Raw genomic sequence first — 224,830 nt, 5'->3', positions numbered from 1 at the left:
AGCTGGGAGCTGCTGGCCAGAACCACCAACCCTGGGCAAAGAGCTGAGGACGAGTGTTGCCCACTGTTTGCGCAGAGCTATTCCAAATGCCTGCAGATTCTGACGTCCCTCCCTGGGTCTGGGAATGAGCCTGGTGGGCTGGGGGTCCGCTCTGTCTCCTTAATCCCACTGTCCCTTTTGCAGTCTGGCAGGTCAGCAGGCTCCTCCCCGTCTCCCTCAGCCCTTGCCAGCCCTCCCAGGACCCAGACCTCCCAGACCAGACTGTCTGGCAGGGACCCAGGCCATCCTGTATACTGCGCCCAGAGACCCCACTCCTGCATCCGATCGCAACTCCAGACCTCCCCCACAGAGGCCAGCATCTGTCCTGCCGACCCTGCAGCCTCAGGCGGTCCCTGCGTTTGGAGGGAGAACCGGGAACTGGGCCTGGAGGCGGGCAAGGTCTCGGACACAGTCCAGAGCCCCGGCCGGGCGGGCCGCCGCCGTCTCCACCGCCCCCCCGCTCAGCTCCTCAGTCTCCCGAGGGTATGAGTCCCTGGCGGGGCCGTGGCGCCCGCGGGCTGCAGCACGCCCGCCTCCGCAGTCCCGGGCGGACCCCCGGCGGCGCCGCCGCCGCCCGCCCGCGCAGTCGGGACCTGCCCCGCGCCTGCCGCCGTGGGCGGGGCCCGCCGCCGTGGGCGGAGCCTGGGACCAGGAGCGTGGGCGGGGCCTGCCGCCGTGGGCGGGGCCTGGGACCTGGGGGCGTGGGCGGGGCCTGGGGCCCGGGGCGCGGGCGGGGCGCGTAGCTCTCGCAGGCCCCCGGCGGCCGCGCAGTCTCAGCACCCCGAGCCACCGCCCCTATCGCCCCTCCCCGCCCGCCCCGCCGACTCCGACGCGTGGCTGGTGAGTGCGCCGCCGGGCCAGACGGGCCGGGAGGGGCCGTGCGTCCCGCACTCCGGGGCCCGGCTGCAGGCGTCTGGAGGGAGGCCCGGGAGGCCCGGGAGGCCCGGGAGGGCCCGGCCGCCGACCCGGCCGCAGCCGCTGCGCGGGCCCCTTCGGAGGGAGCCGGCCGCCGGGGAGCCGGGTGCGCAGAGGGGCACCCGGGTGGGCAGAGCGGCACCCGGAGCGGGGGCGAGGCGCCCCCGGGGTGTTTGCGCAGGCCTGGCGGCCCCTTCGGCCTCATCGGAGCACCGTGGTCATTGTCTCCGGACACCGGTGCCCTTCCTTCCGCCGTCGCTCGCCCGGGCGGGGGCGGCTGCTCCGCGCGGTATCGCGCGGATGCCTCCCCGGGCCTGGCTGCGCGGAGCGCAGGGTCCAGTCCTCCGGGCGCGGGCGGCCGAGACCCCCGGCTGAGTCGCAGGGTCTGGGCTGGGGCAGCCGTGTCACGGCCGCAGGAACTATCTCTGGCCGGCGCGTCCCAAGGGGGCTCACATCTGCCAGGCACTCCCGGAAACCGGGGCCCCTCCTCTGCCGGTTGTGCGCACGGGCCGTGGGGGCTGGGGCCTCTGCCCGGGCCCAGGGGCTGCCGTACCCCAGCTCCGCGGCAGCGGTCTGCGTCTTTTTTCCTGCCTGGCTGGCAGGTACTGCTGTTGGGTGGGGTAAGGGGCAGGGGCCGGTCTGCAGGAAGGCCCAGAGCGGGGTGCTTGGGGAAGGCGAGTGGTCCCTCCCCTTCCAGGATCACACTATCCAGAAATGTTTTCTGCCCTGCCCCGCCCAAGCCCAGACTAAAATACCGGGCCTGGCCTCTCCCCTCCCTGCCCTGGGAGTGGACGCTGCCTACTCCGGAAGCCCAGCTGGTCCGGATCCACTGCCAGAGGCGGCCACAAGGAGGGGTGATAGGATCCTGCCTGTCCAGCGCCGGCCAGACCTGGGACCTGTCCCTGCCTTTCTAGTGGAGGCTCTTAGGGAACTTCCGTCCACCTGTCTTAGAGAGGAGCCAGTCTCCACCAGCAGCCAGGTAAGTGCTGGGTGGGGTGGTGAAAGTTCAGCTCTGGGTGGTGCTGTCTGTCTGGAAACGTGGGAGGGGGGGCGTCCAGCTGCCATCTGTGCCGTCTGGCCCTCTCCCACCCTCCCCAGTCCAGACTCTGCACAGCGGAACAGGCAAGGTGTCCCTTCACATCTTGCTGGGGTTGGTGTGGCTCCCCTTTCCAGTAGTGAGGACCAGCAGAGGTCTTGGGGCATGTGTTTCTACTGGCTCTGCCTGTCCAGCACTGTCTCTTTTTCCCACCCTGGCTCGGAGAAAGGAAGGCCTTCCCTTTAACAGAAACCCAAGGGGCTTCCCTGAGGCTATGTGGCTAGTAAGGGGCCGATCAGCCTGTGTCTGAGTGGCCTCCAATCCTCCAGCCTCCAGTGGGTGCCTGCTAGCCTGCCAGACTGTGACGTGCAGCTCCGGGAATGTGTGTGTGTGTGGGGGGGGGGGGATGGGCGGGGCCTGCATGAGCTCACCCTGAGGGACCTGCCGGGTCTTCCTACCCTGGCTGCCAGCAGAGGTGAGTCAGCGGTGATGCTTGGGGTCCTCCATGTCTCCTTTGTGCGCTGGGCACTGAGCAGAGAAGCCAGGCCCTTCGGCCTTCTAGGGCCTGGCCTTCAGCTTGGCTGTGGACGCCAGACACTGGCCCTGGCTGCGCTGGGGGTGGGGGCCCTCGAAGTGCTCTCCCAGGAGACATCCTGCTTCTTGTGAACACTTTCCCAGGACCTTCATTTGGGGCAGCTGGTTGGCTGGGCTTCAACCCAGGGCTTGCCTGGGCATCGGTGTCCCCCTCCCTACCATCCCCACTGGTGTCTGGCTGGCCTCCCGGTCAAGTCCTGGTGGTGTGGGCTATCTGACCTCCCCTTGCCTCTCGGCCCCAGGATGGGGGAGTTCAATGAGAAGACGACATGTGGCACCGTCTGCCTCAAGTACCTGCTTTTCACCTTCAACTGCTGCTTCTGGGTGAGGACTCCCTCCCTCTGACTGGCACGGGCAGGTGTCTCCTCCCTCCCATCCCTGGTCCCTGAAGGGAGCCTTGGCCTGGGGGCTCTGTCCCATCCCTTAGTCCTGGGGCCGGATGTGCTGACCAGTGTGCACTGCCCACAGCTGGCTGGTCTGGCCGTCATGGCAGTGGGCATCTGGACGCTGGCCCTCAAGAGTGACTATATCAGCTTGCTGGCCTCGGGCACCTACCTGGCCACAGCCTACATCCTGGTGGTGGCTGGCGTTGTCGTCATGGTGACTGGCGTTCTGGGCTGCTGTGCCACCTTCAAGGAGCGGCGGAACCTGCTGCGCCTGGTTAGCGGGGGCTCCCCACTAGGCTGTCCGGGCTGGCTCTGAGAAGCAAAGGAATGTTGGGGGTCAGGTGTGACACTGCAGAATAGCCTGTGCTGTGCTCACCTGTGCTGGTGGGGGCACTTGTCCAGCCCTGAGTCCCCACATCCCAGCTGGGCCAGCTGAGGGAAGACACCAGCTCTGAGGGAAAGCATCAGGGACCGCCAGCACCCACCTGCTGCCCGGAGCCCTCTGTGGCCACTTGGGATCGGAGGCTGGGGGCTCTGCTCTGCGGTGCTGGACACTGGGAGTCCTCATGGGATAGGACTGCATGGGTCCAGTCCCACCTAACTGGGTCCCTGCTCACCCCCAGTACTTCATCCTGCTCCTCATCATCTTTCTGCTGGAGATCATTGCTGGCATTCTGGCCTACATCTACTACCAGCAGGTGAGGAGCCTGGACAGACAGGACCATGGAGGGACAGACATGTGCAGACAGACACATAGACGTGATCCCCCATGCTCCAGAACTGACCACTGGGCCAGGAGGCCCTGGGGGTAGGGGCTGTGTCCCAGTGGGTAGGGCCGACAGCAGGGAGGCACAGCCTGCCTGTCAGTGCCCAAACTGCCCAGCTAGGGGCTCAGGAGGGGAGGAAGGTGTCCCTGGGATCTGGATCTCTCTCCCTGTCCTCAGCCCTCTCCATGGCCACCTGGTGACTCTCCCAGCCCAGCCTACCCCCTCCCAGGCCAGCAGCCTTCCCGAACCTCTCCCCCATCGTCGGCACCTGCTTCCACCTGCCCCACCTACCTTGAGGGATCTTAGGCTGTACAGCTGAAGCTGTGACCACCTCACCCCCAGCTGAACGCTGAGCTCAAGGACAACCTGAAGGACACCATGACTAAGCGGTACCACCAGCCAGGCCATGAGGGTGTGACCAGTGCTGTGGATAAGCTGCAACAGGAGGTGAGTGGGTGGTGCCATGGGGTGCAAACAGATCCCCTTGGGCACCCCTGGACCTCTGTATGAACCCTGCCATGGGGGTGGGTGGGACGGGGACTTAGCCTGGGCCGTGTTCCTACCGCAGTTCCACTGCTGTGGCAGCAACAACTCACAAGACTGGCGGGACAGTGAGTGGATCCGCTCGGGCCAGGCGGGCAGCCGTGTGGTTCCCGACAGCTGCTGCAAGACTGTGGTGCCTGGCTGTGGGCAGCGGGACCACGCCTCCAACATCTACAAGGTGGAGGTAGGCTGGTGGGTGCCTGGGGGTCCCTGGGAAGGGCCGAGGAGCCAGGGGCCCAGGATGCTGGGGGTTGGTGTGGTCACACCTGGAGGGGGGTTGGGCTGCAGCAGTTGGGGGGGTGGCTACAATCGCCTCCCTTCAGTGCCCTGACCCCTTCTCTGCCAGGGTGGCTGCATCACCAAGCTGGAGACCTTCATCCAGGAGCACCTGAGGGTCATCGGCGCTGTGGGCATTGGCATCGCCTGTGTGCAGGTTCGGGGGTGGGGTGGGACAGGCCCTGGTGGGTGCTGGGGCACACCATGTGGCTGGCACTGTGCCACACTCATGCTGGCCCTGTGCCACAGGTCTTTGGCATGATCTTCACATGCTGCCTGTACAAGAACCTGAAGCTGGAACACTACTGAGCATGGGTGTACCACTGTGTATGCCGCAGCCTCGCCACCTGACTACTGAGCTGACACTACTGAGGGCCAGGAGCTGGGGTTCCAGGATGCTGCTCCTTCCCCCCCTCCCCACTCTGCCAGGGAGGGTGCGTTCTTAAGCCCATGTGCATACCTCCAAACCATCACCATGACCTCTGGGGATCCCCACCCTCAGAGGGAGCTACAAGTGCCTTTCTCTGCAGACCAAAGGCCTGAGGCTTGCCCCCCCCCAGGGTGGGGAAGGAGCAGTACCTCTGCCTGTGAGCGGGGTCATGGGACCTTGGGGTTCCTGATGCCTGCGCTCAGCTGGAGGGGCGGGCCCACTCTAGGATGCTTCTAGACCCCCAGATGTTCCAGTGCAGTCTAAGGGGGACTTGGCTGGGTGGGGTAGGTGAGGGGAGTACAGAACACCTGCATGTGAGTCCCAGGTGTCCACAGATCCCTGGGAAAGCCAAGTAAGCCCGGTCCTGCCCTGGGGGTCCTGGGCCTCTGTCCTCAAGTCTCTGCTGCCCGAGCCTCTGCTTGGACTTCCCCACCTCTCTCCCCAAAGGCCACACATTTACTTGTCCACAGTCCTCTCTTCTTCCCAGAAGCAGGGGTTTGTGGGTTTTATTCACTGCTGTTATCACAAATGCCTAGAACTGCTCGTGCCACACAATAGGCGCTCAATAAATGTTTGTGGAATGGATTGAGCTTATTGTGTTAGTGACTGTCAGGGTCCTGGTCCTCAGGGCCTTCCCCCCACCAGGGTGGACAGAACCACCCACCCAGTGCCGGGACAGGGGCTGGGGCCGGGAGGGTACATTCTGGAGACTGACAGGACTCCAGCGAGACGCAGCCAGTAGCAGGAACCACTGAGCACAGGCTGTGAAGCAGAACCATGCCCGTTCTGGGACAGAAAAATGGTGGCAGCGGGGAGAGCCTCCCAGAGGCAATGGAGGCCTCAAATGGCCTGGACCTGCTTGTTTCCAAACGTTCTTCTGGCATGGGTAGCTGTTAGGGATGGGGAGAGGGCCTCCGGAACAGGACAGGAGAGGCCTGAGCTCTGCAGGGCATGTACCCCTGGCAGACCCTTCTTCCCCCTGCCCTGATAGGTTTGTTCATTGGCCCTCAGAGGACCGCATATCAGATGCCTGGGCAGCAGGGCTGGCCCTGAAGACAGTGTCAGACAGTCCCCTCCTCTCTTCTAACCACACACTCCTGCCTTCTGCCTGCTTAAGGGCACTAGGGCTGGTAGACTCCCGTCCAGGGCGACAGCTGCCAGCTGTAAGCCTCAGTGGACCTGGAATAGGACAGATAGCTCTTGGGCAGGCCCGCAGGATTAAGTGCTAATACCCAGGCCACCGGGAGCTTGGCAAACCCTGACACCCAGCAGAGCCTCCTCAGGGCCACCCTCAACCCACTGTGCGGGTCTCAGTGCTGACTATGGAGGCTGGGCACCATCCCTGCCCCTCCACAGGAACTTGGCTGGAACCTAGAAGCTTCTGGCAGCAAGATCTCAGGATGGGCAGCCGAGACTGCAGCATGCATTCCACTCAGGGCTCAAATATCTGGTTGTTGAGATCCTGGGAAGGGATGTGAGGATCTCCGTGCTTGTCCTAAAGGTCAACCAGAACCTGGTGGTGGGCAGGCCAATGTCTCCTGACCCTCAACCTGAGCGCTCTTGGCTGTCTGTGTACTGTCACTGGGCTGTGAGATGCCCTCCACCACCCCCGCCACCTCTGGGCCCTGAATGGTGAGAGCCACGTCTATCCCCAAGCAGCTTCAAGCATGAGGCAGGACACAGAAACACCAGGGAGTCCCACAAAGCCAGGCCAACTGTTAGGGCCTCTTCATGGTTCTGCAAAGACCTTTAATGGACAGTTCTTTCCAGAGCAGGGATACACATCCACAGGTGGTGGACAGGCATGCTCCATGCCACCCCCACCACTCTGGAGTGCCTGGGGGAACGGCGCAGACAGCCCCTGGTGAGCACAGCGGGTGACCGGGTGACCGGGTGACGGGGGTGAGCAGGTCACTTGTCACTTCTCCAGAGGCGCGTAGTTGAGCAGCTTCTCGATCAGGTCCACGTGTGCCAGCAGCATGCGGCGGCAACAGTAGCGCTTCAGGCCCAGCGCATCCAGGGCGTCTCTGTGGGTGAGGGGCAGGTCACACCCGGTTGGGGCACGCAGTCCTGGGCACACGCAGGACCCGAACCCTGCTGGAGCAAGCCCCACCTCCCCGCCCGCCGCGGAGGGGGCCGTCTCTCCCGTTTCCCAAGCCGATTAGAGTTGTCAGTGTCCCTGGGGCCCAGCCCCTGTTGCCCCAAGGGCTTCCAGAAAATCCCCAGAGCACTGCTCCGACGTGCAGCGCCGAGCTGGGAAGCCGCAGGGCTGGGCGGTTCCTGCCCGGGGCTTCCAGGGCCTCTGGCCGGTTCCTTCACACTCGGGTCTTTCCGACAGACTCACCAGGAACCTGGCCTCCCCGCTCGTCCCAAACGCCGCAGGCCAGGCTTAAATGTGCAGAGATGCCCACGAGGCCGGTGCTGACGGGCAGCGACGGGAGAGCGGCCCGGGGCCGCCCGCGCCGCAGGGCTCCGTGGCCAGGAAGCCCGGCCCACGACCCAAGAGCTCGCGGCCCGGGGGCCTCCGAGGGCGGGAGGGCAGGGAGCACCGAACTGCGCTGGGCAGGAGCCACGACCTGCCGGGTCCGTGTGCAAGTCCCCGCGGCACCGCAGGCCCTCAGGCCCGCTGCCCGCCTGCCCCCTTGCTCGCGGCCGGCACCTGGAGCCCGGAGCCTGCGCCCCCAGCGCCCCGGCCCGACCCGCCGGCCCCGCGCCCAGCAGGGGCCCCCCCGCCCCCGCACGCCGCCCGGCCCGGAGCCTCACCCCTCGGTGTACTCAGCCTGCAGCAGCCCCAGGTAGGCTTCCCACTTGTTGCCGACGATCTTGCCGCAGGTGAAGCAGCGGACCGGGATGATCATGGCGCTGGCGGCGGCGGCGGCGCGGGGACTGGCAGGTGGGGCGGCGCTTCCGCCCGGGAGCAGGCCCCGCCGAGGGCGCGTTCATGGCGCGGGGGGGAGAAGTCCCAGTCCCGCCACGCCCCCGGCCGCCCCCGGCCCGTCCCCGGCCCGCCCCGCCGGCCCCACTGCCGCCGCCGTCCGTTCCCTGCCGGGCCGAGTTCCTTCCGCGCGGACCGGGGGCTCCGGGGCCCACGCGGCCGCGACCGGAGCAGACGCCCCCCCCCGGCCCGCCGCCTTGGTACGTCCCGGCCTACGGCGGCCTAGCGGGACCGAAAGGACCCGACGGCGGCGCTTCGCTTTCCTCGTGTCCGCATGACTGACAGCTGCGCGGCGGGCGGACCGCGCGCAGGTACAGAGCCGGTCCGCGGGGATGCGGCCGGGGTCCCGCCCCTCGGAACCCCGGACCGGGACCCGGACCCGGGCCGGGGCCGAGCCGAGCGGGCGCAGAGTTGGAGCGCCGAGCCGAGCCGCTGCAACAAGTGGCGGGGCCGGGCCGGGGCCGGGGGCGCGGGGACCCGCGGCGGGGGGCGGGGGCGGGGGGGCCCCGGAGGGACCTTCCCGCCGCCCCTCCCGGCCCGGCCCGACGAAGGCTGTCCCCGCCCCGGCCCGGCCCGCTCGGCCGCACTGTAGCCCCGACGGCCGGCTCGGCCGCAGCTCCTGCACCCCCAGCGCCCCAGCCGCCCTCTGCGGCCCTCGGGGGAAGGGCCTGGGGGTGCGGACGGTCGGTCGGGGCTCTGAGGACTCAGAGCAGGGCGGAGGCTGGAGCGGGTGGTCCGGGAGGGCGGCGTGGAAGAGGCGCCCTGCAGAGCCCGCGTGTGTCAGGGAGTGCATTGATCCTGGCCGGGGGACCCCTTGGATAGGGGCCTGGAGGCCATACCTGCCGGCAGCTCTAGGCCGCGGGTTCGTGCCAGGGCCGGAGTAGGTGGTGGAGTCAGAGATGCTGGGGCAGCAGCCACAGAGGGTGGAAGGGACGACGAGGCTGTGTCCCTGGGGGCAGGGTGAGGTGAGCTCCTCCATCCGGGGGCCACGGGCGGGGGGGTGTGCAGATCTGTGTGAGGGGAGGCAGGGAGGGCTCCCTGGAGGAGGCAGACTTTGGGGCTGTGGGGATGGATATGTTCCAGAGCAGCGCGTGCGGGGGGGGGGGGGGGGGGGGGTTGGGGGGGGCGGGTGTCAGCTAGTCAGGTGGGCTGGGCATGTGTGGGGCCTGTACTCCCCACCCTCCCACGGTGGGTGGTGGATTCTGGCCTCAGCTTCAGGGAGGGAGCCTGAGGGTCCCCTGGGGCCTGGGAGGCGCTGGCCACCTCTGCCTGGGCCCTGGACAGCCTGCCCAGTGCATTTGTCATCCTCCACGCTGCCACGTGCAGAGCCACGAGAGAGGCCACTTCCCTTCCCAGCTGCCCCCCCACCCCACCCACTGGACGCACATCCTGTGCCTGGACAGAGGGACAGGAGAGGGGGCCTGGAGTCACGGTGGCCTGGGGTCAGACTCAGGCTCCCCTGCAGAGGCTATTGGCAACTGTGCAGGTGAGGGACACAGCGGAGGGGACCCAGGCTGTCAGCTGGGTGGAACTTGGGGAGCCGCTGGGGTGGAAGGCTTCCTGGAGGAGGGGCCCAGGGCCTGCCCCACCCATGCTTCTGCTGGGAGTAGTTGTTTACTCTGAAAGAGTGAGGGGAATGAGCCTCCCGCCTTGATCCAGGCCTGAGCCAAGTTGACATTCCTGGAATTCTGTGCGCTGTGTGTAGATTTGGGGGTGGTGGTGGCCTCTTCCTGGGCTCCTCCCTCCAGCTCCCTGATTTCCAAGGACAGACGGTGGGGAGCATCCCGGCTGCACCCCTCAGCACAGGTGTGCAGGGACACCCTGTGGGGCCTTGGGTCCTCTTCTCTGTCTCTACCCTGCCTTCCTCAACCCTGCAGGACACTGGGGAGCCTCAGAGGTCAGCCCTGCCAGCTGCCTCTGCCCTGGGTGGCCTCGTCCCTCTATGTGTGTGTTGTGGGGGGAGTTGGGTTGGGTGGGAGGGAGCCCTTAGGGCCCCAGGCACTGGTGGGGAGGAGGGGTGGGGAGGGGAGCCTCGGGGGGCCTGCAGGGGAAGGGGGGCCCTCACTTCTCCTCTCTGGTGCAGTGTCAGCACAGATGTGGCCCAGGCCTCTGGGGAGGGAGACTGCCAGTGCTTGGAGCATAGGGTATCTTGTTGGGTGGGGCATAGGGAGGGAGGGAGGGCTGTGCCACATGTGGTTGGGAACCCGTGAGCCATGCTTCCTGCCAGAAAAAGGGTCACTGCAGGGCAGGCAGGGGCGGAGGACAGCAGTGGAAGCTTCTGCTGCTGAGATGCTCCAGCCAAGAGCCTGGCCCGGTGTACAGGGAATCAGCTGACCCTGCCCACCAGTCCTGGCATCATTTCTTCGTCTGTAGAGTGTGGGTAGAACCTATAGCTGCCCAGCTGGAGGGACCCAGTCCTGGTAATGCAGGCCTGGCCCCTGCTCCTCTTGCATTGGGCAGATGTGCACTCACGGGGCGGGGGGTGGGGTGCACAGGGTGGGGGGTCCCTGCACGGCCATGCTCGGATGCCTCCCCTGGGTCACATAGGGTCCCTTGCCTGCTGAGCCTGCACTAGCCCTTGGCCCTGGGGATTGAGGAGTCTTGAGTGACGGTGTCTGCAAGCGTGCTTGAGGCTGCGGTGGCCCTGACCTAGTGACCCCTTGGATGAGCCCGGGCTCAGGGCATTTGGGAACAACACTGCCAGGCAGCCCTGTGGCCTGGGCCCCATGTGGTAGGGCTCTGGGGGAACCACACTGGCCTGGAGGTGGGTGAGCACACACTGGGTACCTGAGACAGGGTCCTGATGGTTTCTCTCCACCACCACCTCCAGGACAGAAATGCCCCCCTGGGGGGTTGGGGGGGCTGCAGGAGGAGCAGGGATGTAGGGGAGGACCCTGAGGTGGGGGTTGGCCTTGCCCAGGCTCTGTGTGTGTAGGGGGTACCCCTCCCCCAGGCCAGGCCGGTTGGGCCTGGGGACTGTGGGGCCTGGGGCCTGCAGGGGCTGGATCAGCAGCCGGAAGGCCGACACCACAGGACTGTTTGTGTTGGCGGGGCCTCCCTGGCTCCTCAAAGCCGCCTCAGAGCCTGCTGGGCCTAGGGGCCCCGGGGAGGCGGCTGGCTCTGCTCTGCCCAGGATCTCTCCCTGCTGGGGTGTGTGCCCCCAGGCCAGGCCCCTGCTGCCTCCCAGCCCCTGGCAACCTCCCACCTTTGTGTCCGCTTTTGGGGTAGTTCCTCTTTGAGTGAGACCTGGATCCGGCCAGGTAGGTGCCCACAGCCTTCTCACGGCTTACGCTGTTCTGGGGTCCTCCAACCACTGCCCATCCCAGAGCCCTGGAGAGTCGAGCAGGCCCAGCCCAGGACTGCCGGTGTGTTGGTCTTGGGGCTCTTCCTCGGGTTGTCCCTGCTGCCTGCCACAGGTTCCATTCCCTGGGATGCGGCACATCAGACCCTGCACACAGAGGATGGGGAAGGAGGCTTCCTGGAGGAGGAGGCTGGGCCTGGGTGAACCATGGAGCCAGCTGGTGTCCCATCTGGCCCCTGCAGCCTGGCCCAGCTGCACGGCCGTGTCTGGGCTGCCCTAGATGGGAGTAGGGGCTTTGCACTCTTGGAGGAGGGCTATGGAGGTCAGAAGGGCCAGAGATCATTCATGGAGGATCCAGGGGCTGCCTGGGGGGAGGGGGGAGCAGGGGGGTGAGGGCTGGAGTGCCGCTGCACAGTGGTCTCATCCAGCCTCCACTTGGTGTTGGCCATGGGACTTCCACATTTTGGGGGGCCCAGGAGGCTTGAGGGGCTGCTGGTAGATCTGCCCTTTAGGCCCTGCCAGGAGGCCCCGTCCCCCTGACGCCCAGGTCTTGGGGTGTAGAGAGCACAATGGCACCATATGGTGCATGGTTTTTAGCTCCTAGAATGTTGCTGTGGGCTTTGGGGGCTTATCAGGGAAAGTGGATGACGTGCGTGCCCCCACCCCCGCCCTGCTGCCCTACTTTCTGGGCCTGAAACCTCCCCGTGGATGCTTCCTCCCTGGGCATGGGGACTGCTGAGGGCTCCCAGGTGCGTCTTCTCCTCTCTGAGGTTCTGGGGAGGACAGGTATCAGGTCACCTGAGGGGAGGAGCCAGGACTCCCTCTGCTCTGTGGCCTCTGGTCAACCCCAGGCATAAGTTTGGGTGGGCTGGCAGGCAGTGGGCTGCCCACAAGAGGATGGGTGTGGGGGGCAGACACCTGCCAGGGTGATTTACTGAACCTGCAGTCCCTCCTGCCCTTGGGCTGCTGGGAAGACTGACCGCTTCCCCCTGCCCCTGGGGCTGCAAGGAGCACCTGGTCTGAGGAGTGAGGTGTGGGGCACCTGACTGGGATGCCTTCAGGCACCCCATGAGATTGGGGGTCCCCTCCAAGCCCCTGGCTACTGGGGGAGGACAGAATGCTCCTGTGAACGCCAATGGCAGACAAGTGGGCCCGGTGAGTCATCAGCAGCTGGCTCTGCGGGGAGAGTGAGGTTGGTGGCTCAGGGCACATGTCCTGCCTGCTTGGAGCCCAGGAATGGGTGGGTGCAGGGCATCTTGGGGCATGTGGACACCCAAGGCCAGATCCCGCATTGTGCATGAATCCACGCCTCTGAACATGTATACTCTCTGGATGCATGGACCCCCGTGTGCTGTCCCTGTGTCTATGCCTGCAAGTCTGCCTGCCTCCCTGGGTGTCTCAGGACGAGTGACCCAAGGCTGGGAGCAAAGCCCTATGTGACCCCCCGCCCCCAGCTCCTGAGTCAGGCAGTGCCTTCCCACCAGCCCAGGCGCCCTCTCCAGTCCTCCTAGGGACCTGGTCCTGAGAGGAGGGCTGTCCCCCCCTCCCCTGGGTGCCTGCTCAACCTCCAGGAGCCCCTGCAGAGGGTCCGGTGTGGGTCTCCATCCTGTCTGTCTTCCTTCCACAGGGCTCCAGCCTGCCTTGGCCACACTGACGACTGGCCCACCTGCTGGCTCACCTTCGGAGGAACCGAGCACCGCCCAGCTTCTTTCCTGCGGCAGGCCCAGGTATGCCAGTTGGGGTGGGCAGTGGCAGCAGCAGTGCAGACCCGGACAGCCTCGTGGGCTCATCCACCCCGGGCCCCGGAGGCCTTGCCAGCTGGATGCTCTTCGGGTCCTGGCGCAGAGTCTGAGCCAGCTGGATGCCATCTCCTGACCATGTCTCACTGGGGCCCCACCTGCTAGAGGAAGGGGACCCCTGTGGGGGAGAGGCTGCACTTTGGGGACAGGGTTCCTGACACTGGGCCAGGGCACTGAGGAAAGCCCCCCCCCTCCCCCGCTTGGCCTCAGCCTGGACCTGTGTCCTCATTGCAACTGGCCCCAGAACCCTTGGATGAATTTTCTAATTTTATTTCAGATCAGGCACTCCTGTTCACCACCTGGGGTGGCGCAGGGTTTTGTAGATGGGATATTTTGGGGGACGTTGGGACACTGACAGCTGAGTGAAACAGAGCTGAGAGCCCCCTGGGTGCTGCGGCCCAGTGTGGGAACCTAGGCCAACTCCCCTTCTGTCCTCTCCCTGCCCCACTCCAGCATGATGAAGGGGTGGAGAGGTGAGTCCGGGGCTCCGTGAGGAGTCCTGCCCATCACTGCTCTCCTGCCAGCCTGGGCCAACCCTGCTTCCTCATCCTCCGAGGCCCTGTCTTGGGAGCCAGGCCCAAAAGGAGACAGACTCTCGCCCCTCAGGCCCCCCTCCTCACTCATCTGTGGCCCGAGGCTCTTTGAGAAGGATAAAACTGATGAGCTGGCGGCAGGTATCTGTGCCCAGGGTCCAGCCATGCCTCCCTGAGTGTGTCTGAGCCCAGCCTGTGGGGGTGCTGTCAGTGTAGGGCATATGGGGTGAGGTGGGGTGGGGCTGGGTCAGCCCTGGATCCTCCCTTGGCCACCTGTGCCCACAGCTGCACCCTGAGCACACACTCACTCAGCATCCCAGGGCGTCCACCCTCGTATTGGGCTGTGGAGCTGCTGACTTGAGCCAAGGGGGTGCTGGGGTCTCAAGGGGGTCACTCGTTTCCTGAGCAGAGCTGTGGGCAGTGGTTTCTGTAGGGCTGGGGTGGGGCCCTCCGCTGCCTGCTTCTCCACTGGGCCCCTGGCACACCACTGTTGTGTCCGTTTTCTGGGGCCCAGATGTACCAAAGCACACTTGAAGGAGGGAAAGATGGGGGGCATGGGAAACCCCAGGCTGGCCCGCCTTGTGAGACAGGCAAGGACTCTGGGACTCTCCTGTCCCCCCTCCCTGCCCCGGCCAGCTCTGCTCTGCAGGAAGAGGCTTTCAGGCTTGGCCCCTGGGGCTTGAGTGCAGTTCTACAACGGGCCTTCAGGGGGCAGCAGAGGTCTGATGCTCGTGGTCCTCAGGGCCCAGCAGGGCTGCCAGACCTCACTGGGCCCCCAGTCCTCCAGGCAGTCCTGCCCTGGCTGCTGCACATCCTCCCCCCCTTCAACATGCTGCCTCCCACACCACTGTCTCTCAGTTTGTCACTTTGTCAGTATCCCTTCTTGGGCACTCCTGCCTCCCCTCCTCCTTCCCATCCGCCTCTTTCTCTCCCACCTCTCCGCACTCTGAGCTCTTGCTACCCAACTCTCAGGGACCCTGAGCCAGCCCTTCCCTCTTTGGGCTTCAGTTTCTAGGACTGTCCCATTGGTCCACTGGTAGTGTCCACCCATGCTGACCTGGTAGGCCTTGGCTACAGCCCCAGGCCCAGAGCTCCGGGAGGAGGAGCTCAGCTCATCTTTGGCCTCCTGGGCTGCAGGCCCAGGGCCAGATAGGAAGGCAGTGTCTGACTTACACGCTGATGTCTCCCCCCAACACCAGTGGCCCCAGAGACCATGCCCCCACCAGTGGGGTGAGCTAGGGGTGCAGCTTAGGGAACATGACCCCCAATGTGCGAGTGTAGTATGCATATGTACTCCTACCTAGACCGTTGTGCGTGTGTGTGCGGGTCACCCTGGGGATCTGTGAGTTTGGTGTGGGTCCTCGCTGCACGTGCGTGGATGTGTCCAGGAGGGGCAGGGTCCGACTTCTGCCCCAGGCTGGTGCAACATGAAATGTGACGCCCCCTCCAAAAAGACCAGTAATTCTCATTCCGTGGCAGCAGAGCATTAAAGCAGAAGGGGCTGTGTGTGAGCAGGTGGCTCATGCTACCTGGAGAAACAAGACCAGGGGAGGGGGGTGCCCCCACCCAGGGAGCACCCCGCCATGCGACCCTCCTGTGAGTTCCAGTCCCTCCCTGTGAGTCTAAAAGCCTCGCCCAGGGTTCTTGAGGACTGGCCTGCCCTCCTAGGCACCCCCCCCTTTTTCCCTCCCCAGCCCCAGTCCCTCTCAGGGGCAGCCCCCCACCCCCACCCCTGGGTGGGTAACCCAGACTGATTCCTGTGCCCACAGAGGCCTCTTCCCCTCCAAGCTGTAAACGGCCGGGGCTTCGGGGGTCCCTGGAGAGCGCGCCCCCCAGGGAGTGTTCGGGGCTACACCGCCCGGCGCAGGCTCTCTCTTGACTTGAACCCAGATCGAAGTCGCCCCAGGTCACCACCAGAAAGCAACTGGGTCACCCCTTCATTTGCATAGCGCTGTGCGTCTCGAGTGCGGTCCGAGGTCTCGGCCCGGCGGCGGGGGCAGTGCGACCTCGTTCCCGGCCCCCTCCGCCCCGGGCCCCCGGGCCCCCCGACGCAGTCCCCGCCCTTCCAGAGCATCTTCCTCCCGGGCGGGCCCGGGGGAGGCAAGGGGGCTGGGGGACCGGGGGGGGGGGGGGGGGCGCCAGCGCGGGCGGGGCCGGGGGCGGGGCGGGGTCGTCGGCCCGGGGCCGCGATTGGCCGGCGCCCGCGGAGCGGTGGGCTCGGCGGGGCGGGGCGGCGCGGCGGGAGGGGGCGGGCGCGGATTGGCGGGGCTGGGGGCGGGGAGGGGTCCTGGGGGGCGGGGCGGGCGCGGATTGGCGGGCGGGCGCGGGGCGAGGGCCGGGGCTGCGGCGCGGGGACGGGGCAGGTGTCCGGGGCCGCCGGGGCGGAGCGGGGAGCGGGGCCGGGGCCGGGGCCGGGGCCGGGGCCGGGGCGGGGGCCGGGGCGGGATGCGGCGCGGCGGGGCGCGGGGCGCGGGGCGCTGAGCCCGGCGGCGGCCCTGGCGCGATGCGCCGCTCGAGCACGGACGAGTCCACCTACCGGCGCAGCCCGTCGCCGGAGGGCAAGGAGCCGGGCTTCGCGCGCGGGGGCCCCTTCCGGCGCTACAGCAGCCTGTACGGGCGCGCGGGCGCCGGGGACGGCGGGGACAGCGGGGACGGCGGGGACGGCGGCCCCTTCTTCGGCCTGCACGCCAGCCCCGGCCCCAAGGCGGCTCAGGCGCGCTACACGGCGCCCAAGGGCAACAAGTACGTGGTCTTCTACCTGGACCTCTCCTTCATCTTCCTCCTAGAGCTGAAGCGCTGCAGCATGGCGCGCGGCTGCCTCCAGGGCGTCAAGTTCCTCATGTTCGCCTTCAACCTGCTCTTCTGGGTGAGTGGGGCAGGGCGGGGTGGGGGGCGCCCGCAGTCGCCGCCCCAGCTGGGATGGGGGCAGACACCGGGACCCAGATGGATGCGCAGGGTCGGGGGGACCCAGGGTCGCCGCCCCAGCTGGGATGGGGGAGAGACACTGGGACCCAGATGGATGCACGGGGTGGGGGGACCCCAGGGTCGCCACTCCAGCTGGAGGCCGGGCCTGGGGTGGCCTGCGGGAGGCGGGTTTCCGGGACCGCGGGGCTCTGGCCGAGGCTCTGCACTCCCGGCCACTGCCCCTTGTCCTCTCCGCTGTCTTCCTGGGACGGGCCGTGTCCCGCACCTGCGCGCCCGACCGGGAGGCTAGGCACTGCGCCCCCCTGCGCCCGGGTTCCTGTGTGGAACTCTGGTGCCTCCCTCCATCCCCTCCCTTCATCCCCTCCTCTCCCCTCCTCTTTTTTCTCCCCTCCCCTCCCTCCACGCAGCCGGCGTCCTTTCTTGACTTTCCACCCCGCACCAGTGGTCTGACTTAGGAGGTTCTGAGGGGGCTGTTGGGGGCCAGGTGGTCCCCTCCAGTGTCTGCAAGTGCTGTGGGGAGGGAGGGGATATGTGCACCGGTGAGTTCTCTGGCTGGGCCTGACACTGACCAGGGTGTTGGGCCACGGAGTGTGCCAGGGAGGTGTTTGGCCTCCCTGCTGGCTCTTCTTCCTACGTGCGGGGAGTGTGTTGGGGGTTACCCATAACTTTTGCTGAGGTGGGTTGGGTGTGCTCAGACAGGAGGTGTGTGTCCAGAGGTATTGGTCCTAGAGGGTGGCCTCTTCTTCCTCCATACAAGGCTGGCTGGTGGGTGGGTGGGGAGATGACAAAGTCGTCACCCAGCCCCAGTCCCGTAACTGCAGGGAGCGTCTTGGAACAAGCCTGGCCAGGCTGGGTGGGGTTCCACTGGCTGGGCTAGGAGGCGTGGTGGAGAGAGGATGCCAAGGTCCCTCTTGCTCCATGGGTACTTCTGGACATAACCGGGAGTGAGGGGGGGTGGCTTTAGCTCCAGCCTGGGCTCTGGGCCCCACAAGGAGGCCATCCTTCCATGCCGTTTACATGCTGTCCAGTTAAGGCCACATACCCAGAGACCTGGGTCTGTCTTTTTGCACCTGCCTTCCTTGTCAGGCTGTACTTTCCTCTTCCCAGCTAATGGTAGAGGGAGTCAGGGGTCCCCCGAAGGGGTGTGACCCAAGGAGACCCAAGGAACCCTTCCCCAGATGCCTGCTTCCAGAGGTGGTCATGCCAAGGGTTGTTTCTCTACGAGAGACTCTCAGGAGGGATGAGGCCCAGGCCCAGAGTGAAGTACCCTGAGGCCAGGAGCTGGCGGCAGAGGTGTGTGACAGCTGGAGCTTGACCCAGGGGTGTGAAGGGGTGAACGTCTTCTGGTGGATGTTGGCCAGCTGCAGGGGGTGCCGGTGTGGTTGCACTGAGTGGCTGGCAGTCTGCGTGTTGCTGCAGGTGACCAGACTTGACAGTAGTGGTGGTGTAGGTGGCCGACTGCTTGGGGTGGGGGCAGGCAGTGTGTGTGGTGGGTAGTCAGGTCCCGGGACGTGGGCAAGTCTTGTCCTTTCCCTTATCTCCTCTCCTCAGCCATCTGGACAGCTGCTTGGGGGCAGGAGAGGGCACCCCTCAAGGGAGCCTGTGGTCTGAGAGCAGCCCCTCCCAGTGGGTCCCCAGGCAGGGCTATGTTTGCCCTGGGAGCCCTCAGGGAGCGTCCCTACCAGCTGCAGGCCAGACACGCTCTGCCAGGCCTCAGCCTGGAAAAGAGCAAATCAGAAACCCCCCTTGGGACCCCGTCTTGGGCTGGAAAATCCATTTCCCTTTTCTTCCACAGTTCTACTTCCCTGTGAAGCAAATTGGTCTCCTGCTGCTGACCTGGGCCCCTCTCTGCCCCAGCATGGTGCCCAGCTGGGGTCTGATACCCTGGGGGTCAGAAGGGGGCACCCGGCCTGCCCTCAGCCCATAGGAAGCACTCCGACGTGAGGTGTGGTGGGACTGGTCCGGACGCTGGGTCCCTGGGCAGGGATCAGCTGGGCTGCAGGTGGCCGGGGCAGAGGCCAGAGCACCCTCCCCCGAGTCCCCAGCTCCTTTGTACCTGGGGGTGCTGGCCTCCCCCTCTGTCACTAGGAAGCTAGAGGACAGCCCCGCCCTGCACCCCTGAGTGTCATGCCTCAGTCTCCCCACTGGAGCTGTGAGGGTCAGGGCTGAGGTAGTGGGAGGGGAGTCCTAGGGGCTGGACCTCAAGACATGCACCTGTGTCACTGCCTCTGACCCTACCCTGCAGGGCTGGCCAGGTCAGTGTCTGGTGGGGCAGCTGTGTCTGTCCCACATGTGGCTCCCAGCGGGCGTGGGTGCGGGGGCCCTGGTTGGGGGGGGTGGCAGGAGGTAAGGCTGCAGGCACAGGCCAAGGGACTCCCGAGGGCCCCATCCGCAATGACTTCTCTATGTCCTGCCCTCGTCTTCGCTCTTCTGTCCTCCAAGCCCTCCCTGGCACCCCCTTACCTCAGGTCCTCAATCCTGAGGGGGGTAGACCACCTAGCCCCTTGAGGCTCCTGCATCCCTGGCTCCCCCAGCAATTTGGTTCCCCCCCCCCACCCCTGCACTAGCCCCAGGGTGCCCCTGCTGAGACCACAGTTCCTGACAGCCTGGGGAGGCAGGGAGCAGGAGGGCTGGCTCAGGAGATCATCGAGTCCTATTTATGGGCCCTGTTGGATGGGGTTTCCTTGGGGCCTCCTGTTTGGGCCTGGGAAGGGACGACTGAGGTATCCAACCTTGGGTCCTTGTGGGACAGGAAACAGTCATCACCGGTCTGTCCTGGGGTTGACCTGCTAGGTCCTCCTGCACTGGCTGGATCCCCGGCTCGTCTCAGGGAAGGAGACAGGCTTGCATGTTGTCACCAGTGCTTAAAGCCGGGGTGCCCTGAGACAGCTGGGACAGCACAGGTACCACCCAGAGGTGGGTGGTGGGGCCCCCCCATAGTTCAGAGCCCCCAGACCCTGTCCTGCCTTCCCACAGCACATGGGGCCTCCATCTGAGGCCTGCCCAGGGCAGTTTAGGGTCAGGGCTTCCACCATGGGGTGGGGGTGTCTCCCGGGAGCAGGCAGGTATACCGTGTGATGCCAGGCACAGGGTGAGGGTTTGGAGCCGTGCAGCCCCTACAGAGCTACAGGGGGGCCTGCCGTGACAGGGGTAGGGGTATGGGGAGCGGGAGGACATGTTCTTCCTGCTCCTGCCCTGCCCTGGGTCAGAGTGCTTGGGGCTCCTCCAGAGGCAGTCAGTCTCTGTGGCTCGGGGGTCCTGGGAGGACCTGAGTGGAGGCAGGGCTGAGCTTAGCAAGGTAAGCCTGTTTCTGTGCCTCCCAGACTGGGATCAGCCGAGTTGAGGGCCCCTCCTCCTGCTGCACCCCTGGCAGGTGTCCCTCCCCGCCCCCTTCCCTAGCTCTGGGCTGCTCACTGCCCTGCCTCTGCCTGAACTTGTGCTCAGAGTCCCTCTGTGTGGCTGGGGTGGGGGTTGGAGCCCTGCCTGCCATCTCCTGCTGCGCAGGCCAGTGGAGGACTTTGGGTGAGTCCTGCCCTCCTCGGGGGTTTCCTCAGGGGAAACTGCAGCTGCAGCACAGTGGGGGGGGGGGCTGGATTTTCCCCTGTGGTGATGCATGACATCCAAGTGGGTAACCTGGCCCTTGGGCAAGGCCCCAGAGACTGGTGGAGGAGGAGTGGACACATGGTGGCAGAGGGCCCTGTAGAGCTGGGGGCCGTGACCTCCCCCCAACCCTCCCTGCAGCTGGGGAAGGAAGCATGCCACAGGGGCCTACTGAGGTCACAGGGGCAGGACCAGTGAGCAGCTCAGACCCCAGACCCTGGAGCTCTTCTTGGCCCGGCCTCTTGATGGTGCTGGCATCCTTGGGTCCTGGCTCCTATTTCTTTGTGCAATAGGCTAAGGCAGGGGGTGTCCTGCTGACCGCAGGTAGGGTTGGTTGTGCAGCCTTGTGATGGGTGCAGGGAGGGTGGGCAGATTGTGTGCTGGGATCGAGTGGAGGGCCCCCAGGAAGGGGGGGCACTTGACTCCCTGGTCAAAAGTCAGGGCACTCTCATCCTTAGGTTGGCAGCTGGTTAACGGGATGGGTGGGGCTCTGGGGCCTGGGAATGTTTGGTGCCTGGTGGCCGTGCTGCGCCCCCCGCAGAGCCCTCCCTCCCAGGGTGGGGGCGGCCGCAGACATACTGTGAGCAACAACAATCGGTTTGTGTATAGAGGCCCTGATGGTGGCACCAGGCCTGTGGGTTGTTGCTGGGTTGCTGGTCTCCCTGAGAGGTTGGGGGTGGCCGCGGGCAGTGAGGGGGATCCAGGCAGCGCCAGCACTATCCTGGGTGCTTGGCAGGCCTGTCCACCCAGTGGCCCAGAGGGGCTTCGCGGTGCCTCTGTGCGTGTCCCTGGAGTCTAGCCTTTTTTGGAAGACGAGCGAGGGGGAGAGGCGGGCCTGCCAGGCTTCTCTAGGGAACTCTCTGTATCCAAAGCAGAGGTGGGGGGGCTGTAGCAGGAGCAGGGCTCTGTGCCCCCAGAGAGCTGTGGCCTTGGCCATGAAGGGCTGGAGTGGGAGTTGAGGCTGGGGGTCCCCAACCCAGTTGCACCTCCTCTCTGTGGCCCTGGCCCTGTCCTATTGCGCTTCAGTACTTTGTCTGCCCTCTGGCTGCCCTGGGGCTCCGGCCATGGCCTCTCCCTCCCCTCCCCCAGGGAGGGCCGCTGAAGTTCTTGCTTGGAGCCCAACGGGGACTGGAACTCGCCACCCCAAAATCAAGACCTCAGCTGAGATCAAGAGTCTAATGCTAAGCTGACTGAGCCTCCCAGGCCCCCCCCTTTTTAAAATCTTATTTTTAAGCCATCTCTACACCCAATAGGGGACTTGAACTCACAACCCTGAGATCAAGAGTCACCCTCTCTACTGACTGAGCCTGCCGGGTGCTCCTGCTGCTGTGGTCCTTCTCTGCCCCCCAGAGACCCCCAAGGAGCTCCTCCTTGCCCTGGAGGGGGGACTTGGGCCTTCCTGGAGCTGCTGGCCTCCTTGGACACTGGCCTCAGGGGGTCCTCGGTCATTGGGGCTGTCTCCCTGGGGGCTGGGGCTGGTCTCCTTGCATCCGAGCCTTGGGGCTCCCGGGGCTGGCGTGAGTGAATGGGGCTGGGGATGGCGCGGGGGCTTGGTTGGCGTTTAAGAAAATTACATGCAGGCCATGGTGTAGATTTTAAGTGAGCACCCTGCTGAGCTGTCCCCCAGGTAACAGGGCCCAGTCGAGGTATAGGGGATGTTTCTGCCTGCCAGGAGGGGCTCAGCCCCTTCACTCATCTCGGACAGGTGCAGACCTGGTGTCTGGCACCGTGGACACGTTTTGCCATTCCCAAAGTGCTGGCGGGAGGGGTGAGACACCCCGCCATGCCCAGCCCCCACCCCGAGGCTGTACTGGTTGCCCTGCGAGGGGCTTCTGGGCACAGGCTCAAGCCCTGCGGGCACCCAGCCCTCCGCTGTGTTCCGAGGACGTGGCCAGCTGTCCTGCCATCTGCTGGCCGGAGGGGCAGTGGCAGAGGGCCACCTGACACCTGCCCCTTCATGGGCCTGGGGGTGGGGTGGCATCACAGACCGAGGCATCCCTATACCCCCAGCCCTAAGCCAAACCGAAAAATGCAGACAGGAAAATGGACAGCAGGATGAGGGGGTAGTGTAAGCCGGGTACTGGGCTGGGGCTGGTGACAGGGGAGGGCCGGAGATCGGGCGTGTGCTTGAGGCACATGGAGGGAGACAGAGGGGCCACAGCGGATGGAGGGGCAGGGGTGGGGGTCCCCCTCTCAGGCTTCATGGGGTCTGTTCCTGGGAGCCAGCTGGGCTTTCGTGTGGCTGGGGAGGAGAGTCCAGCCAGTGCCCTAAGCAGTGAGAAAGTGGGGCTGAACATCCGTGCAGGGCGGGGGGGGGGGGTGTCCCAGCCTCCCAGCAACCTCAGCCTCTTTTACCCTGTGTTTCATGCTCTGCATTTGAGTCTAAAGGGCCTTGTTTTTTCCTGCACTTGGAGGCTATAATTTTCCTGCCAAAATGTTTTAAAAGCTGCATATGCAGAAACATTTTCAAAATTACAGGTAATTTTATTAACTGTGCTCGTATATTGTTAGTGAGTGTGTGTCTGAGTTTTTGGTGACTGGTCTATGCAAACATGCTTGCACATGGGGGGCCTTGGGGCTTGGAATATGGCAGGTCATAGGGCAGCATGTCTGTGACATGCGTCTGTGAGGCTGACGGTGAGAGGTGTCCAGCAGCGTGGGCTGTGTGTGTCACAGTGTGGGTCTCTTTTGCCATCTCAGGTGGAGGTGGGACGTTGTGTGCAGAGTTAATTAAGGAAATTCATTTCCACCAGTCCTGGGAGTGGGGAGCCCCCCCAGATTCCCCGGGAGCTGGACTCCCACAGCCGCTCTGCTCTCCGTGTCCTCCCTGTGCCCTTTCATGTGTTCCCATGGGGCGAGGGAGCTCAGACGGGCTCAGTTTCCTGCTGACAGGAGCCGTCTACTGTCCTTGAAGGCAGGCAGTGGGGTTGTGAGGAAGGAATAATTCTTCTGGGCTCAGGGACCTGCTGCAGGAGGCAGCCTCACCCACTGAGGGGCGTCCTGGGGCTCAGCTTGGAGATGTGACTCGCCCAAAGTGAGGGCTGCATGGCTCAGTGGGGGACAAGCTGCCACAAGGCCTGGGCATGGCGGCTGGTCAAGGTGCCATCTCCATGGGGAGTGGCCCACCCTCATGCCCTCCCTGACCCAGATCCTCCCTGGTCCCCAGCCACAGCTCCCTTCGCGCGCAGCATCCCACTGGGCAGCCCCTGCCCCAGGGGTTCTGGAGATCCCAGAGGCAGCGGGGACGCTGTGGGGACACAGCGCTGGGCGTCTGACGGGCACGGGCATGGGGCCTAGCCCCAGGAAAGCCCTCAGCCATGTTTCTCATCTGTAGGTTGGCTGGGAGGGTTGAATGAGCCACGGCCTGTCCCAGCTTCTGTCCCCATCATGTTGAGTGGTGCCTCCCACAGGTGGGCGTGGGGTGCCCAGAGGTGCTGGGTGTCCCCTCAGTGGCTGGGCCTGGGGTCAGCACCTCGGACAGCGCCGGGGCTGCTGGGGGCGCCGCCTCCTCCCCACGGCGGGGAGGGGGGGGGGGCGCGCATCTCCCTGAAGCCAGCAGACCCTGTTCTGCTGTGGGGCTATGCCCAAGCCCAGCTCTGCAGTGTCACCCCCTGCCCCGCCCCAACCACCACAGGGCAGCTGGCTGCTCATACTGGGCACATACCCAGGCACAGGGGCAATGGAGCCACTCCTCCGGGTGGGTCCCCCGGCTGCCCTGCCACCTCTGAGCCTCGTCTGGGCAGCCTTGTCATGGCTCTGGGTTTGATCATGGCATGGAGATGGCCTCACAGGAGTCACATCCCTGGGTGGGTATGGCCTAGGTGGGCGGAGGCCTTTGTCCCCATCTACTGTGGGCCCTCTGGGAACCTCCAGGGACATGTGATCCATCCCGGGGCAGGGCAGCCTGTGCACCAGGCTCCCCCTAACCTGGTGCCTGCGGGCACTGGCCCTGCCCCCTTCCGCACCTTACCTGAGCCGCAGACGCCCACCTACCCTGGGGAGAGGCTCAGACAGGCAGGATGGCCCAGCTTCCTGGACCCGGCCCGAGCCAGCAGCATTCAGAGGAGAGGTTTATAATTTTTAGACCAAAGTTCTTCTGTGGAAGGTGCAAAGAGGGGCAGGGGGCCAGAGAGGACCCGCATGTTCACCCTGGGCTGATTGGACACCCCACCCCGCCCCCCGCCACTGGATGGTGCTGAGCTGGGGCTCAGCTGGGGGGGTCTCCTGCCCCGCTCAGCCTAGGCAAGGCCCAGAGGGATCCCAGATGCCGCTGGACCTGGCCCAGTGCCTGTCCACACTCGGGGAGCCACGGCCCCTCTGCTCTTGGGCTGGGAACTGCATTCTGCCCCCCCCCCAATAACTGCAGTCTCCTGCCAGCCTGGCTTAATACGTGGTGTGCACACTCCCCAGTGGGTTATGAAGAAGGGAGTGGTGGCCCCACTGCCACCCCAGGGCATGGCTGACCAGCTGGCAGGGGAAGGGGTGAGCATGGGCACATGGAAGGTGAGGCTTCCTTGGGGAGGGGTCTCCGAGCCCTGGGGGTCTGCTGAGTTATGGGGTCCCTGCTCAGGGAACCAGGCTCAGGGAACCAGGCCAGTTGTTGGGGAGCTGTGTGTGGATGGCTCTGGCTCCCCTTGACTCTGCCTCTGACTGACTGGACAGGTGGCTCGTTTCCCAGCCTCAGTTTACTGATCTGGGAAATGAGGAGGGAGTCTGGCCATTCGGCTCAGGAGGCTTTTGTGGGGGTGATGCAGGGCTTGTGGTGGCCCTGGGTGGGTATGGTATCCCCTGAGTCTGTGACCTAGCCTGTCCCGGGCGTGCAGGGTGATCACTCCAAGGGCTGGACGTCGTGCCCAGGAGAGCCCTGGGGGCTGAGGGCATGGGGGCCAGGCCAGATGGTGAGCAGTGGGGAGGGGTCCCCAGGGCCGCCTGGCTTTCCCCAGAGCTCAGCATTGCCCCTCTCATTTTAATTGTGTGTAATAAAGAGCAACTATGAAATTCAGTAAAAGTCCCAGTGGTTACGGAGGGGCCGCGAGGGCCAGGGGAGGGCCAGGGATGGGGTTGTCTGCTCCGCTCCTGTGCTGGTGTCCACACCAGGGCCTGGCGGGTGCTTTGGGGCTTGTGCTTAGAAAGTGACAGTGGGGGACACCAGGCGGCTGATGGGGAGTGTGGCCACCCACTGGGAGGTGGTTTTAGGAAGAGGAATGTGTGGTTCGGCAGAGTCTCCAGGGATCTAGGGCAGGTCTCCCTGACTGCTCAGGTCCAGAGGCTGTGGGCCAGGCGTGGGCCAGGCTCTGGGGGCAAAAGGGGACACTTCCTGGAGAGATGATGTTCGGGAGAAGCCCTAGGGCTCCTGCCCAGGCTGCCTCACCATATCATTGGGACAAGAGCAGCCACCCCATTCACATCCTGAATGGAGAGTGTCCTTAGGGACGCCTAGGTGGCTCAGCAGTTTGGCACCTGCCTTCAGCTCAGGGCGTGATCCTGGAGACCTGGGATCTAGTCCCACGTCAGGCTCCCTGCATGGAGCCTGCTTCTCCCTCTGCCTGTGTCTCTGCCTCTCTCTCTGTGTGTCTCTCATGAATAAATAAATAAAATCTTAAAAAAAAAAAAAAGTCTCCTTAGACCATCCCCTCCCCACCATAGGTGGGGGACCTTGGGGTCCCCATCACTGTGGCTGTGGATCAGGGGTGCATGGGGACCAGCTGGGTGCTGGGAGGTCAGCGGGGCAGGCGAGGGTGCGCAGGGCCTGTGGGATGCCACTCTGCGTGGCCACAGGGATCCGGTGGGACTGCAGCCTGCTCTGGGGCGGTCTGGGAGGCGTGGGTGATGGCCTCACTGCCCTCTCTCCCCACCCCGGTGGTCCCAGCTGGGAGGCTGCGGCATCCTCGGCGTTGGCATCTGGCTGGCTGCCACCCAGGGGAACTTCGCTACCCTGTCCTCCTCCTTCCCGTCCCTGTCGGCTGCCAACCTGCTTATCGTTACCGGGACCTTTGTCATGGCCATCGGCTTCGTGGGCTGCATTGGCGCCATCAAGGAGCACAAGTGCCTCTTGCTCACTGTGAGTGCCCCCCGCTGGGTGCCTCTGGGTTGCTGACCCCTCTGGGCAGGAACACATCACTGCCATGGCGTGTGGCAGCCCCTGGGGGCTCTGATGGGGCCTTCCAGACCAGGCTGGGGTGGTGGGGGTCAGGTGCTGGGGAGCTGCTGGCTCAGAGCTTCGTGGAGGCCTCCTGTGATGGAACAGACACGTGTGTGCTCACATGCCCACCCGTGCACAAGCGCACACGAGTGCCAGGCAGGGCCCCTCTAGCCTACTCTGAGACCACCCTTCCTGGGACCCCTCCCTGGCTCCTGTCCCTGGACCCTCTGTTGAGAGGCTCATGGTCCCCACCTCTGCCTTGGACACATTTATCGGGGACGTTAATCACCGATAATGGAGAAGGGGAAGTGTCCCCGGGTCAGGCTCCTCACCTGTTAAATGTGTCCAGTAAAGGCCTTGGGCAGCTTCCAGTCCTAAATCACCCCTTCAAATTGACCTTGTCTGAGGAGCTCTTGCCCAGGGTGGGGTCCCTGAGGGCACGCCCCCCAAGATGTGCAGCCTCCCCAGCTGTTCAGCACGTTCCAGATGCTCCCATCAGGGCCTGGGGCTCTGATCTCTTGGAGCAGCAGGTGGGGTTTGGCTGGATCCCCAGCTGCCCCAGGGCAGGAAGCTGCAGTGTGTGTGGGGGAGCCCAGCCCCAGGCTTCTATGCAGGGGGAGTCCAGAGCCCACTTCCCCGGCCCTGCCCCCATTGTCCCTGCCCAAACCTCATTCTTGTCTGCAGGAAAGGCAAGGTGGATGCAGGCTGTCTCTGCTGCTCAGCTGGCCTGGGTCAGGGCTGTGCCTCTGGGGGTGCTTGGATGGGGGTGGGGTGCTACCCAGTGGGCAAGGTCTGTGCCGTACGGGGGCACTTCTCAGGCTCCTGGTGGCTGTCCCCTCACCTTGGTCTTTCCCAGAGGGGTGGTGGCCACCCCTGGCTGCTCGGACGGCTGTGACCCCCAGGGTTCAGCGTCATCACAGTCCGACCTACCCCCTGCCAGGGCCCCCTGCCTTGGGCACTGCTCCACCTGCCTGCCTGCCACAGGGACACAGGCATGAAGCCTAGGTGCGTCCCCTGGGGTCAGCGGAGCAAGAGAAGAGCCCCTGGGACAGAGAGGGGGGTGGGGCAGCACAAGGGGCACGTGCTGGTCCCCAGGGATGGACCCTGGGCTGGAGGCATCCGTCTTAGGTTTGCAGCCCCAGCCCTGGAAGGCTCCACAGGCTAGGGGGCAGGGGGTTGGGGTGGCCGTCCCTGACACACATCTCCTCTGCAGTTCTTTGTGACGCTGTTGCTGGTGCTCCTGCTGGAGGTCACCGTCACTGTCCTGTTCTTCGCCTACACTGACAAGGTTTGACCACCCCTGCCCTCCCCTCCCAGCAAGGGGCCATGGCCCCGCTACCCACTCAGGGCAGTCCCGCTCTTCACCACAGCCACCAGAGGCGGGTCCCAGAGGGGCTGCCAATGCCCTGGAGGTTCTGGGATTCTGACACAGTGGGAGTGGGGGGACAGGGGTGTGGGCGGAACTCCCACTGTCCTGGACCGAGTGTCCACTGGGTAGGAAAACACCTGTCCCCGTGCAGTCATTGATTTACATTACTCAAGGTCCTGTGCTCGCTTCGGCAGCACATATACTAAAAATCAAGGCTCCTTTCCGTGTTTTATCCTCTGCGTTAGACCCGGGGCCTGTGCTCCTCACTTTGCTCACGGTTTTGGCCTTTGCCTGGTGGGGGCTCTGGCCTGGTCCCTGGGTCCTCTGGCACACTCCCCTCCAGGCATCCTGGTGCTGGTCAACCCTGCAGACCTAGGAGCCCCAGTTCCTCCACTGGAGGATGGTCTCGGGAACCAAGTTCCGGGGGCCACGGGGGTGTCGTAGCTTCTGGGCCCCTCAGCCGACACCCCACATGTGCAGACCACTCACGGTGTTTCTGTCCTTGTCCGTCTGTCTCCGCACCTGAAGCTAACAGGAGTTCATGCTGGGTGTCTCACTCCAGTGCCAGCCAGGGCCCAGGGGCAGGGACGGGCAGGGGGCGATGTGGGGCGCCTGTGGGGTCTGGATGAGGGAGGTGGAGCTGGCCGTTGGGGTGGGTGGCCCTGCTGACCACACTGCACCTGCAGATCGACAGGTACGCCCAACGAGACTTGAAGAAGGGTCTGCATCTGTACGGCACCCCAGGCAACGTTGGCCTCACCAATGCATGGAGCATCATCCAGACCGACGTGAGTCTGGGTGTGGGTATGCAGGCGGGGGGTGGGGGCTGGGGTGGGCCGAGTAGGGGGTAGGGGGTAGGGCCCACCCCCGGCTCCCCAGCCATCCTAGCCTGTGCCTGTCATAGTTTCGCTGCTGTGGGGTTTCCAACTACACCGACTGGTTTGAGGTCTATAATGCCACCCGCGTGCCCGACTCCTGCTGCCTAGAGTTCAGTGAGAGCTGTGGACTTCACGCACCTGGCACCTGGTGGAAGGCGGTGAGCACCCACCCTCCCCACACATCCTGGCCCTGGGGACCTGGGGGTGCGAAGGGCTGGTTTCATGGCCCCTGTGACGCACCCTTTGTCTCCAGCCATGCTACGAGACGGTGAAGACATGGCTCCAGGAGAACCTTCTGGCTGTGGGCATCTTTGGGCTGTGCACAGCACTGGTACAGGTAGGCTGTGGGGGGGCCTGCCACCCGGCCTCCAGCCTAGTACCCAGGCTCACCAGTAGAGGTGGGGTTCAAGAGGGATGGTCAGGGGCCACTCTGTGGGCAGGTGACCTTTGACATCTCAGGGACAGGCAGGTCAGCCTTGTTCCTGCAGCCTGAGCCCGGTGGCTGTGGTGGCTGGTGGTCACGGGACTGGGCAGCACAGAGCCCTGAGGTGAGGGCAGCCCGTCCCTGGGGTGCACAAACACTCAGGTGATCACAGTTGGGTGATGGGCAGGCAGAGAGGGGGCATGGCGCTGAGGGGCCTTGAAGCCACCAGCAGAACCACAGTGGCCACGCCGACAGAAAGGCTGGTCTAGGGACCGAGCCCTGGAACCCCCAGCGTGTCCCCTATGCCAAGATCAGGGGGAGGCATTCCTGGAGAAGTGAGGACCAGGCCTCCGGGGAGAAAGCTACGGGGTGGGGTCTGTGGGCAGGACCCCTGTGCCCGTGGTTCCTGAAGCGGTTCTGCCCAGCCCCCTCATGTCCCCACAGCTCTTGGGTCTGACCTTCGCTATGACCATGTACTGTCAGGTGGTGAAGGCGGACACCTACTGCGCGTAGGCTGCCCACTGCCTGCCACCTCTGCCTTGCCGCCAAAGGACACCGCCCACTGGGGAGATGACCGTGTCCCCTCCTGCCTCTCCTGCTGCAGGACTCAGCACCAGCCCCCACCCCCACCACCCACCCCCGGACTCTCAATCAGTCCTGGGAATACCATGCTGGAGGGGGTGGCCCAGCCCTGGCAATGTGGGCGGGACAGGGACAGGAGGGGCTTCTGGCGCTTTTCATATCCCCATCCCCATATCCTCCAGAGAGCAGTGTTTGTGCCCCTGTTGGTCGGGGCTATTCATGGGTGGGGGTGGGGGTGAGGGTGAAAGGCCACCCACTGGTCCTGGTGCTCAAGGTGGGGCTGCAGCCCTGCCACCCACATTCCACAGCGGAGCTGGGGCAGGCTCTGGGTGCATCTTAATAAAGTGCGTGGATGACAGCCCCCCACCCCGGTGTCTGTTGCGGCCCTGACCCTCTGCCCACAGACCGTTTGGCCATGGGACCCCCTAACATGTGCCCGGTACTTGGGGTAGGGTTCCTGCACATGCGTGGGACCAGCCACGAAACCTCTGCAAACTGGGATGCAGGAAGCAAGGCAGGGGCACCTCCCTCCCCTGATGTGGGGGCATCCATCTAGCCCCAGGGCCTTACCTGCCCCCAGGGGGCCCTCTGCTCCTGTGAACTTTACCCCTTAACTGATAATCTGTAACGGATTCTGCAAATAAAGTGGGCTGTCAGGAGTGGAGCAGTGACCACCGCTTGCAGTGGCTGCTGGGGGTTTTGGGTTGGGGATGGGCCCCTCTTGGGAACTTCACTAGCTGTGGGGCATGTGGCCCCCGAAAATCTCCATTTCCAGCCCTCCTTCCTGCCAGCTCCCTGTCCCCTTGGGGACACCCCAGGTCCCTGTTCTTGTGTGGAGGGCCCCTGTGGGGATGCCCAGCTGAGTACTGCCCCTGGCCACAGTATGCCTCCAAGTCCCACCGATGCCACCCATCCTCACTCCACAGAAACTATGAGAACCAATGTGCAGTTAGTCATCTCCTCCCAGCCAACATCTGGGAAGCCAGGAGGGACAGGAACACGTCTGACAAAGCAGTCCCCATGTAACCCCCAGCAGTGTCCATGATGCCCTCTGGCTGGTACCTGGGTCCCCCAGTCATGTTTCTCCTAGTATGTGACCAGCAACACACCCATCCCACATTCAGACTGGACCAAGCAAACAGCTTGCAGACCTGGGACCCTTGTCGCTCACAGCCTCCTACGTGACCCCTCAGACTCCAGTCCTGACTCCGCTTCCCCCATGGCCCCTGGAGCCTGTGGTTCACCAGGGTCCCCGCCCACCAGCAAAGACCCCACCTGCTACTTCTGGGTGCTTTCCAGGCTCACTGCTCTCACTGAGTACCCCAGGGATCTGACATCAGGACCCCTCCCCAGCTCCCACCCCCTTCACTGGTCCCATCTTCCTGCATACCCAGTGTCTGTCACCAACGCCGACTCCTCTGAGCCTCCCATCTCCTGAATAGCCTTCTGGACACACTAGAGTCCTGCACCACAGCCCTGGGGCTATGGCCTCCTGGCTTCCCTCCTGCCCAGGCCTTTGAGCTGGCTGGGGGGCATGGGGAGAAGGCCTGTTGTGGGGCCTCAGGGAACCCAGGCAATGGCCCCATGTGCCAGTCGGCATCCCTGCTTGACAATCCACAAGCAGGGGCATCCACGTGAACACATGTGCAGGCATGTGCTTAAGCACGCACACACCCCCCCCCATACACAGCTGCTGAGAACATAGGCTTCTTATGATGGCTTCATGTCACCCCCAATCTGTCCTATTCAGGTCCAGACTCCCTACCCACCTTAGGGGCCCTCCCGACCCCACCCCAAGAGCAGGTCTGGATGGGCTGGGAGTGGGCGCAGTTGGCAGGACAGCAGGATTCTCCTGGAGGGCAAATGGCTCCAATAGGCCCTGCCCCTTAGAGCCCTTCTCACTTCATGTCCCATAGCAAGAGATTAGGGGGCATGGCCTCTGCCCCAGGACTCTCAGCCAGGAACCCTCAAGTGCTTCGGGGAAAGCCCAGAGCAGTGGTATAGCCACAAGCTCACACACAGCATCTGAGTGGTCTGGCCTGGCAGGGCTCTGGCTCCCGGAAACAGCAGGTGGGCCCTGGTCGGGCATGTCTGCCAAGGGAGCTCTGCTGCTTGGAGCCCACAGACCCACAGAGCTCAGGTGCTGGGGAGCAGGGACTGGGCTGGGGGGCTGGGGACCAGTTAAATTTGGCTCCTGGAAATCCCAGAGTCTCTCCTGATGTTTCATCCGGGGTACGTGGCTACACCTGAGGGCAGAACCTGACGCTCAGGCCATTGACATCAATGGGCTCCCAGGAGTCCTTCTGCAGCCCAGGGCCTCTGGGTACAAGAACAGCTTCTGAGCTGGGCTCTGTACAGCAGCCCCCACAGCCTTGTGGGGTCGTGACAAGCAGACTGGGCCAGCTGGGCAGTGAGAGGCTAAGGCCCCTCAGCACAGTTCCCGGGGTCCTGCCCCCACCGGGGCTATTACTGGCTATAGGGAGGGGCCTGCGCTCTCTGGGCAACCCCGCCAGGATGGCCCCTCCCCACATCGCTGGTGAAGAGGCCTGGCTCCCAGGACCCCTTCACCACTGCACAAGGACCGTAGCACACACTGAATGGAAAACAGAAGAGTCTGTATTTTGCATGTCAAGTGACTCCAACGATTAGGAAAGCACCTATCTGCTTGGAGCGAGGCCTAGAGCAGGTCATAAAAGTAGTCGAGGCCCTGGCCCAGCTCCCACATGGACACTCCGACGCCCAGCTCCCGGGCCAGCTCCAGCCGTACCTGCACAGACTGGACCAACAGGCAGGCGTCAGCCCCACCTCTCACCCTCTGGCACCCCCTGCCACCAGGCAGTAGCAGGTCAGACCTGTGCTGACCTCCACCGCTCACCACGGCCTCACTGAGGGCAAGGGTCATCATGGGGAGGGGTTATACCTCCTGCTTCACCCCCAGCATCAAGGCCGGCCCACGCATACCTTCAGAGTTGGGTAGAAGACGATGTGCCTCCCACCACGGCTTCTGCAAAAGAGGACAAGGCTTTGCCTGCTGCCCACCTCTGCTTCTCCCACCACCCACCACCCCTACCCCAAGTGGAAGGGAGTGCTGGCCCCTCCTCTGCTTCCAGCAGAGGTCTCAGATCCCACTGAAAGGCCCCTCCACGTGTCCTATTCCTTGGGCTGGCCCAGCCCTCAGGGGTGGTGGTAGAGCTTGTGCTCCCAGGGGCCCCTGGCCAGCCTGGGCAGGCTCACCCCTCACCTAGGGCCTCCTCCTGGACACTCACTTCTTGTACTCGAAGAAGTGCTCTGCTGCTTGGCTGTCCCAAATGATCCGGGGCCTGTGGTCCTTCAGCATCTGGATGTACCTGGGGGAGGCCAAGGCATGGTGTGGGAGTGGAGACAGCCCCAACAGCCAGAGGGGCAAGGCAGCTGAGGCTGTCACAGCAAGGGCAGCAGGACTGGGTGGCTGTCAGCCCCTATGGGTCTGGGCAGTGCTGGCAGCACGCCCAGCTGTGTGAGGGCCACGTGTGTACCCTGGGCCCAGGAGCAATGGATAGGGCTTGGAGCCCTCAGCCCAGGCCTGTGTGAGCTCTCTTGGGGGGTGGGGAAAAGACAGAGATTGGAGCAGCAGCCCCGGAGGCACCTGGAAGTTTGCTACCGTGGGCTACACAGTGGAGTGTGGGACAGTACCAAGAGGCTAGGTGTCCCACCTGGGCCTAATGCGGTGTCATCCCTGCCCCATGAGCATCCATGTGGGCACTGCTGAGTGCCATGGGAGAGGCAGTGGCATCTGCAGCTGTGAGGGGTATTCAGGGCAAACCACAGGCCTCAGAGGAAGAACAGGCCCTGAAGGGGCACTCCCAGTGGTCCTGTGGCCCCCCCAGCCTGGCTCTGGGGACAGAAGGCTGCAGCAGTGGTTTCTGGGCCCTTCCAGAGGCCAGGATATTCTGGGGTTGCCTTAAGCCTAGAGCAGCACTTTCTGACAGCTGGAGCCAAGGCTCTGAGGCTGCAGAGGACAGGGGGCTTCCCGAGGTGCAGATGAGTCAGTAAGGCACAGTCAGTGTCTGTGTGCAGTCCTCCCTGGTGGCCACAAGGGGTCAGGCAGGACAGGACGGGCACCTGCTATGCCCTGCAGTTCCCACCATCCAGAAGCATCCAATGATCAGTAATTAAAACACCCCTCTGTTCATTAATATTATTTGGGACTTTTGATCCCATGTTAGGTGGCTGTGAGAAAAGTCCAGGGGGGCAGGGGGGTGGATGGGCCCTTGGGTTGGGGGCTGCTGAGGCTGGAGTCTGTGTCAGGGTTCAGTCCCTCCCCTCTGGGTGCCCTGATTGGGGCCACACAGGCCCTCACGCTTGCCTGGGAACCACCAAGCAGGCCCTAGGGACACAGAGAAGCCAGTGGAGAGAGGCCCCTTGGAAGGACGCAGAGCAGGGTGCAGATGGAGCCGGATTGGGAGGAGCCGGCCTGGGAAGCAAAGGGAGCATGGAGCTGGGCACAGAAATAAGTAAGAAATATTTCAACAATATGACCTGAGTGTTTCCCCAAAATCAGCACGTGCAAGGCCTCAGGTAGAGAGCGCACAGCTCCGCTCCAAGGAACTGTCCAGACCAGGCCAACTCACAGAACGTGGGTCAGTGGTCACTGGTCATGGCGGGGGGGCAAGAGGTACTAAGAGGGTCCCGGGCTTTGTTTTGGGTGAAGAAATGTGGGATTGAGGGGCTGGCTGCACAACTTAGTGCCATGCTGAGTTTTGGGGTGTGCAGGGTGTTTCCCCCCAAAAGTGACAAGGCTCAGATAGGAGGGCTCCAGGATGGCCAGACAGGACTCTGCATAAGACCTGGTGAAAACACGCCATAGAACACAGTGACACCCAAGAGAGGATATTCCTGGGCCTTCCAGTGGGGGCAGCAGGGGTCGGGGCACAGAGACCACCTGCAGGCTGCTTAAGAGAGAGGACCCAGCAGGAGACAGAAAATCAGGGCATGTCTGTGCAGGACCCACCCCAGCCAGGGAGGGAGGACCCCGAAGAGGATGAGAGGGGCGCAGGGGCCCCCTCACTCCCAAGGAAACTGGCATGTGGCTTCTCGCCTTCAGTGGTGGGGCCTGAGGTCCCCCTGCACGCTAACAGGGACCCCTGCCCCTACAAGACCGGAGGCAAATGAGAGGTTGGGTCGAGTCTAAACCACCTGTGCTGGACCGCTGCCGAGCTGGCCTTAGGACCTACACGAACCCAAGACCCATGACCTCCCAGGATAAGAGGGCCTTGGCCTGATAAACACAAAGGGTGGGACCCACATGCCCAGAGGCCTCTCCTTGTCACCACTCCTGTTGCAGTCAGAGCCACCATGCCCTAGCCCCTGCCAACCCAGAGCTCCCTTGGAGTGGCTGCCCGACTCGGCATCCCTGAGGGCCCCATGGTATGCAGCTGGGGCCGTGCCCTTGGCGACAGTCTTCTTGGGGTGCAAAAAGTAGGGTCTCCCTGATGTAGGACCACACCATGAATCCAGCGGATGCCAGGCCAGCTGCTTCTCTGTGGGTGACACAAGAAGCCTGGGTGGCAGGCTCCACCCACAGGCAGCAGGACTCCCCCAGCATGGCTGGGATGGTGGCCTTCAGTAGGACACAGCAGCCACAGTGGAAGATGCCCACAGAACTGTGCCAATGGGTGCCCTGAAGCCAAGCAAGGTGCCCAAGGAGGTCCAAGATCCAGACAGGAGCAGGGCATGGAGTCGGACAAAAGGCCACAGAAAGTCAGCCTCTCCAGTCGGCTGGAGTGACACGAGGTGCAACAGAGCAACACCAGCAGAGCAGCTGTGCCTGCGTGGTTCACCCCACAGCTACCTGCCCATGGGGCCTCATGTGGACCTGCAGTCCTCAACCGGAGGGAGTGGGAGGCCCAAGGCTGCCACAGGGACTGGCCTTGCAGGAAAGCATCCATCCCCAAGCCCCTGCATGCCTGTGACCCCTGGTGTCCTGGCTCTTGAGACTGCCAAGCATGACCTGCCCTTTAGGGACCCATTTGGCTGTGCTCCAGCCAGGGCTGGCTTTAACTGGGGTCCAGGGGAGGATCCCTGAGCAGGGGCAGGAGAGGCCCAGCAGGGTGGGGGCTGCAGGCCCCAGAGGACATCTTGGCCTGCCAGGGAAGTAAGACAGCCTCTCAGGAAAGGAGCTTTGCAGGTATGGGGACCTACAGGTCAGTACCTAGACCACCCCACATCCTGGGGTGGGTGTGTGTTTCACAGCTACCCAGACTCCCCAAAGCTGGGAGTCACTGAGACACAAAAAGGAGCTCCATGATCACAAGAGGTCCGTGTGTTGCCCAGGGATGGCCAACAGAGACTAGTAAGTCAGGAGGGGAACTGAGCCACTGCAGATCATAACCCCCGCCCTCTGGGGCACCCTTGGCAAGGCCCAGAGCCCAGGCCTGGCTGGCAGAGGCCAGGAGACCACATGTCAGGCCTGAGGGAGCTGGCCTCTTGCCCCCGCCATGGGCTCTTGGCTCTGAGGCTGAGCAGATGGTGAGGCGTCTGATCCCGCACTCCCTGGAAGGGACCAGGGACACCTGCCACAAAGGATCTAGGTCCCAAGTGTCAGAGAGGCCAAGTCAGGATGGCAGACGACCCTGAAACAGGTTTCCCAGGCTTCTGTCAGCATGAAGGCTGAAGAGCCTGAGTGACTGTGGGGCTCCGCTGCACCCCATACTTGGACTGACTGCCTGGAAAAATCAGGTCAGGGGCAAGGAGGTGGAGTGAGACCCAGAGGTGCCTGAGGGGCACCTCCCTGTTGGTGTTGCAGGGGTGCTCAGGCTGGCACATGGGCCAGCACCCATCACCCACTGTGTGTCCTCTGTTCCTACCAGGAGCTGCTGCTGTCCTTGGACTGGAGCTCTCATCTCTGGACTGACCTGGGGGGGTTGTGACCCCTCCCTAGGCTTGACCCCGTTTCATGGAGGGAGGGGACGTCCCTCCTGATCCCCTCCACAGGGGTGGCTCACTGTGACATGAACCCCAGGGAAGGTATTGTGTGGGAACCGTGCTCTGCCTGAGACCCCACTTTAGTAAAGGTCCCCTAAACGTGAATCCAACTGCGTGGGGGCCTGTGGGGAGTGACCACATGGAGGGCCGCATGTCTGCCCCTCCACACCTCATTCGGGGCTCAAGGCTCAAGGACCTCGTGTTGCAGCAACAGCCATGACTGTCCCTGGGACAGTGAGAAGCCCTTCCCCAGGACCCCACCCCTCTACTGCAGGCACCCTACCATGACCTGGGGCGCAGCCTCTCCCGCCCACTGTGGAGGGCATGGCCCCCAGCCTGCCAGGATCCAGGGGGTACCTCCAAGGGAGGGTAAAGCCAGGCAGGAGGCGGGCCCCCTGGGGCACCTGTATCCACCCTGACCCCACTGCACAGGCACATGGCACATCGGTGCAGCCTGTGCCCTCAGCCTGAGATCGCCCAGGAACAGGGGGACGAGCAGAGGGATAAGAGGGGCACGAGGAGAAACCCAGGAGCCACTATAGGACCAGAGTCTCTTGCCTGGTCTCAGGGCACCAGGCCTAGTCCCCTTCTACAGCGGAGCAGGTGGAGGCCCGGTGTGGACAGGAACACAGCAAGGTCCTCCGTGGAGGTGATCTGGGGCAGCCCTACACTATGGCCCTCCCTAGAATCAGACATTACCCCTGCTGCTTCAAAATCCTCAGCCTCAGGTCACCACCTGGAGGCTGCAGTTCTGCACCTGTCTGCCTGCCACACACTGGTCACCTTCACCCAAGGCCCCTCAGCCCCTCTCTATAGGACCAACCCACTAGGCAGGACCAAAGTGGGTACCGCTGCCTGACCCCATGTGCCCTGGAGGTGCATGAGCCACAGCCCTGCCACCTCAGCACTGTGCCGGGTCTGACCCATGGGAGGCCCCACTGAGCTGCCACCTGCTCCCACCAAAGTGAGGCAGAGGCAGAGGCAGGGCAGTGGCGGTGGCGGTGGCCTCCTCCAGCCTGACTGGGCAGGGCAGCAGGTTCTCACCTGACACGCAAACCAGCCATGCCACTGAGCCCCTAGACCACTCTCCAACCAAGCCACCGCCCTTAGACAAGCTGGAGTGGTACTGCCTCCCTCCTCTGACTCCCACCCGGACCTATCAGTGGGGCACAGCTGGGGAGGAACAGGACAGGGCACAGCCTTCCATCCCAGGCTGGGGGACAGCCAGAGCCCTGCATATCTGAGGGCAGGTGGTGTGTGCACACATACTCACACACACCTTTGTCATTGAGGCCCTGTCTTCTCACCTCCAATGGTCAGGGGCCAGACACTCGCGGCCAGTGGAGGCCGCCTGTCATATGTCTCAGGCTGGGCGTGCATGGGGTTCACTGCCAGACTGGGGTTAACAAGCCTGATGAGGGGCCACTGGGTAGCTCAGTTGGTTAAGCGGCTGCCTCTGGCTCAGGTCATGATTTCAGGGTCCTAAGATCGAGCCCGGCATAGGGCCCCTGCTCAACAGAGAGCCTGTTTCTTCCTCTCTCTGCCTTGGCTCCCCCTGCTTGTGCTCTCGCTCTATCTCCCTCCCTTTCTGTCATATAAATAAAAATCTTAAAAAAACAAAAAAACAAGCCTCATCCACTCCACATGCTGCTGCAGGCCCACGTTTAGTTAATAAACAATAACTCTCTCTCCCTGAGGTGGTGGCAGAGATGAACTGTGTCCTTCAGATTCCAATGCTGGACTGCAGACCCCCAGCACCCTAGGATGTGGCCACATCTGGAAATGGGGCCTTTACAGAGGGGGTTTGAGGCAACTTGGGGTCACTGAGGTCCTAGTAAGAGGAGGACATCCTGGGGCTCCTGGGGGGCTCAGTGGGTGAAGCATCTGCTTTCAGCTTAGGTCATGATCTCAGGGTCCTGGGATCGCGCCCTGTGTCGGGCTTCCTGCTCGATGGAGAATCTGCTTCTCCCTCTGCCTCTGCCACTCCCTCTACTTGTGCGTGCTCTCTGTGTCTCAAATAAGTGAATAATATCTTTTAAAAAAGAGGAGAACATCAAGATACAGACACGCACGAAGGGACGAACCCATGAGGACTCAGGGCACGGCCATCCACACATATGCAGAGAGGCCTCAGGAGGACCCCACCTGCCTTTGCCTGGACCTTGGGCCTTGGCCTCCAGGATGGAGGACAGTGAGTGTCTGCAGTTTGTACGGTAGTGCTGGCTGACTGAGCCCCTCAGGATGCCCTTCATGGGCATTTCTACTTGTCCTGGAGGCCCAACCCTCAGAGCAGGAGGGGCTTGGAGGAATCAGGAAAGGGGCAGGAGGAAACAGGGAAGCCCCCACCCCTCTGGGTAGGCAGCTGCAAGCACCCCTCAGGACCCTTGAGTCTAGCCAAAGGCCAACCAAGCAGCCCTCCACCACGGAACAGCTGAAGGGAGTCGCCATGGATGACAAGTATGGACAGCCATAGAGAGGCCTGGTGGGGCAGCAGGCCCCAGCTGACATGTCACATCCCTGGTGGTGGCAGGTCTGCGGGGTCACCTGCAGAGACGCCCCCCTCCCCTTCAAGGACAGCTAGCTGCAACAGGAGCACACCCAGGCCACAGGGTCTGAACCCAATGTCCACAAACAGGACAGTTCTCCAGAAGAGTGGCCAGCTCACATGGTTTCCAGACGCCCCAAATGAAGGCTGAGAAGATTCAGGATTGCCAAAATGCCCAGTACCCCAAAAGGCACAATTCACAATGTCTGGTGTCTAACCTGGTCTGCAGAGCTCCGGCCAGACAGATGCACAGGCAGGAAAGCTACCAGCTAACTGGACCCAGGGCAGGCCTGACTCAGGGAGCAGCTGTCACAGCAGAGCCCACACTTGCAAAGGGCAGGAAACACGGAAGAAAAAGCCCAGCACCCACTTCTGGATGCGAGCAGGGAGGGGACAACACCTGAGGCACAGCACACAACTGACCAGGGACCTTGACAATTCTGATGCAAATGAACAGAAAACATACAAGTGTCAGTGGGCAGGGGACACATCGACTGACCAGGCACACATATTTAAGGGCCCGAAAGAGAAAAAGAACGGGACAGAGGGGATCCCTGGGTGGCTCGGCGGTTTAACACCTGCCTTCGGCCCAGGGCAGATCCTGGAGTCTCGGGATCGAGTCCCACACTGAGCTTCCTGCATAGAGCCTGCTTCTCCTCCCTCTGTCTGTCTCTGTCTCTCATGAATAAATAAATACAATCTTAAAAAAAAAAAAAAAAAAAAAAAAAGGACAGAAAGAGTATTTGAAGAAACTAGCCAAAATTTTCTAAATTTCATGAAAAGTATGAACATACAGGTCCCAAAAACTCAATGAAAATCAAGTGCAAAATACATAAAACCACACGAAGGGACACCAGAACCAAGCTGTGCCATCACTGTCTCATTGGACAGGTTGTGGCAAGAAGATGGAAATGGAATAACCTAGAATCAACCATCCAGCAAAAATATCTTCCAGAAAATAAAAGCAAAACAAAGCTGAAAGAATGTGACACCAGCAGAACCGAAAGGCAAGAGACCTGAAGGGCTCCTTGGATGCGAGATGACCCATGAAAGTATGCACATGTGCAAGAGCCAAGGGCCTCCCAGGCCAGGCCCACCTGCCACTTGTACTGGGAAGGCAGTCTGCACACCTGCGGACAGGGCAGCAAGGGGCATCCCAGCTGAGGCCCTGGGGAGGTACCCCCCCCACCAACCTGACAGGCTCAGCCCTGCCAGGCCGCTCCCTGGCTCTAAGGCACCACCTGCAGGAGACACTGGAATAAAGGCCCCAGGGCGCAGCCTGCACAGGCAGCCACCCTGTGTTGTGGGGGGCCCTGGGCTTACCTGGCCCCAATGACAGGCTCGCGTGCATCCCTGGAGGCTGCATAGTCCATGCCGTAGAGGTTGAGCCCCAGGAGGATCTTGCTCCGCCACTTGGACTTGGGGTCCAGGACCTGGACGCAGGCTCGAACCCAGGACAATGGTGCATTGGGGCCAGGCCTGCAGGAGTGAGGGAGTGGGTTTCAGCAGTAGGCAGAGGTCATGCCGTGTACTGTGGGCACTCCAGGCTGCGGCAGGAGGTCACGCGCAGTGGAAAGGAGGGCAGCAGACAGCAGGCCTTCTACAGTGCCTTCCAGCTGGACCTCTGTCCACATCCGCTAGGCCCTGGCCTCCGGGGTGGGTGAGGCTGCAATGGGCAGCACTGTGACATTGCCTACATCCAAGGCTTCCTTGGAGGCAGCAAGCCCTGCCGACAGGAGCAATTCTTGGCAACAAGGCAGGCCCAGTGCCAATGGCCACCATGTTGGCACATATGGCCACCCCAGGATGGTCTTCCCATGAGGGCTGTCCTTTGCCCTCTATCCCATGCCCTGAAAATGTGAAGGCTGCCCAATGCAGGGGCAATTATGGGCTTCAGGACCCCCGTATCCCTGGAACCAAAAGCTGATAGAAGTGTGGCCTTAAGCATGCTGGTGGGAAGCCAGGCTATGCCCCTCTGCCTGTCCAATGTCCAGGCCCCAAAGAGAGCACTCCTGCACCAAGTCATGGAGCCCACCGGGCCCCTTAGTGCCTACACTCACTGCTGTGCTGTGGGGTAGTCATAGGTCATGAGGCTGAAGCCATCCAGCACAGGGGCCAGCTGCTCAAACTCCTTGTGTGTGAACATGCCCAGCTGGTCAGTCCTGCAAAACGATAAGCAAAATTACCACTGCCCATCTCTCACAGCCTGGCCAGCCCTGCCCCAGTGGACACCCTAGTCCAACTAAAGACACAGCAAACTGGCTGTAGGGGCTCCCAGACCATGCCCCATCCTCCCTCCACTTTTGGGGGACTGCAGGCCACTTTTTCTGGAAAGTAACATGTCACTTGGGTATGTGGCACAGCCCTGGACGGAGTCAGGGCCACATTCCAAGAGCAGGGGTAGGCTGAGAAGGCAACATCAAGCCCAATGTTGGTGGTCAAGCAAAGGCTCATTTCCTGCCTGTCCCTACCCTCCTCGCTGTGTATCCAAGGGCGAGACCAGCCCAGCTCCAGGATCACCCCATTCCCACAGGTGTCCATCTGCTAGCCTGCCTGCTCTGCCTGCAGCAACCCCTAAGAATGCCACATCCTGGGGGTGTGTGGCTTTCCACACTGTGAGTAGAGACAGGACCCCTCTTCTTAGCCTGCACCCCAGGAACCCTGGGCAAGTGCGTCTCACTGCAAGGACCTCAAAGATGGTCATCCAATGGGACACAGGTGACCATGAGATACTATCTCAAGGCAGCCCCACTCCAACCCAGGGCAGAGCTTCTCCAGCAGCTGCCTTTTGGGGAAGCAGCCAGGATGCCAGGCCCAGGGACCCGAGACACGGGGCACCTATAGGACCAGAAGATAAGCAGTGCTGGCAGACCACAACCTCGTAGTCCCAACTCAGTGATGAGCATCAGACACAATAGGGTGCTGAGGGACACGTCTGGGGGCAGATGCTTTGCTGCGCCAGGACAGCCATATTCCCTGAGGCCACACTTGGGACAAGGCCCCCAATGTAAGGCGGAAGATTCTAGAGCCCAGCAGAAGGAAAACAGGCAACAGGTGGGTGTGTGAACACATCTCGTACCCTCTAGGATTCAGCCCTGGGGTGCCACAAGAACGGCATGTATATTGGCTCTAGGAAGACACTTTCCATTTCAAAGGCTCACCTATCTCCAGGTGAGACATTCACGGAGGAACCCAGACACCTAGGCCCTGCCATTGCTGGATTCAGTGGCTCAGGAGGGGAGGCAGGGCTGTGGGCAGTGTGGTGGTCCAGCGGGGAGCGCACCCCTTAGTCCCGTGTCTTAGTCCCCACAGTGCCCAGGGGGGCATCTGGTGCTAGACACCTTCCCTGCCCACCCAGGGTCCCAGAAATGCCAGGATCAGGTGTGCGGGGAAGGTCAGCTGGGAACAGGACTCAGGCAGGCAAGGGGCAGTGAGAAATGAGCTGGGAGGAGGCCTCTCGGTGGCAGAAGGCCTCGTGGCCATGGGCCCACCAGTGCTCAGAGCAGACATTCCTGATGACGAACATGGAGGTCGGGGAGGCTGGTTTTTCAAGGCCCTTCTCCCATTAATACTTTGCCCCAAGAAGTCCACAGCATAGAGATGCCTGCCGGAGAAGTCTGGACCAGGCTCACATCAGGCACAACTACTGGAGTCCCTCCTCCTTTGCCAAGTTCAGCAGCTGCCCAGTCAGAGGTGCTTTAGGCTTCATGGAGTCTGTCTCCCAACCCAACCTTCCCTTGTACCCAGCTGGGCACCCTTCCCGGGGCATCCAGCTCCTCCAGACCAGTCCTCCACACACGTACCAGCCTACCACAGCTTGGCCCCTACACCTCTCCTCCTGGGATGGTCCTGGTCTGCCAGATGCTTCTTGCTGAGCCACCTTCTTTCCAACCCTGGGTATCTTTCCTTCCTAGAAGGCTGGGCAGCCATGCAGCCCAGTGTGGCTGCCTGAGACTCCCACAGCTACCTGAAGTGGGGGAAGGGCACTCCAGGTGGGGCCCACAAATATCCTGCAGCCCTGTTCCCCCTCTAGATGGCTAGAGAGCGCATGTGCAGTGTGCCTCTAGTTTCCTCAGAGAGGATCCTGTCCCAACTTCTTAGTCCTGTGGCCACAGGCTTGCAGCTTGACCCTCCCTGCTATCTTCCCCAAGACGCCACAGACCAGCCACCTACTAGTGGTAAACCCCAAGTCCTGCCCCCCACCAGCCACACTGCCCAGCCCCTGGACGCCACCCCCAGAGCGGCCCTGATAGAGCAGCTCAGGGATGGTATGTGGAAGACAGAGGTCACTGACCCTACTCTCGCTCTCAGGGCACCCACGTCGGCTCCTCATAGGCCTGATCACCCAAGCCCCTGACTGCCTCTTGCCTGCTCAACCCTGTGGCTCCTCCTCCAGCTGGAGCTAGTGTCTCCATTGGTGTAAAAGCTCCAGAGTGCCAGCTCCACTGGAGGCAGGGCTGTGACCTTGGGGGCAGGCTCAAGGTCAGCATGGCTACCGGAGCCCAGAGTCCCAGACACAGGCCCACAGCAGAGAAAAGGCATCACAGGCCTGCAGACCCCCTCCCAGAGCTGTTATTGTTCAGTGTGCCAGCAGCCAGCCTTTGTGAGGTGAATGATGAGCAGGATTATGTTCTGCAGCAGAAGACGTCAATAAGAAGCATTTATTGGGCTTCTCTGTTGGGGAGCTGTCAGCAAGTGTGTGTGGGGGGGGGTTGATGTCAACAAGATGAGCTCCTGCGGGGCACTACCAGCCAGAGCCCTGGGGGAAAAGCGCTGGGCTGGCATACAGCCAGGACAGCACAGACCAGGCCCATACACCCCCCAACCAGGTTGCCTAGAACCCCCACCCTGAGCCCCGACCACACTGGCCATGTGGTCTGCACACCGCCCTTCAGCTGCCTTTGGAAGGTACATCCTTCCTTGGTGGCCACAGGGTGAGAGGCAGGCCATCCACTTCCTGCCTAGGTGCCAGGAGCTTGGGGGTAAGAATCCCTGGACACAGAGGCGCCGGCAGGAAAGATGTACCCCACTGCAGCCTTCCAGGCCAGGCCCAGGGAGTGGCCCTGAGGGGCATCTAGCACCCGATGCTCCCACTCTCTCCAGCATATCCTCTGTACCTCTGCCCTATGTATGTGCTAGAAGCTGCTAGGCTCTATGGAGAGGACTGCAGGCAGGCACCCCAGCCCCACCAGCCCTCTGCCCAAGGAGATGCCCCCAGACTCTGAGGAGCTTATCTCCTGCACCCATTCCACAGATGGCTCCTGACCACAAAAGGCGACAGGGTCTTAACCTGGCCAAGCACCCCGTTCCCCAAACCACGCACAGAAACTGGGAGACCCAGGAAATGGGTGCCAAGCACCGCAGCCAAGCTCACAGATTCTAGAGGGTCTGCTCCTCAACCTCCCCAGAGCAAAAGCTGCTCTTCCAGCCCCAGCTCTAACCTCAGGTGGCCATAAGAGCCTCTGCCTCATTGGACCCAGCCTCAGGACACACAAGTACCCCCCCCCCACACACACACACATAGATGTGCACATGTGTTTGTACATGTGAGATGAAGGACGGACAGGTGGGGCTCCAGCTGGGCTCCTTCCTAGGCTGAGCAGTCTGCCTCGCTCCAGGAGGGAGGTGCCAGCATGTGGGACCCTCCCCACTGGGGACCCAGAAAATGTGGGGAGGACACTCAGATAGCAGGCCAATGCCCAGGTGATGCAAAGGAGCCACATGTACAACCCATGGTCTCTGCCGGCATGCAGCAGGGACGGTGGTGCCTGAGGGCCAGGCAGATGCTATTGACAGGGAATACCTGTCTCAGCTGCTAGAGTGCCCCACAGGCACTTCTACGAGCCCATCAGCCTGTGAACCACAGCTAGAAATCACAGGCCCCAGCTCCCCAGGGGAGTACCCATGTTGCTCCCACAAACTGGCACACCATCCTGCTGCCACTCCACATGGTGGGGGCCCAGCGTGGACCTGCAATCTCCTCCCCAACAACACCCTCCCATTTGACCTTCGGTCTACCCCTGGTCCTCACAACCCACCTGGAGCATCCCTGGTGCCTAGCACCGGTGACACCCTGGGTGGAGGGGACGTGGGCCTAGGCTGCCTATTGTTCCCTAGGTTCCAGAAGGGCTGCCTCCACCAGGCTGGGAAGGGTGAATAGTCAGGACGGTGAAGGAGGTGGTGTGACCACACAGTCTTGACCTGCCTAGGGCATGGCAGGTTTGGATTCATCCTAAAGCCCTGCATTGTGGTGAAGCTCCAGGGCTGCAGCCGAGAATGGAAGTGTCTAAAAGATGCACCCCTCAAATTTGTGAACTTCTGATGTCTTTTAACACTTGGGTGGAAGGGCGTAGCTTTCCACTGCGGACCTGTGAAGATGTGCTGTCGTGGCTGACTTGGGTCCCCATCTCTAGCTCCCAGTGTCTATCCACCCGGGGCTACTGTTGACCAGGAAGGATCTGCCCCACCCCCAGCAAGCATGGCACTTACCCTGGAGTGACGGCCGGAGGGATGACCAGGATAGCCAACAGCCGGGCTTGGTGCAGGGCCTCAGCCAGGTGGGTAAGCATGTGGATGAGGCCCCTGCAAAGAACCAGGAGATCAAGAACAAGAAGTTGGGCCGCTGGACCCAGACCCGCTACAGGGCACACACCCCTTCACGGGCACTTTCTGCCCTAGAAGGTTCCAATGTGGCCCTGTGCACTGCAGATGCTCGACCACCAGGGCAGCCCAGCAGGTCCTGTGGGGGTTATTCTCCACCCAAACTGGGTCTGCTCAGAACTTGGCTGGTCCCTGTCCCTCCTCACTCAGGGTCACCCTGAGAATAGCATGGGAAAAAAGGGGTGTCTGGGCAGCACCCCCACCACCTCTGGACTCTCCCAGACAGTGTGGCCAGAGGGTGAGAAAAGACCCACATGCATGTGCCCAACATGCTGACCTGCCATTGGCCAGGCCAGCGCAGGCCACGAATGCCAGAAGACTTACTGGGTGCCACATATCACCTGAGAGGTGCCTCAGGACCAGCATAGTGAGGGTAGCTCCACCAACCAGGTCTTGACTTGAGGGGGAGTCCTAGCCTAACACCCCAAAGCACAGGCCTCAACTACCCAGCCCCCCTCATGTGGCACCCCCCCCAGCGTGGAAGACATCCAGACTCAGCCGTCTGTCTCAGTCCTAGGTAGGGGGCATTCCCAGTCCCGGGGCACACGGAAGTAACACCTGGGGTGGGCATCAGGTATCACTCTCCTCTTGTGCCTGGACACATCTCAAAAGGAAGTGGGCCAGCAGGTAGGGGAGAGAGAGGGAGCTGGAGTCATGGGCTCCTCTGGCCCCTAGAGGCATGGCAGGTATGCCCAGTGGAATGGGGACTAGCTCAGCTCCAGGGACCACCTATCAGGCAACTCCCCTCCCCTCAGGCCACACAGTGAGGACAAGGACCATAAAGTGACCAGTGTGCATGAGCCCTGAAGGTGGCAGGCCCAAGCTCCGTGTGTTCCCTCTGGCCTGGCCCTAGTCTGTAGAGCATGGGGAGTCCATCCTCCACACACAGCTCAGAGGGTCTAAGGCACTGAGACTCTCGCTGGCAGGGACAGTGGGGCTGTCCTGGCCACCCTTGCATGGCCAGGGTGTGGGGCCCAGTGCCCACCTCCAGGCCCCACCCCACACAAGTGTGCAGAGTACAGCTGCAGGTGCAGCCCCGGCTGTCTTGGCAAGAACAGGACGGGTACATCTAGATCACGGCTCAGCAGGAGTGATCTCTGGTGTCACGGTGTCTCTCCTGCAAAGAGGAGGCTTGGGGTATGGTCAAGCCCTTGGGGAGCATGCGCCCCATCAGCTCTGCCCATAGATGTCACACTGTCTGTAACACTGTCACTGTCACTTGCTTTCCTGGCTTTCTGGATGGCCCTAGGACTGCATGCTTATGAGAAGGCAAGGGTGGTCTTGTGCCCCTGGGGCAGTACCCACCAGGTGGGAACCTGTGGCCACCTGTGCCCCCACAGAACAGGCTGCCACCCTAGGTACGAAGGGAGGGGACCAGGCCACTCACTAGAGCTGGGCACCATCCCTGCCTGCTCCAACTGCTCAGCCCACCTGGTCCTCTCCAGAGGACTTTTGTGGGAGGGAGGCCTGGGGGACCCAGAGTCCAGGGTGTCATAGAGATGCTGTACCATTGTTCCTGCCATTCCACATAGGCCATGTGCCCCACAGCATTTGTCCACAACGGCCTTTCCAGGCTGACTTTTGCAGACAGAAGCAGTACCCTCGAACACCTAGCCACAAGCCTCAATGAGGGTGACATGGCAGGGGTTGGGGGGTGGGGAGAGGAATGGCCTCGTGAAATGTTCTCATCATGCCATGCCACGCCACAGCTTGGCCCATTCTGTCCTGGGAGACGGCTCCCAGGTAGCAATGTGCCCAGAGACATCTGTCACGCTGGCTGCTCTCTGCTCCATCCACCTGGCCCGACTGCCCTGCTGGCTGCCCCCTCATCACATGCTTGCTAATCTTGGCTGCGGCCCAGGTAAACCCGTGCTGCCTGCTGTGAACCAGGGCAGAATGAAGCTGTCTGGTAAGAAGCTTCAGGGGAAGATCCTGCTCTTCCTGCTCAGAAGGTGCTGGGAGGTTGCCTCGTCAGGGCCGTTGCCTTGCAAGGATCACGGCACAGCCTTGGGGGAATAGGTGAGGAGGGTCTCTTGGCCAAGAGCTGGGGCCCCTGATGTGCTGGCCCTGTGCATGCACAAGAAACCCCTCAACTTGGCTCTCACAATCTCTACCAATTCTTCCCCCACAAACTGGGCCTCAGAGCCCTCCCAGGAGTTGGGGCTTGGGCCCAAGTGGGGTGGGAGCTCCCAGGCATGCCTGTCTCCAGGCACAGATGAAAGCCAATAGCACACCCTCCACCTGCACCTGGTGAGAGGAGACCTGCTTGGGTACGCCGCCTCTGAGTGGGCAGAGAATGGCCTGCAGCTGCAGAAGGCCAGAAGGGGGGCCACCCTAAGCCAGAGCTCGCGCTGAGGCATGGAGAAAGAGGGGGTGGGGTGGGGGGCAGCTTTGAGCTGGGAGTCTTTCAGGCAGAAAAGGGAAGGGATGGCTAGTTCCAGAACTGGGGGTAGCTGGCAACCAGCCTCTGCCACCCCCAGCACTGTGTGGGTTACATCACTGCTCCGCCAGGTGAACACCCAAGATACCCTGGGCAGGAGAGCTTGGTAGCCGCCCTGTCCTTTGTGGGGCTGACCCCCTATGTCCCTGCCAGAAGAGGGTGGTGGCTGTTGCAGGTGACACCTCACCACTCCTGCCTTGCCTGGTCACTGTGGTCACAGGCAGGTGGGTGCCACCACAAGGGGAGCACGCAGAACCTGTAGGCCTGGGAGGCTGATTCTTGTCCAAGATGACTGTTGCCACACTCAACGGACATCTTCTCAATGTCCCTAGGAAGGCTCCATCATACTCAGCAAAGGAGTTCCTGCTTATGCCCAAGCCTGACATTGCCATCACTGCCTGGGCCATAGTTCTCCCACACGGCATTCTTGGGTGATGCTTATCATACTCCCTTTACCATCCATGCAGGCATCCCGGCTGACAAAGCAGCGTGGTCAGAGCCAGACGCTGGCCCTTGGCTGTTTCTGAGGTGTCATCCCTGCCCCCAGGTGTAGACTGTGGGAGGAAGACCCTCCCCACAGTGGCCCTCCCTCCAAGACACCAGGGGGCCAGGAAGAGCACAGAGCCCACTCACACATGCTTCTGGCTCAGCAGCTGGCTCCAGACCTCCACCACGAAGCCGTCAAAGTGTTGGCTCTGAAAGGCACAGGGCAGTTGAAGAGGTTCCAATGACCTCAGAGGGATAGGTGGAAAGGCAACAGAGCCGGCCACGCAATGAAGTCATGGCAGGCTCAGAAGCCCCTCTGAAGGGAGCAGTGTGGGGGTCCCCACAGGAGCCAGGAGCAGAGGGATCAGCCCTCATGTGTCCTGTCTACTCATATGCCTCTCCAACCCCAACCCCTGGGGGCCAGAAGGGCCAGGAGGGCAGCGGGCAGCTGGGTATCACCTAAGAAAAGCCTCCCCAGCACGGAGGACCTCTGTACTCAAGAGGAAGCGTAGGACAGCCCGTGTTGGCCCCATGCAGTGCCAAGGCTCACCTTGGCCACCTGGACCATGGTCTTGCCAAGCTCTTCTATCTCGTCCTCACTGTCCAAGACGTTCCGGAAGTCCTCATGAGTCCAGTCCTCAAACAGGAGTCGGGGCACTTGGGGGATAGACCCACACAGCGACTGTGACCCTTCTGTACTTGGCCCTGCCCTCAGGGCAGCCCTTGGCCAGCAGAGTAGAGTGACCACACCGCTGAGCACTCACATGGCCTGGCAAGGGAGGGGCATCAGGTAATGCCAACCTCTTTTTCCCCTCACACACCAAGTCACTGAGTGCCCAGACCCCAGCTCCTCTAGCTCCTCACTGCCTGGCTCCTGCTGGACCGTCTTCCACCCTGATGGGTCCCTACCTGGCCCTACTGCCCATGGCTCCCTCTGTTCTGCTGTCACCTGCTCCCCTGCTCCAATCTCTAGACCCTACTAATACCACTGTACTTTGGGAACACTCTTGCCAGCTGTGAGCTCCAGGACTGGGCAGGGTAGGGTTGGCAACACTCTCAGCCTGGTCCTGCCAGGGCCTCTACCTCACAGCATGTAGCTTAAGGGCTAGGTACCCTAACAGCCCAGGCCCACTGGACTTACCTATACGTAAGCCCTTGGCCTGCTTCCTGACTGCCCGCATCCACCCTGTAGGACAGGAAGACAACAGTCAATGCAGGGGCACAGCCCCTCACCCACATGAAGACTCACTCCTCCCCCAATGTAGAGAATGCTGGGGCCCCTGCAGCGGAAGTGCAGAGGGGAAGCAGCAGGAGAGAATCTGTAAGTCAACCTCCTCCTCTTCCTTTCTCCCTCCTCCCTTCCCCTCTCCTCTCCCTGCAGAGCCTCCAGGGCAGGTCAGACCACTGGGCCACTAGGCGGAAGGAGATGGTGTTGGCCACATCTGGAGAAAAGTGGCCTCCGAGGGGGCTGGGACTGTTTCCTGGAGCTAAAGAGTGCCCAAGGTCCAGGTCCCATTGCAGCCCAGCCTGTGTCCTCTGACACTGCCCTCCCTCCCAGTATTGAGGGACGGCCTTAGGTCTTGGAATACCAGAAATAGCTAACACACCCTCTCTCTAAACCCAAAAGGGGGGATGGCTATGTAAACTTGGGTGCGTGCTCACAGAAGTAGCTGTCAAGACAGTTGGGCCCTCCTGGACACTTCCTCCTTGGACCCTGTGTACAAACTGCCAAGGGGGACAGGGCTTGGGCCAATGCCAGATAGTCTCTCTCTCTCTCATACTCACACACACACACACACACACACACACACACACAAAACGAGACAGAGGGTCACACTCTCACACTCACACACATACAAACATGCGCTCACACCCTCCTGGGCCCTCAGGATGAGCACAGATGAGCAGCAACATGAGAACCTTGGTCCACGTCGTGAAGGCCTGTGACCTCGAACATCTCCCGACCTCGCCGCTTCAGTTGCAGCCACACAGGTGAGATCTGTGTGAACTTGCCCCCGAAGGCCTTTGCAACATCGTAGCCATGGCTGTTCCACTGGCAGAAAATGGAAAACAAGTGAGCACGCTTGCAGCTGGGGACAAAGGAGTGAACTGGGACTGAACTGGGACACCACAGGATCACCTATGCCACATGCGACGAGCCCCCAGAAAACTCTTGGGACAGCTGTCACTTCGTCGGGAGGCCCCTCTACCACTGCACTTGCACAGCAGCAACCCAATGAAGTGAGGACACAGATCCCAGTGGCCACCTTGCCTTTGAGATCTCTCTCTCTTCCCCAGGGACTTGCTTACTGGAGTGACATAGCCTAGGACATCCCCAGCAAAGTGCCTCTCCCGGGCCTTCGGTGAGCAGTAGCTACGATGCTCCAGAACCACATCCTCAGCCCTAAGCTCCGTCACCACCAGACCTCGGTCTTGAACAGGTTTCTCTGAAAACTGAGTCTAAAACAAAAGCAACAGGACAAAGTAGTCAGGGCCTGCCAACCACACGTAAAACATGGGACCCAGAGGAATAGCAAGTCTTCTGATCAGCCAGGCACTGTGTCCTGTAATGAATAAGGTGCTGCTGACCGGAGACCACCAGGAAAGACCCACCCTTGAGGAGCTGACAATCCCTGAGGACTCACTCTCCCATCCCAGAAAAATGGCACAAAAGCACAGCCCGTCTGTCTGATCTGCTTGACCAATGCTCTGCAAGGCAGGATGGGAGTGTGAGCACGGGGAGAAGCAGAGGCGAGGTGAGGGCCAACATCTGGGCCAGTAGGGGTGGGCACACCATCAGCCCCAGCGCCATAAGTTACTCCCTCCCAGGCCACCAGGAGGAGTCCTGAACACTACTAGCTGGCCACCTAAGGAGGCCAAGGCCCTAGCCTCCCGGCTTACAGAGTGTTACAGGCCTCAGCACTCAACCCCAAGGGGCAGGAAGAGGCCAACCCCCAGACCACCCCTACCTTCTCCAGCAGCGTCTTTGAGGCAGCCTTTTTGGCGTCTGACTTTGACAGAGTAGTATGAACAGAGCTGCAGGCCAGAGCAAGCCAGAGCATGCTGAGCAGCATCCTCATGGTGGAAGTTACAGTGCGGTCCAACTTCGGGGGCCAGGGGGCTGTAGGGAGAGCAGAGCACGTGACCACCAGGAGTGTGAGGTGACCCCTCTGCCAAATGGAACACCTCATAGGGCCTAGGTCCTTGTGGCACTAGGCTGGGCACTGGCCCCAGGACAGAGCCGTACCCTGGGCCCACCCTGGTGGCCCTCCCAGCCTCTGGCACTGCTGGGCCCTCCTTCCTCAGATGCCCAGAAAGGGGCCTCCCTGCTGCTAGTCAGTGCCATCCCCCACTGCCTCAGGGCTACCCTTACCAGAGGCAGCCAACCAGAACGGTGGCTGCTTCCCACTGACCCAAAGAACTATGGGCTACTAGAGAGATTAAGTGTGAAAAAGCAGTGCCACGGAAAGGACTAGAGGAAAATAAGAGTGTTTGCCTCTGTAAACTCAGGATAGAGAAGGCTCTTCCAAGTACATCAGCAGTGTGGAGGTTAAAGAACACACCAATGGAATTCATTACGTAGAAATGTGACACTTTCATTTAGAAAACAAAAAGCAAGTATAAAGAGATAATAAACCAGAAAAAAAAATTAGAACATACTTCACAATGTGTTCCTATCCGTCATCTATTCATTATAAGCAAAGAACTCTTACAAATCAAGAATAAGACGCTCCAATAAAAAACGCTCTGCTACAAAAATACAGGAAACGAAGGTGTAGTCACCTCTTACTCCCTAACACCCACCAGGTACCCCACACAGACATGCTATCTAGATACCCTGTAAAGCCAGGCATACCCCATAATAGAGATACTGTGTAATACAGACACATTGTAACATAGAGATATCCCATAATGCAGAAGTACCTCACGTTATACACACCCAAGATACAGAGATGCCTATAGCACACACAGATGCCCTGGAATCACAGAGACACCTTGGAATACACAGAAACACCCTGGAATACACAGAGATTCCCCAGAATACACAGAGATCCCCTGGAACACGCAGAAACAGCCTGGAATACACTGATATCCCCTGGAACAGACAGAGACGCCTTGGAATACACAGAGATCCCCTGGAACACGCAGAAACAGCCTGGAATACACAGATATCCCTTGGAACAGACAGAGACGCTTCGGAATACAGAGATGTCCTGGAATACAGAGAGATCCCCTGAAACAGACAGAGGTGCCCTGGAATACACAGAAATCCCCTGGAACACGCAGAGATCCCCTGGAACACGCAGAGGTGCCCTGGAATACACAGAGTTCCCCTGGAACACGCAGAAACACCCTGGAATACACAGAGATTCCCTAGAACAGAGAGAGGCGCCTTGGAAAACACAGAGATCCCCTGGAATACGCAGAAATACCCTGGAACACACAGAGATTCCCTGGAGCAGACAGAGGCGCCTCAGAATACACAGAGATCCCCTGGAACACACAGAGATACCCTGGAATACACAAAGATCCCCTGGAATACACAGAGATCCTCTGGAACAGACAGAGGCATCCTGGAATATACAGAGATCCCCTGGAAGACACAGAGATCCCCTGGAATATGCAGAGATCTCCTGGGACAGGCAGAGGCGCCCTGGAATACATGGAGATCCACTGGAATACACGGAGATCCCCTGGAATATGCAGAGATCCCCTGGAATACACAGAGGCACCCTGGAATACACAGAGATCCCCTGGAATATGCAGAGATCCCCTGGAATACGCAGAGATACCTTGGAATATGCAGATACACCCTGGAACAGACAGAGGCGCTTTGGAATACACAGAGATGCACTGGAATACACAGAGATCCCCTGGAATATGCAGACATCCCCTGGAATACGCAGAGATACCCTGGAACAGACAGAGGTGCCTCAGAATACACAGAGATCCCCTGGAACACACAGAGATCCTTTGGAATATGCAGACATCCCCTGGAACAGACAGAGGCGCCATGGAATATACAGAGATCTCCTGGAACATACAGAGGTGCCCTGGAATACACAGAGATCCCCTGAAATACACAGACATGCCCTGGAACAGACAGAGGTACCCTGGAATATACAGAGATCCCCTGGAACACGCAGAGATCCCCTGGAATATGCAGACATCCCCTGGAACAGACAGAGGCGTCATGGAATATACAGAGATCCCCTGGAATACACAGAGGCACCCTGGAATACACAGAGATCCCCTGGAATACACAGAGGCATCCTGGAATACACAGACACCCCCTGGAACACACAGAGGCACCCAGAATACACAGAGATCTCCCAGAATACACAGAGATCCCTTGGAACACGCAGAGGCGCCCTGGAATACACAGAGGCGCCCTGGAATACACAGAGATCCCCTGGAATACACAGAGGCACCCTGGAATACACAGACACCCCCTGGAACACACAGAGGCACCCAGAATACACAGAGGTCTCCCAGAATACACAGAGATCCCTTGGAACACGCAGAGGCGCCCTGGAATACACAGAGGCACCCTGGAATACACAGAGATCCCCTGGAATACACAGAGGCACCCTGGAATACACAGACACCCCCTGGAACACACAGAGGCACCCAGAATACACAGAGATCTCCCAGAATACACAGAGATCCCTTGGAACACGCAGAGGCGCCCTGGAATACACAGAGGCGCCCTGGAATACACAGAGATCCCCTGGAATACACAGAGGCACCCTGGAATACACAGACACCCCCTGGAACACACAGAGGCACCCAGAATACACAGAGGTCTCCCAGAATACACAGAGATCCCTTGGAACACGCAGAGGCGCCCTGGAATACACAGAGGCACCCTGGAATACACAGAGATCCCCTGGAATACACAGAGGCACCCTGGAATACACAGACACCCCCTGGAACACACAGAGGCACCCAGAATACACAGAGGTCTCCCAGAATACACGGAGATCCCTTGGAACACGCAGAGGTGCCCTGGAATACACAGAGGCACCCTGGAATACACAGAGATCCCCTGGAATACACAGAGGCACCCTGAAATACACAGACACCCCCTGGAACACACAGAGGCACCCAGAATACACAGAGATCTCCCAGAATACACAGAGATCCCTTGGAACACGCAGAGGCGCCCTGGAATACACAGAGCTCCCCTGGGATGTGCAGAGGCACCTTGGAATTCACAGAGACACCCTATAACACACAGAGGTGCCCTAAGCCCTAGAAACCGCACCTCAGCCTCACCAGCAATCACAGGAGCAGACACACAGTGTTGGTGAGGACTAAAGAGAATGATACTGATGGCGCGGACCTGGGACAGCAGCAATTCTCAAGAGCTGTTGCTGGGAATTCAATTTGTGAAAATCTTTTGGATGACAATCTATTCATAAATATACTTTCCAACCTAGGTTTCCTTTCACAAATTACACTTTGGGGGACTTCTGCACTTACATGGAAAACACATAAGGAGGTTCATCACAGCACCGTATAAACAGGGGTGGAGGCAGAACCTAAAAGTAAACTGCAAGCTCATAGAAGTCTAGGGTAGGGAGGCCAGAAAATACAGCTAAAGCCAAAAAGACACACAATGATCAGTTCAGATAGCCTCCTCTTTTACTTTTTAGCATCACCCTTTCTGTGCTCTCTGTAGGTGTATGTACACATGGGGATTCTTACATAAAGCTGGGATCCTGTTGCATATGTACATTTTGTAACATGTGCACTGACCGGTGCACTGCAAGCATCACAGTGCCTGTCCACAGGGTACGGAAGTGCGTGGAATTGCCTCCCCTGGCAATTCCGCCTCGTTTTTCACTCAAGGCAGTCAAGGAACAAGCAGGCCCAGGCTGACTGCAGTCCTTAATGAGGCCTTAAGGTGTGTAAGTGTGAAGAGTATCTTGGTCCCCAGATGCACAGCCCTGGCGAACTGCCCCTTCCAGACCACCTAAGGAGTCACTTAGTGGCAGAGCCAGAGGAGACCCTGCAGGCCCCGGGGAGCCAGCCTAGCCTCCTGCCAGCAGGCAGGCATATGGCCTTTCCTCTGGCTATGGGGTCTCCAGAGCCCCAGTCGGGCAGGGTGCACCCTGTCAGGTGCTGGCAGACAGGATCTCCGCAGGACTCACCCCCTCATCCCCTTCACCCTGTTGACGTCCTGGCCAGAAGCCTGTTTTCACCTCCTCCAAAACCTCCTTTCCAGCCACTTCCCTTCATGGTGCACCACAGGCTGCACAGCTTTGGGCTGTGGGGATGGATACAAAGACCCAGGCCCAGATTGCCATCCTGCCCCCACCTCCTCAGTGACACATGCTGGCATCAGAGTCATCAAGAACAACAGTCCCCGCCCCCTCCCATCTTGGGGCCACAGCTCTGACTTGGGCTCCCTGTCTCAGCCGAGGGCAGGTTACACAGAACACACCTGGTCAGGCTTACACCTCAGCTGCCAAGCTATGAGGGGCTGACTCTAGGAAGCCTGGCCCCACGAGGGCAGAAAAACAACATGAACAAACATGTTTGCATAGGGGGCTGCAGAGCTGAGAGGACAGCTGTGCGTGCAGGGACAACTGCACCTGCTAGTAGGAGCCATGTAGAGTAGGGGGAGGATTCCTCAGACAGGCACCCCCATCTTTGACCCTAGGCCCCTTGGGTCCACTCCATGACCTCAGGTTCCTCCTCAGCTCCAGGGTGGAGGTTGAGTTCGAGGATGGAAGATATGAGAAACCCAGTAGAAGGGCGGTCCTCAAGCCATCCACAGTGGCCTGGGGTGTGCCCCAGCAGCCTTCTCACCCTTGGTCCATGGCCTGCCACCCCACCTGCTGCCTGCCCACCCAAAGACCCCTCTGCTTGTGGCTCACCTGCTCCTTGACCTGTGATTTCACACTATGGGGAAGGAAGAAAGAGGAAAGGGTGGAGATGGGACTGGTCTGGAGGAAGTGAGATGGATCCCCTCTGAACCCAGTGGAGGGGGCAACAGAAAGAGCCAGACTGAGCTCAAGGTCTGGTGGCACTGGACTGTGCCTGGTGGCCAGCCCTGGGATGAGGCGTGATGGCTTTATGAGCTAGCTACTCATGAATGCCGGGCTACTCCCTAACTGGCCACGAACTTTTCAGACCTGACACAAGATGGTGAGAACACAGCAGATGACCTGCCATGACACGTGGGGTGCTCAGAGCAGCAGTGAGGCCCCTTGTCTGGCACCTCTGATGGCTCCCTGCTGTGCACCATGGGCCTGGCCACTTTACCTGAGGCCCGAGGACAAATTCTCCCATTGTGCTCTCCACAGAGCCCTGCTCTTGTGGCAGTTTCCTCCACAGATGCAATGATCTCCTTTAGGCAGCAAGGGGCCTGCAGAGTGTGGTGCGGAGTGACCGCTTCAGGTCTGTGATCACCTAGTGGGCCTGTGGGAGGCAGGCGTCTCCGATCTGCTCTAACAACGGAGCCCCACTATTCCAGGGACTCCAAGTGTGCTGACCAAAAGATAGCAAGTCACAACAGTAACTTTAAAATGTTTTGAGACTCACACTAAGAATGTGCCATAGCCCAGGACATGTGTGCATGTGCCATATGTGCATACATGTACGCGTCAAATGAAAGCCGCTAACCAGAGCTAACCCTGCTCTGGGATGCACTGACAATTCTTCTATTTCGTTTTTAAGAAACTGATTTTAAGGGGGCCTGGGTGGCTTGGTCAGTTGAGTATCTGACTCTTGGTGTTGGGTCAGGTGATGGTCTCAGGGTCATGGGATCAAATGTTGGGCTCCATGCTCAACGGGGAGTCTGCTTTCCGTCTGCCCCTCCCCTCACTCGTGTGCATGCACGTGTGTTCACTCTCTGAAACAAATGTATAAATCTTAAAAAAAAAAAAAGAAAAGAAAATTGACTGATTTTTATCCATCAATTGGTCTCATCATTCAGTAATATGCAGTTTGAGAAACACTAACCAACGTGCCCTGCGTGTCACCAAAACGCGGCTAGGCCATGAGCCAATTTTCTGATTGAGTAGGGCTGTTCCTGCACCAAGTGTGATAAAATGGTCAGTCACACACATTCTCGCCTTTAAGCACAAGTCTCGGAGCCAACTATATTCCTGGGTGAGGTGTGAGTGCACTCTGGGAAGTGAAGGCAGTGGAAGAGGCAGGATGAGCACAGCCCTGGGACATTTATTGACCACGTGTCACCCATCAAAACCCGGGACACAGGAACCAAAGTAAATCCCACTCAGAGGTGAAGGAGCTGCAGTGCACGACCACCGCACTACACTAACTCAACGGAGCGATGGACGCAGGATGCCACAGACAGCTCATGGTCCAGCTGTGCCACCAACCCAGTCCCCTGGCTCTGTGGGAAGCAAGAGGCCGCTGAGTCACCCTCCAGTGTGAGAGGTCTACAGCTGTTGAGGCCCAGGGCCGAGTGCACCCCAACAAGCACCAGGCCACCTGCCCCGCACTCTGGCCTGGCCTGGCCTCTGGGGACAGCAGTCACACCCACCTCAATCACAGGGAAGCGTGCTGCTCACACTTGTCTCTTACTCAGGTGCTTACTTACTCCCACACCCTCTTGCACAAACTGGCTCTCACACCGCCACTCTCGCACTCATTCTCTCACAGGTCCCACAAGCTCACGCCTGCATGCTCACACACCAGCCCCTCACGCTCACACCCCGACACACAAGCCCCACTCTCCCTCACGCTCACACCCCTTCTCTCACAGGCCGCACACGCTCACAGCCTGTCTCACACACCAGCCCCTCACGCTCACACCCCGACACACCAGCCCCACTCTCTCTCACACTCACACCCCTTCTCTCACAGGCCCCACACACTCACACCCTCTCACACACCAGCCCCTCACGCTCACACCCCGACACACAAGCCCCACTCTCCCTCACACTCACACCCCTTCTCTCACAGGCCGCACACGCTCACACTCTCTCAGACACCAGCCCCTCACGCTCACACCCCGACACACCAGCCCCACTCTCTCTCACACTCACACCCCTTCTCTCATAGGCCCCACACACTCACACCCTCTCACACACCAGCCCCTCACGCTCACACCCCGACACACCAGCTCTACTCTCCGGCACGCTCATGCCGCGCTCTCACACACCAGTTCCACCCTCACATCAGCCCCTCACCCCCGACACACCAGCCCCACTCTCCCGCACGCTCACCCCTTCTCTCACAGGCCCCACACGCACACAGCCTGTCTCACACACCAGCCCCACACGCTCACCCCTCTCACACACCAGCCTCTCACACCCGCACACTCACACTAGTCCTTCACACCCCGACACACCAGCTCTACTCTCTGGCACGCTCATGCCACGCTCTCACACACCAGTTCCACCCTCACATCAGCCCCTCACCCCCGACACACCAGCCCCACTCTCCCGCACGCTCACACCCCTTCTCTCACAGGCCCCACACGCTCACAGCCTGTCTCACACACCAGCCCCTCACGCTCACACCCCGACACACCAGCTCCACTCTCCCTCACACTCACACCCCTTCTCTCACAGGCCACACACGCTCACACTCTCTCACACACCAGCCCCTCATGCTCACACCCCGACACACCAGCTCCACTCTCCCTCACACTCACACCCCTTCTCTCAGGCTCCACACGCTCACACCCGGACACACCAGCCCCACTCTCCCGCACGCTCACACCCCTTCTCTCACAGGCCCCACACACTCACACCCTCTCACACACCAGCCCCTCACGCTCACACCCCGACACACAAGCCCCACTCTCCCTCACACTCACACCCCTTCTCTCACAGGCCCCACACGCTCACAGCCTGTCTCACACACCAGCCCCACACGCTCACCCCTCTCACACACCAGCCTCTCACACCCTCACACTCACACTAGTCCTTCACACCCCGACACACCAGCTCTACTCTCTGGCACGCTCATGCCGCGCTCCGCACTCACAGGCCCTACACGCTCACCCCTCTCATCCACGCTCCATCTCTCACACCCGCGCTCACTCCCTGCGCGCCTCCTGCTCTCACACGCGTCCCCCGCGAGCCCACTTCGCGGCGCGGAACTGGGGCAGGGCGAGAAGGAGGAGCAGCCGCGGAGACGCGGGGCGCGGACGCCACCCCGGCCGGCCACCGCCGGGCTCACCTTCATGTCCCGGAGGCCGGCCGGACCACCGTCGCGCGCGGCCGGAAGGCGCTCACGGGCGCCGCCGGAAGTCCCGCCCCAGGACGCTGGAGCGCCGCCGCCGCGCACAGCACTCTGGGGTAGGGGCGGGGCCGAAGCTGGGGGCGGTGCAGGGCAGAGGCCGGGGCCAGGGGCGGGCGTGAGGCGGGGCTGCGGGCGGGGTCAGGGGCCGGAGCTGGAACCCGGCGGGAGCTGGTACGCGGCCCGGCTGCGGAACCGGGGGGCGGGGTAGAGCCAGGGCCTGATGCGGGGGCCGGGGCCGGGGGCGGGGCCGGGGGCGGAGCGCAGGGCTGGGGGCAAGACTGGCCCTCGGGAGGCTGGCGCCCCAGCCGCGCCCCGAGGCGGCCGCGCGGAGACCATCGGGAGTCGCCTGTCCGGGGCCCCTCCTTCCCCTGGGGTGGCTCCCCTCGGTCCTGGCTGCCCGCCGTCCCCCACATGCCCCCGAGGGGGCGCTGTTCGGTCCTCTGCCTCAGGCGGCTCCGTGGACCCGCGGGGCCCCAGGCCCCTGGATGGCCCCTGGACCTCGAAGCCCCGCGTGGCTCGGACCCGGTGCTCTGTGTCCTGCCTCCAAGGTCTGTGGCGCAAACTGCGTCCCTCACAGGCGGGAGCCCCCACCCCCAGGCACAGAGAACCGCTTCCAACTCAGTGTGGCCGAGAGGAGTGGGCGCCTTTGGGGCTGAACACATCGTGGGCGAGGTTTTCATCCCGAGACATTTTACACCTGATACAAGCTGACAGCTCCCCCCACACACACTCCATTCCTAGCTGTTCCCAGCAGTTTCCTGCAGAAAACCGCACAGTCGTCCCCACCCGGCTCTGCCCCTTCAGCCTCAGGACGCACTGCCCGCCTTGTTTCCCCATTTCTGCTGCTTGTGAGGCTTCTTCCTGAACTGAACTTCGTTCTCTCTCTTCTTGATCATATTTCCTTCTTTCTCTTCCCCATATTTCCTGCCAGCTGACCCTCCACAGTCTTCCCAAACGGGGCCGGCAGCTGCCGGAGGTTACCGCTCCCGGGTCCGTTATGTGCCAGTTGTCACTGGCAGCTCTGTGTTCCTGGCACCCAGTTCATCCCTGAGGCCTGACCTAGGAGTGGTGACCCCAAGTCAGGCCGAGGTCTGGAGAGGACCCCAGTCAGCTCTGTTAGGTGCCCAGCTACTCAGTCCCAGGAATGCAAAAGAGGTTCCAGCAGTCTCAAAGGTCTGTTGAGAAAAGCACCCAGTCATCATTCAGTGACTAGATGAGCACCCGTTGAGTTCAGAGATCTTCAGAGATGAAGAGTGGCAAAGTCCACTCGGTTTCACTCTGAGCCAGCATTGACAGAAACCCAAGAGCTAGCAGGAAGGAGGGACAGTGTCTGCCCTCTAAACAAAGCCCCCACTGGGCAGGGTTCTGGGGCATCAGCTTCCCTGCTGCTGGATGCCAAGAAGCCCTAGAACCTGCATGGAAAACTGACTTCTTGAAGCGGGTATACAACTTTCAGCCACAGAAAAAAACAAAACAAAACAAAACAAACAAACAAACAAAAAAAAAACAACTTTCAGCCACAGTAAGGTTTAGAGGGACGCATAGAGCAGTCTAAGAGGATTCTGATTCTGTCCCGAGCCTCAGTGCCCACATAGTGAGTGAAACCTAAACGCGTTTGGTATGTCATGTTTCCGGAGCATCAGAGACAACTTGGGATTCACCACATTTTAAATGTTGATCTATTGAGTATATGAATTCTTGAAGCACCCAAGATTTAGTTTTCAATTCAGACAAGCCAAATCCCTTAAAAAGGAAGTGAAAGAGAACTGAATTTATAAATTCATTTTGAGATGTGGAAGATGTTCAATGTGCTCGGTTTGTAGATGGGACCAAATATTTTGAGAGGCCCTTGAAAAATGACTGTAAATATGCTAGGCTTATAAAGAGAATAATAGGGTTTATGAAATTGGACCTGACAGGTTAAAAAGTTAAGTTTTGGGGATGCCTGGGAGGCTCAGTGGTTAAGCATCTGCTTTCAACTCAGGACATGATCTTGAACTCCCAGGATCGAGTCCCACATCTGGCTTCCTACACGGAGCCTGCTTCTCTCTCTGCCTATGTCTCTGGGTCTTTTTTTCTGTCTTTCATGAATAAATAAATAAAATCTTTTTTAAAAATTAGGTTTTGAGTTTATAACTTCAGGGACGCCTGGCTGGCTCAGTGGTTGAGCTTTTGCCTTGGTTCAGGTGGTGATCCCAGGGTCCTGGGATAGAGTCCCACATCAGGCTCCCTGCAGGGAGCCTGCTTCTCCCTCTGCCTATATCTCTGCTTCTTTCTGTGTGTCTCTCATAAATAGATAAAATATTTTATTAAAAAATTTATAACTTCAATAGATCAAATCCTGATTATTTAAATCTAATGTAAATCTGAGTATAACCCCCTTGCCTTGTCCCTAAATCCAGTCCCCAGGCTCGATTCCTGGCTCCCTTGCCTGTGAGGCAGCCCACCCTACCATGGCTGGGTATGGGGTACCCAGGTAGAGATTCAGGCTCTGAATTTCAAGCCCAGGTCTGACCCACCCTCAGACTGTCCTCCTCCTTGTCCCTTATCTGCAGTGGGCCCTGGGGGACAGAAGAGGACAGGTATATGTTCACATGAAGCAAGGAGGTCTGCAGAAACCAGCCCTCCTGTGGCCAACTGAGCACCCCCCCCATGCATTGGGGACACCCTCAGAGCCAGAGCACCCCACCCCAGGGGCACTTGGCCTACCAAGCATTCCTAACCTGAAGCTGCCCCTCTGGGACATCTTCAAAAGTGTCCCTAAGTGAGGCACTTGGCTGGCTCCTTTGGCAGAGCATATGACTCTTGCTTTCAGGGTCATGAGTTCAAGCCCTATGTTGGGCATAGAGATTACTTTTTTTTTTAAGTGTCCCTCAGTAACTATGGGGAGCTCGTGACACACCCCAAGAGCACTTGCACATGTTTGTTGGAGGTGCCTGGTGGCTGTCGGACTTTGGGGGCTAGGCTTGTATGTTCCTGGGGTGTGGTGAGGGTGGGGTAAGGGTGCGGTGTCCTCATCTTGCAAGTGGTGCTGGGCCTCTCCTCATTTGCCAAGTCAGCGCAAGACAAGGCCCTTCCCAGCAGGGGCAACACATGACTCTTCCTATTTTAATGGGGGGGGGGGGTAGGGGCGCCACTGAGCCAGGGGTTGCCCCTAAGGCAGGGCCCAGGCCACTATCACTGACTGTGTACTCTCATTCCTGAATCTCAAAACATTCCAGTTATGAGGCCGGAAGCCCAGGAAAAGGGACACATATCAGGATTTCCTGCTGCCGAGGCCTCCCCTGGGCATGGATGGAGACATCCTCCCGGGGTGCTGGGATAAGCATAGTCCAGAGAAAGAAGGAAGGAGTGGGGCTTACTCACGTGTAGTGGAAGCTTTCAGATTTAGCTCCAGAGCTAGCACAGCACATTTCTGTCTGTGTCTCATATGTGAACCCCTGCCAACCCCTCTGGCCTCGGCCAGGGTGAGAGCTGTGACCTGGCTGTTCTGTACCATCTGGTGTGCAGGTATCCACGCAGAGGCAAGCCAGCGTCTGTGGTGGGTGGGTGGCCCGGCACAGGGCTGTGTGTTTTATGGCATCAGTGCTGGGTTTCATGCTTCTCACCATCCCACAATCGTCCTTAAAATACCCCTATACCAAAGGGAGGGGCAGTGTGTGTGTGATGTCTTGGAGGTGGAGTGGCACAAATTGTGGATTTCAAAAGGTTGTCTACGTCCCAAACCCCAGCACCTGTGAAGGTGACCTTGTTTGGAAATGTGGTCTCTGGAGATGTGATTAAGGATCTTAGGATGAGATCATCTTGGATTTAGGGTGAGCCCCAAATCCAATGACGGAAATGCTTATAAGAGAAAACAGGTGGGATGCCTTGGTGGCTCAGCAGTTGAGCGTCTGCCTTCGGCTCAGGTCATGATCCTGGAGACCCGGGATTGAGTCCCGCATCGGGCTCCCTGCGTGGAGCCTGCTCCTCCCTCTGCCTGTGTCTCTGCCTCTCTCTCTCTCTCTCTGTGTGTGTGTGTGTGTCTCTCATGAATAAATAAATAAATCTTAAAAAAAGAAAAAAGAAAACAGGGAGATTTGAGACACAGACACAGGAGACGAGACCTCGAAGTGACAGAAGCACAGTCGGGGGTTCTACAGCCTAGAGCCAAGGATACTGGCCACCACTGGATGCTGGAAGAGAAGCAAGGACAGAGTCTCCCCCAGAGCCTCCGGGGGGGATCCCTCTGCTGGTCTCTGATCTCTACAACTGGGGGAGAATCAATTTCTCTTGTTTTTAAGCCTCAAGTTTGTGGTCATTTATTTCTGCTGTCACAGGATTGATGCAGTGGTACAGGTGGCCTGAACTGGTGTTGGTGGGCATGTTTTCTTTTCTAATTCTATTTTTCCCCAGGCTGATCTTTTTATTTTTAAAGATTTTATTTATTCGTGAGAAACAGAGAGAGAGAGAGAGGGAGAGGCAGAGACACAGGCAGAAGGAGAAGCAGGTTCCATGCAGGGAGCCCCATGTGGGACTCGATCCCAGGTCCCCAGGATCACACCCCAGGCCGAAGGCGGCGCTAAACCGCTGAGCTTTTTGGGCTGCCCGATCCCAGGGTGACCTTAAACTTGATATATATTCCATTAGCTCATACTTTCTGGGTGAATATTGGCCCTAACAGATGCCTTTGCCACAAAACACCCAAAGCCATGAGCACCTGGGGGCTCAGTCAGTTGCGCGTTTCACTCTTGGTTTCGGCTCAGGTCACCATCTCAGGGTCATGGGATCCAGCCCTCCGGTTGGGCTCCAAGCTCAACGGGGTGGGGGGATTTTCTTGAGATTCTCTCTCCCCTGCCTTACCCTCTTGGGCCTGCCCCCCTCTTGAATAAATAAAACTTATTATTTTTTTAAATTTTATTTATTTGAAAGAGAGGGAGAGTGAGAGTGAGCAAGCATGGGCAGGGGGAGGGGCAGAGGCAGAGGGACAAGCAGACCTCCCACTGAGCAGGGAGCCCACCGTGGGACTTGATCCCAGGACCCTGGGATCAACCTGAGCCGAAGGCACACGCTCAACTACTCAGCCACCCAGGACTTTAATGACATGGAGCCCTCAGGCGTGGGAAGAGGTGTGAAGTAGGAACTTGATTTGGTGGGACACAACAAAGGTCCCTTCCCCCAGACACAGTGGCAGCGGTTCAAACAGGAGAGGTTGAGCTGGTGCAGCGACTAGTGGAGGGACCATTGTCACCATCTGAGACGGAGCTCCAGCTGCCTCAGCCTGTTCCAGGTAGTATGGGCAAGGGGGCACAGAAATCCTGACCCACCTGTTCTCACAATACCATCTGTGATAGGGTGAACCATGTCCCCTAAAAGTTCATATGTGGGAGTCCCTCAGAATGTGACTTTACTGGGGTCACTTCAGATGTAATTAATTGACTTCATACCGGTGTACAGCAGATCCCTTAGCCAGTGTGACTGGTGTCCTTGTAAGAAGGGGAGATGTGGATACAGAGAATGAGGAGCGCAGAGGGCAGGCCACGTGAGGAGACCCTGGGAGAAGACGGCCATCTCCGAGCCTCGAGAGGCCTGGGCCCTACCTCAGCCACAGCTTCAGGAGGCACCAGCCCTTCCGAAACCTTGACGTCCAGATTCTAGAACTGCGAGAGAAGAAATCTCTGCATTCCTTTCTCTGCAACATATCCAGGAATTTCTGGAAATTCTGACATCTCAAGCTGTTTGAACAAGGGCTCCTGGAGTCCAGCTCCCAGGCTGATGGCTGCCTACGCTGGCTCAGCTGACCCAGACTGCCGGGTGCCCTGTGGGACAAGCCCACTCTCTCAGAATTCATCCCACACATGTTCTGGAGGGTTCTGCTGGCATAAACCTAACTTCTCTGGTTCTTGTGGTGGCTAAGCTCTCCCCATTGGAATGTGACTGTATGTCCAGACCGACTCTCTCAGGTCTTAAGGGGTGGGGCCAGGCCAAGGGGCTTTGAGGGAATCAGACTTTTCTCTTACAAAGTATTCCTTCAAAGGATGTCATTAGAGCATCTTCAAGGACAGAGATGACTTCATCCAATGAGGGGAGAGGGGCCTTGGAGGCCGGTAGGGGGTTTTTGGCAAGGGGGGGGGGGTGCTGCGGGTCCCCACATCATGCCTTTTACTCTGTTCCAGTTCCCTGGACCCTACATGTGCCACTCCAGCACTCCAGCTTTCCCACAGATTTGGGGAGGGCCTAGATTCAACTTCTGTGGTTGTTTTATAAAAACCCAAATCCAGCTGTGTGGCTGCAAAAAATGAGCTCCCCAGACACTGCAGCTTCCTGCCACCCCAAAAAGAGCAGTCAGGAGTTTCATCCCATGACTTTCCTTCTCTAGTTGGTCTATTTCATTTAAAACACCGGCCTGGGGCAGCCCCTGTGGCTTAGCGGTTTAGCGCTGCCTTTAGCCTGGGGCGTGATCCTGGAGACCCAGGATCGAGTCCCATGTCAGGCTCCCTGCATGGAGCCTGCTTCTCCCTCTGCCTGTGTCTCTGCCTCTCTCTCTCTCTCTTTCTCATGAATAAATAAATAAAATCTTTATAAGACAAAACAACACCGGCCTGCTGTAGAGTTCTTGAATTTCTCATGCTCAGCATGTCGTCCGTGGCAAGGGACATGCCAGGTTCCCAGAACCTGGCCTTCCCTAAGCATGTCATTCCTGGTGCCCAGGACTGCCACATCCCCGTCCCTGTAGCCTGCTCAGGGCCTCTAGCCACATCAGGACCAGGCCACCAACCCCAATTTTCTGGAAGGATCATTGTCTGCAGCCCACTCCTCCAGAGATTATGGGAAGCATCACTTGCAAAAGTGACCAGGGGGCTGAGCAGGCTCAGGTCTGAGAAGGAGGCAGGACAGCCAGCTAATGGTGCATGGTGTCTCCTGATCCCGTGGCCACGCTTCAGGCTCTGGGCTCCCCAGCTTTTGTGTTCTCCTTCACCATGCCAGTGGTGGGCTTTTGTCTTTACTTCCCAGTGTCCAGGGATGCTGGAAAGAGACTCTCAGCTCCACCCTTGCCCTTAGAAACACAGTTGTGACCACAAGTGGCTAAAATGTGACAGATGTCACACAACTTATGAAACTGTTTCCAAGCACCATACTCATAAAGGTGGCCTGTCCTTGCAGAGGAGAGGCCGTGATTAGGAAGGGCTGAGTAGACTCAGGTCCGAGATCTAATGGTAATAATGATCTGAGAGCTGTGTGTCTGGCAAGGTCTGGGAGCTGGGGGACAGTGTGGGGTCTTTTTCATGATCCCCTCCCCAAACACACATACTTTGGGGAATGTCAGGAGGCTTGGGAGGCCCAGAATCCCTGAAAGGGGGTAGGATGTCTGCGCAACTCCAAGCCTCCCTCAGAGAAGCCTTCCACCTCTGCCTGAGCTGGCAGTCTGTCCATGCCCCACGTAGGTCCCTGCAACCTCTGGCCATCGTCCTGCTCCATGAGTGGCTGCCGTGAGTGGGTCAGGGTCTGCTTGTCTGAGTCCCCTGGCTTGGCCATGGGAGGGTTACCTCCAGGTGCCAGGATGTGTTCTCTGTGGATCTCCCCTCCTCCAGGAAGCCCTCTCCTGGCCCAGCTCTTCAGAAGGTCTTGGAGGCTGGTGAAATTGCTGCCTTATAAGGATTCCAGCGTCCAGGGTTCCGGTTTCCCCAGGGGGTCCTGCAGGCCCAGAGCCTGGGTGGGGCGCCTTGTCTGTGGCAGGGGCCCCACCCCTTCCTCCTCCCGGCCAGGGTCTAGCCAGCCCTGACTTTTCCCTGGAACTGAGGAAGTGAGCCAGGGAGGGACAGGCCTCTTTTGTGGGTGGGGGCCTGCACCAGGTTCTGGGGCCCAGACAACCACCCTCTCCCCCTAAGGAGAAAACTTCTTTTTCAAAGCCATTTGGCTTCACAAAGGGAGCTCAACAGGGCCACCTGCTGTCCACACAGACTGGGGGGTGGAAGGGTGGGGGTGTGTGGGTGTGGGGTGGGTGGTCCAGGCTCCAGGCCTCTGTTGACCACAGGGACGGTCCTCCGTGTTCACGTCTGGGGCAAGAGGAGGTGGGTGGTGGTGGCAGATGGCACAGGGCTCTGGCTGGGCCTGGAGGGCTTTAGGTCTAGACTGGCCCGCGGTCCGAGGGTGCGGTGCAGGGTGGAGTTGGGGGTGGGGGTGGGCAGTCCTTCGTCTTCAGGCCTCAGGAAGGGGCTGGTGGCCCTGGGCAGCGGTGACGTGCACGTCAGGCCCTCGGGGCTCCGGACGCAGACCAGTAAGCTGCCCCAGAGCCTGGGTTGGACAGGGTCGTGGGGGGCGGATGGGGAGCCCCGGACACGAACCCCGTGCTCCCGCCTGCAGGGGGCGCCCCCGCGCCTGCCTCTGCGCGCCCGCGCTTGACGCGCTCGTCCCCGCTCCGCCCGCAGCCGCGCGAGCGGGCGTGCGCGTGCACGCGGCGATCCGCGGGCGAGCGTGCGCGTGCACGCGGGACGAGCGTGCGTGCGTGCGCGCGCGCGGCGGCCCTGAAAGCGGCTCTCGGAGCCTTAGGCTGCTCCGGCTGAGGCGGCTCCTGAGGCGGCGGCGACCCGCTCTCGGCTCCCCGCTCTCGGCTCCTCCTCCCGGCCCGCCAGCCCAGGCCGCTCCCCGGGCCCGAAGATGCCGGCCGTGTCGAAGGGGGACGGGATGCGGGGCCTGGCGGTCTTCATCTCCGACATCCGCAACTGTGAGTGGCGGCGGCGCGGGACCCGGCCTGCGAGGGGCGAGGGGCGAGGGGCGAGGGGCGCGGAGCGGGGGGCGGGGGGCGGGGGTCCCGGAGCCGACCGGGGCGCGGGGGCGGGGGGCGCGGGGGCAGGGGGCCAGGGGGCGCGGGGGCAGGGGGCGCGGGGCGGGGTCCCGGAGCTGACGGGGGGCGCGGGGGCCGGTGCAGACCCCGAGGGCAGGGGGCAGGGGGCGCGGGGCGGGGTCCCGGAGCCGACCGGGGGCGCGGGGGCCGGTGCAGACCCCGAGGGCAGGGGGCCGGTGCAGACCCTGGGGGCAGGGGCGCGGGTATGCAGGGCGGGGTCCGGGTGCCGACCTGGAGGGCAGGCGTCGGTGGGGGGGCGGGACGGGGTCCCGTGTGGACCTGGAGGGCGGGGGGTCCGGGGGCGTAGGGTCGGGGTGCAGGGCGGGGGTCTGGGTGCGGGCCCAGAGGGCAGAGGTCGGGGGCGCGGGCCTGGGGTGCAAGGGACCTACAGGGCCGCCGAGGAGGGCGCAGGCCTCTGGGAGGCAGAGTCGGGGGCTGGGCCTGGGGCCTGCGGGTCAGGGAACAGTGAGCAGGGGTGCGGGGTGCAGGGCAGGTGGGGTTCTCCAGTCGTGGGGGGGCTGTGGCGTCTTCGACAGGGTTCTGGTGAAGACCCCCCCCCCCCCCCCAGCATGATGTCATCTGGAGCAGTCTGCTCATCTTTCTAGTAATGGAGCATTTAACCCAGCGTGTTCCAAAATAGCGTGCATTTTCAGTTTGGGAGTGGGGGCCGCGAAAGCGTGCCTTGCCTGGGAGGCAGCTCCGCCCGGGTCCTGGTGGCTTATTAGGCCCTGATGAAATGACTCACTCCCCCCAGGAGTGCAGACACAGGGCAGTGGAGGGTGGGTGGCTTTGGGGTGGCTGCCCTGGCTGCTGGCCCCTTCTTCGGGACACTCGCGTCCCCTCACAGTGGAAGAAATCCACACCAGAAGCGAAACAAGCCAGGAGGCAGGTGGGGGCTTCCGTCTGTAGAGAAGCTACAGCCTTCGGAGATCTCTCCTTTATTTAATTAAAGAAATTAAAGGCAAAACCAGTTTTCCTATCTGGTGCATCTTATTATTATTATTTTTTTATTACCTGCCAGATAGTTGATTTTTATTGCCTTAGGGTTAATGTATGTTTTGAAGAGAGTCTGTAACCTCACTTGCTGGTAGATGCTGTTGTGTTGAGCCTTGCCTTGAAGCCCTCACCTCCTTAGATGGGGGGACCCAGATGCCAGCCTGCTTCTCCCCCAGAGAAGCTCTGATCTTCTGTCCCTCCCCTTCCTGTGCGAGAAATCGAGAAATCAGAGTGGTAGCACACTCAGATCGGAGTATTTACAAGTAGGCAGTATTTTTCTTTTCCTTCCTGTGCTATTTAATGTGATTTCAGCTTTTGTAAAGCTGAGTGTGTGTGCGCTATCACTGCAGGGGAGCCCTTGGCTAAAGGCTTAGCAGCCTTAAATTAGGAGTGATGTCAGTTCTTCCATTTTGGAAGAAGAATGCAGTGGGCAAGAAAGACATTGAGATTGAAACCCATTTTCTTGACAGCCGGTCACCCGCATATTAGACGTGTATCCTGTGCTAGGTCTGCAGTTGAGTGGAAAGTAACTGCCTGCCATATGGGAGGACTCGGCAGATACTTGTTGACTGACCTTAGAGCAGACTTTCTCCACCCCCCACTCTGCTGAGATTGAGTTATTTGTTGTGCAGAGCTGTCCAGTGGTGTTGGACAGCAGCATCCCTGGTCTCCATACAACGAGGTGCCTCCATTGTGACAACCAGTGGTGTGTCCAGACGTTGCCCTACGGGGCAGAGTTTTCTCTGGTTGAGGACCACTGATATAGACCAATGAATAGGATAGTCTCTTCCCCAAAGGAGCTTAAGGAGGAAGGGCTGCCTCATTTTTCTTGGGGCCAGGTCTCTGTTTACTACAGTCCCTTCCTCAGGACCACCTTTCCCACCTCATGCTGCCCTTACTCTTTGTTTTGTCATAGTGCCGCACTTCTAGAGCGGTGTCATGGGTCTGTGGTGCTGTGCCCCCCCTTCACTGTGAACCCCACAAGGTAGGCACCACATCTGTCTTGCTTGTCATGTCTTTCCGCTGCTTGCACAGCATCTGGTATGAGACACGAGCCTAGTAAATGAATATATGAGTGAGCCAGAAAGGATTTAGCTTCAAGATGATTCTCGTGCCGATTTTGTCTAAAGAGCACTGCAGGTCGAGGGCCAAGATGTGATGGAGCAGCAGGGAATGAACGTTCTGAGCATGTGTAGGCTGGCTGTGGCTGGGGATAGGGTCAGAAAGCTAACCCTGGCCGGATGGATGGCCAGAGCCATCTGAGCTTAACCCCCTGGGGCAGGGAGCTGGCTCCAGCTTCCCCTTTCCCCACCTCAGATTTTGTGTGCTGATTGGTTTCTTGTGAATGTGATGGATGTGGCCAGGCTCTGTGGAGAGACCCAGCTGCCTCTTACCTGCTCCATGACCTGAAGCCAGTGGCTGCTGAGCCTTAGGTTTCTTCAGCTGATGGAGAGGAGTGGATTTTGAGCTAGAGTATCACTAGAGTCTGTTTCAGCTCTAAAATTGCAGCTCCCTTTTACCTTTCTGAACTAGTTTCTTAAATTTCCCCTTCTAAGACCTTCAAGGGTAGGCTTTGCATCTCTTTGCGCCTCATGTAAGTTGTTCACTTCAGATGGCTGGCTGGGAACATGACTCTTCTTAGCTTTGGCAACAGTGAATATGCTCCAGAATTTGTAAAGGTGCTCCTGTTATGTAGTCTTCCTCAAGCCTGTAGCTTTTGTGGCTCATGTAGCAAACTAGTTCAGTGCTTCATAAAATTAAGTTGACCTTTTCTGATTAACTTCAACCCTGGGACCACTAAATTTGGCTAATGTGAGTTCAGTGTGTAGGAGTTAATGAACTGTTTCTTTTTGTCTTTTTTTTTTTAAATTGATACTTAAAAAATCCTAATCTTTTTATTTAGTCCCAATTTTTATTTTTATTTATTTATTTATTTATTTATTAAAGATTTTATTTATTTATTCATGAGAGACACACACAGAGAGAGGCAGAGACATAGGCAGAGGGAGAAGCAGGCTCCATTGCAAGGAGCCCGATATGGGACTCGATCCTGGGTCTCCAGGATCATGCCCTGGGTGAAGGTGGTGCTAAACCGCTGAGCCACCAGAGCTGCCCAGTCCCAATTTTTAAATAATTCTTTGTCTCAAAGTAAATATAGATTTGTAAGAAGTAAGAAATGGGCAGGGAGGTCCCAGCACCCTTCACCCAACCTCTTTGAAGGGGATTTCTCCAATAACAGTCAATTTCAACACCAGGAAGCTGACATTGGTACATTCCACAGTGTGTATTTATATTTTATCAGTTTTACCCACACTGGTGTGTGTGTGTGTGTGTGTGCGTGCGCGCGTGCGTGTTCATCTTTGTGCTTTGATCACATGTAGCTTCCTGTAACCCCCATGTTAATCAAGATACAGAGTTGTTCCATTATCACAAAGCCCCGTTGTGTTACCAGTATAGCCCACCTACCCACCCCCAGCTACTAGTTTGTTCTCTGTATCTACATAACATCTCAAGGATATTGTGTGAATGGGATTGTACAATATGTGACTTGTCAAGATTGGCTTTTCTCACTTAGCACAATTGTCTTGAGGCCCATCCAGGCTGTTGCATTGATGGTTATCATATCCAAAGGATGGGTTTTTTTTTTTTTTTTAAGATTTATTTGAGAGAAAGGAAAAGTGCTTGTGTGCATGCATGTGTGCACTCATGTGCATACACAAGTGCACACGCTAGTGGAGGGGCCAAAGAGGTAGAGGGGAGAGGGAGAGAATCTCAAGCAGGCTCCAAAGCCCAGCACTGTGCTGAGATCATGACCTGAGCCAAAACTAAGAGTCTGATGCTCAACCAGCTGAGGCACCCAGGTGCCCCCCAAGTGCTGAATTGAAAGAAAATGAAAGAACTGATAAAATTGGGAAAAATAATAGTTATTAGCTATTCAGTTATTTTGGAACTTTTGTTTACTTTTACATATGTTTTTTACTGGCAGACAGTCCTATATAAATTAATTCATGTCTTTATGCATTGCCATTCACATGTCAACGCTGTAACAGCGCTGAGGACGTGAAACACTGCTGAAAATGTTGTTAGACTTGGAATTGACTGCAAAATAATCAAGACTGCAATGAAAGAGAAGTAATAGGTCTTCATTCTTGTGAGACCAGTCACGTTGCCAGTGGGCAGGAAATTGCCATTTATTCCTCCATGCACGAGGTGGCGGGGGCTGGGACTGTGCAGATGAATTAAGACACTTCCATCGTGCTTGGAGGCATTTTATTTAATCCCTCCAGGCACTCGCTCAAATGAAGGGAAACAAGTGGAGATATGTAATTAGCTCTTTGGCAGAAAAACAAATTTCCCATGTTATTGGAGAAAGCATGCAATTTTGCTGCAGGTGCAGTGATAAACTAGTGGAGTAAGTATCAGCGCTCTGCTCATTGTGTTGGTAATGAAACTTTGTCCTTTCTGTTTCTGCTAACTGTTGAAATTGGGCATCCCTTTGAATTATATTTTAGCGTGATTGAAGTTTAAAACATGTATTTGTTCATAAAATTCCTTTTGTTATGAGTCATAAATTGGATGTGGAGAAACTGAACATAAAAATTTAAATTCTGGGCAGCCCCGGTGGCTCAGTGGTTTAGCGCCGCCTTCAGCCCAGGGCGTAATCCTGGAGACCCGGGATCGAGTCCCACATCAGGCTCCTTGCATGGAGCCTGCTTCTCCCTCTGCCTGTGTCTCTCTCTGCATGTCTTTCATGAATAAATAAAAATCTTTAAAATATAAATAAATAAAAAATAAAGATTTTATTTATTTATGCATGAGAGACAGAGGGGAAGAGAGAGAGAGAGAGGCAGAGACACACAGGCAGAGGGAGAAGCAGGCTCCAGGCAGGGAGCCTGACATGGGACTCGATCCCGGGTCTCCAGGACCACACCCCGGGCTGCAGGCGGCGCTAAACCGCTGTGCCACCGGGGCTGCCCTAAATAAAATCTTTAAAAAAAATTTAAATTCCACTTAAGTGTCAGTGTAGGAAATTAAGCATAAAGTTGGTACTTGATTTTCCTGAGTAATAATAAAGATCAGAATCAGAGTTTGCCAGTCTGCTTTTTAACTTTTAAAGTTCTTAAAAACATTTTAGTTTTGACTGGACATTTGAAAAAATGCTGACTTTTTGAAAAAGAATGCTCTCCCTGCATATTTTCTTTTGCAGTCTTATGCATAATTTATATTCTTTAGAAACGGATTTAGGAAGTGTGTGACAGAGGGTAAAGGGAGGGACGAACCACTATGCTGGAGGAGGAAGGAAGTCTTTGATCCAGGTTGAATTTTTCTGCCAAGGTTGGTGGTTCCTCTATCGAGGAAATACCTATGTATTCTTCCTTGTTTCCCTTCTGGCTCCTTTGAAGTAGAAGTCACTCTGTTTCTTTTATGACAAGTTGAAATGTCTTGGTGATAAGTATATTCTCATGTGAGATACTTAGCATGACTTCTCTTTCTTCTTCTTTTTTTTTTTTTTTTCTCTTTCTTCTTAAAATGATTTTCACTCTGTTGTTTTGGCAACAATATGTGTCAGGATTTTGTAGTTGTAGAGTTATTGGAAAGACTGTCTCTGTGGGATTAAATAGCATTTCCTTGGCTCAAATAGAGTCAGGGCAGAGAGGATTCCAGTGTGATGGTGCCCCCAAAGAAGGTGGCTCTCTGGTGTAAGCTCCTGAGTGGGCGGGGCTTGGAGCACTTCCAAATTTCTCAGACCTGAGGCTGTCTTTCCTTAGCTCAAATTTCTTTTTTTTTTTTTTTTATTGGAGTTCAATTTGCCAACATATAGCATAACACCCAGTGCTCATCCCGCCAAGTGCCCCCTTCAGTGCCCATCACCCAGTCACCCCAATCCCCCGCCCACTTCCCCTTCCACTACCCCTTGTTCATTTTCCAGAGTTAGGTGTCTCTCATGTTTGTCACTCTTACTGATATTCATTTTTTTTTTTTTTAAATTTTATTTATTTATGATAGTCATACAGAGAGAAAGAGAGAGGCAGAGACACAGGCAGAGGGAGAAGCAGGCTCCATGCGCCGGGAGCCTGATGTGGGATTCGATCCCGGGTCTCCAGGATCGCGCCCTGGGCCAAAGGCAGGCGCCAAACCGCTGCGCCACCCAGGGATCCCTCTTACTGATATTCAAAGTGTAATAAGACTCCCAAGACGAAAAGTCTTTTTGGTAACTCTTTGGTAAACTCATTTGGCAAAAGTGCTGGCCTTGTATGGTCATGAAGCTCTGTGTGGTCTCCCTCCTGCATGAGTGTTCACAAGTGTGTGCTTCCAGGACACAGTGTGTGCTGTGCTTCCTCCTAAAGTCTGAGCGGTTCTGGATTCCGGGACAAATTTGGCCTCAGGTTTTGAGTAAGGTATGGCATCTGGGCCTGTTATGTGAACTTTGTGAGGTTCAGGGAAATAGAGCTAATGGCCCCTGCTCCCCTGAAGAGTTTGCAGACAAATGTAGAGTTCTTGCCAGTGCATTCATCTTTATTGAGTGCCACCTGTATTCAAGACTCCTGAATGCAGAATAAGGAGAGGAAGTGGTTGTTCAGGTAGACAAGATGAGTCCTTGCCCTGAAAGCAAGGTGAAGAGGTCCTAGAAGGCAGAGGGAATAGTAGAGGAATGCCAGATGTTCAAGCATCTACAAAAGGTAGTTCCAAGTCAAACTTTGGAATGTTTCATGTTTGCCTCTGAGCTCATTGAATATTCTTTTTTTGTTAAAGCATGTCTGGTGCATTCCCTCCCTGGATCCAGTGTGATGAAATGAGTGTAGGATAGATACATAGGAGTGGTACCTCTCCTGTTCTGCCCCTTCATTTTGGTCAGCACAGAGGTTTGTTTATTTGTTTTTTAAATATTTTATATATTTGTGAGAGACACACAGAGGCAGAGACATAGGCAGAGAGAGAAGCGGGGTCCCTATGGGGAGACCGATGCAGGACTTGATCTTAGGACCCTGGGATCGTGCCCTGAGCCAAAGGCAGATGCTCAACCACTGAGCCACCCAGGTGCCCCAAGCACAGAGGTTTGGTACTGAAACCACAAGTTGGGGAGTTAGAAATTTGATGGTTCCTGTCATCTTCCAGTGCAGTATGAAGTAAATTAAATAGTTTTTGCCTTCACCTTAACAAAATGAATGATAATTTTAAGGAAATAGAGATGAACAGTTTTCACTAGGTCATGTGTTATTTATTTATCTTTCTTTTTTTTTTTTTTTAAAGACTTTATTTATTCATAAGAGACACAGAGAGAGAGGTGGAGACGAGGCAGAGGGAGATGCAGGCTCCCTGTGAAGAGCCTGTTGTGGGATTCGATCCCAGGACTCTGGGATCACGCCCTGAGTTGAAGGCAGATGCTCAGTGGCTGAGCCACCTGGGCATCCTGATAGTTAAGGTTTAGATGATAAAACTGTATTTACTGATTCTGGCATTGGCATTTTTCAAAATGGCTTTGCGATGAAAGTTGACATGGTTGAAATGTCATGAAAAGTTGTATGAACCATTTGGTTATGAGAAGTTCAGGGCAGATAAGTTCAAGTGGGTGTTCCCACAGAGGTGGGAGCTGAGGCTGAGCGATAAGATTAGCTCTTGCACTCTGGTGGAGAGAGCCAAGGAGGTACAACCACAGCACATGGGATAAATAGCAGGCAAGGAGGAAGTGGCCTTGTTTTAAAATAGTGCCCTGGTGACTGAGTTGGGAAGAAGACCAAGAAGAGTATGGGGATGGTGAGATGCAGAGATGCACAGCACCAGAAAGGAAGAGGCGAGTCCTAGCCTTGCCCAAAGTGTTGCGACTGCTCGTAAGACACAGTTTAAACTTGTGGTGACAGTCTCGTCCCTGCCTGCCTTACATCAGGCATCACTTGATGCAAACATCACTTCCTGCCAACTCTTCATTCTTTTTCCTTCACTATTATTGGCAGAGAGGATGAGGACTAGGGCCCACGGGATGCCTGGGTGGCTCAGCAGTTGAGCATCTGCCTTCAGCTCAGGGTGTGATCCCGGAGTTCTGGGACTGAGTCCCACATCGAGCTTCCTACAAGGAGCCTGCTTCTCCTCTGCCTGTGTCTCTGCCTCTCGCTCTCTGTCTCTCATGAATAAATAAATAAAATCTTAAAAAAAAAAGAACTAGGGCCCACAGTCACCTAACAATGAGAGTGTGGGAAATGGAATCAGGAAAATACTGTGGGAATTGGGAGCCACCAGGTGGAAAGAGGGGAGGCACATCTGGTGGGAGGGTGGGGCTTGTGGGCTGGCCCTTGTGTTCTTGGGGATGTGGCAGGTTGGAGAGGGTAGCAATGTGCCCCATAGGGGGAGGAGGTCTTTGTAGTGAGGCTGAGACCCACTCCCTTGTTATGTTCTGGGCCTGCATCTCTCCCTTAGCTTCCTGCTGCATCCAGAGACGGGGACTGGAGAGACTGGCCCTGCTAGCTATGTTCAGGTAGGGAAACAAATTTCTGGGTTGTGGTTTGGGTCAGATCCTGGTACTGTTTCCTTTTCTTTCTCACCTTTGCAAATTGTGGCTCTGTCAAGTCTGGAGTCTTCATTTTTGTCCTACATTTGAACCCAGTGAGAGCTGTGGTGGTTTTGTGTATTCCTTGTATTCAGGATGGCTCCCATGTACCTTGTCACGTGCCCCAGGATTTGGTGTCTGTTTATGGAGAAAAGTGTGGAGGTCAGCATCCAAGTTGGGTTGCCTGGTTTTTGTTTTGCATGGTAAGGTGCTTTGCTTGCCTTTAAAATCCCTTCTGGTGGCAACTGAAGAGTAATGAGGATTAGTTATTTAGTGTACCTAAAGCACTTGGAGCTCCTTAGGGCAGGCAGTGCTGCATTGGGATTTGTGTTTTGCTTTTTTTTTCTTTTAATACAGATTTACTTATTTATTCATGAGAGACACAGACTGAGAGAGAGAGGCAGAGACACGGGCAGAGGGAGAAGCAGGTGCCCCTCAGGGAGCCCCTTGCGGGACTTGATCCCAGATCCCGGGATCATGACCCGAGCCGAAGGCGGGCACCCAACTGCTGAGCCACCCAGGCATCCCTGTGTTTTGCTTTTTTTGTGGCCAGCCTGCCTTTATGTGACATGGTTGAGAGAGCAATTACATGTTTCTAATACACTTTTAAGATGCATTGAGAAAGGATACTGAACTGATGCTGTTTTAAAAGACTATTCAATGAAGAGAAAAAAAAATAGCAGGAAAATGAGCATTTTGGAACACTTATGGATTGCATTTATTGCTGTTGAAAAATATAGTTCTGTAGCTTTTAAAAATTTTTTTTGATTTAAAAATTTTATTTTATTATTTTTAAAACTCTGGATAGGTTTTTTTTTTTTTTAAGATTTTATTTATTTATTCATGAGAGACACAGAGAGAGAGAGGCCGACATAGGCAAAGGGAGGAGCAGGTTCCCCGCAGGGAGCCTGATGTAGGACTCGATCCCAGGACCTCAGGATCAGGCCAGGCCCTGAGCTGAAGGCAGACGCTCAACCACTGAGCCACCCAGGTGTCCCTGATTTAAAAAAAAAATTTTTTTTAAAAATTTATTTATTTATGATAGTCACAGAGAGAGAGAGAGAGAGAGGGGCAGAGACACAGGCAGAGGGAGAAGCAGGCTCCATGCACCAGGAGCCCGATGTGGGATTCGATCCCGGGTCTCCAGGATCGCGCCCTGGGCCAAAGGCAGGCGCTAAACCGCTGCGCCACCCAGGGATCCCATAAATTTTAAATGTCAAGTTCAGCACAACCAGATCAGAACCTAAGTTTGAACCTCATTGTGCCTATGAGAATCAGAGTCTTCTGTGATTGAGTTTATGCTGGGTTGTGCCAGGGAATGTGGTAGAAATGTGTCTATCCACAAGTAGTCTTCAACAGGCCTTCCTTCCATAGGACACATTCCTCACAATCTCAGTTACTTCTTTTAATTAGCTTGTAGTTTCTGTTTGATTATTGTTTAAAAACTTTTGTTGCATTATTATTTAACCACAATTTGAGTTGTCCTTCCACAATGTAGCACATCTAGCTTTCCTGAGTGTTGACTGAGATTGTGGAGAAAGATGGAGGCAAGAAGGTAATTGAGGGTCCATTTGTGCTGAGTTGTTCAGTTCCTGACACTTGGCCTTTTTCAAATTGTCATCCATAGAATGAAGGTGTGGGCCCCTTGCACAGATCCTGGTGACAGAGGGACAGGAGATGCTCTTCTGTTGGGTGCTGATGTCAAATGCATTCTCTACAGCATTTGCTGTAGATTTAATTTAATCTGTTTAATATTAAGTAGCCAAGAAAACAAAGTTCTTCATACAGTGTTCTTATTGTTTTGCTATACTTTTGGTGCAACTCCCAAGAGTGAAGTGTATTTTGAAAGTATATATTTCAAAATTTATTTTTCTGGGTTCTGTTTTCTGATGTAATTGTGCAATTCATTCATATTTGTTAGTTTGAGAGATGTATTGAGTACCTGCTATGTGCCAGGCATTATTCTGTTGTAGGCACCAGAGATCAGTGATTAATGCAATGGGCAACATTTCTGTACTTTAAGAACTTAAATTCTTGTGGGAATAGACAGACAAAATAAATGAGAAAAACATGTATCTATCCCCATCCATTCATCTTTTTGTTGATCTGTTGTGGAGAAAAATAAAGTAGGGAAGAGGAATAGAGAATGGGAAGGATTCTCAATGTCAAAGAAGGTAGTCAGGTCAGGTAGCCTGGAGAAGGTATATATGTATATATGTGAGTATATATATATGTAATTATTATTATTTTTAAAGATTTATGTATTTGTTAGAGAGAGTGTGTGTGTGTGTGCACGTGTGCGGGAGCCAGGGCAGAGTGAGCTGGAGAGAGAATTCTGATTGTGGGGGGAGGGGTGTTTCTATCTCACGACCATGAGATCATGACCTGAGCCAAAACCGAGTCAGGTGTTTCACCCTAACCGACCATACCACGCCGGCACCCCAGGAGATGTGTTTAAGGAAGCCTGCAGGAGCTGTGGGAGTGAACCATGGCAACATCTGGACAAAGAGATCTGCAAGTAGAGGTGCTCAGGCCCTCTCTGGGGTGTGAGGCATCTGTGAGGCAGGGGCTGTCAAGTCTTAGTGAGTGTGGGGGCAGGAGCGGAGGGCAGATCATGTAAGGCCTTATAGGTTCCTTGGAGGTTCTCAGCACATTGTTCCTTTAATAAGATCATTCCAGCTTCTGTATTGAGAGTAACAGTAGGGGCAAGGGTTGAAGCAGGAGACAGTTGGGGTGGTGGTTGTATTAACCGTGAAGGTGGAAGGTGATGCTGGTTTGAACCAGATGGTGGAGACTATAAGCTACATGTTTTGTTCCAGGATGTTAAAGATGCTGCTCTGTGTCTTAGGCTTACATTGTTTCCAGGGATAAGTCTGGTACTATGTTTATCATTGTTTATCTGTGTGTAATGTTTTTTTTTTTTTTCCTCTCTGGCTGTTTTTATTTATTTTTAATTTTTATTATTTATTTATTTTTAATTTTTAAAGATTTTATTTATTTATTCATGAGAGACACAGGCAGAGGGAGAAGCAGGGTCCCTGCGGGGACCCTGGGATCCCGCCCTGAGCTGAAGGCAGATGCTCAACCACTGAGCCATACAGATGTCGCCCTCTGGCTGTTTTTATTGTCTTTTCTTTTCACTGGTTTTAGTCCATTTTATTTGTTATGTGCCTTGTAATTTTCTTCATGTTTCTTGTGTTTGGGATTTGAGCTTCTGAGATCAGTGTGTTTCTGGTTTTCATCAAAGTTAAAAAATTTGGCCATTATTTTTGTATTTTTTTCTGTCCCCATCCCACCTTTGGGCACTCCTGTTACATGTATATTAGGCCCCTTGAAGTTGTCCAACAGCTCAGTGATGCTCTGCTCATGTTTTTTAGTCTGTTTTTCTCCGTTTTTTTTTTTTTTTAAGATTTTATTTATTTATTTATTCATGGGAGACACAGAGAGAGAGAGAGAGAGGCAGAGACACAGGCAGAGGGAGAAGCAGGCACCATGTAGGGAGCCCAACATGGGACGCCATCCCAGGTCTCCAGGATCAGGCCCTGGGCTGAAAGCGGTGCTAAACCTCTGAGCCACCTGGCTGCCCTCTCTGTGTTTGTTTCATTTTGGATCATTTCTGTGCTATGTTTTTAGGTCCACTAATCCGCAGTGTCTCATCTGTCAATCTCATCTAGCATTTTTCATCTCAGATATCATGTCTCATGTCTTGAACTTCAATTTGGGTCTTTCCATATGTTGTCTGTATCTGTGAACATCCTTATGATACCCTCTACCTCTTTGAGTGTATGGAATGTAGTTATGATGTAGTTTTAATGTCCTTACCTCCTGAATCTATCATCTTTCATTTCTGGATCTGTTTTTATAGAGCTTCCTTCTCCCCCATTACCGGTTGTATTTTTCTGTTTCTTTGTATATCTGTGATTTTTTTATTGGATGCCAGACATCATGAATTTCACCTTGTCAGTCCTGAATATTGTTGTATTTCTTTAAATATCCTTGAGCTTTGTTCCAAGATGAAGCTGAGCTACTTGGAAACCATTTGATTCTTATAAGGAGGGACCAGGGCAGCCTTTAGTTTGGGGCTGATTTCACTCCACTCCTGAGGGGTAGTATTCCCTCTCAGAGTGCTGCTCTGTACCCTGTGTGGTTTTTTTTTTTTGTTTGTTTGTTTTATTTTTTAAAAGATTTTATTCATGAGAGACAGAGAGCGAAGCAGTGACATAGGCAGAGGGCAAAGCAGACTTCCTGTGTGGGACTCCGTCCTGGAACTCGGGGATCACACCCTGAGCTGAAGGCAGATGCTCAACCACTGAGCCACCCAGGTGCCCTGATACCTATGTTTTATGAGGTTTCTCTCTGGCTCGCTGACCCTGTGGTATCTTCCATGGTTTACCCTTCACCTTCTTTCCAGTGGCTCTTTCCACAGCCTCAGGATCTTCCTGTCGTGCTTGGGCATATCAGTAATGAGACTGAGATGCCAGGACCCTCTGCAGCTCTTGGGGCACTCTGCTGTCCTTGCAGCAGGCTCTATTCTGTTGTGCCCTGCACACTCCCGCCTCCTTGGTCTGTCTCCTCCCTTTAGGGAGACCTCAGGGCTCTCTTTGGTTTCCCTTCCCCATGCAGTGAGCTGGAGCTGTTGTATGGCTCATCTTGTTTGTTTTCTGTCTCTCAGTGATCCCTCTTGTCCATAGTCTGTTCTCCGGTTTCTGAAAGCCATTGTTTTGTCTAGGTTTTTAGTTGCTTGAGGTGGAAAGGTAAATCATGTTCCTGTTTATCACCATTAGGTTTTGGGGAGAGATGTTGAATCTGCAGTTAGATTTTCAAGACAGAATTCAGAGAAAGGGTCTGGGCTGGAGGTAAAAATACAGGGGCATTACTGGTAGGTGTTATTTGAAGCCATGAGGCTGGGTGCTCACCAAGGGGGTGAGAGGAAGTCATCAGAACATAGCTCTCACTCCTAGTGCCTCCTATAGCTTTACTGTGTGCTTGGCATGCCTCCAAGCCTGCTACCTTCATTTACACATCTGATAGTCATGATAGTCCTTTCCAGTAGGGATTGTGATCCTCCCTGTTTCAGAGATGAGGAACCTAAAGGCATGAGCCCAAGGCCACATGACTGCCTATGAAGTGGTAGAACAGGGATTCAGACTCAGGGTACCTGGCTCCAAGTCTTTTCTCCCAAGCACAGTGCTGGCCCAGCTCTCTAGGAAGATGACTGGAGCTCTAGGCACTCAGGCCTGAAGCAGTCAGGAAGAGACATGTCCACTGAGGAGGGAGCAGTCTGGTGGGTCACTTGAGTGGACTGAGCAGAGGTGAACCTGATAGGGTAGTTTAGGGGAAAATAATTGGGAAACATGAGTGTCAACCCCCCTTGAGTTTTGCTCTAAAGAGAAGAGAAATGAGATGGTGATGACAGGATGCAGAGGGTGTCTTAGCTCTTTTGTGCAGCTGTAACAAGTTAACACAGATTTAGTAATCCCATGCTATCTCATGTTCTGTAGATCAGAAGCCATACACAGCCTGGCTTGGCAGGGTTCTCTGCCTAGAGTCACAAGGTTGAAATCAAGGTGTTCCTTCTGAAGACTCTGGCAGTGAAGCTGCTTTCAATCAGTCCTTTTAGTGGGGGGCTGAGGGTCCCCTTTCCTTGCTGGCTTACCTCCTAGAGCCTGCCCACATTCCTCCTCAAGTCTTCCATGAGGCCCCTCCGGTGAGTCCCTTTCAAAATAATGGATCTCTGACTTCTCAGCTCATCTCTTGCCTCAAGGCAGCTCATCTCTTGCCTCTCTGCTTTTAAGGGCTCATGTGATTAGATTGGGCCCATCTGCATGATCCACGGTAAGCCTCCTATCTTAATGACATCTGCAGAGTTCCTCTTGCCATGAAAGATACCCTACAAAGTCCTAGTATTAGGGCATGGGCACCTTTGTGGGATGGGGGTTGGGTGGTGGTATTCTGCTTATCACAGTGGAGTCAAAAAAGGTTTTTTTAATTTTAATTCATTTGTTCATCAGTTCACGAGTGCCAGTTTTGCACAGTGAGCAAAACAGTATCCTCATGTGGCTTATGTTCTAGTGAGGTAGACATAAAATAAGTATAATATATAGTGCACACATACTATATCAAGAGGAAATAAGATTAGATAGTTCAGCTGGGGGTCAGGCATACCTGCAGAACTGGCAGACAGTGTAGCTGGACTGAGTTGGGGAAGGAGCCTGGGACATTGGAGTTGGTGCAAGGGGCAAGACAGATGATGGGGATTTCATAGGCTATTCTAAGAACTCTGGCTTTAATCCCTAGTGACAGGTGGAGCCAGTAGGGAGTGAGTGGAGAAGGGACTTACCTTTGGGAAGAATTATTGATTGTGATGTTGGGAAGGCGGGGAGGAAGCAGGCAGATCTGTTAGGAGGCTCTGAACAGGGAGGGAAGGGGAGGACTCTTGGGTAGTAGGGGAAGTAGGAGAGAGCATGTTTGTAGGCTGCTAGAAGAGCTTCTCTCTTCTAGCAGGGCCAGGGAGAAGGAGAAGGGGTGGAGAATAGCTGAGGTGCAGGGGAAGGTGGTACGAGTGATTTCCTATGTGGGGTTGTCAGAGAGGGAGTAGTGGGCTTACTGGAGGCCAGTGAGGGGAGGGAGGGGCTATCCCGAGTAGAGGTGTGACTGTGCGGTGGCTGTTAAGAAGAGATGGCAGGGCCTCCTGCGTGTGAGGGCAGCCCATCAATGGGTGTGTGGTTTCACCAGGCACACTCAGCTCTCCAGGTTGTGGTGCTTGTTGGCCAAGAATTGGATTTAACAGGGAGGGGTTTTGCCAGGCAAGTTAACAGATGGAGAAGCAGGGTCAGGACTTAGTATATGCAATGGGATTGAAGCTGGCTAAGTCGGGGTGAGGATGGGGAATGGAGGAGTGGGTAGAGAGAGAAAGACAACATATGTGGGGGTGAGGATGGGGAAGGGAGGAGTGGGGAGAGAGAGACAACATATGTCCTGGGGTTGGTAGCTAATGGGTGTCAGAAGAGTTGGGTTACCTGATTGAGTTGAAAGGTTGGGGCTGGTAGGATGCCTGCCATGGAGCATGTATAGGAGGATGTATAGGAGGATAACTATTGGAGGGATGGCTGTGGCAGGGACTAGATTATGTGAGTGGCTGAGGTCAAGGCCAGCGGGTTGTGTGGGGTCATGTGCATAGACATTCATCACCAGTGGTGATCCTAGCATGGCAAGGAGATAGGTAGTGTCATAGTAAGTAATCGGGCATGTCTTCCCAATTGTATGCATTTTTGTTATTTTCTTTTTTTTTTTTTTTTTTTTTTGTTATTTTCTTGTTTCATCTTGTCCTTTAGTAATGTTTTAGGGGCACCTGGGTGGCTCAGTTGATTGAGCTCAGGTCATGATCCCCCTGGGACCCAGGCCATGTTGGGCTCCTTGCTCAGCAGAGAGCCTGCTTCTCCAACTCCCTCTGCCTCTGGTGGGGAGCCTGCTTCTTCTTCCTCTGCTGCTCCTCCTGCTTTGTGCTCTCTCACTCTTGCCCTCTCTCAAATAAATAAATATTTTAAAAATGTTATAAAAGTTAGAAAAAAGTTAAAATCAAGAACGTAGTTTAAGAAGTTAATTATAAAGCACTTGACCTCTGCCTCATCTCTCCATTCTTAAACCTCAGAGTCAATTAATTTCATTTCATAGTCATTCCTTCTCATATTTACTTTAAAAAATGTGATTAGTAGGGATCCCTGGGTGGCTCAGTGTTTTAGCGCCTGCCTTTGGCCCAGGGCGGGTCCTGGAGTCCCGGGATTGAGTGCTGTGTCAGGCTCCCAGCATGGAGCCTGATTCGCCCTCCTCCTTTGTCTCTGCGTGTCTCTCTCTCTCTATCATAAATAAATAAATAAATAAATAAATAAATAAATAAATAAATCTTTAAAAAATGTGATTATTAAATCACATGTTTATACCATTTATGGGTATTTATTCCCCTTTAGTTATTATTTATTGACTTCTCGCTATGGAAGATGAGGGTTTAATTTACCCGAGCTTTCCTTCTTTCACTCTCAAATGTGTCATGAAATTTTATCAATGTATAGCATTTAATTTTTTAAAAAAGATTTTATTTATTTATTCATAGACAGAGAGGCAGAGACACAGACAGAGGGAGAAGCATGCTCCATCCAGGGAGCCCGATGTGGGACTCTATCCCGGGTCTCCAGGATCACGCCCCAGGCTGCAGGCGGCGCCAAACCGCTGCACCACCGGGGCTGCCCCTGTATAGCATTTAATTAATGTCTGAAAATATTCTTCTCAATATTATTCTCAGCTGAGAATGATAGTTCAACTTTTTTTTTTTTTTTTTTTTTTAAGATTTTATTTATTTAGGGACACCTGGGTGGCTCAGTGTTTGAGTGTCTGCCTTTGGCTCAGGGTATGATCCCGGGATCCAGGATCGAGCCCCACATCTGGCTCCCTGTGTGGAGCCTGCTTTTCCCTCTGCCTATGTCTCTGCTTCTTTCTCTGTGTCTCTCATGAATAATGTCTCTTATTAATCTTTTTTTTTTTAAAGATTTTATTTATTAATATGAGAGAGAGCACAGAGGGTGAATGATGGGAAGAAGTAGACTCCCCACTGAGCAGAGAGTTTGATGTGGGGCTTGATCCCAAAATCCTGAGATTGCCACCAGAGTCGAAGGCAGATGCTTAACCAACTAAGCCACGCAGATGCCCTAATAGTTCAACTTAATAATGTCTTTCATGTTAAGTATTACCTTTGTACTTCTGTACTTTTTTTAAGGTTTTATTTTTTGTTTTATTTGTTTATTTTTAAATATTTTATTATTTATTTGAGAGAGAGCACGAGCAGGGCAGGGGGAGAGGGAGAAGCAGACTCCCTGCCCAGCAGGGTGCCTGACATGGGGCTTGATCCCAGGACCCTGGGATCATGACCTAAGCCTAATCCAGATGCTCAACTGACTGACCCACCCTGGTGGCCCATGAAGTTTTATTTTTAGGTAGTCTCTACACCCCATGTGGGGCTCAAACTCATGACCCTGAGATCAAAAGTTATGCGTTTCACTGACTGTGCTGGCTGGGTGTCCTGTACTTTTGTACTTTTTAATGCACCTGTTGCTTTTTGTCCCTAAGCTTCTGGAAATGACTGTAAGATCCCCCTTCATGTGGTTGGACACAGCAGGTAGACTCTCAGCCCCTTCTTTCCATGTTGGGTGTGTCCTTCCTAGAGTAGTCAGTTCTGCTGTTGTCTGGACAGGTTATTTTTGCTCATGCTGCCCTCCTGGGATTTCCCTTCACCATAGTCCTGAGGGTCTTGTCACTAGCTGGACCTCTCTTCTTTGGAGTCCATGTGCCTGTGCTCTAGGCTTGTGCACGTTTGCAGTTGGTAAAAGTGCATAGCAGGTAAAATTCTTCGGAGATATTGCATTTTTGAAAAAAATGTATTTTTTACCTATGTACTTGAATTTGGCTCTGATAGAATTCTAGCTGAAACTAACTTTTTCTCAATTTGAAGGCATGGGTGTATTCTTAGTTTCTAGTGGTCTGCAATTTTAAGATGCTGTGCCCAGGTGTGGCATTTGGTGGCCTTTTTCAGTCTGGAAACTGAAATGTCCTTTTGGTTTGGGGAAGTATTCTTGTTTTATTTCTCTGATAATTTCCTTTCACTTTCTCCTTTTTTGAGTGGTCCTCTAATAGATGAGATTTGGACCTCTTGGCTTATATTTTCTTACCTTTTTATCTCTCATCTTCCATTTCCTTACCTTTGTGGTGTTTTATTTTCTGAGATTTTCAGCTTTGTCCTCTAGCTCTTCTTTCAAACTTTTTAAAGCTTTCTGCTGGTAACTTTATAATTTGAAGCCTTTCTTATTGTCCATGTGCTCATTTTTTTAGTGTATTGTGTTCTTGGAGCTGTATTTTCTTTACATAAGAATATGGATTGCTTTGGAGTTTCTTCCTCTGTATAGCTTCTTTGCTCTGATTTCCTTTTTGTAGGTTTGTTTTGGTTTCTGGCTCATGCTCTGAGACCTTCCTGGATGCCTGGTGATTGGAGTCTCTCCACTCACTTGTACCTGGTCAGCATGGTCAGGGCTTCAGTGGGAAGCCTCTCTGCATGGTGATGGATGAGGGGGTCTCTGTCATTGGGGAAACCTATGTGTCAGTTTTCTCTTCAGTCTTTCCAAGAATGACCCTTCAGTCTCATCTCCTGCTTGGTGAGGTAGGTGGGTATTATAAATCCAGCTGCCATTATTCTGGGAGAGGATGTCTCACCATCAGCGAGTCTATCACTCAGTTGTGCTTTTCTTAGTGTGTCACCTTATCCCAGCATTCCGTGGTGTCACCAGGGCTAGAGCTTCTGTGTTCCTGCTTTTCCTGAGGGGAAACTTCTAGTCTTCTGCTGGGATTGTGGGAGTAGATTGCTTGACTGCAGGGTCTACTGGAGGGAGCCTGCTGCTTCTTGTATAGACTTACCCCTTCTCTACCTCCTGAGGCACCTGACATTTTCAATTCCTAAGGCTTTTCAGGTTCTTTGGGAAGGTTTGCTTTTTACTAGTTCTCCCTCTTTCAGGCAGCTGGGTTACAGCTTTATCTCTGTTATAACAGAGCTTTATCTCTTCAGCTCTGTTAGCCTGAGTAGTTACTACTTGATCATCTCTTTCCAGCATCCCAAAGTGTGGCTCCTATCATACAGTCTTTTTCTTTTAAGTAAGTTTTGGATCAATTTTATACATACACACACACACACAAAACATACAGTATATAAATATATATATTCTTCAAGTAGTATTCATGCCCAGTGTGGAGCTCAACCCGGGGCTTAAACTCATGACTCTGAGATTGAGACCTGAGCTGAGATCAAGAGTTGGACGCTTGGGGATCCCTGGGTGGCTCAGCGACTTGGCACCTGCCTTCAGCCCAGGGCACGATCCTGGAGTCCCAGGATTGAGTCCCACATCAGGTTCCCTGTGTGGAGCCTGCTCCTTCCTCTGCCTGTGTCTCTGCCTCTCTCTCTCTCTCTCTCTCTCTATGTGTCTCTCATGAATAAATAAATAAAATCTTAAGGAAAAAAAGTGAAAATGGACGCTTAACTTAGTGAGCCACCTAAGTGCCTCCTAATTTTATATATTATACACACATGAACCTTCAAAACCTTTATGGTTGTTGTTTTTTTTTTTAATACTTTGGATTAGCCATGCCTTGGGAAATAATACTTTTACTTTAGCATTTTTACTCTCTAATTCTCAAATGAAGTAGTAATAACTTTTTTTTAAATTTTTTAAAAATTTTTATTTATTTATGATAGTCACAGAGAGATAGAGAGGCAGAGACACAGGCAGAGGGAGAAGCAGGCTCCATGCACCGGGAGCCCGACGTGGGATTCGATCCCAGGTCTCCAGGATCGCGCCCTGGGCCAAAGGCAGGCACCAAATCGCTGCGCCACCCAGGGATCCCAATAACTTTTATTTTTAAATCTAATTTTGGAAGGTTATTCTACTATAAATCTTGTTTGGTATGTATTTTTTTTTCTTTTTTCTTTTTTTAGATTTTATTTATTTGAGAGAGAACAAGAGTGAGAGAGCACAAGAAGGGGGAACAGCAGAGGGAGAAGAAGCAGGCTCCCCGCTGACCAGGGACTCTGATGTGGGGGCTGGATCTTAAGACCCTGGGATCATGACCTGACCCAAAGGCAGACACTTAGCCCACTGAGCCACCCAGGCACTTGTGGCATGTGTTTCTATGTGGAACTTAAAGAGACCATGTGATTCTGTGGCATTTTTTTCTAGTTCTTATCTGAAGCAAGCAAGCAGGGAGGATCTTGTTCTTCATTAAACAGAACAATACAGTATATATAGGTTTAGTTTGTGGTGCTCTGAAACCTGGAAATCAAAGCAAGAGAAGATAGGCATCTAATAGGATTTTGTTCCATAGACATGATCTGTGTTGATGAGGCAGTTTTTGCTGGTAATGGAATATAGTAAATGGAAATTTGTCTTTGTGGTGAAGTCAGTAGTTATCTTATTGGTAATGATGACTCAATCCCCAAAAAAAAAAAAAAAAATGATGACTCAATCCACAGGAGTTTGGATACCTAAGTTTTCCAAAGAGTTACTTTAAACTCTGAACTCAAACTTTTTTTTTTTTTTAACTCAAACTTTAAAAACAAATAATTTTTAGAGTATACTTCCTCATGGTGGAGCCTAAAAGAGAGACTACTAGGTTAAGTGTTCCTAGAAGGTCTCTTTGAAGAAGCAACATGTAAGCTGGGTCGTAAAGTTGCCCTGGGCCAGCCTCCTGAGGAGAAAAGGGCTGCTTCAGGACCTGAAAGACCCATGCAGCTAGAGCACAGTGAATGAGAGGCAGAGTAGCAGAAATGAAAGCAGACTATTGGGTGGAGGCCAGAACATACCAGGCTTTGAAGGCCCTAGCACTGAGTTTGAGTTTTTCTTAGATATTATGTAGGAAGCTGCTGAAAAAAATCATGTAAATGATTGGGCTAATTATATTTAAAAGATTACCCTGGCTTCTGTGTGGAAAATAGGTTGGAGGAGGCCAAGAAAAGAAGGTAAAAGTTGGAAGAGACCAGATGAGATGGTGGCAATAGAGAGTAAGAACAGAACATGCTTTTAGAGGAAAAATGGACAAGACTTGGTGATAGGATGGAGGTGAGGGAGAGGGAGGATGTGGAAGGAGAGTTTTCTCTTGAAGACAAAAACATCACCTGAATTGGTGCAGTCTTTTTTTTTTTTTAATATTTCATTTATTTATTCATGAGACTCACAGAGAAAGAGACGTAGGCTTCCTGTAGGGAGCCTGCTGTGGGACTTGATCTCAGGGCCTGGGGATCACAACCTGAGCCAAAGGTAGACAGACATTTAACCAGTGAGCCAACCAGGTGCCCCCATTGATGGCAGTCTTAGTCCTTAATAATGTCAGTTGTTTCTTTTTAAAAATTCATTCATTCATTCATTCATTCATTTATTTATTTTAGAGCGAGAGAGGCAGAGCATGAGCCAGAGGAGCAGAGGGAGACAATCTCAAGCAGACTCCCCATTGAGCGCAGAGCCCAATACTGGGTTTGATATTGCGATCCTAAGATTATGACCTGAGCCAAAACCAAGAGTCAGACACTTAACTGACTGTACCACCAAGGTGCTACCAATGTTACTTGTTTCTAGCTCAATTGCTTAAAAGCTCTTGGAACACTTTAGCACATTAAAAGTGCTCAGGTGTATGCTGTCATTAGCATATATGATGTACTGGACATTCTTTTCTCAACAAACATTTACTGGGTACATACTAAATGCCAGGTACTTAGGCTATGCCAGTGAATAAAACAACACTGCCTGCTCACATGGAGCTTACTTACATTCTGGTAAATGGAGATGGAAAACAAAAAGAAAATTATACCTTATGTTGGAAGACAATAAGTATAACAGAGAAAAATTCAGGAGAGAAGGTGATGGGGAATATGGGTTTTCAACTTCAAATAGGGTGACCAGGATTGGTCTTGTTATGAGGGTAACAGGTGCACAAGACTTGAAGGCACTGGGTCATATAGAAATTAAGGGGGAGAATGTTTTGAACAGAGGGAACAACAACTACAAAGGCTTAATGGGAGGAGGATAATCAGTGTGTGGTAGAAACAGGAGGCCTATATGGCTTCAATAGAGCAAGCCAAAAGGAAGGGAGTAGGAGGTTAGGTCACAGTGGTAATGAAGGTGGGGAGACAAGTGGTATGTAGGGCCTCGTGTATAGCATTATAAAGACTGGCTTTTTTTTTTTTTTTTTTTTTGCATACTAAACACTGGGAATAATGAGACGTGGTCTCCGTCCTCAGAGTTCCTCAAGCCCTTGTAATGCATAGTGTTAAGTGGTGTGAGATGAATAATGAAAATGAGTGATGATCAGCTTAGGGGAGAGAGAGACTGGTCAGGCATGGTAATACAGAGATAATGCTTGGGTCAGGTCTTGCTAAACTCACAGTGTGGGGGGATCCAGGAAAGTGGGGAATACCATGCATCATGCTGAAGAGAGGCATGAGTGGCAGCAAGACACACTTAAGGAGTTATGAGTGGTTTCTAGTGTGAGTAGTATCTAGTGGGTGGTGGGAATATGGCAGAGGTAGGAGAGGCTAAAACTAGATCATGGGGAACCTCCTCTGTAAGATGTGGACCACTGATGTATTTTAAGAAGGAGAGTGACACTATGCAACTTATTTTTTATTAGTAGAATAGTAATTTTGAATACAGAGGATGGGTTTTTAGACTAGGCGTTAAGGCAGGAAAGCCAGTTACGAAAAGCTTAATTGCTTTGGTGTAGGAGATGGTGAGGGTCTGCATGAAGATAGGAATGGAAAGGTGGGGTGAATTTTGGAAATATAGAAATCAGAATTGACAGGGCATGAATGGTAAAGTACTCTTTATTTGTAGTGGCTTTGAATCTATAACAATTGCCATTTAGTTAGAATGGTGGAATGAAAACCTTCATAAATCCAACCCTCCATAAAAGCAGTGAAAACAGTGGTAAAAATGGTCAACGTCAACTTTGTCAGAACTCTGGAAATTAACTAAAGGTTCAAACAATCTCAGGAGGATTTATTTAACAAAACCGTTGAACCTCTGACTTGCCCTGCTCTCATTCTCCTCCCCTATGATAATCAGCTTCACAACCATGTAGCTGTGAAAATGAGTAGGCTTGCAGCCACTGGAAAGGACAGATAGGTTTGGAGCCCCTCAAAAAGTCCCATTCTCAGAGAACCATTACTGTTTGTCCAGTCTTATAGCTTTCTGGAAAAGCCCCATTTGCAGAACTTACCTTTACTTGACCTTGTTCAGTGGGAAAAGTTCTGTCCTAGTGTATTTGTGGAAAATAGTGACATTTGTTTAATATCACAAATGGGGCAAACAGGAGTCTAGCCAAAATCTTAAAAGGAAGATGTGAAGAATGACATGCTATCAGGGGGCTTTGAAAAGCTCTGACAGATTTCTGTGGATCTGGAAGGCTGTACAAGTCCAGTATTGTATGTATGCCTAGGAAAGACTTGAAAGGGCCCCAGTTTCTCACCTCTGGCTAATCTTGAGTCCCTGTGCAAATAGGAAGTGAAGGCAAGGCAGAGTTACTTGAGTTGCCTGCTTGTGTATTGGAAGTGTGCTTCAACACACATAGTTCCTTGGCAATGTCTGGGACACTTATTCATCAAGGCACTTAAGGAAATCCCTGAGCAGTCATGAACTTATCACTAAGTTATTTCTTTTTTGTAAAGATTTTATTTATGTATTCATGAGAGACACATGGAGACAGGCAGAGACACAGGCAGGGGGAGAAGCAGGCTCCTCGCAGGGAGCCTGATGTGGGACTCTATCTCCGGAACTTGGGATCACACCCTTAGCCAAAGTCAGACGCTCAACTGCTGAGCTACCCAGGCATCCCGAACTCACCCTAAGTTAACTGAGCAAAGACTTCAGTAGCTATAAACTCTGGGGAATTATAGATTTTACAGAAGTATTATATGAAAATCACTAATCAGACAAATGAAGCAACAACAACAATACAGCAAACAGCAGGGTTGCCACATTATATATTACCTAAAATGCCCAGTTTTCAGTAAATTATGATATATGCAAAGAAAAAGGAAAATATAGTCTATACACAGGAAAAAAAAGTATGCAATACAAACTGTCCTTGAAAGAATCTAGATGATGAACTTACTCGACAAGTAGTAAATCTATTATAAATCTGTTCCAAGAACTTAAATTGTGTCTAAAGAATTAAAGGAAAACATGAAAATGATTTCTCACCAAATAGAGCATATCAAAGAGGAGGTAGAAATTATTAGGAAAAAAAAAAAAAGCCAGGTAGAAACTCGGGTTAAAAATACAGTAACTAAATTCAAAAAGTTACTGGGGGTTGAGTGCTTAACAGATTTGAGCTGACAGGAGAAAGTGAATTTGAGAATAGGTTTGTTGGGATCCCTGGGTGGCGCAGCGGTTTGGCGCCTGCCTTTGGCCCAGGGCGCGATCCTGGAGACCCGGGATCGAATCCCACGTCGGGCTCCCGGTGCATGGAGCCTGCTTCTCCCTCTGCCTGTGTCTCTGCCTCTCTCTCTCTCTCTGTGACTATCATAAATAAATAAAAATTAAAAAAAAAAAAAAAGAGAATAGGTTTGTTAAGATAATTAAATTAAGATCAATATCAAGGTAAGTATAGATCCAATCTAAGGAACAGGAAGAAAAATAGAATAAAGAAAAATAAAGAGAGCCTCAGAGATCTGTGGGACATCATCTAGCATACTGATACCTCCATAATTGGAATCCCATAAGGAGAGGAGTAGGAGAAAGGTGCACAAAGATTATTTGAAGACATAAACTCCCAGAATTTAGTGACAAACATTAATCTGTATATCCAAGATGACCTCTAATAAGGACATCAATGCCTAGATGCATCATAGTCAAACTGTTGAAAGATAAAGACATAAGGATACTCTTGAAAGCAATGAGGAAAGTGACTTACCGGTTTTTGAGAAATCCTCAAGATTAACAGTTCACTTCTCTTCTAAGACAATGGAGCTCAGAAGGCAGTGGGCTGACATCTACAAAATGCTGAAAGAAAAAAATTGTCAGCCAAGAATTGTGTATTCAGCAAAAGCAGCCTTCAAAAATGGAGAAATTAAGATATTATTAAATAAACAAGAGAGAGGGAATTTGATGTTCACAGACCTGCCATACAATAAATACTAAAGTGAGTGCTTCAGGCTGAAATGAGAGGCACTAAAGAGTAGAATGCATGTAGAAATAAAGAGAAATGGTAAAGACAACTGTATAGGCATGTATAATGTTATAGTACTTTAGAATAACTTTTTGTCTTTTATTTGGTTTAAAAAACAACTGCATGTAACAATTTCAATTATTTTAAATACAGTTTAAATAAAACTACTGATGGGTTTATAATGTATAAAGATGTAATTTGTATGACAATAATAGTATAAAGGGGGGAGGGGAGAACAGAGCATATATATTGGAGCAAAATTTCTCTATACTATTCCAATTAAGTTAGTATTAACCCATACTGGATACTGTTGATGATCTCCCTCAACAAAGGGAGATTAAAAAAGTACTTTGAGGGATGCCTGGGTGGGTCAGTGGTTGAGTGTCTACCTTTGGCTCAGGGTGTGATCCCAGGATCTGGGATCGAGCCTGCTTCTCCCTCTGCCAGTCTCTGCCTGTCTCTCTCTCTCTGTCTCTGTGTGTCTCCCATGAATAAATAAATAAAGTCTTTAAAAGAAAAGATTTGAGATAAATGAAAATAACCCAATATACCAAAATGTAAGGGATGCAGTGAAAGCAGTACTTGGGGGAAATTTACAGCTGTAAATACCTGTTTTAGAAAGAAGATCACAAATCATTAACTGAATATTTCACTTTAAGAATCCAGAAAAAGAGCAAACAAAACCCAAAACAAGCAGAAAGAAGAAAAGAACAAAGATTAGATCAAAGATTGGTCGTTTGAAAAGATAAACAAAACTGACAAATCTTTAGCTAGATGGACCAAGAAAAAACAAAAGGCTCAAAATTACTAAAATCAAGAATGAAAGAACTGACTTTACAGAAATAAAAAGTATTAATATTGAATGCTATGAATTATTGTGTATCAAAAATAAGTAAGATGGAGAAATCTGGAGAAAGACAAAAATAACTGAAATTGACTCAAGAAGAAACACAAAATCCACATAGGTTTGTAATGGGTGAAGAGATTATATTAATAATTTAAACATTTCCCACAAGAAAAAATCTTGGACCAGATGGCTTTATTGTTGAATTCTATCAAAAACTTAAATAATCAGCTCTAATCCTTTACAAACTCTTTGAAAAGAAATAGAAGTGGTGCCTGGGTGGCTTAGTCAGTTGGGCATCTATCTGCCTTTGGTGCGAGTAATGATCCCAGGTCCTGGGATTGAGACTCATGTTGGGCTACCTGCTCAGGAAGAAGTCTGCTTCTCCTTGTCCCTCTACCCTTCCCCTGCTTGTGCTCTCTCTCTCTCTTGCTCTCTCTCTTGAATAAATAAAATCTTAAAAAAAAAAAAAAAGAAATGGAAGAGGAAGTAATACTATCCAACTCATTCTGAGGTCATTATTACCCTGATAACAAAACCAGGGTACCTGGTTTTATTACCCTGATAAAAACAAACATATCATAGGAAAGAAAGCTACAGTATAACGTCCATTGTGAATATAGAGGCTAAAATCTTTTTTTAAGTTTATTTATTTTTAGTAATCTCTATATTCAATATGGGGCTCTAACAACAGTGAGATCAAGAGTCACATGGTCTTCTGATTGAGCCATCAAGTTACCCCAGAAGCTAAAGTCTTAATTTTTTAAAAATTTTTATGAAAGATTTTATTTATTTATTCATGAGAGATACAGAGAGAGAAAGGCAGAGAAGCAGGCTCCATGCAGGAAGCCTGACATAGGACTCGATCCTGGGACTCCAGGATCATGCCCTGGGCTGAAGGCAGCTCTAAACCACTGAGCCACAGGGGCTGCCCCTAAGTAAAGTCTTTAATCAAATACTGGCCAACTGAATCCAGCAACATATAAGAAAGATTCTAATTAGGTCATTATAAAATTTATCCCGTGAATTCAGGGTTGGTTTAACATCTGAAAATAGCCATATTATTATTATTATTATTTTTAAATTTATTTATTTATGATAGTCACACAGAGAGAGAGAGAGAGAGGCAGAGACACAGGCAGAGGGAGAAGCAGGCTCCATGCACCGGAAGCCCGACGTGGGATTCGATCCCGGGTCTCCAGGATCGCGCCCTGGGCCAAAGCCAGGCGCCAAACCGCTGCGCCACCCAGGGATAAATAGCCATATTAATACAACAAAGAACTAAAAACACCTGGTTGTATTTGGTAGATGCAGAAAAAACATTTAACAAAATCCAAATATGCTTTTATGATAAAAGTACTCAACAAACTAGAAATATGAGGGAACTTCTTTACTTGATAAAAAGATATCTATTAAACTCCACAGCTAAGATCCTATTTAGTGCTGAAAGAATGAATGTTTCCCTCTAAGATCAGTACTATGACAAGGATGTTTGCTCTCACTGCTCGTTTAATACTGGAAATTGTAGCCTGGACAGTGATAAAAAAAAAAAAAAGGAATAAAAGGCATGCAGGTTGGAAAGAAGTAGAATGATCCCTATGTATATAGGTCACGTCATTCTGTATATAGAAGATACTAAGGAATCCACTAGAAAACTGTTAGAATTATAAATGGGTTGAGCAAGGTTGCAGTATATAAAATCAATATAGAAAAATCAATGGTATTTTTTTACACTGACAAGGAAACAATTCTATTTACAATAGTATCAAAAAAGAATAAAATACAAGGGATCCATGGGTGGCTCGGTGGTTTGGTGCCTGCCTTCGGCCCAGGGCATGATCCTGGAACCCCAGGATCGAGTCCCACATCGGGCTTCCTGCATAGAGCCTGCTTCTCCCTCTGCCTGTGTCTCTGCCTCTCTCTGTCTCTGTATCTCTCATGAATAAATAAATAAAATCTTTAAAAAAAAAAAGAATAAAATACAGGGGCACCTGGCTGGCTCAGTCGGTAGAGCATGTGACTCTTGATTTCGAGGTTGTGAGTCTGAGTCTCAGTAAAATACATTGGAATAAGTTCTTTTTTTTTTCCCCCATAGGAATAAGTTCTAACAAAAGGAGTGTAAGGCTTGTACACTTAACTACAAACAATTATTGAAAGGGAGTAAAAGAGTCCTAAGTAGGGACATCCCATGTTGATGGATTGGAAGACAATATTGTTAAGATACCAATAATCCCCCAAGGTGTTTTTTTTTTTTTTCCCTGAGAATAATGTGATTTTTTTTTTAAGATTTTATTTATTCACTCATGAGAGACACACAGAGAGAGGGGGGTGGGGCAGAAGCAGGCTCCATGCAGGGAGCCCAACACGGGACTTGATCCTGGGCCTCCAGAATCACGCCCCAGCCCGAAGGCAGGTACCTAACTGCTGAGCCACCCAGGGATCCCCGAATAAGGTGATTTTGAAATTCACGTAGAAATTCAAGGGACTCAGGACACCTGGGTGGCTCAGCAGTTGAGTCTGCCTTTGACTCAAGGTGTGATCCTGGGTCTAGGGATCGAGTCCCACATTGGGATCCCCGTGAGGAGCCTGCTTCTCCCACTGTCTGTGTCTCTGCTTCTCTCTCTGTCTCCTATGAATATATAAATAGAATCTTAAAAAAAAGGAAATTCAAGGGACTCAATAGTCAATCAGTTTCAGAAAAGATGAGTAAAGTTTGTGGATTCACTTTCCTATTCTAAATCTTAATACAAAGTAATCAAGACGGTGTTGTTAATGGAATAAGGATAGATATATAGATGAATGGAATAATATTGAGAGTCAGAAATAAGCCTTTACATTTTTGGTCAGTTGATTTTTGACAAGAGTGCCAAGACAGTTCACTGGGGGAAAGAAAAGTCTTAACAGGTGCTAGGAGAACTGAACATCCATATGTAAAAGAATCTCACACCATACACACAAATTAACTCAAAATGGATCATAAACCTTAATGCAAAATCTAAAGCTGTAGAACTTTTTTTACTATAAAATAAATTATTATTAAATCTCATAAGTCACAAGGCTGTTAGTTAATCTTGATGGGCTTGCTCATATTTCTGCAAATTAGTTTTATTCCATGTGTCTCTTATTCTCCCCCTAAGACCTGAGGGCCAGTTTAGGCATGTCCTTCTTTCAGAGTTTAAAGAACACAGTTTCTCAGCTTCAACTGCTTGATATTTTATTTATTTATTTATTTATTTATTTATTTATTTATTTATTTATTTAATAAATCTTTTTTTAAAGATGTTATTTATTTGTTTATTCATTCATTCATTCATTCATTCATTCATGATAGACAGAGAGAGAGAGAGAGAGAAAGGCAGAGACACAGGCAGAGGGAGAATCAGTCTCCATGCTGGGAGCCCGACGTGGGACTCGATCCCAGGACTCCAGGATCATGCCCTGGGCCAAAGGCAGGCACCAAACCGCTGAGCCACCCAGGGATCCCTGTTTGATATTTTAGACTAATTTTTTCTTGTGGAAAGTTGTTATGTCCATTACAGGATTTTCAGCAGGATTTCTAACCTCTCCTCACTAGGTTGGGTAGAATCTCCCAAGTTGTGACAACTAGTAACGTTTCAGGGTACTGCCAAAACTGCCTCCTGTTGAGAACCTCTTCTCTAGAGCATAAGCAGAAATGTGAAGGCTTCATGAGTCTTCTGCTTGGAGCTGGCTTGCTGTCGCTTCTACTTCATTCCACTGGCCAAACGAGTCACATGGAGAATGAGTCAAGAGGAAGGGCAGGCCAACCTGCTCATGGGCTAAAGCTGTAGAATGCTTACTCAAGAAGATATAGGAGTAAATTTTTTTGACTCTGGGAGATGGTTTCTCAGATACCCTGACAGAAGTATAAGTGATAAAGAAATTGGAATACATCAGAATTAAAAACTTTCATGCTGTAAAATGCTATCAGGAAAATGAAAAGACATGGATATCTGGCTGTCTCAGTTAGTGGAGTGTGAGACTCTTGATCTTGAGGTTGAGTTTGAGGCCCATGTAGGGTATAGAGATTACTTTAATACAAGTTTAACCAAAAAAAAAAAAAAAAAAAAAAAGCAACTGAAGAATGCCAGAAAATATTTGAAAATCATATATTTGATAAAAGGCTTGTGTCCAGGATAAAGAGCTGAAAACAATTCAATTAAAAATGGATAAAATATATGAATATACATGTTTCCAGAGAGGATATACAAATGTTCAGTAGCACATTAACAGTGATCAGGCAAATACAAATCAAAACCACAGTGAGCTGTCACTTCACACTCATTGGGAAAGAAAAGCGTGGACTGTAGCAAGTGTTGGCAAAGTTGTGGAGAAACTACAACCTTCATTCTTTTCTAGTGGTGATATAAAATGGTGCTGCCCATTGGGAGAACATCTTGTTAGTTCCTCAAAATATGAAACATAGAATTATCATATGACCCAGCAATTCTACTCCTAGGAGTCCACTCAAGAAATGAAGACATGTTTACATAGAAACTTGTACATCACTGTTCATAGCAACATTTATTCATAGTAGCCCAGAAACATCCCACAAATCCATCAAGAGAGGAAAAGGTAATATATCCATATATCTTGTTCCTTGAGCAGCATGGTGTTAGGGGTATTGAGCCCTGGACATTGAAATATCTGCATGTAACTTTGCCCCCCAAAACTTTATGAATAGCCTGCTATTGACTGGAAGCCTTTCTGGTAACATAGTTCATATTTTGTGTGTTGTACATATCATATACTATATATTTTTAAAAATTTATTTATTAATTTTGGAGAGAGTGCACGTATTATATGCAAGTGAGGGGAGAGGGAAAGAGAATACCAAGCAGACCTCCTGCTGAGTAGGGAGTCTGATACAGGGCTCCATCTCACCACCCAGAGATCATGATCTGAGCTGAAATCAGTAGTTGGACGCTTAGCTGACTGAGCCACCCTGGCACCCCTATATACAATAAAGTAAGCTAGAGAAAAGAATGTGTTATTCAGAAAATCATAAGGAGAGTACATTTATAGTACCATACTGTATTTATTGAAAAAATTCACTTTGGGCACCTGGGTGGCTCAGTCGATTAAGTGTCTGCCTTTGGCTCAGGGTTCTGGGATCGAGTCCCACATTGGGCTCCCTGCTCAATGGAGAAGTCTGCTTCTCCCTTACCGTTTGCCCCTCCCTCCTGCTCATGCACACACTCTCTCTCACTCTCAAATAAATAAAGTCTTAAAAAAAAAGGTTGATTTATAACCATGGAAGGGGTTGGGGCTTGATCAAAAAAGGTACAGATTTACAGTTATAAATAAGACATAGAGATGTAATGCATAGTTAAATAGTATATAGCCACTTTGTATGACATAGATGATAGCTAGATTTATAGTGGTGGTTACTTTTAAAAAAAAGATTTATTTTTATTTTATTATGTTTTTAAATATTTTATTTATTTTATTAGACAGAGATAGCAACAGAGATAGCAAAAGAGAGAGCACAGGCTCTTGGCTGAGCAGAGAGCCTCATGTAGGACTCTATCCCAGGACCCTGGGATCTTGACCTGGGCTGAAAGCAGATGCTTCACCATTGAGCCACCCAGGTGCCCCTATTTATTTATTTTTAGAGAGAGTGTGAGAGAGTGAGCATGTGAGTGGGGAGAGGGGCAGAGGGAGAGAATCTCAAGCAGACTCCCTGTTGAGTGTGGCACCCGATGCAGGGCTTGATCTCCTGACCCATGAGGTCATAACCTGGGCTGAAACCAAGAGTCAGACACTTCCCTGATGGAGCCACCCAGGCGCCCTGTGGTGGTCACTTCTGAATGTATATAAATGTTGAATCACTATGTTGTATACCTGAAACTAACATGATATTATATGTCAACTACACTTCAATAAAAAAAAAGATAGTCCAGTTAACATTTGTCAGAGTTAAGAGTGACTTTATTTTTTTATTTTTATTTTTATTTTTTCTCATTAAACTCTTGTTTTAATGGATATCAAAATTCTGTGACAGATTTTTGGTCAAGACATTTCCATTAAAAAGTACTGATTTTAAAAACTAATAGCTTAAAACTGCCACACATGCAGAAAAAACCCCCAAATGGTCCACAAAACATCCTCCTTTCCTTCTGAAGGTTTTATGATGCATTGTTATCATTAACCAGTCTTTTACTATTAAACTTAAATGGCCAATTGACACAAACAGTTCTGAGACCGTTCTTCCACCGCTGATTGAGACTGGGGTGGCAGGTATTGGGGATAATATTCATTTAGCCTTCTGAGCTTTTCTGGGCAGACTTGGTGACTTTGCCAGCTCTGGCTGCCTTCTTGTCCACTGCTTTGATGACACCCACAGCAACCGTCTGTCTCATGTCACAAACAGCAAAAAGGCTCAGAGGAGGATAGTCAGAGAAGCTCTCAACACACATAGGTTTGCCAGGAACCATATCAACAATTGAACCATATCAACAACACACATAGATTTGCCAGGAACCATATCAACAATATCAGCATCCCCAGATTTCAAGAATTTGGGACCATCTTCCAGCTTTTTTCCAGAACGATGATCTATCTTTTCCTTCAGCTCAGCAAACTTGCAAGCAACGTGAGCTGTGTGACAATCCAGCACATGTGCATATCCAGCACTGATTTGGCCTGGATGGTTCAGAATAATCACCTGAGCTGCGAAGCCAGCTTCTTCCATTGGTGGGTCATTTTTGCTGTCACCAGCCACGTTGCCACGACGAATATCTTTGACAGATATGTTCTTGACATTGAAGCCCACATTGTCCCCAGGGAGAGCCTCACTCAAAGCTTCATGGTGCATTTCAACAGATTTTACTTCAGTTGTAACAGTGACCGGAGCAAAGGTGACCATCATGCCAGGCTTAAGAGCACCAGTCTCTACTCGATCCACTGGGACAGTACCAATACCACCAATTTTGTAGATGTCCTGGAGAGGCAGATGTAAGGGCTTATCAGTTGGACGAGTTGGTGGCAGAATGCAATCCAGAGTTTCAAGCAGTGTGGTTCCGCTGGCATTCCGTCTTTATGGGTGACTTTCCATCCCTTGAACCAAGAGATGTTAGCAGTTGGCTCCAGCATGTTGTCACCATTCCAACCAGAAATTGGCACAAATGCTACTGTGTCTGGGTTGTAGCCAGTTTTCTTAATGTAGGTGCTGACTTCCTTAATGATTTCCTCGTATCTCTTCTGGCTGTAGGGTGGTTCAGTTGAATCCATTTTGTTAACACCAACAATTAGTTGTTTTACACCCAGTGTGTAAGCCAGAAGGGCATGCTCACGGGTCTGCCCATTCTTGGAGATACCTGCTTTAAATTCACCAACACCAGCCCCAACAATCAGGACAGCACAGTCAGCCTGAGATGTGCCTGTAATCATGTTTTTTATAAAGCCTCTGTGTCCTGGGGCATCAATGATGGTCACATAATACTTGCTGGTCTTGAATTTCCACAGGGAGATACCAATGGTGATACCACATTCACGTTCAGCTTTCAGTTTATCCAAGACCCAGGCATACTTGAAGGAGCCGTTTCCCATCTCAGCAGTCTCCTCAAATTTTTCGATAGTTCTTTTGTCGATCCCACTGCATTTGTAGATCAGGTGGCCAGTAGTGGTAGACATGCCTGAATCTATGTGTCCAATGGTGACAATGTTGATGTGAATCTTTTCCTTTCCCATTTTGGTTTAGGTTTAGCAGTGGTTTTCATGACACCTGTGTTCTGGCGGCAAACCTGTTGTGAAAAAACTGACTTTATTTTTTATAGCATAACAATTTATGATCTTTGGAGTGTTTTCTTATAATTTATTGTTGACAGTTTCTGTTCTGAGACCCATCCTTCCTATGCATTAGAAAATGTAGAGAATATCCCTGATGATCCTGTAGCCTTCTGTGGCCACACTGCTTTGTGTGCACTTCTTGCTTGTTATCGTATGTGATCCTCATCACAGCCCTTTGCTGGATAGCATTCCCATTTAATGAAGGAGAAATTGAGGCCCAAAGACATTAAGTTGATGGTCCCAGGTCGCATAGGTATTGAGACATGGAATAGCATTACAGCCCAGTGTTGATTGCAGGCTTGTGGACCATTGTGTGGACACCTTCAGTGCTAATTTTAGCAACAATGTCTTACTTCAGAAATGGGCTTTTGGGGATGCCTGACTGACTCTTGATCTTGGGGTCATGAGTTTGAGCCCCACATTTGGTGTACAGATTACTAAAAAAAACTAAAAAAAATAGGCTTCTGTTTGGTAAATTTTGGACTTTAGGTTTACTTAGTGAAATCATTTTAAGATTTTATTTATTTATTCATAGAGACACACACAGAGAGAGACACACACAGGCAGAGGGAGAAGCAGGCCCAATGCAGGGAGCCCAATGCGGAACTCGATCCCGGGTCTCCGGGATCTCGCCCCGGCCTGAGGGCGGTGCTAAACCGCTGAGCCACCGGGGCTGCCCAGTGAAATCATTTTATACACCAACTAAAATTCTTTACTTAGACCAAATTTTATTGTAAATTTCCATACTTACTATCTTCAGATTTTAGTAGGTTGGTATCTTAAAATTGTGATCGGCTCTTGTACTCTTTGTTTCCAAATTTAGGATCACAGAACACCAGTACTGTCAGTTGATTAATTCAGCTTGCAAACAAGAAGAAATCATTAACCAGCATGTTATTCCGGAAGAATGACCAAGGGCGGTAATTCTAAAAATCCAAGAGCTTTTATCAAAGCCTATCCGTGCAGAGTGCATTCTTTGCTACTTACTGGGCACAAATTGTGGCTGGTTTTTGGGCAATGGGTGTGGGCTAGTCCAGGTTACTTATTAGCTACCAGAGCTCCTAAGTCCACTGTGGGGATTGCCTATTAGAGGCTCAGTATCTTCAGTGGCTAACTGGCCTGCTGCATTTTAGATAGGGACAACACAGGGTGGCAAAGACCAGAATCTCTTCATTGTGGAACAAAGATCAAGCCTGGCGAGGCTTAACACTCTAGTCCAGCTGCTCTCATTGACAATTTTCCCTTTCAAAATTGGTTTTTGACGTCACGGTGGACAGTAGACCTCTCCTCATCCCCTAAAGCTACTGCTTCATCTAAAAAGATAAGATTTTTTGCTAGATTTGCCCCCAGCAGTGTGGGGTGGCTTGGTTGTTGTTGGGGTCCTCTGCCTGGAGAGATGTACAGTGTGAGTGAGCATGACTAGGCTTTGCCAGGAAAGCCCTTGACGGGGCCCTGGTGGACAAGTTGCTCTGTGGTGTCCTCACCTACTGGAGAATGGTGAATTGATGGTGCACCAGGGAATAGGCCTCCTCCCAGGGCGTTCTGGTCAATTTAGGACATACATGTTGGTTTGAGTGCATTAGTCTGCACATGGATTATCAGTCACCCGCAGTTGTGCTAGATTTCCTTTCAAACCTTACCTTGGATGGGCGTGTTAGAGCTCAGTGCAGCAGGTGGAATTCCCCTTTGGCGTTTTCAGGTTTAATGTCAAGAGATAGTCTTGTTCATCTGAGTTAGAGCAGCCTGTGTCCGGTTAAGGGCTCCCTCTCTGGGCTTATGTTGTGAGGGCTGGTGCTCCTTGCCCTCCATGGTGGTGTCTGCTGTGAGATCGGGGCCCTGGGGTTGTAGTCCAGTTTGTGACTGAGGCAGTCTGGCCTAAATCTGAGCCCAGGTTGGCTCGGGGCCTTCCACTGTGGTGTGTTCTGGTGATTTCCGCTCTGGCTGGGAGTCCCTGCATGGGCCAACTGTCCCCTCCCCTAGAGAGGGAGCCCAACTCCTCCTGCCTAGCCTTCTTTGTCTGTGTTAGTCCTCACTCAGCCCAGGGGGTGGGTGGTGGGGGTGGAGCAATGCAAGGCTGTTGTTAGTTGAGAGAGGGTCAGGTGGGGACAGGGGCAGGAAGTATCTGGGAGACTTAAGGTCACTGAGGCTGCAGACATGAGAGGCCGCCCAACCCTGTTGGGAAGGGTCAAGGGGGTTTCTTAAAGAGGTGACATCCTCACTGCTTAGTTGGAGGGGGAGCTGCTGCAGAGGGCTTGGGGTAAGGGAAGAAGGGGTTGACTGGGGGTTCCAGGGAGTCTTTTTGGGTCCCCCCTCCCTTAAAGGAGACGTGATGCATGGTGAGCAGGACATCGTACACAGACTACATGAGAGGGCTGGATGGCATCCTCCGCCCTCAGAAGAGGCTCGGGTTTAGTGTACAGGAAGCTGTGGTCAGATGGACCCAAGGACCCAGCCGGAGGCAGGGCAGCATCCAGCTTTAGCATGAACATTCCTGAAGTTCAGGAATCCTGCCTTAGCAGGGAGTCTCCTTTTCTCCTTTTTGTTTTAAAATAAAATGGAGAGACATCACATAAAATCTATGTTTGGAGATGAGTGAGTTATGGTAAGGTGACACCCTTGTGACTTCCCCCTGGATGATGGCCCCAGAGGCCCTTCCACGTGCCCTGTTCCATTCACCTCCCCTCACACCTACCGCCCTCTCTGCATTCCTTTGTGCCCTTCGCACCTTTCTCCACAAGGATGCCCATTTCTAAAGATTTCCTGTTCTTCAATCTTTTAATCTGTGTTCCTTCCTTTTCTTGACAACAGTCTCTGGAAGACCCAGGACATGTAAGGGACATTAAGTGGTGGAGGTCCTCGTTCGTCCCATCATGTTCTTGGCTGTCTGGCAGCTGGGGATGGAGGCTGGTCACATGCAACTGACACCTTGGCTAGACTCGAGGGGACGCTGTACTGTTCTCCGCAGGGCTCATGCTGTGTCCGTCTGACACCTTGTGATGCTCACAGCCATCCACCTCTCCTGCTCCGTTCCACTTCCTTTGGGAGGATGCAGAGTGGTGATCCCTTTCTTTCTCATGGATCTGTTGGGATGCGTTTATCCAGAGACCCTTCCTTTTTTTTTTTTTTAAGATTTTATTTTATTTATTTATGAGAGGCAGAGAGAGAGAGAGAGAGAGAGGTAGAGACACAGGCAGAGGGAGAAGCAGGCTCCATGCAGGGAGTCTGATGTGGGACTCAATCCCGGGTCTCCAGGATCACGTCCTGGGCTGAAGGCAGCGCTAAACAGCTGGGCCACCAGGGCTGCCCAACTGTTTTTGTTTTTAAACTGACTACTGCACTTTTTATCCTTTCCGAAGCTCATGCTGTTCCCCCTTTGGCCCATGGAGGCTCCTCACTTGGTGCTGAGTGTTCCTGACAGGGTCCTGGTGGTGTGGGTTCCTCGGGAGTAACTGTGAAGTCCAGGCTTGTTGTGGGCCTCACCCAGCTGTGAAGCCAGCGGTTTGGCCAAGTAGTGGGAAGTAGTGCTCCTAGAGCACGACCTGGGCTACCAGATGTTGTTCTGTGCCTCCTCACAGGACAGCTCTAGGAGATGTGCATACACATCTTGAAGGGAAGGTGTCTCATGAGGTCATCGTGGACTCCAGCTCATTTTGGACAGCCAGGGTTTTCTCTTGAACCTCCTCCACACCAGGAATTTCAAGGATGCTGGGGGTGACTGGGTAGGCTACCTCTCGATCACTTGTCACCTTTACTCTGTTGCACCCACGACAGGCCCTGAGCCTGCCACTGTCAGTGTGGTGACCGGGGACAGATGGCCCAGCCTGCTCTCCTGCCCCGCCTGGCAGCAGCTTTGCTTTCTCTGCGTGTGTACCCATACCTGCATGGCCTCCCTCTTCACTCTCATTTTGGTGCTATCTGATGTCCCCAGAAACTTGGGACGTCTGCTCATTCACTGGAGTACCACAAGCGGCCTAGGGCATGCTCATAGTGCTCTGGATTCTCACACATTGATCGAGTTTGTGCCAGGCACACTAGGGGCTGATTGTGCTGGATGAAACGGCCGGGTCTCACATTTCCTTTCTGCACAGAGCTCAGATGTCACACCCTTTTCTTCTGCTGTGAAGTGACACCAGAATCTGAGAGTATCTTCTGATTTCCCTTCTCATATAAGCTGCTTGCTCTTTCTTCTTAGATGTTCAGAGGATTTTTTTTTTCTTTAAAGTCCAGTACTTTTGTTAGAAAATATGTTGGTTTGTGTTATTTGGGGTCAGTGTTCCGGGTACTGGTGTAGTAATTTCAGGAAAATCTTTTTTTTTTTTTTAAAGATTTATTTATTTATTCATTCAGAGAGAGCGAAGAGAGAGGCAGAGATACAGGCAGAGGGAGAAGCAGGCTCCCTGCAGGAAGCCTGATATGGGACTCGATCCTGGGTCTCCAGGATCACACCCCGGGCTGCAGGCGGAGCTAAACTGCCGTGCCACCGGGGCTGCCCCAGGAAAGTCTTTCTAAGTGACATGTTGTAGTCTGTTTGGCTGCTTAGTTGGTGGTCTTCCTCAGGGACTCCTGCTGGCCATATGTTGTATTTTTCTCCATTTTCAATAGTTGCTACTTTTTCTTGAATCCTTTATCTTGTTCATTTCTGTTTGGTTTAAATAATGTTCCTTGTATCTTATGTTTCTGTCAAGACCTTTTGTGTTTATTTGTTCTTGTGTTCCTTATAGGTTATTCTTCATTTCTGTAATTACTTTTATTTCTAATTTACCTGACTTCTTTTATCTAATATCTGAATTTTTCTAGGGAATTTTTAGATGTCTTCTGTATTTTTCTTAAGGTCTCTATTTTTTTTTTAAAGATTTTATTTATTTATTCATGACAGCAGACCCAGAGAGATAGGCAGAGACACAGGCAGAGGGAGAAGCAGGCTCCATGTGGGGAGCCTGACATGGGACTCCATCCCGGGTCTCCAGGATCACAGGCTGAAGGCGGCGCTAAGCCGCTGGGCCACTGGGGCTGCCCAAAGTCTCTATTTTGAAATAGATCTTTTTCTATCTCTTCTGTTGGAGTGTTTTTTTTTTTTTTTTTTAAGATTTTATTTATTTATTCATGAGAGACACAGAGAAAGAGGCAGAGACACAGGCAGAGGGAGAAGCAGGCACTATGCAGGGAGCCTGATGTGAGACTCTCCAGGATCACACCTTGGGCTGAAGGCGGCGCTAAACCGCTGAGCCACCTGGGCTGCTCTGTTGGGGTGTTTTTCTGAGGCATCCTCATTGTTTGTGGGGATACTGTTCTGCTCCTGTTGCCCTGTTTTCTTATAGTATCCTTGTGTGGGATTCGACCTCAGTAATTGCCTGTTGCTTATTTTTATGTGTAATTAGTTTTCTAGGCTGTTGATGGAGGCACGGTCCAGGGTGGCTTTTCTGTCACATAGTGCTCCCCCTCTGTTGTTTTTACCTGGTGACTGCTTCCAGAGCTTCCAGGCTCTGTCGTGCTTCTGCAGACCTTCCCTGTCCCACTGTTCCTCTCGGGCTCAGTGTGACTCATAGCAGGCCCACAGTCCTTGCTTGGTGGGAGGTCCTCATACTCAGCCTTCTAAGCTCACCTGGTCTGCTTTGGGCTCTCCTGTCCCCTGGTCTGGCTAAGACATCACTTACCTCTCTACCGTCTCTCTCATGCATGTCCCTTGGCTTCGCTTTAGAAGGAGTGTGCTCAGAGATGTGAAGTAACTTCCCTTTGATTGCAGAGGGAACAGAGGCCGCTCTGGGATTCCAGCCTCACATGCCTGGTTCTAAAGCCTACTCTTGGCATATTTTCGTGCCTCTCCTCCAGGAGAACCCTCACCTGCCCTGATTGAAAAAAAAAAATGTATGTTTGTGTGTTTGTTGTAAATTGGCCATTTTGAAAAAACTTTGGAGACAAAGCCATGGCTTTTTGCCCCACCCCTGGTCTTGTTCCACAGATGGAGCATGCTTAATCATTTGTTTCTGTTTTTTCCTGACAGTTTCCCCTGTAACTTTTTGTGCTTTTAGTTTTATTTAGTGATTTTCCAATCTTGGGTAATATATCTGTGGATTTAATGAAAGTTCATTTAGTTCATTCAGCATTACTGCTTCTTTCCACTGCCTCCCAATCATTTCCTTATCTCTGCTGTAAATCTGACTCCTTTTGACTCTGTACAACATAGATTTTTGCCACTTGGAGGCTCTTTTCCTATAGGGCTTGAGTAGGTGGAGTAGAGTGCACATACCAGAGAGCAGCACAGAAACAGATTGCTGTACACTTTGTGAGAAACACACATGTACACACACATAGTCACAGGCATGCATATACATATAGGTGCTCATATACAAACACGGGCACACATTTACACACAGGCATAAGTACACATAGGTACACATGGGCATGTGTGCGCGCACACACATGAGTGCATGTACACACAGGCACACAACACACATGGGTGTACGCACACATGGACACACGGGCTCACACACTGGCACACATACACAGATACATGGGCGTACACGCACAGGCACCCATAATAATAATAATAATAATAATAAACACAGGCACCCATACAAACAGGCACACACATGAGCACACATAAACATACACACAGGTGCACACACATGGACACACACACAAGGGTGCGCATATACACAGGTGCACACACACAACACACGTGGGTGTGCACACAGGTACCCACATGTAGACACAGGTGCACACACACACAGGCATACATACATAGACACAGCGCACACAGGCACATACATAGACACACAGGCGTGTGCACAAACACAGCACGCACTCACACGGGTGTACACACACAGAGGCACATATACCGACACATGGGCACACACACAGACACACAGGTGCATGTACACACAGGCACACGTACACATATACACGGGTGCACACACACAGGCACGCATACATGTACACACCTGGGCATACACACCAGCACACACACGTAGACATGCATGGGTGTGTGCACACAGGCACACATACACATGGATATGTATACACATATGGATGTACACACATGCAGGCACACATACACATAGACACACAGGTGTGCACACACAGGCAAACACATAGACACATGGGTGCGTGCACAAACACATGGGCACACACACACACTGGTGCATGCACACAGAGGCACACAGACACAGGGGCGCACACGCAGACACAGATGGATGCATGCACACACACGCACACGTACACAAATGCACAGGAGCGCACACATACACAGGTGTGCACATGGCCACAGTGCTTGTCTTCTGCATTTAGTCCAGGCTGTGTGAAGCTGCTAGTGGTCTTTGTCATGTGAATCAGAAGGCTACCGAGACATCATTTTCATGGCCATTTTAGCCAGGTCCAAAAAAGGCAACTTCAGCAAAAATAACACTTTTTAAGAATGATTTAAGAAACAATTTGCTCTCGACCTGCCACCCTGTGCCATTAAAGCCCACTGTTCTACCTGGTGTCCCTTCCCCCTCCCCGACCCTTCGGGGAGCCATGGGCTGCTCCTTATCTTCACTGTCATGACTGACTCTGGCTTGCATGATATCATGGCTGGTGAGAGGTGCTTGGCTGCTTCCCCCTGCCTGCACCCCTTGTTCCCTGGAGCAGACTGTGCTGTGCTTGTTCCATTGAAGGAACACCCACCCCTGCCTGGAACATGGGATCCCCAAGGGCAGGAAGTGTTGTTTTAGCCTATGTCTTGGCACCTCCAATGGTACCTGGTGAATGAGTCTGCTCTTGGCCCTGTCCTGACCAGCTGCTCCGTCAGGAGCTTTCTGGGGCCCTATTTTTTTTTTTAACAAGTTAGTAGTAAGAGATAAATGATGTTCTGGGAGGGTCCTGGAGAGAAAGAGGTTGCTTTGCTGGAGGAGGGGACATAAGTTCTGCAAGGGGAGGCATGGTAGGCCTGAGCATTCTGGACCGTGTTTCTGGAGGAGGACACAGGTGAGCTCCCTGTCTGGGCATCTGTGAGCACCTGGGGCTGGCAGTGTTTTGGTGGGATGGATGCCACAGAGGCCTTTCCTCCCACTGCAGATATAGTCACTGATGCAAGGACTCGCCTAGAGAGGGTCTTTCAAAATAAACTTTGTACCTGCTTTCACAAAGTGATGGGAATTTATGGAGATGTGTTTTCATGTACAATTCTCCATGTCCTGTGTGATGAATCATTTCTTATATTTCTACAGTACTTGTCAGCTCTGTGGCCCTTAGAAAGTCTTCCACACACTCTAGGCCTTGTTCTCCACACTTGGTCAAGTGGAGTAAGACTGTCTATGGTCTGATCTTCATTCCACATCTCACATGCTCCATGCACACAAATATTTGTTGGATTAAGTCCAATTTAGCAATAGATCTAGGATGTGGGAATGTTTGACTGTCAAGTATATGATATACCTTCTATCTCTTTTACATATATGGAGAAAACTTCACCAACTTCATCGCATATGGTAAGAGTGGATTTATCAGGTTTTGTAGGTCGTTGAACTTCATAAAGAATGAAAATTGGCAGCCTATAATAGTTAAAACTTTATACTTTAAAAAATTCTCCATGGCCATAATAGTCAATTTTAGGAGTAAACTATTAGCTGATAATGATTTATTGTGGAAAATGGCTAGCAGGAATTATTTGTGCTTTCAGTTCCAGAGCTGTGGCAAAAGGTAGGATTAAAAATGGCATTGTAGGGGATCCCTGGGTGGCTCAGCGGTTTGGCGCCTGCCTTTGGCCCAGGGCGGGATCCTGGAGTCCCGGCATCAAGTTCTGCGTCGGGCTTTCGGCATGGAGCCTGTTTCTCCCTCTGCCTGTGTCTCTGCCTCTCTCTCTCTCTCTCTCTCTCTATGTCTATCATGAATAAAAAAAATAAATAAAATTAAAAAATGGCGTTGTAGATCCCCTCCCTTTTTAGAGTGGCTGCTTTCCTGTGTGGTGCTTATGGACTTGCCCTGTTTTGACTTGGGGAGGGCCTGTGTCAGGGCCCCCGGCTTCTGTCCCAGCCACCTCCCTACTGGTTTTGGCTGTTGGCTGATCACTTCTTTCCTTGACTCCTAAAAGCAGTGATTCTGCCTTTAATTCTGATGTATTGGTCTTATCAGGGGACAGACATTTGCTCAGAAATCAGTTAAGAATGCATTTGTGTTCTTTTTTTTTTAGGTAAAAGTAAAGAAGCAGAAATAAAGAGAATAAACAAAGAACTGGCAAACATTAGATCAAAATTTAAAGGTAAGTGCATTCAGTCTTTTTCGTGAAATGGGCTTTTGTAAATTTTATACAGCAGGGACTAGTTTCCTAATGCCATATTAATTCTTTCCATTCAAACTGAAGTTCTAAGTTAGCACCATTACTCTCTTGGCGCTGTTAGAATTAAAATGTGTTTAAAGGTTTTTATTTATTTGTGAGAGAGAGAGAGTGAGCATGAGTGAATGAATGAGCGTGAGAGGGAGAGAGAATCTCGGAGTCCCCGCTGAGTGCAGGACCAGAGGAGGGGCTGGATCCCATGATCCGGAGATCATGACCTGAGCCAAAATCAAGAGTCAGATGCTCAACTGATTGTGCCCCCCAGGATCCCCTACTTGAAGTCAAACCAATGGTTGCTCTTGAGTTTGACAGCTGGTGTGTAGAATTGATCCGGTTGAGTGCTCCCTCTCAGGACCCAGCCTTTCCCCTGAGCTGGCTAAAAGTATGAATCTCAAAGAAACACTCTGCCTGAACTCACTTGTTATTTGTTTCAAGTATTATAAAGTGATTAAGCACTTCCCATATTGAAGCATGTTCGGCTTTGTGAATGCAGAATGTATCACATGACCCACTCCACTCAGGTAGGCTGCCTGTCTGGAGGTCAGTTTGTAGGGAGCTTGGTTTCCTGAGCGTCCCTGTTGTGAAAAACTTAAGTGTGGGTTTTCATTCTTGAGGATATGTCTGTGAAAGACTGGTTAATCCGTGAAGACTCCATTTTAAGCTTTTAATTTTTCCAGGTTTGAGATCTGGTTCAAGCCTCTGAGCAGACTTTAGCCAAGAGAGAGGCTGAGGTTGCCCGGAATCAATGAATGGAATAGAGAGCTAGGACTGAACCCAGGAGCTGCAGGGATGGGTGGAAGGCAGAATTCTTAGGAATGGATGGTTTTTTAGGACTTGAGAATGGATATCTTGTTACCAAGTGATGCAAAAACTAGTGGAATTTGAGTATTTCCCTGTTGAGCCCTAGGGAATTATGTTTATGTATTACGCTTTTATGTTTTTAGCTGGGCCTAAGGAACTTTTAGGAGGTCTGTGAAACTTCTGAAATTGTATGTGAAAATTCATGGTTTGCTTTTTCGTATACACAAACGTACGTGAATATGTATGTAGATATATGGGGTGGGGGAGTCTATAACTTTCATTGCTTAAATTTTTTTTATCAAGATTTTTTTTTTAGAGCAGTTTTAGGTTCCAGCAAAATTGAGAAGAAGGTACAGAGACTTCCTGTATACCCCTGACCCCACACATGCACAGCCCCCCATTGTTGATATCCTCACCAGGGTGGTACATTTGCTGCAGTTAATGAACCTACATGGACACCTCTATCACCCAAAGTCCAGTTGAAGTTAGGAGTCACTCTTGGTGGTGTGCATTCTGTGGTTTTGGACAAATGTGTGATGATATGTATCTACTGTCATAGTATCATGCAGAGTAGTATCACTGCCCAAAAAATCTTTTGTGGTCTGCCTGTTTAGCTGTTCCTTCTACCCCACCTCTGGCAACCAGTCATCTTTTTACTGTCTCCATAGTTTTGCCTTTTCCAGAACGTCACAGAGTTGGAATCGCACAGTCCACGGTCTTTTCAGACAGCCATCCTCCACTCAGGCAGATGCCTTGAAGGTTTTTCCATGTCTTTCCATGACTTCACAGCTCATTTCTCTTGATCACAGGCTAACAGTCCAGTGTCTGGATGGGCCACAGTGTATCATCTGTCCACCTACTGAAGGATATCTCAGTTACTTTCAAGTTTGGTCAGTTAAGAATGTCATTGCTAGAACTAAATAAAGCTGCCATGAACATCCCAGGGGCAGGTTCTGTGTGGACATAAGCTTTCAGCTCCTTTGGTAAATACCAGGGAGCATGACCACTGGATTGGGAGGTAATGGTATGTGTCATTTTATAAGAGGCCGCCAGACCATGTCCCAGAGTGGCTGGCCCACTCTGCGTCCCCACCAGCCACAGAAATGAGCATTTGTGTTGTTCCTTGTCCTTGCCAGTGTTCTGGATTTGGGCCCTTTCAGCAGGTGCACAGAGGGATCTCACTATTTTAAAGATTTTATCTATCTGAGAGGAGAGGGCTCTTACTGTTTTATTTATTTATTTGTTTGTTTATTTATTAAAGATTTTATTTATTCATGAGAGATACAGAGAGAGAGGCAGAGACAATAGGCAGAGGGAAAGTAGTCTCCATGCAGGGAGCCTGATGTGGGACTCGATCCCGGGACACGGGGATCACGCCCTGAGCTGAAGGCAGATGCCCAACTGGTGAGCCACCCAGGTGTCCCACTTATTGTTGTTTTAATCTGCATTTCCCTGATGACATGTGATGTGGAGCATCTTTTTAAAAAGATTTATTTATTTATTTATTTATTCATTCATTCATTCATTCATTCATTCATTCATTCGTGATAGAGAGAGAGAGAGAGAGGCAGAGACACAGACAGAGGGAGAAGCAGGCTCCATGCCAGGAGCCCAACATGGGACTTGATCCCGGGACTCCAGGATCGTGCCCTGTGCCAAAGGCAGGCGTTAAACCGCTGAGCCACCCAGGGATCCCCTGTGGAGCATCTTTTTGTGTGCTCGTTTGCCATCTGTGTATCTTCTCTGGTGAAGGGTTTATAACTTTCATTACTTCTTACAGGGACTGTTAAATGGTAGTTAAGAGGAAGGGTGCCCTGACTCCCTGCAGATATACCCCTGCTGTGATGCTTACTAGCTGTACTACCTTGTCACTTTACCCTTCTCTGTGTCTTTTCTCAACTGTGAAGTGGGATGTTGATGATCATCTTGGGCTGGGTTTTCTATGAAGCCGACTTTGAGATGGGCATGGAGGCCAGAGGAGTTGTGAAGGCAGAGGAGGTGCTGCAGGGAAATGCTGGTCTGCTCAGATTGCCACTGGCCCATTAGGGAGCTTTGGGGTGAAGATTGCCTATTAGAGGCGTCTGGCATTGGTGGGAATGGCTGGGCCCTTGTATCACCCCCTTGCTCAGCTGTGGCTTGAAGCCAAGGAAGGCAGTCCCTGACAGAGCTACCCTGTCAGCCAACCACACTCTCGGCAGTTCCAATCCTTAAGTGAAGGGAGCATCCATGTCTGCTGCACTAATTATATCTTTGTATGGGAATATATAAAAATTGCTTCATAGAAAGTGACTGCTGAATAAGCATAAATCGTATTGTTATTAAAAAACAGTTCATGGCCCATTGGATAGTAAATCTTCAGACTGTCTATAGAAGTGTTTTTGGGCAAACATGACTTCTGTTATTTCTTCTGTCTTCATGCCTGCCTAAGCTCAGCTGTCCTAGATAGGGAAAGAGATTCCTTCTTATCTCTTAACCAGTTGGCATTGAGTATGTGTATGCTCTGACTAGTAACAGATAAGAGAAAACCTACCCTTTGTCCTCAGAAATGTGCCCCGGGGGCTTGTGCTTCCAGTTATGGCAGATTACATAATTTAGGTCTGTGCTATCCAGGAGAAATAGAATGCAGGTCACTAATGCAGACACACACATAATTCTAAATTTTCTAGGAGCCACATTAAAAAAAAAAGTAGAAAAAAAAAGTAGAAAGAAGCAGATGAAACTAATTTTAGGGGTGCCTGGCTGGCTCAGTCAGAAGAGTGTGTGACTCTTGATCTTGGGGTTGTGAGTTTGAGACCCATGTTGGGTGTAGAGATTACTAAAAAATACAAAAAAACTTAAAAAAAACTGATTTTTAATGTATTTTATTTAATCTCTTATGTCTAAAATATTATCATTGCAACATGTAGTCAATAGAAAAAGTTCTCTCTTTCCATACAGAGATATCTTCCATATTTTTCATACCAAGTCTTTGAAATCTGTATGTATTGTACATTTAAGGCACACTCAGTTCAGACTAGCTAGGCTTCAGGTGCTCATCAGCCACATGTGGCTACCACTGCCAAGTTGGACAGTGCAGACTTCAGCGACACCTTCTCCTGAAAACAGAAAGAGACACAATGTTAAAAAATCTTGAAAGCATCATAGAGTGACAAGAAACAAGGAGGATTCCTTGAGAGTCAGGAGGGATGATTACCTGTCAGTGTGGTTTTGCTGTCCAGGGGACATTTGGCCACATCTAGAGTTCTGTCACAACTGGGAGGGGGAGGGGGTGCGCTGCTGCCATCTAGTGGGTGGAGGTCAGGGAGGCTACTAATCATCCTGCCATGCATGGGATAGCCTGCCTCTGATGTCAAAGTGCTGAGGTTGAGCAACCCTGATCTAAGAGAAAGATCAAAGCCCAGAGCCCGCCAGAAGTAGAGACGTCTTCCACTTTACACTGAGACTTTCAGACGCAATGCTCTAGGGCAACAGTGGACTGGAAGTGACTCAGCCCTGTGACAGATGTGCAGTGGGGCTTTGGACACCTGGGTGCCCCACAGAACCTCAGACCCTCAGACTTTACACTGGCTTAAAGGAAAGAAATGACCCTCTGGAGGATGGTATTATCATTGTAGGTGCACATGATTCCTAGAAGAATTGACTTCTCACATACAACGTCAAGCATACAGTTACAGATGACCAGGCACAATCAGGACAGCATGAGCAACAATCAGCAGAGATGGCAGAGACAGAATTATAGAAACCTCTGATACCAAATTCAGATCATAGTAAAGAAGTAGGTCTACCATTTTTTTTTAAAGATTTTATTTATTCATGAGACACACACACACACACACACACACAAGGGCAGAAATACAGGCAGAGGGAGAAGCAGACTCCATTGCAGGGAGCTAGATGCGGGACTTGATCCCGGGACTCCAGGATCACACCCTGGGCCAAAGGCAGGCACTATACCACTGAGCCACCCCGGGATCCCCAGGTCTACCATTTTTAAAGAAAAGGTACACTTGAAATTTTGAGCAGACTTGCGGTATGAAACGTGACGTGGTAGATCATGAGCATGGACATTCCAGAACTGAGACCTGTAGTAACCAGAATGAAGGATTCTTTCTTCTTTCTTTCTTTCTTTCTTTCTTTCTTTCTTTCTTTCTTTCTCTTTCTTTCTTTGTTTCTTTGTTTCTTTCTTTCTTTCTTTCTTTTTCTTCTTCTATTTTATTTATTTATTTATTTATTTATTTATTTATTTATTTATTTGACAGAAAGAGAGCATATAAGCAGGGGGAGTGGCAGAGGGAGGGAGAGAAGCTGGCTCCCTGCTGAGCATGGAACCCGATGTGGGACTCGATTCCAGGACTCTGGGGGTCATAACCTGAGCTGATGGCAGATGCTTCACTGACTGAGCCCCCCCAGGCACCCCAGGACTCTGGATTTCAAACAGCACACGTAACTGTGTAGAGATTAGTACTCTGAGTGATAGGTAAAGATCAAACTGTCCTGGATATAGCACAGGTAGAGGGCAAATAACACAGAGCATTTTTTTTTTTTTTTTTGTAATGAGGATTTAGTTTCATAGTAAAGATTGAAACACAGAAAGTGATTTATTTGCTCTGGCCTGGTTTGGAAGCAATTTGGGATTTCAACAGGTTCAGTAGTTGAAATGGAGGAGGATAGGAGTTCCAGGGTGATGGCCCAGAGGTAAGAGGACGGGGGTGTGTTCAGGCAGCAGGATATAAGCATGAGTGTGATGTAAGGTTCATATGGGGAGCTGGTGGAAAATAAATCTAGAATCAAACTTTGTGGTCACGTTTTATACGGCTTTGGATATCTGCGGCCGAGGTTTGCCCCTTGAAGCAGTTGGTAAAGGGAAAATATGGGAGATGACTGCCTGTTTTTTTTTTTTTTTTTTAAACTGGATAGACATCGCTTCTGATTCCCTGGGAGGCATCCCTAGCCCTGGGACTTGTGCAAGATCTCCCCAATGTCTAAGGAAATTTGAAAGACAAATCTCCTGTGAGAGACAGAGGGGTGTGGTGGAAGACTCTGAAAGGTGTAACTGGCATCCCAGAAGGAAAGGAGGGAGGATGTGACAGCTTTTAGATCACATGAAATCGTGTGTACAGGAGGATAGAAGGTCAGTGTTCCCCTTGACAAGGATGGAAGAGGCCCTCGGACCTGACAGCATGCACACCAGTAAGGGATTAAGGAATTGCCACCTCCTTCGTAGCATCTAACCATCTTTTTTTTTTCTAAATCCTTTGAAATCGAATTCCTAGTTTGACCTTTCTAGATTTTATATATTGAGACTTTGTTTTTCTGACTTCAATAAATTGTTAAATATCTTCAAAATTGTAATTAATTTGTGTATCTTAAAAAAAAAAAAGAATGCATGAAACTTACCAAAATGCAGGCTCAGCACACAGCCTAAGTGAGTGAAACGTGCGTGTAGACACGTTACCATGGAATGCGGGAATCCAGAGACAGAGGGCCCTGAGAGTAGCCAGGTGGGGGGATGTGCCATGCTGACAGCTGGCTGTGCACACAGCAGAGTGCCAGACTGGTGATGTGCTGGAGAACAACCAGCTGGAGACTTTAGCCAGCAAGAGTGTCTTTAAGAATAAAGCTAAAATGCAACTTTTTCAGACAAAAATGGAGAGTTTCCCATGAGGAAAAGGAAATTCTAAAGGCTGTACTTCGGGCCAGAAACAAATAATCCCAGAGGAGAGGTCAGAATGTGGCAGAAAAGGGAGAGAGTGGGGACGCCTGGGTGGCTCAGCGGTTGAGCATCTGCCTTCGGCCCAGGGCATGATCATAGAGTCCTGGGATCAAGTCCCACATTGGGCTCCCTGCATGGAGTCTGCTTCTCTCTCTGCCTATGTCTCTGCCTCTCTCTCTGTCTCTGTCTCTTGTGAATAAATAAATAAAATGTTAAAAAAAAAAGAAAAGAGAAGGAGTGGCAGATATGTAGAGAAATGTACATGATCGTTGTGCACAAAAATGTATTGTGGAGTTGCAAATACACATTGTAGTAAAATTGACGATAAACAGATGAAAAGTGATAAAACATGACAATCCCAGGAACATGAGAAAGTTGCATCTATAATCCCAAACCTTGCCATTGAGAGAGCTAGAGCCGATGCCTTTACTGGTGGGTGAGTTCTTTCATTGAGAGAGGGTCCTGTGGCCTGTGGGATGTAGACGGTGTCTGCGCCACCTCCAAACCTAAGCTCGTTTCCACTCACCCCTTTGAGGTCTTCCCATCGTTTCCATGAGAAGAACATGCTTCAGGTGCTGCTGTGCTAAGAGAAGGAGAGGCACCCTGCTCAGACCTAGATTCTGCTTGTGGCTGGAGGCCACCTCTGCCAAGACTCATTAGCAAGATGTCAGTGCTTGTCATGTAAGCCACTGAGTCTTGGGGTGGAATGAGGTAGTTATTATGACATTAATCAGCACACTGTGTCTTGAAACCATTGGAAAACAGCTGCTGTGTTAGAGTTTACAGACATGATGCTTGCTTATCGCTGTCTGCAGGAGTTTACCACAGTATATGCTAACTTGAATGACCATGGGGTGTCCACTAAGTTCTAGGGGTGCACAGGTGAATAAAGAAATTTCCATGAAGAATTTAGGTTATTGTAGGTGTAAAGAGACTTAAATAAACCACAGCTTTTGATGGAGGAAGTGTGAAAGCTCACTGGGAGGGGTGTATCACACTGGCTCACAAGAGGGCCGACTGCACCAACGCCCAGTGCTTTGCCAGTGTTCTGTCATCTTTTGTGCTTTTCTTCTTGATGTATTTGATGATAATGTTTTAAAAATTGGCTTTATGTGATATTTAGTCACAATAAAATTTACTCATCTTAAGTGTGCACTTTGAATTTTGGAAGACGTATGTATTTTGGCAGCCACCAACACGAATCAAATGACATTTCCCGCACCTTGAATGTTCTCGTGTCCCTTGGCTCTCAGCCACCTTCCTTAGTCCTCAGCAGCCACAGGCCCACTTTCTGTCACCATGGCTTTGCTGTATCTGGAAAAGTCATGTGAAAGGAAGTGTACGGTGTGAGGTCTCTCACAGCTGCTGTCTTCACCTGAGTGCAGTGCAGCCCCGGTGCGCTCACGCTGCCTCTGCAGTGCATCAGGATGTACTTCTTGCATAGCATGTGGGTTTGCCCAGGGGTGGACATTCAGCTGGTGCCCAGTGCCTATGAGAGGCAGAGCTGTGGTGAGCACTCCCTGGGCACACACTCCCTGGGCACACACTCCCTGGGCACGTGGAAGGTGTATTTCTCACGCTGTGAGAAGCCACCCCACCATTCTCCAGAGTGGCTATGTGTGTTGTGCTCTGGCGTGCCGTGTGTGAACAGTCTCGGTTCTTCCACATTCTCGCTGTACCTGGTATGGTTGTCTCAGAAGGCTTAGTTATTGTGGTCAGGGTGTGGTGGTACCTTGTTGTGGATTTAATTTGCATCTCCCCCTTTTTTTAAAAGCAACTAAAATCGATAAGCATCAGAGAGAGTGAAGGAAATGCCTCGGGTCTCCGGGGATCTGGAGAGGAAGAGTGGATTTTCTGGTGTGAGCATTTCTAAGACAGTTCACAGAGGAGGTGGACAGAGTGGCATGGGGGGCAAGGGAAGTATATCATCACGGTGCAAAGCAAGGAAGTTCTGTGTCCATCCTTGGTATCATATCCTTTTTACCTCTTTGAACATAAGAAAATACCTGTTGAGCACCAATCTCTGTGAGAGAAAGGGTGGAAAAAGATCATAGCTTGAAAACTGTCCAGAAGAATCTGGTTACTGGGGACTCAGTTGCATTGCCTTAGTGACAGAAGGTTCTGCCTGTAGCCATGCCAGTTCTTGCTGGCATCCTACTTGTCAGGTGAGAACATCTTTCTGGGCAAGATCAGTCGGCCCCTGGTGGCCATGTTCAGACATCACAGTGGGTAAGGAGACTGTTCCCTACTTTATGTGATGGCCCCCAGGCCAGGTCTGTGTTTAGCACAAGGGTCCTATCCTTAAGGCACAAATGACAGATTTATGTCAGGCTGAGGTCGTAAGTAAAGCTTTCTGACATTGGGCTGGCTGCATCTCCCCTGTCCCTGAAGAGTGGTTATCTTGGACAAATTTTCACCATTGTCATTGTTGAAAGAGACGGGATGGGCCTTCAGAATCATGAGTGACTGAGTGGGTGTTATCAGATAATTGGTGCTGGGATGTGGTAGGAGGGTCAGGTGCCGGGGAGCAGCCTTGTGGTTCTTCTGCAGGACTGCCCTGACTGTGACCCAGATGGTGGGCACACAGGGGTGCCTGCCTGTTTTCCTTCCAGCCGCAGCACTGGGGAAAGAGGGAGCTTGTGTGTCTGTGTGCGTGGATGCAGCGGTCACTAACTCACTCTCCAGTCTTTTAGCTTAATATCTTGTTATGGAAATACCAGGTTTTAGTTTTTCTGATCAGAAGCTTTTTTTCCCATGGTTCACGTTTTGAAATCAGCATGCTTCTAAAGAGTCAGTGATAAACGGTTCTTATCAACCTCTGTTGCACTCTCCCTTTGTCTCGGGCGCTGCTAAGTCCCCTGTGTGGTGTCCTGCTTAATTGCCATATTGGCCCACTGAGGAGGGGGCTCTAGAGAAGTTGGGGGTCCCAGGGGTGCAGACTGGATCCTGATCTTCAGTCAGGATGCGGTGCAGTGATGGCCTGCTTTCCTGCCTCCTCTCTTCTCTGATCTTTTCAGCAAGTGAGGACATGAGCCATCCCCTTTCAGGCAGGAGAGGTACAATTTCACAGTTCAGAATTATTGAAATAAAAACATAGTTCTAGCCCACGATGAAACCAACATTTTTTTTTTTTAAGATTTATTTATTTATTCATGAGAGACAGACTGAGAGAGAGGCAGAGATACAGGCAGAGAGAGAAGCAGGCTTCATGCAGGGAGCCCGATGCGGGACTCAATCCTGGATCCTGGGATCATGACCTGAGCTGGAGGCAGGTGCCCAACCTCTGAGCCACCCAGGCGTCCCTGAAACCAACATTTTGAGGACCATCTTAGTCCGGTCTGGTTGGGAGAGTAGAATCATGGTGGGTTAGAGGAACGATCACTGTGGGGAATTCCTGAGCTCTGTTCAGTGTGACTGCAAGGCCTGAGGAGGTAGTGTAGCCCCTTGGGCTGAAGGAGAGACCCCAGGAGGACAGGTTGGGAGGCCCCCTCCTTGGAGCGAGGGGCTAGCTCAGCATCCAGGGGAGCAGAGAAGGCAGCTGGTTTGGCCAGGCCAGGGTGCAGGCTCCCGGGAACACGGAGAGTGGTGACTCTCCTTGTGCAGGCTGCAGAGAGAATTTGGATACTGGTGTGGACACTGAGGTCATACTGAGAGGGCTGCATACAGTTTGTGGGCAGGGTGGGGCCAAGAGGTCATTGTGAGTCCTCAGAGCTCCTCCTGTTCTCATCTCAAACTGCGGGAGGGTCCCATCTGCAGACATGTCCCTTGGATGGCCCTCTACCATCAGGATGTCAAGCTCCTCACACACACGGAGGGGTTTCTGACATACTGTGTGCCTGGGTTTGAGTCCTGAGGGGCTGCATGAATGCTGATGGAGCTGGTAAGTACAGAAGCATCTGGGCTGTGGAGTGGGCAAAGCTCTTTGTTTTCAACGCCTCTCACTGAGACTAAAGTGCAGGTGCCTTCACTTGGAGCACTTGGCATCTCCCTCCTTGCCTGTGACACTTGAGGCACAGGGTGCTATATGTCACTCTCGAGCCCAGAGGTGACCTGGTCCCTTGTAGCTGGCTCCTGGTAGGAAGGCTACTGGGTTGAAACTTGCCAGAGAAAGCACTGGAGTCACTGTGAACCTTGTAGCCAGAGCTTCCTAGACCCTATGAAGCTCCGCAGGAACCCCTCCAGCCAGACTCCAGCATGAGTCTTGGAAGTGACAGTGCTTCCCATGGTGGCCAGGCTTGGGGAAGCCTGCCCATCGGCACAGTTCTCCATGGCAGGCCCCAGGGTTAGGGTGATCAGTAGAAAGGGAAAGCTTCCCTATGGGTTACTCTTGAGTAGGTGAGGAGCCCCTAAAAGGAGGTGGGGCTGCACGAGGGTGGGCAAGTGGGAGAGGTGTGGAGGCAGAGCATGGGCCCCATGTTCTTGGGGCTGTCATTTCTTTACCGATTGCACTGAGTTATGGCACAAATAGGCAGATCTCCCTGCTGGTGCTCTTTGGGGGGTGCAGGTTCCCTTTGCCACCTTCTCACTGGAGATGTAGCTTGTTTGGGTACTCTGGCTTCTGGTGGGGTGGCTGTTGACTTCCCTCTGGGCTGGGACTCAGGTTGGTCTGCAGCCCTCTGCAGTACCTTGTGAGTCCCGCAAACTGCATTCTGGGTATTAACATTCCCTGTCTGTCACAGCTGCCTCGGGGCTGAGAGATGCCTGAGTATTCTTGCCTGAGTATTTTTTTTTTTCTTGCCTGAGTGTTGACCCTTCCTTTCTTGTGGGCTCAGCCTCAAAGTCCCAGCATCAGAGGAGGGACCCGGTGTCCCCGGTCCTGCAGGAACAGAAAGCAGTCAAGGTGCTTTAGGGAAGGAGGCCTCCCCCCCACCCCCATACTTCCATGGCCGTCTCCATTGAGCTCAGTTTGACTAAGCCTGACACTGCTGTGTTTTCCTTTAAGATGTGCTCTCAGTAGCAGGGACCAGTCTCCAGGAGGTGAGAGGAGATAGGGTGGTACTTTGGGCTTGGTTGTCAAAGGAGGCTTTCAGAAGGTGATAGAATCCAGGCTGGTTCTTGAAGGATGACTGGGTGGGGAGGAGATGGGAGACTGCTACAGTTTGCTTTGAGCTGTGTGCCCTGCACTTTCAGATGCTCTCCCACAACACACGGGGATGTGTCCTAGCCAGGAAGTGATGGAGCTGGGCTCCCCAGGTGCATGGAGTGGATGAATGAGTAGAGGGTGGTGGTGGGGGAACCAGGCTTTGGCCCCTTTATTTTTAGTCATTATGTTTTTTGGTGAAAAGGAAGATTTCTCAGAACTTGTCAAGGCGAGGTGACCAGCTGGTTGGCTGACACTGGATTGTCATCCTGGGAATCATCCTTTGGGGTCAGCCACTGCTTGTCCACAGAGCACAGGTCTCCTGACCTTTCCCCAGGGATGACCATTTCTGTCCTTGTCTTCCCATCTCTCCCAAGTCCTGTCCGGCCCACTCGTGTCCCATGTGGGTCCTTCGTAATGTGGCAACAGTGTCATTGGGAGACCCAGCTCAGTGAGATGACCACTCCTCTGTGACCTCTGCAGCTAATGGTTGAGTCTATGGAACACTGTATACTTGTCAGGCGAAATAAGGACTTCTGATACCTAAAATGGCAGAATGTAGCATTTTACATTCTTCCAGTGATGTGTCTTGAACCTACCTTGTTATGATCTCTAGTGAGGGGCTCAGTTGTGCTGTGATGAGGATGAAGACATGGGTCCCTCTGGTCCTTTTTTTTTTTTTTTTAAAGATTTTATTTATTTTATTTTATTTTTAAATTTTTTTTTAAAATTTTATTTATTTATGATAGTCACACACACACAGAGAGAGAGAGATAGAGACAGAGACATAGGCAGAGGGAGAAGCAGGCTCCATGCACTGGGAGCCAGACATGGGATTCGATCCCGGGTCTCCAGGATCGCGCCCTGGGCCAAAGGCAGGCGCCAAACCGCTGCGCCACCCAGGGATCCCAGATTTTATTTATTTTAGAGAAAGAGAGAGCATGGGTGCTGGGGGGAGGAGCAAAGGGAGAGGGACAAGCAGACTCCATGCTGAGCACAGAGCCCCGACATAGGACTTGATCCCAGGACCTTGAGATCACATCCCCCTGAGATCACGACCTGAGCTGAAACCAACAGTGAGACGCTCAACCAACTGAGTCCCCCAGGTGCCACTCCTCTGGTCTTCTTGTGTGTGATTTCCATGGGTGGGTGATTTGTCTTAAAACTGAAGTGAAAGGGGGATCATCTAGTAAGTTGGGGCTGGCTCCAGGGGCCCTGGCGGGGCTATGGTAGTTCTGAGGGAGGCCCTTGGGGCCTGGCGTGCCTGGGCTGCCCTGGGAAGGCAGAACTCTTGCTTCTAGGGATTCTGGCTTCTATTTTTTAAGGGAGGCCAAACCTTTGGATTCTGATGTGTACCGCCTGGTCTAGAAATGTCATTTGCACTCAGCATAGCTGTGCCATGTGTCTGAAGGCTTCTTTGCTCTCCCCGCCTCCCCCACCTCTTCTCCAGGTGACAAGGCTCTTGATGGCTATAGTAAAAAAAAGTACGTCTGCAAGTTGCTCTTCATCTTCCTCCTGGGTCATGACATTGACTTTGGGCACATGGAGGCCGTGAACCTGCTGAGCTCCAACAGATACACGGAGAAGCAGATCGTGAGTGTTGTGAGGGGGTGGAGGGCCCAGGAGGAGCCTCCCCCTCCTCCAGGATGCAGCCCTGCCTATGGAAGGACTGATAAGGCTCCTCTGATAAGGTGGCTATTTCTTTCCTTGTCCTTCTTGTACACCTTCCCTGCTGCCTGAGAATTTGCTGTGGGTCCAGCTGGATGCCCACGAGACCCAGGTTGGATGTGATGGGTGTCTCGGGCCTGCCTGTTTCCTTCCCTGCAATGCCTGGTTCACCTGGTGGCTTCTTGTATGATTTTCTGTTTGTTTGTTTCTTTCTTTCTTTTTTACAAGATTTTGTTTATTTATTCATGAGAGATACAGAGAGAGAGGCAGACAAAGGCAGAGGGAGAAGCAGGTTCCCTGCGGGGAGCCCAATGTGGGACTTGATCCCAGGACCCTGGGACTACGACCTGAGGTGAAGGCAGATGCTCAACCAGTGAGCCATTCAGGACCCCCCTGACTTTCTGTTTCTGACAAGGGCACCACAGCCACCTGGTTTAAGAGATGGAGCCACAGATGGGTGTGCCCTTGCCTTCCTAGATGGTGTTGGTGCCTGGGTACCTGAAACCCTCTCAGGCTTTGTAACTCTAGTCCTATGGCCTCTGGGAGGAATGATACTTTTATGTTTTCTGCAGTGTTGCAAAGTAACAGTTTCCTCTGTCCAAAAATTTAACTTACAAGTAAAAGGAATACTCTATATCCCTGAGGAATTTTATAAAGTATTGGTATTTACCCATAAGAATTTGAATGTCTGCCATGGCCCGAGCAGTATGCTGGGTGCGCTGGGGACACCGTGACCAGAAGCAGACGCCAGTGGCCCCTGCTCTTTTCTGATGGGGAGATGGCATCCTCCAGCCCACGGATAGAGAATTATAGCTGTAGCCAGTGCCCAGGGAAGGAGGCCCTTGGTGCTCTCTGGGGCCTGAGTGGGCACAGGAGGAGGAGGAGTTAACCTTGTCTGCAGAGGCAGACAGAGCAGGTAACACCCAGCCAGGGGCACGTGCATGGAGTGCAGAGCTGAAGAGGGGATAGCAGTGACTGGAACGGATGTGAAGATGTGGATGTATGGGTAGACATACAATAGGAAGCTGTGTAGGAGTTACACCTGTGTGGTCAGGGATGAGATGAGTCCAGGAAGGCCAGGGTGTGGACAGGGGGTGACTCAGGGCTGGAGTTTGGCCAGTGGTGAGGGGAAGCTAAGGAAAATAGAAAGAGGGTAAAGTCACAGTCAGCAGGGTTTCTGGAACTTGCTGTAGGTTTTTTTTTTTTTTTTTTTTTTTTTAAGATTTTATTTATTTATTCATGAGAGAAACAGAGAGAGAGAGAAAGGCAGAGACATAGGCAGAGGGAGAAGCAGGCTTACAGGGAGCCCGATGTGGGACTTAATCCCAGGACCACAGGATCACACCCTGGGCCGAAGGCACGCTCAACCACTGAGCCACCCAGGCATCCGATCACTGTAGTTTCTTAGGGCCTTCCAGTCAGGGTCCTTTCTACCCCGTTTGGGGCAGTGGTGAGTCCAGGTTGCTCAGACACACTGCCACGGATAGGTGAATGGGATGAGTGCTGGGGGTGGGGACCATGGGGACACCTGGCTAAGTGCTTCTTAGGTGTGCCCCACACGGTTGTCTCCTGGCAGAGCTGGAAGCGGACACTTTGCTTCTTTAACAGAACTGGTGTTTTCATCAGTGTTTGAGGAACCCTCTGACATGATTCCTCCTGCAGAATACAGGGCAGACTGGAGGCCTTGGGAGGCTGATTAAAGGCTGGATGTGTGTGCATGGTTGTCCCACATTGGTCTGGTTGTCATGAGCTCTCTGTCCTCTTGTCTCTGGAACCCAGGGCTACCTCTTCATCTCTGTGCTGGTGAACTCCAACAGTGAGCTCATCCGGCTCATCAACAATGCCATCAAGAATGACCTGGCCAGTCGGAACCCCACCTTCATGGGCCTGGCCCTGCACTGCATCGCCAACGTGGGCAGCCGAGAGATGGCCGAGGCCTTTGCTGGGGAGATTCCAAAAATCCTTGTAGCTGGGTATGTTTTTCCTGTGAAGTAAGTCAAACATGTAACTACTTAAAGAATTTATAGGATGAGTTAATCTGCCTGTCTTAGATAGTGGGAGAATTGTATGTCTAGGTGCCTGGTGACATCTGCTCATACCTTTGCTCCCCCAGTACCACTGGGTTTTAAAGTAGATGAAAGAGGGCAGCCCTGGTGGCTCAGCAGTTTAGCACCGCCTTCAGCCCAGGGCGTTATCCTAGGGACCCGGGACTGAGTGCCGCGTTGGGCTCCCTGCATGGAGCCTGCTTCTCCCTCTGCCTGTGTCTCTGCCTCTCTCTCTCTGTGACTGTCATGAATAAATAAATAAAATCTTTATTGTTTTATTTTTATTTTTTGTAAATTATTTATTTATTTATTCATTCATTCATTCATTCATTCGAGACACAGAGTGAGAGAGAGGGAGGCAGAGACACAGGCAGAGGGAGAAGCAGGCTCCATGCAGGGAGTCCGACGTGGGACTCGATCCTGGGTCTTCAGGATCATGCCCTGGGCCGAAGGCGGTGCTAAACCGCTGAGCCAACGGGGCTGCCCAGTAAATAAAAATCTTAAAAAAAAAAACAAAAAAGGTAGATGAAAGAAGAATCCTGGGAGCCTGGATGGCTCAGTGGTTGAGCATCTACCTTTGGCTCAGGGCATGATCCTGGGGTCCTGAGATCAAGTCCCACATCGGGCTCCCCGCAGGGAGCCTGCTTATCCCTCTGCCTCTCTGTTTGTGTCTCTCATGAATAAATAAATAAAATCTTTTATAAAAAGAAAGAAAAATAGAGGAATCCTGCCAACCACAACCAACTACAACCTTCAACCATTGAAGAAGGGAATGCAGTTATCCTATGGTGTAGCACAGGGTCCTTTCTTGCCCTTTCTCAAGAGCATTACCAAAGAAAAGGCCAAACACCCAAATCCTGAGAATTCTTAGAAGCCAACCCCCTTTAATTTGGAGAGAGGCCACACGAGAGAGCAGGCAGCTCTGGAAGAGTTTGAAACCGTTGGGGCATGGCAGAGACAGGGCCCTGCTTCATATTCCAGGTCTCTGCTGAGTTGGGAAACTAACTGAGGGCTCACACCCTGGTGACATGTCTGGCCCAACAAGTGCCCCAGTCCTGGGCACTTCATCAGGACTTGGGGGACCACCTCCTCCAGGATGACTGGCAGTGAGCATACTGAGGCCACAGCGCTCTGGGCGAGGACCCTGGGAATGCTACTCCACATCCTGCATGCCTGGCTCCTGCTGTGCCCTGGGGGTGAGCCCTGGGCTAGAGGAGCAATGAGAAGGGCTGTGGCCACGCAAGCCCTGGAGGAGTGTCCAAGGTGTGTGGCACCAGAGGTGGACAGAGAGACCAGGCTGGAGACGAGACCCCAGAGGACTGTGAGTGGGGAAGGCTCACAGAGGATGTGCCAGCAGTCAGTCACACCCTGGAAGGGGCTGCAGAGCCAAGGAACCAAGTGGGGGGGCGCTGAGATGACACCATTCCGTGTCTGCCGCGGAGGGCTGCAGGGCATGATGGACACTCTGAGAGCAGACGTACCAAGACAGAAGAGGCCTTGGGTCCATCTGAAAGAGCTGGGGACGGTGTGGACTTAGGGCTTCACAACGTTTTTTCTTCCTTACCTGTTAGGGCTGCTCCAGGCCTGGCAAGGCCTTCCTTGGTCCTCTTTGCTCCCTCTGGCCTCTGTCTGGCATCTTTTTTGTTCTGGCACATGCCAGTGAACACGTCTGTGTACTGCCTGCCTCCGCCCTCAGAAGGCAAGCTCCCTGGGGGCTGAGATTTTTGTCTGCTATGGCTGTTGCTTTATTTCCTGCATTTTGAACAATACCTGGTATACAGCACATTCTTGGTAAATATTGTTGGAAAATTAAATGTAAGACAGAGGTAATCTCTGGCAAGTATTCAGATGATAATTCGAGAACATTTTCCTAGAATAAAGGATGGACTGCATTTGCAGATTAAAAGGACACAGAGGGTGCATAACGAAGCCCAGCCTGGATGAACATCAGAGTGGACGGGCGGGGAGGGAGCCCTGCTGCAGGAGGACAACTGAGCCATGTCTGCGAGTTACAAGGCCTGGGGCGCCAACGGTGGGGGAGGCCTTGCACAGCTAAGTGTCTGTCAGAATCAAGGTCACAGACACCAGGTCTGGGCTACCCACAAGCCATACTTGAAAACCATTCTCAGCTCTTGAAAATGCAGTTAAGCCATGGACAGCTCACGGAGATGGCCAGAGATAGACTGAGGAGCTGCAAGGGAGAGTGTGTAGTGACTTGGTTTCAACAAGGTCAAATCCCTGCACCAGAATTGGCTCTTATTATTATTTTTTTAAATGATTTATTTATTTATTCATGAGAGACAGACAGAGAGAGAGAGAGAGGTAGAGACACAGACAGAGGGAGAAGCAGGCTCTTCGCAGGATCCTGGATCCTGAGATCATGACCTGAGCCGAAGGCAGCTGCCCAGCCGCTGAGCCACCCAGGCGTCTCAGTAGGGTGTCTGTTATGCTGAGGTTCATTCTGCACTCAGAAAGAGAAGCTGTGCAGGTATTGAGCCCTGGGCCTGAGACAGAATGGAAACAAGGTGGCAGCATTCTCCCTGGCCTCCCAGGGATGCTGGATGTTGTACTTCCCTCCTCTGGAGTGTTCTTCTAGGGTGGGCATCGGAGCTGCGTGGGAAGGGCAGGATGGGAAGGCCCTCCTGTGCTAGTTAGGATGCACTGTTGCAAGCATAGAGACACACTGGCTCCTTGGTACTAGCGCAGTTCTGCCACGAGGCCTGCAGGGCGCATTGCCTTGTTCCTTGCTGCTCCTTGTGAGGAAGTTGTGGGACCAGAGAGAGGGGCAGGTAGCTCCTGCTTCCCAGGTAGTATAGCATCTGACAGAACTTTTTACTAAGGTAATTTCCGTTTGGAGTAGAATGGGTAGCAGTTTGGAGGTTTCTCGGGTTGGATTCATTTAGGAACCAGAACTGTACCAGGGAGGTGAATGGTAAAGACAGCTGCAAACCCTTCTCTTCCCTCCATGTGGACCGAGAGCCCCCACCATGTGGACCAGTGCTTTGAGAATGCTGACTTGTTCTCCACAGAGCCTGCCCTGGGTTATTCCTTGGTGGACCTGTAGCTTCCCTGGTGGCCCAGCAGAGTTTGGCTGGGAGTAGGGAGGCTGAGGGGTAGACAGAGTGTTGGGAACATTGTCTGCCCTTAGGCAGCATTAAAACCTGAACCAGAAACCCTCCAAAGCCCCTCTCCTGGGGCGTCTACAGTTGTTCTGACCTATAGCTTCTCAGTGTTCGCTGTGTCCCTGAGACGCTGGGCTCGTTCTTGGGATGCTGGGCTCTGTAGTGCAGGAGCTTGGCTCTTCACAATCAACTGTGCTGAAGGGGCAGGAGGACACAGAGTGAAGGCAGGGGGGCAGGAGAGAGTCACCAGGGGAGTTTGGTGGGAGTGCAAGGCTCTCTAACACTGTTTTGATTGTGTGTTATTAAGTGAATTGTTAAACGAAAATCATGATCCAGAGGAACATTAGTTGAATATGCTCCATCTTGCATAGCCAAGGTCCTCTTCAGCATTTGGGAAAAACACCAGAATGGACACTTTTGGAGATGAAAGACTTCCTGGCAGGACTCTCTGCTGTTGATTTTCTTTGAGGCGAAGTCAGAGGCAAAGTCATTTGAGCAGACAGCTTTCTGCCACTGTCTGGACACAGCCCACACATGACCTCTTAGAGGAGGTGGGCATGAGCTTGATCACACTCAGAGGTGGAAGCAACCTGGTCTCCAGGTTACCGTGGGTATTCTCTGTGAGGCTTGGGGCCTTGCTCAGCTTGGTGGGGCCACATGGGGTGCCGAGTGTATTCTTGAGTGACCACCGGTGTCTGTCTTTCAGAGACACCATGGACAGCGTGAAGCAGAGTGCCGCCCTTTGTTTGCTGCGTTTGTATAGAACATCTCCTGATCTCGTCCCCATGGGTGACTGGACATCCCGAGTTGTGCACCTTCTCAACGACCAGCATTTGGTAAATACTTGTGGAGTTGTGGCCCCGCTCACCTCACTGAGTAACCGTTTCTGGAATAGCCACTATGAAAGCAGCTAAGTGTAGTTTCTTATGATGCTGGGGGCAGACTTCCACAGCTCAGTCCACTGAGTGTGTGAGCACTTGTGGGGCCGTGTGGCTAGGGGGAGGAGCTCCCCCTTCCCTGGGATTGGACAACACAGACATGGCCTCTGGCCCACCACATAACTGGTCGTCAGAGGGCCTCCTGTGTGCTGGGGCTGTGCAGATGAATAAGAGAGATCAGTGTCTCCTGGAAGTACCCTGTTTTGGGAGGGCATTCTGTATGGTGTGCCTATCTGGGGTAATGAGGAGGGTGTCAGTGACTCCAACCTAAGCTCTGGCATGCAGTCTTACTAATCTACATGGTCACTGCACAGGCCCGGCCTGACTGTCCTCCCTGTGTTGTAGATAAGGACAGAGAGGTGTAGGGGGGACTTTGTGGTTGTGATGTGACATGGGTTACACTGGAAGGGGCACACAAGGACGTGACACCAGCAGTCAGGTTTAAATAGGAGCTGATGTTGGGTTCAGTGGCTTTGTGCTACATGCATTTTGTTGTATAAATGAGAGGATTGAAATTCAACACAGATTTTTCCTGCTCAGTGGATAGGTATGAGTATGTTAACTGGTTACTACATTTTTTTCCCAGAAAGAAATCTACTTTAAAAATTAAATTAAAAATAGGGGAGCCTGGCTGGCTCAGTCAGTTGAGCATATGACTCTTGATTTTGGCTCAAGTCATGATCTCAGGGTTGTGGGGTCAAGCCCTGCAGTGGGCTCTGCACTCAGTTGGGAGCCTGCTTGAGATTCTCTCACTCTCTCTATGCCCCTCACTCCTTCTCCTTCTCAAAAAAAAAGAAAAAAAAAAGAAAAAAAAAGAAAAAAAAAGAAAAAAAGAAAAAGATCATTGCATGCAGATTAGAGGAGAGAGCTGGTGGATGTGTCATTGGCATGCTTGCTTCTGCTGTGGCAGCCCCATGGGCTGTTCCCACATTGTCATTGCCCATACTTCCTGGGATATTTGTGTCCAAGCAGGGCAGCTCTTCTTCAGAGTGGAGCTAGGTCTGTGCAGCCATGTTGTAGGGAGAGGGAAGGGAGTGGGGTTTGGGACTGCATGCTGGGTCACGTGGGTCCTGCTCAGTCTTTTCAAGTTCAGACTCCACTCGTAGAGTCGGGAAGTCATGCTGGAGGCTGTGAGGCTTGAGGCTACAAGTCGCCTTCCAGGCAGACCCTGGGAAGCAGGGGGGCTTTTTCCAGTTTTGCACATATGGAAACTGAGGCTTAGAGGGATTTAGTGTCTTTGAGAAGATCTAGACTTGAGCCAGGAGGTGATGAAGGTTCAGAGCTGGGGCAGCTCAGGAGGCCCGAACCACATGCCCAACAGGTGTTCACACTCAGCAGTTTTCCAGAGTGGTGGCTGTGGGAGTTCATCTCTTTTGACACTATATGATTCCACAGCCCCAGTGTTTTGATGCCCATGACTGGCTTACCAGCTGTATTGCTTGGTATGTGCCTGGCCATGGGCCGCTACAACCCGCCTCAACCACAGGAGGGCCAAGCCCATCACTGTCTTTTTTCATCTCTGCTCTTTGTGTGTGTTCTCTGTTCTCTTGGTGGCAGCTGTCCTTTATGTGGCTGTGGTTGCTGTGTCATGCACCTCTTGGCTTTGTCATTAAAGGTGGCCTGAGATGTGGCTATCTTTGGTCTCGAGGTCAGGAGAGTCCAGGAGGCCGGTTGGATCTGTTTCTTTAGGATAGCCTTCAGGTTGTCGGTAGAAAGCTGAAGGAGGTGCTCCGCTGGGGCCGGGACTCACTGTCCTTGTAGCTGCAGAAAATGCTGCCCTTCCCCCACCTGCTCAGGGGTGAGGTGGAGGAGGACCAGAGGGGTTAAATGATGATCCGGTGGCTTCCTGAGCTTTGTTTGCATCTTCATTGTCAATAAGTATCATTCTTTTGTTTTACTATTTTATATTTATGAGAGAACTTACTTAACCAGTATGTCCCTTCAAGAGACAAGAGTTGGTGGGAGCAGCTCCTAGTTGTCCTGGGCCAGGAGCAGAGATGTCCCTGTGCTGAGTGGGAGATCCTGTGCACTGGAGGGAGGGTGCTGTGTGGGGTGGGCTCTGTGGGGCCAGGGATGCTTTGGGGACCAGCAGGCAGAGATGTGTAACCCAGACTACTTTTCAAGAGGGGGAAGAATGGGCTCTTTCAGCTGCTGTTTTCCACAGTCTTACTTTTGGGTTGTGAAGATTCAAATGAGTCTAAAAGTAACATCGCCTTCCCCGGTCCATTCAGAGTGGGGTTTTTTGCTTTTGTTTTTAAGATTTTATTTTTACATAATCTCTACAACCAACATGGAGCTCAAACTCAACTCTGAGATCAAGAGTTGGGTGCTCTACTGACTGAGGCCAGCTGGGTGCCCCTACATGGAGTGATTTACATTAGGGGCAGCAGTGAGTACAGCTGACTACAGGGCCAGACAGGGAGCCAGATCCAGAATAAGGCAGTCAGGTGGAGGGGCACGTGGAGATTTACCTGGGGCTGCTGCCACCCTCCAACCGCCTCCACTGTGGCAGGGGTCTGGGCCCTCGAATTGCCGAATGCCCAGGTTCTCAGAAGCTCCAAGATGAAAACAATGTCTGTGTGCTATCTCAGTTTTTAGAGACACGGTGGGGCAAAGTAGTTTTGAATCTGGCCCAGGGGCTCTAGGTTGTTGCTCTCAGTTTTAAAATTTTATTTGGAAAATGAGTTTACAATGAGAAATCAGCTTCAGGCATGTTGGATGTACTCATAGTGTGCATCTGTTGTGTGTTTGTTCCAGGGCGTGGTGACTGCTGCCACTAGTCTCATCACCACCTTGGCACAGAAGAATCCTGAGGAGTTCAAGACCTCTGTCTCTCTGGCCGTTTCCAGATTAAGCAGGGTAAGTCTATTGATGGGGAACGGGTATCAGAGTGTGTTTTGGTCCTAGTTATTTTATTTAACTAAGATATTAGCTTACTATTTAGAACACAAGGTCTTTGGCTCAGTTTGTAAATTGAGGAGTGAGAACTTGCCTTGGTTAGGATGTCGTTGGGTTTTCTTTCAACCTTTTTGTCAGTTGAGAAATGTCCTGTCCATATGGGAAAGTGCCCAGAATAAGGCAGCCCAGCTCACGGTTGTGTTTCCTGAGAGCTGCTCGGCCACCGCGCAGGGTGGGGAACGGGGATACTGGCCGGTGCTCCCCACCACAGGGAGCCCTGTCCTCACTTGGATAGCCTCGCTGCTTGCTCTCATTTGCTCTGCTGCCTGAGCACATGTTCTTTAAATCGGGCATCTTGAATTGTTGTCCATAGGGACCCTACGTGTACATCTATTCTTTTGTGTTTGACTCGAAGTGCTCAGTGTTGTGGAGTTGTCATAATTGTTTTGTGTGCCATTCCTTCATTTTTGATGCTGTGTGGAATTTGTATGAATACACCACAACGTACCCCTTGTCTTGTCCAACGCTGAGGTGATTAGGAGTGACCCAGCTTGGCTATCTCTTGGTTGGTTCATGTGAGTGAATTGCTGGTGGGTGTGTCCCTAGAGGTGGCGTAGCTGGGTCACCTCGAAGGGTGAGCAGGCAGCTGTACCAGCTGGCCTTCCTGCCAGCAGTGTGCGGTTCCCAGTGCCTTGCATCTTGGCTTTTTAGATTCTAACCATCCTGGGGGCATGGTGGTGTCTCATTGTAATTTAAATCTACATTTTTTTTGATTATCCTCAAGGTTGAGTGGCTTTGCATGTTTGTTGCTTTTTTTGAATGTCTTTTTTTTTTTTTTTTTTAAGATTTATTTTTTCATGAGAGACAGAGAGAGAGAGAGAGGCAGAGACATAGGCAGAGGGAGAAGCAGGCTCCATGCAGAGAGCCTGATGAGGGACTCGATCCCAGGGCTGCGGGATCACATCATGCCCTGGGCTGAAGGCAGACACTCAACCACTGAGCCACCCAGGCATCCCTCTCGTTTAATGGTTTCCTTTTTGTTGGCTTGTAGAAGAAATTCTTTATATTTAAATATGAGCACTTTGTTGGTTATGTTAGATTGAACCAAACAAAACTACCCACATTTAACCATGATTGGTGTTCAAAAATGCATCTTTGTATGCTTCAGCCTGCTCTGTAACTTGCCGTTTCGCTGCCTTGGTGAAGCCTTCTGTGATCACAGACTCTCAGTTCTAGTGCCCGAACCCTTTCCTTCCTGGTTAGTGCCTTTTGTCCCCTGTTCTGCAGTTTCACATTTAGGTTGACAGCTACCTTGGGACTGGCTTCTGTGTCTCTCCAGTTGTCCTAGTGCCTCCCTGACACCATCCCGCTGGGCGCCACCTTGGCCAGAAACCAGTGAGCTAGGTCTGCACACCCTGCTGCTGTCTCTGTTCAGTTTGCACAGTGGCATGCTGTCTAGTTACTGGAACTGGATGTCCAGTGGAGCATGCCCTCATATCTTGTTCCCCCACCCCCAAAATCCTGTTGGGACTGTAATCTGTACATCAGTTTTGAAATAATTAAAATCTTTACAATATTGAGTCTTTGAATCCATGACCATAGTGTCCCTCTCCATTTATTTGGAGAGTCCTTAATTTTTCTCAGTAATGTTTTAGAACTTCTTGAGTAGAGATTACTTTATCTTTTGTTAGATTCATCTTTATACGGCTTATTTTTAAAATGCTATTCATAACAATATCTTTTTTTTAAGATTTTATTTATTTGAGACCTAGAACATGGGTGGGAGGGAAGGGACAGAGGGAGAAGCAGGCTCCCCATTGAGCGCAGAGATTATGACTTGAGCCGAAGTCAGATGTTTCACTGACTGAGCTGCCCATGTGTCCCCCAACGATGTCTTAAAGTGTGTTTTATAACCACCATGTGTTGGTTTGTGCAAGTGATTTTTGTACATTGATCTTGGGGTTGGCAACTCTGCCAAGCTCACTAATCTTAGTAATTTCTGTGTAGGTTGCATTAGATCTCCTTTGTACTCTATCATGTCTGTGGATGATGAGTTTTCTTTCCCAGCCTGTATTTGTATGTGTTTCCCACTCCCACACAGACCTGCACTCGATGTGGCTATGAGAGGATGTTCTTCCTTGCCTTGAGGGGGAGTCTTCAGTGTTTCACATGATGGGCCGTTTTCCTGGCTTTGTGGTTGTTGGTTCTCTGTCACACTAAGGAAATTCCTTTCTATAACTTTGCTAATAGTTTTATCATGAATTAACTGGTGAAGCCATATGAAGTTAGAGTTTTTTTGTGGGAGAGTTTCTTCTTTTGGATTCAATTTATTTAATGAGTTACGGGTCTTTACATTTTCTGTCCTTTCATCAGTTTTGGTTGGATTTTAAATTTTATTTTCATGGCATTTGCTAATTTGAACATTCAGATGTATGGACAGAAAGTCTCTGTACATTGTGGGGTCAAGGGGGTGTGGGCCGTACTCTTGCCCCCTTTTCTTTTCCATGGGCTGCTTGTGCCTTTTCACATCCCTGATAAGCCCATTGAGTGTAATGGCTTTTGACTTGTTGCTGTCTCTGTTGTGGTTTTCCTCCTTGGCTGCTTTCTCTTCCTATCTTTGTTTTAAAGATTTTATTTATTTATTCATGAGAAACACACACATGCAGAGAAAGAGAGGCAGAGACATAGGCAGAGGAAGATGCAGGCTGCCTGTGGGGAGCCCGATGTGGGACTGGATCCCAGGACCCCAGAATCATGACCTGAGCCAAAGGCAGACCTCAGCCACTGAGCCACTCAGGTGCCCCTGTTGCTATCTTTGTTTCATTTCCTTTACTTTCTTGGGTTAATTTGCTAGTCCCTTTGTAAATCTTTGAGGTGAATTCTTCATTGCTTTTATTTTTGTATTTGTTTCAAATGTGTGGATTTATAAGTTAAGTTTCTGAGTGTGGCTTTAGTTGTGGGAGACAGCCTGCGTTGGCTCCTTGTGTCTTGAGGAGCAGAGTGCTCCCTGTCTTCTACTCTTTGTCATTCAGGCCCTCTGATTGCTTTACTTGTCCTGTCCATGCCTTACAGTGTGGAGCTCGCCTTCCTGCAGGAGGGGCCATGTCCTGGGTCTGGGCTGCTGTCTTGGAGTTGAGGGCAGGGGTCAGGGTGAAACCTTCCTGAATGTGCTTACATATGACCTAAAGTGATATGTAAAGTGATATGCTTACATATGACCTGTGAACTTTGTAGGACGGCACTCCTCTGACCTCCCTGACACATGGGGGTGGGGAAGGCACTGCGCTGTATGTTAGTGGAAATGAAATATCTTAGGGCAGTCATATATATATTCAGAAGGTAGAGGGAATGTCTGCCCTGCCAAGGACCTCCACGGCCAAGGAGATGGAACCATGAATGAAGGAAACTTGCTCTTTGGCCTTGGTGAGCTCATGGCAGGGGTTGGCACTGGAGGCCTGTGGAGGTACGGGGCTGGGTTCAGAACACCAACTTCTCCCTTCTGAGGGGACCAGAGTTCTCCCTTTTGTATTTTACTCACTTCTTGGTCCACAAAGGAAAGATTGGGTTCCCAGTCTAGGACCATTTGAATTCTGTAGCATTTTCAGGTCAGTGGTATCAGCTGGTTTGTGCTTGCAGAGTGGGGTAGCTGTTACACAGTAAGAGCATGTGGTACCACTCCTGAAAGTGACAGTGGGTGGGACGCTCTCCCTGAGAGCCTGGCATCGTTATGCTCCTTTACTTCTAAAGTGAGAGAAGTGCATTAATATTCTTAGCTCATTGAACAGAACCATTTCTCAGTGTGTGATCTGAGGACCACACTGAGGGCCTGTGTTAGTGACATCTGCCCGCAACCTGTATTGTCTTACAGATTGTGACATCTGCATCCACAGACCTTCAGGATTATACCTACTATTTTGTCCCGGCTCCCTGGCTGTCCGTAAAACTTCTGAGGTTGCTACAGTGCTATCCACCCCCAGGTAACAGCTACGCAGCAAAGACCTCTCTGAGTGAGATTTACTTCAGTATCTTAGGGTTATGTCTTTTGTTTATTATTTTTATTAGTTTATTAGTTTATTAGTTTATTATTAGTTTATTAGTTTATTAGTTTATTAGTTTATTATTTTTATTCCCAGCGCTGATTCTTGTTCTGTGGATCCTTGTGATGCTGCCACACATTTTGGCTTTCCTAGAGCAGTGGGTAGAGGACTCAAAATTTTGTTACAATTTGGGATTATTTCTGCTTTTTATATAGTATCAGATCTGTGCAGGGTTTGAAACACTCTTTTTCAGTAAAACTTGAAAGGCCTACAAACTTTATGTAAATTTTTAATAATCTGTATAACTTTAATGTATGCATTGGGGATACTTTCCTGTTCATATTTTATGGCGACAATGTTACATTTAACTAGTTCTAGAAATAGAATTTCTTGGCTGAAGAATGTAGATGAAAATTTTTATAGATGCTTCCAATGGCCCTGCTCCTTACTGCATCCCCCTGCTACCCCTGGTTGCCCGCTCGGCCTGCCTAGCAGCCATCCCGCTGCTTCATTCTGAGATCTGGGGCATCTCCACCTGCTTGTGGGTGTGAGTTTCCTCATCTCACCCTCCTTTTAGACCGTGAACTCCAGTTTTCTCATGGCTGGCCCCTAAACTTTGGGCTTCTAGGTGGCTGGGTCCTGGTGGTACCCCTCCTGTGATCGTCCTCAGAGTTTTGCTTCTCTCTCCAGTGGCTGGATTTGCGACACCCCAGAGGTGCTGGGGGTTTTGGTGGACAGATTGTTTCTGATCCTCTGACATTTTTACTGCTTTCTTATTCTTTTTTTTTTTTTTTTTTTGTCTGTTATTTTTTTCCTCTGGTTTAATTAGAACTTTAAACCATCTTTAAGGTTAACATCTTTAACTTTAAACATTTCTTTCTATTTTTATTGGCTTTAGTAACATTTTCTCTCTATCTATTGGGAATGAAGGTGGAGCAAAAGATCTTTTGCCTCCTGTCTTTCAAACTGTGAGATTTTATTTTCTCTTGATTTGTGTAATCTGTAATGCAGCGAAGGTGTTGTGTATCATATTTGCTTTAAAATGTATGTGTAGTTACCCTGGCTATTAAATCCTCTCATTTTCAGTAGCTCTGCAGTTGGACCAGGAACGTGCACCAGCCATTTCCCCCTGGGTTGTGAGGTGGTGCGGCTGGGAGGGGCTGATGGGTGTGGGGAACCCTGCCTCACAGTGCTCTGTGTTGCCCAGAAGACCCCGCAGTGCGAGGCCGCCTGACCGAGTGCCTGGAGACGATTCTGAACAAAGCCCAGGAACCACCAAAGTCAAAAAAAGTGCAGCATTCCAACGCTAAGAACGCCGTGCTCTTTGAGGCAATCAGCCTGATCATTCACCACGATAGGTGGGTCAGCAGTGGATGGTGCTCTCCTTCCCTTGACCTTTCTCGTAAGTGGGCTTGAAGATACACCCCTCGTAAACATGTATGTGTGCCCTTTCTTGTTGACAGGAGGCCTGCTGGATGACATAGGGTGCTTATCCTTTCCCGACACTGACACGGTGTCTCTGCACTCCTCAGATGGGCCTAGGCCCCTGTGTAGTCCTTTTTCTTCGCGCTCCTCCAGCACTCCCTGCTCTCTCTGGCCTCAGACTTCTGCACCATTTTCCTGAGGGCCTCTCCTGCTCCCCTTGGGCACCCCGATCCTGCTTGGCTTCTCCCATAACCTTACAGAAGGGATGGGGGGTGTGTGCCTGTTAACTATCCTGCAGCACAAAGCTGCGCTCAGCGTTGGTCTGAGGCCTTTTTGGGGAGGGGGTGGAATGGCCATGTGTGTCAGTACAGCACGGGGCGATAGTAGATGTAGAATGGTTTGCTTCCTTGCCTGTCTTCCTCAGCTCTGGTGGTCCTTCCTGCCTGTGGCCTTCCTGCCTGTGGCCTTGCGAATGATGCCTTATTTTAGACTTCCCATTAGCATGGCAGTATGGCTCCTAGGTAGGACTGTGGGGAGATGCCCCTAGGGTCCCGTGACTGCAGACTGCTGCACACCCCCAAGGTGGTGTGGGGGCACAGGTGGCCTGGCAGGCCCTCTCCTAGCTGCCTTCTACCTCAGTGTTTCTGGGCAGATGTAGTTTCTTGTGAGAGAATGTCCTTGGAGAGTCCTTGGTCAGCAGGGTTGGGAACTGTTAAAAGTTCTGATGTTAGAGGAAGCCCTTTGGTCTTTATTGAAGATATATGTGTGTGTGTGTGTGTGTGTGTGTATTTTTTTTTTTTTTAAGATTTTATTTATTCATGAGAGACAGAGAGAAAGAGAGAGGCAGAGACAGAGGCAGAGGGAGAAGCAGGCTTCATGCAGGGAGCCCGACATGGGACTCGATCTTGGGTCTCCAGGATCATGCCCTGGGCCAAACGCAGTGCTAAACCACTGAGCCACCCGGGCTGCCCTATTGAAGATATTTAAAGAGCAATGACATCATGAGGACAAAGTCAAGAGTAAATAGCAGTGCAACAAGAACTCCTTGGGGAGGGGTCCTTCAGGACTCGCTGATCTCGTGCCTCTGTGTCTGTGCATGTGGCTCTCAGGAGTCTTCTCGTGTGCAAGGCCTTTGTTCAGCCATTCACCAAGGCTTGCTGCCTCTGGCCAAGGTGCCTCTCTGGCCCCTTGGCGAGAACCCTAAGTGTTCCCTCTGTGAGCTTGGCACAGAGGCTCAGGAAGGTCTCGATTTGGGATAGTCCCTCTGTGTCACTAGCTCTTTGGAGCTGGTGGAATTCTGCAGATGAGGTGGCAGTGAACAGAGCAAATGTAAAACTAGCCTTCGTTGTAGGGGGCCCCAAGGTCTCCCTCAGCAGTGTGCTGGCTTCTGATGCCACCTGCCATGCTGACCTGTGAGTGGTCCTGTCTGTGAGGTGTGTGCTGAGGAACCCCCACTCACTCCCTTTCTCCTTTCTGTGCAGTGAGCCAAACCTGCTCGTCCGCGCCTGTAACCAGCTTGGCCAGTTCCTGCAGCATCGGGAGACCAACCTGCGCTACCTGGCCCTGGAGAGCATGTGCACGCTAGCCAGCTCCGAGTTCTCCCACGAGGCAGTCAAGACACACATCGAGACAGTCATCAATGCTCTGAAGGCAAGTGGTCTGTCCTCTGGGGCTTTCATGGTCTGGATGATTCTTTCTCTGCCTATGAGGTCAGCTTATAGTACACAGTATGAAATACCATTTTTTAAAAAGATTTTATTTATTTATTCATGAGAGACACACACACACAGAGAGAGAGAGAGAAGCAGAGACAGGCAGAGGGAGAAGCAGGCTCCATGCAGGGAGCCTGATGTGGGACTCGATCCTGGGACTCCAGGGTCACATCCTGAGCCAAAAGCAGGTGCCCAACTGCTGAGCCACCCAGGCGTCCCTGGAACACCATGTTTTGCATGTAACCTAGTCACGGTAGATGTATGAATCATTGCAAACACTTCTTTTTCATAGAAAAAATATTTTGTTCTTGTCTCTGAGAAAACTCACTTTTCTCAAGGAATTTAAGTTCTAGAGCTGGAAGAGCCAAGTTGAGATGACCTGTTCCTGTTACCTGTCCTTCCCCCCCACCCCCCCCCCCGCTGTTACCTGTCTTTATGGGTCTCTAAAACAGGTTGTGTGGGCTCACCGCCCATGGTGGGACATGAGGGTACTCCCAGTGTTAGAGATTGCTAGACTAAGGGCACTGGGGAACAAGTCAGGCAGGGATGCCACGGAGCCCCTTGTTTTGTCCCAGGCTTATGGTTAAGAACAGGTCTGACTCTATCCCTTTGTGTTTTAGCATTTTTAGTGTGTGTTTTGAATAAGATGCCACACAGGGGCTGGCAGTTACCTTTGTGGTGTTCTGGATTCTCTGGCCCTGGTTTTGGTATTAGTTATCAGTTATTGCCAGAAGTCAGAAGATTTGCCCTTGCCTTTGCCTGTTCCTCGGTCCTTCAGCCATGCTTCCTAGGCTGTCCTATGCTGAGCATTGTTCCATTGCAGAAGCAGTCTAGGGTGGGACCTGAGAGTGGCACTGTGATGAGCTCCCAGGTGATACGGAAGGTGCCAGAATGTGACCATACAGTAGAGAGGCCTCTGACCTACCCCTAGGGATCACCTTGCTTTTGGGGGGCCACGGCTGCTGGGCCCAAGTGCAGGAGTGAGGGGCTCTGCATGAGCAGTATGTGTCCGGTGCTCCCTGCATCTAGAGCTCACTGGGAAGAGCTCACAGTGAGCTCTGGGTGGAGAAGGGTGCCTGAGCCACTGGGGTCTGGCCACTCTGCCCACAGTCCGCTTGAGTGGCTTTTCACCCTGTGCCTCACACCCTCAGACGGAGCGGGACGTGAGCGTCCGGCAGCGGGCTGTGGACCTCCTCTACGCCATGTGTGACCGCAGCAATGCTCAGCAGATTGTGGCCGAGATGCTGAGCTACCTGGAGACGGCTGACTACTCAATCCGGGAGGAGATCGTGAGTCCGATGGCCATTATGCCACCAACAGTCTTCCTTTTCTTAGTGTGTGATTCTTTTCTGGCACTTTTCTGGGAATCTACTTGGTTCTGGGTGAGAGATTCCTTTGCCTTAGCTGCCTATCAGCATTCTCAGTGGAGCCTTTCAGTCTTTCGGAAATGACTTTGAACAGCCTGTGTGAGCAGGGACCCTCACAGTGAGATACTTTTGCAACTCAGGTGAGCACGAGTTCAGATTCCTGTGGGCAAAGTCTGCAAGATTGAACCTTGGAATTACAGCTTACGTGCTGGGCACACGCTCCTTCTTCTCTGATATGTTGAGTACAGCCACCATTTCCTACCTGGTAGATATTTCCAGCATTAGATCATCAGCAAAGTGGGTGCATATACCAAACACCTTGTCAGAGTCACACACGTGGTGACTGTGGGGAAGGCTGTGGTGATGCAGAATTGGGGCACACCAGGTTCCTGGTATCCTGTGGCCAGCACACGGGGGCCCTGAGTGTGTGTGATTCACAGAGGGCTCTGTGTGAATCTTTGTGGAGAGGTCAGTTGCCAAAGTCAGCAACCCTGCAGCCTCTGTCTCCTATGAAAAGTGTTTCTTGTTTGTTGTTCTGGGTAGCAAGGTGCAGCTGAGGCCTCGTGGGGAGCCCTGGGGAGCAGGTGTCCAGTGTGAGAGCTCACCACAAGTAACTCTCAGGATTGCTCCTAGGCTGGTGTTTGGTTTGGAAATGAAAGGCACATAGCTTCTGGGTATATGTGACTCTGCTTATAATCGGACACTCAGGTTTATAGGGGATCATTTATTGAATGGCTGTGGCTCCCTGGCCAGGCTGTGCCAGGTGCTAGCTCTTCAGTGCTAAGTGGCATGCTTAATTACTACATGGCCATGCTTCACTGAGGAGCAGTGCAGCCCTGGAGAAGAAGGTCAAGGAAGGCTTCTCAGAGGAAGCAACCCTGGAGCTGCACTGATGCCCAACCAGTAAAGTGAGGAGGAAGCTTCAGGAATAGACATGCAGGGAGTGGTGGGTGGTGGGGGTCATGTTTGGAGGTGTTTGGAGCAGGTCCTGGGCTTAATGCCTGTGTGGGCGGAGCTGCCTCTGGGGACGGTAGTCACTGGGGCACGGTCATTGTCCCTGCTGGTGTGTTCTGAGCAGAGATGGACTGTGTATTTGGGTAGGTTTTTAAGGTCTTGAATGTTAGCCAGCTCCGTGTTGGCTCCTGCTTTTCCTTTAAAATGATGAGTGATGTTCCTCAGTCAGCTTTTGTCATATGAGGAGTAAGACCAACATTCTGTTTCCAGGTCAGTGGTCTATCTGCCCATCTGTGCAGCCTGGTCTGTATGAGGATGTGCCCTGGGGTCACACTAGCTGTTGGGCAGCCACACCTGATGTTCTGTGTGCTGCCCTGCTCACAAGGGGCCTTTCTGTCCATGGGGAAGGCAGCTCATAGACAGGATGGCAGACCTGCTTGTAGAGTGGCTAAGGATTGGCAGGGGCAGGGCTCTGGACCTCGGGTCGGGGGCCTTGGGAAGCATTGTTGTGAAGGGCTGGGGGACTTCTGCAGGAGGTGTCAGTGAGCTTGTCAGGAGAGGGTGAAGGTGCAGGGGGGTGGGCCACTGGGAGGCAAGGAGGCAGTTTAGCATGGTGGGAGTAGGTCATGTGTGGCAGGGGTAGTGAAGATGCTGGCGGGGGAGCCCTGTGTGATCAGCTTTGGGGCAAACTCTAGGATCAAAAGATTTTAAGCTGAGGGCAGTGATGCAGAGTGAGTTTTGGAATGATGCTCTGGCGTCACTATGGAGAGTCGGTGTGGACGCCAGAGGGTGGGCCAAGCAGTTGGATGGCGGTCTAGGCTCTAGGAAGGTGAAGGCGTGGAAAGGTGGAGTGTGAGCATGGGCAGCTGTGTGAAGGACAGGGTCTAGTGTTCACACCGGATGCTGTTCAGGGGGCTTAGTGCCCCCAAGAAGGTGACTGGGTGAGGAGGCCAGGGTCTGCTCTTGGAGAGCCCAGTGCCATTGCCCCTGGGCAGTGCATGTGACCCTTAGAGTGCTCTGCAGTGTGTAGGAGGAAACGAGTGTGTGGGGTCTCCCACAAAGAGTAGACGGGGGAGTGTTGAGAAAACCTGGCCAGAGCAGGAGGAGACCCAGGGGAACCCATGCCAAGGCTGTAGTCTGGTGGCAATGCAGGGTGAGGCTTTTGTGTTCTCCTGTAGCCATGATACAGCCCTCCTGTGTGTTTTCCTAGACTGTGTCTCTCTGAGTTTATTTCTGGAGGGTAGTTTGGTTTCCCCAGTTAAATCTGCAAGTCTTAAACTTTCTGGGCTCTATTGAGAATTGGATGGGAAGCTTCTTGCACATGCAAGCTTTGGCACATGTGTTGGTCCTTCTGAACCCCTGGAGTTGATGTAGGGAAGCACCCGGTGCTGCTCCTGCTGCCGCCACGGCTACCACTACTACTGCTGCTGCTGCTGTGGGGCCTGGAACATCTGCCCTGAGACTCTACCCTCTGCAGGTGCTGAAGGTTGCCATCTTGGCGGAGAAGTATGCTGTGGACTACACGTGGTACGTGGACACCATCCTCAACCTGATCCGGATTGCTGGTGACTATGTGAGTGAAGAGGTGTGGTACCGTGTCATTCAGATTGTCATCAACCGGGACGATGTGCAGGGCTATGCTGCCAAGACGGTGTTCGAGGTATGGTCTGGATGCCCCTCTCTGGATAAAGTGTGGGGTTCTGGCTTCCCTCATGTCTCCTACCCGCTATTCTGAGAGGTCCTAGCTCATGCTGTGGACACTTCCTCTGCCTGAGCCTTGTCTCCAGTACGAGCAGGGCCTCTATTGGTGAGGGACATGTGCCCCCAGGAGGATGCTGATGTGCACCTGCCCCCACCTGGGGCCTGAGTAGAGCACAGCTCTCGTCCCAGGGCTGGGATTGGCCACATCACTGCTTCTGGGGCTTCGCTGCTCCTGATGTACCTATAGAAGTGGTGGGAAGGGAGGGAAGGGGTGGGTGCTAAAGCCAGGAGGGTCTCCTGGAAGCTTTGCTGGAAGCTTGCACTAACATACAGAAACCGACCCGAGTTCTATTTAGTTGTGGTGCATCGTCATGACTTAGTGGCTCTACTCTGACCTCAGATGCCTCTTAGCTCTGTCACCTATGCTGTGAGCTCCTGTGCCTCGGGCTCATCGTGCTCACTGTTTTACAGGCTCTCCAGGCTCCGGCGTGCCATGAGAACTTGGTCAAAGTGGGTGGCTACATCCTGGGGGAGTTTGGAAACTTGATAGCGGGGGACCCGAGATCCAGGTGAGAGAGCCTGTGGGAGTCGGGTGAGCACTGTGTTGTGATATTGGCTCTCTGCCTCCTGGTCCTCACCTGATGGCAGAGTCAAGGCTGGCAGATGTCCTTACCTGCTTGTTGGGAGAGCCAGAACAAGAACACTTTAGCTCTGGATTCATATATTTTTATTTTCCTTCAAGCTGTATAAAAACAGAGATTCTAGTTGATGACAGCCGTGTGGTCATATGGCTGACATTATTAGAGAGGAAGCTTGTACTCAGTCCAGAGTTGGAGGTGCATGCCTGCTGGCATATTCTTCTCTTTTATGGGAGTGGCTCTGGCTGAACGTGGGTCCATTTCCCAGAGCCGCTCCCTGCTTACCCTGCTGGTGAGATGCACGGGGTGTCTGAGACAAGGGCTGACATGCCTCCACCTGTCTCTGCCCTGCAGCCCCCTGATCCAGTTCAACTTGTTACACTCCAAGTTCCACCTGTGCAGCGTTCCCACCAGGGCGCTGCTCTTGTCTACCTACATCAAGTTTGTGAACCTCTTTCCGGAGGTGAAAACCACCATTCAGGATGTGCTGCGCAGCGACAGCCAGCTGAAGAACGCGGATGTGGAGCTGCAGCAGCGGGCCGTGGAGTATCTGAGGCTCAGCACAGTGGCCAGCACCGACATCCTGGTAGGCTCTGGCCTCTCCCGCCCTGCTATGTCGTCACTTGTCTTGGGGCTGGAGGCTGCAGGGCCTTGAGCTCTGGTCACCTGGCGCTTCTTTCTCCAGGCAACCGTCCTGGAGGAGATGCCGCCTTTTCCAGAGCGTGAGTCTTCCATCCTGGCCAAGCTCAAGAAGAAGAAGGGCCCAAACACTGTGACAGACCTGGAGGATGCTAAGCGGGAGAGGAGCGCAGATGTCAATGGGGGCCCTGAGCCTGCCCCGGCCAGCGCCGCGGTGGGTCCCTTCCTGATGCCAATGCCCAGCTGGAGGTCCTGGGTTGCCTGCTCCTCTAGATTCGGGGCCAGCAGAGTGTTTGCCTGGTGGGGAGAATTCTGTGTTGAGTCTGACCGTATGTGCTGAGAACATAGCGGTGGGACTGAGCCTAGGTCTTCACCTCTCCTTTCCCCATGACCTCCAGAAGCTTTTCTTACCCAGGTGCCTGCTCCAAATTTCAGGCCATCCTTCAGACCTCTGCCAAGGGTCCAGCTCTTCTCTGCCCTAACTTTGATTCAGATGATGCAGTCATTCACTGCTCTTGCAGGACTGCCTCATCATGTAGGAGGCCTGTCCACTTACTCCTTGTTGATTTGGAGCAGACCGACCCACCTCATCCTGTTCTTTGAGGTTTTCAGTGGTGAATTGGATTAGAACCAGTTTTCCTTTTCTGTGTGACACGGTAAAAATATTCACATATAAATGAAAACATGTCCTTTGATGTTTGTCAGATGGGAGATGGAGTTCTGAGAGTTATTTCTTGACTCTTCCTGACTGGAGCAGGAGCTTTGTGAGAACGTGCACACCAGCCCCGTCATGCAGCTGCCATCTGGGTGCTGGGCCTTTCTCCCCACAACCACAGGCTTTCTGCTTGTCTGTTGCAGAAGGAATTCTAGAGAGCTTTGCTTCCTTTCTGGGATCTTGGTCCAGTGATGTGAACAGTACTTCTTAGTGCTATCAGGTGGCCATTAGGAGGAGGGGTGTCAGGGGGGATGTGTGTCCATATGTGGACAGACCAGGGCTGTGGAGGTTTGCTTGTCAAGCGTGTGCTTGTGTCTGAGTCCTGGTGCTCTTTGGTGGGGTCTCCTTGCCTGTCCCCAGGTCTTCTTGTGTGCCCCTATTGACCATGTGTCTGGCCTTCGAGCTTAGGACACTGGGCCTGCCATGAACCCTATGTTCAGGCTTCACTGGGCCCTGGACTTGGGGTCCCCACGGTGACAGAAGTCTCTGGAGCCCCGATGCCTTCTTTCTGGAGGTGATTTTAGTCTGGATCTTCTGGTGTGTTTCCGCGTGATGCCTGCTCCCTGATTTCTGGCAGTTGAATTTCACAAATTGGTTTTGTGGTGAATGATAAATACATTCTTTTTCTCCAGGTGGTCATCATCCCTTTGTCCCTGGGTAACGTACAGGGCTGGCTTTTTAAACTCCATGCCTTTGCACCTGTCCCCTGGGCGCAGAGTAGACCTGAGTCTTGAAGGCAATGACTGACCTTTCCCTCCTTCTGGGTGCCCCAGGGCACATGGACACTTGTTTGTGAGGAGGTCCCAAAGGTCATCTGAGTGCCAGGGTTTTGTCAATAGATTATATTTGTGAAGTGGCCTGATGTCTGGAGGCAGTGCACCTGTGGGCTTGTGTGTGAGCTGGTGTTTGTGCTACACCAGGGTGGGTTCTTCCCTTGGTGCTGGGGGCAGTGGCTCCACTGCCAGTGGTGTCATCTGAAGACGGACACATACAATGCAGGATGGGACTGTCATCCAGGAGAAACCACGATGCCTGTCTGCCTCGGGAGGCAGCCCCACAGCCTCCTCCTTTCCAGCAGCTCCAGCTGCCAGCTGAGCACACATACGTAAGCACAGGAAATAGGCTTTAATGTCAATTCTGACAATTGTCATTGGTTTCTCCTTATTTGGTTCTTGATTTTTCCTGAGAGGTGTACACGTACTACTAGGCCTTGGGCCACATCTGGTTTGCCCAGCTGCACCCAGGCTGTGGCCCTTGGGAATCCATTGGCCCCTTACTGATGCTGGATGTGAGCCTGACTTTGAGAAGGCGTAAGATTTAACTAGTTGTTGATAAGGCACATTCTTGGGAATGCAGAGGAGGGAGGTTTTCTTGCAGGTTAATTTGGCAAATGTTTTAACTTCAGGCTCTGAGCTTTCTGCTTGACTGTTAGGGGTGCCTGGTGGGTAGGTGTTTGTGGTTGTTGAGCGGATGCCTCTTCTGAGCTGAGAAATGGCAGTGCTGTGGACAGTATCATGATAACATGAGTTCTCATTTGTCCTCAGTGCTCAGATTCCTGGGGGGTCAGATCAGAGACCCCTCCAAAGGGAGCAGGAGAAGCAGGACAGAAAAGGGAAAGGTGTCTCTCTTGGCTGAAACTTTCTTCTAGTCTTCCTTCCACCTCAAAGGGGAGGCCCTGCCTCAAAATGGCATTGAGATACCTGGATTTTATGTGGAAAACTGGTGTGTTTTACTGTGGAGTAGCATCGGTCAGCATGTCTTACTTAGGGTCATGCACTATGCTGGAAGAATGTTTTCTTTGTAACAGGATGATCTCCTTGGGTTGGGTCTACCTTCCATGGGCCTGGGGCTTTGACACCTGTGCCTTCTGGTTGCTTGTGTGTGTGTGGTGAATATGCATGGTGAGTGTCTGTGATGGCGCCAGGGCCACTTCTGGTGGATATGTGGAGACTTCCCAGTCCTCCTGGGGTTTTCAGGCTGGTAGTGGAGCTTGGAGCCAACATGCACTCTATGGGCATGCGAGACTCTCCTTGCTGTTCTGATTCCTGCTGTTGTTGCCGTCAAGGTGAGGAGGAGTAACTTGTGTGGATGGGTGCCAGGCAGACTAGACTCCCTGGGCAGGGTCTCCCTGAGTCCTGGAAGGAGGAGGAGGCAGCAAAGAGGCAGTGGATCTCAGCACTCCTGCCTTGGGGCAGACCTGCACAGGGGATCTAGAAAGGGAGTGCTTGTCCAGGTGGGTCCTCCCAACAGAACAGCCTTGCTTTTGTAAAACTCTTATAACTTTTGGGGTGCATATTTGACTTAACTGAGCAAAAGATTTTTTTTTCTTCTTAAAAATTTTTAAATTTTTTAGAGAGAGTGAGCAAGCAAGGGCACATGCATGCATGTGGGTGTGGGGAGGGGCAGAGGGAGAGAATTCTAAGCAGACTCCCTGCTGAGTGCAGAGCCTGATGTGGGGCTTGATCTCAGAACCCAGATATCATGACCTGAGCCAGAATCAGGCGTTGGACACTTAAGCGACTGAGCCACTCAGGTGCCCCTGGACAAAATATTTTCGTACTTTAAGAAGTGTGGGGGTGCCTGACTGGCTCAGGTTGTGGTCCTGGGGTCCTACAGCCCTGGGATTGAGCTCCACCTTCTCAGGCTCACAACACAGCTAGGAGCCTGCTTCTCCCTCTCCCTCTGCCCCTCCCTCTGCTCATGTGTACCCATGCTCTCTCTTTCTCTTTCTTTCTCTCTTTCAAATAAATAAAATCTTTTTTTTTTTTTCAAATAAATAAAATCTTAAAAAACAAAAACAAAAACATTTGAGCCCCAGGGTGCCTGGGTGGCTCAGTTGGTGAAGCTTCTGACTCTTGGCTTCAGCTCAGGTCTCGATCTCAGGGTCCTGGGACTGAGGTCTGCATTGGGCTCTGCCCTTGGCTCAGAGTCTGCTTGAGACTCTCTTTCCTTCTCTTTCTCTCAAATAAATAAATTTTAGTGGTGCCTGGGTGGCTCAGTGGTTGAGTGTCTGACTTTGGCTCGGGTTGTGGTCCTGGGGTCCAGGGATTGAGCCCCATATTGGGCTCCCCGTAGGGAGCCTGCTTCTCCCTCTGCCTTTGTCTCTGCCTCTCTCTCTCTGTGTCTCTTATGAATAAATAAATAAAATCTTAAAAAAAAATAAATTTTAAACAAACATTTGAACCATTATTCAGGAACAAGTGGTAAAGATCTTGGAATAGGTGGCAGAGGGGAAATAATCCCCATTTAGGCTGCAGGTCTGTCAGCTATGACAGACACCTTCCTTGCATAATTCATAATGCCCCTCAGATAGTTAGACTCCAACAATGACAGTGTGGTGAGTAGCTGTGCCATCAGGAGTACTGTCATAGGTGTAGCGAGGGCCAGGAGCCACCTTTAGAGGTCCCATCTAGACCCATACTGATGTTGCAGAAATTTCTCATATTCTGTCTCTTGACAGCTCCTCTGTGGCCCCTCTCCCTTCTCCTGGGGCCCAGGTGATTAGTGCCACTCCCCTTCCTGAGGAGCCCAGCCCCTCTTCTCTGCCAGCAGTCCCTGCAGGGCTGGTCTTGGTGCACTGCACACCTCCCTCCCCTTCTAGCCTCAGGGAAGGAGGGGCCATCACACAGAGGAGGGTCCTCAGCCCCGTCAGACCCACACCCTCTTTGCAGAGCACATGTTTTGTAATACCTCCTTTACCTTGGAGTGGAGTTTTTACATGGTATTGCATAGTGACACATATAATTTTTTGGAAATTCAATGTACTAACTAAATTTGAAAAAGGAATGAGCAGTTATTTATATTAATATTGATTTTCATATGTAACTGGTTAGTATGGCCACACTGGGAGCAGGTGGTGGGCAGAGGCCTTGCCCATGGGTGTGACTGACCAGTGCCCAGGGTGGGTGCCCACGTGCTGAGGAAAGAAAGAGAAGGAGGAAAGGCCTCCTTCAGCTCGTAGGGTAGCTGCGTTCCTGGAAAGATGAATGTACATGAAAACCCAGCCAAATATTCATGCAGCAGTGTAAAATGGCATCAGGATGGAGTCTCGGATAATTCCAAACTAACTTGTATCTTCGTGAACACTCAATGGAACACTCAAAAGTCATTCAAGATGAGGGCTGAGCTGCTCATCCCTGGTTCTTTTTTTTTTTTTTTTTTAATTTTTTTTTTTTAAATTTATTTATGATAGGCACACAGTGAGAGAGAGAGAGAGAGAGAGAGAGAGAGAGAGGCAGAGGGAGAAGCAGGCTCCATGCACCGGGAGCCCGATGTGGGATTCGATCCCGGGTCTCCAGGATCGCGCCCTGGGCCAAAGGCAGGCGCTAAACCACTGCGCCACCCAGGGATCCCCTGATCCCTGGTTCTTATGGCAGCACTGCTGCAGCAGTAACCAGAGCCCTGCGGCCTCTCAGATGCAGGGTCAGAATGTATGTGTCATCTGGGTGAGTGCTTAGTGGGGGGCGTGGTCCCTCAGTGGTTTGTTTGCTTTGTCTTTTGCTTGGTATCAGAAGCAATTGTTTTTTTTTGTTTTTTTTTTTAATGTATGTTCTATAGGGTTTTTATCTGTGACTCGGTAAGACCTACAGTTAAACCAAGAGTGTGCCCTGAGTTCCTTGCTGACTTCATCTCTCACGCTGACTTCTGCTTGGGAAGGTTGACAGTGGCATGTGGGGTCTTCTTTTTGATCTCTTTCGTGGCAAAAGCGTTTTCAGAACTTTTTTCCCATTTAAATAATCTTCGTAAAAGAAGGTTGACTGTTTTTCTAGTTGTGTGAGATTGTGACTGATCCTCCAGCTCTGGCTTCAGGCTTGACTTTGGGGTGCAGTCACCCCTCCTGTGCTGGACACTTGCCCAGAGCATCCTGGTGGGAGCTGTGGGTGGGGGGTGCAGGCGATGGTGTGCCCAAAGGTTCCCCACTGACCCTCTTTTTCCCTCTTTTCCAGTCCACACCTTCTCCATCCGCAGACCTCTTGGGTCTGGGGGCCACACCACCTGCCCCTGTGGGCCCCCCACCTTCTTCTGGCGGGCTGCTTGTGGATGTGTTCTCAGACTCACCCTCCGCGGTTGCACCGCTGGCTCCCGGCTCTGAAGACAACTTTGCCAGGTAGTTGGTCTCTCATATCCTCAAGACAGGGACCCTCTCGGCCTCTGACCCCTGCCCTGGGCCCACAGCACCAGCTGGTTGGAGGGGGCCTCGGTCCTTCTTGTCCAGGCCCCTTCCTGGTAGAGCTCAGGGCGCTAGCCATGCTCCCGGACAAGCCCTGCACCTTCAGGAACTGTCAGTTCTCACTAGAGAAAGGTAGCAACTTTCTCAAGAAGATCAGGTTAAAAAAAAAAAAAAAAAAGACCACAGGGGCTGGCCATGAGCGTGTGTACCTCCACAGCTGTGCCCCTGGTGCCCTACAGCCATTGTCTGGCCTGCACCCCCAGCTCCAGCCACAACCCCCCGTGTGTGCTGTGTGCCTGGTGGGTGTCCGACCTTCCCTTTGTGTTCAGACACAGTCCTCTGTTGCACCCTCCCACTGTATGTATCCCAGTCTGTCCTGAGGTGAGGTGTGTTTGATCTTCTCCTCTAGCAGCCCTGCCTTCCCTGCGTCTCGTCTGGCTTCAGCGAGATGTCCTGTCTTCCGTGAGTCCTCCACTTGGCTCCTCTTCTCTGTCTTCAGGATGCCAGATGCCACATTGTTCTTCCTGGCATGTTTTCTTTCCTACTTTTTTTGTGGTGTGGTTCCGTACCTTTTTCCTGTCTGCTCTCTGTCCCTTGTGTCTCTGCTGGTCTTACATCTGGCCAGGAGGTGGGGGCAGGCCAGCCAGATGGACAGGAGCCTTTGTCCTGGGGTGTCATGGCCACGGCCCCAGGATTCTGGTGCTTTTGCAGTTTTCCTCTCTTGGGGGTTCATAGGGTCTGCTTATTCTTGCTTCCTGTTGCTTGTTGAAGATGAGGAGGAGAGAGGCAGGTTTGGATGGAGTCAGTTACCATCTTTGGCTTCTAGAAGTGCTGAGTTGGACATTGAAAAGCACCGCAGACCCCAGGTTGTGAGGCCTTCGGTGCTGAAGCAGTGAGTGTCCTGGGGAGAGTGTCTGCTCTAAGCTGGGTGTATTGTTTTGGGCAGTGGTCCAGGGCAGGGACTTCACCTGGTGTTTGGGGTCCTCGTGTGTGTGCAGGTCTGCACAGAGTATGAGGGGGCAGGAAGCGTGGGGGCAGTTGCTGCAGCTGGAGCCCTGGCTGCTGTCTAAAGGGAGCTTGTCCGTGTCTTAGCTGCTGTGGGCAGGGTGTGGGTGGAGGTGCAGGTAGCACAGCTCAGGGTGTGGGAAGGCCTTTGTAGGCGGGCGTCAGGAGCCTCTCACCCCACAGGGTTAGGCTGTGGCTGAGGCCGTCCTTCAAAACCCACCATCCAACTATGTATTGGTTGTTAAGCTACATCTATCACCTAGCGGTCAGAGGTCAATGCCCTTGCCACTCCCTTGACAAATGTCAGCTTAAACTGGTTTGCTCCAAACCAGCCTGGCCATGTCCACCACCGCAGGGCCTTGCATGTGGGGGTGGGGTGCAGCGGGCTGGCCTCTCCCTGGGTCTGCATTAGGGTGAGGGGTAAGTATGGGCAGAGCAGTGGCCCTGTGGGTGTGTGGACCTAGAGCCCTGTTGTCTGGTCACTTGTGTTTGTCCTCTTGAGATCACACAGCTCAGGTGTAATTGTGGAAAATGGTTGTGTGTACTGAGTGGAAGGCACTTTTTCTATGAGGCTTCATGTGCAGCTTGAGCAGCTTGAGCTGGGCAGAGAGCCAACTGTATTGAGATAAGGGTGCTGGATGAGGTGGAAGGGCAGCTGTGGAGACCAAGGGGAACACAGCTCTGTGGGGTGGATGCCGAGGTGGACCAGGCCCAGCCATTTCTGCTGCGGCTTTCTCCACATGAGGGGGACTGCAAGGGTGTTCCACACTGGTGGGGGTGCATACACAACAGCGGCACCTGAACCCTCTGTAGGGTACCTGCAGGCTCCTCTGTACAAAACAGGGTGAGGGCAGGGAGTGCAGGCTCTGAGCTTCTCCAGGCCAACAGCACAGTTGGACTCAGAGATTTCAGGGTATGGGGGCTGCTGCCATGGAGCATCTGTTTCTCACTGTCCCTGGATATCATAGAGGGCTCCACATGGCAGTGCCCTTCCTGCCTGCCCACCCCACTGCCCACTGTGGACTGTGCCTCCTCCTCCATGTGCAGACTAGGGAGCCCCCAGAACAGGTGTCCAGAAGGCAGGGCTGGCTCCTGCTGCCTCAGTGACTGTGCTGCACCTCGCCCCTTTTGGTCTCGATTCACCATGTAATCGTGATTTATGGTAGAGGAGGCCAGGACACTTTAAGATATATATGTAACATATGAGATAAATTTAAGCAAAACTAGAATACACGTTATTTTATATTTCCCTGATTCTGTGTAGTGTAGATACCATGTAGGGAGTCAAACCCTGGGCCTCTGTGGGATGCAGACACTAACCCTGCATTGGGGGGTGGGCATTGCTTGAGGTGGCCTGGCTGCTCTGCTAGTGGTTACCCCCAGATCTGCGGCCAGCGCCCTGCATTAGGTCTGGCCTGAGAGTGTGTGTTGGGCCCTGGTGTGCATGCTTGAGTCATGGAGAAGCCAGCCCTTGTGGAGGGCAGAGCTCTGTCCTGCCCTGTCCTGTGTGACCACATCCCAGGTCTCTAGTGGGTACTTTAACTGGTGTTGTCTAGAATACTTTTCTACTTTACCATTACTTTGAGTCCCATAGAGCCTTTTCTGGCTTTTTTGTTTGTTACACTCTTTTTCAAAGCAAATCTTTATATTTTTGGGGCATCTGGGTGGCTCAGTGGGTGAAATGTCTGCCTTCAGCTCAGGTCATAGTCTCAGGGTCCTGGGATCAAGCCCCGCGTCGGGCTCCCTGTTCAGTGGGAAGCCTGCTTCTTCCTCTCCTATTTTGTGTTCTCTGTTGCTATCTCTGTCTCTCGCAAAATAAATAAATAAAATCTTAAAAAAAATCTTTATATTTTCATTGGGTGGCTCTGAGGGACTTACATGCTGTCCCTTCCTCCCAGGTTCGTCTGTAAAAATAACGGTGTGCTGTTTGAAAATCAGCTGCTTCAAATTGGACTGAAGTCTGAATTCCGGCAGAATTTGGGTATGTGCTTTAATTACTTAATGAAAATCTTCAATCAGAAACTAGAAGCAGAAAATATGTGCATGTCACGCATCTGATAAAGGTTCAGTTTCCAGAGTACACAGAAAAGTCCTAAATTTCAATAATTAAAAAAAAAAGTCTGGTTTAAAGATGGGCAGAGGACGGGAGCAGACATCTCTTCAGAGAAGACATAGTGCTGACCAATGGGCTCGGGGAGATGCCCGATGTCACTCCCCATCAGGGATGCACAGATCAAAGCTGACATGAGGATCCTCCTCGAGTCCTCAGGACAGCTACTCTCAGCAGAATGCAGAAACCTGTGTGGGAGGATGTGGAGGGTGGACCCTCATTCACTGTCCAGTTGGCGAGGAGGGAAGCTGGTGCAGCTGCTCTGGAAGACAATGTGGAGGTTCCTCCGAAAATCGAGAATGGAATGACCATATGATCCAGCAATTCCCCTTGTAGGTATTTATCCAGAGTCAAGAGCAGGAACTGGAGTGGAAGCTCTACACCCATGTTCACGGCAGCTGATACATGGGAGCCACCCAAGTGTCCATCAGTGGACAAGGGGATAAATCTGGCCATCCACATGCTAGATGGTCACTCAGCCTGAACAAGGAGGGATGCGCTGACACCTACCACAGCATGGGTGGACCTGGGGGACGTGATGCTGAGTGACACAGGCCAGACACCAGGGGACATATCCTGCAGAATTCCACCACACAGGTCCCTAGAGTCTCCAGATTCACAGGGACAGAGTGGACAGTGGTCAAAGGGCCGGGGGAGGGATGGGGTCATTGTCTCCTGGGGACAGAAAGTGGGCAGTGGCCACTGGGCCGGAGGGGCTAGGGTTAATGTCTACTGGAGAAAAAGAGTTGACGGTGGTCACAGGGACCAGGGGAGGGATGAGAGTCAGTGTTTCCTGGGGACAGAGAGTAGATGGTCACAGGGCCAGGGGAGGGATGTGGTCATTGTCTCTGGTGGCAGAAAGTGAACAGTGGTCAGGGTTGGGGGAGAGATAGGGGTTGATGTCTCAGGGGGATAGAGTCTCTGTTAGGGATGATGGACAGTCCTGGAGATGAACAGTGGGAACGCTGCACAACAGTCTGAATGTGTGTAGTGCGCCTGAGCTGTGGGCTTAGAGATGGTGAAGATGGTACATTTTATGTTACATGTATTTTACCAAATTAAAAAAAAAGCACTTTTGAGTATCCCCCCAAGAAAACTGTCCACTGACTGTAGGGGTGCTGCTGGGAGGGCTTGAGGACCAAGGACTATCTGCTTCCCTCTTGGATGTCGTCTCTGAGCCTTTTGAGGATGCAGGTTTCCGTGTAGGAACAAGAGCAGGTGTGAATAGCAGGAGAGAAAGAGTGCATCTGCCTTCCAGGGATGTTTTAGGGACATTGTATGGACTAACAGAAACCTCCTGGGAACTCTGTGCTTGGAATGGGTGGTGAGGTGTCCATCTTCTGGGCTGTGACTGCCCCCTGCATTCAGGGCCAGGGGGTAGAGCTGCAGTTTGTCCTCAGTGGGTTATTTGAAGTTTACTTTCCATCCTGAGCTCAGAAGGTCCAGCCATGCTGACCAGGGGCATTGGTATTGGGGAGGCAGGCTGGCCAGGCCTCCTTTCAAACTCCCAGGTCACTGGTCCCAGTCAGGGCGCTCTCCCAAGAAAGGCCACATCTTAGATGGAGAGCTGGTGTTCTCCCAGCAGGGGGCACCATGATTCCCTGTCCACCCGTGACCCTGGCTCTCCCCTGGAGTTTGGATAACAGTGACTCTTGTGGTTTTCACTGTCAATGTTCAGGATGTGTGTGAAACATTGTGAATCGTGGTTTCCCTTCTAGGTCGGATGTTTATATTTTATGGAAATAAGACCTCCACGCAGTTCTTAAATTTCACTCCAACACTGATCTGTTCAGACGACCTTCAGACGAATATCCTTGGTTTCATCTCTTCTGTGTCCCCTGGCAGATGGGCATTTGGGATTTAGTGGAGGGTTTTGAGGAAGTTGTTCTTTATCAGGAGAGCCAGGTGTTCTGGGGCTGTGGCAGCCTTGAGCCACTGTCTCTCATTTCGAGGGAGCTGCTGGTAGCATGTGGGAAGCTGGCATGCAGGCATCTGCTGCCGGACTGTTTGGTTCCACAGACTCACTTTTGTTTTCCCTTTTTTCATTCTCCTGTCACATGATGTTTAAGCCCCTCTGAGCTCTGGTCTCCTCCGGGAGTCTTCCTGAGAGAGCGGCTGCTGACAGCAGAGTGAGTGTGGGCTGTGGCTGCCTGGCCCCAGGGCCTCACACCTGTGCTATGCTGTGCTGGTCTTCAGCGGCTGTGTTCAGGTAGCAGCCTTGTCCCCATAAGTACCAGAAACGTGGTTAGAGTAGGACCGACTGATGCCAGCTCCGGTATCCAGATCTTTTTCCAAAGATGGGTCAACCAGAGTGAGGCATGCGAATGCCCCAGCTCACCTGACAAGGATACTGCCCCCCCCCCCCCCCCCCCCCCGCCAAGGAAGTGATTGAAGCAGCAGCCTGTTTGCCACAGGCCAGGTCTGTGTTTTTATTTTAAGGTAAATGTTGAACGTAGATTGTTAAAGGCAAGTGTTTCCAATCAGTCATTAAAAATAACGTGTGTAGGATCAACTGTATTAATGATTTCTTCCAAGATGAGGAGCATGAGCTCTCTTACAGACCGCCTTCTATAACATTCCGGGGCTTACTTGGCTTGGGCATAATTCTCCAGTGTTGACATGCCAACATGGCCTCCTTGACACATACACATCTGAGCTTGCAGACCAAGCCCGTGGACCCGACTGTGGATGGTGGAGCCCAGGTGCAACAGGTTGTGAACATAGAGTGTGTGTCTGACTTCACGGAGGCACCAGTCCTCAACATCCAGTTCAGGTAAGGAGCTCATGGGCCAGTGAGTTGAATGACCAGCCTGCTTTGGCTTGGAGCTTGGGGCTGTGGGGTCATGCCTGCACAGAGCCACGTCCTTGGGAGTCCTTCGTCCTAGGCGAGTCTCCACATCCTTCCTTTGGAGGTTGTTGTGAGGGCTAAGTGGGTAACCCAGATGAGTGGCAGCACCCACCATGCACACTGCAGTGTTAGGTGCACAGCATGTAGAAGGTGTGTGCAGGGTCCTGGGAGGCCACTGTGAGACGGCGCGGTTTCTGAGGTCCTGTGCCCTTTTATGAGAGAGAGTGGGAGAGAGAGAGAGAGAGAGAGAGAGAGAGAGGCAGAGACATAGGCAGAGGGAAAAAACAGGCTCCCTGTGGGGAGCCCAATGCAGGACTCGATCCTGGGACCCTAGGATCACGACCTGAGCCGAAGGCAGACAGACATTCAACCACTGAGTGTCCCCATTTTGGTTGTTTTAAAAAGACTTCTTTATTTTAGAGAAGGAAGAGGGGGGGACGGTGGGCAGAAAGAATCTCAAGCAGACTCCCAGCTAAGTGCAGAGCCTGATGCGAGGTTGATCCCAGCACCCCAAGATCACAGCCTGAGTGAAATCAAGAGTTGGACACCAGCTGAGCCACCCCACGCCACCCCAGTGCCCTACGTTTTGATTACTTTAAAAAAAATGGATTTTGTATTACTACTCCATTCCTGGCTGTCATTTGTCAGTGAGTAGGACAAAATGTATGTGAATAACTGATTTCTGTAGGGTGTTTGTACAGTTCAAGTTTTGGAACAGCATGTTTTCAAACATTAAAAACACAGAGAACTGAAGACCGTACTTTGTAGAATTTAGGGAAATAGACATGCAAATTTTTGTTTCATTTTGTAGGCAAATGCTTTTTTTAGTTTCTCTTCATAGCAAAAAGGAAAAATCCCATACAATTTAAACCAACTTGGAGTTGTAGGAAATGGGCTGTGAGGAAAAGTGAGGAGATGTGGAAGCCTTAGCTGGGCCATCCTGCCTGAGGCCCATCCTTGACCTAGTCTGATGGGCCTAGTGGTGTCTGGCTGGAGCAGCACCCCTGGATGTGCATACAGAGGCTGTGCCACCCTTCCAGAACATTTCATCCCCCCACACCCGGACCATAGCAGCAGACATTCCCTGTGCCCTGCTGATTGGCACATTAGGGGTTTGGTTGTCTAGTTGAGTGTTAGGATTTCCAGCTGCCCTTGTGCCCTGCTCACTGCGTCTCCATCTTACCCGTAGGTATGGGGGAACCTTTCAGAATGTGTCCGTTAAGCTGCCTATCACACTCAACAAGTTTTTCCAGCCCACAGAAATGGCTTCTCAGGATTTCTTTCAGCGTTGGAAGCAGCTGAGCAGGTGAGTGCAGGACCATGGGGCACAGGGCAGGGCTCGGTCCTCCCATACTGACCAGGCTCGAGGTGGTGACCCCTGATTATACCTCACAGTCCCCAACAGGAAGTGCAGAACATTTTCAAAGCAAAGCATCCGATGGACACAGAAATCACCAAAGCCAAGGTAAGGCCTATTGATGGGCATTCCCAGGATTGGGGTGCTTCCTGGTCTCTGGAGGTTGGTCGGTTGTGTTATTGTCCCTCCATGGTCCCTAGTCTCACTGCCCTGCATGCCTGTCTATTGCACAGATCATTGGGTTTGGTTCTGCACTCCTTGAAGACGTAGATCCTAATCCTGCAAATTTCGTGGGGGCTGGTATCATACACACCAAAACCACCCAAATTGGATGCTTACTGCGTTTGGAACCAAATCTGCAAGCCCAGGTCAGACTTCTTGAGGAAATTGTTATATACACCCAAGTTGTGTGCTTGTTGTGGTGTCACGTGTGTTCTAAGTGGAGTCATCTGAGGAGTTCCCATAGATGTATACACCCGTGTAACCTCCATCACCCTGCTGGTACATAGACCATTTCTGTCACCCCAGAAAATTCCCTGAGGTCTGCGCTCCATCATTCTCAACCTCTTGTGGAGACCGCCACTGTGGGGCTGCTGTTGGGCCAGCCTGGCCCTGCCCTCCAGTACTCAGCCCTGTAGCTGTGTGTGTGTGTGTGCCCTTTGGGTCCCCGTGGGCTTACCTAGTCCTATGGATGGGCTCTACCAGTGTGGGACCATTCTGAGTAGAGCTGCCGTGTGCCTCTGTGCAGCTGTCTTTCCTTTACTTGGGATGAGCTGCAGGCTCCTCCGGTCTGGGCACTGCCAGTTTTCCAGAGTTCTGTGCCCCATCTGCAGCATGCTCCATGTGTTGCTGCCACTTGTTAATTGTTAAACTTTTTGTATTTTAGGTGCTTGAAAGTATACGTGTTTGCCTAAGTCTTTGTAAAAACGTGGGTGCCTCCAGGGAATTGCTGAGCAGGGGAACCCGAGGGGCCATCTGCTGTCCCAGAGCACTCTGCTGAGGGTGCACGAGCCCGCATGTGGCCACTGACCTGCCGTGTTCTGTTTCAGATGTACCGACTCACGCTGCGCACGAGTAAAGAGACCGTCTCTCAGAGGTTGTGTGAATTGCTGTCAGAACAGTTTTGATCCACGAGGATGGAGGATCAGGCTCCTGTGTCTTGCATTTTTCTTCATCTGTGTCATTTGTCTTCATTGCTGTGCTGCAAATAAACAGCCCTGTGTACAGGCGTCTCTCAGCCTTGCTTCTCCAAACCAGATCCCTTTCGGGTTGGAGTGGGGATACTAGTGTGTGTTCAAGAACGAGAGGCTGAACTTGGACTACAGTGGGGCCAGAAGAAGGGAGCATGGGCCCAGGGTCGGTGTTCATAGAGATCAAGACAGTTCTGTACTTAATCTCCCAAGTAAAGGGAAATGACAAGTTTGAATGAAAATACAGGTTTTTTTTTTTTTTTTTGAAATGGTATCAAAATGCTACTGCTTTATTGCTGATAGTTCTCAGATTCTCTGAGAGAAGCAGCAGCAGCTTGTCTGTCATGGGGCAAGATCTTAACTAGGCCGTTTGACTATTGTAGTGGGTAATGCCAGGTGCAGCAGATGTGTGACAAGGCCCATGGCTGGCACAGTGTGTCCATGAGTGGTCCGGATGCCGCCTGCAGGGCCCTGGGTGTGTGAGCACAGTGCACATGGTCTGGCTGCAGCGTCCACTGGATGAGTCTCTGGGGCAGGGTTCAAAATACAGAAGTTGGAAATACTGGTGTTTATGTGACCACTGATGAGAGCACGGATGTCGGATTGAATTCTGTCTTTCCCAGCACTGTGGTCTTAAAGGGGTGTTGGTTTGTGCCACCTGAGTATCTGAGGCCTTTGGTTTACAGTGCAGCAGCTGGGGGTTGCTGCTGGGTCTAGAGGATGTGTAGCTAGTCTCACTCATCCCTGCACCCCAGAGAGTAGACCATAATCATAGTCACCTTGGCCTTCCTTTGTTTGATCAGAGGGTCAAGTGTAGGTGGCAAAGCAGGTTCTGCAGGGTGAGCTACTCTTTCCTGGGGTGTGTGGGACCTTGTGTCCCACAGGAGGGCCTCTGTGTGTGGCTAGGGATCAGAGAGCCATGCCGAGGGTGAGCTAGAGCCCAGCTTCTGTATGCTGTTCCTGTTCTTGGCTCTCGTTTGTCACTGTGTTGGCTGTGTCACAGACACAAGCCGCCTGGCTGGGGCAGGGGCAGGTCTGAGCCAGGGCCTCTGTTCTGTTGGTGGGAGGATGTGCTATATGGGTGAGGGTGTTGCTGGCAGACTTGTCCTAAACAAAAACATCTGTTGTTGGCACCTAAGGGGCCCAGGGAGAGCCAGGGTCTGTGCATTCCCCTGCTTTGTTAGCAAGGACTGGGCTCCTCAGAGACATGCCCTGGGGGAGCCCTGTGGAGTGGCAAGGGGCACAGGCAGCCGTTTGTTGCAGTGTGGGTCTCAGGAAGGCAACTGGAGGGAGTCACAGTTTGCGTGCTGGTGCCATTGCAGAGGCCCATGCTCAGAGCCCTGTACCTACTACTCTGTGTAGGTGTGGGTTTGGGAACTCATAGATGCCCAGGGTATAGGGAGACAACACAGAGCTCACAGGCCAGCCCCTATGCGTTGGCCAATGCTAGTTTATTTTATTTGTTATCTGTTCACAGTGTGTTGGTCTTGCATGGCATGTGTGATGCCCCTCCCCAGGGTGAGCTTGGTTGGTGGGCAGGTGCTTATACTGGCTGGTGCTTGCATCCTCCCCTCCCTTCCCTTCCCAGGTTGTAGTATCCTCGCCCCGCTGTCACCTTTACTGCTGCCCTGTGCCTCTTCTCTGCTCATCCCTTGCTCAGATGCCTTGCATCTCGTGGGACATGTGTCCCCTCTTTTCAGGCCTCCCGCTAGAGTGGCCTTTCTCGTTGCCCCCTCCCAGGTACCTGTTGCTCAGGCTGTTTCCGGGGGCTGGTTCTGGCAGGGATGGGTAGCCACCTTCAAAGTCTGAGAGGCTGTGTGGACGATCGACAGGTGTGGCTAGGAGGCACCATTTTATTGCCACCTGCTTGGCTTAGTCAGGGTCTGTAGCCCCTTCCTGGCAAGTGCCCTGGTAAGCTGTGTGTGGGGGCTTTTTGACGTTGTGCCTTATGGAAGGTGAGGGGCTGCTGAGCACAGGAAGCCAGTGTCAGGAGCGGTAGTGGGGCTGGTGTTGGGAGGGGTGCTTTGTCCTCACACCTGGGGGGCTGTTTCCCCTAGACCCCACAGTGCTGTGGACTACATGCACAGCTGCTGAACATCTGTAGTGTTAATACCAACTGCTGTCCCAGCACTTCAGGGTCTGAGCAGGGCAGCACAAACTGCTTCTGGTAGGAGCTGACGGGGTGGCAGCAGCTACAGTGGGTGTCCACTTGGTTCGTGTAGATGTTGAAGCTGCAAAGAAGCCAGAGCCAGGAGTGTGGGTCAGGGCCACTGCCCCCAGAGTGCTCCCATGGCTGCTGGACCACTCCAGAGAGAAGGATGTGGACCGAGTTTGAGTTAATAGGCAGGACCCTCGGGCAGGCCCCAGCACTCTTGGCCCCTGCTGACCTCCCCGGCTGTCAGGCAGTCAGCCTTAGGCAGGTGCCATGGACATTGGGAGCTGCTGAGGGTACCTGCCTTTCATCCTATCTCACTGGGGCCAGAAACTTGCTCTGGGATGGGGTCGGCTCTAAGCTCTGGTCCCAGCCCTGTTTGGAGGCTGCTTGGGACAGCACTCACCTGGCCGAGGCAGGACAGGAACCCTCACAGCGGGTCACTGTCACATTGGCTGTGCACCCTCGGTACGTGACCTCCTCCTCAAGTTCCTTCACGTCGCAGACCCCTGGGAGCCAAGATAGGTGTGGTCAGAAGCCAGCCCCTGGGCATGGAGGGGGACTGACCCAGACCTGACCCTGAGGACAGGACATGTGACGTGGGGATGAATGCGACTCAGTTGAGTATAGAGAGAGCAGATTGCAAGCTGCACAATTGTTTACATGAGGCGAGTATCCCTTCCTGCCTGTAGAGGGGTCTCCCCTGGGCTCCTAGCCCTGCACTCGGGTCCCCAGCCCAGGCAATTTCGCCTTGTCCCAGCCCTGCTGACCTCAGATCTCACAGCTCTGCATAGGAACAAAGGCTGACGGTCTCTCATTTTGGGTGTTGCTGCTGAAAGCTGGATACCCTGGGAGTCCCTTAAATCAAGGGTTTTCTGAGGGCTGTGGGGCCACTGTTGGGCCCCTCCCCTTGTGGCCCAACACCAGCCCTTTGGCATGGGCGACTGGTCTCCTGCAACCAGAACCTGCCAGAGGAATGAGGGGAGGCTGAGCTGCCTGCTGACCTCAAAAGAAGTGAAGGTGTTACGGAGAAGAAAGGAGATTGCTGTACAATGAATACGAAGCCCCTGTCAGTAGTGTGCACGTTGGCTGAGAGGCAAGAGCATGGCCTGGAAGTCAGCGGGCAGTGTGAGAGGACAGTGAAGGTGGGGGTCAACAGATGGAGGAGGCTGAGCTGAGTGACGCTAGCACAAAGGAAGCAAGGTGGACTAAAGAGATAAATCGCTTACCTGTAGAGCTGGATGGAGATGTCACCAGAGAGGAGACAGAGGGTCCCACAGTAGATGGGGATCCTATATTAGGAAGGGTTGAACTCCCATGGCCAGAGGTTGGGGTGGTCAGGATGACAGTGGTCGGCAGCCTACTGATAGTAGGTGGTCCAGTGGTGAGATTAGTGGTGGGAGAAGTAATTCCCATGGTGGATGAAAAAATACCAGATGTGGGGTTTCGAGTGGTGAGGGACGTAGACTGTGAAGTAGTAGAATGGGAAGAGAGATTGTGGGAGAAGGGGGTGCCGGGTGTGGTCTTGATTGAGGAAGGAGGAATGATGGTGCTGGACACTGAGCTAGGACTCACATGGGGAAGAGGCTTAGTGGGCAGAGTAGAGGGGAGAAGAGTATGGGGGGAAGGAGAGGACCTGGAGGACAACATGGGGATGGAGGCACCTGAAGAATAAACAGTGGAAGAAACAGAGGCAGTAATTGATGTGCTTGGAGAGCTTGAAGAAGTCAGAGTGTGGGAGATTGAACTTGAGCTGGAGAAGAATGGAGATGGAGTAGAGGATCCAGTGTGTGTGGCAGTGGAAATGGGAGAAGGCATGGGCTGCTGTGTTGGGCTGATGAAGATGTGGGAGGTGCGGGACACAGAGGACATGGTGGAGGTGGACGTGAGCGTGTGTCTGGCAGTGGAGTAGGGAGACGGTGTGGGTTCATATGTTGGGTTGATGACCAGATGGGAGGTAGGGGTCACCGAGGCTGTGGTGGAGGCAGACGTGTGCATGGAGAGGGTGGTCCCAGGGTGCGATGGGCTGGGGAAGGCGGAGGTATGGACGGAAGATACCTCCTGGTGGATGGGTGCTGATGGATATGACTGTCGGGACGTGAAGGTTCTGGCTGTGCTGACTGAGGTAGGGGTGGCAGTGGTCCGGGTCAGTAGGGGTGTGGTATGCGTGGGCTGTGTGCCTGTGCCGGGGCTGTGGGGAGATGAGGATGGGGTTCCAGTGTGTCTCGCAGTAGAGTGGGGAGAGGGTGTCGGTTCGTATGTTGGGCTGATGACGAGATGGGAGGTGGGGGTCACCGAGGATGTGCTGGAGGCAGACATGTGAGTGGAGAGGGTGGTCTCGGGGCGGGAAGGGCTGTGGAAGGCGGTGGTAGTTAGGAAGGATGTCCCGGTAGGGGGACCTGTGGTGTGGACTGTGCTGGTGGGGACAGCAGGCGAGGATGCAGCGTGAGAGGTGTGGGGAGTGTGCGGCTCGCTGGTCACTGCTGAGCGAGTCCAGGAGGTCGTGGTCACTGTCCTCGGAGCGTGGTTGGAGATGGTGGTGGGACGGGCGGAAGATGCCTCCTGGTGGATAGGTGATGTTGGATATGATGGTGGGGAGGTGGAAGTTTTGACTGTGCTGACCGAGGTAGGGGTGGCCGTGGTCCGTGTCAGTAGGGGTGTGGTGTGCGTGGGCTGTGTGCCTGTGCCGGGGCTGTGTGGAGACGGGGATGGGGTTCCAGTGTGTCTGGCAGTGGAGTGGGGAGAGGGGGTCGGTTGGTGTGTTGGGCTGATGACCAGATGGGAGGTGCTGGTCACCGAAGATGTGGTGGAGGTGGACGCATGGGAGGAGATGGTGGTCTCGGGGCTTGACGGGCTGGGGAAGGCTGTGGTGGTCCGGAAGGATGTTCCCGACGGTGGACCTGTGGTGTGCGTGGTTTTGGTAGGGACAGAAAGTGTGGGCGCTGAATGAGACGTTTGGAGCGTGTGGGGCGTGTGTGACTTGCTGGCCGATGCTGAGTGAGTCGGGGAGGTTGTGAATCCCGTCCTCGGAGTCTGGTTGGAGGTGGTGCTGGAGTGGGTTGAAGAGGCCTCCTGGTGGATGGGTGATGTTGGATGTGACCCTCGGGACGTGGAGGTTTTGACTGTACTGACCGAGGTAGGGGTGGCGGTGGTCCGTGTCAGTATGGGTGTGGTGTGCGTGGGCTGTGTGCCTGTGCTGGGGCTGTGGGGAGATGAGGATGGGGTTCCAGTGTGTCTGGCAGTGGAATGGGGAGAGGGTGACGGGTGTTGCGTTGGACTGATGACAAGATGGGAGGTGGGGGTCACCGAGGATGTGCTGGAGGCAGACGTTTGAGTGGAGAGGGTGGTCTTGGGGCGGGAAGGGCTGTGGAAGGAGGTGGTAGTCCGGAAGGATGTCCCGGTAGGGGGACCTGTGGTGTGGACTGTGCTGGTGGGGACAGCAGGTGAGGATGCAGTGTGAGAGGTGTGGGGAGTGTGCGGCTTGCTCGTCACTGCTGAGCGAGTCCAGGAGGTCGTGGTCACTGTCCTCGGAGCGTGGTTGGAGATGGTGGTGGGATGGGCGGAAGATGCCTCCTGGTGGATCGGTGATGTTGGATGTGACCGTGGGGAGGTGGAGGTGTTGACTGTGCTGACCGAGGTAGGGGTGGCGGTGGTCCGCGTCAATGGGGGTTTTGTGTGCGTGGGCTGTGTGCCTGTGCCGGGGCTGTGGGGAGCTGATGGTGGGGTTCCAGTGTGTCTGGCAGTGGAGTGGGGAGAGGGGGTTGGTTGGTGTGTTGGGCTGATGACCAGATGGGAGGTTCTGGTCACCGAAGACGTGGTGGAGGTGGACGCGTGGGAGGAAATGGTGGTCTCGGGGCTTGACGGGCTGGGGAAGGCTGTGGTGGTCCGGAAGGATGTCCCCGACGGTGGACCTGTGGTGTGTGTGGTTTTGGTAGGGACAGAAGGTGTGGGCGCTGAATGAGACGTTTGGAGTGTGTGGGGCGTGTGTGACTTGCTGGCCGTTGCTGAGTGAGTCGGGGAGGTTGTGAATCCCGTCCTTGGAGTCTGGTTGGAAGTGGTCCTGGAGTGGGTTGAGGAGGCCTCCTGGTGGATGGGTGATGTTGGATGTGACCGTGGGGAGGTGGAGGTTTTGACTGTGCGGACCGAGGTAGGGTTGGCGGTGGTCCGTGTCAGTAGGGGTGTGGTGTGCGTGGGCTGTGTGCCTGTGTCGGGTCTGTGGGGAGATGAGGTTGGGGTTCCAGTGTGTCTGGCAGTGGAATGGGGAGAGGGTGTCGGGTGTTGCGTTGGACTGATGACAAGATGGGAGGTGGGGGTCACCGAGGATGTGCTGGAGGCAGACGTTTGAGTGGAGAGGGTGGTCTCGGGGCGGGAAGGGCTGTGGAAGGTGGTGGTAGTCCGGAAGGATGTCCCGGTAGGGGGACCTGTGGTGTGGACTGTGCTGGTGGGGACAGCAGGCGAGGATGCAGCGTGAGAGGTGTGGGGAGTGTGCGGCTCGCTGGTCGCTGCTGAGCGAGTCCAGGAGGTCGTGGTCACTGTCCTCGGAGCGTGGTTGGAGATGGTGGTGGGATGGGCGGAAGATGCCTCCTGGTGGTTAGGTGATGTTGGATGTGACCGTGGGGAGGTGGAGGTGTTGACTGTGCTGACCGAGGTAGGGGTGGCGGTGGTCCGTGTCAGTAGGGATGTGGTGTGCGTGGGCTGTGTGCCTGTGCCGGGGCTGTGGGGAGATGAGGATGGGGTTCCAGTGTGTCTGGCAGTGGAATGGGGAGAGGGTGTCGGGTGTTGCGTTGGACTGATGACGAGATGGGAGGTGGTGGTCACCGATGACGTGCTGGAGGCAGACGTTTGAGTGGAGAGGGTGGTCTCGGTGCGGGAAGGGGTGTGGAAGGCGGTGGTAGTCCGGAAGGATGTCCCGGTAGGGGGACCTGTGGTGTGGACTGTGCTGGTGGGGACAGCAGGCGAGGATGCAGTGTGAGAGGTGTGGGGAGTGTGTGGCTTGCTGGTCGCTGAGGAGCGAGTCCAGGAGGTCGTGGTCACTGTCCTCGGAGCGTGGTTGGAGATGGTGGTGGGATGGGCGGAAGATGCCTCCTGGTGGATCGGTGATGTTGGATGTGACCGTGGGGAGGTGGAGGTGTTGACTGTGCTGACCGAGGTAGGGGTGGCGGTGGTCCGCGTCAATGGGGGTTTTGTGTGCATGGGCTGTGTGCCTGTGCCGGGGCTGTGGGGAGATGAGGGTGAGGTTCCAGTGTGTCTGGCAGTGGAGTGGGGAGAGGGGGTCGGTTGGTGTGTTGGGGTGATGACCAGATGGGAGGTGCTGGTCACCGAGGACGTGGTGGAGGCAGACGCATGGGAGGAGATGGTGGTCTCGGGGCTTGACGGGCTGGGGAAGGCTGTGGTGGTCCGGAAGGATGTCCCCGATGGTGGACCTGTAGTGTGCGTGGTTTTGGTAGGGACAGAAGGTGTTGGCGCTGAATGAGACGTTTGGAGCGTGTGGGGCGTGTGTGACTTGCTGGACGTTGGTGAGTGAGTCGGGGTGGTTGCGAATCCCGTCCTCGGAGTCTGGTTGGAGGTGGTGCTGGAGTGGGTTGAAGAGGCCTCCTGGTGGATGGGTGATGTTGGATGTGACCGTGGGGAGGTGGAGGTTTTGACTGTGCTGACCGAGGTAGGGGTGGCCGTGGTCCGTGTCAGTATGGGTGTGGTGTGCGTGGGCTGTGTGCCTGTGCTGGGGCTGTGGGGAGATGAGGATGGGGTTCCAGTGTGTCTGGCAGTGGAATGGGGAGAGGGTGTCGGGTGTTGCGTTGGACTGATGACAAGATGGGAGGTGGGGGTCACCGAGGATGTGCTGGAGGCAGACGTTTGAGTGGAGAGGGTGGTCTTGGGGCGGGAAGGGCTGTGGAAGGAGGTGGTAGTCTGGAAGGATGTCCCGGTAGGGGGACCTGTGGTGTGGACTGTGCTGGTGGGGACAGCAGGCGAGGATGCAGCGTGAGAGGTGTGGGGAGTGTGCAGCTTGCTCGTCACTGCTGAGCGAGTCCAGGAGGTCGTGGTCACTGTCCTCGGAGCGTGGTTGGAGATGGTGGTGGGATGGGCGGAAGATGCCTCCTGGTGGATGGGTGATGTTGGACGTGACCGTGGGGAGGTGGAGGTGTTGACTGTGCTGACCGAGGTAGGGGTGGCGGTGGTCCGCGTCAATGGGGGTTTTGTGTGCGTGGGCTGTGTGCCTGTGCCGGGGCTGTGGGGAGCTGATGGTGGGGTTCCAGTGTGTCTGGCAGTGGAGTGGGGAGAGGGGGTCGGTTGGTGTGTTGGGCTGATGACCAGATGGGAGGTGCTGGTCACCGAAGACGTGGTGGAGGCGGACGCGTGGGAGGAGATGGTGGTCTCGGGGTGGGACGGGCTGGGGAAGCCTGTGGTGGTCCGGAAGGATGTCCCTGACGGTGGACCTGTGGTGTGCGTGGTTTTGGTAGGGACAGAAGGTGTGGGCGCTGAGTGAGACGTTTGGAGCGTGTGGGGCGTGTGTGACTTGCTGGCCGTTGCGGAGTGAGTCGTGGGGGTTGCGAATCCCGTCCTCGGAGTCTGGTTGGAAGTGGTGCTGGAGTGGGTTGAGGAGGCCTCCTGGTGGATGGGTGATGTTGGATGTGACCCTCGGGAGGTGGAGGTTTTGACTGTGCTGACGGAGGTAGGGGTGGCCGTGGTCCGTGTCAGTAGGGGTGTGGTGTGCGTGGGCTGTGTGCCTGTGCCGGGTCTGTGGGGAGATGAGGGTGGAGTTCCAGTGTGTCTGGCAGTGGAGTGGGGAGAGGGGGTCGGTTGGTGTGTTGGGCTGATGACCAGATGGGAGGTGCTGGTCACTGAAGACGTGGTGGAGGCGGACACGTAGGAGGAGATGGTGGTCTCGGGGCTTGATGGGCTGGGGAAGGCTGTGGTGGTCCGGAAGGATGTTCCCGACGGTGGACCTGTGGTGTGTGTGGTTTTGGTAGGGACAGAAGGTGTGGGCGCTGAATGAGACGTTTGGAGTGTGTGGGGCGTGTGTGACTTGCTGGCCGTTGCTGAGTGAGTCGGGGAGGTTGCGAATCCCGTCCTAGGAGTCTGGTTGGAAGTGGTCCTGGAGTGGGTTGAGGAGGCCTCCTGGTGGATGGGTGATGTTGGATGTGACCGTGGGGAGGTGGAGGTTTTGACTGTGCGGACCGAGGTAGGGTTGGCGGTGGTCCGTGTCAGTAGGGGTGTGGTGTGCGTGGGCTGTGTGCCTGTGTCGGGTCTGTGGGGAGATGAGGATGGGGTTCCAGTGTGTCTGGCAGTGGAATGGGGAGAGGGTGTCGGGTGTTGCGTTGGACTGATGACAAGATGGGAGGTGGGTGTCACCAAGGACGTGCTGGAGGCAGACGTTTGAGTGGAGAGGGTGGTCTCGGGGCGGGAAGGGCTGTGGAAGGTGGTGGTAGTCCGGAAGGATGTCCCGGTAGGGGGACCTGTGGTGTGGACTGTGCTGGTGGGGACAGCAGGCGAGGATGCAGCGTGAGAGGTGTGGGGAGTGTGCGGCTTGCTGGTCGCTGCTGAGCGAGTCCAGGAGGTCGTGGTCACTGTCCTCGGAGCGTGGTTGGAGATGGTGGTGGGATGGGCGGAAGATGCCTCCTGGTGGTTAGGTGATGTTGGATGTGACCGTGGGGAGGTGGAGGTGTTGACTGTGCTGACCGAGGTAGGGGTGGCGGTGGTCCGTGTCAGTAGGGATGTGGTGTGCGTGGGCTGTGTGCCTGTGCCGGGGCTGTGGGGAGATGAGGAATGGGTTCCAGTGTGTCTGGCAGTGGAATGGGGAGAGGGTGTCGGGTGTTGCGTTGGACTGATGACGAGATGGGAGGTAGGGGTCACCGAGGACGTGCTGGAGGCAGACGTTTGAGTGGAGAGGGTGGTCTCGGTGCGGGAAGGGGTGTGGAAGGCGGTGGTAGTCCGGAAGGATGTCCCGGTAGGGGGACCTGTGGTGTGGACTGTGCTGGTGGGGACAGCAGGCGAGGATGCAGTGTGAGAGGTGTGGGGAGTGTGCGGCTTGCTCGTCACTGCTGAGCGAGTCCAGGAAGTCGTGGTCACTGTCCTCGGAGCGTGGTTGGAGATGGTGGTGGGATGGGCGGAAGATGCCTCCTCGTGGATCGGTGATGTTGGATGTGACCGTGGGGAGGTGGAGGTGTTGACTGTGCTGACCGAGGTAGGGGTGGCGGTGGTCCGCGTCAATGGGGGTTTTGTGTGCGTGGGCTGTGTGCCTGTGCCGGGGCTGTGGGGAGCTGATGGTGGGGTTCCAGTGTGTCTGGCAGTGGAGTGGGGAGAGGGGGTCTGTTGGTGTGTTGGGCTGATGACCAGATGGGAGGTGCTGGTCACCGAAGACGTGGTGGAGGCGGACACGTAGGAGGAGATGGTGGTCTCGGGGCTTGACGGGCTGGGGAAGGCTGTGGTGGTCCGGAAGGATGTTCCCGACGGTGGACCTGTGGTGTGTGTGGTTTTGGTAGGGACAGAAGGTGTTGGTGCTGAATGAGACGTTTGGAGCGTGTGGGGCGTGTGTGACTTGCTGGACGTTGCTGAGTGAGTCGGGGAGGTTGCGAATCCCGTCTTCGGAGTCTGGTTGGAGGTGGTGCTGGAGTGGGTTGAAGAGGCCTCCTGGTGGATGGGTGATGTTGGATGTGACCGTGGGGAGGTGGAGGTTTTGACTGTGCTGACCGAGGTAGGGGTGGAGGTGGTCCGTGTCAGTATGGGTGTGGTGTGCGTGGGCTGTGTGCCTGTGCTGGGGCTGTGGGGAGATGAGGTTGGGGTTCCAGTGTGTCTGGCAGTGGAATGGGGAGAGGGTGTCGGGTGTTGCGTTGGACTGATGACAAGATGGGAGGTGGGGGTCACCGAGGATGTGCTGGAGGCAGACGTTTGAGTGGAGAGGGTGGTCTTGGGGCGGGAAGGGCTGTGGAAGGAGGTGGTAGTCTGGAAGGATGTCCCGGTAGGGGGACCTGTGGTGTGGACTGTGCTGGTGGGGACAGCAGGCGAGGATGCAGCGTGAGAGGTGTGGGGAGTGTGCGGCTTGCTCGTCACTGCTGAGCGAGTCCAGGAGGTCGTGGTCACTGTCCTCGGAGCGTGGTTGGAGATGGTGGTGGGATGGGCGGAAGATGCCTCCTGGTGGATGGGTGATGTTGGATGTGACCGTGGGGAGGTGGAGGTGTTGACTGTGCTGACCGAGGTAGGGGTGGCGGTGGTCCATGTCAATGGGGGTTTTGTGTGCGTGGCCTGTGTGCCTGTGCCGGGGCTGTGGGGAGCTGATGGTGGGGTTCCAGTGTGTCTGGCAGTGGAGTGGGGAGAGGGGGTCGGTTGGTGTGTTGGGCTGATGACCAGATGGGAGGTGCTGGTCACCGAAGACGTGGTGGAGGCGGACGCGTGGGAGGAGATGGTGGTCTCGGGGTGGGACGGGCTGGGGAAGTCTGTGGTGGTCCGGAAGGATGTCCCTGACAGTGGACCTGTGGTGTGCGTGGTTTTGGTAGGGACAGAAGGTGTGGGCGCTGAGTGAGACGTTTGGAGCGTGTGGGGCGTGTGTGACTTGCTGGCCGTTGCGGAGTGAGTCGTGGGGGTTGCGAATCCCGTCCTCGGAGTCTGGTTGGAAGTGGTGCTGGAGTGGGTTGAGGAGGCCTCCTGGTGGATGGGTGATGTTGGATGTGACCCTCGGGAGGTGGAGGTTTTGACTGTGCTGACGGAGGTAGGGGTGGCCGTGGTCCGTGTCAGTAGGGGTGTGGTGTGCGTGGGCTGTGTGCCTGTGCTGGGGCTATGGGGAGATGAGGGTGGGGTTCCAGTGTGTCTGGCAGTGGAGTGGGGAGAGGGGGTCGGTTGGTGTGTTGGACTGATGACGAGATGGGAGGTAGGGGTCACTGAGGATGTGCTGGAGGCAGACGTGTGAGTGGAGAGGGTGGTCTTGGGGCGGGAAGGGCTGGGGAAGGCGGTTGTAGTCCGGAAGGATGTCCCGGTAGGGGGACCTGTGGTGTGGACTGTGCTGGTGGGGACAGCAGGTGAGGATGCAGCGTGAGAGTTGTGGGCCGTGTGCGGCTCTCTGGTCACTGCTGAGCGAGTCCAGGAAGTCGTGGTCACTGTCTTCGGAGCCTGTTTGGAGATGGTGGTGGGATGGGCGGAAGATGCCTCCTGGTGGATGGGTGATGTTGGATGTGACCGTGGGGAGGTGGAGGTTTTGACTGTGCTGACGGAGGTAGGGGTGGCTGTGGTCCGTGTCAGTAGGGGTGTGGTGTGCGTGGGCTGTGTGCCTGTGCCGGGTCTGTGGGGAGATGAGGGTGGGGTTCCAGTGTGTCTGGCAGTGGAGTGGGGAGAAGGGGTCTGTTGGTGTGTTGGGCTGATGACCAGATGGGAGGTGCTGGTCACTGAAGACGTGGTGGAGGCGGACACGTAGGAGGAGATGGTGGTCTCGGGGCTTGACGGGCTGGGGAAGGCTGTGGTGGTCCGGAAGGATGTTCCCGACGGTGGACCTGTGGTGTGTGTGGTTTTGGTAGGGACAGAAGGTGTTGGTGCTGAATGAGACGTTTGGAGCGTGTGGGGCGTGTGTGACTTGCTGGACGTTGCTGAGTGAGTCGGGGAGGTTGCGAATCCCGTCTTCGGAGTCTGGTTGGAGGTGGTGCTGGAGTGGGTTGAAGAGGCCTCCTGGTGGATGGGTGATGTTGGACGTGACCGTGGGGAGGTGGAGGTTTTGACTGTGCTGACCGAGGTAGGGGTGGAGGTGGTCCGTGTCAGTATGGGTGTGGTGTGCGTGGGCTGTGTGCCTGTGCTGGGGCTGTGGGGAGATGAGGATGGGGTTCCAGTGTGTCTGGCAGTGGAATGGGGAGAGGGTGTCGGGTGTTGCGTTGGACTGATGACAAGATGGGAGGTGGGGGTCACCGAGGATGTGCTGGAGGCAGACGTTTGAGTGGAGAGGGTGGTCTTGGGGCGGGAAGGGCTGTGGAAGGAGGTGGTAGTCTGGAAGGATGTCCCGGTAGGGGGACCTGTGGTGTGGACTGTGCTGGTGGGGACAGCAGGCGAGGATGCAGCGTGAGAGGTGTGGGGAGTGTGCGGCTTGCTCGTCACTGCTGAGCGAGTCCAGGAGGTCGTGGTCACTGTCCTCGGAGCGTGGTTGGAGATGGTGGTGGGATGGGCGGAAGATGCCTCCTGGTGGATGGGTGATGTTGGATGTGACCGTGGGGAGGTGGAGGTGTTGACTGTGCTGACCGAGGTAGGGGTGGCGGTGGTCCGCGTCAATGGGGGTTTTGTGTGCGTGGCCTGTGTGCCTGTGCCGGGGCTGTGGGGAGCTGATGGTGGGGTTCCAGTGTGTCTGGCAGTGGAGTGGGGAGAGGGGGTCGGTTGGTGTGTTGGGCTGATGACCAGATGGGAGGTGCTGGTCACCGAAGACGTGGTGGAGGCGGACGCGTGGGAGGAGATGGTGGTCTCGGGGCTTGACGGGCTGGGGAAGGCTGTGGTGGTCCGGAAGGATGTTCCCGACGGTGGACCTGTGGTGTGTGTGGTTTTGGTAGGGACAGAAGGTGTGGGCGCTGAATGAGACGTTTGGAGCGTGTGGGGCGTGTGTGACTTGCTGGCCGTTGCTGAGTGAGTCGGGGAGGTTGTGAATCCCGTCCTCGGAGTCTGGTTGGAGGTGGTGCTGGAGTGGGTTGAAGAGGCCTCCTGGTGAATGGGTGCTGATGGATATGACTGTCGGGTCGTGGAGGTTCTGGCTGTTCTGACCGAGGTAGGTGTGGCGGTGGTCCGTGTCAGTAGGAGTGTGGTGTGCGTGGGCTGTGTGCCTGTGCTGGGGCTGTGGGGAGATGAGGATGGGGTTCCAGTGTGTCTGGCAGTGGAATGGGGAGAGGGTGTCGGGTGTTGCGTTGGACTGATGACGAGATGGGAGGTAGGGGTCACTGAGGATGTGCTGGAGGCAGACGTGTGAGTGGAGAAGGTGGTCTCGGGGCGGGAAGGGCTGGGGAAGGCGGTTGTAGTCCGGAAGGATGTCCCGGTAGGGGGACCTGTGGTGTGGACTGTGCTGGTGGGGACAGCAGGTGAGGATGCAGCGTGAGAGTTGTGGGCCGTGTGCGGCTCGCTGGTCACTGCTGAGTGAGTCCAGGAGGTCGTGGTCACTGTCCTCGGAGCGTGGTTGGAGATGGTGGTGGGATGGGCGGAAGATGCCTCCTGGTGGATGGGTGATGTTGGATGTGACCGTGGGGAGGTGGAGGTGTTGACTGTGCTGACCGAGGTAGGGGTGGCGGTGGTCCGTGTCAGTAGGGGTGTGGTGTGCGTGGGCTGTGTGCCTGTGCCGGGTCTGTGGGGAGATGAGGATGGGGTTCCAGTGTGTCTGGCAGTGGAATGGGGAGAGGGGGTCGGGTGTTGCGTTGGACTGATGACGAGATGGGAGGTGGGTGTCACCGAGGATGTGCTGGAGGCAGACGTTTGAGTGGAGAGGGTGGTCTCGGGGCGGGAAGGGCTGGGGAAGGCGGTGGTAGTCCGGAAGGATGTCCCGGTAGGGGGACCTGTGGTGTGGACTGTGCTGGTGGCGAGAGCAGGCGAGGATGCAGGGTGAGAGGTGTGGGGAGTGTGCGGCTTGCTGGTCGCTGCTGAGCGAGTCCAGGAGGTCGTGGTCACTGTCCTCGGAGCGTGGTTGGAGATGGTGGTGGGATGGGCGGAAGAGGCCTCCTGGTGGATGGGTGATGTTGGATGTGACCGTGGGGAGGTGGAGGTGTTGACTGTGCTGACCGAGGTAGGGGTGGCGGTGGTCCGTGTCAGTAGGGGTGTGGTGTGCGTGGGCTGTGTGCCTGTGCCGGGGCTGTGGGGAGATGAGGATGGGGTTCCAGTGTGTCTGGCAGTGGAATGGGGAGAGGGTGTCGGGTGTTGCGTTGGACTGATGACGAGATGGGAGGTGGGGGTCACCAAGGACGTGCTGGAGGCAGACATTTGAGTGGAGAGGGTGGTCTCGGGGCGGGAAGGGCTGGGGAAGGCGGTGGTAGTCCGGAAGGATGTCCCGGTAGGGGGACCTGTGGTGTGGACTGTGCTGGTGGGGACAGCAGGTGAGGATGCAGCGTGAGAGGTGTGGGGAGTGTGCGGCTTGCTCGTCACTGCTGAGCGAGTCCAGGAGGTCGTGGTCACTGTCCTCGGAGCGTGGTTGGAGATGGTGGTGGGATGGGCGGAAGATGCCTCCTGGTGGATGGGTGATGTTGGATGTGACCGTGGGGAGGTGGAGGTGTTGACTGTGCTGACCGAGGTAGGGGTGGCGGTGGTCCGCGTCAATGGGGATTTTGTGTGCGTGGGCTGTGTGCCTGTGCCGGGGCTGTGGGGAGATGAGGGTAGGGTTCCAGTGTGTCTGGCAGTGGAGTGGGGAGAGGGGGTCGGTTGGTGTGTTGGGCTGATGACCAGGTGGGAGGTTTGGGTCACCGAGGATGTGCTGGAGGCAGACTTGTGAGTGGAGAGGGTGGTCTCGGGGTGGGACGGGCTGGGGAAGGCTGTGGTAGTCCGGAAGGATGTCCCGGTAGGGGGACCTGTGGTGTGGACTGTGTTGGTGGGGACATTAGGCGAGGGCTTAGGGTGAAAGCCATGGGTGGTATGTAAAGTGAGAGGTGTGTTTGTGATTCGGCTTGTCTGTGTTGTCTGAGTTTTGTGTGTGGTGTGTGGTAGGTAGGGAGTCGTTTGCTCGCCGTTTTCGGTTACTGTACTCTCCTGGGATCTAGTGGCCTCCATGCTCTTTGTTTCTGTGGTCACAGGTGTGTTTCGGGTCGAAGTGTGTTTCTGGGATGCTGTGGGAAATAAGGTGAGTCAGACTTGCCGTTCCCTGTGTGCTCACTTGCCTCTGTGACCCATCGTGTCCTCTGTCATGCCCCGTTAATCTTTTCCTCCTGTTGGTTTTGTGGTAGCAGTGTTCCTGGCCTCGTGTGCGTGTGTCTTTTCCTGTATGTATGTTAGTCACTCATGTTTTTTGTTTGCATTTGTATGCCGTTTTAGGTAATTCTTGTGTAGTGTGCCTATTCGGTTTCGTCCCTGTGACTCTTGCACCCCTGGTCACCTCCCCTGCGTCAGGAGGTTATTTTTGTTTGGGTTAGTGTGTTCCTGCTTGGACATCCTGTTCTGTCCTTTGGATGGCTGTTTTCTTCTGGTTACTCTGAATCAATGGGGACATTTTGTTGTTGCATCTGAGGGGTCAGGATTGCACTTTTGTTAGGCACAGTTGTTAGCATTGATATGTCCTCCGTATGTGACTCATTGGGGTGGATGGGTCGTGGTGGGTGGGAGCTGTGGCACTTCCTCCATGAAGCACTGAAGGAGTATAGTTTGTATGGTGTGCTCAGGGTTGGTGCTTGGTTGGTGTACCCGCATTTTGGCCAACAGTGGACCTTGCAGCTCCACAGAGCCCCCTACCACCTCGTTGGGTTCCTGGCATTTGTGTGTCTGCCCCTTTTTGGAGACAGGCATATGGGGTTTGCTTACTTGCTGGGGGTCCTCTGGGGGTCTCTGAGATTTCTTTGGTCCTTGGTGCTGCCGTGGTGTGCTCCGTGGACCGAGCTGTGGATTGCATTGCTGAGCTGAACATTGAAGCTGTGAACTTCATTGTGGTCTGTGTCTCGGTGGGTACTGTCGATGTAGACTTGAGTGTGGTCGTTGGGGTTGGTGCTGATGTAGCCCATGGGGTGATGGCAGAGATGGTTCGAGGTGACTCTGCAGGGAGCAGCACTCAGAACATTCCTCCAGACTCCTCTGCCCTCTCCCACTGAGTCTAAGGGCTCTTCCCCCCGAACCCCATGGGAATAGGTGGCTTTCCCTCGCTCACAGCCACGGCCTCCCTGGCTGCATGGATTGAGTGGCCTCAGTGGCATTTTTAGGGTCTGTCCACCCACCCTTGCTAATAGGATGCATGTCTTATTGCCTCATGGTGTCTGGGCCGCTGGAGGAGGTTCTGCTGGGTGGGGCGGGGTGGGCTGCACGGAGGCTAATGTGTGCTCCAGGGGGCTATCTAGGTGGCATGTCCTGCATGTTTTCTTTCATTAGGATCAGGGCAGCAAAGAGCGGTCACATTCTGTGATGGGTTATTTTTTGGAATTTGGGCTCTGGCCTCAAGCACCCGGGACTCTGTGCCTAAGAATGACCTCAGGGGAACATTGTGTCATTGAGCACATTAGGGCCCCATCCCCCACTGCCCACCCTCACCCTGACCTTTATGTCGCCCTCCTGTGCTCATGCCTGCCCATGGGGGCTGTGATGGACCTGCCAGGGGCAGGCTCTGTGTGTGCCCCTTGCCCTCTGACTCCTAGTTAGGTGGTACCTGCTGCTCCCTCCGTGCAGAGCAGCCCCAGGGGCACCCCAGGCTTGATCCCTGGCCCAGCCCACCCCCCCCCCCCCACTGGCTGGGGACACAGGGACCACAGCAGTGTTGCAGGCCAGGCACCCAACAGATACAGACTGGGCTGGCTGGGGGCCATCCTGCTGAGCCAGGATGGAGCTGGGGCTGGGCCTGCTTCACCTTGACACCTAGTGTGTGTGTAATCACCTGTGGTGGGTCTCGGCGTGGTGGGCGGCGACACTGCAAGAAGAGGGGCCGTCAGGAGCGCTGCCCCCCTGCCCAGCTGAGGACCCAGGGGGTGGAGCCGCCGCAGAGGGGCCTGGACCCCTGCTCCTGGTCTTCATCCCTGTCTTAACCCCTGTCCCATCCCACCGTCAGGCAGTGATGCAGGCAGCAGGCTGGCAGGGTTGGGTCTGCCCTTGGCTAGCCACTGGGGAAGTTGATGGCAGGGACAGGGGAGAAAGGGGAGGCTGGTGTTCTCCCTGTTTCTTTTGACTCGGCCCAGATGGCCTGGGTCCTGGGGAGTCTCCGCACCTCAGGGCACCGCCGTGGGGAGGGGGCTGCCAGCAGGTTGGCAGCTCCAGCCCGAGGCTGGGTGGAGTGGGGCTTCGGGTGATTAGGGAGCTTACTGCAGGGAACGCAGGTCCCTGTGTTCTGGTCGAAGTACTCATGCTGGGAGCAGTTGTAGCAGCCTGGGGAGGGGGTTACACAGGATGTTATGTGGAGCCCCCTCCTCCCCAGGCCTGGCCCTCTCTCTTGTCTGTCCATCCACATCTAGTCCCTGCCTCTGCTTTCACCCCCAAATGCCCACCCTCCTTGGCCCTGCCTGTTGCCAGCTGTCAGCCAGTACCTTCGGTGTTGGTGTCTGGGAGACTCTGTGGGTGCTGCGGGCAGAGGCACGGCTGGTAGTGCCATGTGCAGTTGGCATCCTGGTCGTACTGGTACACCCCATCCTCATGCGTGTGGGTGTTGTAGTAGTCACAGTAGATGGCTGGAAGAGGTGGTGCCTGTCAGGCCCTTGGTGCACAGTCAGAGGGCCTGAACATGTGCCACAACCACCAGGGAGAGCGCTGCCTCCAGGGAGCTCTGTGGCAGGGGTGGGGCACTCACGGCAGAAGTCCGGGGTCCTCCAGTCCACGCACACGCCCTTGTCCAGGCAGGCCTTGGCATAGGCCGCCACCGCGTCACATAGGCACTCGCAGTCCCCAGTGGTGTCGCAGCCACATGCATCTTGTACACAAGCCTCGTAGTAAGGCAGGTGGTACACCTGTGGGAATGGGCCCTCAGTGCCTGCCCTGTGGCCAGGGCTGTGCTGGGAGCCATTGCAGGCTGTGCACCCCGAGGTCGTGCTCACCTGGCTGTGGCAGGAGGCGAAGGTGGGGCTGTTGATGATGCCACATTTGCGCTCTGCCCAGGCGCGGCGGAATGTGTTGAGGCTGCAGGGGTCCAGTGCGAGGCTGGTGTCCCCACACAGTGGGCTGTCCTTCCACGAGTTCACAAATTCCAGCTCACTGGATGCCACATAGTTGCTGCGTGTCTCGAAGTCATCCTTCATGTTTCCGTTGTAGTTGCCACATAAGCCGCACAGCGCATCCTGTAGGGGGCTAGCATCAGGCTGGGTGCTGCCCCTGCCCTGTGGACGGGCCTGGGCCTTGGGGCAGTGCAGGTACCTGGGTGGCACGCGTGATCTTGATGAAGATGGTCATGTGCTTGTTCCAGACGAGGGTCAGGTTGTACCTGTTGCTGATGGTGATGTCCAGCACCAGATTCAGGGAGCCGGCGTTCACCCGGAAGTGCACATGGGGGTCCTCCCCGCTGACCGTGTAGTTCCTGTCCGCCAGCACGATGGACAGGCCCTGTGGGGCGAGGCTGTCAGGGGGCTGCTGGTCCCCTGGCCGGCAGCTGCTCAGCGTCACTGGGCTTTGTGTCACCTGCCTATGCTGAGGCAGGATGGGTTGCATCTGTTAAGGGAGCCAGGGGGCCAGTGCCTACTGAGGGCCCATCGTCTGCCAGGGGCCTGCCTTTTGGAAGCTATTTGCAGAACATTCTAGAATATGGTGGAAAGTGCACCATGGCCTGAGGGTTAGGCTTCTGGCAGAAGCCCTTCCCTTTGTGTGGCTCTCCAGCTCTAGAAGATCCTGCTGTCTGCCGTGCAGATGGGGTGGGGGGTATCCGGGAACCCTGAGAGTCTGGGACGTGGAGTTCTGGGGACTGACATGTGGGGAAGCGCCACTGGCTCACTCACCCCCAGAGAGATCTTGATGGAGCGGGAGCAGGTGACACCTGACTTCCCACACACAACATTCTCTGTGAGGACTGTGAAGGTGGGCTGTGAGTTGTTGGCCCCGCAGCCGTCCTGTAGGGAAGAGGGAGTTGAGGAGGAGCCTGCCTGCTGGCCCCTCTGGTCCCCACCCCCCATGGCCTAGCTCGGGGCCTTACCGTGGTCAGGATATACCCGCAGCTGCCGTCGAACATGAAGCGCTGCCCATCAAAGGTGACCACATGGCCCTCCCCGTACAGAGCGCAGGTGGATGAGCAGCGGGCACTCTGCCAGCACGTCCATTTCCCCCTGGAGCAGGTGCTGGGGAGACAAGTGGGGATTCAGGGGGACGCAGGCCACATATGCATGCCCACCAGACTGTGACCTTGGTGGGGTTAGTGGGAGACCTGAGGGTTAGCCCCAGGTCACCGGGGGCTTGGGGCTGAGGCTGTGGCTTACCATGTCCTACAGTCAGTGTGGAGCTCTGCACCCGGCGGGTAGGAGGCCCCTGCAAACTCGCATGGGCACTCCTCAGGGGGTACGCACTGCCCGTTGGCGTTCTCGTAGAGCCCCTCAGCACAGACACAGCCGGGCTCGCACCTGGTGGGTACCTGCAGGGGTTAGGGTGTGTTTGCCAACTGCTGCCATAGCCCTGGGCCCTCATAGTTCTGAGACCTGCAGTATTCCTCCCCATCTGGTCCCCTTGTCCACCCCTGCTCCAGGCCTTCCTCCTGGTAAAACCACCAGACAGATTCTGGTGTTTTTGTGTCACCTCTGCAGGTGGTGGGGGGCTTGGCCCACAGTCCTTAGGGCACCCACAGATGAGCATACTCCTCCAGCTGCCTGGCCACCAGGGCTACTCCTGACCCTCTCAGCCCCCTTTGGGTACCAGCCACCATCATCATGGGGTGATGGGGACAGAGGGACAGTGGGGCCCTGCCTTCCCTGGGGATTTTGTGAAAATCCTCCTACGGTCCAGGGAGAGGCCCTGGGGGTGGCATCTGTGACAGGCTGTCCAGTGGGAACTGCCCTCTGGGGAGCACACCTGCCCCTTGCTCAACCCAAGCCTTACACAGGGGGTGCCGGTGGCCAGCATCTGACATGTAGGGGCACAGGCTGCCCCAAATGTGTTCTCTGAAGACTCATTGCAGGACTGGAAGGTCTTGGGGGCTGAGCAGGTTGCTGCAGGAAAGGGGGTCCGAGCTGGAGTGAGGAGGGCTTGGAGGGGCCACCACACTGGGTAGTCCAAGCCCATCTGCCTCAGCACATCTACCTACCCAGGAGCATCTGTGGGCGCCCCGGGCAGCTCAGCCTGCCGTTGATACAGTAGCTGCAAGAGGTAAGCCGTGTGAGCATGTGGGCCCTGGGCTGGGGGTTGCAGGCTAGGCTGGGCTGCTCCCCCCACCACCTCCCCCACACCCCATGGAGCCTGGTGCTCACCAGATGACACCGTTGACCATGGCTGACTGGTCAGCCAGGATGAACTTATTGCTGTCTAGGAGGCAGGGGCACTGGGCCTTTTGTACACACTGAGCCTTGTGGTTGAGGTAGGTGCCCTCAGGGCAGTTGCAGCCGTCCACAGGCACGGCACTTGGGTGGCACTCGGCAGCGTGATCAGACAGGGATAGGCACGTGCGGCCGCAGGCCCGGGTGTCATAGCCGAATGTCTGGTTGCCCGTGCAGGGGGTAGCTGTGGGGGACTGGGGGTCAGACCCTCAGAGGATGCTGGGTGGAACCGGTTGGGGCCCTGTTATGACCCCTGCCCCCTTCCACCCCTGCCTGCCCCCGCCAGCACGCACTGCAGTTGTCCACACTGTTCCTCCAGTCCCGTAGCAGGATGCCGCGTGTGGCACACGCTCGCGCATAATCACTCAGAGCAGCGCACACATGTAGGAGGGTCTCCTCATAGTTGCAGGCCTGGTACACACACCTCTGTGGGCAGACATGGCATAGTAGCTGGCGTCCAGCCCCCCTTAGCCCCCAGGCTCCACCTTCTTGCCCCCCCTGTCCTGCAGACCCTGCCCACCTTGTAGAAGGGCCTGGGGTTCACCATGGCGTGGCACTTCTCGAACACTGAGCCGTTCCTTACCAGCACTGAGCAGTGGGTCTCTGCACACACCTCTGGGGGTGGGGCACAGGGGTGGCATAGGCCTCTTACTCACCCTGCCTAGGCCTCGGGCCCACCCACAGACTCCCAGGGCACTCACTGTTGAGCTGGCTCATGGAGCAGGGATCAGTCTCACGCTCGAGCGAGGCCGGGCAGTTGCCTGTCCGCCAGGAGTCCACAAAGAGCGAGGCGGTGCCCTCCACGATGCCCGTGCTGGCCATGAAGTCATCTGTCGTGTCTCCGTTGAAGGTCCCGCAGAGCCCTGCACCAGCCGGGCTATGAGACGGGGCCAGCCTGTGCTCCTGCCCAGCCCTGCACTCCAAAACCCCCCTCTTCCCATCACCATGCCCAGGGCATGAGTGCCAGCCTAGGGTGCTGAGTGCTAATGTGCAAAACTCTGTTGGGCCTTTTCTCTGCTGTGGCTGTGAGGCCAGGGAGGGGCTCACCTCTGGTCTGGCCTCTGAACTGCGGCCCGATGGTAATGTATGCCTGGAACACGGGCTCCAGCTGGATCACGAGCTCCAGCCCAAAGGTGGTGGTCATCTGGATGTGGGTGGACGTCTGCCTGAAGACGGTGATGTTGCCTGTGGGGAGAGGGGGCTTGGGCAGCAGCCTGCTTTGGGACTCTGGCCCAGTGAGGCCCTGGGTGCTGGGCAGGGGCTGAGGACGTACGGGTCTTGTATGGTAGCCACTTGGTGTTCCCGTTGTGGGTGAGTACCTCATCCTGAGAAATCACGATCTTGTCCTAGAGGGAGAGTGGCCTGTGAGTCACAGGGGTACCAGGAACAGGGAGCTGCCTCCCCTCCTGCAGGCCCAGTGGGGTAAAGCAGGAGCTGGGACATAATGGGGTAGGTGCAGCCACCACGTGGCTGGCAGGGTGGCCTTACCTCTCGGGACATGTAAATGATAGCAGCTAGGGCGGTCTCCGAGTGAGAGTACCCAGACTTGTCGTAGGAGGCCACGAGGGAGGCCCCATCTGGGAGCTGCGGGCTCTGGGAGAGGGGCGAGGCTAAGCACAGGTGGCCAGGGGTGCTCCTCATGACACCCCTCCCCACCCTGTGGTGATGCCTGGTGGTGGGCCCCCTGGTAGTGTGGTGTGTCCTACCTGGAGGAGGATGTAGGTGCAGGTGCCATGGAAGCGGTAGGGCCTGGCATCAAATGTGGTGACAAAGGAGCCGCCTTCCAGGGAGCAGCGTTGGGGGCAGGGCTGCTCTGTGCACTTCCAGTGGCCCGTGGTGCACTGGCTGCAGGCAGGGTGGGGTTACACACATGGCACCCCAGATGTTCCAGGATGGCAGTACTGGCTGCCTCTAGGGCTGGGGCTGCCCCATGACCCCCAACTCCCCCCTATTCCCCATCCTGCACTCACCAGGTCTGGCAGGCGGCTGTCACAACCTCCCCAGGGGCGTAGACCACGCCGTTGAGCATGCAGGGGCACTGGGCGACTGGCACGCAGGTGTGGTTTCTGGAGATGTCATCAAGAACTGTCCCTGCGGGAGAGGGGCTTCCTGTGCCCATTGCTCGATGCCTGCCCACCCGCTGTGCACTTGGGCCTTTGCACCCCCTGCACCTGTGTGTCCAGACCAAGGTACCCTCTTGCTTAGATCAAGTCCCACATCTTCCTAGCAGTCTCTTGGACCCCTAGGGCCCGTGGAGTAGGGGGCAAGCCTTTCCATTCCCTGGGACAAGTCAGGTGCTGGAGTTGGGTAGGGGCCTACCCTCTGTCTCTGGGTGAGTTTCAAGGGGTCCCAGAGGAAGCGAGTGCCCTACCTTTGGGACAGAAGCAGCCAAAGGTGCAGAAGCTGGAACAGGTGTGCTGTGGATTGGAGCAGGTCTTGACGCAGGTCTCACCACATTCTTGGTACACCTGGTTGGCTGGGCATGTAGTCACGGCTGCAGGCATGCACAGGCTCTGTGAGGGGGTGCTGGGGTGCCCTGGCACCCCTGCCCCCGGCCCTGCCCTGGCCAAGAACTTAGCCCAGCCCTCCTCCACCCAGTCTCCTTCAGTGCCTGGGGCCCTGGCCTTCCCTGCTGCCCTTCCCAGGACTCACGGCAGAGGCCGGGGCCCCGCCAGTTGCTGACGGCCTGGCCAGCCATGCTGCACTGGCGTGAGTACTCCGACAGCGTGGCACAGCTGCAATTGTGCTGGCCTCGCAGGACACACTCGGCCATGTCCACCTGGCAGCTCCACGTGAATGGCTCTTTGGGCACGTTGCACTCCGGGGCCACCAGTGTCAGTAGCTGGGTGCAAGTCTGGGCCTGGGCAGAGGATCACTCAGGGTCATGGGGGTCAGGGCCACATCCCAACGCCAGTCTTGGAAGGCCTCAGAGGCCCTGTCGGACCCTGAGGGCCAGCCCCCACCATGGCTGAAGGGCTTCTGCAGCCCCTGGGGTCCCCACCACTTCACGTACGTGCTCTGCCTGTGGGACCTGGGGGTTGGGGACAGCCTTGTAGGTACACATCTCATCGGGGTCATCCAGCGTCTGGAGGGCAGCATATGTGTGCGGCTCCAAGAATTTGCCTGGGGGTGGGGGTGGGATGGGGTAGCATCAGCACAACGGGGGCCCAGCCACAGGGGGTCTGGGCCCTGGCCCCCACCTACCTTCCTCGCTCAGAAACTCATTGGTCTGCTCGCCATTGAAGTCCCCACAGAGACCACACAGCTTGCCCATGTGCCGCTTCTCCACCAGCACCTGGGGGCAGACAGGTGGGCCCTGCTGTCAGGGACCCCAGGACCCTCACCCAGCAAAGCCTAGGTTCCCGGCTGCAGTCTGTGCCCCAGCATAGGAGTATAAAGGCTGCTTGGGACCCCTGTCCTAGAAAGGCAACACCCCAGTCCTCTGCCTCTGCCAGTGTCCTCACCATGAGGTGAGTCCCTGGGCCCCACATGACCACCAGCTCCAGCTCCAGCTGCTTTGCCACCAGCTGCACGTTCTGGCCAAAGGGTGTGATCTGGAGCCCATTGCTGGTATAGGGCAGGCCGATGACCCTGTGGGAGGAGAGTGGTCAGGGACTGCCCCCTGGGCTCCCCAGCCTCCCACTGCAGCCACGTGGCCTACCCTACATCCTTCACAGAGATGACTGCCTTCTGCACAGTGACCACAGAGGCCCCCAGCTCCACAATGACCCGGGAGATGCCTCCACCGGGCCCGCGCCGTAGCTGGACACTGAAGGTGGGTGACGTGTCCTTGCAGGTGGCCGCAAAGATGTAGTTGCAGGTTCCCAGAAAGTCATACACATGGCCATCGAATGTGGAGAAGTGGCCGGCCCCCCATGTGGAGCACCAGCCCCTGTCTGGAGCTGTGGAGATAGTGGGCAGAGTCTTGAAGCCCTGTGTCCCCCTGGCTGGTGTGGCAGGGGTGGAGGGTCCTGACCCCACAAGCTGCCCACCCCCCCGGGGAGCCCACGCTCACCTCCTAGGTTCCAGGTGCTTCTGGCTTGGGTGGGAAGGAGCCCCCGGCCTCCCCCAGTGCTGGCCCAGCTGTGGGCTGGGTCTGCCCCCTGCCCCAAGCAGAAGCTATGGCCACTGTCTTGTTTGGGGTCTGCAGGGCAGCAGCCGCAGCTCAGCTCCTGGGCAGGGCCCCCACCCCTCTTGGCAGCACGGGCTTGTTTTCCTCTGGGTGAGGGGCCGGCTAAGTATTTTCTTGGCTGGATTCCCCTCCTGGAAACCCCAGGCCACGGCCACCCTGTGGTGACTCCGTAGGGCAGGAGGCTGCCCATGGCCCTCACCTGTCTGTGAAGAGTTCTGCAGCCTCTGGAGGTCTGGGTGCACAAAGGAGGTTTCATTTAGACCTGTGTGGGCAAGGAATATGCTCAGTGCTGGGGCACCTGCCTGTGCCCACCAGTGTGCAGCTTGTCAGCCAGGAGTTAGTTGGGGAGTATGGAGCTGGCCGGCAGGCCCCAGCCTGGCTCTGGCCATGCCCTGCATGCCCTCTGATGAGCCCGGTCCAGCCACTCAGTCACTAGCTGAGCGTGTTTGCACGGAATCCCTGCCCATGTGGAATGGCAGGGCGCAGGGCCTGAGGGTAAGGGGATGGCCATCGCTGGTGCTGGAAGGATAGAAAGGCTCCTGGAGAGAGACGAAGGGTGTGTGGTCATATGCCGGTCATCTGGGCGGAGTGGGGTGAGGTGTCCCCAGGCCCTGCAATGCCTGCTGGTCGACCAGCATCACCCCATACCTACTCATCCCCCACATGCTCCAGGCACCTCTGGGGTTTGATAAAGAGAACCCCCATCCAGGACAAACAGGCAATTTTGACAGACCAGGCTCCAGGCAGTGCTCGCTCTGGGGCAGTTCCTGTGGGTCTGGATGCCAGGCACCCTGGCCCCCATGTGGGCTGCTCTGGGTGCTTGTTGGAGGTGGGAGGGGCCGGGTGGTCTTTGAGCAGGTGGCGGTGGAGCTCCTGGAAGGGTGTCCGGCCAGCACGGGGCTGCTCCCAGGGGTGAGGTCTGAGGCTCCCCAGCAGGCTCCTCCCTCAACCAGGCTCTGAACGTGGATGTTTTCCTGCTTCCTTCCTGTCGGTTAGGCTCCCAGACAGCGCTGGGCTCATGGGGCCTGTTGCCAGGTGACATCAGTCACATGTGCAGGGGCGGGAATCACTGCCATGCTGGTAACTCTGAGGGAGGCTGGAGAGGCCTCACTGTGGGTCCCTGCCTCATCCCCGCCCCTGCCTGGCCCCTGCTGTGGTCCTGGGGCTCCCATCCTCCACACCCGCTCCAGGCCCTTAATTCTGCCCATGTTCATCAGCCCTTGTGGCGCTTGGGGGTCCTTCCTGATTGTGCCTGCACCCTTATGCTTATGCTCCCTGTGCCTTTGGCCTGGTGGTGTTTGTGGGTCTCTGCCCGATGGCCGAGGGGTTCCCCAAGGGGCAGGTGGCACACAGGCTGTGCTGCCCCACTGTTCCAAAGGGCCAGAGACATTTGGTTCTGGGCCTCCTCCCTCCATGGTGTCTGCCATGTGGGTCCCTATCTCTGCCCCTCCTCAACTCATGACCTGCCCCACTGCCAGTTGCATCCACTGCCTGCCTCCCCTGTGGGTCACTCCCTGGTCCACACTTGCAGTGGCTCCTCCACCAGGTCTTCCTCACCACCCAGCATCTGTGGTCCTCCCTTCCAATGACGCTGTCTGAACAGTGATGCCCCCCCAACCCCGCCATTGGCTGCGGGGCTCCTTTGAAGCACTTGGGAGGCAGGCCAAGGGGTTGTCTGTCCTTCCTATCAGAATCTCCAAACAGCCCTGAGGCCTTCCCTGGACCCCCAGGGCCTGCAGGGCAGGGCTGGTTTGCCATCTCCAGCCTTTCTCAGCCCCTGGATGGCCGTAGAGTCACTGGAGCACATGCTGTCCTTCTGCGCACTTGGCAACCCTGCCTGCCCCTTTGCCTCTGGCCCCACCTGAACCCGGCTGCCTGACACCTGCCTCCCCCACTCCTGCCTCAAGTTCCAGGCACCCCAGGGCTCCAATGCCTGACCTTGAGCTCATCTCTTCCTTCTGCACCGTTACAGAGTCGGTGCTCAAAGGGCATTTGCAGGAACATGGCCAGACCCTGTCCCTTCCTCCCTACAGCACTCACAGCTGGACCCCCATGGCTCACCAGAGCTGCAGCCCCTCGCCACACCTGCAGACCCATACCTCACCCTGGCTGGCTTCTGGGATCCCAGAACCTTCTTATCCTGGTTCTGGGTCCAGGTCTCAGAGGCGATAGGCCCAGGCAGGGCAAAAGTCCTGAGTGCTCAGAGCCACATGGTTTCATGGAAGGGAAGGAGTGGGGAGGGCACAGAGGGACCCACTAGGCTCAAGACCTCCTGTGCTCCCTGGCTCCCCGTCCAAGGTTGGTGGGGCTCTGGGGCCACCAAGGAGGGGGAAGTAGGTCAAGGATTACAGAGAGAGAACAAACATCCTGCTGGCCTCTTGGGCAGACAGGGAGGATGCAGAGGGCTTGGTGCCTGCCGTCAGCAAGAAGAAGCTTCTCTCTGGGCCACTGCAGGACCCCTTGGGGCTGGCCCCCTCCCAGGCTTGGGGGCAGGAACTGCCTTCAGCCTGTGGCCCCATGGTACCTAAAGTGGTGAGCAGAAGGGACTGGGGGTGTTGGGGGTAAGGGGACTGCTGCTTTGTGGGCACAGTGGACAAGACTGAGTGGGCTCTGGGCCCCTTCCCAGCTTCTGCAAAATGGTGGTGGTCCTGGGCCAGGATGTCCCCCTTTGTCCCCCTTTGTTTAATCTACAGTATCTGCATGAGGAGGGTGATAGGGAAACAGGCCCAGAGCCCCCAGGCTCCTGCCCTGCTCCCAACACCCCGCAGTCCTCCCAGGACCTGGGACTTGGTGGAAAAGGGACAGTACCAGGGTGGTGCCCAGCGTGCCAGTGTCCCACTGTGCCCACTGTTGAAGATACTGAGTATCTGAGGGACCCTGCCCCACTGTGTCCAGGGCAGGGGGAGTGACAGCCTGTGCACCCGCTGAGCTGGGCTCAGAGCTGGCACCCTGATGGAGGTCCTGGCCTTGGCCAGTGTGGGACAGCCACAGGGCGGGAGGGGCCTCTCAGCCATCAGTGTCCTGGGGACCAGCAACTCTGGCCTGGTTGATGAGGCAAGGAGGGACCTTCTGAGGGTTTCTGTCCTCCCTGATGGTGCGGCCTGCAGGCCCTTTACTCACCAGCGACAAGCAGGGTGCCCCCATAGGACAGGAGCAATAGCAGCTGAGGCCCAAGCATGATGCGTGGAGAAGAGTGGTGGCTGCTGGACCCGGCCCTCCAGGCGAGGGCAATGGACCTGTGCAACCTCCACCCGCCAGAGCGGCCAGCCCTGGGCGCCTTATGTAGGGGCTGCAGGCCCTGCCCCTGCCGCACCCACTGGGTGCAGTGGTGGCCAAACAGGATCTTGGGCGCTGTTTTATCAGGACTTGGCCTTTGGAAAGCTCCTTGGTGGGCAGTAGCCTAATTATCATCTGCCTCTGGGCAGGGGCTGGCACAGGCCCTCCAGAGCCCTGCAGACATGTCCTATCTTTGCTCCAGGCTGAGACGGCTGGAGGGGCCATTCTGGGGGTGGTTCTGGAGTGTTAGGGTGACACCATTAGCCACACCCTGGGGGCCCAGAGGGGTTTGTCCTGGGTGTGTGGGGGAGCCCAAAGTGCTAGGGCAGCTCCTGGAATGAGCTCTGCCCTTGCCCAGACCCTAGGACCCTGCGAGGTGCCAGCACGCTGGGCTCTACCTTCCCCAGAGGTGAAGCCAGTCCAGACCACCCTTTGGGGGGGGGGGGTCCCAGGGCTAGGGCTCAGATGGAACATGTGCCTGGCACCTCCTTCCTAGAAAGGCTTCTCAGTCAGCCTCCTAGAAATGGGAGTGCCAGTGTCAGGTGGTCATGCTGAACCCAGAAGGGCCACCACGACTTTTCTAACGCCCGTGGCTCTAAGCTGCTCTTTGACCCAGGAGCAGGGGTGGCAGAGGTGGAGTGGCCACAGGAACTGCCTATCTGGGAGGGCATCTCTGTGGAGGCTGTATGCCAGCGTCAGGACGCCGACCTCCCAGGCAGAGGAGTGGGAGCTGTGCCCCCACCCGCAGGAGAAGGAGTGGTTCCTGGGGGCAACGTTTTGGGGAATGGGCAGTTGGCAGGACACATGCCAGCACATCGAGGGGTCAGGGGAAGGGTCATGGTCATGGTCAGGGATGAGGGTCATGATCTCAGAGGGTCAGGGTCAGAGCGAGGTGAGAGTCAGGAGGTGTGTGTTTCAGATCCTGGGGGATTCTGGGGAGCAGGAGGTCTGATGATTCTCTAGGGCGGGCTGGTCCTAAGTGGGAGCCTGTGTGGGACCCCCTGTGGGAGCCTGGGCCCCGGTGCAGGGGTTTCCCCTTTCCTGAGCTTAGTTCTGGCCCCACAGAGACTTGGGGTGTGGGAACCCTGGGCTCCTGTTTGAGGAACCCCTAGGCTGAGCTCTCTATGTGGGGCCACTCCCTCCCCAGCCTAGAGCCCCAGCCAGAAAGCAGTAGATGCTGTTTACTTTATATAAACTTTAGTTCTAATACAATATTATTTTAACTGAAAACGACACTCTGAGGGCACCTAAGCTGGGGCCAGGGATGGAAGGTTCCCGGGAGTGCTGGGCACTCCTGTTCCCTCCTCACTCAGAAGCAGAGTAGATGAGAGACCTCTCTGGGTGCCCCTGCCCCGGAACCTCCCCTGGCTGGGGTCTGTCTGTCCATGTTCTGCATGAGGCTGGGCGGGGACGGGCAGGTCTCCCTGACCCCGGGGACCTCACGCTGTCATGGGGGGGTGATGAGTGGGTGCTGGGGTGGGGGTGGGTCCTCCTTGAGCCTCAGTCCAGGCCAGGATGCTGGGTGCATGAGGGACACCAGACAGGGGGGCCCTGGGAAGGTGACATATCAGGCCTTGGGACAAGCAGGATAAGAGAGAGGCCCAGAATCCTGCTGGAAAAGTGTACTCGGGCTGCCTGGGACCCTCTCCCACAGTTAGAACCCCTTCCTGAGGTGGACATGTGAGGCTGTCCCTCTGATGTCCCCTGCAGCCAGGGCTACCAGTGGAATTGAGACCCAAGCCTTGTTCTCCCCCTGCACCCTTGCAAGACCCCCAGTGGCGTCCCACCCAGTAGGCATCTGACCACAGGGCCTTGGCAAGGGCTACTCCTTGCCTCCCTGCTGACCATGCCTCTGCATTCTCCACCCTGCGCATCGGGTGCTGTCCTGCCTTCCCAACAGTGCCTTAACCCTGGCTGTCGTCCACGTGTCCCAGGGCCTGGAGGATGCCTGTGTCTCAGGGCATGCCAGGGGCCGATGACAGATGGAGCCAGAGGCAGGGAACTGTGATCATTTGTGTGCTCTTGGGGAAAGACCCAGGCTTATGGCAGGCAACTGGTCCCCCTGTTGGGGTCCCCAGTGTCACCCCCCAGCAGGGGTTGGGTCACGGGGACAGAGACAGGGCTGCCCACATGGCCTGGAATAGAGAAACCTGAGCACATGTGTACGTGTGAGACTCGGTTTGCGTTTCCTGGAAAATCTTGCCATGCAAGCGTCTGTCCCCTTAGGGCTGTTCACGGCCTCACCACATGGCCCGCACCGTGTCCGGCTCCGTGTCCGCGAGGTGGTGGCCCCTTGGCCATGGGCCCCGTTTCCCCCTCTGTACGCCGGTTCGGCAGGAAAGCAGGGAGAACACGTGTCTCTTCCCTGAGCTGGGAGCTTTCAGTGTGCTGGGCAAACAGCGGGAGATAAGGTTGTGTGAGTCCATTGTTCTCAGGCCTCGAGGGGCCAGCACCCCCCACCCCGCCCACCCAGCAGCCCCAGGAAGCGGAACCCACGGGCCTGACAAACAGGGGATTGTCTGGCCTTACAGCCCTGCCCACGTCCTCTGTGTGCATGACCAGCCAGGGGGGCCAGTGTCCAGGCCACAGGGCCCTGGAGGGTGGGTGCTAGCCCCTTGGACCTGACCTTCGCTTGGGGCCGTGAGCCATTCACTGGAGGCAGGTGCTTTCAGAAAGCTCCCGAACAGCTTGGGGTCTGGCTCTCGTCCCAGGTGGGAAGCCCCCAAGAACCTGGGCTTGCTGGATGCAAGTTCAGGGAGATGCCCGGGTGCACGCTGGCTGGTCCACCTCCCTGGGCCCCGCCTATCAGCTGTGGCGTTCCCTGGGGAAGGGTGAGTAGGGCTTCACCCCCTGAGGCTTGGCCCTGCTGATCACCATCAGATCAAAGGACCAGAAACCATGGCTTTGGGGTGCGTCAGGGAAAGATTGTGATGTGGCAGCTGTGCCCCAGCCTGGCAAGCTGCTGCTACCTGTCTGAGGGTGGGCCTGGCAGCCGTGGCAGGTGCTGGGCTGTGTGGTCCACACAGGCAGATGGTGCAGACCAGGGGATCCCAGACCTGGGAGGGATCTCATGATCTCAGGGGGTCAGGGTGGGCACGAGGGACCTCAGGCCCACAGTGAGTCACCCCAAGATCAGTGGGCAGCAGAGATCCCAATAGGTCGGCCACCATCTCAGCAAGTGCCCCTCTTCTCTTTCCCACCAAGTGTTCTGGGCACATCCCCACCCGGCCATCTGCAGCCCTTCCTCCCTCAGACCCCTCCTCCTGGAGCCACAGGTCCCCTTACGCCTCCAGGGTTTCCTATCACATCCCCCAGGCTGGCTCCTGCTTCTCCTTGGCCCTTCCAGACCTCTGCTGGGGGTGGCAGCAGAACCAGTGAGCTGGGGCTACAGGTGAGGGGCCCTTGCCCCTCTAGGCCTGGCCCCTCCTCCCCGAGCTGCCTCTTCTGTAGTCCAGGGGCCACCCTGCTGGTCTTCCCATAACTGACCCTGCTCCGTCTGTACTTTTTTTTAAAAGATTTTATTTATTTATTCATGAGAGACACACAGAGAGAGGCAGAGACACAGGCAGAGGGAGAAGCAGGCTCCACTCAGGGAGCCTGACGTGGGACTCAGTCCCGGGTCTCTAGGATCACACCCTGGGCTGAAGGTGGAGCTAAACCGCTGGGCCACCGGGCTGCCCTCCATCTATACTTTCAACCTCTGCTGCACCTTGCTGGCTATTCCTGCCCCTGGGCCTGGATTTAGGGTGGGTGCTGCCCTCAAGTGGACAGATGTCATATATGGGGCTGCAGGGGCGGGGGGCAGGTCAGGGAGCCCCCAGCAGGGGAAGCTGAAGCCTGAGCCTCTGGCTGCCACAGGCCCCGTGGAGCCGTGTTCCAGAGCAGGATGGTGTGTTCTCTGTGTGGCCTCTCCTGGCCTCTTCACCTTCCTGTCCATTTTTGTTCCTGACCCTGTGCAGAGGCCTGACAGGAGAGCCAGGAGAGCAGGCCTGGGGGTGGACACCTCGCAGGACAGGCCTGCCCAACCCTCCCCTTCCACCAGGAGGGGCTCAGCTGCATGGTGCTGGGGAGGTACCTACACTGGACCAGGGGATCCTTGCTGCCTCCTGTCCAGCCCCCGCGGTACTTCGGCTAGTGCCCCTACCCTCTGTCGAGGGGGGGAAGCTGTGCCACTTGTTCCCCTAGCTTCCAGGGCAGGGTCCAGAATCCACCGTCCACTCAGCTGTGGGCCAGCCGCCAGTGGCTATGGTAATGTGCCCAGCAGCCCCTGGTTGGCCCCCAGCAGCCCCACACCTTGGCTGCATGCCCCTCCGTGCTGGGCCCTAATTGTCAGCGGATGTTGAGTGAAAGGCAAACAGATAAGGTTGGCCAGGTGGGGTTTGGGGCTTGGGCCCGGGTGGCAGGCGGGATGAGGAACAGCACAGGTCAGGCTGGGCCGTTACCTGGGCTGCCTCTGCCTTCCAAGGATGAGCAAGTATTTGCTTCCTGAGGGGGCTTTGCAGGTGTCCGGGGAGACCCAGGGCACTGTCCTTGTAACCCTAGGTGCAGGTGGCTGGGTGGTGGTGGCCATCGGGGTAGAGCCAGGATGCCTGTGACCTCCGGGAGCCTGATGTTGCTGTGGGGGTGGTCACGAGGGGGCTTCTGGCTCTGGCCATGTATGTGGACATTTGCTTCTCTCAGCCCTGCAGGCTGGGTGTGCTTGGAGCTCTTCTCGGCTGCAGCTGGTGCCTCCTTGCTGCACGCTCATGTGGGGAGAGGGACAGGAAGGAGATCTTACAGGGGCATGAACCCCTCACGGGTTCCCACCTTCACAACCCCATTACCTCCTAATTCCATTCCCTTTGGGTAAGAGCTTCAACCTACGAATTTGGGGGGATCACAAACAGATGGCTCATAACAGCTTGGGGGGCCTGGCAAGACTCCCAGAAGCACAAGTCAGGTGGTCTCTGAGGGCAGATGCAACTCTGAGCAGGAAGGGCCCTGAGCAGCCCAGGAAGGCTTCCTGGAGGAGGTGAGTGAAAGAGGAGCAGTCAGACCGTCACGGCCAGGAGCTGGGGCTGGGCCTGGAAGTGCCTGTATCAGTGTGGGAACTCAGGGGCTCTTTACTGGTGAAAGGGTGGGGGCCATACGAGAGTGTCCTGGCTCTGGAGTGAGCTGGGAGAAATGGGTAAACTTAGGACCAAGAGTTGGGAGAAGGGGAGGGGCCCTGCACAAAAGAGTGACACAGCAGTTCAGGCAGTGGCAGGCAGCATGCGAGGGTGGGCAGGGCTGGGTCTGAAGGGTCCTGGAGCAGCTGGCACTGACCAGGTGTGGCCCACAGATGCTCAAGAAACAGGGCCAGTGCTGCCCTGGCTCACAATGGCCAGTTCTATGTGACTGGCCAAGGAGAACACAGAACACTCTATATGGGACTGGGCAGATTTCTAGGGCCACTCACACCAGGGGCCGGCCCAGGGGGGAGTCTCAGGGCCTGGACCTGCTGTCCAGCGGCCATGGTGTTGTGCTGGCTGCCTCTAGCGGTTGCCCAGCAGGTACCTGCAGCACCTGGGACTACTCATGGTGGCCAGCCTGCCTGCAAGAGGCAGCTGCTGTGGGCCCCTTAGCACATGGCACTTGACAGCCAAGGCCCTGAGAAAGCCTGGGTGGCAGGGAAGTTCCCTGGGGGTCAGAGGCTGTGGCCCTACCCAGTTTCAGGGGCTGGGGGCTGACACTGGCCTTGGGAGCAGCCGGTTCCATGGTCCTCTTCTGCTAAGGCAGCCCCCCACGACTGGGGGCTAGATATTGGGCTGCTCCCTGGTTGAAGATCCCACCCACAGAGGTCCCTCTGACCCTAACTCTTCCCCCGACCTGAGCACCAGTGCAGGTTACGAGGATGGCGAGGCAAACTCACCCTCGGAGCCTGGTTTGGGGCACAACACCTGTTGTGTCCCTGCTTTGCAGTTTCAGGTGGGACACTCGGTGTAGCAGGGCCGAGAGGACCCCATTGGTGGTGGCTGGACGCTGGCCCAAGGACACAAGACACTTGTGGGGGCCCCACACAGGCCCCACAGCATTGCCTTCTGTCTTTTCCAGGCTCAGAGCCGGGTCCCTGTGACCCCATGACCTTCAGAGTTGAACAATTTCTGGAACCGTGGGAGCCAAAGGCCCAGGTGGCGTCTCTCTTCTCCCAGTGGGTAAAAGCAGGATTTCTGGGTAGAACTGGTATTTTGGTTTTTGTTTTGCTTTTAGCAGTTCTATCAGGTATAACAGATTTTAAAAAAACCCCACATGTATTTGAAAAAGTACAATTTAATGAATTTTGACCCAAGCACAAACCCTTGAAAGTATCACTGCCATCGGGACAGCAGCCCCCAGAGGACACCTCCTCTGCCCACGGGGGTCCCATGCTCTCTGGAGACCCGTCCGCATCCGCAGCATGCACACCCGCCCTGTGTTCTAGACTTTGACATGGGTAGAATCAGGCCACATGGACTGTGGTTGTCTGGCAGATTTCGTTCAGCATTTTGAGTGACGTCTGAGATTTCATCCACATTGCTGCCCCATCAATACTTTGTTCAATTGTGTTGCCGAGCAGCGCTCCCTGGTGGGGGAGGCACGCCCCCTCTGCCTGTGCCTTTCCCCACTACCGGCTGCGCCCCTGTCTGCGCTATGCTCCCCTAGGGGATGTTTCCAGTTTGAGCTGCCAGGATCCTGTGCACACACATCACGGTGAGTGCGTGCTCCCTTCTCTTGGGAAAGTGCCCAGGCGAGTGCGACCGGACCATATGGCTGGTGTCTTGCTGACTTTTTAGGGGCCTGGCTGACTTCCCCAGAGCAGCTGAAGCATTCACATCCCCCCATCCTACCCTCTCCCCCTCCGCTTCCTCCAAACACATGGCGTGAGCAGCAGGAGCATCCTGACAGGTGTATAGTGCTGTCTCGCACCTGTTATTTACCATCACGTGTCTTCTTTGACCAAGTGTCTGTTCACATCTTTTGCGCATTTTAAAATCAGATTATTTGGTTATGATTCAGTTTTGAGAGTTCTTGATCTATTCTGGATACTGGTCCTTCCCCAGGCATGGGCTTTGCAAGGATCTTTCTTCCAGTGTGGGGTGTGCCCTTATGTCTTTCTTTCTTTCTTTCTTTCTTTCTTTCTTTCTTTCTTTCTTTCTTTCTTTCTTTCTTCCTTCCTTCCTTCCTTCCTTCCTTCCTTCCTTCCTTCCTTTCCTTCCTTCCTTCCTTCCTTCCTTCCTTCCTTCCTTCCTTCCTTCCTTCCTTCCTTCTTTCTTTCTTTCTTTCTTTCTTTCTTTCTTTCTTTCTTTCTTTCTTTCTTTCTTTCTTTCTCTTTCTTTCTTTTCTTCTTTCTTTCTTTCCTTCTTATCTATTTGAGAGAAAGCGTGAGAGAGGGCAGGAGGAGGGAGAGAAACACACCCCTCACTGCATGTGGAATGTGATGCAGAGCTCGATCCCGTGACCGCAAGATGGTGACCTGAGCTGAAACCTAGACCGATTGCGCCACTGGGCGCCCTGTGCCTGGTTATTGTTCATTGTTACCTCCCAGAGAGCAGCTGTTCTTAATCCTGACAAGGTCTGATTTACCAGTTTTTCTTTTATGGGTTGTGCTTCGTTGGTGTCATAGCCAGGAAATTACATTTTATTCACCTGTCATAATCGTCTTTGCTCTAAAACCTGCTTTGGTGTTCATAATTATTACTTGACCTTTCTTTCCGTGTATTTGCATGTCTTTCTCTGTGTTTTATTTTGAGTGGCTCACATGTGCCGTTATATTTACAGGTCTTTCTCAGGCCGCACATGGGGGCGTCTGGCTGTTTGATGCCTTTTCTCTGGGATTTTGGGTGGCTGTCCTTGGCACAGGCATGGAACCCGTGGCCACAGTCACCCTCTTTGACACCAGTTCCCATTTCTTCCAGCTGTTCTTGTCCTGCCTTCTATTGGATTAACGGGGTGTTCCTTTGGGATTCAGTGTCCCCTTTGCTGCCTTGGGCACTATGATCTCAGTCCGGAGGTTTTGGTGGTCACTATGGGGCACACGGTGCTTGTCCTTCCTGTACCCCGGCCGCCCTTAGAAGGTGTTGCTGCCCCGCGGGCTGCCTCCACACACGCCCGACCCCACACAGCTCCGGGTTGTCTGCTGTCACTGGAAGACTGCCGTCTGTGTGTGGACATCACAGGTTGGGTGTCGGCTCCTGGGACCAGGCAGCTGTGTGTGTGGCCTGCCTCTTGCCTTTGTTTTTAGAAGGTATTTCTCAGGATGTCAGCTCCTGTTTCCCAGTGCACATGCTTGTTCCTGGCAAAATCGCCAATTGTCACATTGTACGTGTTCGTCTTCAGACAATACATTCCTGCCCTGGCTTCTGTTCAGGGTTTCTTTTACTCCCTGTGTTTGAGCTGCGTGATGATTTGTCAGGGCATCCTTCTCGGGTGCTGTCCCTGGGGCAGGTGAGCGGTGCACACCTTGGGGACTTCCGGCTTTCACGAACGCGGAGCAGAACCTGGTCATGGCCCCACAGTGTGTTTGTGGCCTGTGGCTGCAGAGCCGGCTGCACACGCGTGCTTGTGGGCTGCTTCAAGTGTATCTGGGTCTCACTGCAGACCCACCAGGGTTTTCCTCGGTGGATCTTACCTGCTGCTCACCCCTGGCTCACGTTCTGTCTCTAAGACTGTAATTTCTGCATTTCTTACACTTTCTGTATCCCTGTGCAGCATGTTCATCCTTACAGCTTCTTTTTAAACACACGGGGTTCAGTGACAGTGACCATGCCGACACCCCTGCATGCTAATCCTACCTCCTGTGTCACCACCACCAGGCTGGCCTCCAGTGACTGATTTTTCTCTGTCATGCGTCAAATTGTTTGGTTCCTTTCCTGCAGGCTGCCCTTTGACTGGGTATCAGCGGTGCTGGTGCACATCTCACCTTGTGGGGGCCGCGTATCTCTGTCTTCCTACAAATCTTGGGCTTGGAAACAGATTGGGCCTCTTGGGTGTTTCTTCTGTGAACTATTAGCTGGGATTGGAAGAGCTCAGCCCCAGCAGGACCTGGCGGAGTGATCTTCCCACCAAGCTGCCATCCTGAGGGTTTTCAGCATTTCCCGGGGGGAGGGCGGGGTGGGGAGGCACAGGCACGCCCCCACCTGCTGGCTCCCCTGTCCTCACCTGCATGCCTTGCCCAGTGACCAGAGGGGCATCCTGCCCATGTCCACAGCCCTGCCCTCCAGCTGTGTGGCTCTTCGGGTGGCGGCTGAGCTCCTCCTGGTCCCCTCCCTGTGGCCTCCCCTCTCCTGGGATGGTGGCTCTCACCACCTGAGGTCCAGTGTCCTGACCACCGTTTCACACACTTCATTCCACTTTCCAGCCTTGGGCAGGAGGGGGACCCAGTCTCTGTTGGAGGTGTAAGTCCTGGGACAACCAGGTGTCTCTGTGCCGGCTCTGGAAGCAGGAGTCCAGGTGTGGGCAGGGCTGCCTCCGTGCATGCCTCTCCCCCAGCTGCTGGCAGCCTGGCTTCTCTGGGGCTCCCTGGCTTGCAGCTGCACCCCTGCCTCCACCTCTGTGCTCACCTGCTCACCTTGCCTCTCCCTGCGAGCGAGTCTGACTCAAATCTCCCCGTTCCATAAGGACACTGCCATATCAGGTAAGGCCCCCCCTTCAATGAGCTCACCTGCAAGGGCCCCCTTCCCAAGTCGGGGCAGATTCTGAGGTCCCGGAGGTCAGGGCGTCCCTCTAGGAGTTTGGGGGGCAGGATTAAATCCCAGACATACACTTGTGTGTCTCACTAAAGGCATTCCTCTGTTCTCTGGACTGTTTTGGGGGCTACATGGTGCGTATTTTTCATCTTTCAAGGAGTAGGTAGGACAGACGGATCTCCTCCGCGGTGGGCTGTTGTCATTGAAGGAGAAGCTCTTTTCTAGAGACCCCATGGGCTCTTGCTGGGGGATCTGTGGGCTCCTGCCTTGCCCGAGAAGGGCCTGGGTCCCGGATACCCTCGATCCAGACCTGTGTCCCTCAGGCCCCCCTGAGCTTGCTGCTCACCTACCAGGGCACTGCTCCCTATCCCCACCTCTTCCTGGTATGACTGAGATTAATGTGGGCCCCCTGGGCTAGTCAACTCCAGCCCTTGGGCCCCCCGCAGCCTGCCGGACAAGGTGGCAATAACCCCTGATTCCAGCAATCTGCACTTCCTGGCCTGGGCCACACTCTGCTCCCTGTGTCCGAGGCCCGAGCCCTCCCGTGTCCCATGAGCCCCACCCCTCCTGGCTGACCCCAGGTCCGGCCAGCTGCTCCTTGAGAGCTTGTGTTGACTTTCCCACTTGATCAGCTCTGTAATCTGTGGGTCAAAGGCCACATCCGCGTCCTTGGGTCTGTGCATGTGGCGGCAGGCAGATGCCCCAGCCCTGCTCTACCCCTGTGGTCACAGCCGCTGGCCCCGGGTCCGTGCAGCTCTGGGTGTTGCTCTGTGGACCCGGTGCCTCCTGGGTCGCCAGCCCTGACTGGCTGCACTTCCTGGCCATGGCTTTTCCTTGTTCAGGAAAATGGGGACATTGGAAACTTCCCCTGTGGGAGAGGCACCTCCCCAGCCTGTGGCCACTTTGGAGGCTGGATGTGGCTGCTCCTGGCAAGGGAGGGACACACTCCACTTGCTCAGCTTCACTGCCTGGGTGTGTGTGTGGGTCCTATCTTCCCACACCCAGAGCTGAGTGCTAATTCCGGGGACTCCCCAAACTCACAGGCCTTGGGACTTAGTGGTCATGTGTCCCCTGCCCCAGGGGCCCTTCTGTATTCATTCCAGCCCAGGAGGAGCCCACGCCAGGCAAGACCTAAGTAGTGTGGTCATGAAGGGTCCTGGCCATTCCCTGGGGGGGTACGCTGAGACCCTGGACCTCTGGGTGGCATATCTGATAAGCATATCAGGCCAAATCTCAGGAATTCCCTTAAGCCTTGCTCACTGTGGCTGAGCTGCCTAGGGCTAAGGGGTTGGCTCTCTGTGGGGCAGGGCCAGGTGGGGCAGGGGTGGGGTGGGGTAGGGGTGGGGGGGGTGGGGCGGCAGGAGGCATGACAGAGCAGGAGACAGCTGACCAACTGGGGACAGAGTTCCTACTGAGTATGACTTTCAGAATGACGAGGTCCCCATGATGCAAGTGCCTGTTGCTTCCTGGCCATCATGGTGCATTTAGCAGAGGGAGAGATGGCCACTGACCCAGGCACAGAGGTGACCCCCCTCCACCACAGCATGCAGGATGCAGACCTGCATGTCCTGGTGGGTGTGGGGGCGCCAGGCCTGTAGGTGGCAGGGGCCGTGGGAGATGCCCTCCAGGACCCACAGTGCACAAAGACAAAGGGTGTCAGGTGACAGTGGGGTGTCCTCTGACCGTGGTTCCAGGGGCAATGAGGCTGCTCCCCTGACCCCTGACAGTCACACTCACACTCGTGTGTCCATGTGCCCAGGCACTCAGGAGTGTGCACACTCATGCTCGCATGGATGTGGGGCCCCTCAGGGCTGCTGGTTCACAGGCCCATGTACACTCCCTGGACAGAGCACGGGAGCTGGGCGCCACCTGCTGGTAAATGTCAGCATCCTAGCATGCCACCCTCCTCTGGAACATTCCATGGGCCATCATAAGGGCTGGGCCTGCCTGGAGCCAGAAGTGGGGCAGAAGCCCTTGGCTGCACCTGACCCAAGTGGCTTGGAGGTCCCTACGTTCTCTGTGGCTCCCCCAGCTCCCTGGGATCTTGCCCCTGGGCCTCCAGATCTGGGCTTGGGCAGAGAGTGCGAGGCCCTGCACATCAGGCTGTAGGAAACCCCAGCACCCAGAGCAAACCCAGGTGGGCAGACAGTGATTTGCCCTGGGTTGGCCGGGGACCTGGTGGGGCCTGTGTGTTGCTCTGGGGGACAGAAGCCCTTGGCTGCACCTGACCTGAGGGGCTTGGAGGTCCCTATGGTCTCTGTGGCTCTGCTGAGCCTGTCCTGCAAGTGTCCAAAGCCCCAGACACGGACGCCTCATAGCCTGGCCTAGGAGGTAGGAGCAGCTTCCTGAAGGTCAAAGGGAAGGTCACCTTGCCTCCAGCCCTTGGGGACCCTTCACCAAGGACTCGGGGTGGGGTCTTCTGTGGCATCTTCCTGCGAAGTTGGGTGGTATCTGGGCCCCTTGACACACTGTCCCCACCCCTATCCCAACCCAATTCTGCTTCCCTTCCCAGCCCATGGCTGTGCTTCCCCCCAGCTCTGTGGGATCTTGTCCCTGGGCCCCCAGAGCTGATCATGTCCCCAGGAAATGCCCACAACCCAGTCCTGTGCATCCCTGCTGGGACCCCGTGGGCCGGCCTCTTGGGGATCAGGGTTTCTGCAGAGAGAGGTATGGTCTGGGGCCTGGCCTGGGACTCTGCATGTTCACCCAGCCCCTGGCACGTCTGGGGACACCTGGGGGCTGGCTCAGCTGCAGGTGGTCAGAGGGGGTTGGGTGGAAAGGTCTCCACCTCCCCAGCCAGCCCTCCTGGCTTCTTCAGGGCTCTAGATCACTATGCAGAGGCCCCAAATTCTGAGGTGTCACTTGCTGCCCCCAAAACATCCTAGTGCTCAGTCTGTGCTGCCAGAGCCAAGGGCAAGGTCAATGGTCTTGGTGGAGGTGTCAGGCCAATGTGGTAGGTCCCAGACCCAGGCCCTAGAGCCTGCTCCCCCTGACTACTGCAGCCCCAGGGAGAGGACTCTCCCCACAAGATTCTCAGAATGGGACCCCCTGTGCCCCACTCCTTGGAACACTGGCAGCAGGCCCTACTTGGACCTGGGATGTCTCCTGGTGGCTGGAGACCTGCTTGACCTGTCCAGTCTGCCCATCCTGGGGTCACAGCCTGTTTCCTTATGCACCTGTAGTTGGGGACGAGCCGCATCATAGAAGGGGGTGACAGTAGGTCATGCCTACCGAGAACCTGGCCTGTGCTGCCCCTTCAGGCCCAGTCACCTTGGTGGTCACCATGGTTGGGGCTGCTGTTGAGGCAGCAGCTGAGGATGGTATCTGGCCCCAGGTCCCCAAACTCCCAGCCAGCCACACACCCATTTCCCTGAGTCACAGCCTGTGTTAGCTCATGGGCAGACTCCTCCATGGCGCCGCATACAGCGACATGATCTCCACCCGCTGCCAGGTCCTCAGCAGCCCAACTTGTGGGGACCTCACCTCACAGGACCCTGCAGTCCCCTGGCGGCTTGCGGCAACCCACTAGGCACAGAAACTATCCTCTGCCATCAACACCTGCGAGCTTTTATTGAGCACTGGCTGTATGCAGAAACTGCTAAGGGTGGAAGGCCCCAGGGCAAACAGCAGGCTGGCTCTGAAGAGGCCAGTGAGGATCTGGGGCTCCAGACACCCCAGAAGCATGCACCCCCCAACCCAAGGTGGCCCAGCTTCTCCTCCCCCATTCCTGTCTGCCTCCCCCTGCCGCCTTCTAGCTGTCCCAGCAGTTTGCTGTCACTCTAGGGTGCCTGGTGGAGCTGCTGCAGGGGCTTGAGGTGTGGGTGGTGTGGCCACTGCCCTTCTGTTGCCCAGCCCACGTTGGACCTGGGGAAATGACTCCTAGGGACCTTCCCTGTGTCTGGAGTGGTGGGCTGCCCAGCTCTGTCCTCAGGGCCCACCTGGGACTGGGGTAGGACCAGGAGGGACCCCCTGTGCCCTCACCAAAGGGAGTGGTGGGGCTAGGTGTGGCCAGCGTCCCCCCACTCCGCCTGGGGGACAGATGCAGGGCCCATGTCCTGCCCTGTCTGGTGGCTGGCACAGTGCTCTTGATGTCCTGGGTCCCGGACCCTAACTCCCCTCCCGCATGCCTTGCCCAGCCTGTCCCTGCACTAATTTAACCCCAAGCTAAAGAGACCCAACTCCTGGGCCCCAACATGTTAGCCCACAGACCCAGCCCAGCACCCCAAACCCCAACCCTTAGTCCTTGCCTAATCTCTCTCCACAAAGGCCCCTGGCCCCTCCAGACTGACCCCCCGATTTTCCAGACTCTTGTCCAACTGTCTCCCCAGCCCCAGCCAGTTGGATACACAGGTGCTCGGGAGACAGGTGACCCCCACTGAGGCTGCACCCCCGTATGAGGAGGGTCAGACACGCAGGCTCGGAGCCCAGCCCTCCCTGGCCACATCTGGGATGTCCACTGGCACATGTGCCCTGGGCCAGAGGGTGGCCCAATGGGGGCTGGGGATGCTTCATCTCCTGCTCCCTGTGCCACTGCCCGGTTTTGGGATCTGGACAAGGGGACAGTGGCCTCTTCCCTCTGTGTCTGGGAAACAAGAAGCGGAGCTGCTCTTCTGGGACCTCCTGGCTCTCGAGATCCCTGGTTCCTGCAGCCCAGGCTGGTTCCTGCAGCCCAGGCTGGTTCCCGGAAGGTGCCAGGAGGAGGAAGGGCGGTGGCGCTGGACCCGCGCCCGCAACAGGACCTGGCCATAAACTGGGACAGGGTGAGGCTGTGATGTGGACACCTGGCCCTGGCAAACTCTCTTCCAGCCTGGCCCCCAGCTGTCAGCTCTTTGCAGGAACTGGCACCTTTGTTTGCAGGAGCTGCGTGGCATTGGCTGCCTGAGCCTGGGCAGGCTCCTCGCTGGGCCCTTGGGGAAGTGAGCAGGTGGGAGGCCCTCCCTGACCCCTACCCTGGAGGCTGTAGACACAGAGCCCACCCCTCCCAGTGTCGGGGCATAGGCCTAGAGGGGCCACTGAATAGAATTGGGTGACCAGGCAGGGAAACGGAGGCCCAGGAAACACAGGGCATGTGTGGAGTCTCCTCGGCTACTGGCTCAGCCCTGGGCTGGGGGCCTGAGCCCGTGGCTCACCTCTTCTGTGGCCGGGACTTGTCTTGGATTGAGGAACAAGGTGGCTATTGAGGCAGAACTGACCACTGTCCTTTATTTTAGGTTCTACAGGGGCCACTGAGAGGCTGGGCCGTGGCGCTCCCTCGGCTGCTCCCTCGGCTCCCAGGCCATGTGCCCACCAGGGGCATTCTCATAATATTCTCATGTGATGAGTCATCTCAGTTGCTCCCTCCAAGGCCCATGACTCCCTTGGGACCCCAAGACCCTCTGGGGGCTGTGAGCTCTGGACGCTCTTCATATCAAGACTGAGAAGTGATTTGCCTTTTTCACGAGGCTCATGTGGGGCTGATGGTGCGGAAGCTGCTCTGGCGGAGGCTGTTGGCTCCTTGGCAAGGATGTGTCTTGGCCCGGTGGGGTTCCCTTCCCCACCACACACGCCTGGGGGTTGGGTGGGTTGCCCTGCGACCCGGTGGCAAGCACCCCAGATTGACCTCCATCCAGCCTTGGGCCCGAGGTGAGGTGGGACCTGCCAGGCCCCCAGAAAGTGTGCCCCTGTACCGGGTAAACTGTGCCAGCCCCTGGCGAGAGCTGCTGGCCCTGTTCGGGGGGTGTTCAGACCCAGGATCTTGGCAGTGCTTCTCCCCGAGATGAACGGGGGGCCCCATCATTTCAGGGAAGCCAGCAGATGTCTTTGTGGCCTTTGGGAAATCGGGGCTCCCAAGGGAGGACTTTGGAGCCAGCCCTGCTGGAGAGAGTGCTTCCCAGCCCGAAGGCCTTGTTGGGCCCCAGGGATGACAGGAAGTCTGAGAGCCACGCTGGGGACCGGGTGTCTGCCCACGGAAGGTCTGTGGGACTTGGGGGGTCTTCCCGGCAACCGGCCAATGTGGCCATTGGGTGATCACCACAGCAGAGGCTCCTCCCAGGGCAAGATGGCCCAAGGGACTTTGCTGGGACCCGCGGAAAGCACGTGGTGTAAAAGGTTTGTGTCCCAGAAGACAGCTCCCCTTCAGGAAGCCGCCACTTGGGGTGCCTGGGGGCTCAGACGGTTGAGACCCACTCTTGGTTTTGGCTCAGGTCGTGATTTCGGGTCCTGGGATCAAGTCCCGTGTCACGCTCTGTGCTCAGCTCAGAGTCTGCTCAGGATTCTCTCTCCCTCTCCTCCTCCCCCTGCTCACGTCCACGCACTCGCTCTCAAACAAACAAATAAATAAATAAATAAAATCTAAAAAAAAAAAAAAAAAAGAAAAAGAAAAAACAAATACACTCTTCATGAATCCTGGCTCCCCAGAAGGCCACCAAGTAATATGGTTTTTTTTTTTCTTTAAAGATTTTATTTATTAATTCATGAGAGACACAGAGAGAGAGGCAGAGACACAGGCAGAGGGAGAAGCAGGCTCCATTCAGGGAGCCCGACGTGGGACTTGATCCCGGGACTCCAGGATCACGTCCTGGGCTGAAGGCAGGCGCTAAACCTCTGGGCCACCCAGGGATCCCACCAAGTGATATGTTGATGGAGCTGCATGGGCTCAGCTACAGAGAGGCCCTTAGCAGGGCTGGAGGGGGTGGGCAGGCGAGGGTGGGGTGTTGTGAGGTTTCAGGGTCTGCACTGAGGCAGGGTTCTCAGAGGCTTGGTGAGGATTGGGCAAATCTGAGGGCTACTCCTTCCGGACTGGTGGGCATGTAGAAGGTTGGAGGTGACTGGAGAATCCGTGCACCTTGAGCTAGATCTACCTGTAGCCTCAGGCGGTAGCTTTAGGGAACACCTGCACGTCATCGTCCAGAGCGTTTCCTGCTTTGTGTGCTGCTGAAATGTCGTGCGGCAGAGACGGTCTTGTGCCACGTCCGTCCGTTGTTATTTTTAAGGGGAGGATAAATGTGTGTCTTTCAATCATCATAGTTGTGTTTTCTAATATGCTACATATTGAGAGAGAGAACCTGCCGAAACAAATGTTTTCTGGGACCCTTGGCAAGTTTTGACTGTGCACAAGTGTCCTGAGGTCCCAGGTTGAGGAACCACCGCTGTAGAGCTGACAGGAACACCCCTGCAGATCCACAGGCCAGGGCCCCCAGTCCTGGTGGAAATGGGGCATCTAGGGGGCAACCACAGGTCCACGCAGTTCTGAGGCGGACATTCAAACCCGGCTGTTGAGAACGGCACCTGTTGGAATGATAGCAGCAGGAAGCTGGTGGACGCCAGGGTGCGGACAGGGAACCAGGGAGCCGGGCTGGGCGCAGTCCCCGGAGGTCTGCGTGTCCCCTCACCGGCAGCCCTGCCTCTGGGCCATGTCCCCGGGATCCTCCTGAGGGGCCCCAGCGGGGAGGGAGGACACCCCCGTGGGTGTGGCCCGCAGGAGGGCTGGGCAGGAAGGAGCAGCAGCGTGCGCGGGGCCCGTGCAGGACAAGGTGCTGAGGGAAGAGGCAGTCTGTGAATGAGGCACGTGGACCAAAAGGGAAAAACCAACATTCAGAAACTGCACACATTTTGCCAGAACCCACGTCCACAAAGGCTGCGGAAGAGCTATTCCTGGCAGGGATGGATCTGAGCCGGAGGAAACGTGGGAATGATGAGCAGAGAAAGCGAACGTGTGCAGACAGGAAAGTCCTCGCCCTCGGACCCATGAAACCGAGTCCCTGGGACCATCCCTGGTCACATCTCCACCAAAGTAATTGCAGTTCTGAACTTGGGGTTTATCCTTCTGATGAGCACATTCATACTTTTACAACTGTATGCGTTTCCCTGGATACCAGTCACGGTCGCGGCGTGTGTCTTCAAGCAGGAAGTTTGTTGGCTTATTTATTTATTTATTAAAAGATTTTATTTATTTATTCATGAGAGACACACAGAGAGAGGCAGAGACGGAAGCAGGCTCCATGCAGGGAGCCCGATGTGGGACTCGATTCCAGGTCTCCAGGATCACGCCCTGGGCCAAAGGCAGCGCTAAACCGCTGAGCCACCCGGGCTGCCCCAAGCAGGAAGTTTAAACTGCAAGACAGATTTTAAGGCAAGTCTCAACGTGAATCCAGCCCAAAGGTGCAGACAGGGGGCCTCCCGCCATGGCCACGCAGTGGGGACAGTTTGGAGGGGCTCTTTCTTCTGCCCCAGTGAAGCCTGCAGATGACGCAGCCTTGGGGCAGAGCCAGAGCGACAGCGAGGCTGCTACAGGTTCTTGTTAGTTTGAAATCGTGGTAAAATTCACATAAATGTACCATCTTCACTGTCTCTAAGTCCACAGCTCAGGGGCACTATGCACATTCACACTGTTGTGCAGCTGTCACCACCGTTCATCATCCCAAATAGAGACTCTGTCCCCCTGAGATACTGACCCCATCCCTCCCCCAGCCCTGTGACCACCGTCCACTCTCTGTCCCCAGGAGACACTGTCTCCATCCCTCTCCCTATGATCACCATCCACTCTGTCCCCAGGAGACACTGGCCCTGTCTCTCCCCTGGCCCTGTGACCCATCTACTCTCTGTCCCCAGGAGACACTGACCCCATCCCTCCCCCAGCCCTGTGACCACCATCCACTCTCTATCTCTGTGAACCTGGAGACTCTAGGGCTCTTGTGTGGGTGGAATCATGCAGGATGTGTCCCCTAGTGTCTGGCCTGTGTCATCCAGCATCACGTCCCCCAGGTCCACCCACACTGTGGCAGGTGTCAGCACGTCCCTCCTTGTTCAGGCTGAGTTACCATCCAGCGTGTGGATGGCCCATGTCCCCCTGTCCATCCACCCCACCCCCCGAGGTCCAGAGTGGCTGCTGCAGCCACATCCCCACCCATAGAGCAGGTGGTTGTTTCCGTAGGTTCGTGCTGACACCTGTCACTTCCTGTGTTTTGTGCTGAGAGTGCTCGGCCTGGTCCAGCATGAAGCCTGTTCCTCAAGGCCAGGGGGCTTGGCTTGGGTGTCTGGGCCCACCCAGGGGAGCCCCACCCCTTGTCCTGTCCGGGCCAAAGGCAGAGGGGCTGAGCCACACATCCGTCCTGGGGGGATGGGCCCAGGGATGGAGACCCCGTGGCCTCTTGCCCGTGCGGGGTGTCCAGAGCTCCCTGGACCCTGCTCCCCTTGTCCACAGGACAGGGCCCCGGCCCCCAAGCCAGTGGACTGGACGCCAGATGTGGGTCCTGGGCTGACATTTGCATCTTTCTTTATGGTGTTTAATTTTCAGAGATGATGCCTGAGGTGCCGGAAGCAGGACTTTATGACCTTGGGTGAACCCGGAGCTGGTGGCTGCGGCCTGTTTGCTTTGTGAATAACGTCAGTCCTGCCCTCTGCTGCCCTGACTCCTATGGTGGCGTCCTCCCTGTCCTCGCTGTCCCCCCGTCCTCGCTGTCCCTGCTGTTCCCAATGTCCCCGCCATCCTCGCCGTTCCCGCTGTCCTTCCCGTCCTCGCTGTCCCCGCCATCCCTGCCGTCCCCACTGTCCTCACCATCCTCAGTGTTCTCGCCATCCTCCCTGTCCTCCCTGGCCCCACTGTTTCCACCGTACCTGCCGTCCTCCCCGTCCTTGCCGTCGTGGGGACCTGGTGCAGACCGAGGGCCCCGGTGGAGCTGCGCAGCATTTCTGTCCCACTGTCTCAGGGATTATGTGTACCCGATTCTCCTTAAGTAACAGTGACATCTCTGGACGTAAAGCACTGGCCGGCGGCATGGCAACGTGACAGGTGCAGAAACGCAAGGCCGCCTCTGTCAGTCTGGATCCTCCACGGGGGTCCTACTATCAGCAACCTGGGGCCCTGTCCTGGTCTCCACAGGGGGCCTTTGGGGGTGAGGAGTCTGAGGCACAGCTTCCCGGTGTCTGCCCTTAGAGCCTGGAGTCTCCGGCCCCTGGATGCCGGTGCCCACCTGCTGCTGCCCTTGCTGCCGAGAAGTGACAAGAGGGGCAGGGCCAGAGGTGGGAGGATGGTGGACTGCCTGCCACCCATGGACACCCTGCCAGCGGGATATCCTTCCTGATGACCCATGGGGCTCCTTGAACCTGAGCCGATGGGCAGAGGCAGGTGAGGGTCCCCCTGCCTGGAGGATGGCGCCGACTGGTCCTCCTGGGCACACAGAGGTTCACCCCTCACGGGCTGGCCATCGCGTTGGGTCGTGGTCGGGCTGAAACAGCGTTTGTGTGTTCTCTTGCTCTGTGCTCGTACGCATGGGTGCTCCTCACTGAATTTCACATTGAATACTTGGTGAGAACATAATTTTTAATGGCTGTGAGGTGTGTCATGGCTTGGCTTCACCACCCCTCACTCAGCCAGGCCTGGTGGCAGGGGGACGGCAGGCGGCTGCAGCTCTGGTGTCAGGGACCTGAGGGTGTGAACACGGAAACCACAGGCTCCAGGGTGCAGGCGCATCTGTGACCTGAGGGCCCCCGTGGTGCTCAGCACCCCACTAGTGGAGCAGTCACGGCTCCCACCGGATGGCTGGAAACGCCTGAGCAACTGCCGACACGCAGAGCAGCACTGCAAGTCCCTTCCTCTGCATTTTCTTGGGACGTGTCTTCTCGTGAGTTTGGTCACAGCTCCCCAACAACTCGAGGCTGGTGAGCTCAGGGCAGCATCGATTGGGGGCCCATTGTGCAGTCGGAGCTGGAGAGGCTGCCGCACGGTGGGGTCAGGACCCACCGCCCCTGAACGAGGTGACCCTGGGCTGGAGCTGCGTCAATGGCCCGGCCTGCACGAACCTGCCCGGACGGGTGGGTGACCGGGACTTGTGGGGCCTCTGGGAACTGGGTCAGTTCAGAGCCCGGGTCCCACGGTCCCCAGAATCTGTGTATTCTCACCCCCTGATCCCCAGGGCACAGTCACCCCAGTAAAACCTGCAGGTCGTTTGGGGAAGGCCGGGAGGAGGGGACCGGCAGACGTTTCAGGCACTGCCCAGGGTCTTCCCTCCAGGCCAGGGTCTCGTCCATGAACTGGCTCAGCCTCAAGGTTGACCAGGGTGGGGGCCATGTGTCTCTGTTGCTGGGATGAATCCTCCCGACACTGGGATGAATGCTCGCACCGCCCAGGATGTTTCTTTTTCTTTTTCTTTTTCTTTTTCTTTTTCTTTTTCTTTTTCTTTTTCTTTTTCTTTTTCTGTTTCTTTTTCTTTTTCTGTTTCTTTTTCTTTTCTTTTCTTTTCTTTTTTTTTTGACATTTTTAATTTAAATTCAGTTTAGTTCACATACAGTGTATTATTAGTTTCAGGGTAGGATTTCATGATTCATCAGTCGCATAGAATCCCCGGGGCTCATCCCATCTCGTGCCTCCTTCATGACTGTCCCTCAGGGACCCCATCCCCCAACCCCCCTCCAGCGACCCCCTGACCACCCAGGACCCTTCTGCTCCCACAGATGGAGTGGGGATCCCGTGTGCGTCCCATCCATGTCCCTGCTGGGAATGCCCTGAGCAATCAGCCATCCCTGCAGGGCTCTGTGAGCCCGAATGTGCTGCCTGCTGCTGGACTCTGCCGTCCACCCCGGGGAGCTGTGTCCGGCTTGTGTTTGGTGGCCGAGTGCCACTGTGTGGCCCTGCCCCCAGGATCCAATTGCTGTCTTGGTGTTTAGGATTCCCAGGTCAGAGGCTGCAGATCCCCCATGAGGTGTACCTGCAAAGTGACTGCAGAGCCCCTCGAGCCTACACAGATGCCCCCTTGGTCGTGGTGAGACAGGCATGCCCAGGACCCCTTGGGGCAGGTGAGGGCTCCACTCTGGCCTCAGTCACCCTGTGCCTGGATCCCCCGGACAGATGGTGGCTCTGGCTTTTCCCGCCTTGCTCACCGTGGCCCCACTGGCCTGGGTTTCAGCCAACCCACCACCCTCTGCCATTGTGAAATGCAGGATCTCTGCTGGGTGGGCCCTTGGCTGCAATGTTGGCCTGACGCCCCTTGATGCCGTCCTCTGCGCAGGCCCTCCTCTGGGACTCAGCCCAGTGGCTTGTTTCCATCAGGGTTTGGTGGGGATGGTCATCAGGTTCCCCTGTGTGGCTGCTTTCTTCCGTCTCGTGAGCAGAGAGGCTCCCTCCCCTGAAGGCCAGGTCAGCGTTGGAAGCTTTGTCGTCTTATTTTTACTACATAAGCATTGCTCACATCAAAGATTCTCACTAAAAGTTATTTTAAAACTGAAAATTGTTTCCTTTCTTTTTTTAAATATCTTATTTATTTATTCATGAGAGACACAGAGAGGGAGGCAGAGACACAGGCAGAGAAGCAGGCTTCCTGCGGGGAGTCCGATGGGGGACTCGATCCCAGGACCCAGGGATCATGATCTGAACCAAAGGCAGATGCTCAACCCCTGAGCCACCCAGGGGTCCTGAAAATAATTTCCTTTCTGTGTTGAGTAGACACAGAGGAGTGCGGAAGCCACCTCCCGCTGCCAACCTCCCTGCCCACTGTGTACCGGCCACGGAGCTGAGAACCAGGAGAAGCAACTCACAGCTCTGGGGCCTGAGATCTGTAACCGGAGGGGTGTGGGCGGGCGTGGCCCCTCCTGGAGGCTCCTCAGGCACATCCGTTTCTGCTTCTCCGGCTTCTGGTGGCCCCTGGGCTATGGCCACTCCGCTCCAGCCACTGCTGCCATGCTCAGTGGCCTGCATGTCTGTCTGTGTGTCCCTTCCTGTGTCTGGTAAGGATGCTGCCACTCGGTTTGGGGCCGCCCTAAGTCCGGGTGGTCTCGTCTTGGGGTCTTCCACACACATTTCCAGATAAGGTCACGTTCGAGGTTTCCAGGTGGCCTTGTCTTTGGTGGCATCGTGGGGCACCACAGGGCGTGAGGACAAGCATAAGGATCCTGAGTCTCCTTCGGAAACCCGGTAGTGCCTCAAATTCTGTTCTGCATCAGGCCTGGGAGGTGGTGAGAAGCGTCTGGACCCCAAGGTTTTCCGCAGTATCTGCTGGAATGAACACGCTAGAAGGCAACCATCCTCACCCTGGTTGAGATCCCCAAGTGGCAGGAGGAGGATGAGTAGGAGGCTGGGACATGGCCATCCCTGCCTGGCTGAACCACTGCGTCTAGCATCTGGTGCCCCCTGGAAGGCCGCAGAAGACAGAGGGACAGTCCTGCCCACGTCCCCATTCACTTGGGGCAGATGGCCCCTTGGCAGCACTGCAGGTCCCAGGGACAGGTGCCTCTGCGCCAAGGATGCTCCTGATCTGGGGTCTCCTCCACCTGCAGCAGGAAACACGCCATCCTTGCCTGTGGCTTCAGCCTCTCCTTGAGTTTAGCCAGCTGCAGTCGCAGGTCTGTGCCCGATGCTCTGATCAGGCTCTCAGCTCAGTGTCGGGAAGGTGGACAGACCTGGGCTACGACCCCCTTATCCCGGTGCCTGTCTCCTCCTTGCCTCTCAGCCCGCAGCCACCCCTCTGTGCTCGCTCCGCTCTGTGGGACCCTCTGAGACCCCTTCCAGCTGCTTCCCTGAGGTGGGGGCACAGGCCAGGGCATGGGGAGGGGCATGGGGAGCATAAGGGGGCATTGTGGGGACGGTGGGCCCCTGGCCTCATCCAGCCCCACATGCAGGAGCTTGGGTGGTTGAGTGCCCTGGGTCCCGGGGGCCCCACCACTCCCCTTCTGTTCTTGGGGCTCACAGCCTTCCAACCCCAAGTAATAATGCCTCATGTAAACTCCCCTCCTCCGAGACACCTGGCATGGTTCAGGCCTCTCCCACCTGGTAGAAGTTTCTCTGTTGTGCTTTGGGAAAGCGGGTCCTGCCTTGCTTCTGGGCCATGTGGGGCTGCCTGGCTGGGACAGCAGGTGGATCCACCAAGCTCGGACTCCCCAAGAGTGGATTCCCGGCCTCCCACGGGCACCACAGGGTTTCGAGAGGCTGTGGACGGGAAGCGGGGGTGGGGGGAGCAGCCTCTGGAGGCCTGGGGAAGGCTGCACAAGGGCAGCGGCCGCTGCAATGCCTGTTTCTGTCCAAGCCGGGGCCTCCTGGGGACTCGTCTGTCATCTGTGGCCAGCTGGCAGAGGACTGGGGCTCGGTTCAGGGGTGTCTGCAGGGTGTGCAGGCTGGTCCCCCAGTAAGATGGAGGCCAGAGTACTGGCTCTATTGCACGTATCCCCAGGAAGCTCAAGCCAGAGAGCAGAGTCTGAGGCACAGAACTCAAGTCTCACTGTACCCGACAGCCGGTACTGGTGGCCTCACCCTGGCCACCGTCCCCAAAGCTGGACTGTCTTCATGGTCCATTGGTCTGGGGGCAAGGGGAGGATTTTCCCACTGGTGACCTTACCCCCACTGGTCAGAGTGTCACCTGCTGGGTGGCATCCCCACAACCAGGGGTGTGCATGAATGGGTGCCGGCCAGGTATGCCTGGGGGACGCCGGGGAAGACCTGTGTGGGAGGGGGTGCTCGGGTAGGACGTGCCTGCAGGGAGCCACTTGGCGGCCACCCAGAGCTGCTGCCCAGCAGACCAGAGGTGGTGTGTCAAGGGTGCCCGATGGCCCCCAAAGACAGTATGCTGGCCTGGGCATTGGTTGGCTGCTGGCCTGGACTGTGAAGTGGCTGGAGGTCTGGATCCACGCTGGTTCCCAGGCAGTGGCCGAAGATGTGGCTGACTGTTCCCAGGCCCAGAACACAGAGCTGTGGGGCTGAGGGGTCTGGGGAGGAGGGGCTGCACGGGCCCCACAAGGGGGCAGAGGCCTGTGTGTCCCACGGGAGTGCCCTCCTAAGATGCCGCAGCAAGCCGGTGGGGGGCATGACCAGTTCAGAGGTCATCACCTTCTTCTCGGGTCTCTCTGTGGCTTGCTCAGTGGCCCTCGGGGCAGGACGGGGCTCTGCACAGCTGAACACACACAGGGTCCCTGGGGCTAGGCCGGCCCTGGGTCCTCATCCATCACGGAGGGCCAGAAACCGGTCCCCACGGTTTTTCCAGGTGTGGACTTGCTTTTCCTGCTGCAGAACTTCTGTTAGCCCATCGTCCATGGACACAGCAGCATCTCCTCCGCTGCCGTGGACCCCGCCCCCGTGGTGTCCTGCTGGTGTTCTCATCTTGGGACATTGAGGCGCAGCAGGGCTTCAGGCTTCACCCAGAAGCGTCGGTCCGGTATTGAGGCGGGACGGCTCAGGAAGACTGGCTCACCAGGATGAGCCATGGTGGCGCCGGGGGACTGGCCGGGGAGGGGTGGGCTGTGTGCTGGGCAGCAATGTCCGCGCTGCCACCCGGTGGCCTGCTCTTCGAACGTGGCTCTCCTTCCAGCCAGAGTCTTGGTTCTGAAGGGAGGGCCGCTCCCACCTGTGGACACAGGATGGGATAATAGAATCGTGGGTTGAGGGTGACCTGGGGACCTCTCCTGCCTGTGAGCCACCAGGTGAAATGGGAAGGGTCATCTTGGCTGGGGCAGTGGGTCCTCACGTCTGTGGGGAAGTCAGACTGTGGCCCAGACTGGGAAGAAATACATGGAATCCAGAATAAATGCTTGGTTTCACAAACCTTCTTTTGGGATAATGTTTGGCTTACAAAACAGTTGCAAAAATAGCACAGAGACAAAGCGAGTGCCCCCCTGATGTCCCCAACAGCGCCACACTCAGCCACATGAGTAACCTTGTTCACCTGCGGACCATGCAGACGCCATCCCCACGCCTCTGGCTTTTCCGTTGTCCCTTAGTTGTGTCATGACTCCTCTGCTGGGTGGCAGCTCCTCCTGTGTTCCCTTGTCTCCTCTGACCTTGACACTTTGAACAGCCCGGGTCAGGTATTTCCTAAAACGTCCCTGAGTTTGAGTTTGTTGGATGCGTTTTTCACGAGCGAGTGGAAGTTTTGCTGAAGTGAGGTGCCGTCTTAGCGCACCGTATTGGGGTGCGTGTGATGTGGCTACACCGGGTTCCCGGTGGAGCCAACTAACCTCTGTCGCTTGGACGACGGGCTGTCTGCCACCTTTCTCCACCACTTCCACTTCCTACCTTTTTTCTACTTCTTAGCTAATTTATCATTTTCTTACTTATTAACTGATGAATATTTGCAGGAAGTAACTTGAGTCTGTGCATATAACTTGTTTCTCTTTGAATGTGGGCCGCTGACCGCGGTGTCCATCAGTAGACACTTTCCATAGCAATGAATCCCACGGGACCTGGTGGTGATTTCTCCTTCCCTCTCTCCTTCTAGCTTAAGGAATTGGAATTCCTCTCTAGGAATGCGCTGTTCCTTCTCTGGTATTTGCTTATCCAATCATTTATATTACAACGGACTTGTTGATATTTGTTTTAGTCCCTGGTTTATAATCTCATTTTACAGCTACTAATTTTTTTGCTTAAATTTCTCCAGCTCCGGCTTTTGGGAGTGGCCTCAGGTGGCCTCTGAGCCCTTCTGACACACTCCATCATTTTTTGAACACTTCCTTATTTTCTGCCACCACAAGTTTATCTCATAATTTCCTGTCCAGGGGAGCTCAACTACTTCTCCAGGGAGCCCTGGTTCCTGTTATTGGAGAAGTGTATTTAGAAACCAAGTCCTGGGAGGCACCTGGCTGCCTCAGTCAGTGGAGCGTGTGACTCTTGATCTCAGGGTCATGAGTTCAAGCCCCACGTTGGATGTGGAGCCTACTTAAAATAAATTTTTTTTTAAAAAGCAAGACCTGGGCACTGGGTGTGGTCACTACTCCTTGGGTGTAGGTCCTCTCAGTGGGCCACACTAGAAAAATACATGTATGTATGTTACCTACATACACAAATCCATCCATTTCTCTATTTCTACCTATTATTGATAACTTACCCAGTACATCTTATTTTAAGACACTGGGGGTGGGGCATTTTGTTACGCAGCAATAGCAATAGTAGAAGCACTTGGTGGGGACCTTGTGAACTTTATTTCCAGGCTCTGTGGCCAGATGGCTTTCGAGAAGACACTGTTGAAAGGTGGGGAGGGGGGAATGCATTTCCTTCCCTTTCCAGCCTCTTCAGAGCCTCTCTCCAGTTGCAGAGGATGGCTCCCACCTGTGTCAGCTCCCTTGGGCACTCCCACCAACAGCCATGCCAACCCCCTCAGTGCCTCTTCTGCCCTGCCTCCAGCCACAAGAGTGGAAGCTATTCTCTGCTGCTCCTTTTTTTAATAAGAGTTTTTTTTGAAGATTTTATTTATTTATTCATGAGAGACAGAGAGAGAGAGAGAGACAGAGAGAGAGAGACAGAGACAGAGACAGAGACAGAAACAGAGACATAGGCAGAGGGAGAAGCCAGCTCCCTGCAGGGAGCCCAATGTGGGACTCCATCCCAGGATCCTGGGATCATGACATGAGCCAAAGGCAGACTATGCTCAATCATGGAGTCATCTAGGCATCCCTCTGCTTCTGCCAATGTCCCTGCCTCAGGGCCCCCTTTTGCTCTGCCAACCTTCAGCACTAAGTAACCAATTCTCTGAATCCTCTGTGTTTGAAATCCCTAGTGTGGTTTCTTTTTCCTGTTGGGATAGTAACTGATACAAGGTGGATTTTTGGCTCAGTCCAGGAGCCAAGGGCTGGAGAGAGACTACAGGGCAGGTGAGAGGACAAGTGGGTCCCCAGAGACAGAGCCCCAGGGAGGAGGCTTCACAATTTGTGGGGTGCCACAGAACCAGGATTTGGGGGGAAGTATAGCACTAAGTAGTTACAATAGAGAAGAAGAAAGAAGAGTCTCACATCAATAATCTCATCTTCCACCTTGAAAAACTAGAAAAGGGGATCCCTGGGTGGCGCAGCGGTTTGGCGCCTGCCTTTGGCCCAGGGCGCAATCCTGGAGACCTGGGATCGAATCCCACGTCGGGCTCCCGGTGCATGGAGCCTGCTTCTCCCTCTGCCTGTGTCTCTGCCTCTCTCTCTCTCTCTGTGTGACTATCCTAAATAAATAAAAATTAAAAAAAAAAAAAAAAAGAAAAACTAGAAAAGAAAAAGAAGAGCTAATTAAACCCAGTGTAAGAAAGGAATATCAAAGATAGGATGAAGCAGAAAACAAAATGAAGCACCAGAGGAAAATCAATGAATCAAATTGAAAAACTGGTTATTTGAGAAGATTATAAAATTAACAAACTGATAGAAAACAGAGAAGACACAAAGTATGAACACCAGGAATGAGAGGCGACATCACTACGATCCCACAGAGGTTAGAATGATAACAAAGGGAATATTGTGAACAACTTTCGCTTATAAATGTAGCAACTGAAATGAAATGGACAGATTTCTTAAAAGACATAATTTACTGGAATTATCCTCACTCAAGAGGAAGTAATTTGAAAGGCTCCCTATATTAAAGAAAGAAAACAAAACCAAAAACCTTCACACAAAGAAAGTTTTAGGCCCAGCTCTAGGCTCTAGGCTCACTGGTGAATTCCATTAAACATTTAAGGAATAAATAACAGCAATGTGGCACAGACTCTTCCAGAAAAATTGAAAAGGAAGGAATATTTCCTACCCCTTTCTCTGAGGCCATATTAATTACTCTGAAGCCAAAACCACACAGACACCACAAAAGAAGAAAAACTATAGACTAACATCCCTCATGAACATAGATGCAAAAATTCTAAACAAACTTTTGGTAAATCTAATAACATAGGGCAATCATGTCTAATTGGGGTTTATTCCAGGAATTCAGGGTTGATGATCATCAAAATCAATGTAAAGCACCATATTACCAGGCTAAAGAAGAAGAACCATATAATCCTCTCTAATAGATACAGAAAAAAAGAAAAAGAACATTTAGCAAGGTTCAACACCCATTCCAATAAAAACTCTCAGCAATCTAAAAATAGAAGAGATTTTCTGGATAAAGGGCATTTATTAAAAGTGCACAGCTGACATCATGCTTAATGACTAAATGCTTTTCCCAGGAACACAACCAGGATACAGGCTCACACCTCATCAACCAATGCTGTGCTGAAACCACAGCCAGTGCAGTCAGGAAGAGAGGTTAATAAAAAACATCTAGATTGGCAAGGAAGAAGTAAGATTGTCTTTATTCACAGGTGACACAATCTTCTAGGTAGTAAATCTAGAATCTACAAAAAAGCTGCTATAATTAATGTGTGAGTCTATCAAGGTTGTAGGTTCCAGAAGATCAATGTACAAAAAATGATATTTTTATAAACTGACAATAATCAGAAATTGAAATTAAGACACCATTTTCAAAAGTGTGAAAAACATGAAACACTGAGAGAAAAATCTGGCAACAGATGTGAAAGGCCCATGCAAGTGAACACAACACATTGCTGGGAAAAATTAAAGACATAACCAGTGGAGAGATAGACCATGTCTGTGGGTTGGAAGTTGCAGTATCACTAAGGTCAATTCTTCCCAAACTCATCTGTAGATATGATGCGATCTCAGCCAAAACCCTAGCAGGCTCTTTTGTAGAAGTTGACAATTGATTCTGAGATTCAGATGGAAACGTGGAGGACAGAGAATAGTCAAAACAACCCTTAGACAGAATATGGTTGCAGGGCGGACGTTAACTGATATTACAGTTACCACTAAGCTACAGTAATCAGAGTAGTGTGTCTGAGCATAAAGGTAGACAAATCGATCGGTGTAACAGAGGAGAGAGTCCAGAAATAAACTCACCTGTATATAAACAACTAATTCTTAAAAAGTTGTGAACACTGTGCCATGAAGAGGGGCAGCCCTGCCCACGAAAGCTGGCAGGACCGCTGGATATCCACGTGCCCATGCGCACTTCAATAAACTTCAAGCCTTACCTTATACCGCATGAAAACATTAACTCAAAATGGATCGTGTAAAACCTAAATGTATAAAATTTCTAGAGGAAAAGATAGGAGAAAATATTTGTGACCTTAAGCTAGGGAAAGATTTCTTGCATATTCGTTACAATACCGAAGGCACTGCAGTCCTACATAGAAGAGCAACTTGGTAAATTGGATCTCATGAAGATGAAACTTCCACTCTTTAGAAGATACTGGAGAGAAAATAAAGAGACAAGCCATTGGCACGGAGAATATTTACAAACGATGTCTGTGATAAAGGACTGGTGTCTAGAATATAGAAATAACTCCTTAGAGCTCAACAAAAACCACTCAGATAACTCAATAAATAGTACGCCAAAGACTTCAGTAGACACTCCACCAAAGGAGACATATGGACAGATGATAAGCACAGGGAAAGATTCTCAACATCGCTGGTCAATAGCGAAATGCAAATTAAAGCCATAACGAGACACCATCCTACACCTATTGTAGTGGCTAAAAATTAAGAAGACTGATGAGCGTGTACTGTGTAGATCCATTTACATAAAATCCCAGAAAATGCAAACTAATCTGTAGGGTCAGAAAAGAGATCAGAAGACTGATCATCCTAAGTGCTGACAAGGCTGTGGAGTGGGTGGACCTCACACTTAGGTGGCTACGTGATGCACCACCGTGTGGCGGTTCCTGTGACACTACCCCCCCCCCCCCCCCAGGTAGACAGGTCCACACGAAGACATGCTCACAGCGGATGGGTTTGTGATTGCCTTCAAACTGAAAACAACCCAAATGTCCATCAACAGGAGAATGAATAAACACGCCATTTTATGTCCACACGAAAGAAAAACCACTCAGTAATAAGAGGGCTTGAACGGGTGATACATGCAACGGTGCAGGTGAATCTCAGAGTAGTTATGCTGAGTGAAAGAAGCCACACAAATGAAGAGCATGTACTCTGTAGATCCATTTACATAAAATACCAGAAAATGCAAACTAATCTGTAGGGTCAGAAAAGAGATCAGAGGCACCTCTTGAGCAGGGAAGGAGCATGAGGAGTCTTTCACCGGTGATGGCTGTACGCAAGGTCACCGTGACCATGTATATGTGTCAAACTGATGATTGGACACTTAAGCATGTTCATTGTGTATGAGCTACATCTCAGTAAAGCCACTTTAAAATATTTTGAATTGCAGCTATTAGGAGAAATTTTGTCCTGAATATTCAAGAGCAGAAATCATGAGTGTTTTCCTTGTTGCAACATAAAATCATAGTCATAATTTATAAGGGGCACAAAATATTCTAGAATTATTTTAACAATCAGAGATTTAAAATAAATCGTAAAAATATATCCCAAACACAACTGCAATGGTGGTAAAAAAGTCAGTGTTTGTAAGGGTTTTGGGGGAGGGCTGACTAGGTGGAGAAGTGTGATTTGAGGCAGCGGAATTCATGCCCTGTGCATTTGCTAAAACTACAGAACTTTTATGAGTGAAGCTTATATGTAAAATGAAAAAGGGAGGGTGGAGGTTGGGGATCCCAGGATGGCATGCAGAAACGTGACAGACAATCCAGCTGTGTTACAAATATGTGAACTGACTTCTCTGGGGGCTGGGGGAAGGCGCAGGGCTCTGTCCTTGGGGGGTCCACACAGAGCCCTCTCCTGGGACTCAATACCACCTGGGCACATCTGATTTCCTGTTACTCATGTTGGGGTTCTCCAAAGAGCAATAGTCAACCCTCTGTGAAAAATGGCCACAGCACTGTCAATCAGTGGACAGCATCAGCTCTGGGCAGAGGAGACTCATGGGGTCCACTGCATGGCTAGTGAGCTCACGGTGCTCCTTCACCCTCCTTGATCCTTGGTTTCCTTATCTCTAGGATGGAGTAATGGGAGCACTTGCTTCCCAGGGCTTTGGATGAATTTAATTCATCCACACATCCATCCACTATCAGTAGTGGCCACTGCCTGCAGATGATAAGCCCTCATGAGGTGCGAGCTGAGGAGAGCATAGAAAGCATACCCTATCACCCCAGGAGATTTCATTTCTTCATCCATCCACTCATCCACTCATAGACCATTCACCCACCCAATCATCTATCCACCCATTAACCTCTTCATCCACCCATCTACCCACTATCCATCCACACGCTCACCCACCCACCCACCCATCTACTATTCATCCATCCATCCACAATCCACACATCCACCCACCCATCCATCCACTACCCATCCATCCACTATCCATCCATCCACTATCCATCCACCCATCCATCCCATCCACTCTCCATCTTTTGATCCATCCACCATCCATCCATCCACACATCCACCCATCCATTCATCCATCCATCCATCCATTATCCATCCACCCACCATCCATCCACACATCCACCCATCCATTCATCCATCCATCCATCCATCCATCCATCCATCCATCCATTATCCATCCACCCACCATCCATCCATCCACTATCCATCCATCCATCCATCCATCCATCTACTATCCATCCATCCATCCACCCATCTACCCATCCATCCATCCATTATCCATCCACCCACCATCCATCCATCCACTATCCATCCATCCATCCATCCATCCATCCATCCATCCACAATCCATCCATCCATCCATCCATACATCCATCCACATATCCACCATCCATCCACTCTCCATCCATTCATCTACACATCCATCCATCCATCCATCCACGCATCTATCCATCCATCCACTATCCGTCCATTCATCCATCCACACATCCGTCCATTCACACATCCATCCATCCATCCATCCATCCATCCATCATCCATCCACCATCCATCCATCCATCCATCCATCCATCCACTATCCATCCATCTTTTGATCCACCCACCATCCATCCACCATCCATCCACTATCCATCCATCCATCCATCCATCCATCCATCCATCCATCCATCCATTTTTTGATCCATCCATCCATCCATCCATCCATCCATCCATCCATCCATCCACACATCTATCTATCCACCCATCCACCAATCCATCCATCCATCCATCCATCCATCCATCCATCCATCCATCCATCCACACATCTATCTATCCACCCATCCACCAATCCATCTGTCCACCAATCCATCCATCCATCCATCCATCCATCCATCCATCCATCCATCCATCCACTATGCAATCATTCAACAATCCTTCCATCCACTCATGATCCACCTATCCCTCTCTCCCTTCCTCTCTCCCTCCACCACCCAGCCACCCAGAAGGAAAGTTACTGAACACATTCACTGTGAAGCTGGCCTATGGAGGAGCCCACATAGGCTACGGTCCTCAAGGCATTTATAGCAAGAAGGCCAGTAGTGGCCACACATTGTGGCCAGGGTGGTGAGAGCCATGGTCAGGGCAAGGGCATGGCACTTGGGCCAGGTCTCAAGGTGGGGGTGACTTCTCAAAGGTGGCTGGTCTTCTGAAGCACGGTGGCCTTTTTCTCATAAGGAGGCCAGCCCAGTGGACACCTGTCCAGTGGAGCCCAAGCCAAGGAGCCCAGCCTACTGACTTGGCCTCTCCCCATTCTTACCCAGAATAAATACCTCTGTGTTCTTACCCACCTGCCCTTTACACACTATTGGGGGGAGGGTGAGTTAACATCCCACTAGTGAACCCTTGCAGTCCAGGGGCTGATGTTGTGGGACCTGGGCCTGCATACCCCAGGTCTTTCAGAATCTTTGAAAGTGCAGGAAGTAGACATGCTGTGACGTCTGAGTTCCCTTTCTGATGTTTTGGGGAGGACATGGGGAGGAGGTAGTCATGGCTGGTGCTTTGTTTGCCTGCTCTTGTTCCTCAGACACTTACTTGCCTGGGACTCTGTCCCTGTGGCTGGCTGGGACTGGGGTCTCCTTGGGTGTCCAGAGGGCCTGAGAACCCATGATTTATCTGGGTGCACCCTCCATGTGCCTGATGAAGCTGGGCCAGAGCTGTGGATCTGAGATTGGGCTTTTGGTCTGAGAAGGGTATATGTACATTTATATGAGAGAGAGACTTATTTTAAGGAATTGTGGAGGATACAAGTGTGAAGCCTGCAGGGTGAGCACCAGGGAAGAGCTGATGCTGCAGCTTCAGACCAAAGGCCATCTGGAGGCAGAATTCTTTCCTCTTGGGGGACCTCTTGTCTTTTTCCTGTTAAAGCCTTCAACTGATTGGATGAGGCCCACCTACATTATGCAGGGTGTCCTGTTCACATCTAGAACATAGCTTCACAGCAACATCTGGACTGGTGTTTTATCAAAAATTGGTACCATGTCCTGGCGATGTTGGTGCATAGAATTAACCTTCATGCCAGGTGACTCAGAATAAGGGATAGCGGGCTGGGGACACCTGCTATCTTCAGGTCTCTCTGGCAAGTGTGAGGCTTCCTCTTCTCTCTTCTCTCCGCAACCTTCCTTTCTTCCCCCTCGCCCCTCTCCCCCATTCCCTCCCCTACAGCTCCCTCATAACCCCTCTACTTCCTGGTGAGTCAGGTTTATGGACAGAAAAGCAGTGGGACAGTCACTTTGGGCTGTTTCATGACGTCTTTGTGGCCTCCTCCCTGTGGTAAATTCACGCAGTCCTTGGGAACAGTGTCTTGTCAGGGTAAACACTGCTGGGTGTGGGGCCTAGCGGGGAGGCTCCAGGTGTCCCCGGCCCTGTGCTGGGGGGTCCGCCTGTTGGGGATGGGCAATCAGCGTCTCCTCAGCAGCCTGCAGGACAGGGGACGGGGAGTCCCCGTGGGGCCCAGGGGCAGGACAGGCTCCAGCTGTACAGGGGACACTTCTGGGGCAGACAGTCCTCTTCCCACATTTGTCCTCGTGGACAAGGTGACAGGGGCCTGTGTGTGTCCAAGCACCAGGCTTCTGCGGCCCTAGTCGGGCATTCTGTTCTCTATTGAGCAGAGCCTGCGCCCCACTGACTCACCTGTAAGGGGCCCCACAGCGACAAAGCCCAGCCGGCCTTGGGGACTGCCCAGGGATCTGAAGGTGGCACTGAGCATGGGAAGCCATCCCAGACTCTACTCTACTGGGGGTGGTGGGGCGATGCCGGTCACCCCAGCCTGACAGAGGGCTCACCACCGCCTTCTGCAGGCTTTGAACTGCCGCCCCATGCCTGGCAGCCTGGTGTCACCTCTCTTCTGGGGTCCCTGAGACCCTGCCCCTGGGCCAGGAGTGTTAGGGTCACACCTCTGAGCCTCAGGTCAGCACTGCTGCCCCTCACATAGCAGATATGGGGCTGCCCTTCTCAGACTTCTCCCACCTCCTTCATTGTAGGGGAGGACCCCACTCTCTCTGTCCCCATGGGAGAACCCCACCTTCTCAGTCCCAGGGGAGGACTCCACCTCCTCCATCCAGTAGAGGACTCCCACCTTCTCCATCGCAGGGGAGGACCCCACCTTCTCAGTTCCAGAGGAGGACCGCACCTTCTCAGACCCCAGTAGAGGACTCCCACCTCCTCCATCCCAGGGGAGGACCCCATCTTCTCTGTCCCAGGAGAGGACCCCACCTTCTCCATCCCAGGGGGAGAGCCCCACCTTCTCAGACCCCAGTAGAGGACTCCCACATCCTCCATCCCAGGGGAGGACCCCATCTTCTCTGTCCCAGGGGAGGACCTTACCTCCTTAGACTCAGTAGAGGACTCCCACCTTCTCCATCGCAGGGGAGGACCCCACCTTCTCCATCCCAGGAGAGAACCCCACCTTCTCCATCCCAGGGGAGAACCCCACCTTTTCAATCCCAGGGTAGGATCCCACTTTCTCCATCCCAGGGGAGG

At 54.4% G+C, this 224,830-nt stretch overlaps 6 protein-coding genes and 2 pseudogenes across 24 annotated transcripts; 4 read left to right on the top strand and 4 right to left on the bottom strand.

Annotated features, from left to right (window-relative positions):
* Window positions 1–727: 727 nt before the first annotated feature.
* Window positions 728–5,571, top strand: CD151 (CD151 molecule (Raph blood group)). Of its 8 annotated transcripts, none has more exons than XM_072758786.1 (9): window positions 728–879; window positions 1,695–1,933; window positions 2,827–2,908; window positions 3,053–3,244; window positions 3,594–3,668; window positions 4,080–4,184; window positions 4,306–4,464; window positions 4,627–4,713; window positions 4,806–5,571. In XM_072758786.1, the coding sequence occupies exons 3-9, from the start codon at window positions 2,828–2,830 to the stop codon at window positions 4,863–4,865; spliced, it is 759 nt and encodes a 252-aa protein (XP_072614887.1). In that variant the 5' UTR covers window positions 728–879; window positions 1,695–1,933; window position 2,827; the 3' UTR covers window positions 4,866–5,571. The 8 variants fall into 8 exon arrangements, with proteins under 8 accessions (XP_072614887.1, XP_072614891.1, XP_072614888.1 ...); XM_072758790.1 differs by having other exon boundaries at window positions 745–879; window positions 2,669–2,908; XM_072758787.1 differs by having other exon boundaries at window positions 754–879; window positions 1,700–1,933.
* Window positions 5,572–6,714: 1,143 nt separating this feature from the next.
* POLR2L (RNA polymerase II, I and III subunit L) lies at window positions 6,715–7,914 on the bottom strand. Its single transcript, XM_026003881.2, has 2 exons — window positions 7,750–7,914; window positions 6,715–7,013 (listed from the first exon to the last, which is right to left on the bottom strand). The coding sequence occupies exons 1-2, from the start codon at window positions 7,842–7,844 to the stop codon at window positions 6,905–6,907; spliced, it is 204 nt and encodes a 67-aa protein (XP_025859666.1). The 5' UTR covers window positions 7,845–7,914; the 3' UTR covers window positions 6,715–6,904.
* A 247-nt stretch (window positions 7,915–8,161) lies between these two features.
* TSPAN4 (tetraspanin 4) lies at window positions 8,162–30,145 on the top strand. Of its 4 annotated transcripts, none has more exons than XM_072758784.1 (9): window positions 8,162–8,232; window positions 12,850–12,949; window positions 16,341–16,420; window positions 25,949–26,140; window positions 27,435–27,509; window positions 28,277–28,378; window positions 28,495–28,626; window positions 28,722–28,805; window positions 29,337–30,145. In XM_072758784.1, exons 3-9 carry the CDS (start codon window positions 16,358–16,360, stop codon window positions 29,403–29,405), a joined length of 717 nt encoding a protein of 238 aa, XP_072614885.1. In that variant the 5' UTR covers window positions 8,162–8,232; window positions 12,850–12,949; window positions 16,341–16,357; the 3' UTR covers window positions 29,406–30,145. The 4 variants fall into 4 exon arrangements, with proteins under 4 accessions (XP_072614885.1, XP_025859944.1, XP_025859945.1 ...); XM_026004159.2 differs by lacking the exon at window positions 8,162–8,232 and adding an exon at window positions 9,115–9,407; XM_026004160.2 differs by lacking the exon at window positions 8,162–8,232 and adding an exon at window positions 9,515–9,727.
* A 1,923-nt stretch (window positions 30,146–32,068) lies between these two features.
* On the bottom strand, window positions 32,069–59,867 carry CHID1 (chitinase domain containing 1). 3 transcript variants are annotated; one of them, XR_003235830.2, is made up of 13 exons: window positions 59,735–59,867; window positions 51,538–51,689; window positions 50,879–51,028; window positions 50,489–50,621; window positions 49,710–49,754; window positions 49,119–49,225; window positions 48,716–48,777; window positions 45,472–45,564; window positions 41,043–41,144; window positions 40,306–40,461; window positions 32,716–32,821; window positions 32,436–32,478; window positions 32,069–32,250 (listed from the first exon to the last, which is right to left on the bottom strand). XR_003235830.2 is itself a non-coding variant. In XM_026004154.2 (13 exons), exons 2-13 carry the CDS (start codon window positions 51,646–51,648, stop codon window positions 32,152–32,154), a joined length of 1,182 nt encoding a protein of 393 aa, XP_025859939.1. In that variant the 5' UTR covers window positions 51,649–51,689; window positions 59,735–59,867; the 3' UTR covers window positions 32,069–32,151. The 3 variants fall into 3 exon arrangements, 2 of the variants coding, with proteins under 2 accessions (XP_025859939.1, XP_025859940.1); XM_026004154.2 differs by having other exon boundaries at window positions 32,741–32,821; XM_026004155.2 differs by lacking the exon at window positions 50,879–51,028 and having other exon boundaries at window positions 32,741–32,821; window positions 59,735–59,832.
* Window positions 59,868–67,765: 7,898 nt separating this feature from the next.
* Window positions 67,766–161,045, top strand: AP2A2 (adaptor related protein complex 2 subunit alpha 2). 6 transcript variants are annotated; one of them, XM_072758781.1, is made up of 23 exons: window positions 68,204–68,501; window positions 106,141–106,284; window positions 111,735–111,803; window positions 124,923–125,065; window positions 126,920–127,113; window positions 131,014–131,143; window positions 134,003–134,104; window positions 138,012–138,120; window positions 139,391–139,538; window positions 141,087–141,255; window positions 142,469–142,606; window positions 145,116–145,298; window positions 145,811–145,908; window positions 146,332–146,563; window positions 146,663–146,830; window positions 152,278–152,438; window positions 155,405–155,487; window positions 157,335–157,424; window positions 158,266–158,389; window positions 159,654–159,770; window positions 159,860–159,929; window positions 160,055–160,189; window positions 160,871–161,045. In XM_072758781.1, exons 4-23 carry the CDS (start codon window positions 125,015–125,017, stop codon window positions 160,946–160,948), a joined length of 2,580 nt encoding a protein of 859 aa, XP_072614882.1. In that variant the 5' UTR covers window positions 68,204–68,501; window positions 106,141–106,284; window positions 111,735–111,803; window positions 124,923–125,014; the 3' UTR covers window positions 160,949–161,045. The 6 variants fall into 6 exon arrangements, with proteins under 6 accessions (XP_025859947.1, XP_025859946.1, XP_072614882.1 ...); XM_072758779.1 differs by having other exon boundaries at window positions 68,216–68,501; window positions 139,388–139,538; XM_072758782.1 differs by lacking the exon at window positions 106,141–106,284 and adding an exon at window positions 77,031–77,088 and having other exon boundaries at window positions 68,249–68,501.
* LOC140599043 (elongation factor 1-alpha 1-like) lies at window positions 100,684–104,401 on the bottom strand (annotated as a pseudogene).
* On the top strand, window positions 117,790–117,922 carry LOC112924399 (U6atac minor spliceosomal RNA; annotated as a pseudogene).
* Window positions 161,046–162,462: 1,417 nt separating the features above from the next.
* Window positions 162,463–189,591, bottom strand: MUC6 (mucin 6, oligomeric mucus/gel-forming). 2 transcript variants are annotated; one of them, XM_072758777.1, is made up of 32 exons: window positions 189,477–189,591; window positions 186,556–186,618; window positions 185,886–186,126; window positions 185,689–185,815; window positions 185,429–185,519; window positions 185,238–185,347; window positions 184,877–185,084; window positions 184,596–184,718; window positions 184,195–184,315; window positions 183,931–184,069; window positions 183,713–183,817; window positions 183,498–183,570; window positions 183,272–183,409; window positions 182,926–183,087; window positions 182,745–182,839; window positions 182,518–182,650; window positions 182,159–182,408; window positions 181,996–182,048; window positions 181,791–181,900; window positions 181,178–181,329; window positions 180,898–181,039; window positions 180,704–180,814; window positions 180,129–180,314; window positions 179,813–180,052; window positions 179,569–179,725; window positions 179,309–179,449; window positions 179,088–179,150; window positions 178,666–178,698; window positions 177,609–177,836; window positions 164,393–176,920; window positions 163,570–163,672; window positions 162,463–163,242 (listed from the first exon to the last, which is right to left on the bottom strand). In XM_072758777.1, the coding sequence occupies exons 1-32, from the start codon at window positions 189,532–189,534 to the stop codon at window positions 163,065–163,067; spliced, it is 16,662 nt and encodes a 5,553-aa protein (XP_072614878.1). In that variant the 5' UTR covers window positions 189,535–189,591; the 3' UTR covers window positions 162,463–163,064. The 2 variants fall into 2 exon arrangements, with proteins under 2 accessions (XP_072614878.1, XP_072614879.1); XM_072758778.1 differs by lacking the exon at window positions 164,393–176,920.
* Window positions 189,592–224,830: the final 35,239 nt, after the last annotated feature.

This window comes from Vulpes vulpes, chromosome 5 (genome assembly GCF_048418805.1).
Source record: "Vulpes vulpes isolate BD-2025 chromosome 5, VulVul3, whole genome shotgun sequence".
NCBI classification, from domain to species: domain Eukaryota; kingdom Metazoa; phylum Chordata; class Mammalia; order Carnivora; family Canidae; genus Vulpes; species Vulpes vulpes.
Note: the sequence above shows the minus strand (reverse complement) of the source record. Positions and strands in the feature narration are given on the sequence as shown.

What these genes read in the sequence shown, in the direction of transcription:
- CD151 (XM_072758786.1), top strand. Translation starts at nt 2,828, where the DNA reads ATGGGGGAGTTCAATGAGAAGACGACATGTGGCACCGTCTGCCTCAAG. An exon ending in CCTTCAACTGCTGCTTCTGG is followed by an intron (nt 2,909 to 3,052) that starts GTGAGGACTCCC and finishes CACTGCCCACAG; the next exon opens with CTGGCTGGTCTGGCCGTCAT. An exon ending in CCTACATCTACTACCAGCAG is followed by an intron (nt 3,669 to 4,079) that starts GTGAGGAGCCTG and finishes CCTCACCCCCAG; the next exon opens with CTGAACGCTGAGCTCAAGGA.
- POLR2L (XM_026003881.2), bottom strand. Translation starts at nt 7,844, where the DNA reads ATGATCATCCCGGTCCGCTGCTTCACCTGCGGCAAGATCGTCGGCAAC. An exon ending in CAGGCTGAGTACACCGAGGG is followed by an intron (nt 7,014 to 7,749) that starts GTGAGGCTCCGG and finishes CCTCACCCACAG; the next exon opens with AGACGCCCTGGATGCGCTGG.
- TSPAN4 (XM_026004156.2), top strand. Translation starts at nt 16,058, where the DNA reads ATGCGCCGCTCGAGCACGGACGAGTCCACCTACCGGCGCAGCCCGTCG. An exon ending in TCTTCGCCTACACTGACAAG is followed by an intron (nt 27,510 to 28,276) that starts GTTTGACCACCC and finishes CTGCACCTGCAG; the next exon opens with ATCGACAGGTACGCCCAACG. An exon ending in GGAGCATCATCCAGACCGAC is followed by an intron (nt 28,379 to 28,494) that starts GTGAGTCTGGGT and finishes TGCCTGTCATAG; the next exon opens with TTTCGCTGCTGTGGGGTTTC.
- CHID1 (XM_026004154.2), bottom strand. Translation starts at nt 51,648, where the DNA reads ATGAGGATGCTGCTCAGCATGCTCTGGCTTGCTCTGGCCTGCAGCTCT. An exon ending in TCCTAGGCTATGTCACTCCA is followed by an intron (nt 50,622 to 50,878) that starts GTAAGCAAGTCC and finishes ATTTTCTGCCAG; the next exon opens with TGGAACAGCCATGGCTACGA. An exon ending in CCATGGTCCAGGTGGCCAAG is followed by an intron (nt 48,778 to 49,118) that starts GTGAGCCTTGGC and finishes TGTGCCTTTCAG; the next exon opens with AGCCAACACTTTGACGGCTT.
- AP2A2 (XM_026004161.2), top strand. Translation starts at nt 68,435, where the DNA reads ATGCCGGCCGTGTCGAAGGGGGACGGGATGCGGGGCCTGGCGGTCTTC. An exon ending in CATTAGATCAAAATTTAAAG is followed by an intron (nt 111,804 to 124,922) that starts GTAAGTGCATTC and finishes CCTCTTCTCCAG; the next exon opens with GTGACAAGGCTCTTGATGGC. An exon ending in CGTTGGAAGCAGCTGAGCAG is followed by an intron (nt 159,771 to 159,859) that starts GTGAGTGCAGGA and finishes TATACCTCACAG; the next exon opens with TCCCCAACAGGAAGTGCAGA.
- MUC6 (XM_072758777.1), bottom strand. Translation starts at nt 189,534, where the DNA reads ATGCTTGGGCCTCAGCTGCTATTGCTCCTGTCCTATGGGGGCACCCTG. An exon ending in GCAGAACTCTTCACAGACAG is followed by an intron (nt 186,127 to 186,555) that starts GTGAGGGCCATG and finishes CTATCTCCACAG; the next exon opens with CTCCAGACAGGGGCTGGTGC. An exon ending in ATCTCCATCCAGCTCTACAG is followed by an intron (nt 163,673 to 164,392) that starts GTAAGCGATTTA and finishes CTTGGCTCCCAG; the next exon opens with GGGTCTGCGACGTGAAGGAA.